General features: G+C 36.1%; 2 protein-coding genes and 1 non-coding gene across 6 annotated transcripts; all 3 read left to right on the forward strand.

Annotated features, from left to right (window-relative positions):
* Positions 1-8159: 8159 nt before the first annotated feature.
* LOC145693755 (U5 spliceosomal RNA) lies at positions 8160-8280 on the forward strand. The gene has a single exon (XR_014132832.1). It is a non-coding gene; the product is annotated as a U5 spliceosomal RNA (small nuclear RNA).
* A 26137-nt stretch (positions 8281-34417) lies between these two features.
* On the forward strand, positions 34418-166209 carry LOC145693683 (peptide methionine sulfoxide reductase MsrB-like). 2 transcript variants are annotated; one of them, XM_081769930.1, is made up of 6 exons: positions 34418-34613; positions 68652-68689; positions 131709-131810; positions 143641-143734; positions 148266-148438; positions 157145-166209. In XM_081769930.1, the coding sequence occupies exons 4-6, from the start codon at positions 143643-143645 to the stop codon at positions 157393-157395; spliced, it is 516 nt and encodes a 171-aa protein (XP_081626056.1). In that variant the 5' UTR covers positions 34418-34613; positions 68652-68689; positions 131709-131810; positions 143641-143642; the 3' UTR covers positions 157396-166209. The 2 variants fall into 2 exon arrangements, with proteins under 2 accessions (XP_081626056.1, XP_081626057.1); XM_081769931.1 differs by having other exon boundaries at positions 157181-166209.
* Positions 166210-187711: 21502 nt separating this feature from the next.
* On the forward strand, positions 187712-265160 carry Pak (serine/threonine-protein kinase PAK 3-like protein). 3 transcript variants are annotated; one of them, XM_081769932.1, is made up of 11 exons: positions 187712-188016; positions 196490-196604; positions 202411-202609; positions 222700-222859; positions 225491-225687; positions 231553-231782; positions 252531-252717; positions 253553-253745; positions 255289-255485; positions 261142-261279; positions 263743-265160. In XM_081769932.1, the coding sequence occupies exons 2-11, from the start codon at positions 196549-196551 to the stop codon at positions 263824-263826; spliced, it is 1641 nt and encodes a 546-aa protein (XP_081626058.1). In that variant the 5' UTR covers positions 187712-188016; positions 196490-196548; the 3' UTR covers positions 263827-265160. The 3 variants fall into 3 exon arrangements, with proteins under 3 accessions (XP_081626058.1, XP_081626060.1, XP_081626059.1); XM_081769934.1 differs by lacking the exon at positions 187712-188016 and adding an exon at positions 188063-188081; XM_081769933.1 differs by lacking the exon at positions 187712-188016 and adding an exon at positions 188087-188105.
* The last annotated feature ends 23198 nt before the right edge of the window (positions 265161-288358 follow it).

A 288358-nucleotide genomic window follows, 5' to 3' on the forward strand; every position in this document is an offset into this window, starting at 1 on the left:
TTCTTTCTAGACGTTGACGCTGTTTGTTGCCAGCACGTGACCACAGGCAGGATTTCCAAAATGGCGGGCAGTGATGTTTCGTTTCGACAGTGTGCTGTGATTGAATTCTTGTTAAAGAGGACCAATTTGCTTCTGAAATTCACTGCAGACTGCAGCGTGCCTATGGAGATGTGTGCATGGGTACCAGCAGTGTTAACAGGTGGATGAAACATTTTAAAGATGGAAACACAAGTATTGAAGATGAGCCTCGCAGCGGGCGCCTTCGAACTGCCTCCACGGAACGCTACTAGGTAAGGGCTGATGAGCTGATTAGGGAAGATAGGCGTATCACTGTGAATGAAATCGTTGCAAAACTTCGTGTTCACCATAGTGCGGTGCAAGAAATGATTCACAGCTTAGGTTATCGGAAGGTTTGTGCCGTTGGGTCCCAAGTTTATTAACCGAGGACCACAAACGTCAGAGACTATTGCCCAAACCCTTCTTCAGAGATTTCGGCACGAAGGTGATGACTTTTTGACGAGTATTGTGATTGGAGATGAAAGCTGGTTCCATCATTATGAACCTGAAACAAAACGACAGAGTATGGAATGGCACCACTTGAATTCGCCACCGAAGAAAGGGGGCGCGGTGGCTCAGTGGTAGAGCGTTCACCTCTGGTGCTCGGGGTCCCGGGTTCGATCCCAGCCCCCGCCAAGTGAACTTTGTGGTGGACAAACAACGTGCTCGTGGGTTTTCTCGGGGTTCTCCCGTTTCCTCCCACTTTCTTCATTCCACCATTTCACTCATCTCTCATTATCACCGTCTCCTTTAGCCTAACCGGCATAACCGTGGGACGTAAAACTCAAAGATTTCATTTCATTTCATTTTCGCCACCGAAGAAGAAAGCGAAGCCAGTACAATCGCAGTAGAGAAAGTTATGGGGAGCGTCTACTGTGATGCACAGGATTGCATTCTGATTGACTTTCTTGGGCCTGGACAAACCATAAACTGTGCCCGGTACATCCAGATATTTTTAAAGCTCCGTCGTTCCTTGCGTGATAAACGTCCTGGAAAGATCATCCGTCAACAGCATAATGCGCGTTCGCATAGTGCACGTGCTACTATGGAGCAGATGAGAAGATGTGGGTGGGAAACACTTCCACATTTTCTCTACAGCTCCGACTACCATCTTTTTGGTTTTGTGAAGGAAGAGATGCGACGCCATCGCTACGAGACACAGGAGGATATTCGGCAAGCAGTGCGTCAGTGTCTACGGGCAGCTGGAACGGAATTCTATTACAAGGGTATTTTCAGACTTCTATTGCAAGGGTATTTTCAGACTTGCAGAACGATGGGAAGAATGTGTGCAAGAAACGGAGACTATTTGGAAAAATGAAAGAAAGGTCTATAGATTGAGATGATATATTTGGTTTTACTTACAAATAAAGATTAGATTGTGAAAAATGTTCCTCACGACTTTCAGTATGTCCCCCGTATAAAAAAAAAAAGTTACGAAAATGTATTCATTTATGGGGACAGTCATGGATCAGGCCTAGCAGGAACACTACTGATCGATGATTTGAAAAATAGAAGAAAACATTGGGTTTATATTAAAAAAAAGAGCTGAATATCGAGAAACGTGGAAGAGACATTTCCAGGCCCAGATCTTAAAATAATAATAATAATAATAATAATAATAAAAAAAAAACGCCCCAGGATTTGCCAAAAGACAGAATATCTACTAATAGTATCTGATTTCGTAAATTTATTAAGAGTTTGATTTTTGCGTTACAAGTCTACTAAGGGAACTGCTTGTTCAGGCAGTATATTTACCAACATAAATAACACTGTTTCTTTTCCGTTTCCCGTAGGGGTAATAGCAGAGATAAATATGAATAGCATGATCGAAATAACTTCAATAGCTTTCAGTTAATTAAAACAAGGTGCATCACCATGAATAAGCTAGAGAAATTTATTAGACTGCTTACATGGGAAATTTGGGACAGGTTATATAATTATACAAATTATCATTATTATTTTATTGTTTTACGAATAAGCTTTGCAGAAAACGAATAGTGTGTCAATCATTAGTGATTCTACGTAACTAATTCTATGGCCTAAAGAATCCGGAAGTTCACAAAAGCTCTCCATTGGTTTCTGTCTTTATCCAACTGGATCCAGTTTCTACTTTGTATTCCTATTTCTGCTTCATCCGTTTTAATATTGTCCTCCCATCCGCGCCTAGGTCTTCCTAATGGTCGTTTTCCGATTGGATTTCCAGTTAAAGACTCGAAAGTGTTCCTACTTTCTTTCCATCCTGGCAACATGACCTGCCCACCTGAGTCTCCTAAATTTAATGACCTTAACAATGTTTGGTAAACTGTGTAAATCCCTCATTATGAAGTTTCTGCCATTCCCCATTCCCGTTCGTCTTGAGTCCGAATATTCATCTTGTTTTCAAGTACTTTCAATTAAGGGGGGCGCGAAGCTTAACGAGAAATTGCTTGCACCACGTTTTGCTATTGCTTGCAAAAGTTTTGTTTTGGTCCGTACATGTGGATAGAACTTCAGCATCTCTGTGTTAATTTTTTCACTTTTATCTCGCCTTTTATGCACGTGTCATGGGCTTAGATTTTTAGCACAGTTCTAAAAGTGTTTGAATCTTTTCCTTGAAAACTACTAAAAAGATTCGTTTAATTCTTATACCACACACCCTACACTAGCTGGTAATGCTATTGAATTAGAATTATTTTTCTAGGTTACATACAAAGCCAATATATATATATTTTTTTATTTCGAAAAATTTTAATAATGTCATGTTTTATATTCACCAAAGAGTAATTGAGAGAAATAAAAGAACTATGCTATAATTCTAGTTCAGTAAGTAGAAGTACATATAAGTAAGATTTGTAAAAAATTTTGCTTCTTTAGCGTCAATAGTTTGTGAGAAAATGGTTACATATAGGCCTATGTCCAAATATGCAATTTTGAGGAATTAAAAGTTTAAAATTTACAATGGATTTTCATCAATAAGGCGGATCACAACATTCAGAAAGCACCATAACCATATTCTTTGTCTTTGGTTGTGTCTTTTTCACATGGGCGGAGTTCGGAATTGTCTCCTGGAGGGGCAGACCTTTTGTCTGCTACGGGAGCATGGTAAATACAACTGAGAATTGAAGGATTTTATACGTGGCATTTTTATTTTTTGTCAGAAAGTTGGGGGGGAGCAATGTCCCCCATAGCTGCACCTATGTTTTTTCATCCTTCCTACACCTTCATTCTTGATTCCTTGGTAAGCTTCGGGATTGCCAACTCAGATTTTGTGATATGTTTTCTGTCCAAGTCTCGCAATAGTTTGGAGGTGTACTCATCTTTTCCAGAACACCAGTTCTTGCTTCACGGGCATTATTAAGACACAGAACGGCATCAATCATGCACTGCAATTTGTACGATTTTAGATCCCGCAAGTATAGTTTTTGGGCATCGTTGCCATACCAGTGCATTGAAATTTCCATTGGGGTTCTGTGCTTTTCCATGCAAAACATTTCGCCAAAAAGGCGGATTCGCAAGTGCTTTGTAGATCGGTTTGATATCATCCATCACTGCAGCAGGTAATGTACACTTATGTTCAACATGTTCTCCATTCCCTTTTGATCTATTATACCCACTCCAGGAATTTTCTCCTTTGAGACAAAACCTTTGTGTTTGTTTCTCGTCAGTTGAATATTTATGAAAGTAAGTTGACCACACTGTTTTCTTCATCTCCTAAAGATTGACAACGCTTTCCCTGATTGCTTTCCCATAATATACATGTAAGCCAATGATGTATTTAGGGGGTGGCTATCGGGCTCAAGCCCCCACCCCCGCCGAAATTCCAGTTACAACAATAATCCTTACCATTTCTAAGGAAAAATATAAGTGATTGTTCATATGTGCATAGCCCCCCCCCCCGGAACCAAATCCTATATACGCCACTGCTGTAAGCTATCAATTTCTTTGGTACTAAGTTTATAAGGTAAACAAAGAACTGTAAACGCAGAATAGTAAACAACAGTAAGCAAAATGATGTGTGTATTCTTTCTGGAACGACAAAACAAAAATATATTTACTACATTATTACGGAAGAGTAGGATGATCAAACAACCTGGAATGAACGTCAAAACTGAAAATATATATATAAGCGTCAAAATACAACGGAAGAACATAATAATTTGCATTTCTCGAAGAGAACTTGATGTCGTACGAACATGAAATTTCAAAGACCATAGATTCTGAAAATGATAGCCTACTTTCCAAAAATCGAAAATTTTGACCCCAAACACGGACATTTTCCCTTGAGGGTGTTCGCTAACGTTGAGGACTTATCGAACTTCGGGAGTGAAAATTTATCGAGTTGTCATCAGTTACTCGAAATCGTTCGAGTGTTTGAAATTATCAAAGTTTCGAGTATTATCGAAGTTTGGGGTATTACCGAAAGTTCGAATATTATCAAAATTTCGAGTAATTTTGAAAATATGATTAGTACAGAAATTTTGAGTACACTGGAAACTTAGAACATTAAGAAAATTGCTGGTAATCTCAAAACTTCAGAGTGTTATCGAAATTTCGAGCATTATCCAAACTTTCAATATTATTGACATTTCGATTATTGTTGAACCATTACGAAACTTCATTCGTCGAGTTTTCAAAAGTTTTCAAATGTCACGAAAGTTTGTCATTCATGGTTTCTTTTCTTAAAGTGGTTTTAGGCTCACTTCTTATGCGCGAGGCTAATGGATGCAAAAAAAAAAAAAAAAAAAAAAAGAAGTCTGACTGACATTCGAATCAAGAATCCCTAGCTTCCGAGTGTAGCAAGTTAACCACCCTTTGCTAGCAGGTCGGAATGAAATATCAAGTGCCGGTAACAATGCGGGAATTAATAATATGTCAGGTATGAAGGGAATGCTCAAATGCTCATATGAAGGGAATGTTTATTAATGCTCATTATTGTAATTTGAAAGGTTTAGAATTTATCAATGTCGTCTCATAGAAGAGGGAGTGAATGCTAGATGTTATCATAGCTTTCCCAAAAATTGGATAGTTCAGATTCAAACATTATAGCCGTTGAGTCGTCCATTCTGATTTTTTTTTTTTTTTTTTTAGCCCACCCTATAAGAAGGGGCGGACTAATGTAATGTCCTTTTCACACGGAGACACTGAGTGACGCAACTGCTTGTGAAGTATTGCTTTAAATTGAAGCTTCCGTAGGAGGCAACTGCAGTCCCTTCCACTAAAACAGATACCACCACCGTGTTCTAACTCAACCGTCCCCAGCAACTTTCAGTGTCCGCAACTCGTGAAGAAGCATTGTCTTAAATGGAAGCTGTTGTACGGGACAACTGCAGTTGCCGTCACCGCACAAAGTTGTCAGTGCAGTGGTGCCCCCCCTCAATTGTCTATCTGTAGGTGTTCTTCCATGAAAAAAAAAAAACTTTTTGATTAATTTTTACACCCCCTCAAACATATTTATATAGATTTTTACCCCCCCCAATATTTCAATGACGCAGTTTGCGTCATAGCCCCCCCCCTTGTGGGCACCCCTGTCAGTGTGTATTTTTTTGTAAAAATAATAATAATAATAATAATAATAATAATAATAATAATAATGAAACGGATTATGATCAGGAACGAAAAACGTACAATTGTTTATCGCTTAAAATTTACTTTATTTTACACTATGTACTTGTGTTCTCGACTATCTTAAAACAACTATAGAATATTTTAGGTTAGACCTATGCGGTATCCGCTAAGATACAAGGAGCAGATTGATGTCTCATTCTTCGTAAAATTATATTTTACTAAAGTTATTGTGAGACAGATAGTCATATTCCGTAAGGTGTGCGTCAACGAAATGCAAAATTTTCGTCTTAGTTTCAATAATCGGCATAGCAGATATAATTACTTTTTGATTTTTTTACGTTACGTTGCTATACACAGAATTTGCTGAAACAGATACGAATACACAAATGGAACTTAAGTCGAAACGTCTCTGCAATAATGACTCAAAGAAAACATGGTAATGCGTTTTCATCATTGCTAAACTTAACTCTAATGTTCTTTAGTTTTATGGTTACAGAAAATAGGATACTGTTTGTATGCATCACTGGCGTCTCTGGCATGCAAAATTTTGGGGAGACATCAAAGAAAGTGATGGTACTACCTAGCCCAACCTGTTTATTAACTTCGATTCCATTTGTTACATTTCTGCTTAACTTCATGGACCCCCTAAGGTATATCAAGAACTTGATTACAATCGTTTCACAGCCTGATTATTATATTCCAAATAAATATAATTATTATTACTTATATGTTATTCTGTCGTTAGTAAATAAATTAAAATAGAATGAAATATTGAATATTTTGTACTTCAAAATATTGGGGGGACGCGACCCCTTGTCCCTCCCGCCAGAGATGTCCGTGGTATGCATAAATAAAAATGTCAGTCGCTTCCCGTGTCCACACCATACTTAATTTTAGCGCGCACTCAGAGTGATTTGCATTTGTTTTCCTTGGTGAAATGTTGGATAGAAATAGAACACGTTTCATTTTAGAATATATAACAAATGTTATGAGAAATCAAAAATCCATAGAACATGGTATCATACAAGCTGAAATTCCACTTTGATGAAACATTTGATCCAATGTATGATGGAATATTTGGCATGTATAACCGGCTTATAGATGTACTATTTATGGTATATAAGTGTGTAGGTATATTTATGGTAAAAATTCTCAATCTTTTCTACTAACATAATCCTACCACCATATTTAAAAGAAAGGGTATCAGTGTATCAATAGTCTTTGTCCCAGGGTCAAGGTTACACACCTATGAACTTATTTTGTATTTAAATCAAATCAGATGCTTCACCTATAAATTACTGACCAATCTCTAGAGGTGATTTAATTTTGGTAAAAATCAGAGAAAGTGTGCACAAGAGGGTGGAGGATGATTAAAAGAAGGACTTTATCAAGGCAAAGTTTTCGGTTTTACTTTACCAGATGAAAGAGGATGTCGGGAATTTTTCTAGGGTGTGTCTTTGACTCTGCTACACTTATTTATTTATTGATATTTTTGGTCTCAAACAAGAGATATTTTCGCTCAACTATACAGCAATCGTGCGTACCGCCCTTCATTGGCTCGCATACCACAGAGTGAGAAACTATAATTTATGGTATATAAATTTGCAGGTATATTATGAATCTGTACGCCGTTTATGGATAGGCGGTAGTTAAGTTTAGGAGCCATTAGGCAATAATTAGTGAAATAATTGTAATATTTGATAATTCATTTGCCGTTTCCAAGTGGCGTATGAAACTGCCAACAAAAAAGACTATTAGAAGGAATGAGGATATAGGCTATATTTTTGTTTATGTGTTGACATACACATTATTAGCTGCATAACATTGTTAAGTGTTTCTTTCAGAAATAATGTCCCGGGAGGGCACACTTAGTATTCCGGGGGTCACTGCTGGTGCTATTCTATTTATTATTATATTATAGACATATTATTTTGGTCTCTTCCGCGGGGGCACTCTCAGAGCTCCGGAGGGCAGTGCCCCCCAAAAAACATGTCTGGAAGAAACACTGCACTGTTAATGTACAGGGAGTCAGTAATAAAATGCAGAATAATGTCGGACCATTTCTGTCAAACGAGGTGAAAACAAAAGAAAATAAATATAGGGAGGGGGCTCTTTCCGTAACGGTTCGCGTCTACGCAACTCAAAATCTGAGTTTTAGCACGTTTTGTAATACCTTATGCTTCGCACGAAATAAGGCTGGAGGTCTTGGTTCTTAATGAGCAATTTATTGCCAAAAAAAACGAGTATGTAAAGTCTTCTTACAGAGAATCACCACCTTATTTTCTTTGTAACTTATCATACATAAAAGTTAGTTTGTTGATGGTTAATAGGTGGCAGCACTGAGCCCATGTTGACTGACAACAAATCACTGTTGTTCTATTGCCAAATAAAATGTATATATTATATTTTTCGTAGTTATCTTATTACTATACTAGGAATTATAATTATAATATGACGAATACTATAAATAAAGTTTCTTCAAGACTTAAAATATTATTAATATTCACATTAAGATTTGGTCTATTGTTGGGTTAGGCAGAAACTACCGTTTTCGAAGCTAACTCTGGTTTCCCTTCAAATCGTATAAATCTTTCGCCTTTTACTAAAGATTTCCGTGGAGGGGAACAAAAGATGAGTCTATAACTAACTTTTTTGAGTGGCTCAGTTAGCACTGAGCCCTAAAATTCAAATGCAATGTAGTGTGCCTAAAATAAACCTGACTTATTGTGGACAAACTAAACACCGTACAATAGTGGCAGTGATGCCAATTGAAGGGAAATTTCCCTTGGAGCAGGGAAATTTTGAGTAAATTTTGGAGAAAAGGGAAATTGCTTGTAATCTCTCAATATTGAAGGGAAATTTGAACCTCTCTTCAATCATTTATAGATTGAACATATTTACGTATCTGATTAATCTCATTAAAATTCAGTATAAATTCAACATCTTATTTGTTCCAAACATAATCCGTTGCACATATTTCACATAAATTCTCACAAGTTATCTTGCTTTTCATTCGTTAATATTTATCAACATTACACATCGATCAACATATTCAGTTAAATTCGAAACATTACAACAATGCTTATTTAAAATCTTTTATCAAAATTAATCTTCCCATTGTTGAATTAAATGCAATGCAATAAGATGAAATATTTCTCAATTAAATTATCACTCCAACTATTATAACAGTTTGGTTTTCTCAATCAGAAGACGTTTTTCCCAACCAGAAAATTGATTGTGAAGAGGATTAATCGATGTAAGAGAAGAAAATCTGCGTGTCGTGAATGTAAATATGTATATATGGGCGAATACTGGGTCATTAGTGTGTGTGTTTGTGTAACTTTACAAATTTTCTGGTGACTGTGCGCACAGAATTATTAATTCTTAAGAATTCCGCATCTCTAAACTTTGTATTGTGCTTACGAACATTCCTCGTGTACAGCCAAAGACAGTAGCAACTAGAGTTTTCTTTGTAACTGTTCGTATTCGTTTCAGTAAATATGGGAGTGTTGTTCTTAAGTAAGTACATACCAAATATATACTTAATATTTTCTTTGTACCTTAGGTTACATTAATATTAAAATCTATCATGATGTCTAGGATAAAAATTAAATTTACATAATATTTATTTTACATTTTTTATGATTTCTTTAGGTTGTCCGTCCTGACAGAGGTATTTATAGGGTTTTTCCTCAGTCACACCAGGCAAATGCACAGATTGCACCTTTAACATAGGTCCTGGCCTACACCTTTCCATATCCTTTCCCCTCCTCTATCGCGACGCCTTAGATGCCTAAACAACAAATCAAGTTCAAATTCTGCGTAAGCTCAAAGGTCAGGTATCTGCTTGTATGTGGTTATAAGATTGGAGTGAGGGGGTGGAAGCGAAAACGATTAAAAATACGTTTACTAAGTACTTGAACGGTTTGGATGAAGGGAAATTTTGTCCGGAAAAGGGAAATTCTGAAGCTTGTGAAGGGAAAACGGCTCTGAAGGAATTGGCATCACTGAATAGTGGCGTCTTGCGATTCTACGTTAAATATTCCTCGTCTTCAGGGCCGGGAATTATTTCCTACCAGTGGCATCAAGGACTTATTTGAAACTGCGATTTGAAGCGTTTCTACGGTATACGCTCAGCAGAGGCGGATCTGGGCCGGGGGGGCTTAAGCCCCCAGTCTTTTGAGTGAGAGATATAATTGAAGTTATTATATATCTATCTATCTATCTATCTATCTATCTATATATATATATATATATATATATATATATATATATATATATATATATATATATATATATATATATATATATATATATATATATATATATATATATATATATATTTGAAAGTTTATAGTAAATACATGATATACTTATAATAGTCTGGGTTGTGGTTGCTCCCCCCAATTTTTATCTTCTAGATCCGCCTCTGACGCTCAGAACCTATTTTAGTTTAAATTTGGACTCCTGATTTTTTCTCTCTCTCTGTGTTATTTGAATTTTGAGCCCTCCACTCGATAGAGCATCAGAAACTATCTTAAAGAAGTTCTGGAATTTTTCTCGTCACTCTTACCGTTCTCGAGATATTTGCCAAAAAAGTTCCGATTTCGGAAGATTCAAAGAGTCATATCTCGGAACCGTAAGTTATAGAGATCATATTTGTGTTTATCAATATCTAGGAGGATGATGAACATTTTGGTACCAAATAGTAACCGGTGGTCACTGTCCAACTGTTCACCGTTGCCCAGATGTTTAAAAAAAAAATCGGGAGATTGAAGGAGCCATAGACTATCTCGAGAACCGTAAGTCATGTAGATATCCTATTTTACGATTTTTGTTTTTCAATTTTAAGTCCTTTATTTTGAGCGTCTTCGTAAAAGAACAGTTCGTTGAACGTTTTAACAGCACTCTTAAACAAAACATGTAGAAAAAATTTAGTGCTCAAGGAAATTATAAATGGGTAGATATATTACAAGAATTGTTTAAAATAAAGTCTAAATTTCAAGTCCCACGGTTATGCCGGCTAGGCTAAAGGAGACAGGGATAATGAGAAATAAATGAAATGGTGGAATGAAGAAAGTGGGAGGAAACGGGATAACCCCGAGAAAACTCACGCACACGGTGTTTGTCCACAGCAAGATTCACTTGACATGGTCTGGGATCGAACCAGGGGCCCCATGTAGCAAAGGTAAGTGCTCTATCATTGCGCCATTGCGGCCTTCTGTATTATTTCTATTACGATTTCGATAGAATGATGGAATTTATTACTCGTACATTTCAATTTATTCATTCAAGGTAGATTAACATTTAAACTATAACATTTGATTTTACTTTGAAACCATCTTGTTTGGTAGAATTTCCGGTTCTTAAAAAGCTATTTCATAAAGTTAGAAAATATGTGTAATGTTCTGTTGAATGCAGCCCGACTAGCGACAAGAATGTCTTGATCGCTGGTTGAGTTGCACTTATAGCTAAGTATGCCGTAACAAATCATCACATAGGCAAATGTGGAAGAAAATAGCTGGAACTGATTCATTCTCCATTAGTTTGTCCAAATAAAAATGAAACGAAATTAAGTGAAATATTTCAGTATAACGTTCCACGATTATGCCCTTTAGGCTAAGTAATACGGATAATTAAAGCAAATGAATAATAATTGAAGAATTGATGAATGAAAATGAGGGAGGAAGCGGGAGTATTCCGAGAAAACCCACAACCACGATGTTGTCCACCACAAATTTACTTATCTGGGGATCGAACCAGAGACCCTACGAACCGAAGGTAAACGCTTTACCATTAAACCTTCGGTGCCCCCTAAAATGTCCAAGTAAATAGGTACCAATACAGTGTTGTATTAGTTTATAACTTCTTAAAATTTCAGCATCACAGACATCAACATAGTGGAATGCCCATGGGGGCTTTCAGGGTTTTAATCGCCCTTCAACAAAATGTTATACAAAAATAAAATATTTACTATATTATAATATGTAAATAAACACCTGAAATTAGGTGAAATTGGTAGCTTGAACCTTCCTTGACGAACTTCTACGTACGCCACTGGATCAACTTAATACTGTCGAGCAACATTATGTGGGTTAACTAGCTATGTCATACAAGTGCACCGTGCAGTTTTCTTACGTTAGATCGATTCCCTGGTGATTCCTAGAATTTCTGAAAAGAGGCCAACAAGCACACATTTCACACGTATTGCTGTTTTCTTTCTGTTTGTTCGTAATTATTTTGAATCGTAGGAAATCCAATCAAAGTACAATAAAATGTTTCGCATTTAGTAACATCTCAGAAATGTCCTTTAACATTGATCACAAAATCTTGTGTAAATGTATTTTCCTCTTAATTCGTTAGGGTTTTGTTTCTTGTTCCGGCTGCGATGTTTTACCAGGGAAATAAAATGAGAACCTTTATGGTCTGATAACTAAATTTCAAACAAGCAAACAGAAATAATTTGTGATTATTCTTTACTTTTCAGCAGAACTAATGATGATTGTGATAATGGCGTTGGCTGTGCTTATATATTCCCTACAAAATTCCTTCTAAGGTAACCTCTCCCCCCAAAAAGAAGGTTTAATCTTAAGGAATGTAATTTACCGAAAGTCCTTTACATAATTATTTAACCTGTTTGTGTGTCCGCTCTCCGGAAGACAAGAAATCTACAGAATTACCTGACGGATTATCACCAATTTTGGTCAGAGTGTAGAGCAGCGTTTCCCAACCGGTGTGCCGTGAATGGACCGCTGGTGTGCCGCGAAGAATCGAAACAAAAGTAATTTTATAGCAATCAAATTGCAAAACGTAGGGGAAAATCGTATATTTGTATTTCACATTACTATGAACCTCTACTATGAATCTACAATTTTAAGTTTCATACCGGGTTACTGTTGTGTACATTTCTAAAGTTGAAAAAGGCATTTGTTATAATTATTATGATCATTATTGTTCCTTTATTGTTGCAGACTATTTCGTAACTTGAAAATTTAAAATATCATTCAATGCTTTCGACAAATTACCTACATTTGTGTTTTAAAAGTAAGAGAGATTTGTTTGTTCGTTCGTTATTTAATGATTTTCTTTCTTAGTAAAAGGTTGTATACAGTTTTTAAAAATAAAGCGTATTTTTGAAAACCTGAGTCCAATATTTCATTGCAATTGTTTTCTATTTTTAAATTAGAATGAAAAATAAGCATAATGATTTACCACAGGGAAAACCCAGTGATAGAGCTTTCTTCTCTGTGAGAAGATGATCAATAATCACAGAAAAAATACCACTGTGTTTTATATTTACAAATAATAATATCTATAAGTGTGTCGCGAGAATCCAAGTAACACCCATAGTGTGCCACATTTGAAAAAGGTTGGGAAACCCTGGTGTAGAGGATGGAAAGTTCAAAAGTTCAGAAGGAGTGAGGCTCTATGAGACGTCGACCTACAGCTTAACCTTAATTCGAATCGCATGAGGTTCTACCGGGAATCGAACCCAGCTATCCCAGGCCAAAGGCGCGTACACTAACCAATTAGGCACGAGGGAGCTCGATCAAACATTTAAAACATAATTTTGAAATTTAAAATTACGTTTATTTTTTTCCGTCGTCTTCCCTGAAATAAAATAGCAAGTACGATTTTTTAAAAACTATACTAAAACGTCACTCCTCCCTCAAAAGCAGTACCTAAGCATCACCCCGCTTCGCTCCGGCTTCATTACACCCCTGGTAAAATTCACTCCAAGAGCAGACTATTGTGTGTGAGTTTTTCCAGAAGAAATGGTTCCAGGAAAACATTATACGGTTATTAACAATTGTTTTCGGATATGAACTAAATCTACTGAGCAATTTGACAAAATCATCTGAATAAATCTCACCTCCCAAGAGTAGGGATGGCCTTTTTCGAAAAATCTTTTTTTTTTTTTTGATTTTCGGAAATTTCATTTTTCGTTTTTTCGTTTTTCGCTTTTTCGAATTTTTTTTCGTTTCTTCGAAAAAAAAATTCGTTTTTTCAAAAAAATTTCATTTTTCGAAAAATTTTTCGTTTTTCGTTTTCGAAAAAATGTGGCCATCTCTACCCAAGAGTAAACTACCCTTTGTCTTCTTAAGAAAAAATAGCTTAAGTCGCATTGTAGCGTTATAAACAAAATATATTTTTAAGATAAGAACAAAATTATTAGAGAAGTTTCTGGGAAAATCGTCCGGGAACATCTCACCTCTAAGAACAAATAACCTCTTTTAGAATTTGCAGAAGAAATGGCTTATAGGGCAAATAATAAAATACATATTTATGTAAGATGAACAAAATCATCTCAGATATCTGTGAAAAACTTATCTGGAAAAAACCACAAACAAGCGTCAAGAACTTTTGTGGATTTTTGAAGATATTACTTATGTCGTGAAATATAAACAAAATTGTCTGAGTTATTTTTTTGAGAAAATCGCCTGAAATGAACGTACTCCAAGAGTAAACTACGGGTAACTACTCCTTTTGGATTTTTTTTTCTAGAAAAATGACTTACAGAGTATTATAGTGTTGTTGATAGCATATTGATTTATTGAAATATAAATAAAATTGTTTGAGTTGTTATCAAGAAAATCACAAAAAGGTTAAAATTTGGTCTGGATACGTTTGGGACGAACGAACAGATGAATGGATAAACAGATATATCCAAGCGTCCTGTTTTCGGCATTTGCGGACCATGAAAAGTGTAAATCTGTTCAGATTCTGAATTCGATTATTTTCACAATTACCACAACTTCTCTTCTATCGTCGCACGAAAGTAACAATTCAGAGAAATACAATAGGAAAACTACTCCTGTTTATTTTATAAAAAGTAAGGGGAGGACATATAGTATAACTTTACCGAAACCATTCTTTCTTATTCACATGTAGACCCTCACAACTACAGTGCAGCTGTACTATTTCTTGGCAAAGTAACAATTTTCCTCCAAAATTTGCAAATTTGTAGGCTCGTGAACGACAGTAATACCGATTAAATCTAAAATTCCATTATCTACAAACAGACGATAATTATACCAACGCTGTTTTGAAAACAAGTATAGACCCTATTTGTCTTCCCTATTGCTTCTCACCTGAGTTATCACTCTCATTTTCACTAGCTAATGCTTAGACGTCTATCCAAACATAAGAACAACGTCTCATTGACAACGCTAAAGAAGGGCGTCATCCCCCCGACTGCGCTCTTCCCGAGACCAGGTCCGTAGCCAGGATCATTTCATTGGTGACGTCTTGTTTGTTAGAGTATATCTACAGCTCATGCCAAGTTAATTTTGTGGTGGACAAACACTGTGTTTCTGGTTTTTTCCGGGTTCTCCCATTTCCTTCCACTTTCTTCATTCCACCATTTTCATTCATTTCTCATCATCACACCGTCTCCTTTAGCCTAACCGGCATAACCATTGAACCTAAAATTCAAATATTTCATTTCGTTTTCAGTGCCGAGGCTATATAAGCCGTGGACCAACACTTTCAGGCGGAATTCGAATCACTGTTATCTATCCGAATTTCAATTCTTCCGCAGAGGGAATCAAGACTGAGATCAAGTGCACCAAAGACGTGCGCAATAGCACTAGACCAGTGGCCAGAATTATGTTATGTATGATGCAGGTATTCTAACAAAATGAAAGTTGATTAGTTATGCTAACATTCTATTAATTATACTAAAGATTGGAGCTTTGTTTTAACGTTACCCTAAAACACAATTTTATGTGCATTATTTTAATAATGAAAACCAAGTAGCAATGTCACGTGTACACCACATCAAGGAGTTTGGTTTGTTATTTTTAAAATTATTATTGAAACTAGCTGAACCTGCGCTCTCTACACAGCGCATCATTCGCATATGAGCATAAATCTCCTTATCATTCCTTACAACATCTGTAAATGTCCCCTTACAGACACAAGTGAAAGACGTATTAATTAAGAAAAGCCACGGGATATCATAAAGGGGGGATTTTTTTCGATTATTTTTCTCAATATCTCGCATCGTTTGCAAGATTTGAGCCAGCTTCCGGTTGGAGTTTCTAATTCATGTATGACCAGTGTTTTATTTCTTCTTGCATGCAGTATGTAATAAGCAAATACATTACATACACAATTAATTATAATGTCAATTATATATGGTGTTCATTGGGCAAAACACTCCCCCACAAAAAAGGTTCATCTTAGACTGGAGAAGTGCTTATCCTTCCTTTTCCATTATTATTTGGCCATGAAACAAACGACTGAGACATATACAGCCCCCATATACAACAGTGTGGTGTTGGAATGTATAATGCTTAGGATGTGATGCTTTATTATTCTTTTTTTTTTTAATTTCAACTTCCAATGTACCCGTAAAAATGTAATAAAGAAATAGTGTCCATGTTTTTTAAATATTCAATTAGAACTGGACAATCTACATGAAATTTGCAATCGATCAGTGAAAACGTCATCTTTCAAGAGCCTGTAGTTTCCGAGATCTCATTGTCGAAAAGATTGGCCACATACATATACGCGTAAATTAAAAGAGCTCCAAAGATGGCAGCACAGTTCATTTGCATGTATTTCGGAGAAGGCTTATTAAAGGCAAAGGCCTTCGAACAATAATTTAAAAGGATAAAGATTTTCTGAAAAATATTTCTTTAGGTAATTTATTTAAAATACACTCTTTTAAAGATATTTGTCTTTGTTATAAACGTGAAATCACAAATAACCGTAAATCAAAGGTTTGAAGGCTAAGGTTATAAGTTAGAGCTCGGTCGCTCTGAACTGAACTGGCCACCTGGAATCTCTAACCAGGTAAAAAAATAGGGTATCCGTAGCTGGCGGAGAAAAATAATCAAGTCATTTAGTGTGTCCATCCCCATTTGTTGATTTTATTCGCGATCTTCGTATATACGGTTGGATTACTTGCCTCTTTGAGGCTGAGGAAACAACCGTCGAATTATATTTAATACCTCCACGGAGGTTAATACATCAAATTGGTTATTTCTGTTGACGACCTAGCTATTCCTCTTGGCTAAACGATTTATTAAGTTACTCTCCTCTTCGGAGGGTAGCTTATTCTTCTGACATCTCAGCTTCATTCATCATCCGAGCTCCTATGATGGCTACATCCAAGCCAGTCATCTCGAAAAAGACGACCAAAATCCCAACGAAGATAGTCAGCCGATCTCAATACCGGCCTGAGGACTTCCTTATCCCGCTGGGGCGGCCCACCACCTCCGGCGCTACTGCCAAGTCACGATCATCCTCGACTAACCGGTCAACGACTGACGTTCCATCCCTTGCTCCACCGCAGGACGACAATGCCATGGACTTTACCCTGGTTACTACACCCAAGCGACGTCGCTCGTCCTTGGAGTCCACACTGAGCCAACAATATTCATCAGACTTCCCTGTTTTACCGATGAGCAACCGATTTGAGCCTCTCTCTACTCTCACAGCTGACGAGTCTCCTGTGATAGAGCCACGGCCCAAAAGCACCAAAGAGATTAAACCACCACCTATTTATATTTACGGCATCAAAAACACTTACAACTTCACCAAAAGCCTTTCCAAGACTCTCAGAGAATCGCCTCAGGTTCGGCATAACAAAGAACGCATCGTGATTCAGGTATCTTCTAGGGACGACTTCACAACTATAAAAAACTACTGCGAACAGACGAAAACTGAATACGCTACTGGCATCGCCAAAAGTGACCGACCCTTAAAGGTTGTCGTTCGCAAATTGCCCATTGATACAGACGTCGTCGACCTTCAATCTGAACTATTCACCTTAGGCTTTAAGCCACTCACGATTCATCAAATGTCTCGTCGGGGCCCCACTGGTGGAGATAGGGTTCTCATGCCCCTTTTTCTCATCTCCCTCGAGAAAACTCCAAATATACAAGAGATCTATAACGTATCAGCTTTGCTTCATTATAAAGTTACATTTGAGCCGTATCGACCGCCGAGTGTTCTGCAGTGTTACCGGTGCCAACGCCTTGGTCATTCACAGGACACTTGCAAAGCTCAACCTAAATGTGTCAAGTGTGGGCAAAGTCATTTTACAAAAGCCTGTGCCAAACCAGATGCATCCACGCCAGCAACCTGTGCAAACTGCGGAGGGGACCATCCAGCCAATTATCGCGGTTGTCCCGTCTTTCGCTCCTACTCAGATGCTCTCAAGAAATCAACTCCTTCTAGCCGCAGCTCCGGTCCTACTGCATCAACTTCACTGGATGATAAGGCGCCTCGCAGCGACCGTCCTCCACCACCAAATCAGGATGCTCCCTCTACGTCCAGCACACCAGATAGTGCGTCTACACCATCCGTTAATGACTTTAATCTCCACTCACTCCTCACTTACATCAAAACCTTCAACTTTGGCCGCATTATCTCTCATCTCAAGAAGGGATTTACTAGACTTCGGGAAGCCACGGATCCTGCGTCTAAGGCTGCTGTCGTCATAGAGACATTCGCTGACATGATTGCTGATGGCTGCTTCTAACCAACCACTCATTCATCACACCATAACTGTTGTCACCTGGAATGCAGATGGTCTTACCGACCAGAAGCGTCTCCTAATTCGTTTTCTAGCAGAACATCAGGTCGATATCATACTCATACAGGAAACTCACTTCACTGCCCAGGTTACACACTGGAGACTGCCCAACTACCAATTATTTCGTCTCGATCGAGTTCAAGGACGGAAAGGAGGATTACTGATTGCCCTGAAACGAAGTTTCAAGGCTAGACAACTCCTTTTACCCCAGTTACACACACTAGAAGCTCTTGCTATAGAAGTCTTCCTCCCCGGGATTCCTCTCATCTTGGTCACGGGCTATCGTTCTCCAGCACATGACTTAGATCCCAATGATTTCGACGCCATCTCGACTTTGGGCCCCAAAATCATATTGGCAGGGGACTTCAATGCAAAACATGGGGAATGGCACTCCAGACGTTCCAACGAAAACGGACGAATATTACACCGGTATCTGCACACATCTCCATTCATTGCCTATGGGCCACCTGATCCAACTCACCATCCTAAAGCAGGCGGAGAACCGGATGTGTTGGACATAGTTCTAAGCAAAGATACCATCTTAGCTACACGTCCTTACGTGATCTCAGCACTGGACTCAGATCATGATCCGGTCCTTTTCAAAATTTCGCATCGTCATATATCCCGTCCTGCACCCGCTCATATCTCCCGAACTACGAACTGGGATGTCTATAAGCAGGAATTAAACTCTTTGCTCGACATAGCCGCTCGTCCAAATTCTCCTGCGGAAATTGATCAGGCGGTCGCCCATCTCACACTTGCTCTACGTACGGCTGACTCCCTCAGCACATCAATAATTCCTGACTCGCAGTCCGATCCACAATGTGACTCTTCATTACTTCGTCTTTATATCCATCTCAAACGCTGGGCTCGAAGTACTTGGCAGCGCACCAGACATCCACTCTACAAAACACTATGGAACACCTTAAGCCGCAAAATCAAGACCATCACTAGACGACAAACCGAGCAGTACTGAGAGACACTTTTTCGTGGGGTCACACTTAATGACACTAAAATCTGGCAGTATTCCCGCCTTTTCCAGCGCCGAGAGACTTCTCGTCAAACTCAAATACTACAAGGTCCGCATGGGGTCATACATGACGACCAAGGGCAAGCAGACCTATTTGCTGCATCTCTAGAGCGCCAGTTTACACCTAATGCGACTCCTGTCGCTCCTCACATTCGGCAGGACGTTCGGGCCACCATGCGCATGCTCCATTTTCAACCAATACTTCCCCTGCCTGAGGTCGTAACACCAAGAGAAGTTGAGCGTCAAATTTGTCACTTGCCCAACAAAAAAGCGCCTGGAGTTGATCAGATCCGCCCAGAACTACTGAAACATGGGACACGGAAGCTACTCCTCTATCTTGCTGCTTTATTTACAGGCATCCTTCAGGTTTGCTATTTTCCCCGTGCTTGGAAAGAAGCGAAAGTCATTCTTCTCCCTAAACCAGGTAAAAATCCGACTCTCCCAGAAAACTATAGACCAATTAGCCTATTATCTCATGTGAGCAAACTCTTCGAACGAGTACTTCTCGCCCGACTTCACGAGCACGTCACCACTCTGGATATACTCCCCCACCATCAATTTGGTTTTCGTGCTAACCACAGCACAACAAGTCAATTAGTGAGGGTAGTCGACCACCTGACTACCTCTTTTAATCGACGACAATATGTTGTGGGTGTATACCTTGATATTTCGAAGGCGTTTGATAAAGTGTGGTTACCAGGCCTCATTTATAAACTTCGCTTACAAGGTTTCTCTTTACCTTATCTCAAACTCCTCACTTCATACCTCTTTCATCGCTTTTTCCATGTCTCTGTGGGAAGGACCAAGTCTGCTCCCAAACCAATTCAAGCTGGTGTGCCTCAAGGCGCGGTTCTTTCGCCTCTGCTTTACACCTTATACACCGCAGACTTACCCATTGTGCCACACTGTTTTCCTGCAACATACGCCGATGACACTGCTTTCTTTACGAACAGCAGCAATCTTCGTCTTTCCTACCACTACATGCAGCGCCAACTCAATGTCTTTCAACGTTGGGCTACCATCTGGCGCCTAAAAATCAACGCGGATAAGAGTGTTGCAGTCTGCTATAGCAAAAGACGCAGCAGAGCCATCCATCGTTTATACTATGACAACATTGAAGTTCCGCACCGTCTGCATGCTAAATACTTGGGAGTTATATTAGATAGAGGCCTTACTTTTGGTCTTCATATCAGGGACATTAAACACCGAGCCCTTCGAAAATTGTCTGCCCTCTATACTATTCTGCGTTGCAGTGCCTTAAGTCATGAAACAAGACTCCACGTCTTTAAAATGGTAATTTTGTCCACAATCACCTACGCATGTCCAGCATGGCAACATGCGGCACTCAGTCACTTGCGCACGGTCGAGAGTGTGCAAACCAGGGCAGCTCGTATCATAACAGGCCATGACCGATATACGCGCAATCGTCAACTTTTAGAGGACTTAAACATATATCCTATCCGGGACGTGTTACATCAACACCATACTCGTTTTTGGGCCAACCTCCCCCGCCACGTCAACCCCGCTATAGCAGCCATTGGCACAGCGCATACACACCGACGAACTTACAGGACGCCACGGTTGTAGCATAACTCTTTACCCACACTCTCCCCCTCACTGCGACAGCTGCAGCTGAAGGTCACATGACGTCGTCGTATCTCATATTCTAACTCACCCCCCCACAAGTCTAATCATTTTCTTTTCTATAGCTGTCATCGAGTCAGGGACTTTTGTCCGATACTCGACACAAAACCACACTTTCAAGCTAAGCTAAGCTAAGCTAAGCTCTGAACTGGTATTGTAGCATTTTAATATATAGATAGATAAGGCAAAAATTACAACCGGTTTTAGTAGAAAGATTAGAGTGGAGATCGAATATATTCTTGGACGCTTAGTTGATTTCAGAAAAAGGCTTCTCGCTATTCGTTATGGTTTTTATTCTACCTTGATCAACGTTAAAACCGGAACTGGTTGATTTCTGCCACTTCCGGTGTGAATAGAGGGTTAAGAGGGTAGGTGGTTCTTATTCTTAAAACGCTAAATTAACTTTAAATAAAACGTTTTTCATATCTTTTCGCTCTATGTAGATCAGTATTGAAACCGGAAGTGTTGCATTTCTATCACTTCCGGTTTTAGTAAAGAGTTAAGAATGGAAATGAAATGTATTGTGGGTCGATCACAAGAAACTGCATTTCGCTACCTATTACCATTTTTGCCCAACAGTGATCAACATAAAAACCGGAAATGGATAGTTTCTATCACCTCCACCAAAAATTTCCATTCCTAACTTTTGGACCTGTACATGTACACTCTGGCCAAAATTTGTGGTGATCCATCAAGTAGTCCTGGAAATTATTTTGTCTGTCGGACGACTGACCCACGAACAAGGTAAATAATTATGTTAAGGGGGCAGACTATTAAATATTTTTGAAAAACTAATAATTTTTCTTTTGCCAGTTTCTCGTAAGTGGAAAGAGGTAATAAAATGTAACTTATCACAATAATAGATAATGTTATTCTACACCCGAAAATACGAATCGGAAGAATTTTCAGTGTTGCCATCCATAGAAATTACAGTGTAACCAGAATTTGAATTACTCAAAAATCTGGGTAAAGGCAGCGACTAGAAAAATGAACTCAACGGTAATTGATGACTTATCATGCTGTCTATGTTCTTGGTTTACTATTTTTTAAATAATGTTTCTATTTATTTTGTAATTACTTATTTATTTTGTAATAATTTATGTAAGTTTTATAAAATAAATAAAAAATATTATTTAAAAAGTAGTAAACAACGAACATAGACAACATGTTAAGTCATCAATTACCGTTGAGTTCATTTTTCTAGTCGCTGACTTTACCTAGATTTTTGAGTAATTCAAATTCTGGTTACACTGTAATTTCTATGGATGGCAACACTGAAAATTCTTCCGATTCATATTTTCGGATGTAGAATAACATTATCTATTATTGTGGTAAGTTACATTTTAGTACTTCTTTCCACTTACGAAAAACGGGCAAAAGAAAAAATAGTTTTTATCAAAAATATTTAGTATTCTGCCGCCTTAAAGACTTTGGTCTTGGAGGAAAATAAAGATTAAACCTTCGTTTTTTTTTTCGGGGGTCTGAGCAGGATTTTTGTGTGGAAATAGAATCACCGTCAACGTCAATGTGTTAGGACTGTTTTCACAATAATCACAGAACCATTGCCATTAGTTCAAAAAACTCCATATAAGCACATTCTAAACCAGCTACAACCTTAAGGGGAATCTGTAGAATGAAAATAAATACTTTTTTTTTTTTTTTACATACAATTCTTTTTATTTGTTGTTTGATGTCCACGTGAAACAGTAAAATACTTCTCTTCCGAAAATGTGATACAAAAAGTATAAATTGCAATGCAAATTTAAATTGAATTCGTAAAGTGTTACGCAAGAAGAAAAATCTAAAAGAAACACATACATGAAAGTAATTCATCTTATTCTTCCCATGCGAGGAACGGGCATTTTAGCTAGTATAATGTAAGGTGGGAAAAAAGGGATTTAGTGATCTTGGATGATAAACCCAGTTATATCACTGTAATCTAGAAAACGAAAAAATTGTCAATGTCTAGTAGGAATTTCCCTTTTTCAAATCTTTATATTAAAGACATTTGGGCAGTGATGGTGACCCGGTTTCCCCAAAAATACGAAATTTCCCCTCTGGACCATATCTCCTATCGTGCTCAATAGGGATGCGCACGAGACAAGATTTGTGGCTGTCTCGTCTCGAAAATGTGCTGTAAAAGTGATGTCTCGACTCGAAAAATGTATATTTCTCTATGGGAAGAGCCGTGTCTCGACTCGAATTTTGTCAGGAAAATCCTGTCTCGACTCGTCTCGTGCGCATCCCTAGTGCTCAATGTGGATTCCCAATTTGCAGTGCTACTCTTTACCTCCAGTATATTGAAATCCCCCCACGAAAAATCTGAAATCGTCACTGTTGATGGAAGCAGTGCCGTGCCGAGGAAAATCAGCGCCCGGGGCGAGAGTATACGAGGGCGCCCCCGTACATATAATCCAAGTAATTTTTCCTATCTTTTTTCCTTTTTTCTCCCGATTTTTCGCCACCTTTACTTCGGCGCCCGGGGCCGTCGCCCCCCTTCCGCACGGCACGGCCCTGGATGGAAGGTGTTTAGGTAATTTTCCTACGGTAAGAACAGTGATTTAAAATAAAATTGTAATATTTTAGTTTAATGTCCCATAATTATGCTTTGGAACCGAAGGGGGACGGATGATTATTGATGATGATGGAAAAAATAGTGGAATGAGATGGTGGGAGGAAACGGGAGCACCCCGAGAAAACTCATGTACACGATGTTGTCCACCACAAACTTACTTGGCCAGAGATCCCACGCACTAGATGTAAGAGCTCTATCACTGGGGCACCGTGTCCCCAAACAGTGTTTTATGAATAGGTGACTAGATAACTAAAACAAAGGCTAGATAATTAATTTAAAAGTCAGATTATTTAAATAGACAGATAATTAATATTATAGATCTTTAGTTATTTGTCTGAAGATTTTAGTGTAGAAAAAACTCGTAGAAATTTAAAAAGAGAATTGTATTTATCTAGAACATAGCCCCTGTCAGCAGTGCAATGCAAACACAACTGAAATTGTGTGATCTGATCTTTCAATGTTTTGATCAGCTCCACATCTGTTGCCACAATAAAATAATAAATAAAAACAGCTGAAGACGGTATTTTACATCAGATAGCAGCTAATTACTGCCACGAAATATTGGTATGAGGAGAAAATATATTTTTTTAAAAAAAATCTTAAAAGTATGATGTAAAAACTGGAGCACCCTGCAAGAGTATCTAGGGGACTGTACTGGGTAACTACGAAATTATGTATTTCATCATTGTCAGTGGATTGCTTCCAGAGAGGACCACGGACTTTCCAGCGCCTCCTCGTATTTTGCTGGCACTAGGCGCTTTTTTTTTTTTTTTTTTTTTTTTTTTTTTAAGGTTTAAAGGGGTTTGTACACGATGAATTATTACAAAATACGAAGAAATAATGGCTAAATATCTTTCAGTGTTGTTGGGCTCAAAAAGAAATTCATAACCGGAATTTCAGACTACTATTTTCATGGTCAATTGAATAAAGTTTTTAAAGATTTTAGTAACCTAAATAAGCTGGCAATAGAGAAAAGAATCAGTTTTTAGTCATGAGGAACAAGGCATTTTGAAGCGGAAAAATAATGAAGCTTCAGTAACTGCTACAATAAAAGATGTATGTGATCGATAAAAACTCAAAACAACAACTTTTCAAGTAATAAGCAACATGTTAAAACTCGTTTGTTTTTGTTGTTGATTTTTTCCTTGACATTCCGTAAGGTTCAGTTGTTTTCTTCAAATCATAAAGATAATGGAATGAGGAATGAGCGTCGTGGTAGAGAACATTTGATTAAATATGCTGATAACGTCTGTATCTAGGAGGGCTGCTCATATCAGTGTTCAAAACGATTGGATTCTAAAATAAAAGTAAATCCAGGGCTGTAGCCATGGAGGGGCCCATCGGGGCCAGGGAGATTGCCAACAAACCGGTTTTTCACCGGACTGGCCGGAAATATTGTTATTTTGATTAAAGCCAGTGACCGGTACAAACTTCTTACCAGCCCCTTTATGACTGTTTTTTTTTTTTTTTTTTCAAATTTGTATCTAGTTCGAAACAGTTTCATCTAGTTCCAAGTATAGACTTAAAAATTAACTTTCATTCTGTACGTCTAAAACTGTCACCTTTCACCATCTATCAATGACTAATATATTTTGTTCACCATTTTAGATAATTTTAAAGAGAGGACAGGGACTGTATCACGGAAAAATTGAAATTTGCTTGTAAGGAATTTTATACATTTTTTGAGAGTGAAAAAGGACTTCTTAAAGCAATTTCTTGTACTTGAAGTATAAGTTTAAAAAATAAATTTTCTTTTCCAAATCCAAAATTGTCACGTAAAATTAATATACATTTGTTCATCTGTTTCGATAATTTTAGAGAAGTGGTAGTTACTGATAAATAAAATAAAATGATTAATGCCGATTTCAATTTCTTATTTATAGCACAATTTATCTTCTAAGCTTTTTAGTGATATGCAGAATGCAGGTGCTAATGCACTTTCGTTCACGATGATACATTTCCTTTCCATGGATGAGTCCGAACAGAGATACTTCACACTTAGACCTATCATAGGGAATTTTGACGGGGTGCCGTTTTTCTTTTTTTTTTTTTTTTTTGTTTTTTTTTTTAATTTTCCAGAGTTGGCAACTCTAGGGCCAGGCCTCTACCAAATAATTTCCTGCCCCCCCCCCTTCCAAATGACTAGCTTTTAAAACATCATCATAAGAATACCTCGCTTCAGTCATTTTAAAATAATAAAGTTTACATATAATTAATATTTTACGGTAAATCCTTACCGTACACCTTACCGTACATATTTTACCGATCCTTGCCGATTCAAAAAATAGTATGGTATCACGTTCGTGTAAGGAATGATCAAATGCACAACTTGCTACCACATCTGCTACGTTACTTTTTTGTATGCTATAACTAGTGTATTTTTTAAACATATTTTTATCAGATGGAAAATTTGGAGAAAAACAACGCTTTTATTCAATTTCTCAGTATGGATTTCATTCGCTATTTTTTGCTATTTAGTGTAAAACAGGAAGTGAGATATAACTGTTAATTAAATAATTATGTTGTTTTTAGTCATGAATAATAAATAAAATTTTTGTCAGGAAATCTTAAAGTGAAATTAAAAAAAATCAGTCTTATGTAGATAAGTTCTGTGCACGAGGGCTTAAATTGAAATAGATGCAGAAAGGTATTACGATTGGTCCGGGGCAGTAGTTATTAGTTAAGCATAATAAAAACTACCTGGTACATAATATTTATGGCGAAAAAGCAAAAAAAAAAAAAAAAAAAAAAAAGTGTTTTTACTTTTCCGAATGGAAACCAAAGTTTCCGTTTTTTTAGGCCTCAAAATCACTAGCTGTAATACATTTTTTTCTTTTTGTACATTGTAGCTGACCCCCTCAAAAACTACGGGCCCCTAGTAGGTAAATCTGCTGGCTCACCCCTAAGTAAATTTGAACTAAACTCAGCTCAAACAAACCCACATTTTTTTTCTTGGTGGGGACGGTCTAAAGTCCTGATTTCGGATTGTGTGGCTCTGTCAGTGAGTACGTCCCTGGTGCAGAGAAAACATATTAATTAGACTTCCATACTATCTATGCATAAGGGTTGGAGGTCTTATACAGCGTGTCAGTAAAGTCGTGCAACCCGAACTTTGGAGCACCAATACTTTTGAACAAGTGCGAATGAAATGAAACTGCCACTCAGGGAAGGCCTGTTTGTGTAGATATTTTTGAAATATACATCATGTAAAGAGATTAGATATTTGTTCTTATGAATGCCAGAAACATAGGAAGGTGGTGGATATTTTTTTGTTTGTTTTACAAAACGTAAAAAATCACGCAATCCGAACAGTGTGGCATTGTTTGTGGAGAATGGAAATGTATTGTTCTAAAACAAGAACAACACGTTGATACCAAATATAAAGATCCACGGCCTTGACAATGGCGTGCCGTATAAGAACACCTGTTAACCAGTACTATGGGATAATACAGCAACTTTAATGGTGCCAGATGGTATCAACAAGTGTGCCTGGCAAACAACTATCCTACAGATAGAATATTAAGGCACGTTGTCACGCTAGAAGAACTTGTAGCTGTCATAAAAAAATCTTGAAACCCGATATTTCTATTTACTCTTTACACATTACAACTTCCTGAAAGGAAGAAAGGTATCACCACCTATGCAGCACTGCACTCTAGTGGACAAACAATGAACTTCCTCATTAAAAACATCATTTTGGCGCACTCCCCCTCCCTGTCCAAAAGAATCCGTTGTTTCGGAATCGGCAAAACTGGTTTTTCCTTTATGTCAGCGGGAGGGCGATAGCAGGTAGCAAGCAAGACGTCCCAGAAAGCTGCACATGGTTTAACTTCTTGCAAGATGGGAAAAATGTGTTGTATGTCCCTTCCAAGACTATATATTTATGGTAAAATATGGTAGGGTTTCAAGATTTAAAAAAAAAAAAAATGACAGCTGCAAGTTCTAACGTGACAACACGGTCTTACAAGCAAACAAGAAAGTTACAGATCATTAAAGAAAAGAAATAATTTACCTGTCCCTGGTAAGTACTTCCTCAATGATTTATGGGGATGTGTACAGTGGCTCAGTGGTCGAGCGCTTACCTCTGGTGTGTGGAGTCCCTGGTTCGACCCTCGAACAAGTAAGTTTGTGGTGGACAATATTATGTCCGTGGGTTTTCTCGGGGATACTTCCGTTCCCTTCCACTTTCTTATTTCACCAATACTTCCATCATTATTCACCTGCCTTAATTATTGTCTCCCTTAGCCTTAAAGGGCATAATCGTGGGACGTTAAACTGAAAGATTTCATTTACTATATGGAAATTTCATAAAAGTGTTCTGTCTCGGCAACTTAATACTCATTGGCAACCCCCATTGAAACAGCTTATTACTATTTGTTAGTTAATGCCAGTTTGTTCTCTCCATGAAATGATACATTTTTCGTTACTTTAAATACGTTTCTAGTCTATACTAATATCATTAAATAATGCGTGTGTATATCTGTCTGTCTGTCGGTAGCTTTTCTCATAGTAAACAAAGTGACTTACATGCGCAAAATTTTGTACACAAGATTTATTTCTGCACGAAACTCTGTTTTGATTTTTGAATCGAGGATGGACACAGGTCTGGGAGATGAGAATGTATGCGAAAACGAAAGTATGCACATTTCTTGCGGTATCTGATAACGCCGTGCGTTTATGCAACACCGTGACACCAAAGTTATGCGGGGTTATATAACAGCAGAGGATAAATACTGGGAAATGAAGTACAGACTTTTTTTTTTGTTTTTTTAACATAATCGATATTCTAAATTAAGATTCAAGAACGACCGGTGCTTACACATAGTGACAAGTATCATTTGAAGGGCCATTTTGTAGATATCTTTATTTTTCGTCCATTACGTATTCGATTCGTTGCCCCTCTGCAGCAAATTCACGTAAGACTGACAGTAGCTGGTATGATATGAATTTCAAATTTTCTCCGTACACGTAAATTGCAATAATTTATTTAGGTTTTCCTTCTACTTCTTCAAGTTCATCTATTAGTTTTCTAGTACCTTCAATAATAATAATAATAATAATAATAATAATAATAATAATAATAATAATTATTATTATTATTATTATTATTATTATTATTATTATTATTATTATTATTATTATTATTATTATTATTATTATTATTATTATTATATAAAATCAATAATAGTAACAAGGCGTTTGTCACATACATTAAGCTGTTTAACTTTAAGATAAGGGATTTATCTGCCAACATTGGTCAGATTATCATTAACCAATCTTTTATGTTAGCATTATGATAATAAAGTGATCCTAATTTTTTGCTTGCTGGATGTTTGATTTTACGCAAGGTGGCTTTTCTTTAACGAAATTTAAGTGAAAATGTAATTTACATTGTTCTCAAAACTTTTAATCTTTTTGCAAGAGCCTCAAACTGCTTAGTTCACAATTACCTTACATTTATTATACACTAAATAAACAAAAAAAAAAAATCTCTCTTGTAAATGATTGCGTAATGGTTTTAACATACTGTTGTATTTTTTTGCCTGAAAGCTGTTCGCAATATTGAAAGTAAAGTTTTATTATTGATGCCCGATTGATATGAGCGTCAGATTGAATGATAGGTCCAGTGTCGCACACAGAATTTATCAATGGGGTTCAAACTTAATTTGTTCATGTCGTTTTACGTTTTTTTGAAAATACATATCTTAATATGGAAAAATCTGTATTTTTCATATCTTGTTGAGGGATGGGGCTTAAAGCAGGAACCTCCCCCTTTTGTGTACGCTACTGGGTAGGTCAATGTAAATTCCTCTGGATTCGATAATTTGCAAATTGTTCTGTATACTACAAGCATTGAAATTACTATACTCAGAATTTCGTAAGTGGGTGTTAAGGATTCAATTATATAGACCTATATATTCCCCCATTCTTCAATTCAGGCAGGTCTCGTCGCTGCTCACAGAGAATCAGACAAAATACTAAAATACTCAAACCTATTGGACAAATATTGGTTTGTAACAGTAGCAATAGAAACCAGTGGCTCTTGGGGTCACGAAGGATCTAATTTTATTAATGAAGTTGGTCATCGAATAGCAATCAAAACTGGTGATCCCCAAGCTACTGCATTCCTTTTCCAATGTATCAGCATCGCCATCCAGCGCGGGAATGTGTCATTGATCTTAGCTACATTACCTCCCGGTAAAGAACTGGACGAGATTTTTCTTCTATAACACACAATAAGACGGAAGTAGAGACATCCTAGGAGACTGACTACCACTTTGACTATGTTCATGAAGAATGTTTTGAATCCAGTTTGGATAAATATAAATTCTTGGAAATCATGGCTAATATGTACCGGTAAATTTGGGAGTGGTAGCAACATTATCTACAGATTTTACTTTGTTGCTCAAAATCGTTAAAAACCCGAAAGACATTGTTGTCAAGCTGTTCGATGGTTATTTTGGAACAAATATGATGGCTACAGATAATCTATATATTTTTAGATGTGCTTATAAGGAAGAAATAATGTCTGTATTCTTAAACCTAATATATTTCTAAGATCAAAGATGTATGCATATAGAACGGAGGTGCCTATAACTCGATAGAACAAAAATCATTCACTTCGAATTTTGAAATGTCAAACATTCTGTTATTACATAAAGCATGTTTAAATATTAAAATTCCTGTATATATATATATATATATATATATATATATATATATATATATATATATATATATATATATCTGTGGCTTGGGTCTAAAGGGGCCAATACATATTTTAACATATGCTGAAGCTGATGGATAAGTTTCATGAACGGTTCGCTGAAGAGCCACGAAGTCATTAGACTTTGATCACATAGGAGAAGAAAGCTTTCCGGCTGGAAATTGTTTTGGATGCCCCTTGTCCTGATCGTCATCAACCAGAAAGGGAATGTGTGCTGAGGTTAGGTGCGTCAGTAATGCGTTCAACCCGCAAGTCGTGTTGGACACATAACTGTAAGTATTATTAATGTAGGGATGAAATAATTGCAGGTATAAAGGGACTTTCGGGCCACCCTGTAGTACATGTTTATTTTTCCATATCTTGCTCAAGATGGGTTTAAACTCCCCTTTGCGTACGCCACTGATTGTACTAAACTTTTATTCCCAATTTTCCATAAACAGAAGCTTTGCTTTGTATATAATTAATCCCAATTTGAATATAAACTAGGATCTAATTAGATTTCAAGATGGGGTGGGTTCCATTCCCAACGCTTTTGTGCTTGACGAAAAAGATCTGATTAGAATCAGAGTTAGTGCTAAAAATAGTACATCAGACTTCGTAACGGTAAAGGAATTCCTTGATAAAGGGTAATCAGTTACTCTTATCTTTCAGAATAATTAAATTTACTATTTACACATAACGTCATTTCACACCACGTTATCTCTATAATAACAACTCATTAACACATTGCTCCTGTTTTATTTCGCCAAAGCAGCAACGAACTTGTGATGTTATCAGCTGAATTACACACACGTTATTTAAAGTTAATCTGATAACGATGTTCATTTGTTTATCTGGTATTCATTACATGCGCATGCGACATCTTTAGGCAAAACTTATCGCACATTGCATATTAACTGTTTTTATATATATTTTGTTTAATTGTTATTATGTAATATCTTTTATTAATAAAATGTAATCATTTCTATCTTTCTTATAGAATATAATTATCAACCTACTAGTCAGATTTCATAATATTTTTTAAAAAAATAATAATAGTAGTAACTTCATTATGTTTAAAACATCTCTTGCATAACAAATTAAAACAGAAGTGCTCATCCTAATAGTTTCTAATAGGATAATTAATTTCCTTTCTTTATTCTGAGAAAATTATGGAAATTACCTGAAAAATGTTCTTTTTTTAAGTATAGCGTATCCTACTTTATGAAGCCCTTTTTATATTATGCAAGTTTTCATGTTAAATTGCTTGCAATATGGACATTCATGGACACAGGGGTGCCCATCCCTTCCAAAGCTGATGGCGCACTCCCCCCAAAACTAATAATCTCTTCCCTCCTCAGAACTCAAGTCCTCTAAAAACAATTGGCCAGTGTAGCAGTAGTTTTTATAGTACTAGTAATTGTTATTTTTGTTGTTGTTTTTATTTCCTGTAGTAGTATTATAGAATGCTTGTAGTAGTAGTAGGGACAGTAGTAATTATAAAAAAATGGCATTACTTTTATTAGTAGTCTTGGTAGTGTACAATACTAAATATGTTCTATAAGGATATTGAAGGGTATAAAAACTTCTACACATTGTGTATGGCACAGGTATTCTTTTTTTTACAATTAATAGTATTATTTTTTTCTTTACAAAATATTGATATAATTCCCCCGTATATGAAAAGTAAGACGCAAGTTACAAGTTATTCAGTTTGATACCAAAAGAAAATGGAAGCAAAGAGATACCTCGAAATTATCCAGTTTGATACCTCGAAATTAGCCTACAAAAAGAAGTGATATCCAACAAAAAACATTCCTGTAAAAGAGCCAAGTACGAGTGGCCTTAAAAAGAATTGAAATCACAAAAATAGGCGCCAAGTTCTGGTGGACAACAGTTACAAACACTCACTGGCTCATTTCAAATTTAGATTTGAAACTTGGCTGTTGTCTGTATGGTTACCACTAGCTCACAATTATGTCAAACTACTTTATAATTTTCAACAGACAACATAGGCAAGTTTTAAATCTAAATTTGAAAGTGATTCCTTGAGTGTTTGTAACTGTTGTTCACCAGAACTTTCCGCCATCCTTTCATATAGCAACTTGCGCGGTACTTCATTCATAGAGTTTCTAAGCAGGGGGTAGGGGGATTCATTCTCGAGATTAAGAAAAAATCGCATCGTGTTCCAATGTTATTCTGACGACAGCAAAATTACTTATTCGACATTAGAGTAAAATTCTTCCCCAATTTTTTTTATTCCCCCAATTTTTTTCTCGATGGCACAACTTGCGCCATTCATCCCTCCTGTGGGCGGACCTTCTCTCTTAAAACGAACCAACCTTTCCTTTCATACGGCTACTTGCGCGTTACTTCATTCATCAAGTATTGAAGCAGGGGGTACGGGGGTTCACCCCGGAAAAATTTGGAAAATTAGCTTCTCAAAATCGTGTTTTAATGCTATTCCGACAGTAAAATTGCTAGTTCGAAAGTAGAGTAAAATCCCCCCCAAAATTTTTCTCAATGGCGCAGCTTGCGCCATACATCCCCCCTGTGGGCGGCCCTGCATGGACATAACTCCGGATTAACACCTAGGCTGGCCAGCTGGAGCTTAGGATAGCCATTTGGCTCCAGCGACTTTGTTCGTCCGTCCGTCTGTGGACAGATATCAGAGCAATAACGTTGAGAGATATCGAGAAGCGTTTTTTTTTTCAATCCGCTCAGTGTCCCAAGAATAAGCTCTATCTGCTCCGTTAAGCCTTTATTCAAATCGGAAGTGGTCCAAATTAATCATTTCCGATTTCGACATTTATCTCTGTGGAATGAAAACAGTAACGAAATGAGAAGCTGTTATTTTACAGGCGATTCAGCGTTACAACATACCAGTACTATCCATAACAATCTACTAAAACCAGAAATGGTTCAAACTTACTGTTACTTCCAGTATCAATACTAATTTCCACAGAGCAAAAACCGCAAAAGATATCGAGGCGTTATTTATATATTTTGTGATCGATTCAGTGTCCCAAAAATAGATTCTGTCTGCACAATTAACCCTTTATTCAAACCAAAAATTTAATAGGCCACGGTGGCTCAGTGGTAGAGTGTTCACCTCTGGTCCTTGGGGTCTCTTTTTCGATCCCAGTTCGCACCAAGTGAACTTTGTGTTGGACAAACAACGTGTGCGTGGGTTTCCTAGGGGTTCTCCCCTTTCCTTCCGCTTTCCTCATTCCACCATTTCATTCATTTCTCATCATCACCGTTTCCTTTAGCCTACCCGGCATAACCGTGGGACGTAAAACTCAAACCAAAAATGATTCAAATTAGCCATTTCCGGTAAAGAAAATAAAAGTTTAAATGCAAACAGATTTTCAAAAGTCTTTGTATCAAAAGATCTAATATTTTTTTTTTTTTAAATCTTGTACACTTTATATCTGGAGAACTACATATAGTGTAGCCAAACCCAAACTATCACTTAACTCAGAATGATGTGCTTATTCCTTAGAATATATGAAAGCTCGATTTAAGGGCCGTTCAAAAATTTTGTGGTCCCGGAGCCAAAAACTAATTATTGGCCAATATCGCAATCTTTTGATCCATTTTTGGGTCATTCGGTTTTACTATACATATTTTACATTTACTTAAAATTATTATTATTATTATTATTATTATTATTATTATTATTATTATTATTATTATTATTATTATTATTATTATTATTATTATTATTATTATTATTATTATTAAAGCGCACACTTTATATTTTACTTACAGAAGTAAAACAAAAATCATGGTAAATATCACAATGTAATTTCATATCCGTCACAAGAAATTAGGTTGGGAAATGTTAGATCGATCTATTCCCGAGCCACCCCCACCTTCTCCTGTCTAAAGGTGTTGATAATCCTCTTGTTAAAGTACAAATTAAAACCAATAAAAAGTAATAAAAATCAGCTAAACGTGAGACTCCAATAAAATGTAATAAGCAATAAGCATATTGTGTAACTTGGGAATTGGATCCAACAAACAAAGTAGGCCATTGTGTCTATTCCTTGCTGATTCTGACATGTCAAAACAAAATGGCTTGTTTGTGTCATTTACTGAAGGCCGACGACTAAAAGTATGCGACTTATCAATTAAATTGCGAGCGGAAGAGGAAGATAGGTTAAAAAAAGAAAAAAAACATAGGTTTTTGCTTAGCTTTTGGTAGCGATGAGCCGAACTAAGATTGGTAATAAACGTAATGTCCAGTGTGTGAAGAGCGCTTGCGCAATCCATGGCTGACTAGCTGCGCGCGCGCCTATCCACCTAGAAAGTATGTGACCTTGAGTGAGAGCAAAGCAAATGCAGTGGATCAGTTGTGTTGGTTGTCAGTGGTGGACTGGTGTTAAACGAACGTGACAAGTTTAGTGTGGATATTTTGTGTGCATGCAACAAAATACAAACACGAAATGTTTATTTAGAACACCGGGCGAGGGAACACAGTGTGCTTTTTGTTTTCGCCGACAGGGTAAGTATTTGTCGATGTCAGTTTATTGACCGCTTTGAGAGGTTGCTCCAGGCCCGACACAAAACTCTTCTCATGATCATCATGATCCTTCTCCCTTCCTCTCCGATAATGCCCAGAAGAGTTCGTGAACTTGTCAAAGGAAGATTTCCAATTAAATAATATAATCTGTTTTGCTTTGCAAAATCACCATGTGAGTTGGCATTCGTGTTTACGAGTTAACATTAACGCGTTTTACACGTGTAAATTGGGTGGACGAACGCGTGCAGATAACAATCACATTTACACAGATGATACAGTATTTCGTTTCCGTTTCCCGGAAATACCTGTGCTTGGTAAAATACCATTTTAACGCTATATGCTCTTAACTACGTAGTCACTCAGATTTAATTCCTTGTTTAAATGATTTCTCTTACTTGAAATGAGACACCCAAATACAGGTGTATTTTAAAGTGCAGCAGGGCATTTAAATGATCATGTTTGATGCGTTACGAACTGAGATAACGGAACAATCAATATATATCAGTAATATCTCTGAAAGATTTCATTTTGATGCAGAAAGAATGTTTAAGAGAAATAAACATATTTGTGAATAATTATGGCAGATTTTTTTTTTTTTTTTTAATCAAAAGATCCAATATATTTCAGGCAAAAAGTTTCTTCTAGGTCTTATATCTGGAGAATTACTTATAGCATAACCAAACCAAAACTATCACTTAACTCAGTATGATGTGCTTATTCCGTAGACAATACGAAAACTTGATTTAGGGTCCGTTCAAAAATTTTATGGTCCCTGATCCAAAAATGCATCAAAAGATCCAATATATTCAATTAAAAATTTTCTTGTACACCTTATATCTAGGGAACTGCATATAGTGTAGTCAAACCCAAACTATCACTTAACTCAGTATGGTAGTGCTTATTTCATAAATAAATAAATAAATAAACTCGATTTAGGGGACGTTCAAAAATTTTGTGGCCCTTGGTCCAAAAACTAGGTATTGACCAAGATCACAATCTTTTGCTGCATTATTTTGATCATTCCTAAAATTATTGGTGAAGATCGCAATCTTTTGATCAATTTTTTTGACCAGTTCTTTTTTTTCTTTTCTTTCTTTCTTTTTTTAAATATTGATAGGTGAATAGTTGTCTGTGTTCAGTACGTAATGGCATTCACAATTTGTTTTGTTTGATGTAGTGGAAAAAAATAGCCAACTTTTTGCATTCGAGCTCAAATAGCTTTATTAACAAAAATAAATAAATTTTAAAAATCACGCGAAGAGATGGAATACAGTTTGGTGCATGTTACTTTAGTGAAATCACTCATACGCAACTTGTATTATTTTTAGTTTATATTTTTAACAACAGCGCCTAAGTGCGGAAATTTAGTAAGATCTTGCAATGAGATTTGAAGTCGACAAGGATAGTGCAATAATTAATTGTATACGTTTACAGTATAACTAAGAAATATAAACACATAATTAAAACATTTCTTTTCATGTATAGTTCATAGAGTTTTACTTTAACTGAAATAATTTAATAATGTAGAATTTTCTCTAAAGTATGCTTTAAATCAGGCATGCGCAAATTGGAACAAGAGGTGGGCCAATTACAGAGGATTTACCGGCGTCGAGTCCCGTACAAGAAAATGTAGAACATTTCCACAAGAATTGAACACCCATATTGAACAGAGAAACGCGTTCATCTTTACACTAATATCACAGGAATACAAAAACTGTTATAGCAGTAGCCAAAATATTTACACCATTTTAGTGAGAAAATTGACCTTTCCTGTTTTGAAGTACTCTCTCATTGTTCTATGGTACACTGGATGTTCCAACGCAGAGGCTGTGGATAAAAGTTATCGAGAAAAAAAAGTTTCTATTCAGTTTACGAGATTATGTAAGAAATACACGGGTCGGGCGGGCCAGATGAAAGGATCCAGTGGGCCAGGATCGGCCCGCGGGTCAGCTGTTGCACATAACTGTTTTAAATGGTTCCTAAACCTAAAAACGATAAATAAATGAAATATTTAATTTTAACGACTCACAGTTGTCTCCTTTACTCTGAAGGAGGCGGATGGTTAATGAACGTGAATAAATACGATAGAATTAGGCGAAGCTAAATTATATTGAGAAGACGGGAGAACCTGAAGAAAACCCAGTAAAACGATGTTGTCTACAACCAACTCACATGGTCTGGGATGAAATCATGAATCACTCGCACCAGAGGTGAGCGCTCTACCACTGAGCCACCACGGTTTCATTACATGTTTACCGATCATATCACACTGGCAAGTCAGTGTGTATATTCACTATTACTACTACTACTACTACTACTACAGGGTGTCCAATATACAATGCAAACCGGAGTTTGGGATAGTAGAACTTTTGAATCTGAAGCGATACACAAATAATGATTATACCAAAATGAAGCTTTGTTTATGCACATATTTTTAAAGTAGGAAGCAACGATTGAAGTACACTGGGAACCACACAGTTTTTTTGTTGTTGTTGTTGCAAAACATGTAAATTGACTCATAATTCATACATATGGATGTTCTGTCGTTAATTTTCAGTTTGTTTAGTTGAAGTAGCTTGTAATCTATGGAGCAGAAAAAAGAATTTTTATTTCCACCGATAAGTAATTGGATAAGACCTCTGTAAGGAGAAACTAGGGAAATCGTAGTTTTCATAAATTAATAATCTGAATTGGCAACATTGCTGATGCTTCAGTTCATCAAAAGGTATGCTAAGGATCTGTCTACGTTATGCAATTCCTGAAAACAATGAAAAAGAAACTGAAATAATCAGGATAAAACTTTTACTTACATGCACCTGGCAACACTGCTATTCATTTCTATGGGGCTACTTAAAGCAAGAGGTATACAAGAATATATTCTCGAACTATACAAGATTTAGAAACTAACATTCCTAGTGTCATTGAAAACATTAACACTTCAACTTTTCTTAAAGTTGCTGCCAACATGGTGAAACGTATGAACCAGTGAATCAAAACAGAGGGCACTTCCAACATCACTGTAGAGCTGATAACTCTTTTCGTGATAGTAGCAATGTTGCCGGGTGCATGTAAGTAAAAGTTTTATCATTATAATTTCAAAGTTTCTTTTTTATTATTTTCAGGAATTGCATAATGTAAACAGATCCTTAACACACCTTTTGATGAACTGAAACATCAGCAATGTTGCCAATTCAGAGTTTTAATTTATGAAAACTACGATTTCCCTAGTTCCCCCTTACAGAGGTCTCATCCGATTCGTTATCGGTGGAAATGAAAATTGTTTTTTTTTCTGCTCCATAGATTACAAGCTACTTCAACTAAACAAACTGAAAATGAACGACAGAACATCCATACGTATGAGTCATGTATTAATTTACGTGTTTTGCAAAAAAAAAAAAAAAAAAAAATACACCTTCGCCTACATGTAGCAACACTGTGTGGTTCCTGGTTTACTTCAATCGTTGCTTTCTAGTTTGAAAATATTTGCATGAACAAAGGTTCATTTTGGTATAATCATTATTTGTGTATCGCTTCAGGTTCAAAAGTTCTACTATCCCAAACTCCGGGTTGCATTGTATATTGGACACCCTGTACTACTACTACTACTACTACTACTACTACTACTACTACTACTACTACTACTACTACTACTACTACTACTAATAATAATAATAATAATAATAATAATAATAATAATAATAAAACTATGAAAGCGTATTTTCTGAATTATTCCTATTTTCTCTCAAAATCATTTACAGGGTGTTACAAAACAACACCGACAACATTTGGGAAGTGATTCCTGACACCAACAAAAGACAAAAAGTGTACACCAAGCTGGGGCCACAAATGCTTCCTTTTGGAGTTACAGGCTGCCGAAAACACGAAAAACAACTTTAAAGCTCCATAGCTCCAAAACTATGGGATCTACCATTAGTCTGGTCAAGACTTCACTAAGAAACTAGTACGTGCCATATCCAAATATCCAAGTTTCACACTCCTGCGGTGCTTCCGCAACAATTTTGATTGAGGTAGTTGATGAGTACTTCAAATTATGTGCCCGTAGCCAAAGTCCCTCTATAAAAATTGTTGCATGCGTACCTTAGGATTCTGAAACATGTATTTTTGAATAGCGCACGTATTAGTTCCTAAGTGAAGTTTTGACCCGACTATGGTAGATCCCATAGTTTTGGAGCTTTGGAGCTTTAAAGTTGTTTTTCGTGTTTTCGGCAGCCTGTAACTCCGAAAGGAAGCATTTGTGGCCCCAGGTTGGTCTACACTTTTTGTCTTATCTTGGTGTCAGGAATCACCTCCGAAATGTCGGTGTTGTTTTGAAACCTGTCGGTGTTGAATATTCTACCTTATAGCAATATATTATTCAATTTTTTTCTTCTAAAAACGAAAGGATAGCTATTTTTGCCCCTTTGTGTGAACAGAATAAGTTAATGTAACGAAATATGTTCCGTCTTTAGTATGATATTGATTTGTTTTGTTATCCCTCATACCTTTTACGCATATACAGAGGAAATAAATAAGGGTAACTAAGAAGTATGCAACCAACATAACATGGATGTTTTGCGGGTAGTTTCTCGCCTAGGGGAACGAGGGATTAATTGGAGTGTAGCCCATAAAAGTAAAATTTGCGACACTACTTTTAACTATTCGCTATGGTTAAAGTATAATATATGAACTTGGGAGTTTAAAGACCCATTGGTGGAATTCTGTGTAATGCAGTGTGTGGAACTGATGTTGGGAACACTGTGTATTTACAAGCGTAACATTGAGTAAAGAAGAAAGCGTTATATGTAGGCCAAAAAGAAAAAAAGTGCAGAAACTTTTCCTGTTTCAATTTACAACTGATTGTTTGTATTGGCTGTTGTCATGTTATCCGCTGTTCTCACACATGTTAACTGAAGGAACACTAAACACAAACGAAAAAGATTGGCTGTAAAGTAGAAGACATGTAACTTGAAAAAAGATTACATTAACCCTTTAATGGGCAAGCATTGATAACATTGCCATTAAAATATTTAGTTTGTTTTTATGGTTGAACCATGTCTTCCTGATCATAATTCGTAATGTTTAAAGTATTTTTGTACTTTGGTTACAAAATACAGAATGTTTATTTCAAAGCGACATTGCCATAAAATAGGTCTTATGTGTAGCTACTGAGCAGAATTGCTATATTATGGTAAAATATCATAAGCATACTCTTAGTAATTACCAACAGTTTCGTTGAAATATTTCCCTACAGCGTAAAAAACCACAAATAAAAAAAATAAAAAATAAAAAAATATAACTTTCGCGGAACGTAGGAGATAAAGCTTGTACAGCGGGGGACACTTCTAAATGGTACAGCCATATGGAGATTTACGGCTAAGGTGTACCATTTAGAAGTGTCCCCCGCTGTACAATACTAAATTAGACTGTTCCCTGTTGACGAAGATTAGAAGTATCTAAAGAAGCGACCCGCAAATCATGTGTATGATTGTATGAAAGCAATAATGCCAATTAAATGATCACTGAAGTTACAGTTCGTACGGGTAACACAATGGAATGCATTGTCGCTTGAGAGCAACACTGCCCACTAAAGGGTTAAAATGTTATAGGCATATACGTATATACTGTATATCTATATCTATATCTATATCTATATCTATATCTATCTATATCTAACTATCTATCTATCCATATATATATATATATATATATATATATATATATATATATATATATATATATATAGAGAGAGAGAGAGAGAGAGAGAGAGAGGGTTCAAAACAACAACAACAACGTTTGAGAGGTGATTCCTGACACAAAGATGAGACAAAGAGTATGTGTCGAAAGCAAGAAAAAATGAACTTTAGAGGTTCATAGGTTTAAAGGTAATAGTTCCAAAACTAATAAACTTTGCTAAAAGGCAATGAAGAGGATCACGTGATCGTTTTATTATAGGCAGCCAACATTTCTTTGCTACTGTGCAGGTTGCATAGAAGCCGGGCATGTTATAGATTTTAAACGAGATATGGATAGAGACCATTACCCGTGAATATGTTAACGGATTGACTCCATTAACGAACTCGAAAATAATAATTGCAATAAGAAAAGCTATTTATCCTTCTACCATAGGCAACCAACATCTCTTCGCTACTGTGGAGGTTGCATAGAAGCTAGGGAATGCTATGGATTTTAAACGAGATATGGGTAGAGACCGTTACACGTGAAATATGTTAACGGATTGACTCCATTAACGAAGTAGGCCGAGATAATTGCAATAAGAAAGACTACGTATCCTTAAGTTATAGGCAACCAACATTTCGTTGGTACCGTGCAGGTTGCATAGAAGCCAGAAAATATTACAGATCTTAAATTGGATATGGCTAGCTCCATTATTAAACGGTATCGTGGAACATCTTTGAACTATAAATTTACTGTCCCCAAAACAAGTTATTGGCTCCAGTGCCGCTATTGAAACTGGAAATACTAGATATCTAGTACCACTTTTGGTTTCAATTTTGGTCTCCATAAAAGTATAAATAGTTATATATAGATACCAATTGTTTCTTTAATATAAATTTACTGTACTGTCACAAGAATTAAGTTCAATTTCGGCTTGAAACTGAATATTGTAGTAATCTATTGTTTATGGTTCTAATATTGACCTTTTCATATAACGAACTGTAAAAAAGCACTAGAATTTTTTATTCCGTATGTAAGTGCAGAACCCGAAGAGTAGGGCCTCATTTATTTCCATGCACTTATTGAAGCTATTGAACCTACCCCTTCCATAGAAGATGGGACCCCGATGTTTGGAAGTAAGCCATAGTTTCACAATGTCAAAAGAGATTCACTTATTTGAAGCGTCAGGCAAGTGGCACTTATAGTGTCTGTCTGTACGTCCGTTCGTTCGTTAATCTTCGCGATAACGCTTGAACAGAAGCAAATTATTTATTTATTTTTTTTTTTTGTAATAGAAGACTACAGTGATTATCTGGAACAAATCTATTAACGGAGTCAATCCGTGAAAATTGTAATGAGTAACGGTGATTTCCATTCGTCCGTTGCTACATAAAATAAGACTTGAACGAAGGCAAATTTTTGATTTTTTTTTTTTTTTTTTTTACTAAAGTGGAAAAAGTTATTTGAATCTTAAAAAACGATCATCATACCTGTTGTTCTGTATGGTTGCGAAACATGGTCGCTTACTCTGAAGGAAGAACGTAGACTGAAAGTATTTCAGAACAAAATCTTTAGACGAATACTCGCTTTCAAGTGGAACGGGAATGGTGAATGGCGGAAACTTCATAACGAGGAACTACATAATTTATACGGTTTACCAAAAATTGTTAGGGTAGTCAAGGAGAGACAGGTGGGCAGGTCATGCGTATGCCCGAATGGAAGAAAGTAGAAACGCTTTCAAAGTTTTAAGTGAAAGTTCAATCGGAAAACCTAGGCGCAGTTAGAAGGACAATATATTAATACGTATCTCGCAGAAATAGGAATACAAAGTAGTAACTGGATCCAGTTGGCTAAGGATAGAAGTCAATGGAGAGCTTTTGTAAACGCGGCATTGAACCTCCGGGTTCCATAAGCCACAGAGTTAGTTAGAGCAAAAGCAATATTTGTGAAGATCGATTTAGTTCTATTGACCGCCTGCGATATAATATATACTATCCTTGTGATGAATTATTTTTAAAAAAGAAAAATCAACTAAAGGTCAACTTGTTTTTTTTTTTTTAAAAAGAAAGAATCAAATGAAGGGCAATTATAGCAATAACGTTCAATCGAATATATATATATATATATATATATATATATATATATATATATATATATATATATATATATATATATATATCAGTTTAATGGAACAAAATGGCCACTTTTGCCTTCAGAAAAGCTGTGAAAGCTTATTTTGAATCCTTACTGACTGACTTTCTCCTTAAACATCTTTTCGCGAGTGATGCCCAAAACATTTGTCCATAAGTAAGTGGTGCACTGTTTATTATTATTATTATTATTATTATTATTATTATTATTATTATTATTATTATTATTATTATTATTATTATTATTATTGTAAAGCTACAAATAATGTCACTTCACAATGTGCGATTATGGCCCGGGTCCCTAATATGGCCCACCCACCATATCTCTGCAGATTTATGTTGGTGCTACTAGATGACAGTATAAACTATGTCCTCTGAGCCGCGCAAATATGTATACGCTTTTCATGAGGACATAGTTTATATTGTCTTCTAGTAGCACCAACGTAAATCTGCAGAGATATGGTGGGTGAGCCATATTAGGGACCCGGGCCATAATCGGTACAAGTACCATACAACTGGGAAGGGCTCATGCCTCTAGCTACAGCCTTCTAGCAGTGCATAGACCTTCGTTGTAAATAAAACTTAACCCATAACCAGCCACCCTGACCATCTGCACGTATAATAGTAAATCTAACTTCTGTTTTAAGTAACAAAAATAATATTTTAAGAATGGAAAAGTATACTGCGCTTTCCCTTACTTTTTCCGTTTGACAATAAATGCCTGTTGTTTCTCATTAAATCACCTCATATCTAACAAATGTTTCTTAAGAAATAGAAGAAAAGCTTCCGAATGGAATATATTAAGAATTAACAACGCTGAACGCCATTTATATGGCGACTATTATTATGATTCGTGTCCATAATTCAAGCAGAAGTACAGCAAAATAAAATTGTAAATTTAAGATCACGAGTTCGACTATAGGAAGCCCAGCTAAGCACTGTCGACCTTGTGTGACAAAGTTGTTCATAAAATATTCCTTCGCTGACGTGTGAAATGAAAGCGAAAAATCTAATTAAAGTCTGTGAAAGACATTCACCTCGTTTACATTCTTATTCGCTTTCATGACCTATTCACCCTTCTGTAGATACATGCGTGTATACACAATAGTTTTAACCACCTCATTTGTATATTTTGTGAAGACAAATTTACTAAATTATTAGTTTGCAAGTACAAATGCTGTTCATTATTGAATTAAACTAAGTTCACATTTTCACGTATATTATGACAGGCCCGTATCCACGGGGGGGGCAAGGGGGCGGGCCCCCCTAAACTTTGGCTGGCCCCCATAAAATTTCACGGTAGGCTTGCAAATGAACTATAATATGGTGATGAACTATAATATGATTAGGTCGGGCCCCCCTAACTTCTAACGACCCCCTCTAAATTTTTGGGCTGACTACGGGCCTGTATTATGATAGTACACTTTTTTTCAAATCTAAAATTTCTAGAATCTTATAGAAAAACATAACTGAAAAAAAAATCAAAAGTTGAGATGTACACCAATTGAAACATATTACTAAGATTAACAAAATTATATGGGGAAATGTGAATCCTCATGTGCAGTTTTCGAGAAAATCGATCATTTTAAAAAAAAAAATGATAATTGATACTGTACAGGCGCACACCCAGAAATTTTAGTTGGTTGGTTCCAATACTTCAAGCCACTACGTATATGTAGTATTGAACGGGTATTATTCGGCACCCAAAAGGACAATAAGTAATTGTAAAATGTACTCCCATCTATATCTTTCAGAAGAAAAAAAAATTATAAAACTAGATTGCTTTTATAGGAGAAAGAGTACAGATGAAGTATAAGATCAAATGTTCATGCTGCATCTATCATTTACCTGTTAAACGAGTATAGTTTTATTTGAAAGTGTTGATTTAGGAAGTTTTTGGGGTCCGGCCCCGATGGACCCCCTCCGTGATACTGTGCAATAATAACGTCGTCAATTTACATATACCCTGTATAATTTTGTATAGTGTCTTAAGCGTGTCATTGTGAGTTTGAGTTTTTTTTTTTTCTATTTTGCGCCCTTCTGCAACATCAATGTTTTAAACGACGGAACCTGCTATTGACGTGGGTTTCAAATTACAATTGGAGATTGAGTTCTCTTCAGTGATGCAAAAGCTGCCCATGCAAGATCAAACCTCATGGGATAGGCCATTCCTCAAGAAAAATAAGATGACATTAGTGGCCTCGGCTACTTATCGTATTAGGCGCGTCGTAGGCGCCGTTTACGTGGATTCTCTGGGGCCAAGGGCGCCCATGTTGTGGTTTCCAAGGGGGGAGGGGCAAGTATAAGCGATGTTTCAAAAATAGTTTCAACTAATGTAAACATGCTATTGGATTTTCGATATTCTGAAGTACAATTTCCTCTAGGGGGGCAAGAGCCCCACCTTTTCCCCCCTGATAGGCGCCCTTGTCTGGGGCTCAAGCACCCTTTGAAGGTATTTAATGGATGCTGAGCACTCATTGAATTTTAGAGTTCGAATTAACTTCGAAATTATATTTTCATGCTGTGAATAATAAAAATAAACTATAGTGTATGTGATCCCAGGTTAAATTTTAGATAGAGATGCATATGTGATGAATAATCATTTATCAATATCTATTTTAGACTCTTCAAGTTTACTGTATATCTAGGATCGAGCGATATAACATTACAACGATAATAATAATCCGTTAGTGTATTTTTGTATAATATATTTATATATTTTTTAAAAACTTGCTGTTTGATGTTAATTTATATTTTTTTAAATGTAAAGTGCCTTTACATAATTTACTAGACAGTTGAATCATTTTCTGTTGTCTCTCAAATTATCCTTAAGTGTTCTAAAGGTTTGAACATCATTGTTATTTTAATAATTTTCGGTCTCCTTATTTTGACCAATATTGCTCAACATGCTTAAAATTTACAAACAAAATCTTAATGTTTAGGAATTTTGTTCAATTTAAAGTTCAGGAAATCGAGCTAAAATAAATTAAAATAAAATTTAAAATCTTCTTGCCTTTGAATTTAAAAATGATTTCATGGTTCATTTTATTTCAGCAGGTCTTGATAGACTTTCTCTCCTCCCAGAGGAATTTCGAAATCATTGGTCTATTTGATTACTACTACTACTACTACCACTACTACTACTTCTATTACTACTACTACTATTACTATTACTACTACTACTACTACTACTACTACTACTACTATTACTACTACTACTACTACTTCTATTACTACTACTACTACTACTTCTATTACTACTACTACTACTACTACTACTACTATTATTATTATTATTATTATTATTATTATTATTACCACTACTACTACTTCTATTACTACTACTACTATTACTACTACTACTACTACTACCTACTACTACTACTACTATTACTAAAGAAAAGGACATTAGTGTCGAAGCCTGAACACCCATTGAGAAACTCAAAAGTCGGCGCCTATGAGGCGTGTGCTTGTCTTTAAGGCCAGAAAGTGATTCGCAAAGTCTACTAATATTAGAATTGTGTTTATAAAGCTCAGACGAGCCAATTATTTTCGTTATTCCACCACAAGGATTGATTTTCCAACCGATTTATGCTCTATAAACCCTTCTCTCTTCTGATTAGTTTTGGTGTTTATGTTGGTCATTCTCTGTTTTACGTTGTGGTAACAATTCCAAAGTAAGTCTGCAATTTTTTCTGTCTGTCTCGTCGTTCTGTGGTGTATATACAGTCCGATCCATATTTGTGTGCGTTAGATTTTTTATAGCACCTCTTTCTGATTGAAACTAAGCTTGTTTTTCCTTTTTTCTTTCTTTTTTTTCTTCAAGTTACAACGAAAAAAATAGCCGCCATTTTTTATGGTGATGTTTTACCCTACTTTTTTTTCTGCTGTCCTTTTGCCTTTGGCTTTGGGAAAGTGTTACGACACTTTCAAAAGACCTGTAACGTAATCTCTCGTTGTTAATACGGTAATTAAGACACTGTAACAACGTAGACTTTGGAAAGTTTTTTAAAAGAATCCTTTGTAACGGAGTCATTGGCTTTTAGTAACTCACCATAAACGTGTACGTTTTCCTTGAATTTTCCAGTTGTTACTGATTTATTAAGTCTAAAGAAGGTTATATGGTGTATACTAATGTTAAAGAAATTGAAAATGAAATTTTTTACACAGTCATGCCCTTTAGGCCAGAGTTTCTCAAACTGTGGTCCGCGGCCTACAAGTGGTCCTTATGATACACCCTTGTTAGACTGAGCGGTAGTCGAAAAACAACGAGAAAAAAGCAAAATTCAAGTGAAATTAGAGTTTAACATCGAAACAAAGAGGATTTATGAAAATATGGACCTTCATTTTACCGTGCGACCCTATCTAGATGAGCTCCTACTGAAAATTTAGCCAAGTTCTCCTGTGATTCGATTCCCGGTAGAAAACTAATGTAGCTCGGACACTAACAATGGTTACTAGTGTGTTGCAATTTTTGGTCATTCCTTAAGAAAATATGCAACCAGTAAACACGTGGAAGTTTTTCTGATAGTTTCTTGCCCAGGGCAACAAGAGTTTTGGTTGGTTGATTGAGTTTGAGTTTGAGTTTAATGTCCATTTTTCAGCACAGACGGTAGCTTCACGTGAGGAGTCAATCACGGGACTCCCACTTGATATCAAATCCGGGTTTTGACGCGCCAAAGGCACCTATACTAACAAAAAAGAAAGCTTTTGTCTATAGCAAGCATAATACGTGCGATTCTATATTTTATTTCATGCAAAGCATTTTTGTCGGGAAGTTAATTCTAATATAAATTTTTTAATATACTGTATATGTGGATATAAGATGTTAACGAAAGTGATAATGCAGTAGTATATAGTGAATTAATAATAATATAATAATAATAATAATAATAATAAATAATAATAATAATAATAATAATAATCATCATCATCATCATCATCATAGGTATTCTGCCCTTATTGGCAGGTCATTTGCCGCATCTCAGAAGCTTCCACGCTCCACGGTCTTCCACAAACCTCTTCGTTTTCACGTACAATTTTTTCTGCTTTGATATCGTCGATTAATTGAAGCTTCCTTCCTCCCCTCCCTCTCTTTCCTGCTACCATACCCTCTAGCACGTCCCTCACGATACAGTTTCTTCTTAGCCAATGCCCCAACCAGTTTCTCTTCCTCTTCTTATTAATGACTAAAAAGTGTTTCTTTTTCTCCCCCACCATTTCTAACATCCTCTCATTCATTTTTACGCTCGACTCAGCTAATTCGCTTCATTCTTCTCCACACCCCACATTTCGAAAACTTCTTTTAAAAAATCATTTTTTGCGCAATGTCCGTGTTTTCTGACCCATACAGTACAGTACACATGAAGCATTTTATGACTTTTTCTCAACTTTGGATGCAAGGTTCCAAAAAATAGCATTTTTCTTTCTCCTAAAGGCTTCTCTCGCCATTACTGTTCTTGTTTTTTATTTCACCCTAACATTTTCATATCATCACTAATAATATTTCCCAAGTTTCGAAACCTAGTCACTTGTTTTATTTTCTTCCTTCGTACTTTAATATTAGACACCGACTGCTTCATTCCATTCACCTGACTTATTCTCACATTTATTTTCATAGAGATTTTTTTTTAACGATAAATTGACAAAATCAGAGCTTAACTTTGATACCTTATAACTCACGAAAACCAACGATTGCACAAGTATAGTGTTTTCATGCTAGCTGAAATGTCGTTTTTTATGTAAAGTATCTGAAAATAAAACAAATAAATGAAATTAATGAATAATGAAGAGCTAACAGCTTTATCCTGTCGGGTTATGTAAGCCCGCGGAACAAATGTGTATTGTTTGGTTGCATACGTACAAAGCTTTTTTTACACACACTCCATAAACTCTCCATAAACTTGCATAAATTTTGAAGTACCCCGCGAATTCCCCCCTCAACTCGGAATCGAAATAACAGCTTCGTACACGATTAGATCTACTGTAGGTTTATCTGTGTACAAATTTGATGGTTTCAGGTGACTCCTTTTTATACGAAAATGCGGAATAGAGAGACACTCATTATTTTATGTATTGGAATGAAATTTTTCAGTTTAACGTCCTATACTTGTGTTCCTTAAACTAAGAGAGACGATGATTAAAACAAGTGAATGATGATGGAAGAACTGGCGAATGAAAAAGTGGAAGGAAACAGGAGTTTCCCCAAGAAACCCACGGACGCGTTGTTGTTCACCACAAGCTTATGTATCCGGGGATCGAACCAGGGACCCTATGTATCAGAGGTAAGCTGTCTACCACTGAGGCACCGTGCTTCCGCTTATTTTATGTATTAATATAGACAGGGCCGGATTTAGGGAGGTGCAAAGGTGCACGTGCACCCCCATTCGTTGTAAATATACGCTATCTAAAATGAGAAGCTAGCAGTGAAAATAGTAACACTTTCTGAACCTTTCTGCCATTATGTTTCCGTTTGGGGCTTAAAAGAGAACAGAGCTTTGCAAAATCAATAGTTTAAATGGATTTTCTAAAGGTTGAAGGAAAAGGATTCACCAAGCAAAACAATATAACATTTGTCAAGTAGGGAAGAAAACAGAAGTCCGGAGGAGAAAACTTTTTTTTTTCTGCAAAAACACTTGCAACCCTCTTTAAAACACTAAAATACTTTCCTCCGTTAAATGCATCAGTGTTGTCAGGGGTAAAAAAATATTATCACATGTTACTTTGAAGAGTTTCAGTGTGATTGGTTATTTTGATAGTTATTGGTGTACCTCCTCAGAGACAATCCTGGATCCGCCCCTGAGTACAGATGTTTAATAAGGTTCAATATCCATCTTTGTGCCAAGTTTGGCCAAGTTCATTTCAGTTTCATCGGTGAGTTTTTTTTTTTTTTTTTTTCAAAAATATGACGAAGTCTAAACCCCAATTTTGATGGCCTATACCTCGGAAACTAAAGACCTGTACGAGTCCATATTATTTTACATCTCTATATAACAGATCAAAGATCGAACAGAATATCAGTTTTGATCTAGATCGAGCCGGGATGGTACCTAACATATAAGACCCTAGATGCTTCCTTTCTTCTTCAATCCTTTCTTCCTTTGCTTTCCTCAGAGTCTATGATCTTCGACGGACATCATCCCTCATTTGTGATGCCATAGATACCGAAAGTTCACAAGTCTAATTCCTAATCCTAATCCTGAGTGCTCGTGCGATACATACAGGGTGGCCCAAATGTAGATGTATAGTCCCGTACTGATCAACTCATTGCATTTTATATCATTTCTTATTGTATCCATCAGGTAGACTTAGTTTCTTTATTATTTCTTCTTAAAGCCTTTTTACTTATACATTGAGCTCGGAACAGCCGAAGCAATTAAACCCATAAGCTAGAATGTTATACTTGATGAATGTAGAGGTATGTACCTACTTTTGGTCCACCCTGTATAGTGTTTTTGTGATTTTCTTGCGGGGGAGGGGAAGCTGAAATGCAGAACGAAAATAGTGGATAAATTATTGAACGAAGTTGTGCGCATAGTGTGGGGCACGGTAGCTCAGTGGTAGAGCACTTCCTCTGGTGTGTGGCTCACTGGTTCAATCCCGGGCCAAGTAAGTATGTGGTGGACAACATCGTGTCCATGTGTTTTCTCGGCATACTTCTGTTTACTCCCACTTTCTCATTCCACCAATTTTTCATTCATCGTTCACTTGCCTTAATCATCATCTCCCTTAGCAAAACGGGGATAATACTTGGGATGTTAAACTAGAAGATATTTTCGGTGCGCGTAGTTAATCTTTAAAAAAAGTCAGAATTGCCGTTCAGACGCGCACTCAAAAATTGATGTTGGAGGTGGGGGGTCCAAAGTCAAAAGTCCGGCAGTTTGGTTCTAGCACAGACAAACACAAATATATTATTTAAAAATAATTAAGAAGTTTTGGGTGATCTGGACCCAGTGAACTCCCGTAGGTACGCCCCTGTTGCTGTTATATGTAAAATTTTCAAAGAAGATAAGATATTTTAAAGAACTCTTATGATATCCATCCTTTAGTTGTCTCGTGTGTTTCCTTGTTTATGGCCATGGTAGATAACAAGTGGAATGTTTCTTCTAGATGAATGTATTTGTGTTTGTGATGTGCAAAATTTAGTAAACTTAATGTTTAAAAAATTAGGTCACAACATGTAAAAGCCATTCAGTCTGTAAGTCCAGCTATTTGGTCAACGTGCTTGGAAAGACAATGGCCCATAATGGATGTGAACTGTCTTACGGTATACACGATGAACTATTATTGTTTTCGTTTGTCGTTTGATGGTTATTTGGGCCATCCATATGAATGCTGGTCACACACATCCATCTCGTAGGCGATGAATGGGTGACAATGTGTTGAAAGACATTAATGATCTTAAGTCTAAAGTGGAAAATTGCTTTCTTTGATCCACGTAGATTGAAGAAGCCATATCTGTCTTCCTTAAGCAAGAAGAATGCCGACTGAGTAATTTGGGTTTGTTCAGGGCTTCTAGTTCTGTCTCTCACGAGCTCTATAAATTAATTATTGCATTTTTTTAATAGCCCATCTTGAGTTTACTTAAAACGTTTCTACATTTTTTTCAAACATTTCCAATTATATCCGTAATAACATTATCGCAATTTTGCTACAAGACTTGCCAGTACCAAACTTAAACTTTCTCGCTACTATTACATACGAGGTACCACCAGGCCCGTATCCAGGGGGGTCTAGCCCCCCCTCAAATTTTTGCTGGCCCCCCTAAAATTTTCACGGTAGGCTTGCAAATGAACTATGTGATGAACTATAATATGTTTGGATCGGCCCCCCTGACTTCATCCCCCCCTAAATTTTTCGGCTGACTACGGGCCTGTGTACCACTACAGTCAATTATTTCTATACAACCAGGCCCGTAGCCAGCCTGATTACCTAGAGGGGGGGGGAGAGAGAAATGAATACTGAGGGGACAATGACAAAGACATCAAAGAATATCATAAAATTGTATATTTATTCATTATTTACAGAATCTGTAACAACTATAGCTTCTTTTATACATAATATCCTATATTAACAATATTACAGTACACAAATTCAAGAATAAAAACATCGATCATTAACATACAAGATTTAAAAACACACACACACGTTGCTGGGGGTGCTTGGGGTAAAATAGTGCTATGGCACATTAAATAAAATATTTCACTATTTCAATATTTCACTATTTTTAGGATCCTTTAATATCTTATGGTTCGTTATTGTTGACAATATTACAAAAATCGAGATTAGATGGCAGAATATCATAAGCTATTTAATAATTAAAATTGAAGTATTTATTTTTTAAACATTACAACAAAATTATAGCAATTTTAGTTAAATATAAACTAATAATTTGCTGAGAAAAACTATATATTTTTATTAAAATTCAACACGTGTTACAGTTTCGCCAACTAACTCTTTAGCTTCTGTTGTATGTATATACGATTGTACAGTTATACTGTATCACATAGTGTCTGATGAAGCCAAAGTCTCCTAGGACTGCTTGGCCATAGACTCAGATAACAATCAAGGATCAGAGACCAATTCGCGTTAACTAATACTGCCCTATGATCCTCTTTAGCATTAATTTTGTTTTTCGTGTACTTCCAAAATCTTTTAGGATTGTTTTTTAAGCTTTTCTAAATTTTACTATAATATTTAGTTTTATCAATAAGAAGTTACTTCTTAGAATTATATTTGGAAAATACATTATAATCCTGAGGAGATTGGGTTCTTGTATAAATTATATATATATATATATATATATATATATATATATATATATATATATATATATATATATATATATATATATATATATATATATATATATATATATATATATATATATATATATATATATATATATGTGTGTGTGTGTGTGTGTGTGTGTGTGTGTGTATGTATGTATGTATGTATGTATGTATGTATATACTACGAGCGAGAAAATTGGGTAATTTATTTTCCTGATAAAATTCATTTTATTGGGCGGTATAGTTGAATGTTAAAGTACGAAATTATACCAGCACTTCTCATTTTCCATTTCGATGATCACTGATTAACGTCAATAATGTACACGGAATATTACTAGGGTGTCCTTTGGGGATGGCAGGGAGGGGCAGTTGCCCTCCCTTCCCGAGTTTAAGAATTATAGCTATATGTTTCAATCAATTGTATACTAATAAGTACAGCCTGGATTTATATACAAAATGGATGTTTATAGTAACATGCAGAAGCGTATGGAAAGCATGTTTTTCTTTCCGATAGACTTGTAAGGATACGTTTGAGATGCATGTGATAGCACATATAAATACATATTTTGAGTGAATTTCAATGTGCATGCATATTTCATAAACTTTGCAGGATACTGCATATTTACGAATTTTATTGCTGCATACTAGCATATTTCAGAGTATATCACATGAAAAAGGTGATATTTAAAGTGAACTGAATCGCTTTGTATACAGATGTAGAATAAAATTTAAAAAAAAAAGCTTTGAGTATGTTGCTCACAACCCTAGTTAAATTCACTTTCGATTGCAACGTAGGTCATTAAGGTAAGATATTTTTGTAAGAAATTGAAATTTTATTTTCTTAGAGTATATTTTAGTGCATATGTTAAATTTTTAATGCATGTTTTAGAGCATATTTTTGCTATTTTTCCTGCATATTTTGGGGTAGGTTTGTGCATGGAAATCTGGGCTGTACTAATAAGAAATCTGAAACTGAAACCTTGTTGCAGTAGGGAATCTTCCCCCTTTAGCAAAATCTGAAATGATTCTATTGAATATTACAATATTTTCCGAACGCAAGTTGTAATTTAACATCGGCAGAGTGAAAGGATATTTGCCAGTATTTTCTTCTAATGTGATCGTAAAATTACAATGAAACAAACATTCTTGTATAGCGTGAACTTGGTTTGGTCCAATTTAGGGTGGAGAAAACTTGATGTGATATGTTACAATTGCTTCGTTACGTGGTTATTGATGTGTTTTGCGAAGCGACGTTTCTTCCACTCGACTGGTGCTCTATGGAAATGCGTTCATTTGGTGAGTTGCCAAACATTTGTTCAACATCCGCTTTCCTTTTGGAAAGCTTTTTTGCCTGCCGCCTCTTCAGGATAAGATTTCACTGTCGCTAGGAACGAGCTAGTGCTCTGGCACCTGTGTGGGTGTACTCGACATGATATGGTACGAAGGCAGCCAAACAAGCGACCCACATGATTTCAAAAATAGTTTCTTCCACACTTAGACACCTCTATACCTCTCTCTCTCTCTCTTTTTTTTTTTTTTAATGCTTGTTGGCTGTTGCGATGCGGGTTCTGTGCCGATGTTCATATAGGTCACCTGTTACGTAAGTGTAGCAGTTGCAGTGATCAGAATAGGAGGGGGTGGGGTGTTGGACGTCAGACGGCCCCAGGAGTCAAGAACTTCCGCAATAGATCAGACACACAAGCGGTGTGTGTGTGTGTGTGCTCTTATGCAAATTGACTGCAATATGTCGCCATCCCTTGGATTTGGCGTCGACGCTTTAAATAGCCTGACCCGTGAATGCTAGCAGCCACGTAATATTAATTTTAATGAATACGGATAAAATAAGTTTAGGACCAGTTTGTTTGTAATTTTCACTCAGAGAATGGTATGATCAGATAAAATGTTATTTATTTTATTTTATTTCTATTTATTTTATTATATATTTATTTCATTATTTTTTGCCTTATATTTTACAAGCACCACAATATTGTCATAACGCGGAAAAATTTCATACAATTCTTTTTCTTGGGTCATCAGTCTTTCGATTGGTTTGACGCAGTAGTGTCAACCCATAGAAAAAGAAACATTTAGGGGGATTTTTGAGATTAATTTTTTGAATAGGGATAAAGGGGATTTCCGTCAAAATTGGGATATATGGGATTTTTTATATATGGAATCTTTCATGTTTATTCAATCGACATGTCCTTCGTGTCAAGTGCTGTAGTGTATGGGGCAGAAACATGGACATTACGCAAAAGTGATGAAAAACGACTGGAAGCCTTCGAAACGTGGGTGTGGAGATGAATGGAAAGAATTAGTTGGGTCAAGTGGAAAACGAATAAGAGAGTGCTAGAAAAGGTGGGGGAGAAAAGAACACTTTTAGATATTATTAAGAAGAGGAAGAGAAACTGGTTGGTTCATTGCCTAAGAAGAAATTGTATCATGAGGGACGTGCTAAAGGGTATGGTGACAGGAAAGAGAGTGAGGGGCGAAGAAGACTACAATTAATGGATGATATAAAAAAGGAAAGATCATACGTGAAGATGAAGAGATTAGCGGAAGACCGTGGAGCAGGCACGTAGCCATTGGGTGGGTCCGGGGGGGTCCAGACCCCCCCACCTTCGAAACCAGAAATTGAAAAAATAAGGAAGGAACAAAAAGAAACAGGAAAATGAAGAATCAGTGTTAAAAGTACAAATGATCGATAAACCGGTTCAATCAGATAGACTCTCAGGTAGAAATTAAGAAATGTCAACAATCACTATTAATATAAGACTGGTAACATAGATTCCAGTTACACTTATTAAAGAAAATTTGAATTTCGCGGCAACACTAGGATGTCTTCCCTGCGAAAGAGATCTCGTTGCTATCTTTAACGGCATTTAACGAAGATAAGAAAAAGAAGAAAGAAGACAAGAAGAACCGAGTTCGAATAACATCGGAAGACTATATCTTTTTCAATACTTTATGTATATATATATATATATATATATATATATATATATATATATATATATATATATATATATATATATATATATATATATATATATATATATATATATATATATATATATATATATAATTCAAGATTTCTTCATAGTTTGTTACTAAAATACTAACATATCTTCATTTTATTGTCCTAATAAACCAATATGGGTATGTTGCCAGTAAAATAGTTTAGATTGATCGAGCCCCTGGTGTGTAATCACGGTATTTCATGTCATACTCCCCCTCCCCATTACGAAATCCTGGCTAAACGAACCAATATATGTTGCCAGGAAAATAGCCCCTGGTGTGATAACCGTAGTATTTCGTCACTGACCCCACCCCCCTTATTACGAAATCCTGGCTTCGTGCCTGCGTGGAGCATGGAAGCTTCTCAGCTGCGACAAGTGACCTGCCAATAATTTCAAAATATCTATGATGACGATCATCATCGACAGCAACAAAATTTTCTAGAGCGGGAAGGATGCTTGAATAAAGGTGAAATTAGTGTTAATTGTCGTATTTTGTTATTGAAAATTACACGTTATAGTGTGAAGGTGATTTACACAGAAACTTGTGAATCTCAAAAGAAAAAAAAAAAAAAAAAAACAACGTAAAGTATACTCTGTATTTCTTCTTTTTGAAATCATGAACGGAAGAAAGTAAGTTATCAAACGAGAAACAGCTAATTTCTAAAACGGAATAATTGAAGAATGAAGTTTGTCTAGTTTCATAACGTTCAGTAAGACATTACAGCACAAAACTGTGATAGAAATACTAAATTCTGACAACAAAATGCGCTTGTTTTCATCAACAATTTCAATAGTCTCTTTTAATGAAGGAAAATATTTAACAGGAATTTAGAAGATCCGAATTTACGAATAATTCACCCAAATATTGAAAAAAGTAACATATAGAAGTTTCCATTTCCATATTTTATACAGTTTGAAAAAGGTATAATTAATATAGCGCGTGAGAAATTTAAGAGCAAAATGGGAATTTCTGCCTTTGAAAATCGGACTTTATAAGATTTTAGATTGGCATCACTGATTTAACACAGCTTTCAACATTTCCCTATTCGGAGCCAGATGTCTTTTCTTTCCGCCTTTCCTTATGTACCCATAGAACTTATATATGCCGCTTGAACAGTGAGACTCCATCCATCAACATTAACGATTACGTAATTCTTCAGAAGGGTAGCATTATAATAATTGCTTACTTTCTGACTCATATTTTCTTAAGGAAAAACACTAGGAAAACAATGTAAGGAACTCACCAGAAAAAATGAAATATGATGTTGTATTTGTTTGAAGTGCTCAATTGTTTCGTAAATGGAATTAAAGTTGCTGGTTTCTTTAGTCCTGGTTTTGTCTGTCTCTATATATGAATATGAAAGTGACTCTGTTTGTGACTTCGTACTCTTGAACCACCCGATGATGTCGATCAAAGTTTCAACATAGATGGGGTTCGGGCTTGGAATGTTTTTTCTTATTTACTTTGACGGCACAACTTAAGGGAGGGAAGGAGAAGGTTGAGATATTTAAAAATGATCGAAAATGACCGATATTAGTGGCTAAACCATAGTTTCCGCGGTCGCTGAGGTTAACAGTGACACTTCCGATGCCATTTAGATCCAAATTCAGCTCCGCAACTTGGAGGAGGAGGGAGATATATATAAAAATGATCGAAAATGACCGATATTAGTGCCGAATCCAGTTTTCGGGGTCGCTGAGACGAATAGTGACACTTTCGATGCCGTTTAAATAATTTAGCCCCCATTAGTACTCCTATTGGGGATGGTCACGTGTAAAAGTAATTGATTGACTGATATCAGGGTCGAATTCATAGTTTTTGGGCCTCCTAAGTTGATTGGTGACAGTTTTGGTGGCCTTTATGTCCAAAGTGAAACGTATTCTTCCCGTGCGAAAAACGAGTATTGTGCTAATAGCTTATAAATGTATATGGCAATCCAAACTGCGTTCAGATGGGTAATCCATGGTGAGAACACCGCCTCCCCCAAAACTGTTATTTCTGAATTTCTCAACAAAGTTCGCTATGTCTTAATTCCGGTAACTTCCACTTGGATCGGCTACTGTTGTTAACCTAATTTGAACCGTCTTTCATAAGCAAGAGGCACAAGAAACGTTTTTCTGGAGTTGTTTAGACAGAAACATATGATTTATGAACTTAGTTTCTCGTACGTTTGCCTTGTTACCTAATGGCTACGAGATTAATTAATCACCATAAACTTTTATATGTTTGTATTTTATTTGGAGCGACGCTTACTTTACTTTGGTTTTCCAAGCCATTGATTGATTTTGCGTAGCAGAGAAGAGAAAGTCTGTTACATTTGCGTGTGGGCGCAGTTGAGATGTCTATTAATTACATTGTATCGATGTTAGTGCATTTTCTCTTAGTAGGAGGTGGCGTCTCTGTAACTTTGTGCACTACCGTCCTTTCTGGCACTAATATTACAATCGTTATGTTCTACATGTTTTAACACTAAACCTGTTTTCGATCGTCAAGTAAAATGTTTTATATTTGTAAGTGTTTCGTAAAATACAATATGTTAAGTAAAGTTTCGTGTTTGACGGAATATAAGTTGTTCTTTTAGAGCTCAAGAGGGAAAGCCTCCCCCCCCCCTAAAAAAAGCACGATTATAAACCATATTTTTAGAGTTGAAGGGAGAAAAAAATATTGCACGAATATAAGTCGCAGTTTTAGAGTTCAAGGGGAAAAAGAGAATTGCTCGAATGTGAGCCATACTTTTAGGATTCAAGGGTAAAATCAGGCACGTAGCCAAGGGGGGTTTCGGATCCCCCTTCAAGACCAGAAATGAAAAATAAGGAAGGACAGTGGTGGATCTAGAAGGAAAAAACCTTTGGGGGGAACCACAATCCAGCTTATGATAGGTATATCATGAGTTTACTATAAACTGTCAGAAATATATAAATAGCACCTTAAATTTGTTGTCACTCCAAAACCTGGGGGCGCCTCTGACGAAGGATAAAACAAAAGAAACGAGAAAAAGAAGAATTAGCATTAAAAGTAAAAAGCTACAGAATGCGTTTGATTACTCTTTCTCATGAGGAGCTTTGTGTGGAGGAAACGGAGATGTGGGGTCAAGTTAAAAGTGGATATTATTGTAACGGGGTTATTATTGTAACGGAGCATTTCCGAATTCCATCTAGCTCCATGCTATTCCTATGGACTATAAACGACGATCGATGAACCGGTCCTGTCAGATAGACTCAGGATTTGAAATTTCTAGAAAAGTTACGGAATTCTCAGAATTTCTGCTTCTAGTCAGGTGGATTTCAAGCTTTCGAAAACACAGTGCCGTTCTGGAATAGTGTAGACATTTTTTATCATAAGTTTTCGTCATCACTTCTCTGTAGTATCAAACATGTTATTTCAGAAACAGTTTTCTACTGCTCCTTTAACTTGTCATTTGGAAGACAGTAGTTGACGGAATAATAAAACGAAGAGTTACGTCGAAAGTTCTGTTAGCATTTGATTCAACAGAGAAAGAAACGCAGATATTGTAAAATATTTTACAAAACATTATTGAGTATGTACTTTTTACAATAATTGAGGTCATAATGAAAGGAAAATTGATATATTTAAATGAACAGAGGAAGGAACATAAATAGTGTAAAATCTTTTTCAATACCTTTTTTATATTCTTTTACTCGAGATTTCTTCATAGTTTGTTCTTAAAGTACTTACTAACAAATACTCATTTTATTATCCTAACAAACAAATATATGTTGTCAGTAAAATAGTTTAGATTTAGGGATGTGCACGAGACGAGTCGAGACAGGATTTTCCTGACAAAATTCGAGTCGAGACACGGCTCTTCCAATAGAGAAATATACATTTTTCGAGTCGAGACATCACTTTTACAGCACATTTTCGAGACGAGACAGCCACAAATCTTGTCTCGTGCGCATCCCTATTTAGATTGATAGAGCCTCTGGTGTGATAACCACAGTATTTCATGTCACGAACCCCCCCTTCCCCATTTCGAATCCTGACTACGTGCCTGGGGAAAGTACATTAATTGAATATGACGCGCTTCCTTAAAATTCGTGAAAGGAAAAAAAAAGTCAGATTCAGGGGAAAATAATGATTTCATTTTATGGATAAAACGTGCAATGTATTTTCGGCTCAATACGGTACGAAAGAAATGAAATCTTTGAGTTTAACGTCCTACAATTAAGCCCTTTAGGGTAAGGTAAACTATGATTAAAGCAAGGGAATGATTCTGGAAGAATTTGTGGAATGACATGTGGGAGGAAACGGGAGTACCCTCAGAAAACTCAGGAGCACGATGTAATTAACCACAAACTAACAGCCGGGGATTGAACCAGGGACCTCACGCAACAAGAGGTAAGCGCTTTACCACTGAGCCACCATGCTTCTAATACTGAACATTGTGTGATCACTACTCGTCCTGGAACTTGAAAATTTATTTGAGCACCATTTTTCAACCTTGCAAATTTTAAAGGGTGCAAATTACGAAAAAGGAAAACAAAAAGTTACATTAACTGACAATAAGACTTTGGCAAAACTGTATCGATCATAATTTCTTGTACACTTCTTTTAATATTGTAACTTTATTATAGTCGGAAGAGAAAATATGAATTTAGCCACGAAATTTTAGCTGTAAGCTAACATACATAATTTGGTAAGCTAACTTTTTCTCGTATTCAGTTCTGTACTGTTCAAAAATTGTAGTTTGTATAATTAGTTTTAGAAAAAGGAAAGTGGAAGTTTTCATTCGAGTGAAATGGTAATCCATGAAGCAAGGCTCAAGGGAACAATTTCCTTTTTGAGCCTCAAAAAATACAGGGCTGCTACTTGAAATGTCAATGGGCGTTTCTCTCGGGTTGTTTGCCATCTCACGAGGAAGTGGGTTGCCGCCGTGCGGTTACCTTTCTTCTTCTCCATACAATGATAAAATGACTTCCGGAAAACGATGTCAACATCTTACAAATGATTAGGTGGATCAGTTTCTTTTCTGACGTGTGTTATTAATGTTCACGTGGATAGTTTAATTGCTTGTTTCAGTACGTCAAATTATTCAGCTTATTGTATAACTTATTATTTAAAATTTCTATGGAGATTCGGAGAAAACTGATCACGTTTTACATGATATACAAGTGTTTTTCTTTGGGGGGGGGAGAAGGGCCGCTGTTTCTCAGTAGTAGAGCGTTCACCTCTGGTGCATGGGGTCCGTGGTTCGATCCTAGCTTGCGCCAAATGAGCTTTGTGGTGGACAAATACTGTGCATGGTTTTCTCAGGGTTCTCCCACTTTCTTCATTCCATCATTTCATTCATTTCTCACTACCACTGTTTCCTTTAGCCTAGCTGGCATAAGCGTGGGACGTTAAATTTAGAGATTTCACTTCGTTTTTTTTCATGAGGCATTACGTTCTGGATGGATGTATATTATGTAGCAAAATGCATTCACGAGAATACATATTTCAGTATTGACTAGTACCTCTTTACCGACAAGTAGCTAAAGCACGTGTCTTCTGTATGCGTGTTCCCGGGTTCGATCTCGGTAAGGGTCTCATTTTTTGTGGTGTGGGTCACATTTTAAACAATAGGTCCTCTTTCATATAGCCTTGCTGCTGGAAAAGGACATTAAACTGTAATCAATGAACACAATATCGGGTAGGAGTGTCCTAAAGATATTTTTTGTCTAAAATTCCGATTGTTTAAACGTCCGATATTACTATGGTATTATTTTCATTTTTTTCATTGTTCTCATATTTTATGGACTAGTTCTAAGTGTTAAAAATATTTACGATTAATTTTTGACAGCAAATAATGGTCTTTTCGGAAACAAAACACATTTTTAATAACACACATAGATGCTTGTTATACTATGGGTTCAGTTAAGCTCATTGCATTAAAAGTCATAGGTGTGCGTGTTATTATCTCATGAAAGCAGACGTGAAACTGAAATTATAGCATGTCACCTTAAAAAAAAAAATAGTAACGTAATATCAATGTTTAAGCCTTGTACAGGTTCAGAAGTGATTTGAAATAAAATGAAATCTTTTAGTTTAACGTCCACTATTATAGCTGTTAGCCTGAGGAAGACAGATGATTAAGGCAAGTTAATGATGATGGATGAATTGGTTGAATGAGAGTGTGGGAGGAAAGGGAAGTGCCCAGAGACATGTTGTTGTCCACCACAAACTTAGGCTGGGACCGAACCAGAGACTCCACACACTAGAAGTAAGCGCACTACCGCTGACCTGCCGTGCTCCCCTCAGGAATGATTCGTGCGTATAGTAATATATAGATCTCATGTTTATTATAACAAGCTTTGGCCCTCTCTGCACTGTAAGTTAAAACCGTGCTTAATTTAAGAACTCTCTAATTGTTTATTTGTCCTAATAATAAATAGCAAAGCATGTTTATGTTCAAGTGACGGGGACAAATAGCCTCTCTTGTGACGTCCATATTAAATATCAATCAATCAATCGACGTTTATATTCGTACCATCATTAATCACTTTTTAAAAAATTAAACAAACAATCAAATATTCACAATAGTTTTAAATCTTCAAACTCCCTGTACACTAGCGCCATCTATTGCTATCAGACAGGCACGTGGCGACACCTATTAATTTGATTTGTACTATCAAGAATTAATGTTACCCACATATTATTATTATTATTATTATTATTATTATTATTATTATTATTATTATTATTATTATTATTATTATTATTATTATTATTATTATCCACAATGAACAAAGTAGCTAATGTCCTGTATTTTCTTTATCTTCACAATAATTTGCATAATAAGTCGTACACTAAAACACGGAATTTCTTTGCTGTTCGTAATGTCATAACAAGAACATAGCGTGTAGTGAAAGTAAGAATGGTATTATAAAAAAAGAAACAACATGTTTTCCCAAAACATAGTTTGTTTCGTTTTCTGAAAATTACCCTGAAGGTTTTACACACCTAAAAAAGAAAGTAAAAGCGAAATTACTGTTGTTTCGTGATGTCATTTTTGGAGTTGTTCTCAATTAAAATTTCCTGTTGTAAATTTCTTTTTTTGAATTCACCAAACATTCTTTCTAGTCTAGGTCAATATACGTACATATAAAACTATCTACGTATACGGATCATTTTCCGCAATGGCTATAATCTATTAAAATACCTCAACTTATGAACAAAGTGAACCGTTAACCAATTTGTTTTTCTTCTTCTGTTCTGAACGAAGGGCCAGTGCAACATCAGACAAGATTCAAAACATTTAAATTTATACAAGTGAGTTTCGTTCCGTATTATAGGGCCGCGGTGGCTCAGTGGTAGAACATTCACCACTGGTGCATGGGGATCCTTGGTTTGATCCCAGCTCGCACCAAGTGAATTTTGTAGTGGATAAACATCTGCGTGGGTTTTCTTGGGGCTCTCACGTTTCCTCCCGCGTTCTTCATTCCACCATTTCATTCATTTATTTCTTATCTTCATCGTAGTGGTAGTGGATTTTCTATCACTTCCGGTTTTAGGAAAGAGTTAAGGACAAAGATTAAATATACACTTGAAATGCTGAATCTATTCCAGAGAATCGCTTTTCAGGCCGGTAAGCAGAGCAAAAATGTAGAGGAGTCCGGTAGAAGTTAAGGGACGACCCAACTATATTATAGATCATCACCATCTTATAGTTCATTTGCAAGCCTCATAAAAATTTTAGGGGGCCAGTAAAAAATTAAGGGGGTGCCCAGCCCCCTAGACCCCCGTTGACACGAGCCTGCCACTTCTCGCTATTGATGTTGCGACAGTTGCGGTCAAATTAAAATGTCAACATGTTATTGAGATTCCATATTATTATTAATATAGATATAGCAAGCAGCATTAATGATAAAATGCCCGTTTTTCTCACACTTTTTCCGTTCTCGAGACTGGCAAAATAGTCGAACTCCGAGCTAATATACAACTATTTTTGGTGTATTTAAAATCTACGTTAATCTTCACTTGGAGGTCTTTTTTAAAAATACTTGTTTACAGAGCATATATCATATATAAGCAATGAGGTATAAGTGTCATTATACGTCATCAGTTTACCTTAGATTGCGCATTAATCCAGCTTCTGAACATGGTCCAAAGCTCTTATCTACGCTCTGAAACTACTAGTATCTTGGTACTTCCAAACGATTGTTTCAACCCTCGGGTCCGGCACCTGTAGGTATCGTTTCTTTCTCAATCAAGTTGTCAAGAGAAAGTCAATTTTCACGGGTTCTCACATAACCGCAGTTGTTGCAGATCACGATTGTCAGATATTTCCACTGTGTATTACAGCATTTGCTCTATAGTGGTCAACATTAAAACTAGAAATCCTTGATTTCTACTACTTCTTTGCTCTATAGTGATCAACATTAAAACTGGAAATACTTGATTTATTCCGTTTCTTTGCACTATAGTGATCAACACTAAAACTGGAAATTCTTGATTTCTACCACTTCTTTGTTCTATAGTGATCAACATTAAAACTTTAAATCCTTGATTTCTACCACTTGTTTGCTCTATAATGATCAACATTAAAACTGGAAATACTTGATTTCTTCCCTTTCTTTGCACTATAGTGATCAACACTAAAACTTGAAATTCTTGATTTCTACCACTTCTTTGTTCTATAGTGATCAACATTAAAACTTTAAATCCTTGATTTCTACCACTTGTTTGCTCTATAGTGATCAACATTAAAACTGGAAATACTTGATTTCTTCCCTTTCTTTGCACTATAGTGATCAACACTAAAACTGGAAATTCTTGATTTCTACCACTTCTTTGTTCTATAGTGATCAACATTAAAACTTTAAATCCTTGATTTCTACCACTTGTTTGCTCTATAGTGATCAACATTAAAACTGGAAATACTTGATTTCTTCCATTTCTTTGCACTATAGTGATCAACACTAAAACTGGAAATACTTGATTTCTACCACTTCTTTGTTCTATAGTGATCAACATTAAAACTTTAAATCCTTGATTTCTACCACTTGTTTGCTTTATAGTGATCAACATTAAAACTGGAAATACTTGATTTCTTCCCTTTCTTTGCACTATAGTGATCAACACTAAAACTGGAAATTCTTGATTTCTACCACTTCTTTGTTCTATAGTGATCAACATTAAAACTTTAAATCCTTGATTTCTACCACTTGTTTGCTCTATAGTGATCAACATTAAAACTGGAAATACTTGATTTCTTCCCTTTCTTTGCACTATAGTGATCAACACTAAAACTTGAAATTCTTGATTTCTACCACTTCTTTGTTCTATAGTGATCAACATTAAAACTTTAAATCCTTGATTTCTACCACTTGTTTGCTCTATAGTGATCAACATTAAAACTTTAAATCCTTGATTTCTACCACTTGTTTGCTCTATAGTGATCAACATTAAAACTGGAAATACTTGATTTCTACCACTTGTTTGCTCTATAGTGATCAACATTAAAACTGGAAATAGTTGATTTCTACCACTTCTTTTCTCTATTGTGATCAACATTAAAACTGGAAATAGTTGATTTCTACCACTTCTTTTCTCTATTGTGATCAACATTAAAACTGGAAATACTTGATTTCTACCACTTCTGGTTTGAGTAGAAGGTTAATTAAGGAGGTAAATTTTATTCCTAAGATGCTGTTTCAATTTCAAAAAAGTCACTTTTTACTCAGACAGTTTTTGCTCTGTCGATAGACAAGCAGAAAGCAGGAGGGACACAGCTATTCTATAGGATTTCACAGCATAATTTGGGAATTTTAATAATAGAAGCCACTTTCCATACTATGTTGCAAAAATTCAGGTATGCTTAATTTTAATGAAAATTATTATCTTAGAAGAACTACCTTTGTAAAGATTTAATACCTGTAGAGATCGAAAAATGTGAAATCTAATAGAAGGCTGCACTATGCTGGTAATCAAGTCCTACAATGCTTACATTAATTGATATTTCAACGTGAAAGCAACTAAGACAGACATATATTAAACACAGTAGAAACTGAGATACCTCTTCAGAGGACAGTCACTCATTAATGTAACTTTAACTTGTGTAGAATACAACAAAGGCTTCTTTTCTTCTTCATTACTCTACAAAGTATGTTTAATTATAATTTCTCTTTTAAGAAGACCGACTGGAAACTAAAAATAGCCTTTGGGAGAAATGCTTTTGGGAAACTCTTAGAGAAAGTGCTTCTTTTCGCAACTCCTCAATTAATTCGTTGTGTTGCATGGCGTTGGACGGTGTTCAATGAATGCAATTCCAGTGTTTGCGTTAGTAGTTGTGGTCATGTGAAGCTAATGGTTATGTTCTGTATATTTAGCAAGAGCATTTCTCCGCTTCTGCTTCCAAAAGGGTTATTCACCTGTTTCTATATACCTGTGTATGTCGTTGAGAGGAAGTGCATGCAACTCTTCAAATATTAAAGAATTCATTATTTAGAGAGATGCTTAAGTGCAATGTCTTTATGATTTTAGTGTGTATGATTTAGTTATAAACTCAAGATTTGAAGGGGCCGTGGTGGCCAAGGGCGCCGATTTCTCTGTAAATTTGGGGGGCCCATTCAGGTGCAGAAGGTATATATATGAGGATTTTAAGACAAATTGTATTCAGATTATACCAAATATTGAATATTCATAAATATAATAGGGAGGCCCGGGCTCCCACGGCCCCCTCAGGATCAGCGCCTTTGGCGGTGGCTCAGTGGTAGACCGTTCAACCTCTGATGCATGGGATCCTTGGATCGATCCTCGCTCGCGCCAAGTGAACTTTCTGGTGGACAAACACCGCTTGTGTGGGTTTTCTCAGGGCTTTCCTTTCCTCGCACTTTGTTCATTCCACCACTTCTTTCATTTCTCATCATCACCGTCTCCTTTAGCCTAGCCGGCATAATCGTGGAACGTAAAACTTTTTCATTTCATTTCAAGATTTCAAAGTCAAACTACAGTGAATTACTGCCAATTGAGCTGTCGTCGCATTAATTTATAATAAAGTATTAAGATAATACCATTTATTTATTTATTTATTTACTTACTTTTGAGTTTAATGTCCCACGATTACGTACCAAGGCTAAGGAAGACGATGATAATGAGAGATATGATAATAAGTGAAGTAGAAACTGGGAGGAATGAAGAGAAACCCGAGAAAACCCATGCATACAGTATTTGTTCACCTCAAACCCTACTTAACGGGAGCTGGGATCGAACTGGAAACCCCACACGCAAGAGGTGAGTACTCTATTATTGAGCCATCGCAGCTGCACGATTTATATTAAAATGGTCAATAATTGATTTGTGTTTTATTAACAGTCATGTTTATTTTAATGTAAAATATTTTTGCGTTGTAACAGATTGTAAATTTAACGATGGATTTGATTTTGATGGAGTTGATTTTTGAGTGTAACGTCTCGTTCAGCAGTGAGGCTATGTGAGACGTGGACCTAGAGTTTTAACGTGGAATTCGAACCACATGAGCTTCGCCGGAAATCGAACTCAGTTCTCTTACGCTAAAGATGTATACGCTAACCGCTTAGCCACGAGGGAGATCTTAACAACTACGGAATGAAAAGCGCTTTCCAGTATTTTATTTTAATGTTAAAGTATACGATGTTTTCAAATTATAAGTACCTATTGTTTTATAGTTTTATGACAGTAGAACCGAATTTTAAGAGGTGACATGTGTGTATGTAGTTGCACATTCTAACATGTTACGCTTGTCAAATTGACATCGGATTTGCATCGGGAATCGAACTATGCACTTCACATACAACTAAAGATAATTATGCTAGCTACCCAGTCAGCATACATGTGTGAAATGGACGTAAAGGCATTCATTAGTCTCTATTATATGTATAGATCATTAAGTACACACCCCTAGAGAATGCAAATGTCGCTAGAAATTGATTTTTTTATAAACCTTTGTTGTCACTCATAGTTATTATTAAAGTAGATATAAAATGGATGTCACAGATCATTAACGGATGCGCGTGTGTGTATGTGTATGCCTTAATTTCACCCAAGGGACAAAAATTCGTAATTGCTGTTCCGAACTTATCAAAGCCATCATTAATTGAATTGGTGCTCATCCTCCTTCCATTGTCCATGATGCACTTCCCCTTCCTGTAAATTCTTTAGATATGTTCATTGAAAATATATATTCTAGGACTTTGACATTTGATACTACCCTTCGCCGCTTTGACATGATCTTGACTAAGCGTTGTTCTTGTATAAATTATAAAGATTTCATATAAATCTTATATATTGCTTTGCATATTTACAATATTTTTCTTCACTTCCCATCTAAAATTTGCATATTTATTACTTTAAATATTTACAATATTTTTCTTCCCTCCCCATCTAAAATTTGCATATTTATTACTTTAAATATTTACAATAGTTTTCTTCCATTCCTATTTAAAATTTGTGTATTTATTACTTTAAATATATGCACTATTTTTCTTTCCTTCCCATTTAAAATTTGCTTATTTATTACTTTAAATATTTACAATATTTTTCTTCCCTTCCTATCTAAAATTTGCATATTTATTACTTTAAATATTTACAATATTTTTCTTCCCTCCCCATCTAAAATTTGCATATTTATTACTTTAAATATTTACAATAGTTTTCTTCCATTCCTATTTAAAATTTGCGTATTTATTACTTTAAATATTTACAATATTTTTCTTCCCTTCCCATCTAAAATTTGTGTCATGGCCTTTCCTTTTCAATTACCCTGTTTGCTTGCATTTGCGTTCTTAATGGTTTTTGTATATTCATTCAAAGATAAACACAGTTTCTACATGAGCTCAATGTGGACAAGATTGTCCACCTAATGGCGATTTGCGTAACATGAAATAAGTAATGACATAGAGGAAAAAAACATTAAAATGGATTTATTATTCCTTGGAAGAATAATCAAACGGAAATCTTAACATAAGTACAGCCAGTGAGTGACCGAGGAAGTCCTATAAACTAATCCAATCGATTAACTACCTGGAAAAATGTCGCGTCGAATTTCTTGGTACGGACAGTGCGCTGGGTATCGGTATCGAACGAAACTTCTAAAGTCAATGACAGCAATTTAGTTCTTTGGAATTTCTCTTCATGTATGTTTACATTAAAACAACACATGTCACTGCGGGAGAACTGGGTTCGATTCTCAGTGGGAGCTCATGTGGTTCGAATCCTATATTAAGTTGTAGATTGACATCTCAAATAGCCTTGCTGCTAGAAAGAACGCTACATTCTAATCTAAAAGAAGACAGGAATACTATTAAGACTCACTTTTTAAAAACGCAATTGAAGAAAAAGTTATTACATTTTCTGCTTATTGTGTAACAATATGTTGAACTAATTTTTCTATTTTATCTTTTCAGGGCCAGATATGTGTTAGTGGAGCGTAGGTTTATGGCTGGTGAGTATTAAAATACACATATACACATATATCATATGTAATTCTTTATTGTTAGTTTGGGGGGGGTACAGTGGCTGAGTGGTAGAGCGCTTACCTTTGGCACGTAGGGTCCCTGGTTAAATTTCCGTTCAAGTAACTTTGTGGTGGACATCGTGCTCCTATATTTTTTCGGGGTCCTCCCACTTCCTCATTCTACAAATTTTTCCATCATCATTCACTTGCGTTAATCATCGTCTCCCTTAGCCTAAATGGCATAATCATAGGACGTCAATTTGAAAGATTTATTGTTAGTTTGTATTGCAACAGCTATACAACCCGAAAGAAGATTGTGATTAGCAGATTGTATACAGTACCAAATCTCTATTTAGTTGCCCACATCCATATAATATACAATTCTCTTTTTTGTTTGTGGTCAAAAGCAGTGATAATTTCAGGGAATAGCGCGGGGGGGGGGGGGGGAATGTTAAGGTTTCCCCAGGACCATATGTACTATCATTCTCAATGTGAATTTCGACTGGTTTCGTTATACTAGTGTTCCTCCCCATGAACTGAAATTTCCCTCCGAAGAAACATTAAGGTTATGCAACCCGAAAAACACATATGAATAGGGGTTGTATAAATCCTAAGGGGTTGTTTGTCACAATAATAGGGGTTTTCTAGTTTCGTAAATTTGATATAATTTCCTTTTGCAGAAGTGTGTACAAAACTTACCTCTTGATCTTCTTTTCTTAATTTCATTTAGAAGTTATCAGAACCCTTCCGCGTTATGAGAGGTTCACGAAGGGCCTGACATAATAACACTTAAAAACTATTTTTATTATTGGAGTACATTGTGTAATGACTTGCATATTTTTAAACGTTGATTAAGTCTATTCATTGTGTTCATAAATCACTTTATCAGTTTATAGTTTTTATACTGTGAATCATGTAACATGAAAACAGTGTTTCAGATCTAAGACTTGCACAAAACTAATGTTGCCCACATAACTCGAGAAATTTGTCGTCCATCTCGATTTTTTTTTTTTTTTTTTAAGTATTCCTCGTCTCATGTGTTAACACTAATTCAGTTATCCATATTCATGTGTATATTTTAATCATAAGCTTGAAAATTTAGAACAAATCGATAGTTCTGTCTCCAAACTGCCTAACAAAACAAGCTCTTTTGAGTTGATTGTGAATTTAACGTCCGTTTCAACAGCGAGGCTGTATGAGACGGGACCGACTGATTAACGTGGAATCCGGACCACATGAGTTCCCGCCGGGAATCGAACCTGGATCTCCCACGCCAAAGACGCGTACGCTAACCGCTTAGCCACGAAGGAGCTCAAAAGAAACTCTTCTTCCCAGAACTGTGTAACCAGGAGATTTCTAGAACGAGATGTGTATTAACTGCCCGAGAAAACCGACGGGCAAGATGTCCACCAGAAACTTACTTGGCTGGGGTTTGAACCAGGCACCCCGGCACCCCACGCACCAGAGATGAGCACTCTACCACTAAGCCACCGTGCCCCCCTTCCCTTTTGGCATACAGAGTTCACATATTTGAACATCCATAAATGTTAAACTATTTAGATTAGAGATATTTCTAACCACTAGTGTACCCGTTAATTACGTATGAATTACTGAGAAAAATTTTTTGACGATAGTGCCACATTATTCACTCTCCTCCCAGTAAACTATTAGTGGGGGAATTTTCTTCCAAATATATTTATTGTGGGAAATATTCATCACGATTTTGCTCCCTGGACAATAGCAGAACACATAAGCATCCTTTGTCTTCAATTAAGTTTGTCGGGAACGGATAAGATTGTCAAAGAAGTCCTTAAGAGGCTTCATCCCGGTGAAATTAAAATACCGCAAATTTCACAGTAATTATGTGATATCTTCAAATTGGTAAAAGATAATTGAAATGTGGAACAAGATCGCCCTAGACAATATTACTTTGCGTGAGGTACCGTTATCACAAATCACCTTTTCCTCTAGTGGCTTTTCGTTTTCAGCCGCTTAGAAACGCGAAAATAAATGCCGCTTTTCAAAATGGCTGGAAATCGAAAGCAGATAAGTGAGTCGTGATAACAGTATCTCATGTTAATGATATTGTCTAGGGCGCTATTGTTCCACATTTCAATTATCTTTTATCAATTTGAAGATATCACATAATTACTGTAAAATTAGCGGTATTTTAATTTCGCCGGGATGAGGCCTCTTAATGGAAATTATTTCAAGTATCGATTCTTTACAATGAATTCTCTAAAGCTATGTTCTTAGGAAACATAATAATATTGCAACCTTAGCGAAAATTAGGGAGTTCTCTAATACATATATTTTGTTCTGTACAGTCCGTGGATTACAAAATTATATTTTATATTATAGAGGTTTAATTTTGGGCTACAGTTGTATGCTTTGGCATGTGGCCTAATTCCGAATCTGTACTTATAAAGCTGAAGTCAAATAATAATTTTGGCTCAGTTGTAGATCGCTTACCTCTGGTGCATGGGATCTCTAGTTCGATTCCGAGCTAAGTAAATTTATGGTGGACAACACCGTGCCCGTGGGTTTTCTCGGAGTACTCCCGTTTCCTTCCATTTTCTCATTCCACCAATCCTTCTGAAGGATAGACTGAAGGACATTTTAAATAATAATTTGATTCAAATTGCTTAATGAATATATTGTGTGCTCAAGGTTGACCTAATGTCAACAATATAACCAAATTACAAGCTTTGATTACTCTTGTATCAACACGAGACATATTTATTTTGATCATATTCTACCAGCAAGCTCCCAAACTAAACCATCAATAATACTAAATCAAGACCTGACATAACCATTTATTTTTTTTTAGTTGTAATTGTCTACCTGTTGAGTTGTCCATTAGCGTAGGAGAAATAATGTACTGCACTGAAAAGACGTGGGATTCGTTGAAAAATCGCATCCTTGCTGCAATGGAGAACCACCCTACGTACGAAGAAGCATATACGTTATGTTTGTTGTTGAAAACAAGTTTTCGTTCGACTCACCGTGTCAAGAACCTGTACGACGTACTTTTTAGAGGCGTTTCGAGTATTTACATGGATTTCTAACGCCGCTAGCCACTTTGGACACCGCTGTTTACAAAGTTGATGACGGTGAGAGCTTATGCTATATGTTTACAGTTAACTTCATGTCCTCCTTTGTAGATACATATATATATACATTTACTGAAAAAGAAAGAAACTCCAGTAACACACGCGTCGTTGACCACAAAATACACATTTTCTCTGGTATTTCAACTCGTATCCGGCACCTAAACAAAAGGCTTTCCTTAACCTTTCCTTTTATCACGTATTTAATCATGTTGTGCGTATAACTGTATCACGTACGCAACCAGAATTATGCTTCTGCAGTACCCATTAATGTAGAACAATGTTTCAGTGTTAATATCTTTTGAAAAAACAACCGTCTGTGTTTGAATACTTGGTTGTCTTTTATCAGCGAGTAGCACTTGATAATAATAATGCCTTATGTGGTAACTCCTGTGATTCACTTCGTGTGATTACTCTTGCATTCTTTCTTTCCGTTAATACGTGTCATCATACAAGTATCTTCCCCCCCTCTTTATCAAACGTATTTCTGTTCCCGTATATGGGAACGAATTGTTGTAAGACGCTTGCTTTTCTTTGCATCCTGCTCGTTGCAGAATCTGTGTCTTTATCTTGAAAGAAAAAGGTACGGACCACCGTACTAAGCTCTCTTGCTCCCATTTCGTACTTTAAATCATGTCTGACTTAGTTATTACGATTTATTTACGATTATTATTATTATTATTATTATTATTATTATTATTATTATTATTATTATTATTATTATTATTATTAAAACTATCTGCCTGTTGGCAAATCCAGGGGATTCCTCCCTCTCTTAGGTTAGAGTCTGGAAATTTTCCTTCCATGTTTCTCGATCTTCAGCTTGCTCCTTTAACTCTTAATATTTTCTTCTATTTTTTTCAAATAAACTTTTTAAAAAGTTTTTTTTTCAGGAGATCTATACCTAGGCACAGTGGCGTATACAAGGGGGATTCAGGGTTTTATTATTTTTATAAGAAATCTTTTTTTTTAAGTTTTACGTCCCACGTTTATGTTGGTTAGGCTAAAGAAGACAGTGATGAGGAGAATTGAATTTAATGGTGTAATGAAAAAAGTGGTAGGAAGGGAAAAACTTCGAGAAAACCCACGTACATGGTATTTGTCCACCACAAAGCTTACTTGGCCCGAGCTGGGATCGAACCAAGGACTCCATGCACCATAGATGAACGCTATAAGATGTAAAATCACATGTTCATGCTACATCAATAATTTCCCTGTGAAACAAGTAAATTTTTATTGAGTAAAATGTACAAATGTATATTGAGTTAGGAAGTTTTTTGGGGCGGGGGTCCGGACCCGGTGGACCTCCCCGCGTGGGCGCACCCCTGCCCAAGGGCGCCGATCCTGGGGGGCGAGGGGGCCTGCCTCCCCCAAAGCTCATGTGGGTCCCCGCATTTTATTTATGAATATACAATATTTGGCATAATTTGAATGCAATTTGTCTTAAAATCGTCATATATATGCCTTCTGCATCTGAATAGCTCCCCCAAATTTACAGAGAAATCGGCGCCCTTGTCCCTGCCATTCAGTATTATAAAATTAGTACATTGATAACTAGGGAACTTGAATCCTAGCCTAAATTCTCGGGATTCCAGTTCAGTTTGCAGTAAGGAAAAAAAAAAGAAAGAAAGAAAGAAAGAAAAAGAAAGAAGTGCAAACACATAGATCTGCTTCTTCTCTCGTATCGCATCGCATCCTGAAACCTAATTAAGCGTGTTTGGTCGATTTCCGCTTTAATTGAACTTGGAGTTGATTGGAAAATTTACACTCCGCGAATCTAATCTCCTTGACATTCCCATCAACTGAAGTGGAAGGTTGAGTTTATATGCCCTTAAATCCACTGAAAAAAAAAGTTCCTTTTCTATTGCTAAATTTCATAGAATTCGGTCACGTATTCCATTAAACGAGTAAGCTTGGGAGCTTAGTATGATTGGAGGAAAGTTATACAACAATAATAATGCTGAGTTATATAATATACCACAGAAATGTTGTTACTACTATTTTTAGAAAATTTCAGAACGGCTGGTATTGAACAGAGATGCAAAATCTGTATATATAAATAAAAATGAAAGGGACTATGTTTGTTAATTAGTAACTCTTGAACTCCAGACCGATTTCGACTACCCCCTCCTTCTCCCCTATTTTCAACATAGATAAAGTTCTAGTCTGGGATGGTTTCTATCATTTCACTTTGACGGTGCAACTTAGGGGAGAAGGTGGGGGATATATATATGAAAATGATCGAAAATGATCAATATTAGTGTCGAATTCATAGTTGTCGGGGTCGCTGAGATGAACAGTGACATTTCCGATGCCTTTAAATCCAAATTCAGCACGACAATAGTAATATTTAAATTTTATTTATAGAGATTACTTACTATTTTCTCATTTTCGTTATAATTTCTGTGTTTCTGTCGATTTAAGAGCGCAAAATCACTAACAACATATTACTAAATTTTTCTTCATTTTAACCCATCGCAGCGGGTAATTGACGCTAGTGGATTATTAAGTGGAAAGCAAAAGTGTTTTCTAGCAGTCTACTTTCTTTTACCAATAACTTTGGGGAATAAATTAACATTAAATTGGGGACATCTGAATATTTTTAACATGGAAAGAACATAATTGTGTAAAAAGATATGAAACTTCTAGTTTCAGGTTCCATGTAGGTTAAGGGAGGGTGATGATTAAATGGAAGTGAATGATTTTGAAAGAATTAGCGGAGTAAGAATGTGTCCAAAAGCAGGAGAAACCCAAGAAAACCTACGAACAAAGTGTTGTCCTCCATAGAGGCACGTGATCAGGTATCAAACCAGGGATCGTTATACCAGAGGAGAGCGCTTTACCACTGATACAACGTGCCTCATTAATGAAATAGCTTATCAGAAATTAGACACCAGTGAGTAACATAGCAATTTCTTATAATTTCTTATTTCGCATAGCACTTGATCATTTGAAGGTTCCATATTCGAATACTGAGGCTGTCAATGTGACTGATGCATTTCTTTGAGATGGTATCTGAAAATACTGCGTACAACGGAAATAGAAATGTTCCAGGTGTGGATAGAGGTATTGCGGGTATGAATAGAGATATTACAGGGGCGGATAGAAATATTACAGGTGCAGATAGAGATATTGCTGTTGCGGATGTAGATATTGCGGGTGAAGATAGAGATATTGAGGTGCGGATAGAGATATTGTGGGTGCGGATATAGATATTGTAGGTGCGGATAGAGATGTTGCAGGTGCGGATAGAGATATTGGGTGCGGATACAGATGTTGCAGGTGCGGATAGAAATATTGCGGATGTGAATAGAGATATTACAGGTGCATTTCCCCAACTTCTACTAACCAAAATTTCTTTATATAGCCTACTTACAGTCTCCGTCCGTCCGGGAGAGCCATCTCAAGAATTAGTTGATGGCCCACCCCAGTAGCGTACCCAGGAATTTATTTCGGGGGGGGTCCAAACTAAATATGAAGGTATTTTATATTAAAATTCCTAAAATTGCCCCTAAAATTAGGCTAACTTTTAAAAAAGTCGAAATTTCGGGGGGGGGGTCCGGACCCCCAGGTCCCCCCCTGCGTACGTCCCTGGCCCACCCCATGCTCCACCCCATCTATTTGCATACGGGGTTATTATAGACAAATTATCCTTTGGTGGTATGTAACCCAACTGTACCTGAAAGTAAGATTGGTTGCATAGCATTCAGTCACTGAATATTCTAGCCGAACTCCTTCATGTAAAGTGCACATGACGCTTCTACTTGTTTTAACAATTATTTTGTCATGTGAAAATTTGGCGATGCGTACAGGTCTACTCGGATGCATATATCCGTATCACAGCTTCTGCAGATATATATTTTAGTTCCTGTGTGAATGGTGGATAAAAATGCAGATATTCGTGAAAAGACAAGAATTTTAGTGACCATCCTTCTAAAGGCTATTATTTATTTACATTTTGTAATAAAAAGTGTGATTACCCTTTCGGAACAAATAATCGCCGGACAAAATTGAGTTATTATATTTTTCTCTGCTTTCTAAACGCAATAATAAATCTGCCGTGGTAATCTGATTTTATGGAGGTTTGAGTGAGGTGGCTTATTCTTCTTTCAAGAGTTTATTTATTTACCGTACCTCCAGCTTACCGTTGCGTTCTGAGCAAATACAATCATGTCTTATGAGTTTTGAAAAACAAAGAAAAGAAATTTATTGTAAAATTAATTTTCAGATATGGTACTACCAACATGACAATTTTCTTGTCAGAAATTTGAATTTGAGGGATTCTTAAGTAATCAGGTATATTTCCATTATTTTTTTCTGTTTACATGAATTTTATTACGTTTTATTTATGGTAATTGACTTATAATAGACAGAGATAGGTAAGTTCTATATTTAATATCTCATTATCTGCGTATGTGGATGCGAATGAGGATCGAGATATTGCGAGTGCGTATAGAGATATTGCAGGTGCGGATAGAGATGTTACAGGTGCGGATAAAGATATAGTAGGTACGGATAGACATATTGGAGGTGTGGATAGAAATATTGCAGTTGCGAACAGAGATATTGCAGGTACGGATAGAGATATTGCAGGTGCAGTACTCCTGCGGATACGAAATTTCACATACGCGTAAACTTCTAACGATACATTGCATATGTTTCAGTACGAAATTTAAGTTTAGCTAATGAGATTGTCTGGTCGTCCTTTGTTCCTCATAGAAAAAAACTAATCTTAAATTAAATGCCAATGAATATTGTGTAAACATGGGCGTCTATATGTGGAACAAGATAACGCAATCACTATCCCCCCACCCTTGGCATTTCAGAACTTTTTACTTGGAGAAAAATTGAAAAAGAAAAACTTTGATACATGAGTAAAATTAACTTTATTTTATCATTATATATATATATATATATATATATATATATATATATATATATATATATATATATATATATATATATTATGTATGTATGTATATATATAAAATCTGCATTAGTTTGGATTACCTCTATTCCAGGGTATGAAAAAATCTTAATTACATTTTCACATTCTTTTTTAATTGTATTTAGTGTATTACTATTTATGTAAGTTATAACAAGGAGTTTTATTAAAGTTATTTCGTTAATAGTTTGCAATTTCATGAATGTGATAAATTCTATGAGTGTAAATGTATTTTGATCTGTTGTTGAAAAAAAAAAGAAAAAAACTAGTTGTTACAAAAGTCGGCCGCATAACTTGCCGTGCCACCGAACAAGCAGAACTTCGCGTGTTTTAATTTTTCGTCGATACCCTTCCTGGCTGTTTATTAGAGTCAATTGCTGTGCCGAATCAGTTGCTCGTAATCACATCGTTCTGCGGAGTCAAAGTCAAGGTCGTGTGGTGCTCTGCGACAAGGTTGTCGCCAGTTACGTCACAGCTGGGGAATAGGAGCCACTGAACGCAGTGCTGCCATCTAGGAATATGATCAGCGGATATAATAAACTTTCTTTTGCTCTAAAAATATAATTATCCAATTTAGTGAGAATAACAAAAATATGTACTTTGTATTTAAACAGAGTATAAGATTTCTAATAGGATAAGAAGATAAGTCTGCCGGGTATAAATTGTTGAATGATTGAAAGGACACTACCCTATCTTTTATTACACAATGCAAAAGAGGAGATCTGGATTTGGTGAGGTGAGGTGATTTTAGTTTAGCGTCCCGTTCAGCAGCGAGGCTATATGAGACGTGGACCTACTGATTAACGCGGAATCCGAACCACATGAGCTCCCGCCGGGAATCGAACCCGAGTCTCCCACGCCAAAGGCACGTACGCTAACCGCTTAGCCACGAGGGAGCTCAGATCTGGATTTGATTCCCGGCGGGATCTCATGTGGTTCGGATTCCACGTTAATTAGTAGGTCCACGTTTCATATAGCCTCGATGCTGAACAGGACGTTAAACTCAAAATCAACTCAATAATGCAAAGGAATAATAATAATAATAAAATAATAATAATAATAAAATAATAATAATAATAATAATAATAATAATAATAATAATAATAATAATGCGTTATTCGGTTATCTTTCAGTTTAACGTCCCACGATTATGCTCTTTACGTTAAGGGAGACGATCATTAAAGCAAGTGCATGGCAATGTAAGAATTGGTGGAATGAGAAAGTGGGAGGAAACGGGAATACTAGAGAAAAGCCACGGGCACTATGTTATCCGTTACAAAATAACTTGGCCGGGGATTGAATCAGGACTCCACGTACCAGAGGCAAACGCTACGCCACTGAGCCCCTGTGCCCCTATTATTTGATTATCAAAGTTGACATGAATTTCCAGTGTCACATGACTAGACTTTATGCCATAAAAATATCCGTGAGTGGACTAAAAATATGAGGCACTGCATTGGGATACTTTTTGTTAAAGGACGTGCCCTCCAAAAGAGTGTCATGTAAACGTAATTTAATTCATCTTAGCACTGGAGATGGTGGAAAACTAACTGCGGGTGGGCTTTGTCCTCCGGAAGTATAATTGCAAGAAACAACATATAGCAGTGCGGTCTTACCATGGATATTTGGACCAACTAAACTATATCTTCCATTACACATAATAAAAATGTTGGTCACAAACAGGAAACCCATTTCATGCGGTTGTGAACGTAACGCGAATTTTAATTGTCAGTTTGTAGTAGTTGGTAATATATATTTGCTTATGAAATTGCTATATGACGTCAGTAATGCAAATTTTGCAATTTTTTTCTCACAGACTTACCACCACAATCATTTTTTTTAAACGTTATATTCAGATAGCATCTTTTACATAAACAGATATTTAATAGGGGGACAGGTCCTCTCGTCTGGCTGCTAACCCTCCCCTCTGATGTTGTGACTAGCGAGTGCGCCTTTGATGCACGAAGCTCTGAGTTCGATGCCGGTGGGAGATAATTGAATGCATTTGTTACATTGGTTAGATTTCACTTTAAATAAATTGTAGGCCCATGCCTCACAACAGCCTCGGTGCTAGAAAGGGACTCGCTTCTTCCAAATATACTGAAATCCTCATGTTTGATTATAAACGAAATTCTTCACTGCTTGAAGTTTACCAAACAAAACGAGTATCTGTGATACAGTGTGAAGTCGTCATCAAGTTATTCTTGTGTCGTAAACCAAAACGTAGAATAGGAAACAATCTCTCTGTTTCAGAAGTTCCCAAACTTATTTATCGGACGTCTCTTCATACTTTACTTCCGTCCTCTTCCCGCTGCTCGGTCATACGTGCTTTTATTCTGACCCTATCTGTAATATCAGATCCAAGAATTAAATCCTAAAACCGTCAATACTACTACTACTACTACTACTATTTTTACTACTACTACTACTACTACTACTTTTATTACTACTACTACTACTACTTTTACTACTACTACTACTACTACTACTTTTACTACTACTACTACTACTACTACTTTTATTACTACTACTACTACTACTTTTACTACTACTACTACTACTACTTTTACTACTTCTACTACTACTACTTTTACTACTACTACTACTACTACTTTTACTACTACTACTACTACTACTACTACTACTACTACTACTACTACTTTTACTACTACTACTACTACTACTACTTTTACTACTACTACTACTACTACTTTTACTACTACTACTACTATTTTTACTACTACTACTACTACTTTTACTACTACTACTACTACTACTTTTACTACTACTACTACTACTACTACTACTACTACTACTTTTACTACTACTACTACTACTACCACTACTTTTACTGCTACTACTACTACTACTACTTTTACTACTACTACTACTATTTTACTACTACTACTACTACTACTACTACTACTTTTACTACTACTACTACTACTTTTACTACTACTACTACTACTACTACTACTACTACTACTACTACTAATAATAATAATAATAATAATAATAATAATAATAATAATAATAATAATAATAATTTGCTTTCACTTGATATGATAAGCTTTAAAAATCCGTGAAATAGCATTTTGTACTCATTTCTGATAACTTTGTGAAACATTTTAATTTGCATAATTATTTAGGTTCCAATACTTACTTAGTTGGTGCTCTTCTACGTGAAGGTGTAGTAGAGGTTTTACGTAGAGCTTTCAGTGGCGGACCTAGAAGGTTAAAACTGGGGGGAGGCATCCACAACCCAGACTATGATAGGTATATCATAAGTTTACTATTAACTTTAAAAATATGTAAATAATAGTTTTAGACTGGGGGGGCTATGCCCCTTCGGCTCCGGGGTAGATCCGTCTCTGGAGCTTTCCACTTGGGATGATCTTTGGCAAGGATGTTTGCATCGTTTATCTCCAATTCTCTTCACTCTAGTCTGCCAAACTTTAGTCAGTATCCCATCTTCTTCCGTACAGTAAACATGCCTGAACGATCGTTCTATTTGTTATTTTAAAGGTTATATTTTAGTCCTTTTCTGATGTTTGATTTCTCACCCTGTCCCTCAGGCACGTAGCCAGGATTTCGTGAAGGGGGGGGTCCGTGACATGAAATACTGTGGTCATCCCAAAAGGGGCTCGATCCTTCTAAACTATTTTACAGGAACATATATTGGTTCGTTTAGCCAGGATTTCGTAACGGAAGGGGGGGGGGGGGAAGTGACATGAAATTCTGAAGGCACAGGAGCTCGATCAATCTAAACTACTTTACTATCAACATATATTGCGTTGTTAGGACAATAAAATGAGGATATGTTGGCAAGTATTTTAATAACAAACTATGAAGAAATTTCGAGTAAAATAATAATAATAAAAAAGAAAAAAAGTATTGAAAAAGATTTTACAATATTTACGTCCTTGTCCTGTTTATTCAAATATTACAATTTTCCTTTCGTTATGAACTCAATTATTATAAAAAGTACATACTCAATACTGTCTTGTAAACTATCTTCTAATATAAATAAAATAAAGAGTTTGTTTGTGTGTTTGTCTGTCTGTGTGCGGCCTGGGGACCAGACGAGTGGACCGAGAGTTACCAAATTTTGGTCAGGGGTATCTTGGCCAAGGTCCCAGATCAAGACGAAGCGTTTTTTTAATTTTAAGCAGGGGGTCTCAGGGGGCGTTTACCGGAATCGGCTTGGGAATCAGACAAATTGACCGAGAATTACCAAATTTTAGTCACGAATACCTTGGTCCAGGCTCCAGACCAGAGTTAAACGTTTTTGTCAAAATTCGAATCAGGGGGCTTTCAGAAGGGCGTTTACCGGGACATGTAAAAGTAGTAGAAAATGACCGATATTTATTTACTTATTTAACAATCACCAGATACAGATCAGAGGCCATTTTACACTGGATATCCAACAACATTAACAATGGAAAGGATTTGGGAAGGTATCGGCCAGGGCCTGTTTAGTAGGTACGATCCCGGCATTTGCCTGGTAGGACTGAGGGAAACCCTGGAAAATGTCAGTCAGGATGATCAGCAGCGGGATTCGAAGCCACGACCTCTCGAATGCGAAGCCAACGCTCTACCACTTGAGCTATTAGTGTCAAATTCATATTTTCGCGGTCGTTGAAATCAATGGTGAAACTCGGATCGCATTAACTTCCAAATTCACGATATTCGGCTCCGGGCCGGGGTCACCGCAGGGGGGTGAGATACCAAGACAGTAATCCAAAATGACCGATATTAGTGTCAAATCCATAGTTTTCGCGGTCGCTGAAATCAATGGTGACATTTCCATTAGCGATGACTTGCAAATTTAGTTACAATTGTATACGGGCTGAGAGTCAGCGGGAGTGGATACCGAGACATGTAAAAAATAGCCCAAATTGACCGATATTAGTATCAAATCCATAGTTTTCGCCGTCGCTGAGATCCATGGTGATACTCCCACAGGCGTTGACTTCCAAATACAGCCCCTGTGGCGAACCATGTGTATGTTCAACTAGTTTTACAATATATACGTTCCTTTCTCCGTTGAATCAAATGCTAACAGAACTTTCTTTCAACATAAATTTTTGTTTTTATTATTCCGTCAATTATTGTCGGTTCCAAATGACAGGTTAAAAGAGCAATAGAAAATTGTCCTTGAAATAACATGTTTGATACTGCAAGGATGCGATGACGAAAAATTATGATTTAAAATATCCACGCTGTTACACAACGGCACTATGCTTTCGAAAGCTTGAAATCTCCCTGACTAGTAGCAGAAATTCTGAGAATTCCATAACTTTTCTTGAAATTTCAAATTCTCTGACTCTTCCAGAATATCTCGCTTATCTCGACACCATATTGCAAGTAATACAAATCTCCTCATAAGAAAGAGTAAGCAAAAGCTTCCTGTAGTTTTCTTTTTAATTTTTAACGCTGATCCTTCTTTTCGTCATTTCATTTTGTTTTATCCTTCCTTATTTTTTTTTCATTACTGGTCTCGAAGGGGGGGGTCCGGACCCCCCGGACCCCCCCCTTGGCTACGTGCCTGTGTCCCTTTTGGTTCTTCGCCAGAGATCTTGAGTGGGAATAGGAAAAACAAAATGTAAAACATATTATATTTATGAAGTTTGCTATAGCTCGTATAAATAGTCCTTTATTCAAAATTTCGCAGTTTATGTCTGTTAGTAGCTCACGTTCCCTTTGCTCCTTTGTTACGACTCCCTGGTTGGGAACCATTGTTCTATGGATAGAAGTGCTGGAGTTGATTGGTCCTGAACTTGTACTCAATAACTTACTAGTATACTGGACAAAGACGCACTAGTGCCCACCGATTGGTTGGAATGTTGCTAGTAAAGCTATGGAGTTTTATACAGTTGGACCTCGATAACTCGAATTCCTTGATAACTCTTTTTTACATTCCCTTGAACTCTTCATAACACTCAATGCTAAAATAAACTCTGTAACTCGAATGTTTAAAAATTACAACCTCGATAAGTCGAATTTTAATGGTTTCATAATCATATTTTAAAACCCTCGGTAACTTGAACTTTCGTATCTAATAACCTTTACAAGTCGAAGTTTACCTTTGTAAGTCGGATTTCTCTTGATGTGACTTCGATATCTCGAAACTGTAGCTCTATGCTTTTATGTAATTGGTCATTGTTTCTAGACCTTTCGTTGTATCTAATGTGTACTATAATTATGTTTTACTCATGTCTAGCATTTTATTTTTACTATTCATCTTATTTACGTTAAGAAACTTTCACAACTTCGAGTTACAGAGTTTGAATGAATGAAACTTCGAGTTATAATTAGAGGTTATATGGCAACTTTTCATTAGGAACGCGGAACCTCGGTATTTCGAATTTTTGTTGTGGCAACGATAATTCAAATCTTGATTACTCGAAAACCTCGATAGCTCGATTTTTGTATTTATTCCTTTCAGATATCGATGTCCCACTGTATACAAAAATGTTTGTTTCTGTGTATGTTTGTTCGGTATACAAATCAAAACCGATGGCTCAGCGTACTTCTAAGTAACTGTTCGAAGAGACCGTGGGCCATTTTGAATTTGTTTTGCTGTGTATCTTAAGCGGGTTGAAAGGGTTCAAAGTTTAAAAGTTATACCAAAAATAGAGTATTTCATGGACTTTTCGTGTTAAGAAGGTGAAACTCAGTACGTAAATTCATTTTTGAAAACGAGTGGACATGCAGATATTACTCACAATCTTTAAAAGAAAAACACTGGGGAGGGGTAAGAAGACACCCCTGGTGATTGGGAAAAGAGTGACATGTAAAAATAATCGAAAACGATCAATATTAGCGTCTAATCCATAATCTTCGTGGTCAATGAGTTGAATAGTGATACTCCCGATGCCAATTGAGTTCAAATTCAGCCTTCATCGTCATGTGGGAGTAAGAAGGAGTGAAAAACAAAATGTCCCAAATGACTGAAATTAATGTCGACTCGATAATTTTCGAAGTTGCTTAGCTGATTGATAAATTCCATGACATTTAAGCACAAATTCAGTCAAGAACGTAGATATTAGCTGGGCCGGCCGGCTACTCATTTTATTTGTCCTACTCACTTCTTTGTTTCCAAATATTACGAAGAAACATTATTCTTACCGTGCAAAGTCAGGTACCTCTGTTAGTATGTTTATATTCTTAATTTTCTTGATGCTTCAAAAAAACTATCTAGTCTATTTTATTTTATTTTTGTTAGGAAAGAAAAATATAATTGGTGTTTACATTACTGCTCAACAGTAAATAAGTAATGAATTATATTCTTAATAGTCTCACCAAAAAGAAAAAAAAATCTTTCATGAAAACCAGGCCATCTTTGTCCTAAAATGGGAAATGATATGATTACGCCAATTGTCATTTGTAGTAGAGCAGCCATTTTGTGTCAACAATTCTCTGAGTTCTTTCCCCGTCCTGGAAATTGCTTTTTCTTGTTTTTGTCTGTTGTTTGTTTTCTTAACTGTGGCATTATTACTGGGTCAGGCGAAAAAAAAAAGCGAAAAAGAAAGAAAACTATTCTTTTCTTTTATTGTGAAAGTTAAACCTAATCCTTTGTCAACAGAAGTTCGTCTGTTCCACGATTTCTTGGCATTACGAATTCGTGTATTTGTATCACGTTACCTGAAAATACTAAACTCTACCAGTTTAATTTTTTTCTATTTTCAACGTGACAATTTTTTTCTTTCTCGAGGAGAACTGTGGACGATTCCGCATTTTTTTTCTTGAATGTCGCTCCCCCCCCCCTCTCGCTCTCTATCTATCTGTATATAGAAGGTTGTTCGCTTTATATCCGACTATTTCTAACGGGTACTCACCTTAACAGATACCGCGCCACCATTACCGATTATATTATGTTGGACCCCCAGCGTTACGAACTATCACTCGGCATCGCAATTTCCATTGTAGAAAGCTCCAGCGCAGGATAGGCATAGCAATTCTGTTCCACTCTTCCCTGTAAGATTTCCATAGACCACCTAGGGTGCACGGGCTGCGATATTGAAGATGTTTCAACAGTCCAAATTTGCAAAAATCCATTGGACTTGCATCTGGGATTTTACAAGAATGTCTTCAAACGGGATGACACGAAATTCTAATTCCTCTGCCATTTCCTGATAAAAACGTAGGGATGTTCTGGCGAATGACTCGAAGCCTTGTCCATATGGATCATCACCTGGTTCACGTCCATTCCATACAATTATGCAATATCTCTCCGAGAGATAGGTGCCAAAATGGATTCTTGGAAGTATTTGGCATTCACCTTCCTTATCATCAACTTACCCTCATATCTGAATCCCGTAACACCATAAAACCACGAGAGAAACTTTCCCTGCACTGACGAACAAAGTTGCTGTACCCTATGCCGTCAATGCCACGGTATGTGATCGCCTGAATGTGACCACCAGTAGTGAGATGGATATATGATTCATCCATTGTGATGATGGGAGACTACTGTTGGCACTAATGGTCAATGGTGCCGATTTCTGTATAACCATTCAGGTTTGCCAAATATCATCTAATGAGACATTAATGAGAAGTTTAATACATATACATGGTACGCTGGCAAGCTGCAGAGCGAGAGGTTTTGCCCCTCCCTCTCGGGATTGGGACCCAATCGATCTGTTATACGCAGGAATATGACTCTTATAGTTTTAATCTATTCTCCGAATATAGTTTTGTAAACTGGTTTCCTTAAAATATATTACTGATTTCATCCATTCTTGAAATTGTGTGAAGTGATGCATGTCTATATTGTGCAATCAGTGAAGAGTAAATTGTCCATTGGAGGAAGACCTTTTCGCCTGACGGCCGTGACGGAAAGAATTTGTATTTACACCTGTTCCTGTACAAGAACATCCTGTTGCTGTTTGCAGGTAGATTGTCACACATGACTGTGAATACGCATCGTTGGCTGCGGGACGTGACACTACATTTAATTCTAATTCTCTGTGCATAATGGCTCTGAAATTATATGACCGTGAGGAAATAAAATATTGGAATTTGCTGCTTTGCTGTCTTCTGTGGGATGAACAACAGTGCTTTCGTAGCTATGTTTCGTCCAATGAAATTCCTTAAAGCTTCTGTAAATTGATGAATTTTGTTATTGTAGATGACATTGTGTAACCAATTATTCGTTTTAGTTTACACTTGTTCTTCAACTTACAATAGCTCACGTGTCCTGGTTCTACTTTGTCGTCAAATCTTGCAAACTTAATTTAACCTATTTTTCGACGTCATAGAATGGTGAAATTTTGCATAGTGACGTAAATCGAATGACAATATAATGTTCTAGTGTTGCATTTATATATTTCTATATACAGTAAAACCATGATTATTCGTGAAATTGGAAAATGAAATCTTTCAGATTAACGTCCCAAGATTGACCTTTAGACTAAAGGAGACGATGATTAAAGCAAGTGAATGATGATGGAACTAGGGATGGCCAAAAATTTTCGGATCCGGATATCCCGGATCCAGTGAGATCCGGATCCGGATCTTGCCGGATCCGGATCTCGGATCCGAACCCGGATCCGGATCTCGGATCCGAATCTCAGATCCGGATCTCGGATCCGAACCCAGATCCGGATCTCGGATCCGAATCTCAGATCCGGATCTCGGATCCGAATCTCAGATCCGGATCTCGGATCCGAACCTCAGATCCGGATCTCGGATCTGGGTCCGAAATTCGGATCTCGGATCTGGGTCCGGATCTCGGATCTGGATCCGAATCTCAGATATTGATTCGTGTCCAAACCTACATCTGAAATTGTGATGATAAAATTGAATATCTAAAATTCGTCAAAACTTTTTTCGGATTCACTAATATAGGAGGATGCTGTGCTTTTAAATGTTTCCATAACACGTTTGTGCTACCTTTGTTCTTTATGTTATTTTAACCTTGCAATATTTACTTTCTTATATAAACTTTCTTATTTTCTCATATACAAATGAAATATCTTTTAGACAAGACCCTTCTAATCGCAGGAATACTGGACAAAACAAACTCTTTATTAATAGTAGTTTCTGACTCACTAGAGTCCAACCATCAACAAATCTTTCACTTCGAAGGTACAACAAAAAATATAGACTGGTTGGCGTGGAACAACAGTAGATCTTTAAACATACACACGAGAATTTCAGGAGAGCGATATGGTTGTGAAGTATTATTAGTATTAATAAAAGTGTTCGTTGTACGACTTTATTACATAACTTATGGCTTGCCCTTCTGAGGTCAGGAGTTTGTTGAAGGAGTAAATATAAAAGAGATTTCTGTTATTTCTTCTTCACCCTCCAGGTTTCTTTAATCATACATTGCAGGACGTAACCAAAACATATCCATGCATCGTATCATTGAAGCGTTTTGTGTTTTGTATATTAAAGTGTTCAAAAATATTTAACATATTCGCATTTGTTCATGTGATCTCAGATTCAATTCTCGGTGGAACATACATGAGAAAATTGAAAGCTGAAACAATATGAAAATAGTATTTAAAAGTCAGGAAATTAATATTAAAACTTTAGCTATCTATTGGGACTGTAAGGCTATAGTTAAATTAACCCACACGTTTCGTGAAGATATAGTAAGTCGTTATTGTTTATTTACTATAAGCTACCAGATACATCCTCAGAGGCCACTTTACACTGTAATAATCAACAGATGAAAACATTGGAAAAGGAAGGAAAGGAAGGTCTCCAGAGCCTTAGATCAAGGTACTAACCTAGCATTTGCCCAGTATAACTGAGGAACAACCCTGGAAAATCCTCAGTCAGGATAGCTGGTCTCCGAATTCGAATCCGGTATAATCCAATTGCGAAGCAAGAATCCTAACAAGTAGCCTGAGCTCACTCCGTATTATTATTATTATTTAATTAACGTAATGTTCTAAAATTAGTGCAAATTAAACCCTACTTTCTTTATTGCTGATTATATAGTTAATAAGCCTACATGAGACATCAGTTTCCCATTAAATAGGCCTTGCTCAAGAAAAAATACCAGAACTGGAATTCAGGAAGCGGGGGTGAAGAGATTAATGAGGATGAGGAAACTATGTGCGATGCAAAAACTGAGAAATTATGACTTCATCACAGATATATTCACTTACATACGTCAATTAATATTTCTCTGATACAGGGCACTCTACTTTCTATAGTAGCAGGAATATGGCCCGCTTTTGTAAACGAACACATTAAGCACGTGCATATAGGCGCAATATCCGTGCAAAGAAACATAGGTAAAACTAGAAAAAAAAAATAGGGAAAGCGAGGGGAAAATGATAAAACGCCATTCAGCTTTAAAAAAAAAAAGCTGAAAATAACTTAGAGCTACGAAAGACGCGAGGCGAATTTTATTGAAATGATTGTTTTTCCTTAGTGATTAGTTGTGCTAACTATGAACATGAATTAAAAAGAAAACAAGTAGCTAGCTCTGAGTTTCGCAAACTGGTTGAAAAGAAAATATTGGATAAAATTTAATAATAAAGAAGGCATTTATGATAATTAAAACAAATTAAATTCTTGGCACGACAGTCCTTTGGTTCCTACCATCGGGCTTACGTTCATTTGAAGCGGGATTTGAATCCAAGACATTTACAGTAAAAGGATCCACAGCCTAATGCCGCAGACCACTCGACTATGGCTGTCGGCTTTTCTCGGCTAATCTGTAGCACATTTACAGTAACTGATTATTTTAGAAGTTGCTCCTAAATACTGACAATCTAAGTTTTATGTATCAAATATTTCCTGCGATAATACCATACACTCTCCGACTTCTATAGACGAAAAGCTATCGTTACCCACATTATCTAATACAGAAATAAGTTCTGATTCTCTAATAGCTGCTGATGGTGATAGTCAAGGTTCACCGAAGCATGATCCCAAACCCAAACTGAGATATTGATGTCACTGGAACGCCTGAAAAGTCATTGTGGGTAAGTGAATTGCCCACTTGTCAGGATGAAGGGCGATGGTGATGTGAAATGCAGGGCTGTCAGAGGTACTACTTATAATAATTGGATTTGTAATATTCTATGTTGCCGTAAACCCTCTTCAAGAAGATAACTGTTAATTTTAGCTTTGAAAATGTTACATAAAGAGTTTTATTGCTATCATTAGGTTGCATATAAATCTCTTTATTCCGGAATTATCGGATTTATTTTACCGCTTAACTTTCACATCTCTTCTGATTTACGAATATTTAAATCACGATTATCCCCTTAAGGTCAATTAGTGATATTTTAACTTATTTCGAACCAACTATGTATATGGCTAGTCTTGTTATATGGGAATAATTGAGACTAGAAGCAGTCTACAGGCTACGTTCAAAAGAATCTTGTCCGACCTCCTGATAAACCACGTCTTTCAGCAAAGTGAATTGTGGCAATCCGATACTAACATGAGGAAATCTTCCGGTTCAAGTGAAAGCTTCCATAAGAATCAGCACCCTAATCAGTGGTATGTGCCTTGCTAATTTTTCTCCAATGTGAAAGTACCTAACTTTATTGTTAAAAATGAAAAAGTTTTTATTTCAAACAAGTTGTCATTACAGTTTTCATATTTGAACACAACACTCATGAAAAGTCATGTTAAAGCGCGACTTACTCCTGAAAAAGAATATTTATCTGTTTTTAATTTCTCGTGTTCCTCAAACTACATGCGGAATTAGTGCAAGTGCCTTCCGCTCGCATTACCTAGGTACAAACGCAATGGCGTATTTAGGGGAGAGGCTTCCGGGCTTAAGCCCCCCCCCCCCGAAATCTTACTTACTATAGTAAACTATATGAAATATCTTGCAGAATTTTCACATTTTCAGGCAAAGCCTCCCCCGAAAGTTAGCAAAGCCTCCCCCCGAAACAAAATCGTAAATACGCCACTGTACAAACGGCTACGATCTTGGTACTAGCACATGTTTCGGTTTCCAGATCTCAAATATTTATATTTCAGCCTGATTCTATGTATGAATCCGAAATTTCAAATCTAGATAACAGGCACCAAAATTCATAGTTTATTCTCGGTGCTCATATTGTGATTTACTGAATAATTATTAAATCTAATTGTAGGGTATACATTTGATATTTTGAGCAGACTGAGCAAGATAAATATACGTAAAAAGTAGTCAATACTTGTCTTAACTGTTTATGTTTTCTTAACTGTCAATTAAATAGGTGCATTGAGGAATTTTAAATATTCATCTCGGTCCTGCAACCGAGTGGAACTAGATTCGACATTCGAACTCTCATCCGGATCATTTTTTTTCTTAAGTAAGCCAAACATTTGATCTTTAGAGTAGAATGAAGGAAACAAATAGACTTGTCAATATTCGTCTTAATTTTCTGTTCTCTTCTTCACTGTCAGGACTTCGTGAAATTACTTTCGGCGAATTTTAGATATTCAAGTTTATCATAATTTGGATGGGATGTGGGTTTGGATAAGAATCAAGATCCGAGATCCGGATCCAGATCCGAAATCCGAGATCCGGATCCAGATCCGAAATCCAAGATCCGGACCCAGATCCGAGATCCGGATCCAGATCCGAAATCCGAGATCCGGATCCAGATCCGAAATCCAAGATCCGGACCCAGATCCGAAATCCGAGATCCGGATCCAGATCCGAAATTCGAGATCCGGATCCAGATCCGAAATCCAAGATCCGGATCCAGATCCGAAATCCGAGATCCGGACCCAGATCCGAAATCCGAGATCCGGACCCAGATCCGAAATCCGAGATCCGGATCCAGATCCGAAATTCGAGATCCGGATCCAGATCCGAAATCCAAGATCCGGATCCAGATCCGAGATCCGGATCCAGATCCGAGATCCGGATCCAGATCCGAGATCCGGATCCAAAGGATCCGGACCCAATCAGATCCGGATCTTCGGATCCGGCCAGATCCGGATCCGGCCATCCCTAGATGGAACAATTGTTGGAATGTAAAAGTAGGAGGAAACTCTGAGAAAACCTATGAACACGATGTTGTCCAACATAAACTTACTTAGCCGGAGATCGAACCAGGGACTCGATGCGCCAAAGATAAGCGATTTATCACTGAGGCACCGTGTGCCCTCCGGCGGAATTCAGTGGCAATGGCACTGCGGATAGCAAAAATCACGGACAACCCGGAAAAAGACTAAAAATGAGGTGCAAACGCGAAAAAAAAATATATTTCAGCATACGAGTAAAAACTATGTTTTATTGTACAAAAAACATAATAAAACTTTTAAAATACACTACAGTACAGCAGAAAACTTTGCTCTACGTGGGAAATATTGATTTTTCCAATGCAATTTATTTTTATATTTTAGAACATACAGTAATTGCATGCGGATGCGGAGTGTCAGTTCGCAGCGACTATTTACGAAAAAAAATTGAGCGCGACTACAGCAAGGTTATTTATTTATTTATTTATTTTTATATTTTATATTTTATTTTATTTTATTTTTTTAATTTAATTTAATTTTATTATTATTATTTTTTTGCGGCATTCGAGGATGATCGGTGCTTTGTTGTACTTAAATACCGTCCTTTTGCTAAGTTATTACCGTAATAGCGCATTCTACTAACTATATATCCTGTACTGTTATGCAACCAACATGTTAGCATGTACAGTATAACATACAGGCAATCTTTGTAAGTAACGTAGAAGTAAATAATAATAATAATAATAATAATAATAATAATAATAATAATAATAATAATAATAATAAATTTAAAATATTTTAAGAAAATATTTTCCTTTAAATAATCATACGGAAACGTAAAAAGTATTCTGTTTTTTTTTTCTTTAAAGAAAATTACTTTTTAGAAAATCTATTTATGCATGGCCAAAAAGAAAACCTTTTTGAAGCGATCTCATATATTTACATTATAAATTGATTATATGAACTTGTACGCACCATGCCTCAAAAATAAAAACAAAAATGAGATTCTGCAATTCTGAAGTAACTGGGGACCACTGTGCTGGTAAAAACATTTTAAATTAGGTGTTCATTGTGCCGTGAGCTCAAAGAGGGAGAGAGAAAGTTCAAAATTGTTGGCATTTAGACATGAGAATGAATTAAATAAGAAAGGGCAGCTGTACTGGGTGAAAAAACCCACGCACGTTTACGTCGTCGAGAACACGAGACGTTGCTAAAAATTGAACATAACTCTGCGACTTAAATAGAAGAAAGAGGGAAGTGAGTTAAATAAAGATAATTAAAATAAATGGTTGGGACAAAAACTCTGGAAGAGCTGAACTAAAACTTCCTATATCCATTCGAGAGGAGGTAAACGAACTCCAAGTCTGGGCTCAAAGAGAGAGAGAGAGAAAAGGATGATGTTCATGGATAGAGAGAACAACTAGAAGTTGATGATTCGGAAACGTCATATTATTAGAGAAGGCTTAAATATGTTATATAACAGTACGATGTGGATCATTACAGGGTGGCCCAACCCAATCAACTCATTGCATTTTATACCATTTCTTATTGTTATCCATCAGGTAGACTTTCTTTATTATTTGTTCTTAATGTATTTTTTACTTACATCTCAAGCTCGGAAGAGCCGAAGCAAATAAACCCATAAACTAGAATGCTATGCTTGATCAATGCAGGGGTGTATACGTACTTTTGGGCCACCGTGTATTACTAAAGAGTTTGAACTTTTTTGTATGGTATTAATGCATTGGTTCTTAACTTTTTTTTTTCTTTTTTTTTCGGGTAATGACACAATTCGGGTAGGGACGCTCCCAACGTTGTGCACAGAGAAAAATCCGTTCTCCGGAAAGCGATATATTGTACAAATATACGGTGTCCTCTTGCCTACTATAGAAATCAGTACGGAGCATACGTTATCCGTATGCTACATAGGCACTGCCCTTAGATGTTACATCATGCCGTTGCAGGATGTCTGACATCTAACAGTTTTACGTATATCACCTGCATATACTTATGTTACCTTCGTCAGCTATATGTTATATACGTCCATTTGTATGTGAGATCCTGACCGCCTACATTGTTTCATACGGAAAGTACTTATAGATGGAACACTTATACAGAGAGTATTGTAAAACATGCGTTTTCAGTTATTCGTCTGTTGTACGTTAAGTCCAAAAACTATAGGAATTACGCATGTAACCTATCTTTTTAAGTACGCCACCTACAATTTTTTTTCTCAGTGTGGTTATTATTGACCACGAAATGAGACGAGACAAGGAATAAGACCTCTCCTCGTCTCGTACGTAAATATTTGTAAAAGTATCGTCTCTTCTCAATGCTCGAAGAATTCTTGTCCTCGTTTCGAATTTGTTTGGTCTGCTTTTGTAAATTTATGTACTAAAAAAATGTATGCCGTAAATTTTTTCTTACTTTCATATATAAGTTATTATAATCATTCGACGTCACGAGAGTTTCACGGAAAGTGTGATATAACAATAGTTAAACCGTATTTATTATTAGAATATGTTGTGTAACGACTTTTGCATGTTTAAACGTTGATACATGCTCTTCATTGTGTATGTACAATCGCTTTATCAATTTACGTGTAGTTCTTTTATTTTACGAGTCTTCATCCCGGTGAAATTAAAATACCACTAATTTTATAGTAATTATGTGATATCTTCAAATAGATAAAAGATAATCGAAATGTGGAACAAGAGCGCCCTAAAAAATATTATTTTACATGAGAAACCGTTATCACGACTCACTTATCTGCTTTCGATTTCGAGCTATTTTGAAAATCGGCATTTATTTTCGCGTTTCTAAACAGCTGAAAACGGAAAGCCACTAGGTGACTTGTGATAACGGTACCTCACGCAAAATAATATTGTCTAGGGCGCTCTTGTTCCATATTTCAATTATCTTTTATCTATGTGAATATATCACATAATTACTGTAAAATTAGCGGTATTTTAATTTCGCCGGGATGAAGACTCTTAAACACTATGAGTCACGTTAACAATATTTGAGATCTACGATTTGGAGGAACTAGTATTGACCACGAGATTCGAGAAATTTCTTCTCATCTAGTCTCGATTTTCGTCTTGTCTTAAATTTAAAAAGAAGATAGCGCTCGTCTCAATTCTCATTCGTCTTCGGGACAATACGAGAAATTTTTCGTCTGGTATCGTGGAAAACACTAATTGATACACACTTAGTTAAATGAGGTTATCGTAGAGTTGAGGGTTGAAAGCATTGACTGGTATCTGGAAAACTTGATATTGAAGTTTTCATGGTAAAAATAAAATATGTCGTACATAGTCTAGACTTATAGAATTTCAGAATGGCATATTTTAAAAAAAATCTAATATTTAACTATTTCCCCATACCAATTAGGCAGCCTTGTCTTAATAGGCTGATTTTACTTCTTTTTAGTGAACTTCAATTAAAAGTTATTAACAAAGAGAGAATCCATAAGTGAAAATTACTTTTGAACGTGAGTATACAATAGTAAACAAACTTAAATCTCGTCAGTACGCTTTATAAAAGAGGTTCAATCCCAGTTCGAGCTAAGTGAGCTTCGTAGTGGTCAAACACCGTTTACGTGAGTTTTCTCGGGGTTCTCCGGTTTCCTCCCACTTCCTTCATTCCACCATTTCTCATTATCGTCATCTACTTTAGCCTAGCCAGCATAACAGTAGGACGTAAAACTTAAAGATTTGATTTTTTATTATATAAAAGACCACTTAAGTCCCCGAGCAAAAGGTTAACAATTAGTCTTGTCTGCTTTCCTACCATACGGGTGTCTTATAGGGTTGCCAACTGGCCGGTTTTTCATGGGCGTGGCCGAAAATATTGCTGTTATTTTTATTAAATCCAGTAACCGGTACAAACTTCTTACCAACCCCTTTATGACAGTTTTTTTTTTTCAAAATTGTATCTGGTTCGATGCAAGTTCATTTAGTTCGAAGTATAGATTTAGAAAGTAACTCTCATTCTGTAAATCCAAAACTGTCACCTTTCAGCATCTATCAACGATTAATATATTTTGTTCATCTGTTTAGATAATTTTGAAGAGATGACAGGGATTGTATCAGGAAAAATTTTAAATTTACTTGTAAGGAATTTTATACATTTATTGAGAGTGAAAAAAATACTTCTTAAAGCAATTTCCTGTAGTTGAAGTAAAAGTTTAAAAAATAAATTTCATTTTCCAAATCCAAAATTGTCACCTAAAGATTAATAAACTTTTGTTCATCTGTTTCGACAACTGTAAAGAAATGGCAGTTACTGATAAATACAATAAAATGACTAATACCGATTTCAGTTTATCATTATAACATAATGTATCTATTAAGCTTATTAGTGAATGTACTAAGGATATGCAGAATACAGTTGCTAATGCATTTGGTCACAATAGTACATTTCCTTCCCATGGATGGGTCCGAACAGAAATACGTAACACTTACACCTATATCATAGGGAATTTTGAGGGGGGTGCCGGATTTTTTTATTTTCCAGAGTTGACAACCCTAGTGACTTACAATGTTGCCCACCACAAACTTACGTGACCGGGGATCGAACCAGGGACCTCATACATCAGAGTTGAAGGCTCTACCACTGAGCCACCGTGCCTCCTCTAAGTCGTTATTACATTTGAACTTAAGAAAATGAATAAATATGAAAAAAAATATTGTTTTATTAAGATTCAAAATTATTTTGACATAATTTTATTGTCAGTATATTTGATGCTATAAATTTAATAGAAACTAATAACCATTAACTTACAGTTTCCAGATGGAAAGAGTACATCGTATAAAATAGTAATCACAATACTTATTATTCCTTTTTTTATCTTCATATTGCATGAATGAGGTGAAGGTTAGATTGAAATAGCTCTTCAATAAATCACTCAGCTTCTATGTAAATCTGAAATGAAAATAAAAGTTAGAAATAAAATCAAGTCGGTCTATAAATTTCTCTCTCAATTTGTATCTCACTACATTTACATATGAAAAAGAATTTTTAATCTGCTAACTTCGTAAGCCAAGCATTGCTTTCTTTGGTTCGGTTTCTAGGCTGCTGTTATCTTGGTAAAAACTCGCTGTTGCTTGCTGCCAAATTTGGAGCGCCAGCGCGCGCGACGACGTGGTTGGAATGTTGGTCACGTCATAATACACTGAACTATCGTCATTTGTTTTTGTGGGTCAGTAACGTACAGTAGATTATAGTTTACTTTACCATTGCTGGATTTTAACTTTTTTTTATTTCCTTTTCGGGTGAATTTTCTGAAGACCTGATATGTAGCTGTATCGGAGATACAAATGCAAAAATACTATTAGGATGTTACTCGTGTACTCACAATTTATTCGAAAGAAAAAGGTTGTCTCTTAAGAGCCTGACACACTAAAAATAATACAAACTTTACCATTTTTCTTTTTCTTGTTTTTCATAAGTGAAAGGAGATAATGAAATGCAACTTACGACAATTATAGATAATGTTATTCTACAACAGAAAATATGAATCTGAAGAATATTTTCAATTTTGCCATCCATAGATATTACAGTGTTGCCAGAATAACATTTCCCCAAAATCTAAGTTAAGGCAGCGACTAAAGGAACGAACTCAACTGCATTTGATTACGTATCATGTTGTCTTGGAATCCTGTGAACTATTTTTTTTTTAATAATAGTTGTATTTAATTTGTAATAAACAAAATAGTTTTAACATTCAGTTAATAAAATTAAATAATAATGTTATTTAAAAAGTAGCTCACAGGATTCCAAAACAACATGATACGTAATCAAATACAGTTAAGTTTGCTCCTCTAGTCGCTGCCTGAACTTAGATTTTGGGGGGAAATGTTATTCTGCAACAGTGTAATTTCTATGGGTGGCAACAATGAAAATTCTTTAAGTTCATATTTTCTGTATGACTGTGGTAAATTGCATTTCATTATCTCCTTTCACTTATGAAAAACAACAAAAGAAAAACGGTAAATTTTGTATTATTTTTAAGGGTGGCGAGCACCAAAATAGTATAGATTACTCTTGTAGTAACTCTTACTTCTTTAGTCTGGGCTACTTTAGTAAATTACTTCCGTAGTAATATACTCTTTTAGTAACTGTTGGAGAGCTCAATTTCTATTTACTTCTTTAGTTGTAACTAAAGTAGTAACGCCTTTTTACTAAAGAAGTAAGCAATTTCTGCACACTGCTGGATGTGCATTTCGTTTCCTATCGCAAGCTGGAGCTTATCGGAAGTTGCGCCCATGAAAAAAGGCAGAGAACATGCGGTTGTAGTGAAGAACAGGAGGTTGTTGGAAAAAGCAGACGAGGTTCATTCGTTAAAAATGTGTTTAATACGAGAAGGATAGACAAAACTTGAAATGGAAGTTGTGAGTAAGTTCAAGAACAAAATGGAGGTTACGGTTCTTCGAGCAATGTGCTCAAGAAATTTATGTTTCTGTTAATGAAGATGAATATGTTTATATGTATAAAACATAATTTATTTATTTGATGCTTTTTCCAATGGTTAATATGTTCTTGTTTTCCAAATGACATAATATTTGTGTTTATTATTTCAGCATTAGTACATTAAATTTTTCTAATTACCACATTCTAATATCTATTTGTATTAGCAAAATTATAAAATATTCTTCTTGTTTTTCTTAGAAATAATCAAAAAAATTATTTTATAACTTTGTGTACTGAAGTAAGAAATAAAATGAAAATGTTAATCCCCTAATTGCAAAAAAAGAAAGAAAAGAGAGAGAAACATAACTATAAATATACATAAAAAGATCACATTTCATTGCAGTAGTGACGATCCAGTGTCTTATTTATTCACTTAGGAAGGAAAAATCTTTACACTAACTTATTTTACTACCAAATTAGGTATAATTTTAATTAAAATAATTAAGCATAATAGGCCTCCTGACAGCTTCCCTGCAGTATCTGCTTCTGGCTGAAATGCATATTGATTGATGTGATTCACATCCACAGAATCAGGGTGAGACAAATCTCTAACTCATATTCCAAAGTTGTGCAGAACTGCAGCAGCCACGATAACATTCCCACACTTGTTTTGTTTATTTCGCATTGTTTTAGTGAGAATTTTTAAAGGTTTCTTCCAAACACCGAATGTACGTTCTATTACACATCTTGGAGCAATATGGGCTCTATTGTAGCGTCCTTCAGGCCGGTAGCCAGCCCAAAAATGTAGGAGGGGGGCGATAGAAGTTAGGGGGCCCGATCCAACTATATTAATATTATAGTTTATCACCGTATTATAGTTCATTTACAAGCCTATCGTGAAAATTTTAGGGGGGAAGCAGTAAAAATTTAGGAGGCCCCGCCCCTAGACCTCCCGTGGATACAGGATAGACGCTCTTCGGCTCCTGTGTGGGATCGAAATACAGGAGACATAAGATGTTTGGAGAGAGCATATCCATTATCTCCAACAAGCAATCCATCATATTGTCCATTTCCAAATTCTGCAACAACTTTACTATTGTCCCAAATGCGTGCAATCCGGCCAAGGCTTACCACGTTCAAAACCTTCATATGGTTATCACAAATTATTTATGTATTGACAGGAAAGAAATTCTTGCGATTTCTGTGTAGTTCTGTTTCTGCTCTAGAAGGACAAAGTATGGGTATATGTACACAATCTATGGCCCCTTTGACATTCAGGAATCTACTAATTCGATAGAATTCCCTTTTGTTCCTTGACATATTTTCTTGGTTCTGTGGCATGAATACATGGCAATTGAACTGTCTATCACATTGTTTAAAGCTCTTCCAGTAGTAGTATGATGGATGTTAATGAGATCCCCTGATACGATTTGATAAGTACCAATGTACAAGATTCGCAATCCACAAAGAAGTTGCAGCCTAGAGGCAGAGAGCGTTTCCTGTCAGAATTACGCTGCAGTAACGGCTCCAACATACCAAGCAGCGACTCAAAATAGCCTATCACTTACGAAACCCAAACCGTTTTATGAAATCTTTGTCGCTATACATCGCAAATGGGTCGCTTCTTTCCATTAAAACCCTCATTCTTGGAATATCTACCTCTTCCTCCATTTCCATATATTCTTCGTAGTCCAGATAATCCACAGAATTCGATATTTAACATGCAGAAACCAAAGAACACACTTTACTCTCTAACTTTATTCCTATTACTGCTTAGGAGTAAATTTGACCTTATTTTCTCCTTAAGAGCCTGCCTTACTAAAAATAATACAAAATTTACCATTTTTCTTTTGCTTGTTTATTCATCAGTGAAAGGAGATAATGCAATGTAAGTCACCACAATCATAGATAATGTTATTCTACAACAGAAAATATGAACCTGAAGAATGTTCAGTGTTGCCATCCATAGAAATTACAGTGTTGCCAGAAAAACAATTTCCCTAAAATCTAAGTTAAGACAAAGAATAGAGGAACAAACTCAACTGCATTTGGTTACGTATCATATTGTTTTGGTTTCCTGTGAACTACTTTTTAATTAATAGTTGTCTTTAGTTTGTAATAAAGAAAATAGTTTTAACATACAGTTATTAAAACTAAATAATAATGTTAATTAAAAAGTAGTTCACTAGAAACCAAAACAACATGATACGTAATCAAATGCAGTTGAGTTCATTCCTCTACTTTTTGACTTAACTTAGATTTTAGGGAAATTGTTTTTCTGGCAACACTGTAATTTCTATGGATTGCAACACTGAACATTCTTCAGGTTCATATTTTCTGTTGTAGAATAGCATTATCTATGATTGTGGTGACTTACATTGCATTATCTCCTTTCACTGATGAATAATCAAGCAAAAGAAAAATGGTAAATTTCGTATTATTTTTAGTAAGGCAGGCTCTTAACTTACTAATGTAGTAGTGTACTCTTTGATAATGCTCTCCACCAGTTATGAAGCAAATAAATTTACTTCCGTAGTAAATGAAAAAATTTACTCCTCTAGTAATTTACTCCGTTAGTTCAGTACTCTCGACTGGAAGTCGCCGATTTCCTTCTCTCGTAGTAATCACCAGTAGCCCACCAAAAGATAACGAACTACTGGAACGGCTAGAGTAAGGCAGATCCGATTATAGGAAGTTTAGTGTATTTCTTAATCGAAGTGTAGAAATTAATTATTGTTTAATTTCATTTTGTCACTGAAACTACAGAAGACATTCCCTACTTTGAGCATAGTAGGAATATTTTGATTGGCGCAGTCTTTAATAGCAACAAAAACACAGGAAATGCATTCCGGAGGTTTTTTTTTTTTTTTATGTTACGTTGGTGTAGGTCGAAGCTTTGGTGTTTTTCATGGCAAACAAATATCGCGTGACGACAAAGCCCAGTGCTCGAGGAATCTGTGCATAAATTCCTGGTTCATTGAAATGTAAATATGTTTCTTTGGTATTTCGACTGTTTCTCACTCACAAGCTGAGAAAGGCCAGATCAACATGAGTGCGAAGTCTTAAAACTTGCCTCTGTTCTGCTTCATTCTCGGAAAGTTCAAAAGTTTCGCTTCGATGAATACATCTCGTTTCCATCCTTCTTTCCAGAAACAAAAATCGATAATTTCCTGTCCCTCTTGGCTTTCCGTGTAGGCTGGGTTGACCCACTGCTGCACTTTGCCACATTGGCATTATTTGTATGCATTCTACACGTGATGACTTCGCAGCGTTGCAATGTTGCACGAAAACAAACCGATGAAAGCCTAAATGTAATTGTTGTATCTGCAATTAAGATAATTGAGGCAGGGCTTACTTTTCAGATAGCATGTGCATTCACATAGATATTACGGGAAACATATAAACTTTATACTTCTATTAATATAAAGATATTTGACAATAGGATTGCCAACTATATACAGGGTGAACCAAAAATAGGTGGACAGTAAATGATATTTATTTTGCGATTACATATACATTTACTAATATAATTCAAATTTGATAAACAATTATTACACTTACAAGTGCAGTAAATTTTATTGTATACAATATTACAATAAAAAAAAGTACTGAAAATTTTTCAACGCAGATCCTCAAACTGCTGTCCACTACATTTTATATAGCTTTAAAGTCTGCCTATTACGCTTTGACAGTCTTTCTTGATCAAGTTTCTTTTACGTATTAATTTCTTGAAACGCATCGCTGAGATAATTTTCCAAATCACCAACTCCTCATGGTTTCCGATCGTAATGTTGTCCTTGCGTATTCCCCATTAGAAAAATAAATAAATAAATAAATTCCGGTAAAGTCAAGTGAACGTGCTGGCCAATCAATTACTCCTTTTCAGTTTGATTTGATTCCAGTTTAGCTTCTCTTTCAACAGCGAGGGTATATGAGATGTAGATCTACAGCTTAACATGGGGTCCGAACCACATGAATTTTGCCCGGGAATCAAAGCCGGTCGCCGACGCCAAAGGTGCGTACGCTAACGCCCTTTTTAATAAGTTACGAGAATTTTAACTTGCAAAAACGGGACGCACATGAATCTCGGTAGGGGAGATTGTGTGTAAAATTCTCAGATTACATTTTGATCGCCAGCAGTGGTTTCAAATTACATAGTTCAGAAGTAAGAATCATACCGTAACGATTCTTGAGTAATACTCAACAATTGCCAGTTCCAGACAGGGCCCAAAAGTTAACCAATAAGTGTTGGTACCAAAATTAGCTCTGTACAATTTGCTCTGATCACTTATGTTTCTAATAACAATTATGGACCACTTTGTTCATATTTGCTGGAAAACATTTAAGACGCCTCATCCCAGCAAAATTAAAATACCGCTAATTTTACAGTAATTATGTGATATCTTTAAATAGATAAAAGATAATCAAAATGTGGAACAAGAGCGCCCTAGACAATATCATTTTACATCAGATACCGTTATCACGACTCCCTTATCTGCTTTCGATTTCGAGCGATTTTGATAATCAGCATTTATTTTCGCGTTTCTAAACGGCTGAAAACGGAAAGCCACTAGGTGACTTGTGATAACGGTACCTCACGCAAGACGACTTCTGGGAGGGGGGGGGGGCGGTTGGTTGTCATACTGCTACTTTTAAGGGCTCAAAACTTTGGGATGCGTTTTATTTATATATATAAAATAAGAAAGTTTCCTCTTCTGGGGGGCCGCCCCTGATTGTCTATGGCGCTTTTGTTCCACATTTCAATTATCTTTTATCTATTTGAAGATATCACACAATTACTGTAAAATTAGCGGTATTTTAATTTCGCCGGGATGAAGCCTCTTAAGCGTCCCGTTTAAGAATCAGAAGAAAGAGAATGTTCCGGCTAAAACGGAACAGCTGGCCACCTTACTTTTCAGTCAATCGATTTTTCAGTAAATGTTTCATCGAGATACTCAGGAGTGCTCTTAAATAATATAGAAGAACCTCATGTTTTTAACAATAAAGTTCATGTAAATTAGGCTGTTATTGTAACTGTGGAACAGCTTGATTATCACATGTGGTTATTTTATTTTTAAAAAAAAAAGTTCTAAAACCTAAAACTTGAAATAACACCTGGAACAGTGACCCCAGGCTCGTTAACGTGTTACTCTAATGTCCAATGCATATTTTCCCTATATCAATAAACACAGTAATATCTGTTAATATGACTAAATATTTTGAAAGAGGGTTGATTGGTCCACACGACGTTATCTAAAATTATTGGATTTTGTCTAATTTCGTTCAACATGATCTCAATAAATTGCATGCACCTATCTGGTTCATCCTCCAATAACCATGGATTGACCTACGATAGACTTTTAACCCAACCGATTTTAGGATTCGTATACGAATAGAGATTTGTGAATGCTCAGTTCTGCTGAGGCTTTTCTTTGTAGACTTTTTTTTTTTTTTTTTTTTTATGGGCTGTGAATACATCTTTCGGTCAGTGGCTTTACAACAGAACAGATTCCTTAAAGTGATTAGTCTGGATTTTTTAAATATTTTATTTTGAGGAAAACTTTCCTCTTCAAACCAATACAAGCTGCAAGAATTTTACGAATTTGCGTGAGTGCAGTTTTTATTGTGCACTCAATAATTCAATCTTTTTCCATTATAGGTGATATACAAGAGTGTATGTTAGGTACTTTTTTTTTTTTTAATCAAAGCCTTATGAAAACTATCCCAGGTGAAAAGTCGGAACAGAAAGTGCCCGAGACGGGGCCCAGAACATTTTAGGGTAAAATGTATGTTGTTTGTTATAACCATTCAATCGTTAGGTCCAGGATTTAAGTTTTGCAGTCGTCCATCTCGGTTGAGATTTACCTTAGTTTAGTATTGAATACCGGGAAGGTACTTTTATATGTTGTCACTGGCTGATTTTCTTTTCTCTTTTTGTAAATGGTCCCTGTGTAAAATGGCCTTGAGACTGTACCTGGAAACAACAACAACAACAATAATAATAATAATAATAATAATAATAATAATAATAATAATAATAATAATAATAATAAACTCTATGGCTTATGGAACCCGGAGGTTCAATGCCGCGTTCACAAAAGCTCTCCACTGACTTCTATCCTTAGCTAACTGCATCCAGTCTCTACTTTGTATTCCAATCTCTGCGAGATCCATCTAATTTTGTCCTCTCATCTACGCCTAGGTCTTCCTAATGGTCGTTTTCCTATTGGTCTTCTAGTCAAGACTTTGAAAACGTTTCTACTTTCTTTCATTCTAGCTACATGACCTGCCCACCTAAGCCTTCTAGTCTTGATGACACTAACAATGTTGGGTAATCTGTATAAATTATGAAGTTCCTCGTATGAAGTTTCCGCCATTCCCCATTCCCGCTCCTCTTGGGTCCGAATGTTCGTCTCAGGATCTTGTTCTCAAATTCTTTCAGTCTATGCTCTTCTTTCAAAGTAAGCGACCATGTTTCGCAACCATATAGAACAACAGGTATGAGTATCGTTTTATATATTTTAAGCTTGAAATTCCTCGTCAGAATTCGCGACGACAAGAGATTTTGAACTGAATAATAACATGAATTCCCTGCTTTTAGTCGACATTTAAATAATAATAATAATAATAATAATAATAATAATAATAATAATAATAATAATAATAATAATAATAATAATAATAATAATAATAATAATAATAATAAAGATAATGATAATAATAATAATAATAATAATAATAATAATAATAATAATAATAATAATAATAATAATAATAATAATAATAATAATAATAATAATAATAATAATAATAATAAATGGGAATTTCACCATTCGAACTAGTTAACTATTTTGACGGATTAGCAGTTGAGATACATTTGCAATGAATGTCGTTCATGAAATCTTGGTCAAAAACCATTTTTTTCCCCTTTCATTGGCGATGTTAGAATTGAAAGCATGAACGCAAAGGCGCCGCTGCCGTTCACAAAATCCTGAAGAGAAAGGAGGTTTCCATGAAGTGTTGTCTACAATTAAATAAATATTCTTTGATCGCATACGCAGATATTACCAGGCGCCTCCGTCATTTGTAAATGGATAGCGATGCCGACTGTCTCTTTACAATTTGTGTCCTAGCGACCTACTAAAAGCAAGGAAACATGGTCATAATAAACTTCACTTTTTAAAAGATCTATCGTCTTTGAAGTAATTACTGGGCTATGAAACTTGTGAAAAAAGTCTATTAGCACTTTTTAAACCAATGATAAAATGTTTGGAATACTAAGAAACAATAATACAATATTGGGCGAAATTGAAAAACAAGAAATTCGTTAATGGGGGCGCGGCAGCTCAGTGGTAGAGCGTTCACCTCCGGTGATTGGGGTCCCTGGATCGATCCCAGCTCGCGCCGTGCGAACTTTGTGGTGACAAACACCGTGCTCGTGAGTTTTCTCGAGGTTCTTCCGTTTCCTCTCACTTTCTTCATTCCACTATTTCATTCATTTCTCATAATCACCGTCTCCTTTAGTCTAACCGGCATAACCGCGGGACGTAAAACTGAAATATTTCATTTCATTTCAAACAAGAAATTGGTTAGGGCAAGTAGGGATGCGCACGAGAAAAAATTTGTGGCTGTCTCGTCTCGAAAATGTGCTGTAAAAGTGATGTCTCGACTTGAAAAATGTATATTTCTCTGTTGGAAGAGCCGTGTCTCGACTCGAATTTTGTCAGGAAAATCCTGTCTCGACTCGTCTCGTGCGCATCCCTAAGGGCAAGTGTTCCATATGATATTAAAAATACATTTTTAAATTCTGGACGAGGTTTTTCGTAGCCAGGCTGGATTAAGAGAGGGTTTAGGGGGGCGGTAGCCCCGGGTCTCTAGCCTAACGGGGGGGGGGGGTCTCTAGCCTCTAGGTGGACGGGGGCCCTCCACTCTGATCAAAATCTCAACTGACTGTCTAAAAAGAATTATACAAGATACAATCATCATCAGAAGATAAAACACGACCAAAAATGTGAAACATATTTCCATAACTTGCCTACCGTACTTTCACAGAAATATATTAGGCGAAGTCAGCAGGGGCCAGCTATTTTTTCTAGCCCCGGGTTTCCTAATGTGTAATCCGGTCCTGCACGTAGGCATCTCTACTTCTCCCACGTCTTATTTCTCAAGCACTGTTTTAGTGTTACATCATCCATTGTATAAAACTAAAAATTGATGGAAGTGATTATGTGAACACAATGAAGAGAATTTATCAACGTTTAAAGCTACGCATGTTATTACACAATATAATTCAATAATAAATATGATTTAAATGTTCTTATATTACACACTACGTAGATCACTTCTGACATGGAAGGATTCTGATTTATTTCTAGCTTAAATTACGAAGAAAATTAGGGTATAAATTTTCATGATTTGTACTTATATTTACAAAATGAGATGAGAAATTTTCGAAATTCTCGTATTGTACAACTAGCTAGGGTTAACTGCTAGAGAAGAACGTGAGAAAGGGTCGAAGGAAGAGAAAAAAATGAATTCGTTGAGTTTGACGTCCCACGTTTATGCCGGCTAGGCTAAAGGAGACGGTGGTGATGAGAAATGAATGAAATAGTGGAATGCAAAAAGTGGGAGGAAACGTTAGAACCCCGAGGAAACCCACGCACACGGTGCTTGTCCACCACAAAGTTCACTTGGCGGGAGCAGGGTTTTAACCCGGGACCCCATGCACCAGAGGTGAATGCTTTGCCACTGAACCACCGCGGCCCCGTCGAAGGAAGAAAAGGAAAGACTACAGTTGATGAAGAGATAACTGCTACAAGACGAAAATATTACATTTTTATACGCGTTTTGTTTGACCTTTTTAACATTAATATATATAAACAGACATAGAGCTTGTCAGTAATTATGAGAATGCAGTTACTGCAAGTATTAATGCGATAAAATACGAAGCAGATAATACAATAGTAATGTACAAGTAATTATAAGACAACAAGTACCAATAAAATAAAACACGAAAAAATAATTTAATAGTAATATATAAGTAACTTTAAGAAAACAAATACTAATACAATAAAATATTTAAAAAATAGTACAATAGTAATATACTAATAATTATAAGAAAACAAATAAAATACAACAAAATGTGAAGTAGATAATACAATAGTAGTATACAAGTTGTTATAAGAAAACAAGTACTAATACAATAAAGTTCAACGTAGATAATATAATAGGAATGTGCAAGTAATTTTAAGAAAACAAATATTAATATATTAAAATAAAATATGGATAATACAATAGTTATATAGCAATAATTATAAGAAAATAAGTACTAATACAATAAAATGCGAAGTAGATAATACAATAGTAGAATACAAGTTGTTATAAGAAAACTAGAACTAATACAATAAAATGCGAAGTAGATAATACAATAGTAGTATACAAGTTATCATAAGAAAACAAGTGTTAATACAATAAAAAATGAAGTGAAATGAAATTATTGAGTGTTACGTCCCACGATTATGCTAGTTAGGCTAAAGGAGACGGTGATGATGAGAGATGAATGAAATGGTGGAATGAAGAAAGTGGGAGGAAACGGGATAACCCCGAGAAAACCCACGCACATGGTGTTTGTCCACCACAAAGTTCACTTGGTGGAGGCTGGGATCGAACCCGGAACCCCTAGCACCAGAGGTGAACGCTCTACCACTGAGCCACCGTGGCCCTTAATACAATAAAGTACAAAGTAGATAATACGATAAAATACGAAGTAGATAATACAAAAGTAGTATACCAATAAATATAAGAAAATAAGTAGGCCTACTAATACAATAAAATACGAAGTAGATAATACAATAGGAATGTACAAGTAATTTTAAGAAAACAAATATTAATATCTTAAAATAAAATATGGATAATACAATAGTAATATAGCAATAATTATAAGAAAACAAGTACTAATACAATAAAATGCGAAGTAGATAATACAATACTAGTATAAAAGTAATTATAAGAAAACAAATATTAATACAATAAAGTACAAAGTAGATAATACGATAAAATACGAAGTAAATAATACAATAGGAATGTACAAGTAATTTTAAGAAAACAAATATTAATATATTAAAATAAAATATGGATAATACAATAGTAATATAGCAATAATTATAAGAAAACAAGTACTAATACAATAAAATGCAAAGTAGATAATACAATACTAGTATACAAGTAATTATAAGAAAACAAATATTAATACAATAAAGTGCAAAGTAGATAATACGATAAAATACGAAGTACATAATACAAAAGTAATATACCAATAAATATAGGAAAACAAGTAGACCTACTAATACAATAAAATACGAAGTAGATAATACAATAGTAATGTGCCAGTAATTATAACAAAACAAGTACCAATACAACAAAACATGAAGTAAATAATACAATAGTAATATATAAGTAATTATAAGAAAACAAGTACTAATACAATAAAATATAAAGTTAATAGTAATGCATAGAGGGATAGATCAACAACAGATAATACAGCGAAATACAATAATAATACAATAGTAGCACTTAGAACATTACAATATTAAAATGGCTATATGCCTACTCTTTTTATTTTACGTAAACATGTTATTACAATTACAATAATAGAATTCAGAATTTATTACAAACATGCCTGCGATATATTAATAAGTAGAGCTGGTTTCACATTAAGTCAGCCAACAAAAATTTTTCGGTATAATATGTAAGCTGTCTACTTCAGCATTCCATGATTTGGTATATTGTATGATCCGGTACCATCGAGTCGCAAGAATATTCAATTAAATAAATATTCAATCTTCGAATACAATTTTGTACTCTATTGAATTTTAAATAAAAGATTATTTTAAACCTTAAAGTTGCTGCACAGGTTCAGAATGTATGTGAAGGCATAAAATACATATTTTAATCGTTTACATTTTATGTAGAACGATTTATCTTTGGGTTTCCCGTTAAATCTATATTGGCGTACGATGATCCGGCAAAATCTCTAACCCGGGACCTCCCGTCTGTGCTCCCAAACTTACCGGATTAAGGTTAGTTTAAAGGGACAAGTTTTGCCGATAGATGTCACTACAGTCTTCGTATCTCTCATGTATTTTTTTTTTAACCTTTCAGGAAAATTCACGATTCCTCTCACAAATTTCAACCTACAGACTTCAAATTTTTAGAGAAGCAAATTCATAACCTATCGAAGACAACAATCCGTGCCGATTTTTTATTTAGAATTTTCTTCATTGTTGAAATTTCATGTTTGTTGAAATGGATATCGAAACCTTTAAAAATATAACTGTTTCAATAATGAAGAAAATTCTAAATAAGAAATCGTCACGGATTGTTGTCTTCGATAGGTTATGAAGTTTCTTCTGCAAAAATTTGAAGTCCTTAGACTGAAATTTGTAAGAGAAATTGTGAATTTTCGTGAAAGGTAAAAAATACATGAGAGAGATATGAAGACTGTATTGACATCTATTGGCAAAACTTCTCTCTTTACACCAACCTTAAAGAGCGCTTACTGTAGTATAAAAAACATTTTCCATCAGTAGCTCCCGTACAGCGCTCACAAACGTTTGATGATGTTTAAAGATAGCTTATTATAAAATGTACTCCTTCATATTCCTGCTTGTTGATGATGTTGCTGAATACTGTGTTGCATGGATGCTTTTTAATTAGTTTGTGGGAAGTGAGCTACAAGTAGTGGCAGAATAAACAATGATGATGATAATAATGATTTCTCATGCATTTACAGGAAATTCAATTATGGAAATTAAATTATAAAAATAATGTAAACAACTTTCGTGAGAAATATAAACAATCATTATCTTTACTACGGCAATAACTATTATAGCTAGCACTCGTTTCCAGACATTGTCTGTCAGTTTTACAACTGGTAACACAGTAGACAGCGCAGCGTGTCTACATTCCACAAGAACATGATACAGAGGTAGAGAGCGCTGGGAACTTGTATACTTCCTGCAAATAAAAGAATAAAATGGAGAAATTGGATGACGTACGAAGAACATGGAAAGTGTTTTCCGACGGAGATGCTGAGTGACACGAGTCTGGGGCACGTGCATGGAGTATTGATTGGTGAAAATATCCATTCTTACTCACGTGACCTCACCTCACACCCAATGGTACATTCACCCTCCTGCAATGTTGCCAGACGATCGTGCTTGTTGAGGTATTTTATAGTAAGGTAAAAGGAACCACGTGATGAAGTAATTTTAGTCTTTTATGAACCAAGATAGCCAAGAACTTTATCTTAGCTCCTGGTAGTACTTTTTGAAGAGTAACACTTTTCCAAAGAGGGATGAATATTTTATATAGACCCCTAACTCAAGGGTTCTTATTTTCCCTTGGTCAATGACGTTTTTCCTAATTTAATCTAACATTTTTTTTTTAAATGTGCTTTTAAACTTGCTCAATGCTTCTTACAAACACTATTGGTTCGGGATTCGATTCCCGGTGGAAGAGCAACGAGTGCACTACACTGGAACCCTCACTGCTGGTCTAGCGGCTAGTACGTGCACCTGTGGTGCACGGAATCACAGGTTCGATTCCCCGTGAGAAAGTGGTTTGGATTCTACCTTAAGCTGCAGAACTACGTTTCATAGAGCCTCCGTGCTGAAAAGGGGATATTAGACTTCAACTAAGCAGTGGTGGTTCTAGCCCGGCGCCGGGATTCCTAGCCCCCCCAGTTGTTTAGTGACAAAAATACTTTAAGCTATTATTTATATTTTTTTGAAAGTGTATAGTGAACTCATGATATAGGGTCTAGCTAGCATAGTCTGGGATCTGGCTGGCTCCCCAGGTTTTAGTTTCTAGAACCACCACTGCAATTAAATGTAAATAAATAAATAAAAATACAATAAACTTTAAAAAGAATACAAACCTACAAGCCTTCAGACAGTAGCGCCATTTCAAATTTTGCCGGGGGAAGGGGGGGCAAGATTCTCAATCGACATAAAAGTTTAAGGTTTTTCATTGTTATATTGGTACAAAATTTATTAAAAAAGAATGTTTTTCAAACTCAGGGGGGCAAATGCCGCATGCCCTCCCCAAATGACGCCCCTGGTGACAGATTATGACATTTTTCAATAGTTTCTGGAATCTCTTATGCTTAATAGTTCGGAGATTTCAACTTACTTTCGGAATAACTTAATCTAATTAAATGGAAGGGCATCCAGGGGGGATCTAGGGGGGCCGGGCACCCTCTAAATTTTTGCTGTTCCCCCTAAAATTTTCACGGTAGGCTTGCAAATAAACTATAATATGGTGATGAACTATAATATTGTTGGGTCGGGCCCCTCCTACCTTCAGCCGGGCCCTCCCTACACTTTTGGGCTGACTACCGGCCTGAGGACATCTATGAAAAAGTCTTGATCTGTAAATTGAACAATATTAAAAATGTCAACAACGTACCCATTAAACGTGTTGCGCCTCAAAAAGATCTAGATGTTATCTTTGATGAAAAACTCTCCTTTGCGGATCACATCATATCGACCTCATCCAGAGCTATGAAATTACTTAGTCTACTTTTTAGATTTCCAAAAATACAAGGTCTCCGTGTAAGGGCGCCCATGTTGTGGTTTCCAAAGTGGGGGGCAAGTATAAGCGACGTTTCAAATATAGTTTCAAATTTTGCTGTAACTAATGTAAAAATTATATTGGGTTTTCGATATTCTGAAGTACAATTTCCACTAGGGGGTGCGAGCGCTCCACCTTGCCTCCCCCCTGATGGGCGCCCTTGTCTCCGTGCCCTTACGATGTTTTATAAGGTTTTCATCTCTCCGATCATCGAATATTGTTCATCTGCATGGAACACGGCAGTACCTACTAATCTATCTCTCATTGACTCAGTTTTAAACTTCTTTTTTTTTTTTTTGCCATGGTTATGTTTAGAATTCCAGAGTTACGTGATCACTCGAGAGAAGAACTAATGTCTTGAATGAACTAAAGTACCCCTGTCAAACGACGTCGCGCTGCTGATTTGCTTTATCTATAAAAGATTACAAATGGTAAAATTGATTCTATGTTCTTAATATCGCAGATTAACTTTCAGGTTCCTCCGCGGTGAACTCACTGTCTTAAGGAGACAGACTACTAAATATTTTTCAGAGGCTAACAAGTTTTCTTTTGTCCGTTTTTCGTAAGTGAAAAGAAATAATGGAATGTAACTTACCACAATAATAGATAATGTTATTCTACACCCGAAAATTTGAAACGGATGAATTTTCAGTGTTGCCATCCGTAGAAATTACAGTGTAACCAGAATTTGAATTACCCAAAAATCTAGGTTATGGCAACGACTAGAAAAATGAACTCAACGGTAATTGATGACTTATCGTACCGTCTGTGTTCCTTGTTAACTACTTTTTAAATAACATTTGCATTTATTTTGTAGTGACTTACATAAATTATTACAAAATAAATAGATAATTACAAAATAAATACAAATATTATTTAAAAAGTAGTTAACAAGGAACACAAACGGCACGATAAGTCATCAATTACCGTTGAGTTCATTTTTCTAGTCGTTGCCATAACCTAGATTTTTGGGTAATTCAAATTCTGGTTACACTGTAATTTCTACGGATCGCAACACTGAAAATTTTTCCGATCCATATTTTCGGGTGTAGAATAACATTATCTATTATTGAGGTAAGTTACATTTCATTATCTTTTTCCACTTACGAAAAATGGGTAAACGAAAAATTGTTAGCTTTTGAAAAATGTTTAGTAGTCTGCCCCCTCAACTTGCTAGCTTACGAGACACCTAGGTTATCAATTGTTAAGCGCTCCTTGTTTTATAGACTAGCGCACGATTACAATGTTGTTTCAAGACATCTTATCATTTTTACTTTTGAACAAAATTTCAGAACTCAATTGAAGAGAATATTGTATATTGAGAAGTGAAATTTTTTGTATTTGTTTTGTTAGTTATTTTTATTCTCTTTTTTGTTTTTTTTTTCTTTCTATGATTTTATCTTTTTTTTAATGTTGATCAGTTTCAGCCGATTGGCCTTGTACTGCATAAAACTTAATGAATGAATAAATAAATATGCTGTATTAAATATAAGTAGGAATAATAATATAAAGTTTCACTAATACCGATAAATTTCTTATCGAATATAATAGTGTAAATATTAATGTCCTTAGTGTTCTGAGTCAGAGAACATAATTTGTATTCAAGCATTACTTTACTCATAAAAGTGGATATACCAAAAGGTTTAAATTTGATATGCTTGGATGCAGGACACGAGAAAATGCTCTTTATATAATATGTATATGCATGTAAACATGGGATGTAACACCGCGAAATTGAAAAGTCGGCGATGTGGAAATAAATGTCATACTTTTACGTATATTTGTGTTGTAATAAGGCACGTGGAACATGCAAACTTTTAACGGAAGGAGTTATATACATCACGATTTGCTAATAACTATATAGGTTGTCTTATACTGTTTGCATATTACTTACATTATAATTTATGCCTGATGGGTTTCAGCTAATTGTGGGATGTTTGCCCGTTTTGCAATACAAGGTTCATCTTGGTTCCTGTTTCAAATTCATTCTTATTGTAGCTGTATTTTGTTATTGCCCCCCACCCCCTCCCCATTCAGCTTATTAACTACTCTTTTCTTCTGGACAAACGAGAAAAAAGTTCACAGTAGGGGTCATAAAGAGTTTAGAGAGGCCTATGTGGAACATGGCCTGCAGCATATTTCAGATTTTGCTTCGGGGGAAGGGAGATCAAAACCCTATATGTCAGTAGATTATCAGGTTTTCCTTGGTGTAATATGGATTAAAATGTACAAATGTCAAACAGCGTTGAGGGCAGTTACCCCTCTCCGGGGCCCCACTGACGCTCGTAAACATGGCCAAATAAGTTGGGAACCCATGATCTAAAAAGTATAATCGTGAAACGTTAAATAAAACTTCTTTTAATTTTGTAATGATTGTAGATCATTTACGCTGTAAATGAAGACTAGTGTGTCTTATCTATCATTATTTTTCCACTTCTGAATAGTCTGGCGCATACTTGGTCTGTAATCAATACCAGAGATCCCTTGCAGAAGGGGCGTGCATGCACTCTATCACTGAACCATTAGGATAATGGATTATAGTTACAATTTCGAAAAAGTACTTTTTTTTTATTATTCATGAAACGAAGAATTATGTAGAAGTCACGGGCATAGCGTCCATGAAAACTGTAAACAGAATAATACATTACTATAAATTAATAATGCAATAGTGACTTAAAGAATAATCTAGATTTTAAAAAAAATAGCAGCGTCACCTAAATAGAAAACCATGCTACGCCACTGGAGAAAATGCTTGTCAATAAAAGATACAGTAGGAAGAATAATGTGGGAAAATTGAGAAAAAAATAAGCTGGTTTGAGAAAAATATATTTTGAGGAATATAGTGAAAGTGTAAAAGAGAGCAATAAACTACAATGTGATGGATATTGAGAGTTGCTCGAGACAGTTGCAGCATCTGTTTTAGTGAAAGCAACTGCGGTTGCTTTGTATGAAAGCTCCAATTTAAAGCAATGCTTCACAAGTAGTGGCGCAACTCAGTGGCTTCGTATGAAAGAGGGCAGAGATAGTAAGAAAGGAAACAGTGGCATACTAGAAAAATCTTCATGTGGTAGACCCTTTTAAATTCCGGTTGTTTAAGGTAAATTGTAGACTTTAAGTCAAGCTGCTACAGCATCATCCCTATTATAGATCGTGGATCATACCTCGTTTTGTTTATAATAGAGCAGCCTTTCAAACGGTACTATTCACACCTATCATGTCCCTGAGGCGAGAAATTTTGAGAGAAATCGGGATATTTCTTTTTTTTTAAAAAAAAAATCAAGTTTTGAGCCCCCTCTGGACCCCCGTGTTAACGCAGAGATATGAAAATCAACTGAAAAACACTAAGGGGTATACTAAATGTGTGTACAAAATTTCAAGCTTCTATCCTGAATAGTAAGGACGGGAAAAATATTTACAAATGATCCCCACAATGCCCTAGAGTACCGCAAAATACCCTGATCTCAGGTAAAAAAAAAAAAATCCTGAGACATCCCTATTTATCCTAGGATCATGTTTTGTACCACATTCTCTTCAGAATAGAACAGCCTTTCAAATGGTACCATTCGTAGGTTTTCATCATCTATCTTAGGCGGGAAAATCGCGAAAAAAGTGATTTTTTGGGTTAAAATATCTTTTTTTTAAAAAAAAAAAACTTTTTGCCCCTCTGAACCTCCTGTGTTAACGCAGAGATCTGGAAAAAAATCTGATAAATACTACTCAGTGGACTGAATGTTTGTGTAAAATTTCAGTCTTCTAGGTGCAAAAGTAAGCCCGCCAAATAATAATAAAAATAGGCCTAACAAAAAACTTTTTTAAAAGTTATGACGTCACCACCCCTATGTCTCGACGTAGAAAGGCGTGAAACCATACGTAACGTGTTCTACCATGTCTCTATGCTTGGAAAAAAAAAAAAAAACTAAAAAAAAGAAGTAAAAGGCTTTATTGGTAGTTTTTTTTTTTTTTAAATCGAATAATGAAGACTACTTTAGAACGTAAAAATAGGTACTAGATCTCTAAAAGGTTAACAATTGCCATGTCGAAGAAGTACACACAAACTCACTCACAAATTCATGTATATAAATACAGAGTGTTTCAAAACAACACCGACAACTTTGGGAGGTGATTCCTGACAGCAAGATACAAAAAGTATAGACCAACTTGGGTGCACAAATGCTTCCTTACGGAGTTACAGGCTGCCGAAATCATGAAAAATGGAACTTTAAAGGCCCATAGTTCCAAAACTATGGGACCTACCGTAGTTGGGTCAAGACTTCACTTAGGAACTAGTATGTGCACTATCCAAATATCCATGTTTCAAAATCTTGCAGTACTTCCGCAACAATTTTTATAGGGGTAGTTGGTGAGTACTTCAAATTATATGCCCGTAGCCAAACTCCCTCTATAAAAACTGTTGCGGAAGTACCGCAGGATTTTGAAACATGGATTTTTGGATAGGGCACATACTAGCTCCTAAGTGAAGTCTTGACCCAACTACGGTAGGTCCCATAGTTTTGGAGCTATGGACCTTTAAATTCAATTTTTGATGATTTCGGCAGCCTGTAAAGGAAGCATTTGTGCACCCAACTTGGTGTATACTTTTTGTCTTATCTTGGTGTCAGGAATCACCTCCCAAACGTTGTCGGTGTTGTTTTGAAACACCCTGTAGGCCTATATATATAAAGTATATACGAAATAACTATTATAAAGTTAAATGTTGACACAATAGTTATTAATAATTTTAACATTTAATTAGGTGTGCCTTTTACGTAAAAAGCTAATTTTATTTTTAATAACTATTTAAAATCAACGAACTGACTAAAGAGCTCGAAAATTTGGACGGTTTCCACTGTTGGATAAGGGACTTTGTTGACATAAAGCAAGTTAATAATTAAATTTTGATTCTTGCGGTCAGGTGAAGTAGACAAAATTATGTATAAAAATCTGACTTGTTTCTTGTGTAGACATTTTCTTGTTATTCCCTGATTGAGGAAGTGCAATGAAGAAAGTGCAATTGGACTTGAATTGGATCAGCCTTCTGTCCATGTCTCTGAATGGGAATAATTCTTACATATATAGAAAGAAGACGTCCATATTGCAATGAAAACTTCCTTAGATCGTGGCAAGCTATCCACCAGGGGCGGATCCAGGACGGACTTCTGGGGGGTGGGCGGTGGGTTGGAATACTGGTACTTTTTAAGAGGTCCAAACTCTGGGATTGGTTTTATTTATATATATATATATATATATATATATATATAATAAAGTTTCCTCTTCTGGGTTGTGCGGTCGCCCCCCCTGGATCCGCCACTGCAATCCACCACTAATTTAAAAAAAAATATATATATTTTTTAAAATAGAAAAGTGAAATCCTTGCTTTACTTTTTCAAGGTCATGTGCATAAAACACTAGAAATACTAGTTACATTTTTAAAATATAGTTCTGTCTTGTTTTGCATTAGATTAGATTAGATTAGATTTTTTTTTTTAAGTGAGTATTATGCAAGAGATTTCCAGTTCTGTTTCATGACGCTGGCTGTACTTCATTTATTTATTTTTTTGGCGTTCCGATTTCGTTTTCATTGTCAACTTGTCTTGAGCAAGTCGGCAAAACTGTTTGTTCTGCTTGAAGGAGAAACTGTCTTTCTCTGTCTCTTTTTTTCACTCCCTCACTCCTAAAGTTGTTCTTCCCACATTCAACTGACACGTCTTTCTAGATCCACATGAGTGAATGGAGTGGATCGTGACAAAATGATGTGCAATAGAGCAAAAAGCAGCTGTGCTCGGAATGTGAATCGAACAATCGTAACACAACACTCTTCTCCTCTTTCAGTTTAGCAATACTGAAAATGCTGCAGAGTTTTGTTTTAATATGTTTGAATTGATTCTGTTTCCAGCAGTAATTTGCATAATCAATAATTGTAGTTCATATCTTGTCCACGCAGACTGACAAAAAGAGAATATATAGCAATTTTAGCATAAGTACTCAATATTGTGATGACTTACAGATAGGTTTGTTGTTTGATGAAACTGTTACTCTTTTGAATTTTAACAGATACTGACGTTTGAAGTTTGAACTCATGTTTGGAGTTTGAAGACAAGATGTGATTTTAGTTTTATAACTAAACATTGAGACAGCTAACGCAGTGGCGTAGGGAAGGCGGGAGCAGAGGGGCCGACAATAATTTTTCTATATGTACCTATAACACCACTTGCCCCCCCCCCCTGAACACACATCCTGGCTACGCTACTGAGCTAATGATATAATATTTGGTAACACACCATGCTTTTTTGGAAGTATTTTGAGGTTTTATACTATTACTTTGCGTAGGTTGTTATCCAAAGTGCCCGTGGTTATGATGTAGAACCACGCTATTAAAAGAGTGACCCGGATTTATGTACAAGACGGAATTTGGTTTAGAGAATGAAATCTGTCAACGCAAGATTTACATAATGAGGAAGTTCATTATGTAAATTAAACTGTTTTTTGCACATAAAACAAATTTGCAGACAAAATTACATAATAATTATTTTAACATTTTATAATAGATTTTCTGACCTGAAATTATATGAAGGAATCTTTTCCTTGTTTTTTCTGTTTTATTTTTTTGAGAATTAATATTAAATTTGAAGTCAAAGTATAACAGATATAAAAGTTTATAATTGCCCGGTTACATTTTAGAACTCCTGATATATATATATATATATATATATATATATATATATATATATATATATATATATATATATATATATATATAATGAGATTTATTTTTTATAAGTATGGTTCGATCGCAAGTGTTGATGTTCGTGACGCTGAAATTGCAGGGAATTATAAACTGACACGCGCTATATTGGCATCTATTCGCAACAGTTTATTGAGAATAAATCATTATTTCTAGCTACTACTTCCTTCATTTGGCTATGTGATAGATTGTTACGGTATACTAAGCTTAGTCATCTCTTGATGGAAGTCACAGTGGTAAAAATTCAAATTCTATAGCTATAAGCTCTGGGAAGGAAATTTACGTAGCTATTCTTGTATACAGCTTTCTGAATATTCGAAACTTTCTTCCCTTAGTTTGTATAATAATAATAATAATAATAATAATAATAATAATAATAATAATAATAATAATAATAATAATAATAATAATAATAATAATAATAATAGCTACCGTAATTTTCACCGATGGGATTTCCCCCAAGAGCCGCCATTGATGACTCAGCAATACTATAGCCGTAAAAAAAAATGAAAAAGTGGAACACTGTGCTTTTTTCGTGTTGTTTCTTTTTTCTCTCGAACCACAGCCAATTAAATATCACTACAGAAGCATACCGGTGAGTTATGAACGAAACGTAAATAAAATAAATGGTTCTTGAGAGCCTTTCGTACCTGAGTTGCATGTTCCGGCTTTTTTCACACCCGACTTGGCAACATATATTTTTATTTTTTTTTTTTCCCCTAATTTGCTACTGGCCATTAAAACGAAATAACGCATCTCATATTCTTTAATTACATTTAGTTGAAATAATAGGGTTTAAATAACTTAGCAGTGTAAAATACTGTAATTTCTGATTTATCTAGATACTGTCAACACATTAAGAAGACTTACATCAGTAACGTAAGTCAGAAGAAGAGAGAGAAGGGGTTGTTTCTCATCCGTTTGAGATTTCTTGTTGAGTGTTAGACAACGGAAAGTGATTTCATGCATCGTTCAATTGCTTTGCTCTGGCGGCCGAGCGTTTAACGCTCTCTGGTTTGGGAGCAGATGCTATTGTCTTAAGAACAGAATAGAAAGAAGGAAGTCTTAAGTCTTATAAAACATTAAACAATTCTTTCTAACTGATCTTTTGTCATCATTTATAGGGCGTGATTCACTAGTTAACTTCGGATGTACAATATAAATCATTGCGAAAAACAAACAGCCTTGAACATCAGAAAAATGGAATAGACGAATTCTACAAATATGGTGGATCCAAGGTAACAATAACATAAATACTAGTGGTACAAGAAAGCAATAGATGTTTTATTTTTTTGTTTTTTATAATTAGGAAGATTTTACCGCCTTATCCTCGACCGATTTAGACTCCAACCGATAAGAATAATATTTAGGCCTAGAAAGAATACGGCATGGTTTATGGAAAATTGGCTGTTTTTTAAAAACCTTTTTTTTTAACGTGAGATACCCTGCTCGTAATTGATTTCAACACCAAGAAATACGAGAATTAGAACGCTTAAAAAAAGAACTCATATTTCACAAATATATTTTCACAAAATTCACAAATAAATTAATTTTACGTAGTTTGTCGTAGCTGGGATCAATGGCGGCGTAACAGGGGACCTGCGGTACCTCCGTCCCACCTTCCGAGGAGGCCCCGCCGGTAACTGACGCGAAAAGTCAATTGCTCGTTAGTTAATGGAGCATCTAGATGGTGGTTGGTGATAACACAGGGCCCTCTACTCTGATCAAAATCACAACTGACTATCTAAAACGAATTATAAAGATACTATCATCATTATAAAATAAAATATAATCAAAAAATGTGAAACATATTCCCTTCACTTTCCTATTGTAATTTAACAGAAAAGAATTAGGTGAAGTCAGCAGGCCCGGGCCTGCAGATGGGTTAATCCGGCCCTGGCGATGCATATTTGTGCTTTTCTCAAAACTTCTTGTGCGCTTGGCTATGTTTGCTGAAAGGAAGACTCCACAATCTCAATAACTATGATTATGTAGACTACAGAGAGAGAGAGAGAAAGAGAGAGAGAGAGCGAGAAGTATGTTTTGCATACACTGTAAAAAATGAAGTGTTGAAACAACACAAAATGACTACCACTTTAGCGTATTACTTGTGTGTTAATTCAGCACCAAGCTTTTTTTTTTTTTTTTTTTGCTAGCCGCTTTTGGCTAGCACCCACCCAAAGGGTCACACCCTTTATTCAGGGATGAGGGAGAAAAGGAAAACTCAATGGAGATTGGTAAAAGGTGGATGGTTAGAAGCCAGTTTTTATTTATTTCTTTATTTCCATATACTAATAAAAAAAATCAAAAAAACAATGTTGAGGGAAGCATCAATTCGCAGCAGCGGGACTTTCTTTGAGCTGCAAGGACATTATGGACTTTGACCATAATCATTCAGTTAGGATGGGATGAGATGAGAATGAGGTGCAATAGACATCACAACAACAGGGAGATGGTTAGAATAGACACATGCATGTTATCTTCTGATCCAGGGCTACTCTGGATCGTGATGTAGACAGTGGGAGGCCTAGTGAAACAGTAGGACTACTGTGCCGTAGATGGAAAAATGAAAGATGAATCAAGATGCGTGATGAAGTCGGCTACGAGAGGAAGGTGAAAACTATCTGGCGGTAGGGAGTAGTAGTAGAGAGTAAAGAGTAAAGATAAGGGAGTATGGCGAAGTAAGGTTGTTTTGCGGAAGGTGGCGTCGAAGTGCATAGTATCGAAGAGAAGTGGGTGGTGGTTCTGGAAGCGCTGAGAGATGTATCGTAAACGGAGAGTTTCAATATGATAGAGAATATGGGGAAATGGTGTACGGGCGTATAAATCACGGGTAGGGCTAGGAAGACGTATTCGGAAAGCAAGCCGGAGTGCATGGCGTTCCAGAATTTGAAGGCGTTTGTAGAAGGGCGGAGGAGCATCAACCCAAGCTGTAAAGCCATAAGTGAGGACTGGTCGGAGGAAGGCTTTATAGGTATTCAGAAGTGTGGTAGCAGAAAGACCCCACGTGGTACCGGTCAGGCGACGAAGAAGATTAAGACGAGAATAGGCCTTTTTACAGATATACTTGAGGTAGGGAGTCCATTTGAGGTGTTGATCAAAAATAACGCCTAAGTAGGTGACTGTTTTACTGAGAGTAATAGGAGTGTGTGAAATGTGAAGATGGAGGTTGGCGGGGTTACGATAGACTCGGGACCGTTGACCAGGTGGTAAGAAGATGATCGCCTGAGTTTTTGTGGCATTGATGGTAAGTCGCCACGTGTTGCACCAAGAAAGAAAGGAATCGATGGCGGGTTGGAGTAAGAGATTAAGGCGAGACATCGTATTTCCTGTAGCAAGAAAGGCAGTATCGTCGGCATATTGAAAAAGGGTGACATTGGCGTGTAGAGTAGGAAAATCTGCAACATAAAGAAGATAGAGAAGGGGTGAGAGAGCCGAGCCTTGTGGAACACCGGAGTGAAGGAAAATGGGATGAGATAGATGATTGTTAATGGATACGTAGGTAAGGCGACAGGTTAGAAAGTGATAAATAAGACGAATGTAACAGTAAGGTAGTTTGAAGTGAAAGAGTTTATAGAGAAGGCCCAAATGCCATACCTTGTCGAAAGCTTTTTCGAGATCAAATAACAGAAGGCAGGATGGTTTGGAAGTGTTGAACTGGTTGGTGATGAAAGTAGTGAGGCGGAGAAGTTGATCTGAGATACTAAAGGAAGGGCGGAAACCAGCTTGATGGAGAGGGAGTAAATTATAAGCAGTGAGATGGGTGTGGAGACGGGTGACAAGGATACGTTCAAGAATTTTGCTAAAGACTATTGTGAGTTGGATGGGGCGATAAGAGGAAACTGAGTGCGCTGGTTTGTTGGGTTTCAGAAACATTAATGTGGTAGAGGTTTTCCAGGGTATGGGATAAAAGCCAGTGCGAAGGATGAAGGTAAAAATAACGGAAAGGAGGTAATGTAAGATATAAGGACCTTCCTTGATATGACGATATGTGATTTTATCTATGCCGGTGGTAGTGTTCTTTTTTCGAGAGACGGTTTGACAGATTTCCGGGACAGTGATGGGGACAGTGAGTGGGTTGTTTAGAGAAAGCTCATGATCGGGGTGAGGTTGTAAGTTCGGTGAGGAAAGGTTTAGATTATCAGTAGGATGGTGGCGAATAGTTGGATCAGGCGCAGCTGGAGTGAAAATACCTTGAAGATGTGTTGCAAAGGCGTTGGCTTTGGTGGTATCGTCTGAAAGAGGATGATCGCCATCGAGAAGTGGGTAGGGGGTACGGGTACTTTTGCCAGTGAGTTGATGAAAACGCTTCCAGAACTTGGTGGGATGAGAGGTGTCAGCAAGAGTGTTGCACGTTTTAATCCAGCTGCGGCGCTTTAATCCACGAGATAATTATGTACTGTACGTTGGTACTGGCGGTGGAGACGAAGGGATTCAGGATTTCCTGTACGGGTAAAGTCTCGATATAGTTGGCGGGAGCGTGTGATGAGCGAGAGATAGTGGGGTGGGAGTGGCGGTTGGTGTGGTTTGATTACAGATTGCGGGATGTATTTCTGCGACGCTGAGTGAATGGTGTTGGTGACAGTGTCAAGAGTCGTATAGAGTTCTATTTCTGTAGTTGGAGGCGAAACATCAGACAGGTTTTCAGAGATGTAGGAGCGGTAATGAGCCCAGTCAGCTTTATCGAAACGAGGAGTGGTTCGAACTGGTAAAGACTGGGTATCAGAACGGGATTGCCGGAGAGGGATGGTAAGTTTTACCGGGACATGGTCGCTCCCAAGGGGGTCTAAGACCGTGATCGCACAACGTGCGGAGAGATTAGCGGATGTTATTACCACGTCCGGGGTGGAGTTACTTTCGGGACGAGTTGGTTTGGGAAGAGTATGAATGAACCCAGTAGTGTGAGTAGTGATGTACGTTTGAAAGTCTAGTTTCTGGTGGGCTGAGCGGCTATGGAAGTTCAGATCGGCCATAATAATGAAAGAGCGGAAATGAGAAGAGATGTAGTGAAAGAAATCTTGCGGGATGGGATGACCGGGACGAACATAAAGAGTAGCAACAGTGACGGAAATATGTTTAAAATAAAGCGTAAGAATGAGATGTTCAGGAAGATTAGGAACAGTAGAGAGATGCTGGCGATAAGCAATACTGGGTGGAAATCCGATGGCGACTCCACCATTAGCACGACGTGCTGGAAGAGCATTATCATGTCGAACTAACTGATAACCAGAGAGACGTGGATGGAGGCGCGGGGTCAGATACGTTTCGTTTAAAAGAAACGTAGTAACATGTTCTTCCCGTAGTAGTTGCTCAAAAAGAGGTTGATGTTGTGATAGGGAGCGAATGTTCAAAAATAGAAAGTTCAGTTCCATGATGAAAATGACAGCGAAAGTTAGTTTATGTGAGAGATATTGAAGAGAGTCACACTGTAGTTTGGAGTACATCGGAGTGAAAATAAACAGTAGGACCAGAGTATGTGGCTTGAAAGTCGACGTGAAGGATGGCTTTTGCTGTCTGTTGAACCTGTTGTAAGATGTGATGACGAAGGAAAGGATGGATATTCTGAAGAGTTACGGTGATGAAAGATAAGAATTGATTGATGGTGATTGGCTGATATACGGATGATGGCGGAGGAACAGTAGTATCTTGGGTCCCGTGAGGACGGAGAGGAACAACAAGTTCTGGTTTGAAAGGTTCGGCGGTTGGTCGGGCTTTGCATTTGTAGCTATAGGTGGGGTGATTAGAACCACAGGTACTGCAAAGTGGAGGTTGCGTAAGATTTGTGCATGTTTTGGTAGCGTGAGGTCCGGAGCAGAATCCACATTTGGGTGTATTCGGGCATTGAGAAGTGTGATGAGAGTTATGGACTTGGCAGATCTCGCAACGGACGGGGAGGGGTGCCGGTGATTTAAAAGGTTCTACTCTGTGCTTTTTACGATAGATATAAGCGCCATGTGAAAGAAGATTGTCGATTGTTGATGATGAATTTGTGAGCACACGGACCATGTACGTGTTTCCAGAGGCGTTTTTGATTCGAATACACTTAAGAATAGTGTGGCCGTCAAGTTTGAGTTCCTCGGCAATCTCTTCATCAGTATAGTCAGGTGGTACTCCTCGAGTAACAACTGAAAGTGCTGGTGATCGACGAGGTGGTGGAGGTTGTTTCGTAGTAGAAGCAGGTAGTTTAGAAAGATGAGCGTTCTTGCCAAAGATTTCATAGGAATATGTATTTAACAGTGTAGCAGCCAGGGTGGAGTCGGGACTTTTGATGATGATTCCTTTACGGGTTGAGACTATTTGACTGATGTTTGCACGTGGAACGTATTTGGTGAGTCGAAGGTAGAGTTGCTTTAGATCCTGATATTTTGGGTCGTAATTGGTGAGTAGAAACGAAGATAGTACTGGAGACTGATGATTGCTGACGATAGGCGGATCCTGTGAACGAGGTAAAGATGGAAAGTCTTTGTCCATGTCGAAATGACCTGAAGTAGTAGTAGATGATGATGATTCACTAAGAGTATGTAGACGTTTAGCTCGTGGTGATTTTGACTGAGGATCCTCTGTAGAACGAGGCGAACGTGAGCGTTCAGGACTAGGTTGATGTTTACCACGGCGTTCCTTCCGTCTAACGGAAGAGCCGGAATCGATGTGAGTGTGTCCTGGAGAAGACATAGCAAGTGAACACAAAGATGATACTACAAATACAGGTATCAGGTTAAAGACCACCCATTTGGATAGTGGTCTAGGTGAGGAAATGCCCCAGTCTAAACGTGTCGCAACGAGCTACCCTTGGCTGAGATAAGTCTGATAGCTGTTGCTCAGCGAATATCTGTCGAGCAAGTCCCAGGATCGAGGACAGGAATACAAAAAACAGCCGTTCTGACGTTTGGTACGTCACAGCTGATGATGTCGATATTACTATCGACTTGAAAGATGCAGCACCAAGCACATCGACTTCCGAGCATATCAGAAATAATCTGGTATTATCTGAGAGAATTTGCATTGATATTTATCGTTTAATATGAGCAAAGCTTTGCAAAATGTATTTGGCAGTTATGCGAAGTGACGAATAATGTTCTATGTTTTCTGTAATCGATCACAATAATATTGTTGTAAACCTGTGAAGCGTCTGACAACAGTTACAAAGGCAACAGTTCTGCCATCTTCTGTTCACATGTGGAAAGATACAAGAATAACAGCTAAAGAAAACAGATGGAAGCACTGCTATCTGTGTAGCTGTTGTCAGATGATTCACAGGTTTACAACAATATTACTGTGACCGTTTACAGAAGATATAGAATGTTACTAGTTACTTGATGTAAATGCGAAATATATTTCGCAAAGCTTTCTTCATACCGAACATTAAAAAACAATGCAAATACTCACAGCCAGTAACTAAGTATTTCTGATATGCTCCGAAGGCGAAGTGGTTGATGTCTTTTCTGCACTCATATTTTGCACTAATCTTGTGTTTAGATTTTTTTTATTAATCTTTGTTTTGGATAATTTCACATAGACCATCATCAAATTCTTTAAACAACAGTGTAGTACAATCTGTGCCAAAGAGAGGGCGTAACTCTCTAATGGCTAGGGTTAGAAATAGTCTTTGAAATTAAATGATGAATAAAGAATTTCTTAAATTCCTAACCCTTTACTACTACTACTACAAAAAAAAAGGGTTGATGTTGAATTGACTCACAAGTAACACGCTAAAATGGTAGTCATGTGTTGTTTTAACACCTCATTTTTTGCTATGTAGTGAGTCAGGCATGGTGGTCCCGAATAATTCCTATTTCTTGTCTTAACCCCTGTTCCACGTTTCCATTTACTAATTTGCTGATTGAGTCTCGGATGTTAGTCTGGCTTGTGCTTTCTGTTGTATTGTGTACATATATTAGATGAACACACATTTAATAGACAATTTATATGGTACAGTCATTAAAATACAATATTTGTTACCTAACTTGCTGCTTGCTGTTAAAGTGCATGTGTATGTAGTACCGTCAATACTGTATATACATTGGAATATTTCAGTGGAGCGAGAAAATAAAAAGGAACAAAACTAACAGAAAGAAGTATCAGAAGTTTCAACGAAGTTTATGGGAGTTTATCTAATAAGTACACTCATGTCCAAAATTTTTGTCGCATGTCTATAAATATGTTGTTCTACGAATATAATTTGATACGAATTCGCCCGGTATTTCTTATAATGTTAGTGTGTGTATAGTCGGTAAAGGCATGTACGTGGCAAATTTTATGTCAAAGAGCAGTAAATAAGAACTATAAAACGAAAACAAAACTTTCTTCTCCATTTAGCAACATTTTGTTTTACTTATTCTAATTTTCGTATTTATAATTCTTTTTCTATGAAATTGAGCACAAATACGTATTTCCCGATTATACACATAGTATCAGTATTAAAAGTGCCCTGCAACATCATTATCAAATTATATTCTTACAAGAAGACAGTTATAGATATGCGGCAATCATTTTGGACATGACTGTACATCTTAAGCAGAGTGCAGTTACGTTATTGGTAGCGTTGATAGGCTCAAATATATGCCAGAGAACAATTAGGAAAATAGTGATTCTGCAAGTTTAAGGTCTCTTCCTGTATAGTTCCCTGATTCAAGGATTCGGAAGCTGAGATTAAGGATGATGTTATGGCAAGTCTTGTCAGAGCTAGTGACTATGACAGTGATCTCTCAGATTATGTAGAAGGACACACACAATAGTACGAAGGTGATTCAGAAAGTAATGCCTCCAAAGTGTTACCTTCATTTGTGTATGACAGATAGCACCGATACAGGTATCAGTGGGAAGCTTGCAATGTCAGCTACAAATGGTGGCATCATTTTTCAATATAGTCCCCATTACGGTCAACACACTTGCGCCAACGTAAAACAAGGCTTTTTATGTCGTCAATGAAGAATTGTGGTGGCTGTTGGTGACCCCATTACCGAACTACTACTTCCACCTCCGCGTCACAACTGTAGCGTTGGCCCTTAAGGTGATCATTAAGTTTGAGGAAGAGCCAAAAGTTACAGGGCGCAAGATCAGGACTATAGGCAGGATGAAACAGCATGTTCGTCCACTTCGGTGCTGATCACGAAGATTTACTGCAACAAGATTTTGGTCTTTCACACTCCTTGCCCACCTCCGCACAGTGCTAACGTCAACACAAGCATCCCCATAAACTGCAGTCATACGGGGATGAATGTTCTTAGGCGCACAACCTTCCGCCGTCAGAAATTCAATGACAGCCCGCTGTTTCAACCGGACGTCACCACTAGATGCCATGGATTGCTCCATTACTCTGGAACGAGAAAAGATAGGAAGATGAAACAAATGACATTCTATAGCTTAAGTATCAGTGTAATAATGATAAACATTTCAGAATGTTTTCAGTACTACAGTATTAGCCAAGTAGTGGGCTTAGGGGCATTTATTTTTGAATGTCCCTCGTAGCTATTGCCAACGGATAGAGATTTAGATTCCTCTGTTCCGCTGCTGACTTCATTTAACAGTAATCAGATGAAAGTGAAGAAACGCTAAAAGTATGCTGTTCCGATTTCACACTAATATATCCCAATAACTTCGATGATGTGGAATCATGCCAGGATTATAAAGACAACATTCGTTCACTTAAATGCCCATACGTAGCTAAAGATCTGGGCTTTTCCATGGGGCTCTATTATAAGAGTTTACCAACTGCACTCGAACTACACTTTCTGTATCTGTCGCGTCATGTGAACGTTTCTTCGGTAGAACGGAGCTAATGAAATCGTACTTGCGATCCACTATGAGCCAAGGGTGTTATCTCTATCGAGCATTCGCAATTACCAAACTACCGAAGGTTTTATTCTGAATGTTAATGCAAAAACAGCAGTGGCGCCCCGTGGCATAATAATTTGGTAGTTCACAAACAATCAAAAACTTCTGGCGATTGTAATCTACGATACGGAAAAAAGGAAAGAAACGTTACCATAATATAATATTGTAAACATAATTGTGTATGTTAAGATACAGTAAAAAACACTCAATACTTGGTGGTTCACGTGCTCAGTTGAACTGCATAAGGTGACGCCACTGAAAAACAGGCTAGTGAGATAGTATAATGCTAGTTGGAAATATCATATTATGTAACAATATGTACTCAATAGTCATTTATACAAATCATACTGCACATAAGTCCCATAAAAATAATAATGTACAAAAAATAAATTACATAAAAATAAATGCCCGTAGAAATCTGACTGACAATCTCTACTCGGTGATTGGTGGTAACGGAAAAGAAGAATTCTGGGTAAATAGCGGTAGTGTGCACTCACACTGCTTTCTCAAGCTGATGTCGTTGACGTTGTATTTGCCCCGGCCCTAGTTGGGCTTAGGTTGCCTCTGGATGGGCTAAATTCACCCCATATTCTTGAGATGAAAATGATCGAGAAACCACAAGACAAATGTAATCATATAGTATCAGAACTTTACATAGTTGTTAGGAAAACTATTATTTTTATATTTCATACAGGTATATGCTTCAACCTTAGAGTTGGAGGTAAACTGATAGTTTTGGTAGTCTTATGGTCATTCGATTTCAGCTCTAAGCACGTATAGAATGAGAGACGTCAACACCTCCTACGCCGCATCGTAAGCGAATTGCGAATCTCTGGCTCAAAGCCATTATGCTGAGATAAGGTTTTTCTGATTGACATGTTTGACGTCATTGAGATGAAATAATGATTTTGTTTACTATCGACAATACCGGAGTCATACAGTCTAGCAAGATTTCCCTACAAGCAATAACTAATTCCTCGGTCGCAATAAATTTATTGTTGGAAATTTGTCTCATTTATGTCGTCATGTTATGACTGAAACATGGAACATGCGTTGTAAATATTTGGATACATATTGAGTTGTTGCCTCATGCTGAATTTCTTCGATTAGAAAAACATTTCTATATTTATAAAGAGATGTCTTAGGCAGTGTGAGAAAATAAAATGTAAATTCAATAAACTATTAATTGCTTAAATTAGGTTTAAAAATTGATTACCTCATTATATATTAAAATAAATTTTATGTTTAATTAAATTGTATTATTTTGTTTTCTTATATAAAATCTTTACAGATAAATAAGAAGAAGACATACAGTATCTTTATTAAGTTGAGCCGATTAGGACGAATCAAGCCGCTAGGTGGCAGAACCGTCCTTTTATACCATGCACATTATTTACTTACTGTACACATTTACTTTGGTTTAAATATGTCTTATCGAAGAAAAACCACATTTTCCGGTACACCTATTAATAAAACCGTTAATGGTAATGAAGACAAGACAAAGCCGCATTTGATCATCTAAAGAAGTAATATATACTCGTATTTTAAGATAAGAAATCTCGAGATGTATTAAAAGTCAAAAAACTAGTTTTCTCGACATTTTCCCATCATATAGCACCATGTAAATAAAAGGAATGAAAACTGAAATATATGGCAGATCAAAATCCAATGAAAAAAGCTCATAAAACTGGATAAGCTCTCCAAGATAAAGCTAACCTATTTTAGGGGAACATAAATTTGTAAAATCTATGGAAGAAATGTGTTACTTGATTTCACAATAGGATTGTATAAATGACCAAAAATATCTCTCTTAGATGTATAAGGCAGAAATATGAAATCCAAAGTGTGTTCTTTACCATATGTTACTCCATAAGGAAGACATGAAGTGAAGTGCTATGTGAAGGTAGTATACAGACTGATCATAGAAATGTCGGAAAACTGTGTCATATACAAGACAATTGTTTCTATGTCATATAAAGTGTTTTTTCCTATCCTCGTTTATGCATATCCCACTATCGCGAACGCCCCTGCCCCCTACGGAAGCACCACGTACGGACAACCTTTTTGTGCTCCTGCCTTGACTGTTAGATAGCATTCTCGCCTTTTAGTGGCCACCTAACACAAGTTAATTGGCGCTTTTAAGTTGTTTCGTGTTTTTATACTCAACTCTCCTAAAGTCAATCTGCACTCAATAATACATTTCCTCCCTTAAGAAACACTTTCAATCCGTCAGCAAGAATGTATTTCGTGCTAAGAGAAAATACTCCATGATTAGAAGTTCACCGCCCCCCTAAAATAGAATAGTACCCAAACCTAATGCTTCTAAAAATTGAATGAAATGTTTACCATCAAAGATGTCAAATTAAATTAGATACTGTACACGCTTGGTTCGGGTTTAATCTAACAATGTTTTGATTCCCGACTTCACACACACACACACACACACACACACACACACACACACACACACACACCCACACCACACACACACACACACACACACACACACACACACACACACACACACACACACACACACACACACACACACACACACAAACAAACACAAATCAGCCATTTACTTTTTCTTTTTTTAAACCATGCATTCTCTTGTCTTAATGTATGTATATTTCAGTTATTCATAGAGAAAGATATTTCAAAATTTAGACCAAATATCTTAAAGTTATTCTGCAAGGTTTTATGTTTTAATTGTATAAGCATTGGTAGTGTTGGATTCAGATTTTCTCAGTTTGAGTGTTTTGAAAACCTAAAAGGAATATCAAAATGGAATGGAACTTGTAATTTAATGTTCCATGGTTATGCCCTGTACGCCAAAAGAGACAATTGACTAATGAAAATGAATTATGAAATAATTAGAAGATTACGAGTGGGAGAAAACGGGGGAAACTGGAGAAAGCCCATGGACACGGTGTTGTCCACCACAGACTCATGGCCAGGAGAAATATAAGTTTTATATCAAACATGCTCGCAAGAAAGAGAGTACTAGTTGGTACTCTTAATGCAGGGATGCAAATAAGCAACAAAATTTTACTAGCTCAAGTAAAAAGATACTAGCCCACATCCCACCATAGAAATCATTTACTTATCTTTGAAATAAATAATATTAAAAACTCTCTCACATCAATGAACTACTCGCCCCGGGCGAGTGGTTATTTGCATTCCTGTCTTAAAGTATACCTATCTGTGTAAATTACGTTTAATAATGATCCAAAACATTCCAGGTTTATCCCTGGCGTTCGTTGCTGGATTATGGCTTCAGACTAGCTAACAGTATCTAGTTCTTAATGCAGAGTATACAAATTACCATTCTCAAATAGGCAGCCAGAAGATATTTGCCAACTCTAAATACACTTTTGAAAAACTACTGTAATTTTTAAGTTCATGAAACTCACGCAAAACCCTCAGTGAATAGATAAAGTAATTTACATACATTTACGATCATACACAAGAGTACTAGAACCCTGTTAAATCTACATACAAAATAGTAATAGCAATCTATATATGAAATAGGACCGGAAATTTGAACTTGTCCACTCATTAAGAAAGTCCTCCATCGTTAGCAATATGTCAACTGAGATATGGCTACATTCAAATCTACATCATACTGATTTCAGTGGTGCCACCCGAAAACGTTATAAAATCCCATCTCGAAAGGCAGAAATTCCCATTTTGCTTTTAAATTCCCCATGCAAGTTAATTTTCAAAATTTATAAAATATGAAAATTGAAACGACTGTATGTCATTTACTTTTTCTCAAAATTTGAGTGAATTATTCATAAATTTCGATCTTCTAAATTTCCAATAAGTGTTTATTTTTCGTAATTAGCAGAAACTGTTGAAGTTGTTGATGAAAACAAACACATTACGCGTTTTATCATAATGTTTAGTTAAATATAATAAAACTATAAAAACTTTATTCTCCAATTATTCCATGTGGGACGTTTTAAAAATTGGTTTTTCATCATCGTTTGGTAATTTACTTTCTTCCGTTCATGATATTTTTTTTAAAAACTCCAAAGTACAATTTACGTTCCTCTTTTTTTTTATTATTTATTTAGATTCATAAGTTCCTGCATAAATCACTTTCACAGAAACATGCAGTTTCCAACAACAAAATCTGACAATTGGCTCTGATTTCACGTTGACTGAAGCATCACTAGCCTACATTCTGCTCATAGAAAATTTTGTTGGCGTCTATGAAATGGATATGAAAAATCACATATATGCTGGAAATTTTGACGAAAATTCTCTTTATCCCACAGAATGGAATTTTCCCCACAATTGGCATCACTGACTGGTTTGATATCTATGTTGGTCTGGTCTTGACAACTATGAAGCAATTTATAAATTATTTTCTTCTTTCTTTTCCAGTACCCTTGTTTTGTGGAAAATGAGGTGATCACAGGCAATTCATCTATATTAATTGGCCAGCATTGCTCTCGTCGTGCCTATTTAGTTCATTATTAGTAGTAGGTGAGTATAAAACATAAGGTTAGTATTACATACGAAAAAGTAGAAGCTGATTAATATTAAAAGTACTACATGGTATGTCCATGATAACTCACGTTACGTAATGACGTATGTTTTGAAGAATACTAACTACAAACTAACTTAAAAGCTTTGCTTTTTTTAAAAAAAAGTAAAACTGTCATATTAATACAAATAATTACCAAATATCGTCATTTTATATGATACAGCAAACCTAGGAAAAAAATAAAATATTATAGTAACTCACGTTACAAATTTTTCCCCTGCATTCAGAGGCTATGATTTTTCAGTATATTTTCTTTTGTCCTGACATAGCTATGTGCATGAAATTACTATGTAAGGAAGGAACACATGTAATTTAATTATGGCAAAAATATTAGTTTTTTATTTACATTTTATGACTACTTATTTTAATGGAATATACACAGCTTGGTAACTCACGTTAAATTTGTCAACAACCTTTTATTATTAATAGACTTCGGAATTTTAGGCACCAAAAAGTTTAATTTTAGGCGCCTAAAATAGGTACTAAAAATAGGAAAATAGGCGCTAAAAATTAAAAATAGGCTCTAAAAATAATAGTATAAATTATTACATACCCCTTTTTATTAACATCTTTTGTTTTCAGTGAATCAGGTGATTCATTCAGTACACAACTTGCTCATTCGTAATTTTGGAAACAGTAAATTACCAACAGTTTCTCAAAGTTTTCGACTGTCAATCTCTCTCTTTTGTCTGTAAGGATCATCTTTGCTGCCGAAAACGATCTTTCCACTGAGACAGATGTTACAGGAGCATACTTAAATTTCGATACATTTTTCATTTCCACTTCGTCGGGGATGGTTTCATCCTCTCCCATCAAAACTTTCCCTATACGAGCCAACACAAGAAATCCCTCATTCTTCTTCACTACACTTTCCCACTTACACTGCACTTTTTCCCCAACTTTCCCCGTAGCACTTTGGATTTTCTTTTCGGCTTCGTTAACTACTGACACCTGTTCACTAAGTGGCTTTCCCGTAGCTTCCAACTTAGTGATCGTCGTAGGTAAGAATGAAAAATTTGACTTGATATATACAAGATCTCTTTTGAGAATGGGATCTTTGAAAAGTTCCTTCAAAACTGAAACACTTGCAATGTTTTCCACACCAGGAAGTTCGCCAACAACACCAGCAATAGCGTCCAAGTTCTCTGCGTAATACAAAGCTGCTTCAAGCCATGTTCCCCAGCGCGTTAGGACAGGTTGTGGAGGAAGAGAAATGCCAGGCAGTTTTTCTTTAAAGACAGCGATTCTCGATGGGGCTTTGCAAAAAGTTTTTTTCATGTTAGAAATGAGGGCATTGACTTGAGGAAATTCGTTCCTGATTGTTTCAGAAATTCTATGAAAAGCATGTGCTACACAGGTAACATGGATGAGGTTGGGGTAGAAAGGTTTTAGGTTCTTAAACGCAGCAATCATGTAAGAAGCTGCATCTGTGCAAAGAAGAAGAATTTTAGAATCATCCACACCACTAGGATACAGAAGTTGCAAACTTTTGTTCACGGTGTAAGCAATTGTCTGGGCACTCACTTTCTTAATTTCCTTGCTACTTAACAAGTGAGGAGTTGAAGGTCCATCTTCATCAAGTTTTCCTACAACAACATTCACTATGTATCTATTGCATGCATCAGTAGTCTCATCGACGCCTACCCAAATGCTGGAATCGCCAATATCCTTTCTGATTGTATCAAGTGTATTGTTGTATTCAGAATCCAAACACGTTTTCCTGAGTGTTGACTCACACGGTATCGATTGCTGGCACCACTTCTGTAAAAACTGTCGGAATGTTTCATTTTGAAGTGTGTTCCATGGGATGTTGGCAGCGACAAGGGCTCTAGCAAGATCCGCATTAAATGTGTTCGCAGTTCCAGATTCAGATCCAGATCCAGAAGGCTGAGTTAACTGTGTCTGTTTCTGTTGTTTCTTCGCTTTAGATTTGGCAAGATGTCCAGCACCATCAATGTGTTGCTTTAAGTGGCACTTCTTTTCCTGAGAAACCTTAAAAAAAAAAAAAAAAAAAAAAAAACGCTTAGAAATATATTTTCAAATGCTTCTTACAAAACTAGTGAAGATGGTGGCGTTTTAACTTTAATTTCGGTTTCAAATTCTCTAATTTTCTTCGTGTACATTGCGACTAGTATTTTCAAACGGGTCAGTTCGGGTCAGCTTATTGTTGGACACCCTCAGTAACGGGTCGGGTCAGGTCAGCCTAACTCGGGTCACGAGTCTGGTATCGTTAGACCAACTCAGTTCACCAGTCGGGTCGGGTCAAACTATCTCGGGTGACCCGACTCGACCGGTGAACTGAGTTGGTCTAACGCTACCCGACCCGTGACCCGAGTTAGGCTGACCTGACCCGACCCGTTACTCGAGGGTGTCCAACCAAAAGTCGACCCGAACTGACCCGATTGAGAGCACTAATTGCGACAACTACCATCACTGTTTGCTTGCCTTTCTGGTCGTAATGTGCTTTTTTTTTTTTTTTTAATCGGTGAACGTTACATTATTGATTTAAAGTTGACAAAAAGGCAAACTTGTTGGTCTACCTCGTTAAAGACCAATATACCCCAGTCCCATTTCGAATCAGAACAGATCAAATAAAAGACTAATCGATGAGCATTTTACTTCAGAATAATCCCCAATTTACAGACAGAAGCAATAAAATTGTATATCAATATCTGAGAAATAATATTTAATTTTAAGCACTGTAACTAATTTAATTTTAAGCACTATATTTTATTTAATTTCGAATGCTGACACACTCCAACTTGGCAAAAATTAAAACATAATTTGGCAATATTTTGTTTGAGATTTGGATGCCAAAATAATTGCATGAAAAATTTCAAAATATCGTCCCTTTAAAATTTTCTTTAAAACTGTAATTTACAAAATTTTTAACTGATTTGAACCAAATTTTCCCCAAAATATGATTAAAATGTTTCAGTGTGAAAATCAGTGACCTGTCAAAAATTTAAAATAAGGGCCGTTTTAAAATTTCAAAAATTCAAAATTTTTGCAACTATCAACTGACAGAAACCAAAGTTAGAACGAAAATAAAGTATTAGCAATGCCTTAGTTGAGCGTGAACATCAGCATGATACAATAAATAAAATTGGCGTTTTTTATTTATTTTTTTTTTTGGAAATTAGTTGTCTCTTGCGGCCCTGCGACAAAAGGTGTATGGATATTCTTCATCAGGAGAGAGAGAGAGAGAGAGCAATCGATTAGAATTCCTTTTTTTTTTTTTTTTTTTTTTGGCTTTGGGGAGAGAACATCAGAGACAAATTCTTCCTTTCTTAAGATCTGTCCTAAAATAAAATTATCCGCAATTGTAATTCTTGTTAGACGAGTGTCAGACTGTTCTTTTCTTGCCCCTGTGTGGAATTTATTTGTCTGTAACTATGGATGGAAATCAATAGCATCTTAAGACAATAGACAGTAGCACCTCGAGCAAAATTGATAAATAAAAAAACAAAGAGACAAACAAGTTTCTGCTTCGTAAAACAAGTTCTGAGACAATCTATGAACCTCAAACGCCGTTATTTAACTATTAACAGATCTTTTCTTTCTTTTTCGAGAAAAATAACAAAAAAAAAAAAAAAAAATGGCCTTTAAACATTTTTCCTATCTTTTATGCTTTTCAAGATATTGACATTTCTAGTTTTTCTTTCAAACTGAAATCCTCGTTTTTAGATATTTTCGGGATGAAAGGATATATCCAGTTTCCTTAACTTTTTAAAGATAATCAATATTGGCATTGCACATTTCTTCTTTCAAACTTTTGGAACTGTTGGCATTTAAAAAAAATTGAATCCCGCCTTTCTTAACTTCTTTCGTATTTTTTTTTTCTTTTGAAAAACGAGATAGCAAAAATATGTTTTCTTAAGCTCCTGAAACTGTCGAGTAATTGCTGGCATTAAACATTTTTCTCCGAAAAGAGGACCCCTTTTGGAGTTACTGACACAATATGTCAACTTTAACTTACATTGTTTTTAACCTTTACCGCTTTTTTTCGGGGGGGGGGAGTCCTTCGGAAAGAACCGAGAATGCCATGTCCGCTTTTCTCAAGATCCCCGAGAATCCCTAAAACTGTTGAATGTGTAAGTCTAGACACTTTCTTCCATTAGCACTTTCAAAACCATCGTTCATATATTTCATTTAAGCAGGCTGCTAGAAGTCTTTACATTTTAAAGATTTTCCTGTGTTACAGGATTATTTTTATGTTTTTTCTTAACTGATCTAAATTCCATGTAAATTAGATTTTCACGAGTTCAGCAGCTCAGTAACGTTGTCTCTTAAAATAGTTAACCTCCCATTGATAAATGTTTTACTTTAGCTAGCTATACAGAAACAAGGAGGGGGGGGTGTACAATTGATTTAATTAAATTTATAAATTCTGTAAATAAAAATAGCTTTTCTTACCTGCTTGCTGCACAATGGACAAAAGATTATTCTTCCATCGTATGTTAGATCTGGAAATTCTTGCAACCACTGGCGAATCAAGGTACTTTTTGAAGACTTCTCCTTTGGCATTGTTGCGTATGATACAAAACTTCTTTTTAAGAATCCTCAAGATCTGTGACTGGGCTGTAAGCCGTTGAGTCCAATTGTTCATGCGTTGTAGAGACGATGTATCGTTCTTGAACTACGTGTTTAAGATAAATCACTGCACTGACCCGAAAATGATACATGGATGGATACTCCAGTCAACTGAACCGCGTCACTTCATGAATCGTTTCTGTTCGTGGACTTTGGTTTTTCCCAAATATTGAAAGCGAAGACCCGAAGAGATTCTTGCTTCAATAGAGCTGTGTGTTGATTTGTGAATGTGTGTGTGTGTAAACTATTGTCCAAATTCCAGAGAGCTGAACGGATCACAGAAGAGCTGAAGTGAGCCGCTACAGAAGAGAAAAGGTGGAATAGTTCCAAGAATGCAGAACGGCAGGGAGGGGAATATTGGTTACTGCGATATGCACTTAGCAATAGCTTTGGTTTTGCCCCTGGGGAAAGAGAGACAGACAGAAAGAGATAGAGATCTTTCAGTACAGTGTCTGCAGGATGCAAAGGGATGGTTTGTCTTTGTCTTTCACAAATGGGCTTGACCTTGAGCAGAAATAGCTCAACTTTTAGAAACAATTTTTTACATACAACCACCCTCTGCGTTTCACTTCTTCATACGAGTTAGACTAAAATTAGCCTCGACAAACACACTCACTCTGCCTTCAGATTTGTCAATTAAATTTCACTCAACACTAAAAAAAAAGTTTATTTAAAAAATACAGGAATTTTGTATTTTTTGCAGTTTTAGGCATTTTTAGGCCAAAACGGCCAAAATAGGCGCTAAACTCCATTTTAGGCATTTTTAGGGCACTTATAAAGTGTTTTAATAGGCTTAATTCCTCATGATTCGTAAAGATCCGAAGTATTTTTTACTTCCTATAAAGGGAACAAAATAGGCATTTGCCTTAAAATCCGAAGTCTAATTATTAAGTATAAGCAACATACATTTATAATAACTTGAAATAAGCACAGTTTAATTAAGTTGAACATTGAACTTTACTTTAAGAAAAGGCTTCATATTAATATATCAGTTATGTGAAATTAAACTTGCAAGAACTTAAATTTAGAAATCTTCCAGAAATTACACATTGTTGATGTATTTTACTATACTACCTACGTATAACAATTTAATTAACTATGTATGTATCTTCCCTAAATCAGAACAATGTAATGTATAAGAATTTACTGAAAAGTAAACAATTTACTGATAGTAAATATTTTTTTTTTTTTTTTTTTTTTTTTACGATTCCAATCTTAGCAATAACAATCTTGGTTTGATCGAATTGACTCAAAACACAATCCCTCAGCTTATGTTTTTTGACCTTCTTTTAACCATCAAATTAGTTGTGAAGTTACGTAAGTTGCGTTCTATTTTTAGCTTTTGTCTGACTAGTTCAATACCTCTTTTCTGTATTGCCTTCGTCATGGTACTAAAAAGAATGGGTTAGGAGGGCTGAGATATGTAGAAAGTAGAGGAATGAAATATTGACTCTTATATCTAGAAAACGAAATATAGGGCTATTGCGATCTTGCTCGTAAAACTTTGGCCCTGTGTCGTGATTTCGATTTATTTCTCCATGTTCTAAATACACTTCTAAGCAATGAATAAATAAATAAAAAAAAAACATTTATAAGAAACCGAGGCATTCTAATAAATAAATAAATAACTCCTAATACAGCAGCTCTTAAAGCCAGGGCTCCACTCGGATTCTGGCATTCATGCCTTAGGAGTGCTGTGTGATCAGCACATCGGTTAATATTCGTTTCCTAGACTGGAATTAGCTAATTTCTCCTTTGAAGTAGCTCCCCAGTTGTTCTCATGACGCTGGATGAACACTACAATGCCAATATCATTTGGTGAAGACGAATAGTCACCCATCATTCCTCGGACCAAACCCAGCACTGCTTGACTTCTCTGATCTCATGAGAAGTGGTATTCCAGTGTAACTAGAGCGTTGATCATGAGAAGCGGTATTCCAGTACGACTAGAGCTTTAATCGTGAGAGGCGGTATTCCAGTGCGACTGGAGCGTTGGTCGTGAGAAGCGGTATTCCGTTGCGACTAGATCGCTGGTCGTGAGAAGTGGTATTCCAGTGCAACTAGAGCGCTGGTCATGAGAAGCGGTATTCCTGTGCGACTAGAGCGTTGGTCATGAGAAGCGGTATTCCAGTGCAACTAGAGCGTTCGTTGTGAGAAGCGGTATTCCAGTGCGATTAGAGCATTGGTCGTGAGAAGCTGTATTCCATTGTGACTAATCATTGGTCGTGAGAATCGGTATTCCAATGCAACTAGAGCGTTGGTCATGAGAAGCGGTATTCCAGTGCGACCAGAGCGTTAGTCGTGAGAATCGGTATTCCAGTGCAACTAGAGCGTTGGTTGTCAGAAGCGGTATTCCAGTGCAACCAGAGCGTTGATACTGAGACATGCGTAGAATAGAAGACTATATTATTTGTTAAGAAATTCAAATAAAAAGTACCAATTACCATGATGAGATATAATTACAGTTGAAGTGGAGAGACACAAATAAATAAATAAATAAAACTCCTTGCACTGAAATGCTTCAACATGAAAGAGTTTACGTATGTAATCTTCCATAACTAAAGAAGAAGTATAATATTCGGGACACCTCAAACCATTAGCTGACCTGTTAATTACATATGAAATACATGTGAATTGCATATGAATAATTGTAATTAAGTTGCAAACTTCTGATAACTGTGTAATTTTATTCTCCCCATTCCTTATTAGTAAGGGGAATTTAATTTCAAAAATATTAAGTGAGGGAATTTTCCCTTTCCACGATTTTGCACCCTGTAAAGTAAAAATACATAAAAAGGAGTTCATTCCTCACAACCTACCGATATCATACAACTCCAAAATTCTTTAAGTTAACAGGATAAAATGATTTTTAAGTTATTTTCAGGTCTCTCTAATAATACATAAATGTATTTTTTTGAAATTTTTATGCGTATACAGCCTTGGATGCAATAAATACGAGGCGCATCCAGAAAGTAATATTCTCAAAGGCCTTGAACAGAAACAAAATAGAATTGAATGGAAACATTTATTGTACCAAATAAAAGATGTGTTTAACTATTTTTCAACATTTTCACCACCGGAATTCATGCATTTATCATGCCGTGGGACCAACTTGTCTATGCCTGTATCACAGAACTCGGCCGTCTGAGATTGGAGCCACTGTTTAACAACTTCCTCTGTATCTCCGTCATTCTGAAAATACTAATACTGACCTGACAGGAATCTCTTGAGGTGTAAGAACAGATGGTAATCGCTTGGGGTGGCTATACGGTGGATGATCCAAAATGTCCCAGCCGAACTGCTGCAGGAGATCTGTTGTCTGGCGAGCTGTGTGTGGGTGGGCATTATCGTGCAGCAAGACAACACGAACAATAAGCATCCCACGCCGCTTGTTCTGACGACAGGTTTCAATCAGCGCTATGCCGTCTGAGTTCAAGAACTTTTATCACTACTCGCACTTCACATGCAGCGGGAGCTGGAATAGGAACGTCCAACTTCAATCACTGCCAGACGCTACAGAGAGCACTAGGGAAGTTCCGCTGTGCATGCGCCATGCTAGGACCTTACTCCCTCACATGCATGCAGTTTCTTCGCTCAACATACGATTTCCTAGTATGGGACGCCTAGGAAAGTTACTTTCCGAATGCACCTCGTGAATAAATTAAAAAGAAATAAAACAAAATAAAAATGATAAATAAATAAAACTTAACCTTTTTATTTCTTAGTTTCTCAGATTACACCTTTCGCTTTAATTAAGCTTGATTATGCTTATTTTACTAAATTTTTAAGCATTAATATGTAACTTATCATCTGATATTCTGTCGTTTTCTTTCTCTTCCTTTAAATGTCATAACAAAAACGAAATAACGGTAACGGTATGTATCAAGAGGTAGCATTTTGTTTTCGACTAATGAGTTTACGGTCTCTTATCATGACGACCTTTTTTCTTTCTTTCTTTTTTTTTTTTTTTTTTTTTTTCAAATGCAGTTTAAAGTGCAGGCCGTTTTATGTAGAGTAGGAATAGAGCTGCTACAAAGAGTGTGTTGATTAAGTGTGAAAGTTCTAAATCTAGAATTTATTTATTTGTGTTAATAGTTTAAAGAAAAAGTAATGTTTCCATGGAGAATAAGAGCATTTCTATTTTCATACTCTTATTTTATCATTGTTATTCACGTATCAGACAGCCAGAAAACTCCAATGGATACACTACCAAATAATGAACACTGTAAGTACTTAAAAAGGAATTTCATTTGAAAGTAATGTGTTTCACAGATTGTAGATGGCTTGTTGTTTACATTTTATCAAAACGCTTCTAATCTATTTTATTTAAGAACTCTTATTATTATTATTCACCTCAACTATAGGTTGGTGGGCAACATGGAAATTTTAAAACTTTTCTCTCTCTTGGGAGAGCTGTTATAAACTTTGATAAGGATTTCTTAGACAACATCTAAGAAATAAGCACATAATAATAATATAAGACGAAAACAATGAAATATGTAATAATGACTGAAATAATGGTAAGTTGCTAATGGAAGACAATGCCGTGGCGTGGAAAATCAGCGACCGGGGCCAGAGTATACGACGGCGCTGCCGTACATATGAGTGAGGTCGATGGACCAGCCGCGAAGCGTAAGAAAATTTTCAAAAATAAACCCCGCTTTTTCTTGATTTTCAGGCCTTTTTAAAATTATTTTTTCCTTCCATTGTATATACGTACGTGCACATGCATTTTCCTAACATGAGTAACATTATAGAACCACTTCCTAAAGCACGAAGAGGATTTAAGTACTGTAAAGGGCTTCTCTCTGGATAGTCCCCCTGTAAAGGGCTCTCTCATGTTCGAAGTTGGATGACTATGTTTGCGTAGTCACCTAAAGTCACCACCATGAATATAGCTACTCTCAAATTTTCCAGCACATGAGAGATGGGTGGAGGAAATATTGACACCTGTAATGCACTTGTATAATAGGCTTAAAAGATTAACAAAGCTATAACTGGAATTTATACGAATTAAAATATGAAATTAAGCCACAATGATCTCGAAAACTCGACATTGTGTCTGGCAGCTTATAGTACGTACATACTAGTAATATTCCAAGTAATTCTTCTTCTCTCTTTTTCTTTCCTTCTTTTCTTTTTTCCTTCCAAATTTTTCGCCCCCTTATTTCGACGCTCAGGGTCGTCGCCCCGCTCGCCCGCCTCCCTTCCACGGCACGGCATTGATGGAAGAAGATAAGAAATTTAAGTAAATAATTAATGACACTGATGATGTAATATGGAGAAAAATCAAAAAAGAGCTGTGGAGAGAGTATGATGTCCACAATAAGGTTACATCACTTGGAACCAAATGAAAAACTCACGAACCTCTCGTAATAGGAATGAAAATTGAAATGCAATCTTTAAGTTTTACGCCCCATGGTTGTGCGGCTAGGAAATGAAATGAAATCTTTGAGTTTTACGTCCCACGCTTATGCCGTCTAGGCTACAGGAGACGGTGATGATGAGAAATGAGTGAAATGGTGGAATGAGGAAAATGGAAGGACACAGGAGAACCCCGAGAAAACCCACGCACACGATGTTTGTCCACCAAAAAGTTAACTTGGCGCGAGCTGAGATCGAACCAAGGACAGCATGGACCAGAGGTGAACGCTCTACCACTGAGCCACTGCGGCCGCCCGTAATAGGAATGAGGAACTATTTCTGAACTACTGTTTATGCGACATTTTGTCATCGGAGAAAGCCTTATTATTAGCATGTCTGTGTAGGCAACATATAAAATATGCTTGAAAGAATTTGAATCTTTAATTTCTGTGACTTCATGAATATATATATATATATATATATATATATATATATATATATATATATATATATATACTTTCACATCTTAGATCCTTTTCGTTTGAAAATGCTTTATTGAAGACTTTATATATTCATCTTAGTTAATCATATTTATAATGAATGTAAAATAAAGTTTACTTTACTTTTCTCGTGCGTGTTCTAACTCTATGTCGATAATTTCAGCATTACCAATTTCTGATGCCTTTTTCTGGACACATAAACGGAGAAGATACAACCAAGCTACTGCATGGAATTGTCTTTCCTATTTCTTCTTTCTTCCATTAATTTAGACTGTAATCTTAACTCCTGCTAAAGCATTGATTAGCACTGATGCCGAAATTACCGATAAAATAATATGCATAGAGAAGGTAAAAATGGTGGAAAACCTTAAGAAACTGACATACTAAAAACAATACAAAATTTACCATTTTTCTGTTACTTGTTTTTCATAAGTGAAAGGAGGCAACTTACCACAATCATAGATAATGTTATTCTACAGCAGACAATATGAATCTGAAGAATTTTCAATGTTGCCTTCCATAGAAATTACAGTTGCCAGAATAACATTTCCCCCAAAATCTAAGTTAAGGTAGCGACTAGAGGAACGAATTCTACATCATTTGATTACGTAACATGTTGTTCTGGAATCCTGTGAACTACATTTTAATTAATAGTTGTATTTAGTGTGTAATAAACAAAATAGTTTTAACCAGGCCCGTATCCAGGGGGGTCTAGGGGGGCCTAAATTTTAGTTGACCCCCTCTAAAATTTTCACGGTAGGCTTGCAAATGAACTATAATATGGTGATGAACTATAATATTGTTGGATCGCCCCCCCCGAACTTCAGCCGGGCCCCCCCTAAATTTTTGGGCTGGCTACCGACCTGGTTTTAACATACAGTTATTAAAATTAAATAATAATGTTATTTAAAAAGTAGTTTACAGGATCTCAAAACAACATGATACATAATCAAATGCAGTTGAGTTTGTTCCTCTAATCGATATTTTAACTTATTTTTGAGGGGAAATGTTATTCTGGCAACACTGTCACTTCTATGGATGGCAACACTGAAAAGTCTTCAAGTTGATATTTTTTTGTTGTAGAATAGCATTATCTATGATTGTGGTTAAGTTGCATTTTATTACCTCCTTTCACTTATGAATAAACAAGCAAAAGAAAAATGGTAAATTTTGTATTATTTTTAGTATACCAGGTTTTTAATAGTTATATCTAGTTCTTAACATGTTATGTTAGTCCCATGTTATATAATATGTATAGATTTATGACAATAAGTATTTATGTTTGTGTATATCAATTTGTATTACGTTTCAGCAATGGCGGAGAGTGAGAAGTTTAATAAGGCTGAACTTAAGAAAAGACTAACTGCGATGCAGTATCATGTTACACAAGAGAAAGGCACAGAAAGGTGAGCTTTTTATTTTTTCTTTTGTTTTTTTTAAAGAATTTTCTTAAAGCAAACAGCAGCGGAATCAGACTTTTGTAATAGGGGATAAATCAAATTGTGTTGTATAGCCGTGTGTGTTGAAGTAACAAGCAAATGGAGAATCAAACTTTCTTAATTTCTCGGAAAAGACATAACATCATAAAATTGAATGGGCATATGTGCACCCTAATTGTCATGGGCAGAACTATAAAATATACATCGCTTTAAGGGGAAGGTAGGAACATATATATTACTCCGTTCATATCCAGGCCCGTATCCACGGAGGTCTAGGGGGACCGTGACCCCTAAATTTTCACGGTAGGCTTGCAAATGAACTATAATATAGTTGGGTCGGGCCCCCCTACATTTTTGGACTGGCTACGGACCTGTTCATATATCTGCTCTATTTCTTTGAGTATGTTTCATTTTAACAATATTTGTGTCACCAGCAATAGATAAATCTAGTACTTGGGTAACTAATTGACTAAGTAACTCAATGGACCATAGAACCCGGAGCTCACAAAAGCTCACCATTGACTTCTGTCCCTCGCCAACTGGATCCATTTTTACTTTGTATTCCTAGTTCTGCTAAATCAATCTTAATATTGTCCTTCCATCTGCGTCTAGGTCTTCCTAATGGTCGTTTTCTGATTGGATTTCCAGTTAAAAGTCCACTTTCTTCTATTCTTGCTACACGATCTACCCACCTGAGCCTCTTAGACTTGATGACCCTAACAGTGTTTGGTAAACTATACGTTATGCAGTTCCTTGTTATGAAGTTTAATAAATTAATGTGGAATTAATACTAAAACATAGCCACTATACTTCCATCTCAGTAACTCTACATTAACCAGAAAATGTTACTGCTTAAAACGTTAAATGTACCGTATACATAGACGCTCTGAAAATAAATAAATAAATAAAGAATAAACTAATGAAATTGAGTGAAATAAAGGGAACAGAAAAAAGAAATGGTATTAAACCTATAAAACACATATATAATTAAATATTGCGGTCCCAGTTCGATTAAAATTACTTTAATAATCACCAAAACTTATTTCGATAATTACTACAAGAAATTATACTACTTTTGTTCCTTTAAAAACTTTATTTCCTTAATACTTATAGTTTCTTCGTGGTATATCTCAAAAACACATTTATAATTGATAGCGTCCCTTCTTATTATATTTGTAACAGCATAAATACAGGGGCGTCATTTAGGGGGCAGGAGGGGGCAATTGCCCCCTTCCCCCAAGAGTTTGAAGAATACATATACTTTAATCGATTGTCTACTAATATACTAATACAAAACATGAAAGTCTTATGTTGGTGGTGCTTTTGCCCCCTTCTTAAGCGAAGTCTGAAATGACGCCCCTGCATAAATAAAATAAGTTTACACAAGTCTGGCCACAAGATTTGTTATCATAAGGTACTGGACTATTGTTTTTATTGCCCAATAACTAAATATACAGAGACGTTATCGTTGCAAACCACATGCTTATTCAAAAAATACTTTTCTATCTGCCTCACACCATAATAATAATAATAATATTATTAATAATAATAATAATAAATAAAAAGCGACACTTTATTACATTCGAAAAAGATGAATTATCGTCAAAATTCTAGCACTTATTACCACTTAGAATTAGAGAAAATGTCATTAAAGTCTAGTGTGAAACTTATAAGAATTAACTCGTACATAAGTGTAATAGGATTATATAATTTCAAGCAGAGATTTCTAAGTTAATACTGAAATGTTAAAGTGAGAGCATACAATATTAAATCATATATTAAGTAGGATATTCTAATATGTGCGGTTTTATCAATTCATAATCAGCGATATTTCGTACGCTGATTTAAAACTTGACATTGTCTATAACAAAATATTCATATTTAGTAACAATAAATAGTTTTTGTTGTCAAACTTTTATCTGGTTTAACTAAAGAAGTTGAAGCGTATGCTATAAAAAAAAAAAAAAACTAGAGAAGCAGACAAAACGTCCGGGTTCGGGTCCTGGTTCAGTCATCTACTTTTTCGCTCTTTATGTATAATCGAATTCTCACCTACAGAGGATTTGATGTGGGAAAAAATCCAATTCATTCTTCCTTTCATTAATACATTAATATTTCTATTATTTCGAAGAAATGATAATACTCTTTCGTATGAATAAATGGGTTCCAAAAACAAGATAACATAAGTACAAACCCTTAAGGAATATGGAAAAATTACTCACTATCAGTATGCCTAAACGATCCTCATATAAAAATTTTTTTTTTTTAAATATAAATTATTGATATTACGTAGTTTATATATGAAGGGTAAGAGGAAAAAACAAGAAATGTCCATGTGTGTGCTTAAACGCGTGCTTTGCCCTATCTGTTGATGTCTCTTGGTACTATTTGACTGTATATGCCATGCATGCGTAGATGTAGAAGTGTCCATGTGAAAAGAGCAAATGATTTGACTAACCCTACTCTTCTTACGCGGTTTTCAATATTAAAACGCCGTTTTCTCGAAAATGCAATTTTGTGACATTCTTTCTTTTTTCACCCTTTACCCTTTATGCATGTACGTAATCGAACATAAGGATCTGCTTACATTAGCAAATACGATTCACTCATACAATACTAGGCAGAATTGTAACAGGTATATCATCCAGCAGAACTATGCAAATTTTAGTAAAACTGTCTATATGAATGTACTGTATAAAATTGTATAACTAATTACCGATAAAGTATAAGGACAAATGAAAAAAGGGTATTCAGAAATACTGTGTTACAATTATTGGTAAAAAAGTTATTACTTTGTTGAAACTTACCTTACTGATGACATATAGAGAATGTGGCCGTATCTGACAATTGTAACTCTCCGTAGCATTATTGGAGAATATCTTTATATTGTAAGCTATGAACAGGCAAATAAATATGAATATGAACATGAAGATACTTATTGTAGTATTAGCTTGCAGAAAATCATTGGTGATTGGGTACCTTCTGAGACTCTTTCTTTTCAACTTTTCGTCAGCTTCTCTTGAGCTTTTGTTCTCGAGATTTTTTTTTTTTTTTTTTTTTTTTTTTTTTTTTTTTTTACAAAAGAATCTGCTAGCGTTGCAGAAAATAAGTCACTTCTGCATGAACATGGACTTTTAAAACTTGGAAGTTTCCTTTCTTCCTTTATTTTTCTTTTTTACTTACCAAAAATCGCCAAAAAATAAAAAATAAGGAAAGACATATTTCTCTTATTCAAGTAGAAGAGTTTTGGAAGTAAGAGGAAATAACAAAAGACTGCTGGTAAACACAATTTAGATCTAAAATATTGAAATGAATTATAAACTGTAAGGTTATGCACTTTATGATAGAGAAAATGGCTAATTATGAAAGCAAATGGTTGAGAAAAAGTTGGTGAAATGACAATATATGAAAAAAAAAAAAAAAAAAAAAGCTAAGAGAACCCCGAGAAAATCCATGGAAACGATCTAACCATCATAAAACCACATGGGCTGAGATTGAATACTAAGATCCTCGTGCACCAGAAGTGAACAATTTCACCGTGTTCTTCCTTTATATATACTTACTTACTTAGTCCGGTCCTCTTCTACCACTTGGGTGTCGAGGTTTCCCAGAGAGGTCGCCACGTGCTTCTGTCCTGAGCCAGATCCTTCACTCTTTTCCCATGGAATGTCGTGTCTCTTCGAAATCTTTTCCATAGCCTTTTATTAGGTTTGTTTTGTCTTTTCTTCCCTAACTCTCCTAACCTTCTCACATTTGTTTTGGAAACCTTTCCTCTTTCATTCTGATGATATGCCCTAACCGTTCAAGTTGAGCTTGTTCAATTATAAACTATATTGGTTTAACTCTCAATGTTTTCCCAATTCTATTCTTCTTTATTTTTACTGCAACCCTACTCAAAAATTTCATTCCTTCTGCCTGTAGTTTTTGCTTTTGTCTCTCACTTGGTACCCATGACTCATACCCATAGGTAAGTGTAGGGACGTATACTGATCGGTAGACTGCTATTTTCGTTTCCTCGCTTATATCTTTCTTCCCTAAAAATCATCTGTTAATGGCGCTACAAAGTCTATTTGTATTTGTTATCCTGTAATTCTGCAGCCTGTCGTGTACTACGAAATTGTGGACATAGAATTTCCAGATTTTGGCAAAATACATGAAATAGAAATTTACGGGAAAAATAATATGACATTAATAAAATAAAATAAAAAAACCCAAAATTTTCATTTTACTTACCTAAAATAACACTCCCTTTCTCAAAAAAATAAAAGCTTGAATAATTATTTTAATAAAGCAGAAGACTTTTTTTAAAAACAATCGAAAGAAAAGAATTGATAGCAAATAAAATTATTGATATATTCTACTTGTGTTCTGTACCAAGAAATTACCTAAACAAAATATCTCAAGGAAAGGAAAACAAACTCTTTGATTTGTGCCAATATTACATTTTGACTTAAAGGAGTGTGCTTTGATAATAATACAACCATCGTTTTGATTACAGGGCGTTCACAGGAAAGTACTACAAGCTGAAAGAGCCTGGAATCTACAAATGCGTGGTTTGTGGAGAAGAGCTTTTCTCATCCGAAACAAAATATGACTCAGGATGTGGCTGGCCGGCCTTTAACGATGTTCTTACGCAGGGAAAAGTTAAACTTACCAAAGATACGTCTCATGGTGAGTTTCAGGATATTACATGGTTGTCAGAAAACTATACGTGTATATATCAACGGTATTTGGATGTAAAGATGCTCACAGTGTGTTTTGTGTACATAATTCAACCAAACATTTAACTCGACACAACGTCTAGCACCTTGTTTTATTTTGTTTTACTTTTTTTTCTTTTGTGTAAGATAGGATTATTATTTTTAAATGAAATTACATAAAATTCAAGTCAGTTTAATTTACTAAGTGGCTTGCTCCTAATAGTACTTACGTATATAGATTTTGACCCTAAAAGCAATTATTTAGTACAATAACCAGTACAATAAATAGAATCTGGGAATAATGTTATTCTTAAATATTGTAAAGTCTTCTCAGGAGTTCTTTTTAATAAAAGTCAAACATTTTCCGAATTAATCGAGTCAAACTTGGACTGAGACTCGAAATTCCAGGAAATTTACTGTAAAATCAAGCATGTTAGAAAAAACTGTAAAATTATATAAGTTTGAGAGCACTACATCATTACAAAACAGAGAGAAATTAAAAAAATCATATATAAATAGTCAAATGATAAACACAACACATACTTTTTCAGTTAAAAACTGACAATTATGAAAGAAAGAAAACAAGACCATATAAATGGATTATGCACAGTCATCAACACATTACATACATGTTTGATGTGTGTTCTTTTGTCAATGACTTGGCAACAGATGAAATAGTTAAGCGTTGCGGACTAGAGTGAATCATCTCCCTTTCTATTAAACGGATAAATCCGAGATAAGTTGGTTCCTTTATGGTATTCAAAATTTTCGTATCTGAGTGTACAGAGAAAAAGAAAGCATTATGAAGATAGTTTGAAGAATACTGCCGAAAATAAAGCTTTAAGGCAACATATCTCTGCAATTATAAGATCTAGAAAACACTGTTTAATAATATTGTAGACAAACTACAGACAATATGTTATCACGTTCAAAATTTTAACAATTATGAAGTCAAGTTCGACTTAAAGGTGAGAGACAGCAATTGATTTAAGTCGGTGATGAATGCACTCCTTTACATTCTTTGATGTTTCTGTTACTTTTTATTCTTGACTTGATCCTCCGTGAACAAGGCTCAATGAGAGAGGCGAAAGTCTGAAAGTGTATGGAATTTTCAGGAATCGGAATTTAAAGTAAGTAAGAGACCCACCATATCTAAATTTTATGTTTAAGAATTGCACATACAACGAATTTTAGAGAGAAAATTAAGTCCCGGCTAGAAATCATTCCAATTCTCAAACTTAGCATATCAGTTTAATTTAGGATCTACGTTAAAGAGTGTCCGTGCTGAACTATGACGTTAAACTTCAAACAGATAAATTTAATCAGATATGAACGCAACGCTTCTTCAGTTCTTGATAAATAATCAGTTCTTAATCAAACAAAACAATACATTGTTGCTGAAAACTTTCTTGTACGATGGTACAGAAGTTGCAAGTATCAAAAAAATTATCCCAAATATCAAGATTTAGTCATGTTTATGTATTACCTTTGAAGAAAACAGAGTCACAGTTACTATTCACGTTCCTTAGACTTTAGTTTATCACTTTTGTTTATGCCACGAACCTTTGAAATGAACTTTTTAAAAATAGATATTATTGCAACCTAACGTCCTTTGTAGTTGAAACGCACTTATTAGTGCATACAAACAGTTCTCTATCTACAATATAAGCTTATTTGTGTTGGCATGAGAATCACTATTTTTGCTCCATAAAATAAATCACTGAGATTTTTATTTGAATTAGAGAATATGATAGTCACTATGCATAGCTTTAGTTTTAAAATGGCTTTTTGCAATTTTTGATTATCCAGAATTTGCATGTTTTTTTCTTTTATCGTTTGTTTTGCCAAAATTCAAGTGTTATTTTCATTTACACAAGTACACTTCATGAGTGCATTTATCTTGTTGCATATGTTTTACTTTTTTTTTTTTTAAAATAACTTTTTGTGTAAATTTTATTCCTGTGTGTTTCATAGCTTCCTCAGAGTGGCACAGATTATTTTTTGGAACGTTGCAAAAGCAATAACTTGCATGGCTTTCCTTTTTTTGCAGCATCTGCACTTGCACTTGTGTGAACAAATCTCTTTTACCATAACAAAAATGTTACTTGTACTGTATAATTGTTAATGTAAGCCGCTTGAAGAGCTTCTTATAGAACAAAGTTAAAAAAAAAAAAAAAAAAAAAAGTACTCATCCTGCTCTTTTCTGCACAGCCATGGATGTGTTAAGTGATAATCAATCGTCGAGTTTTCACTGTCTCTGCTGGCTGCATTGTCAAGACACAAGTAAGAAAAAAATAAGCGTTTAGTGAAGATAGAATGTACGGGTAACAACTGTGTACATTACTGTATTACGCATAACTGATGATCACAAACAGCTTGAGGCTTGCAGTACGGGATTTGCACGCTGTAAATATCTTTTAAGTGGTTATACTTCTTCAACATTGTACAACATTCTTGCAGAATTTGAAATACCAAAGAAGCTAGTTAGATTAATTAAGATATGTTTAAATCAATCACAAAGTAAAGTCCGAGTAGGAAATTTCTCGTCCATGAGCTTTGCTTGAAACAAGGAGACGCGCTCTCTTCATTATTATTTAACTTTGTCCTGGAGTACGCTATAAGGAAAATCAAAGATTGCAGGAACTAGAGTTGAATGGTGTTCACCAGGTTAAGGAGTATGCTGATGATGTAAATTTAATAGGGGATGATAGAACAATAGAAAGAAATTCAGAGGTCTTATTAAACGCTTGCAGGGACGTGGGTCTAGAAATAAATGCAAAGAAAACTAAATACATAGAAGTTCGTCGGGATCGTAATACTGCATATTATGGATGCGCTAAGATATCAAATAATACTTTCGATAAAGTGGATACTTTCAAATATCTAGGATCAATATTAACAGACCAAAACCATATTCACGAAGAAGTGTAGACTAAAAGCAAGGAATTCATGTTATTATTCAGTTCAGAATCTTTTGTCGTCGCGAATTCTGTCGAGGAATTTGAAGCTTAAAATATATAAAACGATAATCATGCCTGTTGTTCTGTATGGTTGCGAAACATGGTCGCTTACTCTGAGGGAAGAACATAGACTGAAAGTATTTGAGAATAAGATCCTGAGACGAATATTCGGACCCAAGAGCAATGGAAATGGGAAATGGCGGAAATTTTATAACGAGGAACTGCATAACTTAGGAGACTCAGGTGGGCAGGCCATGTAACAAGAATAGAAGAAAATAGGAACGTTTCCAAGGTTCTAACTGGAATTCCAATCGGAAAAGGGCCATTAGGAAAACCTATGCGCAGATGGGAGGACAATATTAAGATGGGTCTCGCAGAACTAGGAATACAAAGTAGAAACTGGACCCAGTTGGCTAAGAACAGAAGTCAATGAACAGCTTTTGTGAACGCGGCATTAAAACTTCGAGTTCCATAGGCCATAGAGTTAGTTAGTTAATTATACTTCTTTCCTGATGGTGTCAATGTATATCTTCACTCACCATCTGCATCAACTATGAAATAAACGCAATGGCTTATTAAGAAAATTGCGGAACCGTATTTGAACAACGCTCACGATATTTTGTTTATAAGTTTTAATATGTTTATGTACATGGCTGTTACCTGTGTAATTAATTCCTTTTCGTCACATCCCCACTAAACCCCTTTTCCTTACCTGTGTTTTGACAATGTGGGCAGAGGAGGTAGTGCAAATTCTGCGATTGGTGAATGCTCTACAATTTGGTAACACAGTAGACAAGATCAAGATGAGGCCTTTTCGAGTTATTTCTTGTACTCTATAATGTTAATAATTAATTCAATGCCTATTAAAATAACTTTCATTATAAAGTTAATAATTATTAGTTTTTTTTCTGTTTCAAGCGCTTGATGGTATTTCCTTAAGCTAGTATGTATTTATAGTTTGTAGATCTAGTATTTCATGTTTCTTTTGTAATTTTAATTTCATACATTGTTCAGATTATTATTTTTATAAATTATAGTTAAAAAAAAAAAGAAAGAAAATGTAATTTAAAACGGGAAACATAATACATCTGCTAATCCATGTGAATTCTTATAATATTTCAAAATTATTTTGTGTAAAATTTGGGGAAAATATTGAAAAGCATTTTACATTATGTTTCTTTTATCCGTAGTTTCAAAGTTACTCAAAAATTATCATTAACATTTAAACCAAAATTTACAATTTCGTAAATAAGATACATAAATTTGAACTTTTCGATGATCAGGAGGCTTTCTGTTCTACTACGATATTGTAATAAAGAGAACAGTGCTTTACATTTGCTTAGTTCGTTGCTTGTAATTATCAGGTACTCTTGTAGAATTTAGCTGTTATACATGAAATACTTTCTGTACACTTTAAAACATAATTACTAGAGAAACCGTATAATTTTTTTACTCCTCGATTTACAAAAAACGATAACTCATTTGACCATATTAACAGTTGTGAGAATCAGTAATGTTATGTTAGTTGGGACAAATGGTGTCTAAAAATTAAGATATATATAAACTATGACCCTGTATGTACCCTTGGACGTATCACAACAATGATTCACATATAGTAATCTTGAGTATTGGTTCCTTTTATTCTTTAAATCATAAACAACTATTACTTTGCATATTTACCGGCAAGGTGCATATCACCTGTAACATTTTATAACTTTCGGCCTTTCTAAATTCTGCTATTTCGCTTACAATAAGAGTGGCATAGACTAGCACTTCTTTGAGTTAGTGTGATACTGTTCTAAAACTCTTTGACTTCAATTTTACGATCTTGCTAATGTAGTTAGTCGAAAATCTCATAGATGGCTTTTAAGTCCTGGCTGTAGATTGCCCGAAAGTACTTGTTACAATAGTAAGTTTTCCTGGTAAAGTTACTTTATCTGCTGTATACGATGTAAAAAAGGGAGAAGATTTAAAATCCTGCGTGGATTTAGACAAAGAAGAAGACACATCATAAAAACATGATTCGATTGATTGTTATTAACGTACATTTAAAAGTAGTACAAAAGAATGTAAGCCGATAAAACTTTGAATCTCCCTGCCAGTGGCGAAAATATAGATTCATAGATCACGCAGTTCGGAGGATAGCAGAATTTGGAAACGGTAAGCAAGGAAGTTCTAGAACTTGCTGGGTTTGTGAAGAAGGAAGCTGAAGGCGTGGTATAATGAACTGCAGAAAGACACAAGAATGCTTCACTTCGCCACTGACCTAGCTACCTCTTGCGTTATACATGATGACGACAATGATATAGATCGAAAGTTCTCTTTCTCTAGTATGTTTTCCGATACGTTACAAGAAACACCTTTAATTTTTTTTTTTTTTTTTAAGTGATCACGTTGTTATCTCCTGTATAGTTATTTTACTGTTGTAAATTTTTATTTCAATATCAACTCAAGGTGAATACCTTAAACTTTTCTTGACTTTCAACATTTTACAGGTAAAAATTGAAATAATAATTATCACTATATATTATTCGTAATTTAAAAAAAAAAAAAAATTAACATAACTCAAAAGTTATTATTTCGTCTTTATTAGTTTTAAACAGAGCATAATCACGAGACACTTAACTAAAAATTTCACTTATTTTTTAAGTGAAAAATACTTCTCACACTTCAGTTTTCTACACAAAACAAAAGATAAATGATTAATAACATGTTTTTTCGTTGTTAAAATTATCATTGTAACATTAAATTAATATTTTCGAAATGTGTATATTGTAATTGTATAAGCACATTGAAACCAAACTACATATATATATATATATATATATTTCCAGCAGACGATTTTTATACATACATATATACATCCAACAATTGCAGGTTTCAAAATTCTGTCATTTTGTAAATCCGTTAAATTTAAATCGTGAATTTTTGTCAGCTTATAAGGAGAGTAGGTTTCCAGATATGTGCCATTTATTTGCATTCTTTATTATATCCTTAATATATATATTTTTTAAAAATTTGTTTTCTTTTCATGCTTTACTAAGACCAGATCCTTCGTTTATATTCGAGAAATCTTTTAACCATAATAACAAATTGTAATTTCTACGTAAAGAATTCAAAGAAGAGAATTAGTTACATTTAAGTTAACAATAACTTGAAATGATGTTTAAAACATGGACAAGTTTCATGAATACAGACGAGGAAAGTATTTGGAGATACAGTACAATATTACTCGCATGCAATCAATTTTTCAATATTAAATTACAAGTAAACATTCATTATAATTTTATAAGCTCATGATAATCATAAAATTTACTCCTTTCGAAACATTCTTAAACTTTTTATTTTAAATTGTTTTCCTTTCCGTGGTTAATAATTAACATTTTTCTATTCGTGTGAAATACAATAAATGATGTAAAAGTATTATTTAATAATCAAATGGTAGGAATTTACAAAATTATGAGTAATAAAATATTGAAGACCGTGTAGTATGGTGTCGTGATCCATCGAGCATATAAAGATAAGAGAAATAATAATCTAAAGAACACTAGAATGTCATTTTGCTAAAATAGAGGTGTTGTGTAACTTTTACCATTGTTTCGGTTATGAGTTTTGTTAACAATTCTTCATCTTCTTTTTATCTGTGTGTACTAAGTGCACAGATGTATAGGCAACAAAGACAAGGTGCAAGCTATGAGCAATAAACCTACGAAAACGGTATCTTTAAAAACTAGTAATCTTATTCTTGTTTGAGTACTAATATAATGTGCTAATGAGAAATCAATTAGATGCGCGGAATGTAGATAAAAGCAAGTATAGCTAACTTTTACGTTAAAAAAGAGTTGGGAAAGGGTAACGGCCATATATTCCTCTGCTTCGATAGACTTCTTCAGGAATATGTAGGATGATAAAAATGAGTTAAAGATTAGATTGGGAGAATTAGGAATTATCGTAGATATATCACTGAATTTATTTTACTTCCAGACTTAAGTAATAGTTCTTCCTGCTTTTAACAAATGTGATGGTGTCCAAGATTGCAAACTGCATTAATGTTTTGGTCATCATGTAATGTCCAACATACTTAAATGTACAAGTGTTTTGGTTGTCGGTTTAATTTATAGATGGCGAAATGAACATTATATTTTATCATCCTGAAGTCAGAAATTTTTTTGATCAGAAATAACGGAAAGCAGCACTGTTCATACAAGTTTTGTACGGTGGAATTTGAACATCATTCTCTGTGTTCCTGTGTGCATAGGACCACTTTCTTTTAGTTAAATTTGGGAAGGCAAAGAAGTGGATTGACTCCTAGTGGAAAATATTAACGTGTTGAATGCCTTCCAATTCTTTTTTAGTCCATTCATTTCTGTGGGAAATCATTTTTGGGCTTTCTTTGAAATGGTCTCGAATTTCAGTAGTTTGGTTTTATTGACTTCTTTAAATCTATTTAAATTTCTCATACTTCGTGTAACATAAACTTCGTTGTTTATATTTTTAATATTTAGTAACCACATTTAAGTAATATTAAATTTATAATAATAGAAATTTATTTGGAAAAAGCAAGATATATATCTAACTAGACTTGAAGAAGATATGTCACGGTGGCTCAGTGGTAAAACGTTTACCTCTGGTGCGTCGGGTCCCTGGTTCGATCCGTGACCAAGTAAGTTTGTGGTGGACAACATCATGCCCGTGAATTTTCTCGGGGTACTCCCATTTCCTCCCACTTTCTCATTCCACCAATTCTTCCATCATCATTCACTTGCTTTAATTATCGTCTCCTTTAGCCTAAAGGGCATAATCCTGGGACGTTAAACTCAAAGATTTCATTTCATTTATTTTTGAAGAAGATATGAGCTGCCCAATTCTAAGACGTCTCTTGTCTATTTTACAAAACTTTCGGGAAATCAGATTTATTTTTCTTTTCATCTTAATTTCTACACCTGAAAATTTAAAAAAAGAAAAATAATAATGTTTTATAAAATGTAAAATAAACACCTGAACACATTAAACGGATAAATTTGTTGAAATCAGGTTATTAACGAATCATGAACAATGAAAAGAACACATTCCAAATAAAAGTGGACAAGCGACAGTTTTGAATAGTAAATTTATAATAATAGAAATTCAAACAAAAGAAAATTTTTCCACGAAGAAATCAATCAGTCGGAAACCAAAGACGGCGAATATGCTCATCTCCGTTAAATGTTCCAATCTTATTGTCCATTCAAGTAAATTGTATAAAGGTGTATACTGAGTGATTTTCGTCCGAATTGCATCATTGTTATTCCCTAATGTTGTCTTATGACTCACGAACCCTTTGAGTATAAAAGATGTATTCATTTTAATTATACGTTGACTAGTTCACACTACAAATGTACAAGTAATACAGTCTCTAGAACGATCAAAAATCTGTTCAAATTCTCCAATTTCGTAAGGCAACATCTCAACGATAATTCCTATTTCTACTTGTGTTTAACTTTTTTTTTTTTTTTCTTATCCTACCTGTCCTTGACGAAGTCTTTCCGATACAGATGAATATGTGGCCTGTAACGGAAGAAGCAACCTACAGTTATTTTTCAATGTCTTCCGTACGTTGAGAAAGTAGGTATATTCTTTAACTAGATCGTACCCACTCTGAGGAAGCTAACCATTCTTTTTCTTTTCCCCCCATTTTTTAAACCCTTTCTGTTGGCAATAACTGCTACTACTACCAGTGGGTGCCAATCTCCTTCTTCTTATCAACAATCCAGGACTGGTTCGAACGGAGGTGAGCTGTGCACGATGTGGGGCCCACTTGGGGCACGTGTTCAGTGATGGACCAAAACCAACCGGGAAGAGATTTTGCATTAACAGTGCAGCACTGGACTTCCACCCATTGCCGGTAGATGATCAGTCAGAGTGTACCAATGGACATGCCGAAAATGAAGACCATTCGAATATCAATAACATGAATGGAAGTCGGTAGATATAAAAGTGAGCATGGAAGTTGTATTGTAATAATAATCATAATAATAACTGCAAGCGGAAGAGGAAAATAACTGGAAACCGAATGTGCTTAACAAACAGATGTGCTTCAGGTATTGTAGTCAAGTATAATGTATTTTTTAAGTACGTGTGGTCAATGTATTTGTATTGTAATACAATATTATTAATAGCTGATGAAGTGCGGACAGTATTACGTACAGTGGGGGGGGGGGGGGAAAGGAAGTAAAATTTAGCATAATTAAACATAAAAACATCGTGTGAAGATTGCGTTACGTTTCAGACGAAAAATAAATAAAATGCCTTGTAATGTTCTAAAGAGAATGAAATGTTTTGGAATATCTCAGTATTTACTTATATGTAACGCTACTTCTGGCCTGGAGAATACCAAGTAAACAATAGGTACAGCCATAAGTGTGAGTGTATTTTTATGTATCAAACGGTGATATATATAAATGGTCCAGAAACAAATCATTCAACTATGCTACATCCATAATTTTGACGACTGCTAATATAGTTAATATTGATACCTTAAACAAAAAATAATAGTAATTGACTTGTTTTCTATTTTCGTTGTTTCAAGCTGATTTTAGCTTCATTTAGATTGTACTAGTCAACTGCTGACTGTTTTAATAAAAGATACCGTATTTTGTGAACTATAATGCATGTTTTTCTTAACGTACTGCTCCACGTTGGAGCTTTAGTTTTTCATCTTTTGTAGTTGATAGTGTAGCAAAGACGTATTTTTCTTGATCTGTTGTTTCGGCTTTGATAATAAACTAAGGCAAGAGGAAGGTAAAGTATCTACTTTTTAAAAGACCAGTAAGTCCTTTGGCTTATTTATTGATAAGTGTTAAGGTACTTAAAACATGCGTGAGACTTGTTTTTATTTATTTGAATTTATTATCTGCTAGTATATCTTCAGGAGTTACTAAATATAGAAAGAGTAATACTTCTAGAAATAGAAAACCAGTTGGTAAAGTAAAAATGATCCGAGTAGTTATCGTAATAAATCCATAAGTTATTTAAAATTGTACTGCAAATTTAGTCAAAACTATGAATTTTTATCAGAAGGGATGATGCTAAAATTTGAATAATTTAATACAGTAAAGTCTCGAAAACTCGGCCTAACATGGACTGAAGGGTGGCTGAGTTTGTGAAAATTCCGGGTTATCGGGAATGGGATTAAAGAAGAATACTTACAAGTGTTTCCTTAGAAAATACAATACTGTATTTGTATGTATTGATTGCTTGAGAATATAACAGAGAATAAACTGCCCAATTTCCCTTAAACAAAGGAAAAGTACGTACTTTATGAAGGCATAGAGTCTTTACTATACGTGGAAATTAATGAATACACACTGTACAGTAATTTACCTGATAAGACAGACCTCAGAAAAATACTTTATGAAGGCATAAAGCTGTCTATAATGAAAACTAACTAGCCGACTTTGCAAAAACTAGCTACTTTTTTGCACGCACGTGGGCAATGACCTTGAACGGATCTGTGCGTTTTTTTTCTTTTTTCGCCCTGCCAGGGTGTGGCCGAGTTATCCGGACTGCCGTGTTATCGAGTACCGAGTTTTAGGGTTTCTACTGTAATTCGAATTTCATTCGTCCAGTTTATTCTTCATTTTAATAGCGATAAACTGTTCATACAATTTTCCCATAATAAATAGTTTCAAATAAAGACAAAGTAATTATGTTTACCTCAATATTATTTGATTTCTTAATAATTAACGCAATTGCTGTTCATTGAACTCCAATAAATTCCGGATAACATCCAAGAAACTTTTATATTTAATCTGCGAAACTTTTTTTTAATACCAGAAAAACAGTGCTACTTCTTTTGTATAATCTAAAAACTCACCGTCGTTAAGTATCAAGCTCTAGTGAAAATTTTATTCTAATCTAAGAGCGCCCATGCCTTAATATATTGAACTAACTTTGCGTCTAGATATTCGTTGTCATATGGTTATAAATCGACCTTCCGGCGCTAAGACTCAATTTAGATTTTGCATGAGATCGCATATGTTTTGGATTTCACGTTTCACATAGCCTTGATGGTAAAAAAAAAAATAAAATAACTTTATAAACTAATCAATTTCCGATTTGGCGTTACGCGTTAATTTAAACTATTTATTCTGGTGTTTTGTTTCATCTGTCCCATTTCTGTTTAAAATGATTATACTCAATATTGAATGTTATACATCATCATTACGTGAGTTCAGTGAGGAATAACCCGTAAATTTTGTGATTTTTCTTTGTTTATAGCTAAACATTATTTCTTAATTATCAAAAATAAATTTACGATCTTGAACAAAGAACGAAATGGATACATGAAAAAGACCATTGTCTCTCTTCTTTATCTTCTATTAAGACATCCTCAATTTTGTAACTATGTTCAGTTAAATATATTCTGAAACAAATTGTTTTAATAGTTGAAAAAAAAAATTTAATACAAGAGCAAAACAATTTGCTTCGTGATGCTTTCAGGACAATTTTGAAAATTAATTTTTACAATAAACCAACTTTATTCTTTCTTTTTAAAATTTACGTTGTATTTATTTTTTCACGATCATTTCGTTAAGTATTCGGGGCTCATTTACACACTAAGCTCCCAACACGTATGTAGCTTGTTTTTAACGTCAGTAAAACCGAGACGGAAGCACATCTTGAAGATGCTTGCAGAGTAAGGTAGCGAAACGATCATTAAGAGCCCTAACCGCTGTGAAATTAAAATACCCCTAATTTTACAGTAATTATGTGATATCTTCAAATAGATAAATTATAATCGAAATGTAGAGCAAGAGCGCGCTAGACAATATTATTTTGCATGAGGTACCGTTATCATGAGTCACCTAGTAGCTTTCCGTTTGCAGCCATTTATAAACGCAAAAATAAATGCCGATTTTCTAAATGGCTGCAAATCGAAAGCAGATAAGTGAGTCGTGGTGTAAAATAATATTGAGTAGCGAGCTCTTGTTCCACTTTTCGATTATCTTTTATCTATTTGAAGATATCACATAATTACTGTAAAATTAGCGGTATTTTAATGTCGTCGTGATGGGGCCTCTTAGGAATAATTTTTAGAAAGTAAAGACGACGTAAATTCCCAAAAGACTTGCTTTGTTGAAGAAAAAAAAATCCCTAATTATTTCTTTTAAAATTTTAATGTCATATTTATCCAAATCATTTAGATGAGGCCTAAAGTAAAGTTTTTTTTCTTTCTTATATGTTAAATTACACCCAGTAACTGAGGTAGATATACGTAGCGGATGATAGAATTCATGTATGGTATCAGTCATATGGGGTTGTGAACGAATGCTCTCTGTTATTTTTGTACTTTTTTATATATTGCGAATATAACATCGTACCAAAATATAATAGAATGCAAGATTTATGTCGTGTATTCTATCCAATGCCTTATTTACTCTTAAGGATTTTTGCAGTAGTAACGAATATACTATTTTATCATAAGAATTAATAGGCTGAGGACTTTTGACGGTAACATTACGTTGTTAAATGCAGTCTTAATCAGAATAATTAATTTAATACTTTTTTGTTGTTGATTTTCTCTTTACTATTAGTAATGGATATTGTAAATAATTATGTTTTGTAGAGTTGAGTTGAGTTTTCGATTATATTTTATTTGTCGAAAGAAAGTTGTGCTGTTTCCTGTATTTTTAATTATTTATTTTCTACTAAACTGTTATGACTTTTTTAATCATTATTACTTTAATGTAAATCTAACTTTTATTCTAGTGCAATTATGATTGTAACAATGTTACTGCGAGAAAAAAAAAACTTATTGTGATAAATGACTCAAACATTGCCCTATATATAGAGTCCGCCAGAAAAATGTATACACTATTTAAGAAAAAGAACTATATATCATATTTCTTAATTACATTTAATTATTGTTCAAACATGTGTTACAAACATTCAAGTAAGCATATGTTTACATTAAATGTTCAAAAATTTGGTCGTGGCTTGGGACACTCGAGAACCTTCGCTAGAAGATTACAGCGGCATGTGCATCGGTCTTCATTGATACATTGATAGCTGTAGTTGCAGCGACTGCTCGTCGTTCCATGGCGCCTCAAACTTGTCAACAATGCATTTGATTGTTAAGCGGGTTGGTGGTTCAGTACCTAACTCTCCTCTCCACTGACGCTGCACTTCGATGGCATTCCCAAACCTGATAAAACACTTCAAAATGTACTTACGCTGCTCGAACGTCAAGCGTGCTCCTGCCATTTTCTAATCTCACTAACCGTGCTGACAGTAACGACATCTGTTGAGCAAAAAATCGTACTACAGTATAATTTTAACTGAAAACAATGCCGACATCTGTTGGCTGATGAACCATACTACAACATACTTAAATTTCAGAACAACGGTCAGTGCCAGTATCCTGATACAGAATAACAGAGTGTATACATTTTTCTGGCGGACTCTGTACATACTGTATGTAACTGCATTAAACATAAATACTGTTTTTCGTATCTCATTCTTATATAATTAAACTCTTGACGAGTGCAGAACGTGAAACTAATTGTTGTTTCAGATCTAGGGTTTAAATAGTAAATAAGAAAAAGTAATATATATATTTATAACTTATTGTGATAAACGACGCTACAACCAATCAAATTCTTAAGGGAAGTGTTTATTGCATCCATCTTGTTCACTTTCTCTATCAACTCCCGTAGACAGTTGACCACGTATGCATGAAATCAAGTAAATATAAATGTGTACTGTTACATATTATTCTGTAAGTCACATATTATAAAAACAAAGGTAACCGATTTTGGTTTTCACTGTATCTTCTAATAAGAGGATTTTAATTAAGGAACCAATGAATTATAAAGGACCTTCCCCTATTAAGAGGCCTGATTACTGCGAAATTAAAATACCGGTAGTTTTACAGTAATTATGTGATATCTTCAAATAGATAAAAAATAATCGAAACGTGGAACAAGAGAGCGCTAGACAATATTATTTTTAATGAGGTACCATTATCACAAGTCACCTAGTAGCTTTCCGTTTGCAGCCATTTATAAACGCGAAAATAAATGCCGATTTTCTAAATGGCTGCAAATCGAAAGCAGATAAGTGAGTCGTGATAACGGTATCTCATGTAAAATAATATTGTCTAGCGAGCTCTTGTTCCACTTTTCGATTAATTTTAATCTATTTGAAGATATCACATAATTACTGTAAAATTAACGGTATTTTAATTTCTCCGCGATGGGGCTTCTTAAGAGGAGAGGAACCAATTATAGACGTGTAAGGATATAAATATACGGTTTAACCAAACATTTATAAGAATATTTTCTACTGTAAGAGTACTATCTTTATTCTTATCGTATTTAATGTTTTATAATGGATACGCCGTAGAGTAAAAGGAATGTTTTTTTCATGTAAGAAACTTGATATTTGTGTCTTGTTTGATGTTTAATACTACTCTGAGAATTCAATTAAATGTATTAGAATCTTCCTTATAAAGTCAATGTGGCAAATGAAGATGTCTTCCTTTTATCTTTCACGACATTAAAAAATAAAATAAAATTATAAAGTGAGAAGTATGGCAGCTATATTTATGACCAAGTTTGTGCACATAACATTTTCTATAAATGTGTTTAGGTTGCTTTAGTACGTAAGCCCTCAGATATGAAGCATTTCCGAGGTACAAAATTGCTTCATACACAGACCACCATTATTCAAATTTAAAGCTTTGGCAGGCCGAGTCATATTTTCTTGTATCACTAGGAAATTTAACCCCGTTTCTCGATTCTTCGATCTCTCGATATTTATGATATTGATATCGATACATTTCAATAATTTCCAAGGTGATGGATTATAGATATGTGTCATTCAATTATATAATAATCGATTCCGTGATTAGTATTTAACAAATGGCTCTGTGATCATTATAGTAAGGTGACTTTGTTATTAATATTATTACTATATGATTGTATTATTATTATTTGTTCCAATGACACTGGTAGTAATGACAAGGATTAAGTCATATAGCATCTTTATGTTGGTATTTTGTATATTGATTTAAAAATAGTATTAGAGAATTATTATTTTATTTTTCGTAAGTACTGTATGAAGTAATACTTTTAACAACGAGTTCCGGAAGTCTGGGAAATTTTAACAACCGACTCGGGTGAACCGGCTGAATGATACTACTGGAGATATCAGTTCAAAAGTTTTAAAAGGAAGAATTATTTTCAAAATTAGAAAGTATCAACATGCGTTCGTACCATCTACAGCAGCATCTTTAAGACAGACTTCCCACCACAAAAAAATTAAGGTGAGACAAAAGAATGATGCGACTGAATTGCAAGTGTTAGATAGTTTTTTCTTATGTAAGTGTAATATAATACAACAGTACTCTTACGTTTCTTCCTGAAAAGTGCATCAACATGAATAAATTGTTAACAGTTTTTGAAGGTCTATTTCAGTTTTTTTTCAAATTATGTCTTACATCTTTATGGTGAAAGAAAATAATAAACAACCAACTGAACCTGCGCTCTCTACACAGCGCATCATTCACATATGAGCATGAATCTCCTTGTCATTCCGCACATCAACTGTTCATGTCCGTTTACAGACACAAGTGAAGATCATCTTGATAAAAATCGGTAAGGGATATCATAAAGGGGAAATTTTTTTTACAGTATCTCGCACTGCTTGCAAGATTTAAACCTACTTCCGGTTGGAGTTTCCAATGCATGTATGATTAGTGTTTTTCTTCTTGCATGCAGTATGTAATAAACAAATTCATTAAATTATAATGTCACTGATACATGATATTAATTGGACGAAACACTCCAAACAATAAAGATTCATCTTAGATTGGAGAAATGGTTATACTTCGCTTTTCATCATCATTTGGCCATGAAACAAACGCCGCAGAGATATATTAATCCCGTATACAAATGTGTGATGTTGGAGTGTATAACTCGTAGGATATTATGCTTTACTTTTTAAAATTTCAATACTTCCAATGTACCCCTAAAAATGTAATAAAGAAGTAACGGCCATTTAAAAAAAAAAATCAATTAGAACTGAACAATCTCACAATATTTGCAATCGATCAGTGAGAACGGTATCTTTCTAGAGCTTGTGGTTTCCGAGATATTAGTCAGAAGAATTGGTCAGAAACATATAAACCTAGAGTTTTAATATATAGATTATTAAATACTAAAATCACACGGAACATATTTTAATTTTCACGAAATAAAGGACACTTCAATAGTTTTGAGAAGAGATCAATTAAAGGAAACATTTGAAATAGCAGCTCATCTCAAAGGAAGCAGAAAAAAATAATTTCCTCATACAAATCGATATGGTATGAAATAAAGATAGTGTATATATTTAACACTGCTACATTTGTTTAAAAATGAGCAAGTTCTTCATCAAGTACACAAGTTCAGTGTAGTTGAGTTTTAATTTATCAACTAACTAAAGCAGTTAATAATATCAAATTTACATTATCGATGACTAAGATCAACAATAGGGAATCGTATCAAATACGAAGAAACTGTGGTATAACTTTATCTTACGAAGATTGCAATTGTTCTGTTTACAGCCGAGAAAACTGTATTTTGTCATATATTTAGTGCCCAACTCTGTAAGTGCTTTTAAAACTGTTCTTTTGCCATATATTTACTGGCCAACTCTGTAAGTGCTTTTTAAAAAAAATGTTCTTTTGTCATATCTTTACTTCCAACTCTGTAAGTGCTTTGAAAAACTGTTCTTTTGTCATATTTACTGGCCAACTCTGTAAGTGCTTTGAAACATTTTTTTGTCATATCTTGACTGACCAACACTGTAAATGCTTTAAAGCTTTTGTTTTTGAATGTAAAATCTAAATGTATTAAAATTTTGAATTCTGAAAGATAATGCTATCTTCCTTATGTCATTTTATAAGTTACTATTATTACGTGTACCCATGAAATAATGGAAAGTGTGAGAATGTGAATGAATGAGTATGTGTGAATAGATACAGAACTATATGTACGCTTATATCACTATTTACCTGTCGTAACTCATCACTGATGATGCAATAAACATGTCACCTTTGCAGAAATACATTTCTAAATCAATCACATTCAGAAATTACATATAAATACATATATGAATGGATTACAGCGAATATAAATATATTTTGAGGTTTAAATTATATTTTCCTTTAACTTAAGATTTCCATATTTTCAGACAGTCATTTTGGATAAAAATAATCAATGCACAGAAAGGCTTTAAATAAATAAACTGTAATTAAATGAGCTTCACAAATGTATCAATGTATTTGAGATTGTATTTGCTTTGCTAATAATACTTAAACTCGATGGTCTAAAAACGAAATATTTTCTGTTTCAAATATAAGAAGAATTTAACTGTGAGAGTGTTGTGAATTGCATTGCTTTGTCGTTTTGAGTTTGTTTCTGCTACTTTCGTTGTAATGTAATGAACGGTTTGGCACTGCGTTCAAAGTAAAATTGTGGGATAGTCATTTGTTAACAATAAAGTAATTAAGAAAAAAAATACCTAATAACAATTTCCCATTTATCAAGGTGTTGGTACATTTCTGTGAAAGAAATAATCGAGAAATCAAACGAAAACTAATTAAGCCGATGTAATGAAAGTCTGGATAATATATAACTTTTTTTTGAGTGACAGTTGCCAATACTTGTATAACATGTGATATAATCATACGCAAACTATAGCAGGAAACTGCTTTGTCATAAGCATAAAATGAGAAATTAAAATGTCTTGGTTAAAACTTTTGTTGGTTTTATTTTCTTATAATTCCTCATCACTATAGCGTGATTAGTCTTCCTCGCTAGTCTAGTGGTTCGTGCGTGTGCCTTTGGTGCACATAGTTCGGGTTCGATTCCCGGTGGGAGAATACAAAAATTTAATTTCAATAATCACCCGTCGTCTTTAGCCTAAAAGGCATAATCGTGAGACGTTAAACTAAAAGATTTCATTTTTTAAATAACGTGCTTAATATTTCACGTTTGTTTAAAGGGCGCTAATTTCTGTTTACTGCAACGAGAAAAAGAATATCTCATGTCTTTTCATGTCATGTTACTTGTCATGATCTTCACAACAATATAAGAAGCACACAACTATTACACTGTTCTACACTGAAAATGTTATGGAAATGAGACTACCTAATCTTTATGAATTCGGCGCCGCTGAGTTCGAAAAATGGCATTAAAATTTCAAAATTAGCTCAAGTTTCAAAGTTACAGCCATGTCAAAAAATTTCAGCCTTTCAGTGTTTTTTGTTGTTCAGCAGTTGGCAGCATTGTAAGTTGGCGCTCTACCGGTAATTGTTGTCAAACAATGAAATCGTGTGATTTGCAGACATTGTTAAAATTATTATTGCCAATGTGATTATTGATATTGCTCCCTTTGTTAGTCTGAAATGAAACCAATTCCTGAGGAAGTTTTCAAAGGTTTGTGGAGAGAAAACCGTGTTGTGGTGATATACAAGGCCTACTTCATACGAGAACTGTGCATAGTGTACTTATAAACATGTCGCGAAAGTGTGTAAACAGTCCGGATAACTTTTGCTATATTTGTGGTGAGGTGACATTTGCAAATAGTAAATGTGCTCTAACTTCCACTACAAGAAAAGCATATTTTTTTGTATTTCGGATGTAAGATAGGCGATCAGGATAAAAAGTGGGCTCCACACGTGTGCTATAGTTCATTATATCCAACCTAAATGCTTGGATGAACAAAAAAGGACGTTGTATGCAGTTTGGTGTGCCCATGATTTGGAGGGAGCCAACAAATCATATCACTGATTGTTATTTTTGTATGGTACCTCCTATTGCAAGTGGTATTTCAATGAAGAAGAAATCAAAGTTAGTTTATCCTAATATACCATCCGCAATTCGTCCTGTACTCCATGGCGATGGACTTCCTGTTCCCCCAGCAGATATTAATTCAGGCTTGCTTGATGATGACAGTGCTTCTTCAACCAATGAAGAAGAAGGGCAAGAGGAACCATCAACATCAAAGGATACAGACTACTTGCCCAGAAGTTCAAATTACTCCATTCATAAAATCACAGAAGGGGAGCTTAACGACCTCGTCAGGGATTTGGAACTTTCAAAAAGCAAAGCTGAACTGTTGACATCAAGGTTGCAGGAGTGGAATCTACTTCATGATTCTGTGGAAGTGATATCAAACCGCACCAGAAACAAAAGTTTCCAGCAGTTCTTCGAGACTGAAGGTGAATTCTCATACTGTAAAGGTATTGAAGGTCTGATGGGTGTACTTAATATTAAACACAGTGCTAGTGAGTGGCGTCTATTCATTGATTCCTCCAAGAGTAGTTTAAAAGCCGTACTCTTACACAATGGGAATGTTTTATCTTCCATACCTGTGGCGTATGCTACTAGTGCAAAGGAGACTTACACGAACATGGGAAAAATTTTGGAGGTCATAGATTACAAGAAATATCAGTGGGACGTGTGTGGTGACTTTAAAGTGATTACTATGTTATTAGGACTTCAGTCTGGCTATACAAAATTTTCGTGCTTCCTATGCGAGTGGGATAGCCGTGCGAGAGGTTCACACTATTCCAGGATGATTTGGCCCCCAAGAAAGTCATTAATACCCGGTACGAAAAATGTGATACACAAGCCTTTGATAGAACCTGCTAAAGTTTTGCTCCCCCCACCCTTGTTCTTCATATTAAGTTGGGTTTGATGAAAAACTTTGTTAAGGCATTAGATAAAGAGGGTTCTGCATTCACTTATTTATGTAACAAATTTCCAAAACTTAGTTTAGAAAAAGTAAAAGCAGGTGTATATATTGGGCCACAAATTAGAGAACTTTTTAAAGATAGCAACTTTGAAGCAGTCTTAAGTGACAAGGAAATGGCAGATTGGAGTTCATTTAAAAATGTAGCCAGTAGTTTTCTTGGCAATTTCAGAGCTGAAAATTATAGAGAATTTATTCATGATCTAATGAACACTTATGAACAGCTTGGATGCAATGTATCAATAAAAATGCTCTTTTTGTTTACACATTTGGATTTCTTCCCGCCTAATTGTGGGAGTGTCAGTGACGAGAATGGAGAACGCTTCCATTAGGACATTTCAGTGATGGAGCACAGGTATAAAGGAAAATGGAGTGCAGCAATGTTTAAGTGAATCCCAAAGATATGTTTAAGTGAATCCCAAAGTAAAGTCCGGGTAGGAAAATTTTTGTCCACGAGCTTCCACGTCGAAAATGGCCTGAAACAAGGAGATGCGTTGTCGCCATTATTATTTAACTTTGTGTTGGAATACGCCATAAGGAAAATCAAAGATAGCAACCAGGGCCTAGAGTTGAACGGCATTCACCAGGTTATGGCATATGCTGATGATGTAAATTTAATAGGGGATGATAGGAGAACAGTAGAAATAAATGCAGAGATCTTATTAAACGCTTGCAGGGACATGGGTTTAGAAGTAAATGCAGAGAAAACTAAATACATGGAAGTGCGTTGGGACCGTAATACGGCAAATTGTGGAGGCGTTAAAATATTAAATAATGCTTTTGATAAAGTGGATACCTTCAAATATTTAGGATCAATATTAACAGACAAAAATCATATTCACGAAGAAATTAAATGTCGACTAAAAGCAGGGAATTCGTGTTACTATTCGGTTCAAAATCTCTTGTCGTCGCGAATTCTGTCGAGGAATTTGAAGCTTAAAATAAAATATATAAAACGATAATCATGCCTGTTGTTCTGTATGGTTGTGAAACATGGTCGCTTACTCTGAGGGAAGAACATAGACTGAAAGTATTTGAGAACAGGATCCTGAGAAGAATATTCGGACCCAAGAGGAACGAGAATGGGGAATGGCGGAAGCTTCATAACGAGGAACTACATAGTTTATACGGTTTACCCAACATTGTTAGGGTCGTCAAGTCTAGGAGGCTTAGGTGGGCAGGTCATGTAGCTAGAATGGAAGAAAGTAGAAACGCTTTCAAAGTCTTGACTGGTAGACCCATAGGAAAACGACCATTAGGAAGACCTAGGCGCAGATGGGAGGACAATATTAAGATGGATCTCGCAGAGATAGGAATACAAAGTAGAAACTGGATGCAATTAGCTAAGGATAGAAGTCAGTGGAGAGCTTTTGTGAACGCGGCACTGAATCTTCGGGTTCCATAGGCCATAGAGTTAGTTAGTTAGTTAGTTAGGAGTGCAGCAATGTTAAGTGATTTTTGTTGCATGATAAAAAGGGATAATAACGAAACAGAATACAGGAGACAGGCAAAGAAGAGACGTTATTAAGATTGACATTTATATTAATATGTATTGTATACATAGGTAATTATTCAAGTCTTGGTATGTCATAAATAAAAGAAGTTACTTTTGATTGTAAACGTCATTTTCGTGATTGGCAACCCGAAAACAATAAAGAAAATGGATTCATTAACCCCATAACATTAATCATGAAAATTTTCTAGAACAGAGGGGACTGGGTCCCCTTTAGATGCTTCAGGTTATGGGCGTGTGTTTCGGTTATACTTCGACACCAATGGTGACGTAATATACATAGAATGCAACGTTGCCAGACCTTCCGAGGTGTTGCCTCATGAATGAGCACGTGAGAAGCTTGGATATCACCCCCCTCCCCCGTTACGCCGAAATGAGAGCCAATCGAAAATTTTAATTATCATTTTCGGATTCAGCACCTCAAAATTAGTTAAGAACGGGTGTATTCATTTCTATAACAAACAAACAAAAAAAAAAGTTAAAATTTGTAGAACAGTGTTATAGTTGCATAAAAAAAACAACCAAATAAGAAGCACGTGATTAGTACAGTTGCATGCTCTACAACAAATTAAGGAACACACAATTATTATATTCGTACACTTTAACACTTTCTTCATCCTAGCACAAAATTTCCTTTGGCAACTAATAACTGTTGTAATTATTGACCTCATATCCGTACAATTACAACTTGTGCCATTTTTCTTGGTGTAAGATATCGAGTGAACCTATGAATAAAGAGTAATATACATAAATTCCACAATTCGTAGAGTACAAGAGTTAAAAACAAATTGAAAAATTAGTATACGAGTAAAATGTTAAATTAATTTGACAAGTAACACCGTTGCTATTACATACAGTTTTCTGATCACAAAACAGCAAAAATAGTCAGCAGTTGGTGCCACAGAGACAGACATCACAGGCTCTGGTGAATGAGTTGCTGCCTCTCCGCTTGCAAATACGATTAAAAATACAATATTCCTCCGTACTTCACTCTTTACTAGCCCTAGTTGTAAATAGATTGAACTGATTCTTGTGGCAGCAGCAGAGACACCAAACATAGGCAGCGCCAGGATTTTGGTAATGTGGGTGCAGGCTAGGTTTGGTCATAGGTAATGTGAGTGCTCCCGTATGCTTACGCTGGGAACTAATAATTGAGTATTTAGGAATACTCAATAATAATGAGTGTGGTAATTTAGTTTCTATTTACCATGCAGATTTAAAATATGTTTTAGTTATTATCAGTATCTTGAGTTGAGAATAGCTATTACAACTTGAGAAAATATAACTTTATATTGGGTTGGCAACACTGTTTATTGAAATCCATCTTACAATGAAGAAACTTTTGTAACTACATCATCAACTCCACAGGACAATACTGTCCAAGGTTTATCATCTGTCTTCGATGGCTAGAATTGTTACATGTGAGTTTGGTTACACCTGCCCAGGCGTTTGTAACACCAGCCAATGTGCTGGATACGATCTAATGAAATGATAGTTGTCAAGGGGGAGATATGCGCGTTCCTTTATTTATTTATTTTTTGGAAAAACGAAAAATTCTGACAAAGAAAGAACATAAACGTATTATCTGGACATCCGAATCAAACCTAACCATTCGATAAACATAACAAAGATATATTCAAGCACAAAAATTTAGGCGCCATGAACAACGCAGCAAGTCCCTGGGGCCCATTAACCTTGTTAGTATAAAGAAAATCATAGACTCGCAGTGAAATATCTATTGCATCAACACTGTTCGTTGGAAAGTCATGATTTATAGTTCATTTTCTTCAGCATGAAACAAGCTTTCCAGAGGTGCTATGTATTGGGGTCAATAATGTACTTGAACAGGAAAAATTGGGAGAATGTCGGGAAAATTCCTTCCAGAAAGTCCTCCCAGCAACTTTGGGCCCCTCTGAAGTGGCCCCGGGTGAAAACACACAATCCAAATATCTAAAAAATACTATAGTAGATAAAAAATGGCTGTACAAAGTTTTGTTTTGATAGACGGAATAGGCATGAGGGGAAAAATTGTATACCAATACACTCTGTCCATACAAAAACGAACCTATGACCTGACCTATAAAGAGAACATAATATAAAAAGTATAAATGCAGTACTATTTATGCTGATATCAAGAACTGACCACATTCTCTGTAAAATGAAGCAACTGTTTCAATAATTATCACGCATTTTGTTCCGTGACATGTTGAGAGGGAAATTGATGCGTCCTCTGAAGAGACATAGGAGCGGTAGGGGCATGGGCGGAGTTATGGGGGGCATTGCCCCCAATTTTTTGACAAAAAATAAAAATCCCACCTATAAGATGGCCACCTACTAAGACCTCCGAGACCGACCAAAAGATCTTCCCCCCAGCAGACAATTCCTAGCTCCACCTATTGGAAGGAGTCAGTGTATGAATTAAAAAAACATTGTAAGGAAGGGATAAACTGCACATTCGAGAAATTTAACATGGGGAAGTTCGAAACTTATGGGAAACATCCAATTCTTCAGGGTTCCCCCCTCATCCTCCCTGTAAGTTTCACATTGGTAGCAGTACACAATTAAAATATACTTTGAAAAATACTATCTTTGAGGTATATGTATAGGGTATATCCTTAAGACAAGGAAGAAGATATAGTATGACATCGTAAGAATGGAATAGAGAACAGAAGAGCATGGGTGGGGGTGTTGATGGATAATGTGTTTATCCCGATACATCTGTAGCACAGTTGATGTTTAAAACGCTTACTTCATTCTATAGAGAATGTTGTACAAATTTTGACATTAGGATAAATAGTATTGCATTTATATTTTTTTTATATTATGTTCTCTTTATAGGTCAGGTCATAGGTTCGGCTTTGTATGTACAGAGTGTATTGGTAGACTATACAATTTTTCCCCTCATACCTATTACGTCTATCAAAACAAAACTTTGTACAGCCATTTCTTATCCCCTATAGTATTTCTTAGATAGATTTGGATTGTGTGTTTTCACCCGGGGCCACTTCAGAGGGGCCCAAAGTTGCTGGGAGGGATTTCTGGAACGAATTTTCCCGACATTCTCCCAATTTTCCCTGTTCAAGTATGTTATTGGCCTCAATACATAGCACCTCTGAAAAGCTTATTTCATGCTGAAGAGAATTAACTATAAGCCATAATTTTCCAATTAACAGTGTTGATGCAATAGCTATTTCACTGCGATTCTACGACTTTCTTTATACTAACAATTTTAATGGGCCCCAGGGACTTACTTTGTTGTTCATGGTACCTATGTTTTTGTGCTTGAACATATCTTTGTTATGTTTATCGAAAGGACTAGGTTTGATTCGGATATCCGGATGACACGTTCATGTCCCTTTCTTGTCAGTAATAACATGTAATTTTTAATCGTACTGAATATTGTAGTTATAGACATCACTATTTTCAATATACAAGTGTTTATTACTCACGGTAAGTAGAATTTTATATATTTCCAAACGTAACCCTTAATGCCTTATTTCGTAAGCGAAAAGTGCTAGTACACGCTGATTCAAAAAAACGGGAAATTTTGAAAGTTGTGTTTGCAACAGTGGACGTTTGGTAACACTGAATAACGTACGCCAACCTGTCAACAACACCCTGCCATTCAGTGTTCGTAGTTTGAGGGAAATTTCCCAAGATTAGGAAAATTTCGTAGGTAAATTTAGCAAAACGGGGGAAAGGGAATTTATTCGATAAAACGTGAAAATCAAGGGAAATTCTCGCACAGTCTGGTTGACCAATATAAATGTTTAAATTTTGCTTTGTTCTTCAGAAATGAACGAATACAATAGAAGTGTGTGTGTGTCTGTTCAAAGTAACATAATTTGTAGACCGATTGTTTGTTGTATGTATTGTGTGTACCTTTTTTGTAAAAAAAAAAAAGGAAAAAGAAGAAATACAAGCAAATAAATAAATAAATAAATGTGGTTGGCACTTACCTTATTAATATAGCTAAATTACTCTTATCACATAACTTCTGTCACAGGGATTGGAACTCAACAAACTAGGAAAAATTTGGTAAGAAAAGGGAAAATTTTATGTCAGCCGAGGGAAATTTTCTTAAAGAAACCTAGAAACACTGCTGTCATTTAGTTATCATTAATGCTTGGAGTAATGCCCAACGTGCTTTCGCGATAAAGCAACAATGGGAGTGTGGAGGGGGCACGTAGAGAATTTCGCCGTCATTTTAATTTAGGACGCCACAATCGTGTTCCTTCAGCACATGCAATTAAAACACAGATACGTAATTTCGAGCAAACTGGTTCGGCAATTAAAGAGAAACTTCCAGGCCGTGTGCGAACCGTTCGTACACCAGACAATATCCAAGGTATTCGAGACGCTGTCACAAGAAGCAGGCCCGTAGCCAGTCTAAAAAATTAGGAAGGGGCGGTAGAGGTTAGGGGGGGACGACCCAATCCGAAAAGGAATTCCCGAAATTCGAGTTGAGATGTTACTTCAAACTATGAACAATGTAACGAAGAGACTACAGAAATGTTTGCGTAGAGAAGGAGCTCACCTTCAAGATGTCATCTTTAAAAAATAAATTGTACTGTATGTATTCTAAAATTGCATTATTTTTATTACTAAATGAAATAAATATTAAAAAAAAAGTGTTTTCATGAAATTATTTAATTTTCAAATTTCCCGTTTTTTAAAATCACCCTGTACATTCAGTCCCAGAACATGACACCATACAGGATCCTCATTCCGCATCAGTATTTGCAAAATTTGAGACCGCAATCCAAAATTTGTGTTAATAACTTAATTGTGAGCAGTGACGTCGCTAGAAGGGGGCAAACGGTTGGTGCCTGCCGTTGACACCATCCTACCCCTGACTGCCCCCAGATATATTGTGTTGTAATGTAGGTCAAGAAAAATATTATTTTCGATGTACAAAAATTAACTACTCCCCAGAAAATGTATCTGCAGGTCACCTTGCTCCCAAGAAATTAAAGTTATTATCATCACTAGACATAGGATTTTTTATGCAAGTGCACACTTTGTTTGCTTATATGCATCTCTGTTAAACTTGGTAGGCCTTTCTAACAACAAAAATACAGCTCAAATTTGAAGTTTTATAGTGCATATAAATGCACATTTCAAAGGTTAAAGCATATACCAGTGCTTAAGAGCATATTCTATAAGATTCTATTTCAGATGTATCCTTATAGCATGAAGTAAATCCTGTTTTAATTTGTATTTTTAATGCATTTATATGTCTATGCTACAGAACGGCTTTCTGCATGGGAGGATGTAAGACCAGTGTTCGAAGTGGAAAAAAAGTAGAGGCAGTGTTTTATTACGACTTTGAATCGACATACCTGCTACCTAAATGTTGAAATACAGTGAATGTATGTTGCCTAAAACATTGCATTTCTATTTACATAATGACTGAAAAACATTGGAGAGCTTTTCTGTAGCTACGGGAGGAGAACCTGGAGGGACTTTCTGAAAAATATCTCTTATGCTGTATTATAGATAATTATATTCAAAAATTCTCCAAAACCGAGTATTTATATTAACAATTTCCTGCGGAAAAAATTTCGGATCCCTACTCGACTGAGGGGTATTCCAAACTCCCGGAAGATCCGTCCCTACAGCAGTCAACCCCTGTGGTCTAAGTCCGCCCATGCTTAGAACATGACATTTGAGGCAAGAAGACATTCAAACATAATAAAGAAACAATTCAGTATGGCACATCAAAATATAAACTACAGTAGATGAATTTCTTCGAAGACATTTCATTTTAAAAACAAAAGATACGAAAAAGATAACAAAAAGGTTGGTGTTGTCAACTTAGAAATTATTTCTAAATAAGAAATAAAATATTTTTACGTGCAAAGCTATTCGTCAATTACTGAGTATAAAAATGAATTTATTAAAAATATTTAGCATCTACTCTTTCCAGTGACGGTATGCCGTCATCACTGAAACACCAGAGGCGGTATGCCTTCATCACTGAAAAAACAGAGGCGGTATGGTATACCACCATATACCGTCTCACTTCGACCACTATGTAAGATTATCTAGTTTATGGAGGACACAATGTTGGCTACCGATCAGCAGAGCAAAAACTATTAGAATTGCTAAAACGTTAAGAGAAATCTGATAATGATAAATATATTGTAATATCGTGTCGACATTAATTCAGAGAAAAGAGACGCGAGGAGTGCTGCTCAGTGAATCCTTAGCTCTAGTTGAAGTTCAGAACGTGCCACTGTCAGTTCCTGGTAAATTCAAATGTGCTATGGAAAAGAAATTGACGGATGTTATTGTGAGAAATTCCGATTTAAAAAAAAATGAATCTATGGGAAAATACCTTCAAGGGTTAAATTTCAATTTGCCAGAAAATATAGATACTAAACTTGTTCCTCTCTATAAATATTGTTTAGTAGCATTTATTGATGTTAACAGGTCATTTTCTGCCAACAAATGTCACAAACTGACATCAAAAAATGAAGAGAAGTGTCTTGTTACATACTGCAAAGCTAATTACGAGGAGTAAGTCCTTGAAAACCAAAACTTTTTATTTCATTTTTATTTATGTTTGGTACAGTGGAAACGTGTAGAAAAGTGAGCCTCATATTATTTCGTGTACTCTAAAATACTCTAAAATACTCTAATGTACTCTAAAATACAAATAAGAAGAAAAACTAGAGATCGTGTTTATTTTAATTTCGTAATTTCGTGTTTTAAAAAGTTAGGAGTATATAAACTGTAACTGTCATAAAAATAAATTCTGAACAGAAGTACCTGAAAAGTAACATACACTTTTGATGTTATATTTCAGCTACAAAACTTTTTTCACAACTTTGCTGCATGCTTGAAAATACTCTCTTTTATTACATTGTTAGTGCATATTAAGTGTATATCTTAACACATTTAGCATAGTTACATGCATATTTTATAAACTTTAAGTGTATAAAAATTCGATGTTTAATCATCACTGATGGTGAGTCTGTGAAAAATTGCGGAAGATAAGAGACTTCAAATTCCAAACTTTGCGTCACATCAGTATGTCAAGTAAAACACAAATTTTGAGTTTGTTTGACGTAAGCCAGCTCAGAATGAGGATCTAAATCGTTACAGAAACCATAACCTGAAATGCACTACGAACTTGTCTGCATCATCCACTAATAGTAATGGTGATCTGATGCACTACAATGAATGGCTACATGTCGTTTAAGGGACGGTACAAATACTTCATGACAGTAGCGTAGCCAGGATATCTGTTTGAGGGGGGGGGCAAGTGCTGTTGTAGGTACATATAGAAAAATTACAAACAAAAAATATATAAACATAAAAATATATAAAAAATTACAAACATCAAAGTACCAAAGTACATTGTCGGACCTCTTTGGGGGGCGGCCCCTCCGGGCCCCCCTTCCCTACGCCACGCTTCATGAGTTGCACTATGAAACTTCCTCACTCACCGTATTCTTCGAACGTTCCTCCCACCAGTTGCCGCCTTTTTTGGCACTTCGATCACGTCCTGTCAAAGGAGAACCTCGCTGATGATCTAATGGGGCGTTTACACTTGGTCGATTTAGTCGCACGACTAAATCGACTCGCTGCATTTGCCACTAAATCGAAGCAACTAGGCCGAATCAGATCGATGGATGTATTCAATTATTTCAACCACAGAAAATAGAACGTCTTTCAATTCAGTTGCCAGTCGATTAGTGGCCTTCGATCAACAAGCGATTAAGTTGAAGTCCCGTTTACACGGTCGATTAAGTTGAAAGTGACGTCAATTCAACTGAATCGAACGCAAATCGACTAAGTGTAAACGCCCCATAAGGGTGCAGCATGTGTTTGAGAACTACCTTGTATCACAGACTATGGCATGGAACCCAATCATTGACTCAGCAATGGTAAAACTGTGGCTGTAATGGGGCGTTTACACTTAGTCGATTTGCGTTCCATTCAGTTGAATTGACGTCACTTTCAACTTAATCGACTGTGTAAACCGGACTTCAACTTAATCGCTTGTTCATCGAAGGCAACTAATCGACTGGCAACTGAATTAAAAGACGTTCTATTTTCTGTGGTTGAAATAATTGAACACATCCATCAATCTGATTCGGCCTAGTTGCTTCGATTTAGTGGCAAATGCAGCGAGTCGATTTAGTCGTGCGACTAAATCGACTAAGTATAAACGCCCCATAACAGAAGATTCCTTTCAATAACTATATATTGTAGTCTTCTTTCTTTCTTATTCTTTTCATTTGAGTATGACATCATTCTTTTCAAAATCAAACAAGCGACCTCGTACAGCAACCACAGGGACTATTGCTAACGCTTTCTTTCAACACAACTGCACTGCGAAATTAAAAACAATTTCTAAAAATAAGTTCTGACCTCGATGAGCAAATAGAGGGTTGAAGGGGGGGGGGGGAGAGCGATAAGGGTCGATTTGCCATATATGGCTATGCACTATATACAGTACCTTACACCTGTAAGTCTTTTCTGCCTGTGATCAGTGGTGCTATTCAGCCGGTTAGCTAGAACCGGTTGTTGAAATATTTCGAGTTTGCAGAACCGTTTGTGACACCCAGCCATAAACTCGAAAACACACACGCAAATGTAAAGGAGAGCTTGCTGAATACAAATTTTTCACATATATACAATATATATATATATATATATATATATATATATATATATATATATATATATATATATATATAGAGAGAGAGAGAGAGAGAGAGAGAGACGGTTGTTAAAAAATTAGAATAGCACCACTGCCTGTGAACCTTGTTTGGCAACGAAACAGTTTAATATTGTTAATTGTAGAATACGTATACCTCTGGCGTAAGAATTCCCTGGTTCGATACCAGATCATGCAAGCATGTTTCCATGGGTTATCATTGGATTTTTCTATTTCCTCCCACATTCTCATTCTGCCCATTCTTTCGTAATTTGGACTTCCAGTAACTCTTTGAAACAGCGGCATTTTAGGAGAAAATGTAAACTTTCAATTAAGTATCTATTGCTTTAGCACTATTTATCCGAACATCATGGCCCATACGTTATTATTTTTAGAACAAAAAGACTTCTAAGCGAGAACTACCTGTGAGTCTATAACGTACACAAAATGGAAAATTTGAGATAATTTGGGAAATTTTCCTCCAAAAAAACCCTTTTCAACAAGCGTTGCACCAGCTGTATTTACACAGGTACAATCTACCTTGAAATATATTCCTGTTCCTTGTGTCAAATCACATTGCAATATTAATTACGAAGGGAAAAATATTTCCTAATCCTGTTGGAAGATCCAAAATTTCTTGTAGAAACAATTAAAAAATACAAACTAAAAAAAACAGCACTGTTCATCCGAGTATGATGATTGATACCTATGTCATTCTTTTAAAAATCAAACAAGCGACCTCGCACAGCAACCACCGAGTCTACAAAAACTAATTGCTAACGCTTTTTTTCCAACACAATTGCACTAGGGAAAAAAATCTTTCTGAGCTCGATTAGTAAATAAAAAGTTGAAGGGAGGAACAGCTGATAAGGGCATTTTGCCATATATGACTTTGCACTAAAAACTTTATACCTGTAAGGTTTTTCTGCCTTTGATCCTTGCTTGACAACGGAACAGTCGAATATTTTTAGCCGTGTGAGAGATACATGTGGATCTCAGAGTAAGATGTTTAAATATGACGTCATCACTTTGCCCTTGCTAATCAGTGAACACCCTTTTAAAATTAAAGAGAAAACAGCTTCAACAAAGAACGGACTTCTTACCTTAGAGGAGGAGTAATAATGGACATATGTCCATGATATAATGTATGATATGACCTGTCAAAGGGTTAGTCAACCGTCTCTATTATCTTGAACGCAGGAATTTATTTCGGGAGGGGTCTAAAGCGTTTCGCGGGGTCCAAATACAATTTGAGGCTAAATTATATGAAAATTTATAAAATTGCCCCTAAAAGTAGACTACATTTACAAAAAAGTTGGGATTTCGAGGGGGGTCCGGACCCACATGACCCCCCTACGTACGCCCCTGCTTAAAGGACAACCATGGAACGTTAAGATCATTCTTAGATTACTAACTCATTAAAATAATTAAATGTAGTCTGAGAAAACAAGAACTGGAAACACTGTGGAAACATATAGTTGCAGTTATCGCCCGATAAATTGTGTAAACATGTTGGGTTGTCCAATGTAGAATAATTATCAAGGTGAATGAAATACATCGAAAAAAAATTAAAGCCATTTATGTTATCAGAGAGAAGATAACATCTTTATCAGCGGAAATACTGCCTAAATTTCAATGCAATTTGGTGATAATGAAGTAAAACTCTAGGTAGCGTTACAAGCCGAGATTCCAAGAAAATGAGTAAAAAGTACTATGCTTTACGTAATTTCTATGCTTCACACTGTGTAATTCACTTTTCCTCTCTCCTACTTTCAAGGAGGCCTATTATGCTTTATGTAATTTCTATGCTCCTCACTGTGTAATCCACTTTTCTTCTCTTTCCAAGTACTATGCTCTACATAATTTCTATGCTCCTCACTTTGTATTTCACTTTTCCTCTCTTCTCTTTTTAAGTAGTCCTATTATGCTTTATGTAATTTCTATGCTCCTCACTGTGTAATTCACCTTTCCTCTCTTCTGTTTTCAAAGTACTATGCTTTAGGTAATTCCTAAAACCAGGATATTCCTGGTCAACGAAACTTGAGATTTACAATCTTAGTTTACTTTCTAAAGAGTTTTACCAAAACTACTTTATGTATCTCGGCGGGAGCTCATGTGGTTCGGATTCCACGTTAATCAGTAGGTCCACGTCTCATATAGCCTAGCTGCTGAACGGGACGCTAAACTAAAATCAACTCAACTACTTTATGTATTTACTCTGTACGTGTGTCTGGCTGGGAGACAACAACTCTCAATGTTAACTTGATGGATCATCCTCAATTTTAACCGGAATACAGAGGGTCAAAATTAAGGAAGTGACATTCAAACTGGAAGTGTGAATCAGCCATTTTCGTGTTTACGTTATCACTATAGAGCAAAAACGGTAACAGATATTAGAATCGTTTTCCTGCAATCGATTGAACGTTTCAAGAATACATTTCACTTCATCTTTAACTCTCCAATTTAAAACCGGAAGCGATAGAAATCCACTACATCTTCCGGCCTCAATATTGATATAGCCTACACTAGGGCAGAAACGGTAGTAACGGAGCTGTGACGAATGCGACTGTTGATTTCTAGCCACATTTAAAACTTTGCACTCTGCTTTTATTATTATTATTATTATTATTATTATTATTATTATTATTATTATTATTATTATTATTATTATTATTATTATTATTATTATTATTATTATTATTATTATTATTATTATTATTATTATTATTATTATTGCCTATCCATATTAAGCGGATTCAGATTAATGAGGTTTTACTGTATTTTTCTTTACTTTCTTTCTTCCTTTTTACTGAAACAGATAGGTGCATCAGTTATTGCTATGTCTCGACAAACGGATCTTATGTCTGCTGTAATGTGGATCTTACGCTGCGTTTAAACACAACGTTTTATCTTGGTTAGAATTACTTCTACTTGCTGTGCTAGATTGTTTGAATGTATGCCTCATAGCCATGCTTGGCTGATGAATCGCACAGACATCCAGACTACAGATTACAAAAATTTTCTTCAAGCTTGCCAACTACGCAGAAAACATTTTCAGGTTTCAGCGTGAAAAATTATATTGCATACAAAATTATGTAACTTCGATTAGTGGAATTAATCGGTTTAGAATAGAAAAAAAAAAAATGCAGATTTTCCTCCATGATGATTATTATTTGGATCTATCATTGGAAACTAGCCATTTTCGCATTTTCTATCTGGAAAAGTCTTCGCATAAGGATAGAAGTGGCACCAATGAAGAGAGAAGAGTTTAGGAATTTAATTTTGGGTAGGTTCACTCCCAATCTTATGTGAGTTAATACAGGGTGTTAATGAACTATACCAACAAACTGCATGAGGTAATTCTTCCCACCAAAATAATAAGAAAAAAATCATTTACGTGAAAAAACCGTGAACTATACCAGGAAAATAATATATCTTAGCAAGCATTCTTCTGAACACGAAAAACCATGGAGCTCCCCTAACACTTCCGACTTCCCGCCGACGGATTCAGTGATCACTGTCGTCAACAGGGCTGGCTCTACCGTATGTGCAACACGTGCATTTGCACGAGACGGCAAAATCTGTCATAACTATATTATTTAAAATAAATCTTTCTTGTTGGAAATAGACTTTATGATTATGGTAGTTAAATTTACTAAGTTGACCTTCTATTTGAATACTACATTTATAAATCATTTTTAGGTTGCAACAGGCCCGTAGCCAGCTTCGAAATTTAGGGGGGGCTAAATGTAAATTAGGGTGGGCACACACACAGATTATATATATATATATATATATATATATATATATATATATATATATATATATATATATATATATATATATATATATATATATATATAATGTCTGTCTCTGTGTGTGATGATGAATAATTTCTTATGCTCTTAAAACTAAAACTACAGCGTGAAGGAATTAGTATTAAAATTTTCCCCTATAGCGTTAGTACAATTGTACCTGAAAGCTAGAATACTATGTGTTTCCTTTTTATTTATTTGTTATGGCAACAAAATATTTCTTTCGTTTTCTCATCTTCAAGGAAATAAAAAAATATTTTAAAAAAAATAGTTGGCCGAACGAACCAATCATTAAAATTTCCAAAGAATTAATACAGGAAATACGTTTTTAAATTTTTGATGGACTGAAAAAATATTTGTAAAACTCGAAAACATCTAGAGAGTAATGAGATTTAATACTATCTTCAAAGAGATTCTACAGAGAAGGGTCTCAGAATCTTAAATCAATATTTTGAAATACATGTGGCCTAAACAAATATATGCATATTGGAAAAGTGAAATTAACATTTTACCTGTATTATTATTTACATCTCCTTAGATATGAAACTTTATATTTCTTTAAATATCACGCGCTTTATTTTACACTTGTACTTCTAAACATTTTTTTATCTTTTTTTTATAATGATGTTCGAAAGAAATAATTATATGTTTATGGGTTTTTGCTATCTACAAATTTATAAATTTTATAAGATTAAGAAACACAAACACAACACGCTGTACCGTGTCCTGCGAAAACGAACTAAGCGCCACTTTCATACTTTTGAGAAAATTACGTTTAAAGGTTGATGTCTAGCATTAATGTAGCCGTAATCAAAAGTGAAATTATGTTTCTTTTTTAGAAATTTGTTGGTTTTCCTCTCTTTTCGATTGTGCAAAACGTTCTAATGCTTATCAGGAACCAATCGTCGCAATTACGTGGATTTTCAAAGTTTGGCGCTTAGTTCACTTTTGCATAACACGGTACAATTATATACACTCCTCATATTGGCACACTATAGTAGAAACAAGTTGAACATTTGAACAATCTCTAACAACACAATCGCAGTATAAGTCTCCTTGTTTTGGATGCTGCCAATCTTAGAACAATTGTGTCCAGATCGAGGTTTCTGGTGATGTCATTGTTGTAACTCAACAAAATAAGATCGGCACGGTGCAGTTAATGTACAACTCCTTTTGAAAAAATGCCCTAACAAAGAAGGAATTCCTCTCACCTGAAGTAGTCCTATATAACGGTTGATCGGCTTCAGGGCAGAAATTTAGTAAAGAAAATATTCAAATTTACAAACGTAGGTATAATTTCTAATTGCTTTCTTTTTAGTAACTGAAAAAATACATTTTGCATTACAGCTGTGAGCTCCATTTTATCACAACACATTTCAATTTTTAGACGTCGCGGACCCCGTAGCCAGGTCACGCGGACCCCCGGGGTCCGCGGACTCCAGTTTAAAAGCCACTGCTCTAGACTCTTTGGAACTTACTATCAACAATCATTTAGGACGATTGCTACTAAAGTCATGTTTAAGTAAAAATAATCTGTTATGTTTTGGTACTCGAGCATTCAAATAAGAAATAACTCCAAAAAAGGTCCTTGTTCTAGCGCAGTTACCTTCTTTCTCGAAACGAAATTGATAAGAGAAATAACAATTCATTAAATTTTCTTTGTATAGTACAATTCATATCAAAGTATACATGAAATTCTTCTTTACATTGTACAAATAAGAATCCGAGATCAGTTGCTTTCGTAGGTACTAAAAAAGTTTGTTACGAACTAATGATTTAAACAGCTATTTACTTATTGAAGATATCTCTTCTTCAAAATGAAACTACATTAAAAAAATGTTACTTTTGTGGGCTACCCCGTAGCCTCATGGGTACAGCGCTCGCCTTTGGCGCGTCTGGTTTCGGGTTCAAACCGTACTGTTAGTCCTCGGATTCAAACCGATAGTGATTTGTATGTTACTTTAAGCTATAGGTCCCGTGTCTACATAGCCTCCCTGCTGAAGAGGGACGCTAAACTCCCCAACGTACCCTGTTTTAAGTCAAAGGTCAAATTTCAAATTTATAAAGCATTATACATATTATCATCCAATAAGGTTCAATTTTTAATTGAAAATTCTGTTTTTTCTATAAGTGCAACTACTACCTCCGTTTAGTCCGCTACATCTTTTGTTTACATACCAGAAGATTGCAAGGTATTCTTTTACAAAATAGTAACTTTGGATGATTAGGCTTACGTCTGATGATCTGCATGAACATTTGATTCTGGCACCAAAGATTGGCAACAATTATTAAATTATTTTAATAAAGTATCTAATAATTCATCCCCGAGAAAGATTAAGTGAATCGAACTTATTTTTAGTTTAAAGATATATTAAAAGTATTACTTATCTATTCCAAGTTATTTAAAAAATAGTCAAGTTACTGCTACACTACAATTCTCGTTCTTCAAGTCAACTTCGGTGCAACTTCAGAAACCAGCATCGTTCAACTTTCAATTACAACCATGCTCAACTCATAACCCTAGAGTAAACACAAGTCAGAAAAGGAAACTTTTCTTACTCCGTTATCACGTGACATAAAATGTAGTCAAAATTCCCCCCCTCTCTCTCTCCATGTCCAATATATACAAAACAAACCCATACACCTGTGTCATGATTAGAGCGAAGCAGTTGCGACCCCCTGTTGAGGGATACTGTCTTTTCAATCTCTCGCATATTGACCGAAAGCCAATGACTCACAGCAAAAGGATGTTTTCAGTTGCAAATTCCAAGAAGGACAGGAAGAAGTAAACTCTTCGTCCGCAGATTAAGGTAAAACTATGTTGTTTCTGAACACAAATGCATGTTTGCCGATAGAATAACCATAAATTATTTTTCTCCTGCAGCGAGGGTCGTTTGCACACGAAGCATTAAAAAAAAAGATAAATAAACCAGTCTCACGCTCAAAGAAATATTATAATAATTCAAAGAAGCGTAGCGCATAAATAGGCCAATACTTTAAATGAGGATAATAAAAGTAAATTTTAATTTAGCACTGTAAAGTACATTTGGAAATACAATTTCTTCCAACATTTCAGTCAGTGTTCGAATTAAACTTTCGAACGAGAGGGGAATGCTTATGTATTTTTGCTGTAAATGTAGAAGGCGACATTTTATCCCAGAAATGGATGTTATGTTACTTCTGTGATACGAGCCGAACATACAGTTTTACCGAAGGGGAATTTCCCCGGCAAACCCCGTTAATTTGAACTATAACTTTAGTTAGGGGGCTGCAAAAAATTTAGGGGGGGCTTAGCCCGCCCTAGCCCCCCCTTGACTACGGGCCTGGGTTGCAATAGTTTAATCTCACATGAACAGTGCTAAAGCAAATGATCAATCAAATCCCAGCATGAATTACTTGATTGTTGTCAAATACAAGAAGTCAATTCTCGAACACTAGCAAACACATGTTCCATTTAGTTAGTTATCACAGTTCTGATATGAAAAGTAGTCTTATGTTTGTCACAAATATGTTCCTTATCACTGAAGGTGGAAACAAGTTTGTTTTCTAAATTTTTTAACAGATAATTGCAAACTGATATATTGAAGCTGAAGCTCAATATTGAATTCTATGAAAAGGATTACCATAATTCTTCTGTAGATGTGTTTGCTTTATCTTTCACTAACATATAATAGATTATTATTTTAAAAAAAGACACAACGAGATTGTATTTGTAGTGTTTAAGCTTTTCTGAGTGAGAGTGAATTTTCCCTTCTCTTCCTTGTTCATGATAGGGTAATAAAGTTAAAATCGTGGCTTTTAAGATTTGTTCTTTCTAGATAAAGCGGGGGGGGGGGGGGATGATGCCATTTCGCGGGTGGCAAATTGCGTAGGGCCTGCCCTGCCTGTCAAAGCTTAGTTTTTGCATACTTTGGACACAACTTTAAGTTAGATCATATCTGAGAATTACTTTGGAAGCATGTTCTAGGTATTGTGCCCTGTAGAGAATTCCTTGCTTATCCATTGCACCTTTGCGGGGCTTTTAATCCGTTCCTACTCCCCTCCTCCTCCTCCTCCTCCTCCTACTACTACTACTTATACTACGGATCCGTATAGTAAAACTGCACATGAAATAACACATATTGCAATGGAGTTTCCCCACAATTTCGGACAGTCCTAGCTTTGAAAGAACGCTGCTGAAGAATCACCTCTCACAGTTTGTCGATATAGTTCATTAACACTCTGTGTACGCAACATTTTCTAGAATAATGTCAATAGAAAATATTGGTTGATACATACATACAGGGGTGCCCACACAAGGGGGGGCTATGACGCAAACTGCGTCATTGAAATATTTGGGGGGGGGTAAAAATCTATATAAATATGCTTGAGGGTGTGTAAAAATTAATCGAAAAGATTTTTTTTGATGGAAGAGCACCTACGGATAGACAATTGAGGGGGGTGCGTCATGGACATAAGGGGGGTGGGCACCATTGCATACATATAAACCGTTAAACAATGAATCAGCTTTGTTTCTCTGCAGTAAAAGCGTGTTAACTGCTAGTGGTGGTGAAATGAATTTTTCCAAACAAGCACAACATGCAGTAATTCAATTTTTGTCGGCGGAAGTTGTTGGTGATACCGAAATTTATCATTCAATGAACAATACTTACGGAAATGACTGTTTACCTCGCACTACTGTCTTCCAATGATAGAATGCATTTCGTCATGGACGTGTCAGTATAGCAGAAAGGTCCCTCACAGGTGGTCGTCACTGCACAATCAATTGCAGCAGTGAACAGCCTTATGACCGAGAATCAACGAGTGACAATCCAACAGATTCCAGAGAAGCTGTCGATTAGGAACGGATTTGTTTAGACTATTCTTCATAATCATTTGCAGTTTAACAAATTGTGTGCATAGTGCACTGACAGCATACATCGGCTAGTGCAACTGCTTAAATTGCGAGATCCGTCAACTTGGAGTGTGTAGTAGCTAAATCAGAAACTAAATTAGCTCACAATTTTGTACAAATTGTGTATATTTGTACACTTTTCATATATATATATATATATATATATATATATATATATATAGGCAAGATAAGAACTACGGGCTTCCATTCAAGTTCACTGCGAAACAACCAGTTCTGAGATTTCCTGATGGCTCAATTATTGAGTGAGATTATACAATTAAATTTATGAATGAAAGTAACAGTTTCAACTTCCATAATATACAATAAACGTTCTTCGACCGTCATTATACATTATTTTAAAACTGTGACCACATTAACAAATAAAAATTTTTGTAATAAAATTGAAATGATTGCCTCTTGAATTGATAATTATAAACAATAAATTTTGTTATAGTTGGCAATGATGTGTAGACTCTCCGCCGGTTTTATGTATGAACAACTGACAAGCATCGTGCGCTTTGCACATATATTTAGCTTTGAGACAATTAAGATAAGTACATTTCAGGACTGATTGACGGAAATCAAGAAATTAGAAATCTTCTGTCGATTAAAGTTTGCCTAAATGACTTCCTTACTGTATGGTGATATTATTTTATGTGACAACAGAAAATCTCATAATTTATGAAGTGATCGCTTGGTGGTGCTGTAGCGAAAATGACGTCATCCTTAATGAAGGATACTGAGTTGCTGTGATAAATAAGAGGAAATGAGACATTATTTCATTTATAACACCAACATTCATTATGTGGTCTATACACAATTGTTTTATGTGGCAGAATATAAGTGCGGAGCTTCAAATTTAATTGGCTGACTGTGGATAAAATTTTAAACGTTAAGGATTGCATTGTGGAGAGGTAAAGTCTACGTGTGGTCCTGTAATGGTGTAGAGTAGTCATGTTGCTTTTCCAGTCAATTTGAAGTAAGAAAATAATATGCATCCAAGGTAGTATTGAAACTTAGCTTTAAGAAACGATAAAGTACTTGTAGGGTGCACATTAGAAATTAATAGCAGTGATATTGTAATTGTTTACATCTTTACAGTATGAATTACTACAGAAAAAAAATTCCCACGCTTGAGGCCAACAAGTTCATGTAATGACAGTAGATTAAACGTTGAAACGAGATAGATAAAAAGTCCTTTACTAAGGCAACAGATTATTTAGCCTTTGTACTAAGATGCATAGCTATCTATAGGAAACGGATTCCTGTGATGATTCGATGTTTTATTCGAGTTTGTTCTGCGACAGTTTCTGATTTAGCAGTAAGTTAATTTGACATTGTTTAAAAAACAGATTGGGGACTAAAAAGCTCGATTGGAAAGGGAAGTTTCCAAATTTTCAACCTTTGCACTTGTGTGGCAGGAGATTCTTCAGCTGTACGTTTCTTGATTCATAATTCGAGATCAGTTGGTATGAATTGACTGAACAAGAGCGATCTTTTCCCCAAAGTAATTAATTCAAAAATGTTGCGCGCTAAGTTCACTAAAACTAAGGAACAATAGATGAAGTGAAAAGTAAATTAATTCAAAAATGTTGCACCCAGAGTTCAAAACTACGTAACAATAGGTGATGTGAGAAAATTAGTACTTTCAGCTAAAATATTTGCGGGTATTATTTAGTTCTTATCCCCCACTTGATACTGGTACTAGGTACTTGGTACTATGCACTTAATACTGGCAGCGATTATGGTTCGTTATTTGTAATTGTGATTAGTATAAATGCATAGCATTTAAACGTATAGCATAAAAACTACAGTTCATAAAATACGAACCAACTTGTGCTTGGTGACTACTGAAAAGCACGAATGCTATCTAACGGAGTCAGGGCAGAAGCGCAGCAGGGGCACGATCATAGGAAGGGGTGTGTCCTCAAGGAGCAGGCGCGTCAGCGACGGTGAGTGTACGCATAAATGAGATGATTTGTGAAGGCACTCTATGCACAATACTGGCTTCGGAGCTGTCGATGGATTTGAGGGAGATACTAAATCCCATCCATATTTACTTCTGATGTTAGTATAAATTGGTTGGTTGGTAGTGCATGACTGTGGACTCAATCATACATTGTGTTCGAGCAGAATATTCAATTTTAGAAGGTTGCATAAAGAATGAAGCTGCTGTTCAACTTTTTTGTTGTGATGGACGTTTGTGCCAAATAGTAGGTCCATTGTTTCTTGGTTAAAAAGTTTAAAATTCTGACATAGGCCCTAGCAGGAAATTCACTGAAAGTGCTTCTCAAAAATTCCTCGGTGCACATTCACTTTAAGAGCACTTTAACGTTTTGCGTATAAATACTGCGTCCGGAAATATACCAAAAACTACGATGTATAAACTCACAAACCAACCTCTACTAGGTTGGCACTAAAGAAAACAAATGCGATCTTATTGAGTCAGGGTAGGGAGTGCAGCAGGGGCCCAAGCTGTCCCGACTGCGTGCGTCCCTAGGAGCAGGCACGTCAGCAACGGTGGTGTGCCCGTAAACGAGGAAATTGTTAAAAGCACGATGTTCGTTTAGGTTAGTTGCTTTCTTAACACGTTCAATGCATTTACTTACCCTCACGGTACGTACAATTCTGATACTGCTTTGTGGAAACTATGAACCACTGTCGGATTTCTCGTAGATGGCTTGAATAAGTAATGGACCTTTCCTGTCTTTTCCAGTTTTACACTCATTTTCTATGAATAGTAACACCTCTATCAAGTTTGTAGTCTCGAAAGAAATGCCTTTTACTACTAGCCAGGATTGGCAAAAACCATGGTGGTTATTGAAAAAACCAAAAAACCAGTTTTTTTTTGGTGTAAATAATTTACTCCGTGTATTTATATTAGATATGGACGGAAATTAGTTTGTTTCGCCTTGGTGTTATGCAATAACAAGGTTATGCTGGAAGGGGTCACATAAGCTTAAAGCAGAATCCAAACCGTTTCTCGGCTTACATCCAAAAGAAATTATCAATTTGGACACGAAACCGGGACTAATTGGTCACAAATGCGATTGCCGACTCACTCACGAAGGACTCCTGATAAAAATACGTTGTACTGATCTTACATAGGCCTACTTGTTAAAATAATGTCAAGAGTCATTTCAGAAGGACAAAAAGATAAACAGTTACACAAGTAAAAACATTATACAAAATTATACACAAATCGGGAAATTCCCGCCTTAGCCAGTGGGTAAATCCTGATTACTTTAAATATATTTGTATGTAAAATTTTAAGGTCAACGTATAATCGCTACGCTAAAACTGAGGTATTAAATTACAAACTTGGTATGAAGATATCATTCAATAAAATAAAAACCAAGTCAAATCCAAGCTGATGTTGGAAGCTACGTAGGAAGTTGATAAATTTTGCCAATTTCTATCAATATATTTAAGCAACCTTGGCTTCTTTATAAAACAACAGGCATTCATTCAAGTAGAAATATATAATTTGGTTTCATTTCGTATGTTTAGGCTTAACATCCTTATGAAATACCAAAGTTATCACGGAGAGAAGACTTTCGCTTAGAGGGACACCTCGAATCGCTACTTGGTTTACACTTGAAACATGGGTTGTGGTTCGACCGAGAATTGAACAGGAGACCCCTTGCTTAAAAGGTGAAAAGTAGATAAACGTAATTCGGATGGTTTGATATGTGGAAACCAAAGCTGGTTTAAACCAGCCAACCCTGCTACTAACGTTTATCAGTGTCATTTCACATCATCAACACGATGATCACATTTAAATACACAGCGCAGTAATTTAAAATCGAGACTGATTTTTATTTATTTTTTCAATATTTGGTGCAGCTGTGCAAGTGCTCTGTAGGGTTTACCCTAGTGACCCCGTAGTTTTGATCTTTTTGTTGGTATATTTTTGGTACAGCTAAGGTGATCACATTGAAAATGATTTTTATCAGATTTTGGACTTACCTTGTGCGAAGTAGATGCTTTCACGTTAAGGTATACAACATTCAACGTAAAACCTTTATAAAATTCTGAATGCACCGTATGAATAAAAAACTTGCCTTAGCTTGAGATAATTATCCATATGTGCAGGTATTACCAGTAAATATGTAAATACATTAATAAAACTGGGGGCATGGTGCCTCAGTGGTACAGCGTTCACCTCCGATGCTTAGGGTCCCTGGTTCGGTCCCAACTCGTGCCGTGTGGAATTTGTGGTGGACAAACACCGTGCTCGTGGATTTTTCTTGGGGTTCTCCCGTCCCATCACCACCGTCTTCTTTAGCCTAACCGGCATAAGCATGGGACGTAAAACTTAAAAATTTCATTTCATTTCATTAATAAAACTATTAGTATTTTTTTTTTACCTTTGATGGTAACACAAGTATTCTTCAGTAAAACTTGGTTTTCCAACAATAATAGTTTAGTTCAGTCATTTGTTGCTTCTGTTCAAATAAGCATTCTGTAGAATCAACACCAGCAATATTTTAAGAATTCTTCTCAGCTTTAAGAAGCTTAATGCTCGAAGTTCCAAGGACTACGTAACGCTTACTGTTTCAATTTATGAATTCAAACATCCGTACTAGTGAAAGTTTCGATGTATAGTAAAGAAAGCTGCATTTTCGGGAAAAACCCGTCATGAAAGAGGTGCTCGGTCGGGAAGTTCCCGCAATTGAACGCACAAAGCATCGGAAGTGAATACTTCAACAATGAAAGCATTTACTTTACGCTGGAAAATATTTATTCATATAAGACATTTTGAAACATTTATTTTATAAACATGAATTATGTCTTTGCTATAAATTAATATATTTGGCACTAGTATTCATAGGCTGATATTTAGTATCTCCCCCAATCTTCCACATATAAGATTTACAGTGTGTTACTTTACAAAATATAGCTGAGCTAGGGACAGCTAGCAAAGGGAGTTAGAAGCCCCCAGGGCCCTTGAACTTCTGCCTTTATCACAATTTAGACAAAATCAAGGTACTCGGTTCTGGAACCATGAAACGAGTTGCGGGAGATACTAAATGCCATCCGTATTTATATTTGGCGAACGTCACGGAGGCTCCCGGGATGACTCGATCTACATTTGCTCGTTTGCTTGTACCACACACACTATAGGGTACAACTTTCAATCTTTTAAGTTGAAATTTTCAGACTAGAAGCACGAGACATCCTAAATTAGTTGTATATATTTTCGCGGGGTCCAACATAAAATTTCAAAATCGTGGTCATTTATTCGAAAGCAGTGAATAGAAGATTGTTGCAAGTTGTGACAATGGCAGTCTTGAAATATAAATCACATTTTGACACTTTTACCCTAAAGACATTGAAATATTTCGAAATAATCCAATTAAACCCGAAAAAGCCATATGGGGCCCAAGTTTTTCAAGGAACTGTTCTTTTCAGACCCTGGTCCGCTGTGGTGGAAACAGGGTTTGCCCAAGTGGGCCCATTTCGACTCACCTGAAAAATACCACTTTAAAACCCACGTGGGTTTTTGAGCTTTTTGTTAGTGTATTATTGGTACAACTAAGGTGATCACATTGAAAGTGATTTTTATCTGATTTTAGACTTTCCTTGGGAGAATCAGGTGCTTTCTCGTAAAGGTATACAACAACATTCAACATAAGACCTTTATAAAGTTCTGAAAGCACTGAATGAAATATATATATACAACCTGAGATAGTTATAGGACAAATTATTGTATGGATTATGCGTATAGCCTATTCGAAGTAAAATATGCAATTTCGTACTTTAGAAAGTACTTTCCGTAAATAGTGTGCTCGTGGACTCGGCGACACCGAGAGGCGTTATCACTCATACCTTTGACGGGTTTAAGACCATAGGTGCCGGTACTAATAGTAAATATATAAATACATTAGTAAAACTATTAGTATGATTTCTTACCTTTGATGTAAAACACAAGTATTCTTCAGTAAAATTTGGTTTTCCAACAACAACAGTTTAGTTCAGTCATTTGTTGCTACTCTTCAAATAAGCATTCTGTAGAATCAACACCAGCAACAGCGTAAAAATTCTTCTCAAATTTAAGAAGCTTAATGCTCGGAGTTCCGAAGACTATGTAACGCTTACTATTTCAAGTGCTGAATTCAAATTTCCGTACTAGTGGAAGTTTTGATGTTCAGTAAAGAAACCTGTATTTTCGAGAAAAAAAAAATCTGCCTTGTGAAAGAAAAGCGCTCGGGAAATTCCCGCAATTGAATGAAGAATCATCGGAAATGAATACTTCAACAATAAAACTATTTATTTTACGTTGGGAGATATTTAATTTCATTTAAGACATTTTGAAACAATTACTTTATAAAAATATGAAATTATATCTTTGTTAATTGTTTTAAGTTAATTTTCAGGAAAGAACCGTCTTGCAACAAGTGCTCGGCAAATTCCCGTAATTGAGCGCACTAATTATCGGAAGTGAACTTCAACAGTAAAGACATTTATTTTACGCTGGAAGATGTTTATTTCATACAACATGAATTGTATCTTTGTTTTAAATTAATAGACCCCTTTTGGTATTCATATTTGGAGAACGTCAGTCAGGCTTCTGGATGACGTGATCTACATTTGTTCGTTTGTCTGCCAAGCTCCTTCATGGCTAAGCGGTTAGCATACGCGTCTTCGGAGTGGGCGACCCGAGTTCGATTCCCAGTGGGAGCTCATGTGATTTGGATTACACGTGAATCAGTAGGTCCCGTCCCATATACCCTTGCAGCAGAAAGGAACGTTAAACACAAAATCAACTCAACTCGTTTGTCTGCCTCTGCCACACACACTACGGGATGCAACTATCGGTCTTTTAAGGTTGGTTTAAAGGAACAAGTTTTGCCGTTAAATGGCATTACAGTCTTCATATCTCTCCCATGTATTTTTTACCTTTCACGAAAATTCCCGAGTTCTCTTACAAATTTCAACCTACATACTTCAAATTTTTAGAAAAGGAACTTCATAATCTTTCGAAGACAATAATTCGTGCTGATTTTTTATTTAGAATTTTCTCCATTGTTGAAATGACTTGAGTGTTGAAATGATATCCAAACCTTTAACAATAGAACTGTTTCAACAATGAAGAAAATTCTAAATTAAAAAATCGGCACGGATTGTTCCCTTTACTAGGTTGTGAAGTTCCTTCTCTAAAAATTTGAAGTCTCTAGGTTGAAATTTATAAAAGAAATTGTATATTTTCGTAAAAGGTAAAAAATACATGGGAAAGATACGAAGACTGTAAGGACATCTATTGGCAAAACTTGTCCCTTTACACTAACCTTAAGATAAAATTTTCAGAGTATAAGCACGAAACACTCTAAATTTCCTGAATAGATTTTGGCGGCATACCAACGTAAAATTTCAAAATGGCTTTTTTTTTTTTTTTTTTTTCAAAATAGCGAGTGTCCACGCTACAAAGCGCAATTTTCAGTCTTTTAAGTTGGAATTTTGACGGTGGACGCACGAGATATGCTAAATTTGCTGTATAGATTTTCTCGGCGATCCAATGTAAAATTTCAAAATGGCGGCCATTTTTCCAAAACAGCAGTGCATAGAAAATTGTTGCAAGTTGTGACAATGACAATCTTGAAATATAAATCACATTTTAACACTTTTACCCCAAAGACATTGAATTTATCCCATGCAAGTGTATTTACATGACAGGCGTTTCAGGGAGGAATGGGAGTCAATTGAAGAGACAAACATCCGGGTGTAGTAAGGACAGTAAAAACACAGGCATTGGTGGAAAAAGTAGGGCACTGATCACGGAAGACCGAAATGCGTCACTGCAAATCCTTGAGGAGTTGCACGTGAATAAATAAGCTGTGTGCCAATAATAAATCAAGATCTCATCAAGAGGAGGGTCTGTGCGTGTTTCGTACCTCATTCCTTAACAAATGACTAACAAAGGGACAGGGTTGATCAGTCCAAAGAATTGATTGCTACCGCCAATAGGGATCCTAACTCCCTCCTGAATATCATTGTTTGTGTAGAATGTTAATGGTTACAAGTGTAGATAACGGTTGGCAAAAACCATGGTTTTTATTGAAAAAAAATAAAAAAACCGTGCTGTTTTGTTTAAACCAGGTTTTTTTGGTTTAAATAATTTGCCCTATGTGTTTATATTACATATGGACAGAAATAAGTTTGCTACACCTTGCTGTTATTATGCAACAACAGGGTTATGCTGGAAGGGGTCTTATAAGCTTAAACCGGGATCCAAACAGCTTCCCGGCCTACATCCGAGAGAAACTGTCTCCCATTTGGACTCGAAACCGGGAGTAATTGGCCACAAATGCAATGAGTCTGCCGACTCACTCACGAAGGACTCCTGATAAAAATACGTTGTACTGATCTTTACATACTTGTTACTATAATTGTCAAGAGTCATTTCAGGACAAAAAGATAAATAGTTGCACAAGTGCAACCATTATTCAGAATTACATATAAATCGGTTAGCCATTGGGAAAAGCCTGTTATTACTTTAAATGCAAAGCAAATCCTGTTATTGCTTTGCATGTAAAATCTAAGGTCAACGTATCATAATCAGTACGCTAAAACTGAGGTATTAAATTCCAAATTTAGTATGTAGATATCATTCAATAAAATTAAAACGAAGTCCAATCCAAGCTAATGTTGGAAGCTACGTAGGGAGTCGATAAATTTTGCCAATGTCTGTCGATATATTTAGGCAACTTTTGCTTCTTTATAAAATAACAAGCATTCAGGCAAGCAAAAATATACAATTTGGCTTCGTTTCGTACGTTTAGGCTTAACATCTCTATGTAATACCAAGGTTATCAAGAAGACTCGCTTTAAAGTGACTTCCGAACCGCTACTTGGTTTACACATGAAAGGATTGTGGTTCGACCGAGAATTGAATGTGGGACACCTTGATTAAAAGGTGAAAAGGAGATAAAATTAATGCAGATGGTTTGATATGTGTCACCATGAAGTTCACACGATTTAAAGCATTTTTCGTTTTTTTTGTTTTGTTTTGTTTTGTTTTGTTTTTGTTTTGTTTTTGTTTTGTTTTGTTTTGTTTAAACCAGCCAACCCTGATAGATAACATAAACAGTGTAATATATTTTTTGTTATGCCACTGTTGAGATACAAGAACAGTGTGAAGACTCTGCACAAGTAACGACTTAAGCGTTATGGCTTTAAGAAAGAATGCTTGGATAGTACATTCGAAATATTGGAAGAAAAATATTACAATTGTAAGGACCATTATTCACATTATTACAAATTCTTTACTAATATGATAGGAGCTTCTTAGATTGAGGTACCTATGCATTTATAACTTCAGAGAGGAAATCAGAATTACCGTTTGAAATTTTTTCTGATAGTAGTTCTTCTTCTTTTCCTTTCCAGTGCAGTCGTGCTTGTTGTAGTGAAGAATTTTTGATAGTTGACTGTACATTTTGAAGAAAATGTCGGAGGAAGAGGATAAGCCTCCAGCACCACCAGTTCGTCTGACAAGTAACAGGTAGGTTGTTAACACTTTTTCATAATGTATTCTTTCTATATGGTTGTAGTACTCTGGACACGATATTCAAATAATTTTTTTCACCCATGTTGCTTTATTAAACGAACTAGATAACTTGAGCTGCCATCATCATCATCATCTAAGATGTAGGCCGAAACTAGAACTCCTAACCGTTACAGTTAAGAGAGTTGCAGGCGCCGAGTAGATCTACAGTATCAAGGAACAGCGTAATATACGAGGTCCCTCGTGGCTAAGCGGTTAGCGTACGCGCCTTTGGCGTGGGAGACCCAGGTTCGCTCCCTTACGGGAGCTCGTGTGGTTCGGATTCCGCGTTAAGCTGTAGGTCGTCGTCTTATCTAGCCTCGCTGCTGAAAGGAAAGCTGTACTGAAAATCAGATTAAATCACCTCATTATGTTGCTGCAAATGCATAACCATTTAACCAATGTAGGTTCCTCAGAATGCACATAGTGATAGGGTTGCCAACTGGCCGAAAATATTGCTGTTACTTTGATTAAGGCCGGTGACAGGTACAAACTTCTTACCAACCTTTTTATGGCCGGTATTTTGAAATCTAATCCAGAATAAAACATCGAAATTCTTCAGCAGTGCCTTCACAAATACAAATTTCCGCTGTATTATACATAAAGCGATGTATTTTTTAATCCATGACAGTTTTTTTTTAAAATTTATTTATTTAACATAAGAAATTTGGTAACTTCTGAAAGCATTTGTATCTGGTTCAGAGTGTAAATATAAAAGGTAATTTTCATTCTGTAAATCCAAAATTGTCGCTTTTCACAATTTATCAACGATTAATATATTTTGTTTATCTGTTAAGGTAATTTTAAAGAGATGACAGGAACTGTGCCAGGGAAAATTTGAAATTTACTTTAAGGAATTTTATACATTTATTGAGAGTGAAAAGAGACTTCTTAAAGCAATTTCCTGTAGTTGAAGTGTAAGTTTAAAGAATAAATTTCATTTTGTAAATCCAAAATTGTCATGTAAGGATTAATACCCTGTTGTTCACCTGTTTCGATAATTTTAAAATCGCAGTTACTTGTAAATGCAAGAAAATGATCAATACCGACTTCAGTTTCTCATTTTTAGCACAATGTATCTATTAAGCTTATTAGTGAATGTACTAAGGGTAACAGAATACAGGTGCTAAATACGCTTCTGTCCACGATAGATTTCCTTCACATGGATGGGTCGGAATAGAGATTCTTCACACTTAGTCTTTCCAGCCTTAGAACAAAGTAGACGTAAACAAAGCGAAATGTATTACTCCGCGGCTCTTACATGCTTCGGTGAGAGACGTGAACAGCAAGGTCATCTGCTAGCTTAATGTCGTCGCATAATTTCCAAAGTGTAAGGCTCCGTTGGTTGTTAAATAATAAACACACTGACACTGACATGTTGGAAATAACATTTTCTTAAATCGTTATATAAACGATATTGTCTCTGTTCCTGTTGTCCTCTTTTGTGTTTTATAACACGAGACGAAGATGGATTATTGCCACTCATCGTCGCCATGAAACTCTGTATTCTACAATTCAAATGAGCGGAGTCGGCGCGCGAACGCATACGCATGCGCAGTAAATACTATATGTCCAAGTTGGGTGAGGTTGAAATAAAGCTACATCCATTGTTAAATATTACATTTACTGCGTTTCTTATCACAAAATAAAGGATAAATTCAGATATTTTTATTCACATTAATATTTTAGTAGGAATTATATTGCGGTAGCATACTAGTGCAGTGAGACTAACAACCAATCACTTGTCATCGACCTATTGGTAGTCAGGTGGGTTTGTTTACATCTACTTTTTTCTAAGGCTGGAAAGAGAATAGACCTGTATCATAGGGAATTTTGAGGGGGTGCTGGTAATTTTATTTTCCAGAGTTGGGACTTACTGGGTACTTAACCTTACGTACTGGGTATATCCGGGACCATAGGCCGACTCCATTGGGAGTGAAAATACAAAGAAATGCAAAGTGAGGAAAGTTGCTGAAGAAAGAAGTGGATTGCTCAATCTAAAATGAGAGAATTTTTCCAATCGCACCAGCCGTTTAGGTTTCACGCTAGTAAGGGGTCCTGTGTAAAATAAAAATGTAACGTTTCCATTTCAGCACGCTCTTCGAACAGAACATAAGAGCATGCAAACACGACAAGGGGAACGTTCACATTGTTATATAAGGGAGCCTAGAATACCACGAATTCATTCCCAACAATGCCGTACTGTTGATATGGTGAAGACCAAAGAGAACATTATAAATTTTATTTATTTTTATTTAATATGTATCTTAAAATAGAAGATACGAATAAGGTAATTGAATAAGAGTTTTGTGACTGGAGTGTAGCTTCTGTAAGAGCCCAGAGCTTCTGAGGATTATTTTTCTTTCTTAATTACTATATATAGTACTATTGGTAATACTACATATATATAACAAAATTTTCGACGTAGAAATTGAATTTAGACACTTTTTGAACTTGTGTTACAAGATGGCAAAATTATATTGTTGTCTCTTTGTACAGAAACACTTTAATTGTAACAGTCACCACGACATTTATGATTAACACCTCTCACGGGGACTTCAAGAACCCCGTGACGTAGCTACCTTTCTCATCATAGATTTCCACGTGTTTCTAATTTTGCTCCAGGTATAATTTTGATTCATAACAGATCAGTGAAGATCAAGTAAATCGTGCTTGCGTGTTGCCATGTTTGCTAGTGGCACTATTCTTGCAACAGAACAGTGTTGCCAGGTATAATATTTTTATGACTAGAACTATCTTGGCAATTGCATGTTTTAATTTAAGAATGTGAACGTTTAAACGTAAGTCTACAAATTCCGGGGCAATTCTGTATTCCGAAGAATTGTGCTAGGGCACAACATAGTAATAAAGAACAATCCGGATTATATGCGAACCGTATTCATATTCCACTTTAAACTATAGATGTAGTCCTTTATAGCCTCATTGCTGACAATGGGCGTAAGTACAATCTGCATAGATGATGATCCTGCGGCTGTCTCGGCAGGCCTTTCAGGTTATGATTCATTACTAGTTGAATATAATGTATCATCTCGTTCGAGCTTTCTAAGTAGTGACAAGTTACTATTAATGAGCAAAGTCCTGTAACTATAGATATTTGTCAATTTAGTGGATACGCGTAGAAAAGTGCAACTTACGAGATCAACATGGCATTGTACCACGTTTTGCCCTTAGAACAGATGCAACGTAGAATAAAGTCATAGAGGCTGTGAATGGTAGCAATTGACATACGAGCGTGCAGTGCATCACTGAGTTCCGTGAGAGAGAAGGCGGAAATCTGTACTGAAATCGTGATATTGAGGTCCGGGATTGGGTGGATCAGAGGAGGTGTTCAATTTCAGCCCGATGTTCCTCAAACCACGTCGCAATAGCTATGGGGACATTATCATCTGGAATATCACGAAGAAATTAAATGTCGACTAAAAGCAGGGAATTCGTGTTGTTATTCAGTTAAAAATCTCTTGTCTTCGCGAATCGTGTAAAGTAGAGAAATTTGAAGCTTAAAATATATAAAACGTTAATCATGCCTATTGTTTTGTATGGTTGCGAAACATGATCGCTTAAAGGAAGAACGCAAACTGAAAGTATTTGAGAACGAGATTCTGAGACGAATATTTGGACTCAAGAGGAACGGGAATGGCGGAAACTTCATAACAAGGAACTGTATAATTTATACAATTTAGCAAACATTGTTAGGGTCATCAAATCTAGGAGGCTCAGGTGGGCAGGTCATGTAGTCAGGATAAGAAGAAAGAAGGAACGCTTTCAAAGTTTTAACTGGAAGACCAATTGAAAAACGACCATTAGGAAGACCTAGGCGTAGGATGGATCTCGCAGAAATAGGAATACAAAGTAGAAACTTGATCCAGTTGGCTAAGGACAGAAGTCAATGGACAGCTTTTGCAAATGCCGAATTGAACCTCCTGGTTCCATAGGCCATAGAGTTAGTTATATGGCGTTATTACTCGGAAACATCATTTGGAGCATAGGACAAACATAATCCACTATGGCGACATAATCACAGACAGTAACGCGATCGGTAAGCGTCAGAATATTACGATTGAAAATTAGAATATTACGATCTACACCGTCACAGATCCGGGAGCTCGAGAATATTTCACTGTTGAGCGGAGAAAACGTGGATAATACGCTTCTTTGGCCATACATACACACGGTTCGTAATTTAAAATAAGATAAACGATAAGTTATCCGGCCATATCACTCACTTCTAGTGATCATCGGTCCATGTTGCATATTTGTGGTACCATTGACATCGTACTAAAGCGTAATGGTTTGTTATCAGCGTTTTTCCTCGTGCAACCCGGCTCCTCATGGTCATGCTATTAACTCACGGCAGACTGTGATTCTGGACACAGGCTGTGAGAGTTCCTGATTGGAGTCCCTCCGCCACCTGCACCGCAGTCTCACGACGGTTATGAGTGACAAACTGCCTTAGTGAAGTGATGCCAACCTAAAACATTATAAAATCTCATCTCGAGAGGCAGAAAATCACATTTTGCCTATAAATTTTCCTCGTTATACTAGTTACAAACATGATATGATAGGAAAAATTAAACTTGTGTGTTGCTCTTTACTACAGCTAAATATATAATATTTATTCGTAATTTTCGATATTCTATCTTTATAAAACAGTTTGTGAATACACTTTCCTTAATCGAAAACAAATATATTTTATTGTTAGAAATACAATATCTATAACAGGACTTTGTGTCATCAACTTCTACTGAATATAGCGATGATTGAAAAAATAAATAAAAGCATAGTTCTTCACGTATTTTTTGAAGAACGTCTTGAAAATTGAGTGTTTCTTGTTTGGTATTTTACTTTTTTCTTTCGTTTGTTTGATCTTCTATTTCATTTTTTTAAATACACGAGCACAAATTGTCTTGGTGTTTGGTTTTTGAGCATTAAGTGATATAATTAACTTACTTCACAGACTACTTTCCTCGATGAAATGAAGACTTCAGATGTGATAATCAACATTGATTTTGCTCTTATTCATAATTCATTGTGTCTACTGTAAAGCCCGTAGAGAATGTTATTCACGTGAATTTTGTATGTGTGTGCATGTATGAAAAATCCCATATATAATGTTCTTTATCTCTTTCTGAGAAAATAACCTCTAAAAATCCTATGAAATGGGATTTTTCCCACAGGTTGGCATCATTGCGTTAATAGTCCGCGGGGCCTATAATGGCTGATAAGCACTCACTGTGGCCAAATGATACCTTTTCCCTGGTGCCTCCTGCTGTCCTTCCAATGGAGAGATTGTGTCCATCGTATGCCCACATTTGAGACTTGAATTCTGTTCACTGGCCCAATGGATGCCCACTCTTTCAGTTTTTTAACTCTGAATTCTTCTACTTTCTTTTTGTGTAAAAGAATCAATCTTATTGCAGGAGTGGACTGTGAAACTGTTTCGACAAAGTCTACTGCACGTTGAATAGCCTGTACTGCTTGCTTAGATAGGTTGTGTTTAGTGACATGATGTTTCACTAGACCTCCGATCCCATCACATAGCCCTTTTCCATGCCCAGTTGTACTGAAAATCCATTCTGAGGGAAAGTTTATGAAGTTGAAAGCGGTTCTTAAAATTATTAGCAGCCCATCGGATAAAATGAAATTACACTTACAAATACGTTAAGGTTTATACAACGCAATAAAGGTAAATAACTTATTTTATCCGTCAATATGTTTACAGTAATGTTTTATAATCTTTTTTCAGGGGTGATCCAACTCCTAATCTGCCTGTGGACATGCGGCCTTTGCCCAAGGAACCGGAAGGAGAGGAGAAGAAAAAGAAGACTCTGAAAGGGAAGATGAATAAGAAACAGAAGGATAGTGAAAAACCGAATATTTCGTATCCAACTAATTTTGAACACACTGTTCATGTTGGATTTGATGCTGTAACAGGCGAATTTACCGTAAGTTACATTCATTGATTGTATACTCTGTAGGTTATAAAAATAGAAATACTTAAGGTATTTTTTGTAGATTTTTATTATTATGCGTTTCTAGTCTTCTGTGACTATTCGTTCGCATCTGTTACCTTAAGAGTATCTTTAATATTTTGTTTAGAAAACATTTCGTTGCTTGGTGTACTTTATTGAAGTATACGGTGTATGTGATAATCTTTAGCTTTAGTAGTTTTAGTATCTTCCGCGATATTTTTGAATTAGGTTGTCATGTCCTGATGCTTATACTATGTGCTTACTGTATTTTGTGATTTAGTTTCGTGTTTGTTTTGTAACGAAGTACACACATAAAACTCGATATAATGTAGCTTTTAATTTTTAGAAGTAAAATTAATGAGTGGATAGCATCCATTGTTGTGTTGAATTACCATTTAGAAACAGTTCATTTTCGTTTAATTCGTTACGTATATTAACAATAACTGATAATAAGACAGTATGTACATTTGTTTACATTATGTATTGCGTAGTGGATATGAAGTTTTATTTGTTATATAAGCAATTAAACCCTCATTTGTGTTTATTCCATCGAGTGTAGTTATCTTAAAAATTAGGTTTATTAGAAGAAATGCAATTTGTTACTACACAAACTTTTTTTTTTTTTTTTTTTTTTTTTGTCATTTTCGTGAGATTTTACTCAGCACTGGATACACCGAATAATGACAAAACAATTGAATTACTATTTTATTTTACAGTAGATGAAGTTTCGTAGATCCCTGCACCAAATGACAGTTTTTTCTTAGTGACTGCACAAATGTCTAAGGACAGTGACAGTTGTCATTGATCTCGCCATGTAATTGAACTGTCGGGGCTTGAAATCTACTTACTTCTGAGGAACATTTCACCTTCTTCTTCTTCTTCGTCTTATTATTATTATTATTATTATTATTATTATTATTATTATTATTATTATTATTATTATTATTAAGAAAAAAGCCTTCCAGATACGAATGATATGAGGCCATTTTAACGGAAAATATCAAGAAGGGACTATTATAAGGAAATCAGAATAAGACAGTCTGATCGCTAGTTGCGGAGACTTAAAAACTCCAATTATTCACTTGCCGGGCGGATGTTGCACTAATTTAATTACGAGCAATTCTGTCCTTTTCCTCTGTGATACGTTATTATTACGCCCGTATTGTCCAGCCCTGCTGGCAGTTACTTTTGGAGATACTTAGATGCTGAGCTCCTCCGTGACTAAACGGTTACCATACGCATCTTTGGCGTGGGAAACCCGGGTTCGATTCCCGGCGGAAGCTCATGTTCGGATCACACGTTAATCAGTAGGTCCACGTCTCATATAGTTTCGCTGTTGAACAGGACGTTAAACTCAAAATCAATCCAACTCTATTTAGATGATATTTTAGTTGACGTGCAGTATATTGAGATACACAGTGCGACAATTAGAGAGCAAGTCTTAGAGTTCAAAAATAAATAACAAATGGAATCGCCTCAGTAAAGTAGGAATCACCTTTGTCCATACAGAGCTTAACATGATCCAGTAAGTTATGCAATGACTTCCGGAAGTCCTTGACTGTAATGGTATCACTATGATCTGGATTGACAAACATTGGCAAATAACCAATTCTTCAGCGGTGCATTAATTTGGGGAAAAGAAAGTAATCCCAGGGGAAGAGGTCTGGCGAGTATGTAGAGTATAGTAACACTTTCTGGCGGTAAGAACTCACGAACAATCACTGCGTTATGTGTTCGTTTCTCCTTTGCCGTTACGGAAGCGCACGTAACATGCACACAGCTTTCCACTTCTATAAATCCTTCGTTATTTGACAAACGGTCTCGTTATTCACTTCCGTGAGGTCCAATATTACTCTGGGGTTTGTATTTCGGCCATCAAAATAATATCTCGGATTCTCTAAATCATTGCAATTATTTTGACAGACCTGGTGGGACTTTGTAGTCTTCCACAAATTCGGGGGCGCGGTGGCTCAGTGGTAGAGCGTTCACCTCCGGTGCTTGGGGTCCCTGGTTCGAACCCAGCTCGCGCCGTGTGGACTTTGTGGTGGACAAATATCGTGCTCGTGGTTTTTTTCGGGGTTCTCCCGTTTCCTCCCACTTCTTCATTCCACCACTTTCACTCATCTCTCATCAACACCGTCTCCTTTAGCCTAACCGGCATAACTGTGGGACGTAAAACTTCATTTTTTTCATTTTATTCTTTCTTCCACAAATTCCCTCCCAGCACTGCACCTCTTATGCCATCGATAAATACAGTTGTCTCATAAACCTTTTTCAACATCTTAAAAATGTTTCTGTTAGTTTTTCCTAAGCGCATACTTCGCGTGATGTCGCTTTGTTCGATTGTTCAAACGGTGACGAGGTATAACAACACCAGCCTTATACTTAGGCGCATCACGCGCCATATTCTGGCAATTGGCCAAGTTGGAAATTCATGCACATGTTTCCAGGGTCGCACACGAAATTCACCACTATGAAAAACTTGCTTGGCAAAACTTAACTTCATAGAAAAAGTTCATATATTTTTGATTCCCGCACTGTGTATTTAAAGCATTTCAGTAGTATATATATATATATACCGGGTGATCCAATAAGAACGTACCAGGCTTGTATCGCAGCTAATACTGCACGTAGAGCCTTCAAACAAAAAATTGCATTACCAAATCGTATGTGTAGAGTGCAATAAAAATAGTAGCGAGACCAATGGCATCTCGTGAATACCTCCAACGGGGGGACAACTTCAGAATTTGCAATGGAAAGTTTTTGTTTGAAGGCTCTATGTGCAGTATTAGCTGCGTTATAGGCCTGGTACGTTCTTATTGAATCACCCGGTGTATATATATATATATATATATATATATATATATATATATAATATAATATAAAAGGAGGAAGACTCATCAGCAAATTGAAAATTAGGTTTGAGTCCCTACCAGTTCAGCAAGCAGTCAGGTTTATTTCTTGTTCCAATATCGTTGTACCTAATTATATTAAACTGCATATTATATGATAAAATATTTGTTAGGACAAAGTTGACAGATTTATATTTAAAGACAACATGCTAACGTTTGCTTATTAGAACGAGGAGAAACTTGAATCGAGGTGGTCACTCGTAGAATTTCGATCTCAAAGTTTTCGATTACCAAGCTCAACGTTCGATCTCCTCAAAATGAACTGGAGGAAATAGAAGGTTATCTTTATTTTCGTAGGCCACGTGTGCTAACCTGAGTGTCCAAAATTATCCTCTTTTACGTTAGCTGTACCACTTTTGGGAAACTTCTTTCGTTTATCTTACAACCTTAGTTAGTTTTTGTTCACATTTGACGAAATTATTAACCTGATTTTTATATGAAAGAGGCAGATATATTAGGGCCCATAAGAGAAAGTTATATTTGAAATTATTCTGCCTCTAGGTAAGAATGTTCATAAAACTTAAAAAGCAGCATTTACTCTTTTTTATGTTTTCTGTAGTTTCGTAATCAGTATCAACTTTTTTAAATCTGGTCCTGATATATGAGAATGTTGCGTCTCAGAAGCTGTTGTTAATGAAGAAGTTCCGATTACAGATTCAGATTTGGCGCGCAAAAATGAAAAAAAAAAAAAAAAAATCAGTGGTAGTTTTTTAAAACTCCCCCTTGACACATAAATTGTACGTCCAGATACACACGTGTAACACTGGGTTTCATAAACTGTACATTATTATGAACCTCCGATTATAAATTTAAAAATACATTTTTAAAAAAGTTACTTTTTATCCATGGGACAATTTTGTTAATAGTTGAATATAGTTGATGTGATATCCTTGAATAAATACAGAGGGAAATTGAAGTGCATGAAAACACAATTGTAAGCCTTGTATCCTATCATTTCCAAAGTTTGTCTGCAGCTCGCAGAGATCAGAAACGTGGGTGTTCTATGAAAACAGTTTTGGGGGAAGTATTATGTGGAGGAAATTCCAGTATTAAAACTTCACAAGTTCATATCACTGAATATAATGCGAGTGATAAGATCCAGCTGTGTGGGGACGGCGCTCGTATGAAAATTAGGCGTGGGGTGTACACGTTCTGGTTGGATAGACTGAGAAGTAGTGACGGTAGGATAACAGAAAGCTGAATTTTGGACGGTAGTTAAAAGCAATCCGACTGAAATTGAATTAGCAAAAGATAGGATTTGCTGGCGAGGTTTCGTTTCTGCGGCGATGAACTCTTAATGAAAATGAAATATAGAAAGCGTTCTGACTTTTTTTTTTTTAATACTAAATGTTACACCAATGTACAGGTATACCCTACCAGGGGGCGTCAGGCCTCGGCCATTGTCCCAAATGAGCAACTAACAAGTATCATTGGATCCACTAGTGTACATGGTACTTCAGCGTGCAAAGTTAGTTAATTGGGTTTCCTAACTACATGTCGATTCGAACAACTTTGCCGGAGGAAGTGGGGGAACAGCCCTTCTCCAAAATGGCGAATTGCATGGGCCATTGGGTCCAGGATGAGGTACACGATACCTCGACGTGCACGTGTTATTTCACTACGAATTTAAACGACATGAAATTGGCAGGAAAGAGAATCAATAGTCGACCCAGAACTCGTGAAGTTCCTTATTTGGGTTGAACTCTGCTGGATCGTAGCCATACCGTTGGATTCGGTACCTTGGTACGTCGGTGCAGAGTCGGAAGTCAGCTTACCTTAATGCTCGGGTACCATACACTGCAGATGTTGATATATCAAAGGCACAACAGAGAGAGACTCTATCTTCGGTATCTCCTGGAATGGGCGTATCCCATTCCCCTATTTGTGATCTGTGGTTACGTGCTTATGGCATAGAAAATGATTTTTTTTTAAATCTATTTTGAGAAGCGGCCAAGCACCAAAATACCAAGGAATTACGGGCCAGTGTAAACGTGTAAGATATCGGCTTAGAAGGACGCTCTGCCTGCCGCTTACCAGAAAACCACTTTAGTAGAGACCACTCTATATCAACTATACCAATTTATTTACACTAGTGAAAATATTTTCGGAAACCTGCTGCTTTCATCTTCGTTCGCTGCAAGTACGAGAAATTAGAATACACTAAACACATAATTGAGAGTCTTTTGTTGAATAAAACGTAAATTATACAGGGTGTTAATGAACTATACCGACAGACTGTAAGAGGCGATTCCTTACATGAAAATAAGAGAAAAAGTTTATATGGACCTGTGGGGAAAAGCGCATAGTTTCAGAGCTAGGACTGTTCAAAATCGCGAAAAAGCCTAATTTCAACAGACCCTATTTCGAATACAGAGTATTCCATACAGGGTGAAATTCCCAGACATGCCATCAACCGAATTTTGAGGTATACTCTGACTTTATGATTGGTTCAAAGTAGGCAAACGATATGCCTTGATAGGAGTGAACACAGAATCCTTTGGCGCGATGTCGGAAATGTTAAGGATCGTCAACGGCACGGTTTCTCGTACTCGGGAAAACGCATGCTGCAATGTTTTCTTTCACGGTTATAAGTGAAGAAAACGTGAAATATATCGTGACAAAAAACATTGCATCACCCATTATTCCGAACACAATAAAACATGGAGCTGCCAGTTCCTAACACTTCGACTTCCCTCCGAAGCTTTAGTGTCCATTGTTGTCAAGGCTTACCTTTTGCCTCCTAGGACCCTCTTCGAAATCAGGGTATATCTGAAAACTATATTGAAAGCGTATCTGAGAATTACACCCTGTAGGGAATACCCTGTATAACTATTGAAAATTGATGAAATTTGCACTTTTGAATTGAGTATGCGTGTCTTCCTTTACGCTGATAAGAACCACCATCAACAGTTTCTGGAATTCGAAATAGGGCCTACTGAAATTTAGCTTTTTCGCAATTTTGGACAGCCCTAGCTCTGATACTATGCACTTTTCGGCATAGGTCCATATGAACTTTTTCTCTTATTTTGATGTGAGCAATCACCTCTTACAGTTTGTCGATATAGTTCATTAACACCCTGTACATGTTAACTAATATACCATAAAAATATCACAATAACTGAATAACAGAAACACAACTTGTTTATCCATTATAACTAGGTGGTCTAGTGGCTAGCGTGTGTACTCTTTGGTGCACGTGGTCTCAGGTTCGATTTCTGTGAGAGCACTAAAATAATTTCAGAATCATTGATTTTCATTAATCATTTGTCTTCTTATAGCCTAAAGGACATAATCGTGGGACGTTAAACTAAAAGTATTCATTTCATTTTTACTATTAAACTATCATTTCAGAGAGTATGATCCACGTGAACTTTACTAAATTTTACCACATGGCCAGCTGCTCCGGTATCACGTCCTTGCGCTTATACGTAATATGAAATGTTAAAGTAAAGTTGAAACTTGATGAAACTTGAATTTTTGAACGAAATTATTGGTATTACAGTCCCAGTTCTCATCGAAGTTTCCTGATCCAAATTTAACTTACGCTTCTTCGTGCTGAAGATCTGTTTCGGTTATTTACAATTTGTGATATTTTCTGCAGTATGTTGGCAAACGTATAATTTACGTTTTATTTAATAAACGACCTATAAATTTATAGTTTAATTTGTATTGATAATTTTTCGCACTTGGAGTGACAGAGGATAAAGCACCAGCTTCTTTCAAAAATATTTGCGGTCCCGGATTCGATTCCCAGTGGAGCCGGTCAAAAGAGATGAAATCTTTCAATTTAACGTCCCACGTTATGCTTGTTAGGCTAAGGGAAACGGGATAATTAGGGCAAGTGAATAATCATGGAAGAATTGGTGGAATGCGAAAGTAGGAGGAAACGGGAGTACCCAGAAAAAACCCATGGACACGATGTTGTCCACCACAAACTAACTTAGCTTTGGTCGAACCAAGGACCCCATGTACCAGAGATACGCGCCCTACCACTGAGCTACCGTATGGAATCAATCAAAAAAGGTATACCAACTTTTTCAGGCGTCATTCTGAGTCAAATTTTCCCTGTGTTTTCCTCATTCACACCTGGGGAAATGCCGGGATTGTATCTATCATACAGGTCCCAGACCGTTTTCTTCCTCCCCCAGATAGTGTTCTCGCCGCGGGACGTCCTAAGGCGATAGGTGCCGGTAATGACCCAGAGATATGTATAAAGAAATAAAATAAATTTCGAAAATATTTCCTCTTGAATAAATACATTGACATTGTAAGGTTAATCATAGTTTAGAAAATATAGGATTACTGTACAATGTGGACTACAACAATATTTTCTTTCGTTATTAGTCAAATATAACTGATCAACGGATTAACTTTAGAAATTCGAATTAAATAATTGTTCGTTAATACCACTTGTGCGTGCACACTGAATTAGGTGTAATTTAAACTTATCGTAGTAAAAGTGTACTTAGAAGTATGATAGGTTATGTTTATATCTGTAAAGGATATTCTGGTGACCATGGTATCGCTTTAGTAGATTAGTGGTTCTGTATTGAGCTCTGTGCAGTGTGTGATAGTATTCATGTTTTAGGTAATACAAATTAGAAGTATTTTAATGTGAAATAAGCAGTTTTGTTAGTATTTTATTTCTCATTTCTTCTTAATTGGCCTTTTATAACACATTTATTTTAATTGCAGAGTTTTTCATTTTTTTACTTTTCTTCATTATTAGACAACACTTCTGTCAAGCATATATCTTGTTATATCTTTTGCTCGTTCTTCTGCATTTATCTTGAAATACTTGTTTCTTTCATTTCAAGCTGCCGTTAAAAGTAAGTAAATAGAGGAAACTTGTTAATTTATTTCTCAGTTTGTGGTCGTTTATTTCTTGTGCGTGCTGTTGTACAGTTTTTCCTCTTTTTTCTTATTGTTTCTGCCTTTTTCTTTCGTACAACAATGTTATTTTTTTTATTGGTATTTTGTTTTAGACATGGTTGAAAGTAGGAGTATGGATTGAGCGAATGTAGAAGTTTGTGTTTGTAAAGATTTTTGATAGTCTATGTAGCGTAATGATATTTTAAATTATGGAAGTTAAAAGTTATGTACGAGGCACGTCCACAAAATAAGTGTACTAGGGTCCTCGCGGGCAAAGAGAATTTGTTATTGCTATGTTGATCACACTGCTGTGTAGTTTAGTTCCTATCCTCTTCAGCGAGCCCAATCGCGCGTCTGTATGACCAAACCTGTGGCCACACTCACGTCTTCCTTGAAAGATGTCGATAACATCTGCCACCAAGTGCGAGATTGGCAGCGTTATCCGTTATCTTGTTGTGAAGGGAAAATTTTCGTACGAGTGCTTTTAAGTGGTGTCGTGAATTTAAAAACGGTCGTAGTGATGTGCATGATGAGCAAAGGAGTGGAAAACCGGCGATTTTGACTGATATGCGCATTCTACTGACCTGGTGCCTTCAGACTATCATCTGTTCACCTCCGTGAAGATGCATATGGGTGGAAAAAAATGTTTCAACTGACGAGAAAGCAAAGGTGGAGATGAAGAATTGGGCAAAAGAGGTGGCGGCAGACTTCTTTGACTAAGGCATAAAATAATTGATTCCTCGTCTTACAAAAATGCGTCGTAAGGAATGGCGACTACATGGCAAAATAGTTCACATATGTACTGATGTAAGCATGTAAAAGTTTTGTTTTAAATATTTTTTTTGAAACCTACTTATTTTCCGGTCGTGCCTCGTACATTTATATAAAACTTTCACTTAAGAGAGCAGGGATACGAGAAACATATTGTAAATAGCAATCCTGTAAAGTGGAAATATTGACGTGTCTTCAGTATATTCTTGATGGCTGTGATGTGGAACTTTAGGACACAGGTCTTGTGCACATGCATGTGACGATGGAAGTGTTGTAATTGAATTATTATTTTTTTATCTAGGTTGTATTGTTTCAAACTCATAATTATAATCCGTATAATATGTTTATTGTAAACTGTTACAAGTAAGGTAGAAGTTTTCCTAGCCATAACGAAGAGGTTAGTGGAATGACTTGTATTCGTAATATGCATGTAGTATTATAAGTAAGTTACGTTATTATGTAGTATAGCTACTCGAAAGTAATCCAAGAATTAGTTTTAAGAGGCATTGTAATGAGACAAAATCCGAAATAGTTGAAATTGTGGTAAAAATTTTTGGTGTAATGTGTACAAAATTTGAAACGTTTATTATATAAATATCGGTGGGTTTCACCCCTTAAAAGCGTTTAGTTTCTTCTTTTCGTATCATTTCTACCAAAATTGGGAAATACTAGGCAAACTGAAAGTATCTGAAATAGAAATTTTCATTTATTCAATTATAATATATTTCATTATTTATTATTATTACTGCTTTACACTTTTATTGTCATAAACATGTATATAAGTTTCATTGTTATAATTGTTCGTTTGTTTTTCGTGATTTGTTATGGTCAACGTTGATGTAAATTATTGTAAATATTTGTGGAGTGAAGGCTGTATTTATTATAAGAGGTCTTACAAAAATTGTCTCAATATTTTGAGAATAGATTTCTCACATCAAAATAATAATAATAATAATAATAATAATAATGTTCATATAGACCTGTGCTCAAAAGTGGATAGTTTCGGAGTTATAGGGTGCCGCAAACGTGAAAAAATAAACTAAATGTCCATAGTTCCACTACTATAGGACCCATCGTAGTCGGGTCAAGACATCACTGAGGAATAGAGAAGCTGTTTGGGAGTACTTGATCACTAGAGACCGGATGTTTAGGCATTAAAAACCTAGAAAATAAGCAGGCAAATAGGCACTTAAAATTTAAGAAATAGGCAGTAAAATAGGCACTAAAGTGTAACTCGAAATAACGAAGGTAAATACTTAATACAATTTAAAAAATAAATTCAAGTCATAGATATTGTTCAAAGAATATAGACACATACCTGTTTGTTAATATTTTTTAATGTGTATATATAAAAACGAAGGTTGACATGTATTCCATGTATATTTTGTAAATACATTGTATACAGCGCTTTATCACTACATATAACAGTCCAAATTCTATACATTTTAATTAGGGATGGCCAAAATTTTCCGGAATCCGGATTCCGGAAATTTTGTTTTCCGGAATCGGAAAATTTACTTTCCGGAATTCGGAAAAATTCCGGAATTCGGAAAAATTCCGGATTTCGGAAAAATTCCGGAATTCGGAAAAAATCCGGATTTCGGAAAAATTCCGACATTCGGAAAAAATCCGGAATTCGGAAAAATTCCGGAATTCAGAAAAATTCCGGATTTCGGAAAAATTCCGGAATTCGGAAAAATTCCGGATTTCGGAAAAATTCCGACATTCGGAAAAATTCCGGATTTCGGAAAAATTCCGACATTCGGAAAAAATCCGGAATTTAGAAAAATTCCGGAATTCGGAAAAATTCCGGATTTCGGAAAAATTCCGGAATTCAGAAAAAATCCGGAATTTTTCCGAGATCCGGAATTTTTCCGATTTTACTTTCCGGATTCCGGAAAGTAAAAATTCTGGAATTGGCCATCCTTAGCTAGTAGTTGTTAAAAGAGAAACACAATAATGAATAGGCTATATATACTGTATTAATTTCTTGTAGTTGGATATGTCTTTATCATTTACGTAGACAATTGCTACTGCAGTTATTTACTACTTTATGAGAAAGATCTTATTTTCACACACAAAAAAGTCGCCGGTATGTCTCAAACATTATCGCGTTCCCACCTGCAGCTGCTCCAAAGCACTGCAAACTACTTTTTAATCAGGCGAAAGGCAGTGAAGGAAAATAAATCTCAACAAATATTCTAATAACATTCGCTTATTGTCAACATACTTACAGTGAGCGCAGAAAGTGTTCGTACACCGTGCATAGTTTATATTGAAAACAGCTAGCATGAGAACGGGAGGTGGAAAAATATATATATAACCAGAATTAAGACTACACATTCATACATTTTATTTCTATATACAAGAGAAAGGCCAAACAAACACAATCACTGTTTTGTTCAGAAGAAAAGAGAGAATTCCTTTTTTGTAAACGCAAAAAGTCACCGTACACTTATGCTTGAATTAATGCTTATAAAGTATATTACGTTATTTAATATTTTGTGGGATTACCCTGTGCGTTAATGATTGTCTGTAATCTTGGTGGCATTGATTTCACCTGTAGTAGTTCGTAGTTCTGTAGCTTCGGGACTGATTATGTCCCATTCTTCTTGAATAGCTTTTCTTAGGCCTTCTTTAGTAGACAAGCTGTGCCTTCTGATTCTTGTCTCCAGAACAGATCATAGATGTTCTATGGGGTTCATGTCTGGGGATTGGGGAGGTGTGCGAAGCTGTTTCAAGGTATTATAGAGTCAGGGGCGGGTCCAGAGGGGGCAATCGCCCCCCCCCACAAGAGGAAACTCTTATTTTATACATAAATAAACCCATCCATAACAAGTTTGGAGCTCTTAAAAGTAGCAGTATTACCGCCGACCGCCCCCCCCCCAGAAGTCCGTCCTGGATCCGCCCCTGGCAAACCTTGCAGACAGGCCTCGTTCAACAGTACAAACAATAATTGCGATGTATAATGTTTCTATCACTGTGCGAAACCATAAAAAAAAATAATAAAAAAAGAACTCGAAGACCAAGAGTGTTGAGTGAACAAGTTAAACGTTACATTATTAGGGAAAGAAAAAAGGTTCCAAAAAGTAGTGCTGTGCAATTGGCAACGGATCTGGAAACACGCGGTGTTAAAGTATCAGCCAGTACAGTGCGGAATATTTGCAGGGTATCATGGTCGGATAGCCAGGAAAATGTTCTGGGTGAACAAGACAAATCGTATAAAGAGACTAAAGTTTGAAAAAGAGTATAAAGATAAGGGATCAGGCTTCTTTCTGGAATAGGGTCATATTTTCGGACGAAAATAAATTTAATTTTATCGAGTCCAATGGGAGGCGTATGGTATGGCGCAAGGTGAATACAGAGATGAATCCTCAAAATCTCGTCTCTAAAGTAAGACACGGAGGAGGGTCCGTGCTCGTCTGGGGTTGTATGAGTGCCTCAGGAGTGGGTCGTCTCCACCTTATCGATGGAGTGATGATCTACAAAGTGTATATTAACATATTAAAGGAATATCTCCATACTAGTGGGCAGAAGATGGTTCTTGAAAACAATTTATTGTTCAGCAAGACAACGACTCCAAACATACAGCGGAAAATACTCGATTGTGGCTACTCTATACAGGGGCGGATCCAGGACGGACTTCTGGGGAAGGGGCGGTCGGCAGTAATACTGCTACTTTTAAGAGCTCCAAACTTGTTATGGATGGGTTTATTTATATATAAAATAAGAAAGTTTCCTCATGTGGGGGGGGGGGGCGATGGCCCCGATCGCCCCCCTCTGGATCTGCCCCTGAGGTTTGCTATCTTTCTCAAAGACTTACCCTTCTTATGCACTTTAATAATTACTTTTCTTGTCTCCTCATTTGTTTCTGTTCGGTTGCTTCCCATTTCGACAGCCCACCGTGCAGTTTTTTCACTCCTATTCACAACTAAACTCATTCTGTTACTCGTCATGCTATACAGAGGTGTATACTCAGGTGAATACTAGTGAACCCCAGTTGTGGTATCTTTGTTTCGTATTCGTACGTCAGGTGTACGATCACTTTTTGCGTCTACTCTATATATTTTCTACGGAATTTATTAACTTTCTGACCATTAAACTTGTCTTTGTGGTTCTTTATTGATATATTCATAAAGCTTAGTTTTCATTATTCATATTGTGTGTGTTATTACACTTCTTAAATTTTCTGTTTCTTTTTCGCAGGCATTCTCGTTTCAATAGCATAGGTGTACGAACACTTTCTGCGCTCACTGTATGTACAGTAAATACAAATTGACTTTACGAAGTATACAATGTAATTGTTCAATAATTAACATAAGCAGGCATTCATTAATTTATATTAATATAATAGTTAACAAAACTAATAAGCGGGTGATTGATGACTCAGTGGTAGAGTTTTCATCTATGGTATTCTAACCCAGGACATGTGGGTTTTCGATGGCTAATTTTGTGTTCGAAAATTTTCCCGGTGGTACTCTTGGTTCCCTTTCTTATATTTGTTCCATCATCACTCATTAACGAATTTAGTTTATCAAAACTCTATAGCCATATATTCATTCTGTCCGTCAGTGAAACAAACAGTCTCAAGAACTATCTGATGGATTACCAATCAATTTTGGCCATGATGTACAGAGTCAATAGTTAAGAATCGAGTTCCCTGATGAATGTAATATTCAAACCGGAAGCGGTACAAATCAACCATTTCCGGTTTTAACGTTAATCATTATATAGTAAATATGGTAATAGATAGCGAGAAGCGGTTTCCAGTAATCGACATATATAACATTCATGTAGATAGCATGTTACCCAGTTTGTGCATCTGCTGAAAATAATGAGCTTAGGTATTTAGAGAGCATTTTCCGCTTTAGAAAATGTGTGCTTGGTAAAGAATGTAGAGATTTAGCTGAGTCAGGCACGTAGCTAGAATATGGTAATAGGAAGGGGGGGGGGTCTGTCACGAAATACTATGGTTATTTACCAGGGGCTCAATCATTCTAAACTATTTTATTGGCAACATATATTGATTCGTTTAGCCAAGATTTCTAATGGGGGCATGATACTGTGGTTACACACCAGAGGCTCGATCAATCTAAATATTTTACTGACACCATACCCATATTGATTGGTTAGGACAATAAAATGAGGATATATTAGTAAGTATTTTAATAAGAAGCTATGAAGAAATCTCGAGTAAAAAATTATTAAAAAGTATTGAAAAAGATATAGTCTTCCGAGGTCATTCGAACGGTGTCGAGAATTTTGCGTCTGGGAAATTTGCGCCCTACCTCAAGAACAGGGAAAATTGCGCCTGCGATGTACCTCCACCGGGAAGTTTGAGACCTGCGAAATAAAAGAACCTATTGGAGCTTACGCATTTCCTCGGAGGGGCTGACATTACAGCATAAACAATCCTCCCCCCACAACCATGCCATTTGTGATTTATTTTCATTGTGGCTATATAAGGGGAGAATAAACTTCAATATAAGCCAAAAGAACACAACGGATCAACGCAATCACTGCTTCTTCCAGAGATGATTTTGGGGGAACACTGGCCTCCCCAGAGCTCTCAGAGTGCCCCCTCGGAGGAGACCAAAATAATACGTCTATAATATAATAATAAATAGAATAGTACCAGCAGTGACCCCCCTCCGGAATACTAAATGTGCCCCCCGGAACATTTTTCCTGAAAGAACGACTGAACGCAATTGTGTGTTTGAAGTGTAATTCCAGCAAGTAAACACACTGTACATAGTTTTCTTGATAATATTACTGAACTGATTTTACATTCACTTTACATTTTCTTTTCTATATTTTGTGTCCTGAAAAGCCAAACAACTCTCAAGGATTGTGAACAGAGATATCTGGGTAGAGCCAAACAGCCTTTTGTAGATTAAATTATACTCTTTGATTATATTAATAAATAATTATATATCAGTCATTTATACGTTTATTGTAAATTTTGTAGTATAATGAAAAATTGTATTTGTATGGATTGCCCTTTAGTGAACTAAAATTGTATTTTTTTTTCATTTGTTCGGAATATTATAACGGATGGAGTAACTCACTGAGACGATGAGAGGCAAGCCTAGTTCAAGTGCGAGTGGAAGTTACTTTACACAATACAATAATAAGTTGAATTGTAGGGCGCTAACATCCCAGTGCAAATATATAGCCGGCGCATTTTCCCCTCTTTTTGGGGTAGGGCGCAAACATTCCAGTGCAAATATATTGCGAGTGCATTTTTTCCTATTTTTGTGGTAGGGCGCAAAATTCTCGCATTCAAGGAAAATATAATGTCCGTGAAGTTGACAAGCCACTTATGTCAGACTCCAATTTCGACTTTAAACGTCGCTAGTGCTAAGTTAGTGTTCGATAGTGACGCAAATCGTTAGTACTCCAACTGCATGCCAACACGCCCACTTCTAAGAATCATCTCAAAAGTGAGGTTAACCATTAGAGCAAGTAAGTGCTCATTGGTGCCATTAACATTAACGTTAAAGCCTCCATCGTACGGCCCTTTGAGTAATAATAACACCACGTTTTTTGCTAGTCTCAATGCGTCCCTATATTCTCGCGAATATTCTGACGTGCCCAAGTTAGTTACTTTTTTTTTGGGACTATTGTTTATGTTATTGTTTATTGTTTATTGCTAGTCTGCAGAGTAGTCCTTACATTAATATGCCATTGTCCTTGATAATCATTGCGTATTTACAAGCAATTTGTTATTACTGTTAGAAGATATCAAAAAACAAGATAAAATATACTACTTAACGGTTCATATTTTTCTTTTACAGTACATAAACGATTAATAATAATAATAATAATAATAATAATAATAATAATAATAATAATAATAATAATAATAAGAAGAAGAAGAAGAAGAAGACTATTCCAGCATAAAAGTTATCAATTGCATTACACTGGCAACAAGCGACGCATATTTTAACTTCATAAAAAATCGTTTCTCACGATTTTCTGGAAAACTACGTATGATAACATCTTCATTATGTCAAGTTGTTTATCTCAGTGTAATATATGTCTTACCTCTGGACAATATCACAGTAAAACAAAAATTAAATATTAGGAGTACATCGTACTTTTGGACTACATCTCATTAACCATGGGAAGATTGAGTAGTGTATACTTTAAGATATAAGTTTCAGCTTAACTTGCATCATACATTCTTAGGATTACAAAAAGGAAATTTGTTCGTTTGCATTTGAACAAAATTCTTAGGATTACAAAAAGAAAAAATAATTTTTCCGAATTCCGGAATTTTTCCGAAATCCGGATTTTTTCCGAAATCCGGAATTTTTCCGAATTCCGGAATTTTTCCGAAATACGGATTTTTTCCGAATTCCGGAATTTTTCCGAAATCCGGATTTTTTCCGAATTCCGGAATTTTTCCGAATTCCGGATTTTTTCTGAATTCCGGAATTTTTCCGAATTCCGGAATTTTTCCGAATTCCGGAATTTTTCCGAATTCCGGAATTTTTCCGAATTCCGGAATTTTTCCGAAATACGGATTTTTTCCGAATTCCGGAATTTTTCCGAAATCCGGAATTTTTCCGAATTCCGGAATTTTTCCGAAATCCGGAATTTTCCGATTTTACTTTCCGGATTCCGGAAAGTAAAAATTCCGGAATTGGCCATCCCTAATTTTAATCAGTACACACAGCAGTCCAAAGTTTTACAGCACTTTATTAGTACACATAGCAGTCCAAAGTTTTATTGCATCTTATTACTACAAACACCACTTATTTCTCGAAGAGGTAGAATCCTTTCTTGAGATACTAAATTATATATTTTTACCAATAAAGCCTTATTTCGAAGAAAATGCATAGAATAGGCAACATTAGGCACTAAAGCAATTATTTAGGCAGGAATGGGCCAAATAGGCAAAATAAAATTGGGTTAAATTGAAACTATGACAACCTATAAAAACTTTAAAACGTTATTTTTGACCATATCTTTAATATTAAAGAATAGGCATTTTGCCTAACATCCGGTCTCTATTGATCACTCTCCACCTGCCTCTCTAAAAATCGGTGTGCAAGTGCTTTAGCATTCTTAAACATGCATATTTGGATAGTTCACATACCAATTCTTCAGTGATTCTTGACTCGAGAACAATAGGTCCCATAGTAGTGGCGCTATGAACTTTTAAAGTTAACTTATTTCACGTTTTCGGCACCCTGTAATTCCGAAACTATCCACTTTTGAGAGCAGGTCCATATGGACTTTTTTCTTATTTTTATGTGAGGAATCTGTTCTCAAAATATTGTGGGACATTTTTGGAATACTCTGTGTATTGAATTAGTTGTTAATCAAAGTACGTACTCATCCCTATATGTTCGCATGCCAATAGCTTGGAAGAAAAGGATAATTTCAGTAAGCTCTTCTCTAAGTTGCAAAGAAATTACATTTCTTTGCATAAAAAAGATCCATTCGTTCCAAAGTTAGGAACATATATAGAGTACTCTGCATTTTTGTTGTGAACAGCTGTGGAGTTTTGTAAAGTTGTCTTTATTATATTACTTGTTTTATTGTCGGTTCTAGAAATAAGACTCTCCCTCGTATGTTTTGGACCAGCGGGAAGGGCTCGCTAAGTATTAATATGCTTTAATTTACATCATTAGGTTATTGTTCTTATCTGTACTTGTTCCGCAGTTATAAGTAAATTTTACAACTATTCGTTACCACAATAAGATAATACTGAACGAAAATTAATAAATACTAACGTAGCTACGAATTAATACATTAAGCTTTCTTATTGTATATATTTCTTGATATACTGAATGTTCTATACATTTTGTATGTTCTTTCCCTCAAGTTATTTATGTAATTTTACTTAGCTAAGCTAAGCTAGTTAAACAAAGCTGTCATTACTTCGGATTTTGTCTTCATTTTTTGGGGGTGTGGTTGTTAAAAATACAAGGCATGTCCGTTAGCCCCAATAATTCCATTCGATTTGTTTCTTCTTTTGACTTGCTATATTTCAGATCTAGATACTACCAAGCTTTGTCACATGCTTTCATGATTATTTCCTTCCGAGTCTCTGAGCTGCATCACGCTTTTTAATATGAGCCGAGCTAATAATGTTCTATTGAAACTTTTTCTGGTATTTGTTTATTATAGAGTTCTGCTATACTTTGTGTTCACGAAACAACAATCCTTTCTGTGTCACTGTACCTTATGCTTTCATCAATCTGTCAGTGAATCATTATTAAGAACTCCATACTTTTAAAAGAAAACTTAAGTCGTTAGAAGTGGCCCCGCATAGCGTAGTCGCAAATGCACTTGCCTTCGGTGCGAGCGATCCCGGGTTCGATTTGTGGGGGCACTCGGAGTAAAAAGCTGTTTCAGGCCAGCCACCCTAAATGAGGTTTTCCTCATTCCTACCAGGCAAATGCCGAGGTGGTACCTAACTTATAGGTCCCAGGTCGCTTCCTTCCTTCCCCAATCATTTCTTCCTTCCCTTTCCCCGGATAGTGTGCTCTCCGAGGAACGTCATCCCTCGAACGTAACGGGCTAAATGGCCGTCGATGCCGAGAGACCAGAAATCAAAATCCTAAATCCTTAGGTCGTTAGAAATCCAGCTTTTCAATAAGAAAAGTAGGTTCATCCAGAAGTGTTGTCATAAAACAATACTAGGCGGGAGATTCTTGTCTATCTGAAGACTAGTAGTTAGTAATTAAGGCCACATTTTTGCTAATTAATATAATATTTTTGCATATTTCACCTACGAGTATATATGTATACTACAAAGAATCTAGTGCCTGTATATATATATATATATATATATATATATATATATATATATATATAACAAAAAGGTACTTAACGTAGTTTGCGTGAAGGTTGTACGCATGTAAAAACATAAGCAAATTTCGCTTTTCAGTTACAATAGATTATCGTCAGGCCTACAAAGAAGAAAACTGGAAGGAAAGCTTGAGTATGTCGCGAGTCATCTGACGTGAACTCAGGCATCATTGATAGTAATTCGTAATCGTAAAAATTATACAATATAGATGCTCATAGTAATGGGTTCCTTTGATATTATACACTGAAAATAGTTTTGTTTCTTTCTCATTTCGTTCCTCGAAATCTGTTTTATCTTGAGTACATCTCAAATTGTTAGTTTTGACGTGGTCCTGTAATCCACCTCTATTGGAAGCGAATTAATATGGTGGGGAAAGGTATATTGTTACGGACGAGAGTCGTTCGGAAAGTAACTTCCGATTGGTTAAAAATGAAACACCAAAGTATATAAGAAGAGTTTATTATACACATCTCAAAACTACTTTTTTACTCTACTTTTCAACCCAGTTTCCCTAAACAGTCAAGCACGTATCATATCTCTGTACTAGCTTAGAAATTCCATCAGCATAAAAATCTCCCGCCTGTGCCTTGAGCCAGCATGTGACCGCATCGTCCAGCTCCTCCTCATCATCAAAGTGGTGAGATCCAAGCCACTTCTTCATCTGCACGAAGAGAGAAACCTCGATTTTTCACGAACTTTTCCATCAATTTTCTAAACGAGTTCATCAGTGATCACTGATAGCGTGCCACTCCTTTCTTCGTCATTAATGTATGTTCGTTCACTTTTAAATGAACGAACCCAACAAACAACTCCTTCACGTATCACATTGGTCCATACAGTTCCCGATGAATATCTGCTGCCGAATATCGTTTGGCCGTAAGAAAACGTATAACATCTCATATTTGGCGAGGTTTTCTATCGCAGTACACATTTTGAGACGCTTCAAAAGTGGAACTAGTGATCAGACAACCTTCACTCTTCCACGGCTGGATGCAGACTGATCTAGCGCGCACGTCTGTGCAACGATTGGTAGCGCCGTTCCCGCTACTTCACGCACAGTAATCAATCGGAGGTTACTTTCCGGATGCGCCTCGTACATATTCCATCCCTAACAGATTTATTAAAAAAAAAAAAAAAATCAGACAATCCACTTAAATTACGTGTTACATAAAGACGTAATGCAAAAATTAAAATCGTACACTGCAAAGTTTTCTTGTAGTTCAGTAAGACGAATTTGGATTTATTTCGAAGTCCGTTGCAAATTCCCGAAAGCTATAAGAATTAACGAAAATAACATATATTAAAATTGTTAAGAAATATTACTACTCGTGGCTTAGTTTTATTGCAGGTAGGGTTATATGGATTCTTTCCCTCCTTCCGTTGTTCTGTTTTGTCAATTTCCCAGACAAATATGTCTGAGCTGTAAAAAGAAAGAAAGAAAAAAAGCTAACCATCCTTTAGCAAAGTTTTACAGTTCTCTTGCCTTAGTGCTTCGTAATCGCCTTCTGTTCTATAACTTCAGTAATTAGAAACATGCTACTTCTGCTCACTGCTACACTTCTTTTTTCCCCTCCTTATATCACCTTTCAAAAGGCACATGACAGTTTTTGCTAGTTGTAAGACCCAACAGCAGGAACTCTTCTCTTGTATATTGATAACTAATATTTTCTGTTTATCTTTAGGGCATGCCAGAAGCATGGGCTCGCTTATTGATGAATTCTAACATTTCAAAACAAGAACAAAAGAATAACCCTCAAGCTGTGTTAGATGTGCTCAACTGGTACGATACTTCTTCCAAAGAGAATAAGGGTTCCAAGTACATGACAACAACTAAAATGGTTGGTAAGTGTTCCTGTTGCTCCTTCAAGATCAAAAACAGAAGTTGTAAAACTACTTCTTATACATGATTGATTAGTTCGCGTGGTCTAGGATTGAATTTCTCAGCGTCGTGAGTTAATTAGCGTAAGAGATAGTGCGCTTTAGACTAGAAAGCCAAAAATAATGGTGATTGCAATTGGATGTGCTGATCATAGTCCGCCGTCGTGGGCTGTAATGCCAAAGAGTTTTCAGTTAATAGTTGTTTTAGATATTTATAGAAGTAGCGATTGCATTACAGGTTGTGTTCGAAATTTTGATTTGCAAAAAGCTGAAATAATTGTCAAAGGTATTGTAACCTATGTATAATTTATACGTTTTCTTCATGTAGAATTGCTGTCCAGTTCCACCGCACCTTCGGTAACATAAAATGTGAACGAACTTAGTGTGAGGCTTTTTTTAATGATCGATTCCAGAGCACTTGATGAAGCTGACAGTTCTCTTGTATTTTGCCACGATTTGATGGCTTTTCCACCGCTTGTTTATGCAGGGGTGCATCATTTATGTCCACCCGTGATAACGGGGAAACCAAGAGAGGAAGAAAAGCGAAACTTTGCACGAAGCAGCCATAAGGAAGTACATCTTTGCACATATTAAACAGAAATGCTAAACAGTGTTGCCAACCCAATATAGAGTTCTTTTTCAAATGGCACTACGTCACATTATTACACATTTCAAATCAGCATGTCAAACGGAAACGGAAAATACATTTATTATTCAGTGTTGCAAACTAAGGATGTTATAGTATCTGAAACATCCAAACTTTGGAAGCCTCTATCACACATACGGCACAGCGGAGATGGACAAGATAATGCACATCGAAAGTACCTTAGTAGCATTAGATAACATGGTCATGGTATGACTTGTTTCGAATGAATAGGAACGAAGTTACAAGGGTTTGAAAATTTAATTTTTTTTGAAAAGTTTTACTTTGAAAACATGCTTAGGTAAGTATCATATATAGTTACTTGTATGGTTTGCAATTAACAAAACAAATAATTTTGCCGTTTACAGCGCTTCGATATCCCAAACCGTTCCGGAGATATGAAAGCATTGCTGAAGTTTGCAACACTGCTTAAATCGTGTAATTGCGAGGACTTACTGTAATTAGAGCTACTGAAAGCTATTGCTGTAATGCTATAAAGGAGAGGGGAAACAACAATAATTTTAAATATTTTCCACAAATATGCCATTTTTAGCAGCGTTTATCTGATCTTTGGAACGGTTTGAGATACCGAAGTGTTGTAAACGACAAAATGATTTGTTTGCCAATTGCAAAGCTACAAGTAACTATATATGATACTTATGTAAGTATTTTTTCAAAATAAAATCTCTCAAAAAATTACATTTTCTAACTCTTGTACTTTGTTCCTATTCCTTCGAAACGAGTCGTGGTATGACCATGGTATCCAACGTTAAAATACTTTCGATGTCCATTATCCTGTGCATGGCTGGTGTGCTGTATGTGTGATAGAGGCATCCAAACCCTAGATGTTTGTGATACTATAACATCCTTAGTTTGCAACACTGAATAATAAATGTGATATTTTTTAAGTTTTCGTTTCTCATGTTGATTTGAAGTATGCAATAATCTAATATAATACCATTTGAGAAAACGTAACTTTATATTGGGTTGGGTACACTGTTTGATGGGCGTTTCTGTTTAATATGTGGAAAGATGTCCCCCTTCTTATAGTTGCTTCGTGCAAAGTTTCGCTGCTTTTTTCTTCCTCTTTTAGTTTCTCTGTTATCGCTGTTGGACATTATAAATGATGCACCGTGTATGTATAAACATGCCGTGGACTTTCTTTTAATGTTTATTTATTTATTATTCGAAAATAATGAAACAATAGATTCTAATATCAAAGAAAAAGGAAGAAAGTTCTTAACTTTACATCCTTGAATTTTTAACATATAAAAGAGGACCATATTTCCATGGCCAAAATGTGCTCTGAAAATTGTGAGACTTTTTATTTATTTATTTATTTTTAATTAAAGGAGGTTTTCAGACGTAGACAACATCGAAGAACACATTCATATACGTTGTGTCAGTAGAAAGGTCATTTGTTGGCGTAATTTGAATACTCTTTTGTAGTTGAGAGGGAAAGGGACTGAGCCTTTGGGCGTCTGAAATTATACATAAGGAAATCGTCTATACTTGCAGTTCCAAGGAGTTGCTTCTATTAACAATTGCTCAATAGTTAACATAATTCTAGGAGCATGAAAGTACTCTTCTCGTAGGAGTGAAGAATTTGTTCGATAGGCTCATAATTATTAGCCAGAAATAAGTGTACTTTTGTTATTCGATAAAGGAGGAGTTCAGACAACTTGTACACCTTGTTATGTTAAAATTATTTAGGAAGAAATAATGATTGTCTGTATTATATCATTCTTCTTTGCGTTCTTGACTAGCTTTCATATTTTAAATGAACTAAATTGTTGTGCAGTAGAATTCCTAGATTGTTCTCCGAGGTTAGAGATAGTGTTTAGTGAATTTGTATCAGCTCTTATTTTAATGTTATCGCTATCTTTGTAACTGTATCATCTTAACAGAAATTTCCATTGGAAGAGAATAATAGTTTCGCTATTTTGTTGTAGCCGATCCGTCTCCGCGGCCAAGCTACGTAACAGAAAGGCACGCAGCAACCGCTTCAGGGTCTAGTCACACGCCTACATCAGGGAGCCATCCTTCAAGTTCCCCTTCCACCACGCCAGATACAGAGGCCACCGATGAACAGGAAGAGGAACCTCCGCCTCCACCGGTTGCAGTACGTCCAGAACGCACCAAGTCCATTGTAAGTATCAAATAATAATACTGGCACAATACATATTTCCCCATTATATGGCCCAACTAAAACAATTACAGTAGACTCGCGATTATCTAGTCTAGTGTAGGGGAAGATCAGGCCGAATAATAAAAAAAAAGCGGGAGTTTTATAATTACTTTCTTTTTGCCGCACTCATACCATTAAAAATACACTTTTTATACCATAACTGCTGTTATTCGTATCTTCTGACCTCTTAGTACAAGCCAATATTTATAAATATTTGTTATGCACTGTATCGTGCATCTCAAGAATTCCTTACAGAAAAAGGGAAGTCCAAGAATAAAAATATTACGCCATTTTAAGAGAAATTTTATGATGTGTAGCTTAATTGCAGGAAATATAATATTAGGTACACTGTATAGTATGGATACATAAAATTTTAAAATAAACAAAACATAACGCAAAACGTAAGGCTAATTCTTAGAAAAATAATTGTAACTTATTATACTGTCCGATGGTAAACAATTACAAGATGTAAAAAGATAGGCGTTAAGATACAAGAGTCAAAAACAAAAGTCTTTAGTTTTTGAAAGTCCTGTCCATGAGGGCTTATCCTGTATTTTCTCTTAACTTTTTGGGCTACTCGTGCACCTTCGTGATCAAGTAGCTTACTTGCGTGGTCTCCAGTTCGATTCCAGTGGGGATACTAATCTTGGATAAAACCGTAAGTAGTCTTGTTGTTGGGATCCTAATATAAATAAACCCTTTCTCATACAGACTGAGGTAGTTACCAGTGGTGCGAGTGTTCTCGGGTTCAAGTTTCCCCTCCACCACGACCGAAAAAGTAAAAGCTTTTCAGGTCATGCGTCCTAGGTGAAGTTTTTCTGGGTTTTTCTCATTCACACCAGGCAAATGCCAAGATGGTACCAAATGCATAATGGCCCTAGTCTGTTTCTTTGTATCAATAGGTAGTATGATCGCCAAAGGACGTCATTCCTCATATGTGACACGCTAACATGACCGTATGTGCCGAAAGCCCATAAGTCTAATACCTAATCCTAAACGTATAAACTGAGAAGTGAAGGGGTGTATTAAATCGTCAGCTTATTCATTCATTTGGCAAAGCACAGAACATTTTCCTAATAGCTTTCCAAGCATTTACTCCTTGTGCAGGGTGTCCACAAACCTTGTAAACGCGGGGAGAGTTACAGAAGCATATAAGTACTCAGTCAGATTTACCAATAAAGAAACTGAAAATAGGCTAGTAGTAGGTAGAAAATGCATATTTAAAAAATATTAATCCTAAATTAGCAAGTAAATTGAGATGGGCTGGGCTGGCCTGTAGCTCAGTGAGTAGTGTATCGGACTGCCAATCCAGCGATTTATTCAATGCCCAATGGTTGATCCAGACCATGAGTCCTGGGGGTTCACTCAGCCGTGGAGAACTAATACTGGGACAAGCCAGTTCCAAATCGTTCCCCCTCCCCAATCCCACAAAAGAAAGAAAGAAAGAAATATCCTTGAGGAGGAGCGCGGCGAAGATCAGGAATACTTAAAGAGATTAATCGTGAATTAGAACGGGAAGAGAAGACCAAATATATGGAAAAGAGAGAATTAGAAACTGAGGTAAAACGACTTGAAGGGGAAAAGAAACGAGTAAGAAAAGAAGCTGACTCCATACAATTAGACATGGATAACAATATACGAAAAAAAATAAGCAAAAGTAAAAAAAAAAAAAAAAAAAAGAAAGAAAGAAAGAAAAATCTTTTACTGACTTATGTGTGTATCAGTTTCGTAAAGAAATTAGTGCATTCTGTGGAATTAAACATAGATAATGAGAAGTAGCATTAAAAAATTTAGCTGTTGTTAGTTTCGTAAGTAGTTTGTATCAGTGAAGTTGTTAATATGTAACTGATCGTTTAATTCTAATTTCGTGTAATCAGTGTGAACTACGTATACTATTATGATCCAAGAAGGAGATTAAGTTAAAACAATGGAAATTGAAACAAGAATATTAAAATGTGATATAATATATGTATGAAGGTTTATATATATATTTCTTACTTTCTAACGAAACAATAGATTGTAATATTACAAATAGCCTGAAAAGATAGAGCATAAAAGGAAAGAATAAGGGGGAAAGGAGGTTGACAAAAAAAAAAAAAAAAGACATTTGTAGAAACCTTGTTGATAACATGACCTGCTAATCTTAAAGACATCTCGATTTTATTATCCGTACTATAGTCGGTGATGAATGCACACTGTAAATTCATTGGCTAATTCTAGTGTAAAGTGCCACAGATCTATAGCTTAACGTAGGATTGAAATCATATGAGTTCCCATTGGAGATCGAACCCATATCTCCCTCTATAAAAGTGCATATTCTAACCATGTAGCCACAACTTACGAGTTCCGTGTTATGTTACTTTTTTTATTCATCTTTTGCACCGTATATATGTATAGCGTCTAGTACTTAGAAAGTACTAATGAACTGACGTGATCAGTCTGTCTAAGATATTGTTTATCACTTCGTAATTTGACCGCTGGACAGTTATTACGCCATACAGCGGGAAGTCAGTATTTGGTAGGGGCAGGAGTTTTTCACAATTTGAAATTAAACATTTCACATTTGAAATTAAAAATTTCGTATTTTGTCGCATTTTGAAAAATAAAATGTCTTATTTTGTCGCTAAATAAAGTATTTTTCAAACTCTAATATACAAACTCTAATATAAATTATACAAACTCTAATATAGGACCAATATAAGTAATGAACAATAATATATTTAGGACAATGAACTTATTCGTTATGCAGTTATAACGAATTACTTCTTTCTTCTTTTACAAGTCCAAAAACTTAAAATACACTAGCACAGTATCTTTACGATTGCCATTACAAAACACCATACATTGTATTAGATATACAATAGGGATGGTCAAAATTTTCCGAAATCAGATTTTCTTAAATTCCGGAATTGGCCATCTTTATTATACAACAAAAACACATATACATGCAAAATGGGGGAAAAACATACATACAATACATTAGCGCAGCATCTTTTTGTATATCTCGTCTGCAAATTATTGTTCTGATGAAAAGTGCAGCACACTGAAATTGACGTTTTAAAGAAATTTGTAATTTGTCGCGTTTTGCGGCATATTTCGCTCAAAATATCAGTTATCGTATTTTGTCGCGACTTCAAAATACCTGTTTCCTTACTCAATCTGATATAGTTCGTTGAAAAACCAACTCTGGGCTTTGTCGCGAAACTTTCGCGATTTCGCAACTTGCGAAAAACCCCTGCCCCTAGTATTTGGGCACTTTCAGATACTTTGTTTCTTGATGGGGGCGCGATGACTCAATGGTAGAGTTCTTACCTCTGCTGCAAGATTTTAGATCCGCCACGCATGTTCATGGGACTTTTCGTTTCTTTTTTGTTTCCTTTCAGACTCTCGTTCCTTCAGTTATGTCATAATATTTAAAATATACCCGCACTGGCTAATGTGGTATGCATTAATAAGCGTCGTGAAGAAAACTGATTTTATTATTATTATTATTATTATTAATTATTATTATTATTATTATTATTATTCTGGTTGTTCGTTCATTGATACTTTCTACAAAAGTTAACAGACGCCTCTCTTGATTTCATTTCCAGCACAGGTTGTATAACTACGAGCTATGATTTAATTTTTGTATTTGTAATCCGGCTTTGCCAAGTGACACTAGTTACTTGCGTTAACTGAATCACCTTTATGCAATGAGAAAAGGCGAAAAGGCTTTTTTCTCATTGAATATAATCACCGTGACACCTTTATGCAGTTTCTTCATTCGTGGTTTGTAAACATCAAGTGTGCATCGCGGAAGTAGTAAATTTGTAAAACAAGTGGGGCGATGTTATAAGACTCCAGGTCGATCTACGGGAAAATGTGTTCGAAAGTATGCTTTTCTTGATTCATTGTTCTATACCTTTCTGCTTATGTGGTTCGTTGCTGTAGAATAGAATTATTCCATGGAGAATAGAATTAAAGGAAGTTCACAGTATGAAGGTAATTTCTCCCACATTTTATGCATAGAAGCCCGATTCGCATATAAGTGACCGATTTTAACCCTCCATCCGTATTGACATAATGAAGTAATCCATCCAAGGTCGAGAATGCTAAGAGTACTACTACAGGGTGGGTGCAAAGTAACTCCCTATTTTTAATATTTTGCCCTCCTAAAATATTGTAGGTATAAACAATTTTTGCACACAAGTAGTTGATAATATATCTTTCCAAAAGTTACAACTCAATGTGTGCTCCATAATTTCTAGATACTGTATCAGATGAACAGGTACATTTGCTACGACCTTGCTCATGACCTCGGCAGGTACGCTACTTATGACCTCATGGATCTTATTCTCAAGTTCGCCAAGAGTTTGTAGTTTGCTGCGATGCACTTCTGCCGGAGCCCTCCCCCAATAAGAAATCGCATGGGATGAGGTCTGGACTTTGTGCTGGTCATTCTGTGGGACCCCGGCAACCTATCCAGCGCCCTGCAAAGCATTATCAAGCCATTGTCTTAGAGGCAAGGCGTAATGAGGGGGAGCTCAATCTTGCATAAATAACAGTTCATGTGACTGGGCCCATTCAGAAATTGTAGGCCATACAAAATTTTCTAACATTTCCAGATATCTTTCAGCGTTCATAGTGTCTTTTAATAGATAGGGTCCAGAATGTGAGAAGTTAATCCACACCACACTGTCACTTTCGGCTTGCCCTGCATATTTTTAAGTCTCTTTGGGATCTTCATCTACCCAATAATTCCTATTATGACGATTAACAAACCTACAAGAAACACCGCTTCATCACTCCACAGAATTTTTTCAAACACATGTGGATGATCTTCATGCCATGCAAGCAAGCATCATTTCACAGAATTCAACACGCCTATCGCAGTCATCTGGTTTCAACTTTTGGATAATGAAGCTTCCGTGGTCTGTAATGTAACTCTTTGTAGAGACTTGCACGCATGGAATAGCGTGTAATGTCATTCTATCTTGCAGCCTGCCTTGTTGACTTTAAAGAGTTTCGCTCGAACATCTCCCACACTGTGGCCACATTCTCCTCTAATACCGAAATCGAGGGCCTACCTGATCTCTTAATGCCCACGACATCTGCCGTAGTCATTAATTTTCTATGACAATTTTTAATTGTTTATGCGTCCAGAACAGCTTGCCTCCCATGTTGACCCCTCGACCACCGTTTAATCTGAATTACAGACTACCGCACCTCAAATCTTGCTGCAATTGTGGATCTCTCCTCAGTGTTTAATCGTTCTGGAATCTCTGTAGCTTCAAAGAAACAAGAAAAGCTTACTTGGCTGGAAAAAATGGCTTACTTTAGCCTATGAAACATAATTTTCATTGCTATCTACACATAACATGAATAGAAGTTCACAATTACTTACCACCCGCCCTAAAAAATTCTGTTAGCAGAAGCTAGCTTTTTTCTTCATATGCATACGAGATTTTGAGATACATCGTGGCACATTTCTACAGTATATTTTGGAGCCAACTGCAGATGATTGTACGAGCTTTATTTGTGCAGGACAGTACACGTGGCTGCCGGACATATAGAACCCAATAGATGGCGTTGCTGTAGCTTTTCCTAAACGTAATTGGATGTTAAATTTGGGTACTTGTATGCTAATCAGTCGTTTGTGTTACCTGTTCCTGTACTTGCTACAGATACAGGATGAAGTCGGTAAATCACTGCTTGTTGCTATTTTGCATATTGCCTTTGATTTGATTTTCAAAGATCTTGAAGTGTTTGATCATACTTTTATTTATGGTACCGAAGACGGATGTAGACGTATTTGATTGTGATGTTTGTCTTCTTTTGTTTCAGTATACAAAACCAATAGAAGAGGAAACAACAACAACAACACGAACTACAAACGGAACATTTACATTGGATAAAAACAAAAATAACGCAGTGCCTGCGCCAACGATTGATCGTGGTGATAAAGCTCGTAAAAAGAAGATGAGTGACGAGGAAATTTTAGAACGGTTACGAACTATTGTCAGTGTAGGTGACCCAAATAGGAAATACACCAAGATGGAAAAAATTGGACAAGGGTGAGGATAGTGTTTATGTTGTGCTTCGTAGTGAAAATTAAAAGTAATTCAATTTTATGTTGCTACATGTGGAAGTTTCAGTGTTTCACGGCCAGAACAGTAAGTATGTAACGTCATGATTGTGGTTTCAACTGGATGTTATACGATTTGTTTTTTTTCTCTTGGTATCTGGTAAGTTGTAGTAAACAAATGTATCGTGAGTATTAATAAGTCCGTCTGATTACAAGGATGAAACAAAAAGAATAAGCGGAATGATATTTCTTTACTGTAAAACAAAACTTGGTTACGGCTATTAAGAGCCTGCTGTACTAAAAATAATACAAAATTTACCATTTTTCTTTTGCTTATTTTTCATAAGTGAAAGGAGATAATGAAATGTAACTTACCACAATCATAGATAATGCTATTCTACAACAGAAAGTATGTACCTGAAGAATTTTCAGTGTTGCCATCCATAGAAATTACACAGTGTTGCAGGAATAAAATTTCCTCCAAAATCTAAGTTAAGACAGCAACTAGAGGAACGAACTCAACTGCATTTGATTATGTGTCATGTTGTTTTGGTATTCTGTCAACTACTTTTTAAATAACATTATTATTTAATTTTAATAACTATATGTTAAAACTGTTTTGTTTATTGCAATCTAAATACAACTATTACTTGAAAAGTAGTTCACAGGATACCAAGACATGATAAGTAATCAAATGCAGTTGCTGCCTTAACTTACATTTTGGGAGAAATGTTATTCTGGCAACACTGTAATTTCTATGGATGGTAATATTGAAAATTCTTCAGGTTCATATTTTCTGTTATAAAATAGCATTATCTATGATTGTGGTAAGTTGCATTTCATTATCTCCTTTCACTTGTGAAAAACAAGCGAAAGAAAAATGGTAAATTTTGTATTATTTCTAGTATTCTGACTCTTAAGGAAAAAATAAACTGCTCAATTATTTTCAGAAGTGAATTTTCTCTTTACACGTTTAATTCTGTTCTCCAATGATTTTAGACTGTTATCTCCTTGTGGTTAAAATTACACCCAACAAAAGCCTATTAGACTCATGCTCCAGTGGAGTAAGTCTACTCGTGTCCTTTAGGCTGATAGTAGCTTCCGTTCAAGTATTGCTGCTCACCCGTCAGATCCTTTTAAAGACTTCTGCTTCTGTAGAATAAGCGTACTCTTGCGATGCCTCGCTTCCGGTAGGAATGGGCGATGACAGCCGACAAAAGTTTATTAGACTACTACTCCCGTGGAAAGTCTACTCGTGTCCTTGGGGGACAATGGCTTCCACTCAATCATTTCTTCACATTCAGCAACCGCTACTGATTAATCAGCGAACGACCATAAGCCAGAAGTCAGTTATTAGCAGACTACTATCCATTTCATAAAGATAGGCCCCTGACTTCGTGGTGTTGCCATGACGTTCAGTCAAAACTTATATTGCATTGTCGTACCTCGTTGGAATTACTGGAATGTTGTCTTTTCAATACTTAAGACATACAAATTTTCTTTGTACTATGTAGTGAGAAAAAAATAAAAATTAATGAAAAAGTGCGTATTTTTTCGTACTTTTTTGGTAGATCAATGTTTATAGGACTATATCTCAGAAAAGAGATCACGTGAAATAATTTCCTGTGCACAATATGTAGATGCATCCATTAACTGTAAGTTGTGAAAAATTCAATTTTCATCACTTGATACTTTTTGTGTAATTAAAACAAATGTACGACGCTCTGATCTCCTTTACCATGGTAGGTAGAGAAACGTACAAAACACTGTTCGAAAATTTGGAAGTCTAGTTTTCCAAATATTTGAATCTATTAACAAAAAAGGTTTAGTTGGTAGAGTATTTATTTTTTTTTAAAAAATTTTTACTTCAACATATTCTCTGCGTTAAGCGGTGAGCCATGTTGCAGCCCAGTCTTTAAATTCCCCGCGCTTATATGAAGATACAGCATACAGTAAGTGGAAGTGCGGCACCGCTGTCGTACAGTGTTGCCGCGTTCAGGAAGCCTGTAGCGCGAAGCCTACTTCATAAAGAATGTAATAGGAAAAAGTATTTATTATAATCTTTCACATCATAAAAATAATAATAATGCATTACACATCTCAATGTAATCAAAATAAAACGTTGAAGTAAAACATCCAAAAACTCATCTCTTAATCTATTTACTTCATTCACTTTCGTAATTGGTTTGTTGACTCATCGCTGCTCCTGCTATCTTCCTGAACACTTATTAACAATGGGTGATATCAATAAAAATAAGTAACTACTCCTGAGAAGTCCTGCTGGAGAATCGGAGTAACTACACCTGGAGTAATCTCCTCCCTCAATTTCGTATCAATAAAACAAGCCACTACTCAGGTCTAGTCTGCTCAAGATTTATGAACGTTTTCTCGCGCTTCCTCTGCACGTAGCACTGAGTCGTATCAATAAAAGAAGTGATTACTCATTTCTCCCATTCATCGCGCAGTCATTTCGTTGTTTTTAACCTATGGCGTATTATCTTAAAAGCCATGAAACGGGCAAGTAGCAACGATAGCTTCAATCAAAGTGCATTTGTGGATATTGTAAAAGAGTTTCCAGTGGTACTTTCAAAGTCACAGCTACCAGAAAATAAACGAAGGAAAGCCGAAACTTTGAAGGTAATTACAGTGAAATGCAACGAAATATCAAATACACCTACCACTGAGACACAAATTCAAAAGAGAATCTTTAATATTCGAGCGAGAATAAAACAAAAATAAACAAGAAAAAATAAAAAATAAAAAATAAAAAAACGGGAAAGAAGAAAGTAATACCGAAACCATGGGAATGAACCTATTTGAGCTGATGGATGTTGATTGGAATCCAGCAATATCAAGATTAACACGACAAGCGCATATCACGTGTTGTTCAAGGTCTTTGTAGATTGTTTGGCTTTTAGAACGAAATCAGACACTTGGCTCCTTTGTTTTCTTTTTAAAAAAATCCAGCCACCCACGTCATAAATCACGTCCATCTGATTGCGTTTTCCACACCATACGTGTCCCCTTTCGCCTTGACATAAACAAAATACATTCTCATGTATACACCCTTTCTATCAACGTTGAGTTGAGTTTATTATTAGTTTAACGTCCTTTTCAGTAGCGTACCTATATGAGACAGAACCCACTGATTAACGTGGAATCCAAACGACATGAGCTCCTGCCGGGAATCGAACGCGGGTCTCCTATGCCAAAGGCATGTACGCTAACCGCTTAGCCACGAAATAGCTCTTCCTATTAACGTATTACTCTCCAAAATACTAGGTTTCTTTAATGCCACTTGTGTATAGTCAAGTGCTCCGATAGCACCCGGAAATGTATATTGTTCTTGCCACTCTGTCTTTGCTGTTTGTATATTACGCACACTTCCGGAAACAATCCATTTTCATAGACAGTACTTTGAGCCACACCAGAATCCCCTGACATTCCGACCTGGAATCCCGGATCACTCACGTAACGCAAGAAAACCAAGGGCACCGATTTCTCTGTAATTTTTTTGGGGGGGAGGGCATTCAGATGCAGAAGATATATATATATATATAAGACAAATTGCACTCTAATTATGCCAAATATTGTATATTCATAAATACAATAGGGGGCCCACATGAGCATTGGGGGGCCCGGGCCCCCACAGGATCGGCGCCCTTGGAGAAAACCCGCATCTTTTCATCATTACGTAGTCCACCACCCCGAATTTCGGTTGATTCTCCTTAAAAAATGTTGTGCTAATCACTACATTTTCTTTCATAAACTTATAATGCTTTTTGTAATCTCCATTTCCAACATTTCTATGCAGTTTATAAGTTTTTCTACGTAGTAAAACAATGGGTGATATCAATAAAAATAAGTAACTACTCCTGAGAAGTCCTGCTCGAGAATCGGAGTAACTACACCTGGAGTAATCTCCTCCCTCAATTTTGTATCAATAAAACAAGCCACTACTCAGGTCTAGTCTGCTCCAGATTTATGAACGTTTTCTCGCGCTTCCTCTGCACGTAGCACTGAGTCGTATCAATAAAAGAAGTAGTTATTCATTTCTCCCTTCCGTCGCGTGGTCATTTCGTTGTTTTTAACTTTGGCGTAATATCCTAAACGCCATGGGAGGGACAAGTAGCAACGACAGTTTCAATTAAAATTCATTTGTGGATATTATAAAAGTTCCAGTGGTACTTTCAAAGTCACAGTTACCAGAAAGTAAACGAAGGAAAGCCGAAGCTTTGAAGGCAATTACAGTGAAATGCAACGAAATATCAAATACATCTACAAATGAGACACAAATCCAAAAGAGAATCTTTAATATCCGAGCGAGCATTAAGAAAAAAAAAACTAATTTGAAAAAGAAAACGGGAAATAAGAAAGTAATACTGAAACCACGGGAATGAACTTCTTGGAACTGATGGATGTTGATTGGAATCCAGCAATATCAAGATTAGCACGACAAGTGAATATCACGTGTTGTCCAAGGTCTTTGTAGATTGTTTGGCTTTAAGAACGAAATCAGACACTTGGTCCTTTTGTTTCCTTTTTTAAATAGTCCAGCCAGTCACGTCATAAAGCACATCCATCTGATTGCGTTTTCCACACAATACATGTCCCCTTTCACCTTGGCATAAAAAAAATATATATTCTCATGTATACACCCTTCCTATCAGCGTTGAGTTGAGTTGGTTTTGAGTTTAATGTCCTTTTCAGTAGCGAGGCTATATAAGACGAGACCCACTGAGTAACTTGGAATCCGAACCATATGAACTCCAGCCGGGAATCGAACGCGGGTCTCTCATACCAAAGGCATGTACGCTATCCGCTTAGCCACGAAGGAGCTCTTCCTATTAGCGTATTCGTCTCCAAAATACTAGGTTTCTTTATTGCCACGTGTTTCTAGTCAAGTGCTCCGATAGCACCCGGAAATGTATATTGTTCTTGCCACTCTGTCTTTGCGGTTTGAATATTACACACACCTCCGGAAACAATCAATTTTCAGATTTCGCAATAATCGCATCCATTACACTTGTAGTAGTCATAGACACAGTACTTTGAGCCACAACAGAATCCCCTGACATTCAATTCAGACCTGGAATCCCGGATCACTCACGTAAAGCAAGAAAACCCACATCTTTTCGTCATTACGTAGTGCACCACCCCAAATTTCCGTTGATTCTCCTAAAAAATGTTGTGCTAACTACTTTACATTTTCTTTCATGAACCTATGTTTTTTGTAATCTCCATTTGCAACATTTCTATGCAATTTATAAGTTTTACTACATAGCAAAACAATCATATAATCTGCCATATTTTGCACGGAGTCACCTATTTAGCTTGCTCCACAAATTTGGAGAAGTTACTAGCATCACAGAAGAGTCTTGATTTTTATTGATATCAAACGCGGAGTAGTTATTCGGCTCGAGAATAGAGGTGTGGTTACTTCAAAAGGGCGGGGCTTCTCCGAGGTCAGCCGAGACGACTAGTGCTCAGTTCTCTTTTTATTGATACCAATGCGAGTAACTACTTCAAAATTGGGCGTAATGAGTAACTTCTCCGTTTTATTGATATCACCCAATGGCTCCATTTCTACCTCAAGATTTATCAGTATACACGCTTTGCAGCTTAGGAACATGTTAAAGGTTGAAAAGAAATGTAGCCTTGGCAATCACGTGTTCACCCAAGTTCTGCGATCAATTCCCCTGCCGAATGTACAGTAACACAGAATGGGTCCTTTGTTTTCTTTCAATGAAAGAAAACAACGCAATGAGTAGCTGACGAGGGCTGTATTTGCGTCTAATCACGTTGCACTGATTACCTCTTCAACACTTCCCTTCGGTTCGTAGGCGTCAAAAACTCACACACGCATATATATATATATATACATGTATATATATATATATATATATATATATATATATATATGGATATTCCTTTACGAGCGGCGGTATTACAAAAAGAAGAGGCAAAATTTTTAGCGATAATGAAATTGCAGAACTGATGAATGACTCCGACTCAGACGGTTATGAGTTAGTAATGAATAGTAATGACATTGATTATTCTGTGCTCAATGGCGTATTCGGGAGTGAACGAGGTAGTAACTCGGTTTCAACTGAACCTGAGGCTGCGCCGGGAAAGAGAGAAAAAAACGTGTCGTTCCTATTCAAAGACAGATTTTGATGTAGCTTGGAGCGATAAAATTCAAGTAAACGCAAAAACCCTGTTTAGTGGTGTCCCGGGAATTGATCAAAATGTTGGGCTATCTACAGAGTATTCCGCATATAAAGTGTTTCAGCTGTTTTTCCCGATGAAGTTTTATAGTTAAAAAAAAAAAGAGTTGAGTTGATTTTGAATTGAACGCCCTGTTCAGCAGTGAGGCTATATGAGACGTGGACCTACTGATAAACGTGGAATCCAGTGAAAGGAAGTTTTTAATAAATATTAGCGTTTATTGCAGGAATGCAAATAACCACTCGCCCCGGGCGTGTGGTTCATCGGTGCGGGCGAGTATTTAATATCATATGGAAGTAAATTATTTTTATTATGTGATGTGGGCTAGTAACTTTTTTCTTGGGCGAGTAAACTTTTGTTGCTTATTTGCATTCCTGGTTTATTGCCTGATATATAAAGTTGGACTTTGCGTGGGAGAGTGCTTCGAAATGTACAACACTAAAGAGAAGTACTGGGACTCCTAGATCTGAAAACAGATTTTCTGTGAAGTGTAAACTTAATACTACATATCAACTAAGGTTGTCTCGTATAATAAAGTTTGTGCTTGTATTTGTTTCTGTGCAAGTGTATTTTGTACTGCGTGCAGTAAGTGAAAAACTGACAAAAAGCAACAAATTTTCGAGGACCATCACATGCAAATCCAAACAAAATAAGAGTTCGCTTTTCTAATTTTGAACACTTGGCACATTTACTGTATATCCTGTTAATTTCTAAGAAATTGGTTTAAATCTGTGGAGACAAAATTTTAAAAATATCTAAAAAGTGCCGGATAGTGTGCATGACAAGTTTAAATACCCGTCCGGCTGAGAGTGTATAGCGCCAGGAAAATGTGGCAACGTAGCACTCCGTATAAACTGCGATAGGAAAGGGCGCAAAGCTGAGAAAATCATAATGTCATATTTGTGATTGTTTATCTTTTAAAACAAGTCAAAACAGTTTGGTTGAAAAAGCTACTTTAAGATCTTTCTAAAAGTTTTTTCAGATTGTAAATACACCGCAGCAATTCAGAGATAATGATGTCCCACTTTTTAGTGAATAACAAGAAAATTACTACGTGTTGAGTAATGAAATTTTCAGAACTTACAGATAATATATCCATCTACATATCGTGCACAGGAAATTATTTCATGTTATCTCCTTTCCGAGATATAGTCTTATAAACATTGATTTACCAAAAAAGTACGAAAAAATACGCACTTTTTCATTAATTTCTATTTTTTTCTCACTACACAGTACAAAGAAAATTTGTATGTCTTAAGTATTGAAAAGACAACATTCCAACAATTCCAACGAGGTACGACAATGTAATATAAGTTTTGACTGGACGTCACGGCAGCACCGCCAAGTCAGGGGCCTATCTTTATGAAATGGATAGTAGTCCTCTCGCTAAAATTACGTGTCAGTTTGTTCGTCTGATTTTTAGTTCTTATCAAGAGCATGAAAATGTAAATGATGAAGTTAACACGAAAAGAATAATAAAGCACAGATATCTTGTATATATTATCTTATAGTTACCTGTTTTCCTGTTAACAACTTGAAGTTTCAAAATGTTGAATCTATTGAGTTTACAGATTCAAGTTCGTAACAACGAAACAGATATGAGAATCAAAAGACTCGTATCACTCATTTCATTGATATCCCTGCTACAAAGGAAAACCAATTTTCGATTGTATTTGGTGAGTTTTTTTTTTTTTTAATAATTTAACTCAGGGGCGTATCTAGGACAGACTTCTGCGGGGAGGCGATGGGTTGTAATACTGCTACTTAGAGCTACTTTTAAGAGCTCCAAACTCTGAGATGGGTTTTATTTATGTATAACATAAGAAAGTTTCCTCTTTTTTTTGGGGGGGGGGGGAGCGATCGCTCCCCTGGATCCGCCCCTGATTTAACTTTTAAAATCCGTGCCACAGCATATGGTATCAGAAAGGTGCTGTCATTCAAGTGGTATTTATACGTATTTAAATACTGAGTGCGTCAAAAAAAGTATACATACTTCGAAGTGTCATACATAATTTATTTTCCAATCTATAAAGGTTAAATTGTTGGAAAAATAAGGCTATATTTCAATTTGAAAAACGTGCACTTTCTGGTCAAATTGAATGTACCAAATGGTAATTAAAGTAAGTGTTGAAAATAATAGATTTCCGCATCAATACATCTCTTGAATACGAGTCACGACTGCTTCCGTAGTTCACACCAAAATATCCAGTGGGATTTCTGTGCACACTCTGTGAAACTCATCCCGTGTTCTGTGAATTACGATAATATATCTCTTCATTTACTGTGCCCTATAAGAAAAAGTCGAGCAACGTAAAGTCTAGAGAGTGTACAGGAAATTCAATCAGTCTTATTCACTAGCCTGGTTGTCCCCGCCAAGTGAACTTTGAGGTGGACAAACACCGTGTGCGTGGGTTTTCTCGGGGTTCTCCCGTTTCCCGCTACTTTCTTCATTCCACCATTTCATTCATCACTCATCATCACCGTCTCCTTTAGCCTAACCGGCATAACCGTGGGACGTAAAACTCAAAGATTTCATTTCATTTCACTAGCCTGGTACATTTTGATCCAGGTATGCTCGCACACCCTTGTGGTAGTGTGACGGGGCGCCATTTCATTGGTAATAAAACTGTCATTACCGTACATTGCACGAATGGCAGGAAAAATGGAATCACTTTTCTCCAGTTACAATACCATCAAAATAAAAAGATTCAGTGAGTCTCCCGTAGGAGACTGATGACACCACATATTTATACGAGGGAAATTCGCATCCTTTTCAGCAGTAATGTGGAGATTATGTTCAGCCCAGGACACACAGCTATCATATTAACAATTCCATTAAGTCTGAATTATGCTTCATACGATCAAATAGTACAACCCACAAATCCCGGTTCACGTGAAACTATCTCCTGAGTCCATTCACAAACTTGTATTCTGCGGTCTCGGTCGACATCAGTTAACTGTTGCACCAGCCTTGAAATGTGCACACGCGATTTAATGTACACGTAACACAGAACTAGCGCTTACATCGCACTCACGTGATGCTTGCCGTGATTTTTGTGGTGAACGCTGAAGCAGTTCCACCACCGCAACAGAATTCAGCACTTGCGAGGCCGCCATGATCAGCTTTTCTGCATATCACACACTTCTTCATGAACCTCGAAATTGTCTCGTAGACGTGTAATTGTTACACTTGAAGATGGATCAGCTTCATATTCACAAGGAGACTTACGAAGTGTCACCGATTTGAATGAAACTTTGCACACTTGTAGAACATCGAAAAATAATCGACACTTTTTTTTTCGGCTATGGTGAGGATTTAAGGGTGAAAATCACCCTTTAAACGTTAGGGGTGGTCTCTAAGCATAGACCGAAAACAACCATTTAATTTAGAAGAAAACATACTGCTAGGGGGGAGGGGATTAGGACAGCTGATTCAGAATATGACACCAAAATTACAAAATTGAAAATGGTGGATCTGCTGTGACTGATTGTTATCGTATTTTCTAGCGCTTTTAAATTCGCTATCTAGATGCAAAAATAAGATCACTTGTAGATTTTCCTCTCCTAGATTGGTGGACACTCGATCGAAAAAGTGTAAAAAGTTTTTTCAGGGCAGCCATCCTGAATGAGGTTTTCCTGGCTTTTCCTCGTGCACACCAGACAAACGCCGGGATGGTACCTAACATATAGGTCCTAAGCCGCTTCCTTCCTTCCCTTTCGCCGGATAGTGTGCTCGCCGAGGGACGTTATCCGTCAAAACGTGACGGGCTTAATGTCAGCATAGATGCCGAAAGCCCAGAAATCTAAATCCTTAATCCCTATTTTGTCTTGCATTTACTGATCGAAAATTTTCGTACATAGGCTTGTTAATGTTATTGCACGTTGCTTGTTGCATATACAGTATCTTTCTTTAAGGTGGAGACGTTTCTTTGTCTCCAGACAAACGTCTGTAATTGTCTGTGCAGGTATTTACTCTGTCATCTGTTGTGAAATTTCTGTTTACCAATATCTTCAAGTGCTTCCTTCTTTATAGCTTTTGATTTTGTGGTCATGTTGCAGCTGTCCTCAAGTCGCTGTTTAAACTTCACCCTTTATATAATCCTGACCACGCTTTTGTCATTTCTTTTACTTTTATCTTCCATTCTTTGTTCTGTATTTGTGCTTATTGTTTAGAGGTATTTCTGGGCTATTTTTTCCCCGTCTTTCTTTGTCTCACACTGAGCAGGACGTGTAAAAGTCCGCTATGGGCTCGGGCATGGCAACACACAATTGTTGCAAGTGATTTTGTTTTACGAGCTCTGACTGGGACATTCTGCACACCTGGCCGCGAAAAACGTAAACGTATGCACAAAACATAAACGTCCGTGTATTGGACCAGAAATGATGAATGAACGCGCCATATATCTTTGGTCTACGAATTGTGTGCCGGTGATATGAAATTGAAAAATGAGTCCCACGGCCACCGACTAACAGTATGTTCTGATGGGTTCCTTAGGAACACAGTGGAAACTGACCCTTGGAAAAGTACTCGTGTAATTATAGATCGATATAATCATCATCGATATAGAGCATTGCATGACTTCACAGTTTCCACAGCAACAGACTTGGTTGTATTCATATCACTACTACATGCATGCTTTCCAGAAAACATTTACTATGTGAAAGACATGAACATGTGAATGAATGAACCCTTAAAGAAATATTGGGAGCAAGGTGGCTCAGTGGTAGAGCGCTTACCTCTGGTACGTGAAATCCCTGATTCGATTCCGGCCAAATAAGTTTGTGGTGAACAACATCGTGCTCGTGGGTTTTCTCGAGTACTCCGTTTTCCTCCCACTTTCTGATTTCACCGATTCTTCCATCATCATTCACTTGCTTTAATCATTGTCTCCCTTAGCCTAAAGGGCATAATCATGGGACGGTAAACAGAAAGATTTCATTTCATTTTTCATTTCCTAACAGAAATATCTTTGAACGGAATAGCATGCATAGCAATTGTAGCTGCCATGTATCTGTTGAAAGCCAGCGATGTTTTAGCCATCTGACGTGAAGCTTTTCCCTAGTGCAGTTCGATATGGTGGATGTCACACCATACAATGCTAGTATTTCGTCTGTGTAACTTAAACGTATGGTGTGTTCTTGGCAATAAGCAGCAATGATTTTAACATTTTTTCCGACCTTATAAATCTTTAACTTCCGTCTGTAGCAGAAGACAATTACGACCGTAAAACCTCAGGAGAAATTTTCTTTGCATTAACGCACAGAGTTACATAGGTCTTTTCATAGATGATCCGAACTTCCCCAGAGTCACTTAAGTAAATCCATGCTTAATCAGTTATCACGACAATAGTTGTGGAGTAGGATAGGGGGCATAACGTTTAATTATAACACTTACAGTGGCCCTTCCTACCACAAGACCATTTTCCCGATACTGTACTGCTGTGTAGAAATTCAAATGTTTGCTTGAGAAAGAGCCATGACATATTCTTCTCAAGAGTGACTCTTTCGGCGGCTTATTGCTCATTGTAACACTAATCTGCTACACAGCATATGAGAAACTGATACACGTGCATAGTTTTGTTGCTCAGTGAAGCCGGTTTGACAGGTTCCGCTGTGTGCAGAGTGTTCGAATAAAAACAGATCAGTCTGAGTTACACTATGAAACCTTTCCGTACCCACCGCATTCATTTGACGCCTTTCCCACCTCTTCAGTATGTCGATTAGTTCTTGACAGGGAAGATCCATGATAAGATTTGTTCGCATCGTAGACTCAGATTTCTATCGCCATGGAATCCAATCGTTGGCTGTAACTGGAGATATTACTTTGACTAACCGGCTACAGTAGGTTTCATTTTTTTAGTCGTTGAAAGGGACACGTGTAAGTTGAACATTTCGATCGTACCAACCGGGTACATCTATTCTAGTGCTTTCCCTATGACTAATATCAGTCGTGTATAGTATTTATTCTGTAATTTTGTTTTGTTGTGTGGAATTTCTGTTCAGGAATTGCTCAAAATGCTTCCCCATAGCATCTTCGTATCTTTTGTGTACTTGATTATTTTGCCTCATGAGTAATTATGTACTCTTATTACTACTTTATCTTTCCGGTTGTTAAAATGCTTTTCTTTTCTTAATAAACAGCCGATTAGTTCGACAGAAATCGAATAACTTTCTGTTCAGGTGCTCCAGTGCTGCAACATATTGTCGTGTGTATTCATATGTCTAAGTATTATTCTTATGTTCTACTTCTTTTTCAAGCTACTTTTTGTTACGGCATGTGGCTTAACAAAACTTTTCTTCTATACCAGGGTTCCTACTGGTCAAAGAGTTCAGGGAAAATGGTACAGGTCAGGGAACTTAGGGAAAAGACTGTAAATCAGGGAAAGTCAGGAAAAGTTTATAAAATATATTTTCTTTAACATTAATTGTACACCAATTTCAGCTTAGCCGATCATTATAAAGCGTATTTGGTTTTTATTGCTGTTTCTTTTCTTCTACATGCAATTTTGTTTTTATTGCTATATATTTTATTTTATTAATGAATGTATAAGTCTCTCATATTGAGGGTGTTTCATTGTCAGACAATTGGTAGCGTAATAATTGCGATATAGAACAAGTAACATTGGCGTGGGAGATCCGGGTTCGATTCTCGGCGGGAGCTCATGTGGTTCGGATTCCACGTTAATCAGTAGGTCCCGTCTCATATAGCCTCGTTGCTGAAAGGGACGATAAACTCCAAAACAATTCAACTCAAGAACAAGTAACATTAAACGTATTTTATACAGATTTATAGAAAGTCTGGAATATAGTTCATTGTCAGATGTTTGTAGGTAATCTATAATAATTGCAGTATTGGATAAGTAACAGATCTTTATTAAAACTGGATATGGACATTTTAAAGGAGCCTTGTCATTATTAAATGAATGTATAACAAGTATCGTATCTTCAGAGTAATTGATTGTCAGACGTTTGTGGGTAGATATTAATGATCACAGTATGGGACGTTGCTCAGATTTTTATGGAAAGTAAGTGGAATATGCACTCATGTCCAAAATTATTGTCGCATGTCTATAAATATGTTATTGTTGGAATATAATTTGATAGCGAATTCCCAGGTATTTCTTATAATGTTAATATGTGGATAATCGGCAAAGACATATATGTGGCAAATTTCATGCTAAAAGAGCAGTAAATAAGAACAATAAAACGAAAATAAATCTTTCTTGTCCATTTAGCAACATTTCCTTTTACTCATTCTAATTGTCGTATTTATAATTCTTTTCCTATGAAATTTACCACAAATATGCATTTCCCGATTATACATATATTATCAGTATTAAAAGTACCCTGCAGAATCATTAGCAAATTATATTCTTACAAGAAGACAGTTATAGATATGCGACAATCATTTTGAACATACGTGTACGTATGAGCAATTAATTACTATTTATCTCTATAAAATAAATGTTCTCATATATAAATATTCACCGTTATTTACTCCTTATTTATATGTCAATGCAGGGCTCATAGCGAGTCACTTTTTTTTTAAACTAAAGTTAGTTTTTTTTTTTAGGTTGGTTACTAAAAGAAGTTACTTTTTTTTCTTTCTTTCAAATTTGTCACTAAAAGTTACTTTTTTGGGAGGTAAAGTGACTCGTGTGAATTATGTTTTGCATTAGCAGTTTTCTAAGAAAAATATTATAAAAATAAATGAAAACAGGCAAAAACTTGTTACTCATTACTCTTCTGAAAGCTTCAGTACTTGGTGCCACATGTGAAACAGTCAACTTTATCCCTCACTTCAGCTTTTATTCTTTCTAAAGCACAGTGGATGGTTGGTGGATGCATAAGCTCTCAAGTAGTGCTGTTGAATTTTTGTGACATTTGCGGTTTTCGGTTTTTGAGAAAACCGATTTTCTGAAAACCGAAAACCGCAAATGCGGTTTTCAAAACCGAAACCGCAGATGCGGTTTTCAAAACCGAAACCGCAAATGCGGTTTTCAAAACCGAAACCGCAAATGCGGTTTTCCAAACTGAAACCGAAAAAGCTCTTTTCGAAAGCGAAAGCCGCCCGAAACCGTGTTTGCGGTTTTATAAGGGATTGTCCTTTTCAAAGTAGAAACAATGTTTGCGGTTTTTAATTACACCTTTTAACAATTGTGAAAGCATCTATCGATCGAGACAAATGTATTGATTTATATGTGTGTTTTAACATTTTTTATTTGCTCCAAGACTATTATGGTAATATGTGCAGCACAGTGCGAAAGGGATAATTCGATGGCTGTACAAGTCTCAGCTAAATTAGGGTGACAAATACTGACGTTCGATCCTTAGCTTTTTTTTTAAAGTTATTTCTTTGACGACTATTCAATGTACTTTTCGGCTGCAGGGAAGCAAACTGGACCCCATCTGATTTTCATATATGTTGTAAATTAGACCACCAGGAACACGGATCTGAAGGAATTTTGACATTTCGAATGTCGGAACTCGAGATATTCGAACATAAATTGACCATGGAAGAAAACTGGACCCCACCTGATTTTTATATATTTTGTAAAGTAGACCACAAGGAACACGTATCTGAAGGAATTTTGACATTCCGAATTTCGGAACTCGAGATATTCGAACATCAGTGAAAACGGAAGCAAACTAGACCCCAACTGATTTTTATATATTTTGTAAACTAAACCACGAGAAACACGAATCTGAAGGAATTTTGACATTCCGAATTTCGGAACTCGAGATATTCGAACATAAAGTAACCAGGAAGCAAAAAGGACACTATTTGATTTTTATATATTTTGTAAACTGGACCAAAATTAGCAATTATCTGAACGAATTTTGACATTCCGATTTCCCGATCTCGAGATACTAGAACTTATACAGTAGTTTTATGTAATATGTATAAAAGTAACGAAGAAAGTTCTGTCGCTTTTTGACCTATCACTTAGAGCATAGATATGTCACCAAAGACGTACCTGGAAGATCAAAAATAGTACCCATCAGTATCAATGACCTTCTGCCAACGTTCGGGATGGGCATGGATTCCTTCGCGGTAGAACTTGGTTTGCCGTGAAGCGAAGAAGGTATCAAGTGCATTTAGCACCTCTACTACGGAGTTGAACTGGAGTCCTCTAAAGTGAGTGTCCAAGGAAAGGAACAGGTGATAACCGGACGGTATAATGTCCGGACAGTATGGCGGATGCAATAGTGTTTCCCATTCAAGGTGTAGGATGGTGTTCCGGCTCATTCTAGCTATGTGGGGCATAGCGTTGTCCCGTAATGGGGGAACCCCTTAGCGATTGAGAAGTGTTGGCTCCAGGGTATTGAGTTTTTCTTGAACACGGCTCAACTGCTGACAGTAGACAGTTGCATTGATGTTCTTCTCTGACCGCCCGGTAGCAGTTCCCGATGCACGATGTCGTGAGCAGTCCACCAAAAACACAGGAGGACTTTCTGGCCCGGAAACAAATCATCTGGGACACATAGACCCAACTTGTAGTGCTTCCCAAATTGATGGAGGTGCTGGCGAATGGTTTCTCGACTAACATTGAATGTTAGCACCAGTTCCTCACATGTCTGTTCGGCTCAATTGCTACCTGAAGATCCTCATTTTGTACATGTGTTGGTCTTCCGGCACGTGTGGTGCGTCTTTCGTGAGTGTTTCGTCACCGTTCTTAAACTTGCTAAACCACTCTTGCACTGTCTGCGTAATCACGACACCCTCACCAAAGGCCTGAGGTATCTTCCGCCCCGCTACAGTGGCGTTTGATCCAAGTTGGAACTCGTACAGCATACACGCCCCTATGACGCTCTGTGGAGGTTCCATATTCACTCCGTCCTTACGTTTACGTTGTAACTGAACTTCCACAACCAGGTAGAATGTCGGATATACCCACACCAACAACTGATCTTCGCCTTATCTCCATTCGCATTAAACTCACGGTATGAGGGTCAATTTTACACAGAATTCCACAAAAAGCGACAGAACTTTCTTGGTTACCTTTATATATCTCTCAGGACATAATATGTTTCGTATAGAGAATATTGTGTTTTTTTCATATAGCGTCTATATTAAACTTTAAGTTTTAATATCTCGAGTTCCGGAGGTCGGAATGTCAAAACGCCTTCAGATTCGTGTTCCTCGTGATCTAGTTTACAAAATATATAAAAATCAGGGAAGGTCCAATTTGCTTCCCTGCATCCTACTTTTCAAACGAAACAGTTTTCCAGATTGTACATTTTGCTTCAAACTGAGTTCTGCCCTGGCTAAGAAACGTAACTTCGCTTCTATAAGAGTCTTTAAAGTTACACTTGAAATTGTCGTTCGGCATTCTTGTAGCTTGTGAAGGTATGAATAATTCAAGTATGTTTGTTACAACATCTACAAACGAATATTCATTCGTATAGAACCTCCAATACATTACATAGAAAACACATGAAATATACAAAGAAAACCATTGTGCATTAGAGCAGATCTCTTATTAGCAAATGATTCTGCACACGCGCACTGCTCAGATAGCCCAGAGCTTGAGCCTGAGCGCGAGTCCAAATTTAACTCAATCGCGATTGAGATTGTCAAAGGTGTAGCGGTTTACGGGGAATATATCATACCAACACTTTATCAACTAAGTTTTCTTAGATTTTTCTCCAATCCCAAAAAGCGGGTGGTTTTTCGTGATTAAGATATGTTTAAGCGGGGGACGAATATATAACCTGAAAATCGGGTGGTACCCGCTAAAATAGGGTAATAAGCCAACACTCAACACTCACAGATATAATAAGGTATATCCCTATTTAAGATCACTACACATGCAACTCATGAAATTCAATTTGAAATATCATCCACTTAGACTGACATCTTTTATATTATTATTACTCTCTCCCCATATTTTTAAAAATAGTACTGCCACTCTTTCTTTTGTTAACAAAAAGGCACCACCTCCCTTTCTTAATATAAAGAAAGAGAAAAGAAAGAAAGAAAATCTCTATCGCAATACACAATTTTATTTTTGATTTGTTGCCACTCCGATAAATGTGAATGTTGTTGTTTTGCATGTGTCGACTGGCTTCTTATCGCAAGTCCCAGACACCTGCAATAGTTTATACTAGACGGAAACACCGATCATATTTTATTCTGTATCTTTTTACTTCCCAATAACGATAGCCATGCCTCTTTGAGAAATTGCAGCTTATTTTTTTTTTTATTCTGCCAATTGTAAAAGTATAGAATTTCCCTACACTTTAGGACATTTTAAGAAAAAATACCTTCTTTTCCTTCTGCAAATTTTGATCATTTTCCCCTAAGCCGCCGAGGGAAATTTCCCTCCATCTGGCAACTGAGAGCCGGTGTGGGGAAAGATTCTTTGCTGTTTTCTCGTCGTTACTTGATATTAGTGCTGTAGAATTTTTGTGACATTTGCGGTTTTCAAAACCGAAACCGCAAAAGCGGTTTTCAAAACCGAAACCGCAAAAGCGGTTTTCAAAACCGAAACCGCAAATGCGGTTTTCGAAACCGAAACCGCAAAAGCGGTTTTCAAAACCGAAACCGCAAAAGCGGTTTTCAAAACCGAAACCGCAAAAGCGGTTTTCAAAACCGAAACCGCAAAAGCGGTTTTCAAAACCGAAACCACAAAATCGGTTTTCAAAACCGAAACCACAAAATCGGTTTTCAAAACCGACATTTCGGTTTGATGAAATTTCACTTTTTTCAAAAACCGGTTTTCGGTTTTTTCAAAAACCGATTTCGACAGCACTACTCTCAAGGTGGGGTTGAGAACCCTTCTGTGTCTATTCTTTCTTCTATCATAATAGTCTTTTAGTTTTCTCTCCGCTCAACGTTGTGTGTATGTGTGTTTGTGTGGTTCATCATGTTCGACTTGTGTTATGCTTCTTGTATGCTATTCTTAAGAGTAGGTGATGAATTTGAATACTTCATGGCTTTTAGAACTCTCAATGCTAAGTTAAATATAATGTCTGGGATGAAGAAATTCGGAAATAGGCCAGAACTGGTTCCACTTACTCAGAAGATACTTACATCTGGTAAGTCTGCTTACCCTAACTACAAAGCATACTTAGAAAATCTAAGAATGGAGGAAGCTCAAAAAGAAGTAGTAAAGAAGAAAAGACGAAACAAAACAACAGAGAAGTAATAGAGAAATTGACAAAGGAAAAAAGGGGCATAATGAGATTTATGTCACTTTTTGGTCACTTTTTCGTGTGCTTTTCGTAACTTTTTTGTGTGCTTTTGGTCACTTTTCAACTATTTACAAGAGACCATACCACTATGAGCCCTGTCAATGTCATCCGAAACCTGCCATGAAAGTCGGGGAATTCCCTGCCAAAGGTCAGGGAACGTCAGGGAAATAGATTTCTCCAGATCAGTAGGAACCCTGTATACGATTATTTACCCTATCTGGTCGTATGTGGATGTCCGTGTCTGGGAGACAAGCAGTGTCAAGAACTACGTAATGGATCGCCATCAATTTTAGCTAAGATGTAGAGGCTCAAAAGTAAGGAAACGAGATCGTTGATAGAGATGACATTGAAACCACAAGTGATAGAAATTAACCATTTCCAGTTTTTACGTTTCATCGTTATAAAGCAAAAACAGTAATAAATAGCGAGAAGTGGCCTCCTGTAGTGTATTAAGCGTCCCAGAAATACATTTAATCTCTATCCTCAACTGTAAACTAAAACTAAATTGCTGACTATCCGGTACTACTTCGGTTTCAATATTTATCTACATCGGGCAAAAACGATAATAGATAGCGAAACGCGATTGAACGTTCTAAGAATAGGTACCATCTTCTTTAACCCTATATTCAAACCAGAAGCGGCAGAAACCAATCACTTCCAGTTCTAACGTTGATTGCTATAGATGAAAAACTGTAATAGATAGCGATAAGTGGTTTCTTGAATTTAGTTAAGCATTCCAAGAATATATTTCATCTGCACTCTAATCTGTACTAAAACCGGAAGTGGTGGAAATCTACTACAACTTCTGCTTTCAATAATAAGAAAATATCATGCCATACAAACCAAACTTCTTCATATGTTATGTATGTGACACTGCCACTTGTGTATTGTAACTTGTTTGTGGAACGTATATTTACCATAGTTGTTCAAACTACGGAGACCGGCTCTTGGGCTCTGGGCTCGAGCTCAATAACAACGAGGGGAAATGTGATTGTGAGCCCTATAATTTGATAGCGAACTACAGCAAACTCGCGAAGTCCGAGCGAAACTCGAGCCTAAGTATGATTACTGAGGGCAACCACGAGCGAGTGCAACTCTATTAAGGATAGCAAGCCTAAGCTCGAATGAGTGCAAGTCTTAAGATATGATCCTGATTGAGATTACTTACCGCGAACTTTACTGTGAATAGAGGGCCTTGAGATTAGTAAGCGCGATTTTCACTGAGGGTAGGGAGCCTTGAGATTAGTGAGCGCGAGCTTCACTGAGGGTAGGGAGCCTTGAGAGTAGTGAGCGCGAACTTCACTGAGGGTAGGGAGCCTTGAGATTAGTGAGCGCGAGCTTCACTGAGGGTAGGGAGCCTTGAGATTAGTGAGCGCGAGCATCACTGAGGGTAGGGAGCCTTGAGAGTAGTGAGCGCGAACTTGACTGAGGGTAGGGAGCCTTGAGATTAGTGAGCGCGAACTTCACTGAGGGTTAGGAGCCTTGAGAGTAGTGAGCGCGAACTTCACTGAGGGTAGGGGGCCTTGAGAGTAGTGAGCGCGAACTTCACTGAGGGTAGGGGGCCTTGAGATTAGTGAGCGCGAGCATCACTGAGGGTAGGGAGCCTTGAGAGTAGTGAGCGGGAACTTGACTGAGGGTAGGGAGCCTTGAGATTAGTGAGCGCGAACTTCACTGAGGGTAGGGAACCTCGAGAGTAGTGAGCGCGAACTTGACTGAGGGTAGGGAGCCTTGAGATTAGTAAGCATGAACTTCACTGAGGATACGAAACCCTGAGATTAGTGAGCGCGAATTTCACTGAGGGTAGGGAGCCTTGAGATTAGTAAGCATGAACTTCACTGAGGATACGGAATCGTGTGATTAGTGAGCACGAGCTTCACTAAGGATAGAGAGCCTGAGCTCACACGAACGCGAATGAGCTTCAATTGCAAAGTGACCATCTCTGATACTTATACTTGAATCTGAAAAACGTTTCGACTTACTTGACTTTTCGTGTCTTATACTGTCTATCGGTCTGTCTTACTGCTCATTTACGCTAGTGTTATTATTTCTGCTTTAATCCATTTTCATGCCTGGACGACATACTTCTGTAGGTTTGAAAGCAGTTTTTGATCAATTTCCTACTGACTTGCTAGCCCAAACGCATTACTTTATTAGCCTCCACCTATGGTAATAGCTCACCATAAAGACATAAGTTGGATTTTGATAAATAGTCATAATTTTAAGTTAAGAGTTAGTGCCTGTCATTTAGTACCATAATTTCCTGTATTACTTAAAAAAATAGAAAATCTAATAATGTATTGTTTGATTGCAGGGCCTCTGGAACTGTGTATACAGCAATAGAAACTTCAACGGGGATGGAAGTAGCCATTAAACAAATGAATCTCTCCCAACAACCAAAGAAGGAGCTAATTATTAATGAAATTCTTGTGATGAGAGAAAACAAACATACGAACGTTGTCAACTACCTAGATAGTTATTTAGTTGGGGAAGAATTATGGGTAAGTGTGATACTCACTGTCAGTTGATCATTTATCTCTATAACACAATTCATGTGAGAATATACCTAAAACAATTTATAAATGTGTAAAACACAGGAATTAAAATTCCAAGTAGAAGCTGAAACAAGAGCTCTGACTGATGGGTAAAGTCAGGGAATTTAATTTTTTTCAGGAAAAGTGACAGAACATTTGGGGAACTGGCAGACTATTTTCATCGCAGAGAATGAAGTAATATACGTACTATGATATGTCAATATGTGCTGCAGCAAATAGAAAGATTAGAGAAATCGCAAGCTATACTTTGTGTCAGTTCATGTTTCTGAAAAGAAATTTTGATTCGAATGGAAATTCAGCTGCTGCAAACAGTTGGCTAGAAATTGGCAATTATGCAGATTTAGCCAAAATATAATTAATACCTCTTTCTTCTAGCTAATCAATACCTAGGTATATGAAAATGGCTAGGTCTAACCACAAAATGACTAAATCGGTAATATTGCTGGTCTGGTACCTAGTCGAGCTCATATTCGAGCATATCCGAACACGTTCAGTGCGAATGGTTGTATGACCTCTATCACCACAGTGGTGCCGCTCCTTGGCTAACACGTATTCTGTCTGTCCGCATAGTCTCGGTTTTCGAGTCTCGATGTGCGCATTGAATATAAACTAAAAAATATTAGTTCTGGTTCTACTTGGAATAGATATTCCGTTTTATGTAGCCCTATGTGTGAAAAAGGATGTAACCTGTCAACCGCTGGATTTTTTTAAAAGTCTTTGACTTGCCAATTATATTGATTTACATGCAATGTATAATCTAGTTTATTTTGTTTGTATGTAGGTGGTAATGGAATATTTGCCTGGTGGGTCTTTGACGGACGTGGTGACGGAGACGTGCATGGATGAAGGCCAGATAGCGTCAGTATGCCGTGAAGTATTACAAGCATTAGAGTTTTTACATTGTAATCAAGTGATTCATCGTGATATCAAGTCAGACAACATTCTTCTTGGGATGGATGGAAGCGTCAAACTCAGTAAGTAGTTGCCACTCTTCTAGTGACTTCTGATATATATATATATATATGAAATTTCGTTTATATGAGTTTGTAATTTCATATATATTAATGAAATATGTGTATGTTGTTGAATTCGCACCTACTGAGGGATCTGATATGTTTAAAAATAAATTTAAATTGGTATTTTCTCCTTTCATTAATATATGTGAAATTACAACCGTCAAAAGATGTTCTTAAAATATGGACGCTGGATTGTCCAAACACAGCAGCTAGGCTGTTGTACAAGCCATGTGGTGTGAGTGGAGAGCACCAACTTCAGGGGTGAGAGACTGGGTGGCGTAGTGGTTAACCTCGGAACGGTATGCCGGAGATCCTGTGTTCGAGTCCCGGTCCAATCATTCACTTTTTCACTCTTTTTGTGTTATTTCTCAATATATCCGTCCTCCATGGGGTCACGAGAAAAACAAACTCAACGTTGACATTTTTGAAGTAACACTTACACTAATAATGAAAGTGTCCACGCTTGGATCCCTAATTACGCTTTTTATTCTAATTTTAGGATACTGAATCAGTTGAAACTATTTCTATACATATTCGTCCATGGGGTCACGAGAAAAATGTAAAATTTAGTATATAAATAAATAGATAAAAATACCCTAGCTTTGAGGTAATTTTTATCGTGACCACATGGATATATTTAAAAAAGATTTCATTGGATTCAGTATCCGTAAATTAGTATAATTAGAAATGTATCCAAGGGTGGATATTTTCACCATTAGCATAAGTAATAGCTCATTAAATGTGTGAAGTTACATTTGTCTATTGCAGTTAGTGGCGACATTTTTAATTTAGTTTTCAGGTGTTGCCGGAATACTCATACTTCCCCCCATTGCACTTAGCGTTTCTTCTAAATTCGTTTGATATATTTCCACCCAAAAGTTAATAGCTACTTCTAAGCTTGCGCTATCCTTCTGATCTGCTGTATCCTCCCCCTTTACGTTAAGTGCGGTTTTCATTATATGAAAAATAATCCTTAAGTGTTATGTCCCACGATTATGCCCGCTAGGCCAAAGGACACGGTGATGATGAAAATCGAATGAAATAGTGAAGTGAAGAAAGTGGGAGGAAACGGGAAAACCCCGAGAAAACCCACGCACACGATGTTTGTCCACTACTAAACTCACTTGGCACGAGCTGGGGTCGAATAAGGACCCCATGCACCAGAGGTGAACTGAGTTACCGCGGCCTTGGTTTTTATTATATGTGTATTATTCTTGTCTAGATTATACATCATCATTATACTTTTGTTTGTTTGTTTACATGATTCAACTAATTCTTTTGTTCCTCACGAGCTTGCTCCGAAAATTTCACCGAAGAACTTCGCATCATAATCCTTTCATGGTTGGTTATAATTATGTAGAATTACGTTGCATATACTTCCAGTCTGAAGTTTTAAGAGGGTACTTAAATGTAACGAAGAGCGATTAGAATTGCAAATATTTTAACAGAAATTAATTTTCTTTACATAAAGATGTTCACTTTTTTCTTCCTTTTTTTCCAGCTGACTTCGGTTTTTGTGCCCAGATATCTCCTGAGCAGTCGAAGCGAACAACTATGGTAGGGACTCCGTATTGGATGGCCCCAGAAGTAGTAACAAGAAAGCAATACGGTCCCAAAGTAGATATATGGTCGCTAGGAATCATGGCAATTGAAATGATTGAAGGTGAACCTCCGTACCTTAATGAAAATCCTCTCAGGGTGAGTATATTAGCGTCAATAATAACCATAGGCTGAAACTTTATCAGACGTCACTTAGTTTGTCTCGCACGCTCATGTTTGAATTCTTATCAGGTTGAACACCTGATAACAAGCGGAACACAGTCGGTTAACTAAACTCAGAAGCTCCCGGTGTGCACATTTGGTCCCTGTCTGAGCTCGGCCACCAAATATAGTGATATTTATTCCTTAGTCCTGTGGGTCCCAAACGGTGTGTCACAGTCCCATAATGTATGTCGCGAAAATTGAGAATTTAAAAAGCATGAAGCATTAAATGGTTGGTTAAAATCAATTTCCAGACTCTTACCAGTCAACATTAATAATAAAATCAAACAAGTGTGACGTGATGTCACGGGCTTTCAGTAGAGTGTGTTGTTAGTTAAAATGGTTGGGAACCACTTCTTAGTCGATGGATTACTTGCATTTGTTCAAATCCAGTTAGTAGTTACCGAGAAATGAAGTACTACGCACAAGGGAGCCGAGCTCGACCACTATACATACAATGATCTTGATTCATTACGATGGGATACTTGCCCACAAAATTTGATTTACATCTGGCCAGTGGTTACCGAGAAATAAAGTACCACACACATACACACAACTGAAGTTAAACTGTAAGTTTCCGTATGCTTATACCGGGAGATAATAATTATGATGAAATTTGTATTATCGTCTCGAAGAGTGCCATTCCATATGTGTTGTTAGTTTGTGTTTGTTAATATTTTGTATCTTTATTTGTTTGTTAATGTTTTATATCTTCTATTGAATCTACACTCAAAATTAAACGATGACTACAAAGACGTTTACCATTTTATGTCACTAATCCGACCGGAATCCTGAAAAATATCATCATTAATTCCAAAGAGGACCAAATACATTATTTTGGATAAATTTATCATTCAAAACCATTGGTGAAGAGGAGAAATCTCTATAATTGGTAACAACTGTCAAAGTTAGAACGTTGTTCATTGTTTATGTACAGATGGTTATCAGAAAAATGGAAACACCTGTAGTTGGCAACACGTCAGATGTATGGGTTGGCAGTGGTGTCGTGGCACCCGCAGCGCCGGACCGCTGGTGGTGGTGTGTTAGGTCGGTCTCCATACTACGTCAGGCGCAGTGGAACAGCAGTGTCCAGTGGCTGCAGCAGACGGAGATAGTGTAAAATGGGAGACCTCTCAGATTTTCAAAGAGGGCAAATTGTTGGTGTCCGGTAATGTGGAGTGAGTGTGACGGCAGTGGCTACTGTGTTAGGTGTGTCGCGTGGGACAGTGTCGAAGATGATGACGGCCTACACAACACACGGGAAAACCACATCGGGGAAGCGGAACAGTGGGCGGAAGAAAATCATGAGTGACAGGTCACGCCGGGTATTAAAGCGCATTGTCACGCAGAACCGTCGTGCCACTGCGGAGCAAGTGACGGAGGAACTCAATCAGCACCTCATGAATTACATGACATGAACTTACGGTGTCGTGTTGTACGGGCCAAACCGCTCATCAGGGACCATAACGCTTTCGCACACCGCAAATGGTGCCGCGACCGTGCAACTTGGACCGTTGAGGACTGAAAATGTGTGATATGGTCGAATGAGTCATCCTTCACCCTATTCCCAACCACGGGCCGTGTTTATGTGTGGAGAACGCCCAAAGAAGCTTATGATCTGCAGTGTCTCCGCCCAACTGTGAAACATGGCGGCGGCTCGTGATGCTGTGGGCCGCCATATCATGGATTTCATTGGGTCCTGTAGTCACACTTAGCGGACGAATCACTGCCAACGATTATGTCGCAATTTTAGGAGACCACTTGCATCCTATGGTCCGGATGTTGTTCCCGGACAATGACGCCATCTTCCAGGATGATAATGCACCCATTCACACAGCTGGCGTTGTTGCAGCGTGGTTTGAGGAACATCGGGATGAAGTTCAACACCTCCCCTGGCCCGCCCAATCCCCAGATCTCAACATAATTGAACATCTGTGGTCCGTCTTGGAAACACGATTCCGGCGACGATTTCCACCTCCATCCTCTCTCACAGAACTGGCCGATGCCCTGCACGAGGAATGGTGTAAAATTCCACTTGCTACCATTCACGACCTCTATGCCTCCATCCCACGTCGCATTAAGGCTGTTCTGAAGGCGAAAGGTGGCCCGACACCATATTAATCTGGTAAGTTGCAATTTCGTTCAGGTGTTTCCATTTTTCTGATCACCATCTGTAACTTGTTTGCTGTATTGTGGTATCTAAAGTACATTTAAATGTGCAGAACTAATTTGAGGAGACCCGTCCAGAGTTCTGCATAACATCATTTGTGCCGGTAGATACGTAATCATTTGATTTTGATTTTCACACTCAAAATTCCAGTTTATACACACCTAGGTATATATATTAATTTTCCATGCCTTCTGTTTTATTGAGAAGACATGCAATATCTTCACAAATCTGACTCCACAAAAAAGTACCTCACTCTCTCCCCCGATTGCGCGCTATGGCAAAAGTTCGCATGAACAAGTTGATATGTTTTTATATACTGTATATATATACACTAATTGCTACAATCACACGAGCGTCCTACTTCTGGGTTGACATCTCTGACTGCCTGGTGGGATTTTTCTCTTAACTTACAGTGTATCCAACTGAAATATATTCAGTTATTTTATTTTTATGTACACTCATGTCCAAAATTATTATCGCATGTCTATAAATATGTTGTTGTAGGAATATAATTTGATAACAAATTCTCCCGGTATTTCTGGTAATGTTAGTATGTGTATAATCGGCTAAGACATGTATGTGGTAAATTTCAAGTCAAAAGAGCAGTAAATAAGAACAATAAAACGAAAATAAAACTTTCTTGTCCATTTAGCAACATTTTGTTTTACTCTTTCTAATTTTCGTATTTATAATTCTTTTCCTTTGAAATTTACCACAAATATACATTTTCCGATTATACACACAGCATCAGTATTAAAAGTACCCTGCAAAATCATTATCAAATTATATTCTTACAAGAAGACAGTTATAGATATGCGTCAATCATTTTGGACACGATCGTACATAGCTAGTTTTTTTTTTTTTTTTTTTTTTCAAATCTTAGAAATCTGAGTTCTGACAAAACACTACATATAAATATCTTACTGATCCAATAAAAGTTGCTCAAGTTACATACATATATAGTTAAGTTTATACACAGGGTTTTTCATTTCAAGTACAAAGAATAGATTATAAATTCCCTATCAATAATTGTATCAGGAGGTTATTAGGTTGTGTTCAGTAAAGTAAGGAATTAAGAAATTCGTAGTAATGGGGTTTAAACATCTACGAACGATGTGGACAGAACAGGCTTCAGTTTCCATATCTTCTGTAGATTCTCTTGAAGACATCTGGAAAGAAATTAAGAGAGATTATTATCTACGATGAATGAACAAAGTATAAATGATATGAAGTAATGTAATAAATAAATAAAATAATTAATGTATAATAAAATTTAAAGTAATAGGTACTTATATCTTCCTTTGTACGTACCTGTATCACCATCATATCATTTTCCTTACTAACCTAAGAAAGCTTTTGTTGAAGATCACAGCATCTAGTTGATGGTCATCATATATGTGTAACTAGTATGTTTTTGTTATATGTGCTAGTATGAACTAAATATAGAGTTTTGTTTCCGACTTTTGATGACCATTTCAACTTGCACTTACTTACCTTAAGAGAAATCATGTCACCATGGAGAGTGCTCTGTTTAGTGGTCCTGCATCTGGGCAATTGCCCGACAGCGAGGTTTCCACTGTAGGAGACGCATGCAGTGTGGTCATGTCAACCCGCAACCACTCCTCCAGACAGGCTTTTCATAGCCCTTCAACTGTGCGGGGTCTCCTGTAAGACAAGGCTCGTTTCTTAAGGCCGAAAGCGCAAAAGACCATCGATGACGCATCAGGACTTCATTGGAATATTTCTGAATGAATGGCGCGAATTCCAGTTCCTGCTGTCGTTTGTTGGAAGAAGAGGCAGGTTAAGCGCGATGTGTGACTTGACGCCTTGTCTTGATGCACTCACGCGATTCTTGTCTCTCCCGTAGAGACGGAGAATGTCATGGCGATAAACAGGTGTCAGGACGTTAGCCTGATAGTATGTCGAATTCACCTTCGTATTTTTGGCTACACGATGTATGATTAGCTTGCTATGATAGAGTATCCAGCAATGATAATGAAACCTGTGCCAAAACTTTCCTTGCATTCAGTGAACCATCTGTGAAACTCCCTCGCACTGTCGATCGATAAAAAAAAATTGCACGTGGCTTGTGACAGTCATCCAGATAAACATATGCCGCCTCTAGTGTTAAAACAAACTTCCACTTTTCACCTGCCAGGTACCGCTCATACAGCTTTCGACAGTTGGTGCGACATTCCTGGATGTGTTTTGGCAAGACCTTATGAACACGCCCCTTCCGTCGCTTTACCAACCTCAAGTCGCGGTGAATGATGGTGTGCACTGTCTTCAGTGATGTCTGTAACCCATTCGCGATACTCTTCTGTGTGAGTGGATTCTCCCTGGTGACCAGTGCCTCAACTTCCCGAATTCTAGCTCGTGTACGGCTAGTGGCAGGCCGGGGTTTGCCTGTTTTTGCCCCACAGGAATCATCCCACTCTTCACCTTACCTGCCCCTTTCAACATCCGTGATATGCCATTTTTGGACACAGTGGATCCACGCTCCTTGGACATTTTGATAATGGCACTGTAAGTTAAGTTCACGTCGGAAAGGGCAGTTATCCTCCCGATCGCCAATGAGCACTTATCATACCTATCACTCACAGTCAATGGTCCAGGGTGACACACGATTGGCAACTTCCTTCTCTTCCCGCTTGGTGGTGCTGCAAATAAATAAATTATATACATTTGAGCGTCTCCCCTCGTTAGATGGTTAGATGCGTACTCTTTAAAATATATAATCACATTCTAGTCAATAACACTTTAGTTAAAAAGGGCATTCTCTGATCATGGTTGTAACTCCAAAGTTTGTGCCCAAATTACTTTTGCACCTCGTAAATGTACGTGAATACTTTCAACTCGCAACAACAGTAATTAATAATAATAATAATATCGGTATATAAAACTGCTCACGCTACAATTAGATAACTTTTGAAACAAGTAAATAATGCTTTGTTATTGCTAACATTTTCTGCGGGATATGCTTTCCCGTAAGAACTTGGCTTGTGACTCTGTGGATAGGGTACGCGCTTTTGGGACGGGGACTCAGGTTCGATTCCCGCGGAAGCTTATGTGGTTTGGATTCCAGATTAAGCTGTTAGAGCTACATTTAATATTGCCACACTGCTGAAAGGCACACTAAACTCAAATCAATCCATTCTAGGCCTTCTAATGTAATTGAAATTTGGTGTTACTTGACGTACCTTTGATATAACGTCAAAGTAGTACAGTGTATTAAAATAGTGTGTTGTAATTATTTTCCAGGCCCACCGTGGGCGTGGGTTTTCTCGGGGTTCTCCCGTTTCCCCCACTTTCTTCATTCCACCATTTCATTCATTACTCATCATCACCGTCTCCTTTAGCCTAATCGGCATAACCGTGGGACGTAAAACTCAAAAATTTCATTTTTTTTTTTTTATTTTCCAGGCCCTGTATCTAATAGCAACCAATGGAAAGCCAGAAATTAAGGAGAAGGAGAAATTGTCGCCAGTATTCCAAGACTTCCTCGATCAGTGTCTTGAAGTCGAAGTGGAGAAAAGAGCTTCTGCGTCGGAGCTTCTCAAAGTAAGCACTGCAGTTCTTGTTTGTTAGTTTAGCTTAATTTTACGGCCGACAGTGATTATCTACAGGATGTTCGGACACAGCGGTAAAAAAAAGTTGGGAAATGAATTCTCTCACGAAAACATGAAAAAAATTCTGAATCAATATGAGTGAACAAATGCATTCTTTCAGATTATAGGCCGCAAGAAATTGATTGGAGCGGTACGAAAAGCGTCGAAATTGAAGAACAAAGTATCGGATAAGATCAGGAAAAAGAGCATTGTGATCATTTAGAGCCTAGATTCCATTAATGTAGCAGTGCGTGTGAAATGTGCTCCAGTTTTCCGTGTATCTATCAGTTTTCGTTTCTAAAAGACCTGATGGATATCCTCCTATGCTTCGAAGCTAATCGTGTCACCGCCCCCTATTTCACATCCACTCGTGTATTAATGGATTTTGCTTTGATTTGCTTTTCAGTTTAGCTTTTTTTTCAGCAGCGAGGCTGTATGAGACATGGGATTCGAACCCCGTGAGCTCCGACCGGAAATCAAATTCAAATCTTCCATGCATGCACTAACCGCTTATCCATGAGAGAGCTCTCATGTGTTCATGCAATCTAGGCTTAAAATTATTAGTACCTTTTTTTTAATTACCGGATCGTGATATGACATTTCGTTCCTAAGGTTAGCTCTTGAATTTTAACGTTCTTACAAATTTTCGGCAGGCTATATCTCAAAGTAGCGCATTTGTGCACCCATGTTAGTCTGCAATTTCTTTTCCTGTTTTCGTGTGAGGATTCAATTCCCTTTTAATAATAATAATAATATAATAATAATAATAATAATGTTTACTAACACCTTGTATAATAGGAGTGATCAGCGCAGGGATGCAGTCATATCAGAACCACACAGCGTTTATATTGTATGAAAAAAGGGATGGTTACAACGTTAAAAGAGAGGGCGCATAGCAGACTCTGTACATAAACAGTGGCATGAGGTGACTTGCGGATTAATCATCCATTACCGTTTCCAGTCGTATGTCATTGAATATGCCTTTCAGCTTGAAGCATGGAGCTTGAAAAACCTTTTTATTTTTCTCTCTCCATTCTTTTTCACTTGCATATTCTTTGTCTTACGCCAGGATCTATTTTAATACTTTCTCTGTTCTTTATTTTACTCTCTCTTCTCGACATAATGCTTAAGAGCCTGATATACTAAAAATATAAAATTTACCATTTTTCTTTTGCTTGTTTTTCATAAGTGAAAGGAGATAATGAAATGCATCTTATCACAATCATAGATAATGCTAGTCTACAACAGAAAATATGAACCTGAGAATTTTCAGTGTTGCCATCCATAGAAATTACAGTGTCATCCATAGAAATTACAGTGTGGCCAGAATAACATTTCCTCCAAAATTTAAGTTAAGGCAGCGACTAGAGGAACAAACTCAACTGCATTTGATTACGTATCATGTTGTTTTGGTATCCTCTGAACTACTTTTTCAGTAACGTTATTATTTAATTTTAATAACTGTGTGTTAAAACTTTTGTTTATTACAAACTAAATGCAACTATTATTTTAAAATGGTAGTCCTAAATTTATCTCTAGCTACAATGCGCAACAACAGTCATTCCCTTCCAATCGTTATTCCTTCGTCAACATCTTGGGAATCCACTGCGCACACACTTCGTGACGTTTTAGATGTTTCAGTGTTATGGGCAGTACCGTAACTCCTGTTGGAATTGCCTCGTTATAGATCGAATGCTCAGGCATCTTTTCGCACGAATAGCTTTAGACACCTTTATACAGTTGATGCCAATAACATGGGCTTGACCAGGACGGAAATAAACTTTCGTTCCTGTACGCTCTTCCTGAAACATTGTTGACTAGGCGATTTCTTTCAGCACTAAGGAACTGTTTGTTAGTAAGTTAATCTTATTTGTATCGGATGAAGAACGCTATTTTTCAACGTTTATTGTTGAACGACAAAACATATGTAACCATTATTTCTACTGTACATCAACAAGGACGTATGCCAAGATATATCACTACAACTAAACATTCCTTTCATCATACCGGGCCGTGGTGGCTCAGAGAACTGTGTGGTGGACAAACACCTTGTGCGTGGGTGTCCTCGGAGTTCTCCCGTTACTTCATTTCACCATTCCATTCATTTCTCATCATCACCGTCTCCTTTAGCCTAGCCGACATAATTATGGGACGTAAAACTCAAAGATTTCATTTTTTCCTTTCATCATACCGTCCTGTAATCATGGTTAATGAAACGGGTTACAGTTGATCAACTCTTAATAATTTAAGGATAATATTTATATGGACTTTTTTCAATCTATCACAATTATTTTCGTTGTACATATGAATAATTGAGAATTTGATGTATAGTTGCATTTAGTGGCGTGTTGTACAGTGTGAAAACTTAAAATCCTTTTTTGTGTGTTAAGTGAAAATATTACTCTTTTCTTTACAGCATCCATTCTTGAAGCTAGCGCGGCCGCTAGCAAGCCTAACGCCTCTGATTATGGCAGCGAAAGAAGCATCCAAGAGTCACTAGTAGCTGTTGCCTTCTGTTGCCATTGCCATTGTTGCAGCTGTGATTCTCCTGGGCGGGGAGGGGGGAAACTGCTCTCCAGTTTATTGCCACTAAGTGGCTTTTGTCGGCAGACAAAAGAAGATGAGAAAAAAGAAAAGTTTCCCCACTGTGTTGGAGCAGTGGGTTGTCTTTCAGGACTCACTGCCTGCCACATGCACTGTGATTCTGTAGCTTAAGAGACGGCAGAAAGGATAGATAATTCAGCACATGTGCCAGACAGCTCAAAAAACCTATAAATAATAATGAATTATTATTATTAGCCCTTGATATGCAAGGGAAACCACAATAAGCCTTAGTGTTCTCCAGGTGAAAATTGTTAGAATGACCAATCGAACTGTGAAATAATAATAATCTTCTCATTGAGTCCTTGCACTTTTTGTTTTCGCGGTGAGAAGTGGAAACTAACTGGAAGTGGGCACTTGAGGCGAGTTGTTGTGGCATTATATGTACCTAAGTACAGATAATAATGGACAGCGTATTGAATCAGTAGTATGTGTGCCTCTTTGCTAGCGTTAATTTTAATAATTCACAGACTGTTCCGATATAAATAATAATTATTATTAATAATAAAAATAAATATCTTGGATAATTTTTATGAGGTTGACAGGGATACGGTAGACATCTAAAAAAAAATTATATCTTATATATATAGATGATCTCTAATTTAAAGAAAAAAAGAAAAATAGAGAAATTTGAACCTTTTATATATACATATAGAGAAAGAATATATATATATTATATTACATAGCTGGACCAGTTTACATCTCAGATGCTGCATGTACCACTCATTTGAGATTCGAATCCATCATCTCCAATCCATGAAGTATTCCAATTTTCCCGTGGGATCCGGTAGTCTTCCATGACCTGTCAGTTGTTCATTCTTCAGTTGCAGGAAGATTGTTATGTAGTCTACATCAAGAAATGACACCGTGAAAACTAACAATGTGATACAGCTATGCAGAATGTTAAGTTATGTTTTTAGATCAATAATAATAATAAATTGTGAATCAGGGCCTTTAGAAAAGAAAACTAATTAAAAAAAACACCTTATTCTATTAACTTGTAAAGAGAGAAACTTGATTTGGTGCTTTGCTGTGATTGCACATAATATCACGAGCTTAGGTTATTTGTTGTCCAGAATATTGTCTGGACTAAGGAAGGCGGATCTTGCCGAAGGTCTGTCGGTTGGCGTGCCCGAGTTGTGGTGCCCTTTTCCAATATAGGTGTAATGAAAGTGATGTGTCCCATTTTGTAAGCACATTGAATAAGTAAATATTGGAATACGAACTCAGGAATTATGTGTTTTTACTAAACAAGTATTAGAATTGTTAATTAGAAGTTAATATGCTGTGTTTGTACAGTGCTTGAAGTGGGAAGGAAATATGTGTTTATCACCGATGCATCTAAGTATTACATCTTTTATAAGGATAGTATTATTAAAATAGAAATATAATATACCTTCATGTTTTTTTTTTCTGTTCATATAAAATGTAAAAAAAATATCTTCGAATATCCTCCAACTTAAAAAGAGTTGGGATTATCAGGAAAATAGGTAAAGTTTAGTATGTACAAATATTAAGAACTAGCATCAATTTACCCGCTTCGCTGGCTTAAAATAAGAAGAATTAATATGATGTTCCATTAATTGGCGACATTTTATTATTACTGAAGCGTTCTCTGATATCGGTCATTTTCGATTATTTTTATATATTTCCCCTTCCTCCTTCCTCAAATTGCGGGGCTAGATTTGGATTTAAACGGCATCTGAAGTGTCACTGTTCATCTCAGCGGCCCCGAAAACTATGGATTCAACACTAATATCGACCATTTTCGATTATTTTTATATATCCTCCCCTCCCCTAAGTTGCACCGTCAAAGTGAAATGATAGAAACCATCCCAGACTAGAACCTCATCTATGTTGAAAATGTAATCGAAATCGGTCTGGTAGTTCAAGAGTTACTAAGTAACAAACATATAGTCCCTTTCATTTTTATTTATATAGGTTATAGTGGGAAGGTATGCAAATCACACAGGTTGTTCATCTGGCTAAAAGAACAGATTCTGATGCCATAACATTCCGATATCTGATGGATCTTAAATCTTATTGAGGATTCAGAAACCGAAAGTTTTATTGATATTTTGAATTACCTCTCCCCGTTGGTCTAGTGGCTAGCACACGCCTTTGGTGCATGGAGTCTTTGGTTCAAATCCCGATGGGAGAACATTAAAATTTGAACTGATTACAGGGGTTCAGTTTGCATCATAGACTGCAGATCCACGTCCCATACAGCCTAAATGCTGACGAGAAACCTGAACTCCAATCCTATGTTGTGAAGGAGTGAACTTGTCTTACCTGTGGTTTACCGTGTAAGTTTAGATTATAATCAGGGTTGGCTGGTTTAAACCAGGAACACACATTTGTGGGTTATTACGTTTCACTCCTGTATGTTATTCGTATTATATTTAGACCTAAATTCTCCATTCATTACTCTCGGCGGAAGCTCATGTGGTTCGGATTCCACGTTAATCATTAGGTCCACGTCTCATATAGCCTCGCTGCTGAAAGGGACGTTAAACTAAACTAAACTCAACCCATTCATTACTCAAATAGATTATACTCCAAAAACAACTTTTGTTTGTTGTATAAGTTTATGAATGTTTCTTTTGCGTTTTTAGTTTGTTATTATTGTTATGCAGTTGCTATCAAAAGAAATTCTAAATATTGTTTCGCTTTAATAATGTTTACTATTGATAAAATACATCGAAATGCCGTACTTTTTTTTTTCGGGGAGAGGTCATACAAACCCCACGAGAGGCATTTATTGAAATCAGAATTATCTTTTTTATCTATTTATGTATAAATGGGACATAGCCAAAGTGGATTCAAATAATTCGTATCTTTATTCACTTTTCTTATTGATATGCAAATTAAGTCGTTGTATTTCTTTAACTTGGACTAATAAAAGTCGTAGTGAACTAATTTGGACTAAATTAGTTCTTCTGTACTCTGCAGTGTTTTGAAATTGTCTATATGTAATTCTGTATAATGGTTTCACTTGTGCAACTGTTTTATCTTTTTGTCCTTCTGAAATGACTCTTGACAATTAAATTAACAAGTATGTAAAGATTAGTACAACGCATTTTTATCAGGAGTCCTTCGCGAGTGAGTCGGCAGACGTATCGCATTTATGGCCAATTAGTCTAGGTTTCGAGTTCAAATGGAGGACAGTTTCTCTCGGATGTAAGCCGAGAAGCGGTTTGGATTCCGCTTTAAGCGTATATGACACTTTCCAGCATAAACCCTATTGTTGCGTAATAACATCAAGGCGAAACAAACTTGTTTCTGTCCATATGTGATATAAATACATAGAGCAAATTATTTAAACAAAACAAAACAAAACAAAAAATACGGGTTTAAACTAAAAAACCGGGTTTAAACAAAAAAACCTTTTTTTTAAAAAAAATAAAAACCATGGTTTTTGCCAACCCTGATTATAATAGTATTGTTAATCGGTTTTGATAGTGCGTGTATAGCATAATTTGGTATATTGAGAGTGACGATTACCTGCAGCGATGTTTCAAGTCTTAATTTTTGGTGCTGTAAGGTGGGGGCCGCGGTGGCTCGGTGGTTAAGCGTTCATCTCTGCTGCGTGGGTCCCTTGTTCGATGCCAGCTCACGTCAAGTGGACTTTATGATGAACAAACGTCGTGTGCATGGGTTTTCTTAGTGTTTTCCAGTTTCCTCTTACTTTTCTTCATTCCAGCATTTCATTCATTTCTCATCATCACCGTCTCATTTAGTTTAGCCGACATACCCGTGGGACGTAAAACTTAAAGATTTCATTTCATTTTTCACAATGTTAACACACTTTGGTGTGAGGTATCAGTAGATTACATCGTCTTCTGATCTAAATCCATATGTCTGCTTTCTGTGTGTATTTTTTAAACACAAGCTGTTTCATCATTATGGTAACAGGTTGGAGAACTTCGTGGAAACAGTTGTAACATCCTACAGACACTTCAAAAGTTTACAGTGAAGGCAGAATTTCGTTGTGAGATTATGACCAATATAATGGATGCAACATTGAACATCACTTCAAATAAATAATGAAAAATTATCAGATACAGCAGCGAAATTACAACGTTTGATTTCCTTATCACTAAATTTTGTTTCCGTTAGTTATATTTTTTGGAATGGTGTATTTTCTATGAAACGTGCTCCCTCTTAACCTCATCTGAAGAAGGGTTAAAATTATAAAATGATTTTTTTTCATATTAAATAAGAAATACCAAGTCAAAGGAACACTTGACAGTCCTTGTTTTGATAATGCAGAAGAGCTCACTCATGATTAAGCGGTTAGCATACGCGCCTTGGGCTTGGGAGACCCGGGTTCGATTTTCGGCGGGAGCTCAAGTGGTTCGGACTATAGAAGAGACTATATAGATTCTATATTCCACAAGCAAATTGTTCTGAAACGGATACAATATAGTCAAAAATTACGAAACATTAATATTAAGAGAAAATCAATGAAAAACAAATAATTCATCCACTTATCTCAAAAACCAAAAAAGAGACATGGCTGAAATTCAGCTTAAAAATAGAACAGACTATGTAGATTCTACATTTAAAAAAAAGAAATTGTCCTAAAATGGATGGAACGTAGTCAAAAATTACGAAATATTAACATGGAAGTCAATGGAAAATCAGTGGAAAAACTGAAGTCGTCCACATATCTCGAAAACTATAACAAGGAGATGGCTAATTGAAAGCTTATAGCAAAGACATAATGAAGAGCTTAGAAACTGTGTATAGTACGTACCGTAAATATAGTTAGAACATTGTCAAAAGTCAAGTTTGAGTAAAATCAACAATAATGATAATGTATATGCATTTTCTTCGAATTATCCAGGGCGCCCCACGCAAAGGTTAGGTGCTTGAAATATTTCATATCTGGATTTGGAATCTCCAGATTCGATTTAGCTCGCAATATGACGTTTGACCTGATCACTTGACTCAGTCTGGTCCTCATGACAAACCGGATAGGTCCTTGCAAGCTATGCCTATCTTGGAAAAGTTTCTAGTCTGACTTGCTAATAAAAGGAATTGGTTTCAAAATTACAGTAAGATAACTCCAGAGAGACCAAGAAGTAATTTCATTGTATGATAAACATTCTTAAGGTGATAATATAAAGGGTAACAAGTAAAACTAAATTTATATTATATTTTATCTCATTATTCAGTTTTTGCACAAGCGTTTATGCAAATAATATAACGAACTTTCCGCATATACAAATTCTTGGTTATTAATTGAGACTTATGGTCAATAAACTACATCAATCATGGCATAAAAATCGAAATCCGTTACTAAGAGATTCATGTAAATGTCGAATTATCCTGTCCCACTTCAAACATTGTATTAACTATTTGATCTACTTATTCTGACTGTATTAGAAGAGATCACTAAATATAATGAAATTCATTATTTATTAACTAGTGTCTAGTACTCTTAATTTCAAGATTTGGATAATTCTTTATTTTTGTGGTGGTAAGTTTATACTAGTAATTTTAATAGTTCAATCATTTATATGTAACATTAAAGTTGATAACTTATGCGCAAGATTGAGTGTCGCCGTATATTTTATAAGCAAGCTTACATGCGGTCGTCGTTGTGCATAATTTTAGAGATTTAGAACAGTAACATTGCGTCATACTAGAAAAACAATAGTTCCATGAAAGTCACTGGTGGGAAGGTTTGATGAATAGGGTGGATGAATGAAACTCAAATGTGACGTCAAACGGGCGGTTTGGCGTTATCATGCTGTAGGACACCGGAGGACAGAAGTTCTCGTCGTTTACGTCTAATTGCAGGGCGAAGTTGATTTTTCAGCAGGTTTGAATACGAGGCACTGGTTACTGTTACTCCTTTTTCCATGGACTGTCCCAAAATTACTCCCTTTGCATCCCAGAAGAGAGTAAGTATGACCTTTTCCGCTGATGGTTGAATGCTGATTTTTGTTTTTGTTTTTGTTTGTTTGTTTCGTCTAAGAGCTATGCACGTCATTCCTTGCTCTCTCTTTTGGTTTCTGGTTGATAGTGAACCCAGGTCTCATTGCCTGTAACAATCCTGTCCAGAAATACATCACCCTCGGTGTTAAAACAACGCAAAAGTTCTTCACAGGCATCGACGCGACGATATTTCAATTCAGCAGTCAACTGACGTAGGATCCATCTTGCAGATACCTTATTGAAATACAGAACATTATGTACAATGTATTTAGCTGAACCAAAGCTAATATTTATAATTGTGGTGATTTCTTTCAGCGTACTACCCCTGTTTTTCTTTACAAGCTGTTCTGCTAACGCAGGGTTTTCGTCGGTCACTACGCGGTGAGCCTGTCCCGGTGGAGGAGCATCCTCCACAAATGTATGCCACTCTTAAACTTTGTACACTACTCTTACTACTTGCTGCAGAGACAAACACGAGTAACCATATTTTGTACACTACTCGTACTACTTGTTGCAGAGACAAACACGAGTAACCATACTTTGCTGCGATCCTGCGATAAAATTGAGTTGATTTCACACCTTCACTGCTCAAAAACCGGATGACCGAACCTGTTCTAATGCGGTGCATGTGGATTTTGTGGACAGTGGGGCGGCCGCGTTCGTCGTTCTTCCCAGTAATACTCTTTCATCTGTCGGTCATGAAGTGCAACTCAAGGCATATTAGTGCCACTAGCGAAGCAATCGTCCAACTTTACACCATTTGATTGCATTTTTAAGGTTTTCGTTTGATTTTCGTGGTTTTTTAAGATGGATTCAGTGCCTCAAGAATAGGTTCCATCGATTTCAACCGGAAGTGGTAGGAATTTAGTCCCGATCCCAATATTGATTTTCATAGATTAATCACTTCCGGTTCCGATATTGATTCCCATATATTAGTCACTTCCGGTTCCAATATTGATTCTTATGGGTTAGTCACTTCCAGTTCCAATATTGATTCCCATTGTTCGGACGAAACTGCCTTTTTATTTTTCCGTATTGCATTTCTTTTTTCACTTTTCATATATTATGTAATTTCCATGGGGATGACAGAACACTTTTTTAGCATGTACAGTTGAGTTTAGTTCCAGGTTATGTAAGCATTATAAATAGCTTTCATGTTTTTTCTAGTTTCCTCCCGTTTAAGTGGTTCATCCATATCAATTTACTTGTATTAATTATAATCTTATTTAGCATATTTCATGAGCGAACGAAGCTGTTATTTGTCTGCTTCGTGTTTTTACGTAAAGTGATTTCTGCAAGACTATTTGAGGTAAGAAAAATGTTTCCAAAGTTCTTAAGTTATTTTGTAACTGAAAATATAAAGTAAATATCTAGTATTTCTTATATAAAGAAATCGTGATATGTTTGTCCAAGGACAACTAATCAGCTGCGGTTATGATGATCAAGCCTTTTTTTGACTGTATATTGTATTTTTTGTGTGTTTATTTTGAAGTATAAACACGTGGTTAATTCTGAAAGAGAGATTATTTGCTTTCTGTGAAATAGGGGTGTGAAACCATCTCAAATCATGCAACGATTACAAAGAATATTTGGTGTTTCTGCAGAATCCAAAATACGGCTTATCGTTGCATTAATCACTTCGAAACTGGTAGAACGTCAGTAGAATATCTCTGCAGTGAACGACCTCTTGTAAGAAGACAGATGCATAACGTTTCGCGAGGCAAATGCATGTATAAGCAGTGGTATATTACAGGTTTATTATCTGTACAATGATTTGGAAATCATCATCAAGGTTTCAGTTCGTATCTCTTCTGTTGGGACTGGCGTGGAAACTGCGAATACGTCGCTTGCTGTCTACTTCAAGAACATCTATAACCGCTGCTAAAACGGATTTCATACTCTAATCCAGAAACCAAAAGCCATTCGCGCAGAGAAGAACAAGGACTTCAACTTAAAACATGTTCTGATCCTTATGGTAGCAAGATAATTAAGGTATTGTATGATTATCATGAGATAATTGTGGTGTATTACCAACTAAAGAAAACCGTAATTCTCACAGATTATCATTCTATGCTTTTGTCCGTTCAACTGCAAAGAACGCTTAACCAATACCAACCTGGGAAACTACATAACTGACCAGTGCTGCAGCATAATGCAAGACCATGTACTGCTCACCGTAAAAGACAAACCCTTGCGTAGTGTGTGATTTCGGAACTTACAGGACATAAAATGTGCTGTAGGGCTGGTTGAAATGACTCCGAAGAAGTTTTTTGAAGATGATCCGAAATGTTCAGTTTTGCGCGTGGAGAAGGGTATACGGCGAAACGAAAGTTATATTTAACCTTTAACTTACCGCCGGCCAGCAGGCTGTAATCTTCCCCATACCACGGGTCATACCCTTTTAGGATCTTGGGTTTTTGGGGTATTTTTAAGACTTTAAGTCAAGCAGCTACTGCATCGTCACTATTTATCCTAGAATCATGGTTCATACCTCATTCTCTTTAGAATAAAGCAGGCTTTCAAATGGTACAACTTACATGCCCATACCATATACTAGGAGAGGGAAAAAGTGATGTCAAAGGGAAAAATTTCGGGGGGAAAACATTTTTTTTTCACACTTTTGGCCCCTCTGGAACGGCTCTGTGTGAACGTAGAGATCTCCAAAAAATCTGATAAATACTACTCGGTAGACTGAATGTGTGTGCCAAATTTCAATCTTCTACGTGCAAAAATAAGCACGCCAAAGATAATGAACATAGGCTTAATAAAAGAAAATATATTGTTTAAAGTTATGACGTCATCACCTCCTATGTCTCGACGCAGGAAGGTGTGAAACCATACGTAGCGTCTTCTACAATGCCTCTGGACTTGAAAAAAAAAAAGACAAAAAAGCTCAAATAGGAGTGTTATAACGCAATGTACCATGAAACACAAGATCCCATCGCGTGTGTCAAATGTGACACACGATAATCAACGAATATACTCTTTTGGTACAATCGTGTCACGCGGTAAGTTAAAGGTTAAAAGGTACGAGGTATACTGATATTTACCTTCCCACTCATGCTTGAGACTCAAGACAAGCAAGTCCCAAACTAAGATTTGTTTTCTCTGAAAGGAAGTTCAATATTCTGTCTACACGTTCTCTAAAACAAAAAGAAAAAAAAGTCCGCCGTGATAGATTGACTCCGTAAATGTTTCAGGAGTACTTTTTGGACAAATTAGGATATGTTCGGATACGGAATCAATAGTTTCTAGAAATACCTAAACCAAGAATGCCCAAAATTGATACTTTTAAACGGCAGAAACGATTGTTTGGAAAATACCTACTTTTGGCGTCGGTATTTACCTTAGCAACACTCTAACGGCAAAATGTTTATCGTATGGGCTCAAAAGTTGAATTTAAAAGAGAGAGAGAAAAAAAGAACATGCTCTTTTGAAAATTTGAATGTGAACTTGCAAATCTACACAAAATTTATTAACGAAAATGACATGCTTCTAGAGCTTGAGATTTCCGAGAGATCTCATTGTTGAAAACAATTGGGCAGAAACGTACAAGTGTAGTGTTTTAATGTATAGATAGACGAAAGTTAATGAAATTTTAAAATAATAATAATAAATAAAAAAATAACGAGAACTTTGAGGCCTTTGGAAACATCCGTCATAGAACGACCGAACTTTATAACGTTGAGAGTATATAGTTTCAAAGCGAGTTTGTTATGATTGACCGGTCCAGTGGTCAAAAAAAAAAAAAAAAAAAAAAATCCATATATTAGCAATAACAGCCGTTCCGTACTGAAAAACCGATCTAACACAGTTTGAGATTTATAGAACACAATTTTCAGGACGAGGCGGTTGTGATCAATCTGCTCTTTAAGGTATTGGTGGCTCACATAGCGTAAAAAACAGAAAATACGCACCTAGAATGTTAAAACTTTCCAACTTGACTCTTACGCGCAACGTTATGCTGTTCACTATCATTGCTGTTTTCTCTTGCAGCGTGACATATAAGAACATAAAGACTTATGAACTGATATTCGAATACTGATGTTCGCTTATTTAGTTTTCGAGGAGGTCCATTCTTTTCGGTGAATCTATATTGAATTTGTAACTTCTTGGAACAGTTTCTAGCATTTGAATGTTACATACGTTTTCAGGGTAACTTAAAAGCAGCATTGGTTTGTAGCAATGAACATACTAATCGTTGCTTGAGCATCTCGAAATTTACCAAACGTTTTCGAAGCTCCATCGAATCCTAAGTTTCCTGAAGTGGGGCAAACTCAGCCTTATGTTTTCAACTGCTTCGATAATTCGCAGTTCTTCCGAAACCTGACGAAAGGAATTTTGTGAGCGCTATTCAGGTTTCGGTTAGAGAGCTGGAACATTTTGCACAATTCTCCAAAGAACACTAACGGTTGCACCAAATTACAACCCCACTGACTCATCATTACATACAATTATGCTCCTGTTTAAGATTTGCCAATGCAAACTCTTTGCATTCAACAAGGTTTTCTTTGATTTATTGGTTTCTGGTTTCAGTAAGGGCAGTTGAAAATAGGGCTAAGTTTGTGCAATTTAAGAGCTGTAAGGGTTGATGTAGCTCCGAACATGTTTGGTAAATGTCAAGATGCTCAAGCAACCATTAGCCAGGTACACTCATGTCCAAAATTATTGTCGCATGTCTATAAATATGTTGTAGGAATATAATTTGACAACGAATTTGCCCGGTATTTCTTATAATGTTAGTATGTGTATAATCGGCAAAGGTATGTATGTGGCAAATTTCATGTCAAAAGAGCAGTAAATAAGAACAATAACACGAAAATAAAACTTCCTTGTCCATTTAGCAACATTATGTTTTACTCATTCTAATTTTCGTATTTATAATTCTTTTCCTATGAAATTTATCACAAATATACATTTCCCGATTATACACATAGTAACAATATTAAAAGTACCCTGTAAAATCATTAGCAAATTATATTCTTACAAGAATAGATATGCGACAATAATTTTGAACATCAGTGCACGTACGTCCATTGTTGCAACGACTTAACTGAGTCTGAATAATGCATGTAGCATTCAAATGGTAAGAAATACAATTCAGATTGTCCAGAAAGTTACAGATTCACAAAAAAGAATGGAATTCTTAATAACTTAACAAGCCAATAATAATTCGTAAGTCTTCAGAAGTCCGTGTAACGTGGGTTCCTGTCACCACGGCATGGCGTGTCCTCAGGTTGCAGATCGAGAAGGCGGCCTCTAGATATAGAGGTTAGCTGCGAATATACTGAATAAGCAGTCGCGGATAGACGACAAGGAGTGGTCCTCCAGCTTGGGGTTTTGGGTAAGGCTAACAGCCTCATCCTGTTTTTTTTTTTTTTTTTTTTTTTTTTTTTTTAAACACTTGTTCAGAAACATTCACAAAAGCCTCGGACAACGACTGATAACTTGGCAAAACCTCAGCAAAAAAAAAAAAAAATGAACAAGAGATTTGGAACATGGAGTATTGGAAGTGTTTATGGGGCAGGCGCGTTAAAATCCGTAACGAGTGAGTTAGAAAAATACAGGATGGGCCTAGTAGGACTTCAGGAAGTTAGGTGGGAAGGAAATGGAACTCCGAATTCCGGAAATTTTACGGGAAAGGAAATAAAGATCACCAATTAGGAACAGGGTTTTTCGTTTATTACTCTTAAGGGACGGTGGTGTGATATTGTTTTAAATGTACATGCTCCAACAGAAGATAAGGATGACGATATAAAAGACAGTTTTTACGAAGTAGAACGGATATTTGACCAACTCCCGCGATACCATATGAAAATTCTATTAGGGGATTTCAATGCGAAGATAGGACGAGAGGATATTTTCAAATCAATTATAGAGAACGAAAGTCTCCACAAGGAAAGTAACGTGACAACGGTGTTAGACTCGTGAACTTTGCAACATCCAAAAACCTAATCGTGAAGAGTACAAAATTCCCACATCGCGACGTTCATAAATACACTTGGACCACACCAGACGGAAAAACACACAATCAAATTGATCACGTTTTAGTAGATAGAAGAAGACAATCTAGCATAATTGATGTCCGGTTGTTTAGAGGGGCTGATTGTGACACTGATCACTATTTGGTAGCAGCGATAATAAGAGAGAGATTGTGGTTGAATAAAGGAAGTATTAATTGTCCGGAAACGGAGAGATAAATTTAAAGACATTAGAAGGGAGAGAGGAATACCAGATTGAAGTTTCGATTAGATTCTCGGCTTTAGAAGATTCGGAGTGCACTAGTGTTGAGGATACTTGGATTGAAATTAGAGATAGCATTAAAAGTTCAGCAATAGAAAAATTGGGACACGCGGACATACGTAGGAACAAACCATGGTACGACCAGGAATGCATTAAACTAACGAAGAGAAAACCGGCAAAATTACGTTGGCTACAAAATCCGAATGAAATAATTACACAAAATTTCGTAGACATCAGGCGGGAAGCTTCCAAAACTTTTAAAACAAAGAAACGCGATTTTTTGAATGCTAAAATTAAGGAACTTAGAGATAACAGTAAAAATTAAAAAAATTCGGGACATGTATAAGGGGATCAACCAATTTAAGAAAGGCTATCAATCTCGTGCTTATATATTAAAGAAAGCTGACGGAACAGTTCTCACTGATGCGGATAGCATCTTAAATAGATGGAAAGATTTCTTTTGATGATTTGCTTAGCACGCAGTCAAAAATTAATGTGCGTGGAGAAAAGTAGGTACCGCAGAACCGTATATTCCAGAAGCTAACCGAATAGAAATACAGAAACCAGTGGTGCTATTCAGCCGGTTGTTAAGGCGGTTGCTACCTCTTTGCTGAGTCGAGTTTTCCCCTATCTAATAACATTGGAACTTTTTTCGTGTTTTTCTCGGCAAGCAATGGACATATCCTTACAAAAATATGCATGGAGTCAGGTCGATAATAAAAGATTAGTTATATGAGCTTATAATTTTACTAAAAGCCTCCAATTAAGTTATTCACCCCCCCTTTTTTTTCATGTGAAGATGCGATCTCTGTTTCTCCCTGTTTGTGTTAGCAGCGTGAGGGGAAATTCGGGCTAGCCATTTAAAACAGGTTTTTAAACTCTGTCCATATCACATCTGTGGAATGAAATTTTCTAGCCCTCTCGTCTTTTTCGATGACATATTTATGGCACTGAGAAGGAATGGGCACACTATTTTCTTTGCTAAACCTGTTGCTTTCAGTATATTCGTCTAGTCTCATTCGGAGTGTTTGTGGTTACTTTCAAACGTAGCAAGGTGCCTCTTGCATCTCACGTATTTCAGTCTTACACATGGTGATTGGTTATACGAATATAAATTAGCAGACGATTGTGATAGATAAATTTTCTGTGTGGGGGCCGCGGTGGCTCAGCGGTAGAACGTTCATCTCAGGTGCATGGGGTCCTTGGTTTGATCCCAGCTCGCGCTAAGTGAACTTTGTGTGGACAAACACCGTGTGCATGGGTCATCTTTGGGTTCTCCTGTTTTCTCCCACTTTCTTCATTCCACCATTTCATTCATTACTTATCATAATCGTCTCCTTTAGCCTAACCGGAATAACTGTGGGACGTAAAACTTACAGATTTCATTTCATTTTCAAATTTCCTGTGTGAAATAAATAATAATAATAGGAAATTCTTGGCACAAGATATTGCAACGAGCAAGGAATATCAGTGCAGTTTGTCACTAGTAACTTAGTTAAAATTTGTGGTCACCACATCGGTTTCCCTGACCGGAGACTGGCCGCGCTGCCGACACCAGTGGGGTTTTCACATTGAAAACACCAGCGCTCTTTGACTTTTGTAACCTCTCGGAAACAGGTAATCAGTGGAGATAGCATTTTGGAATAATTATAGAAATGTATATGCAGGCCCGTATCCAGGAGGGTCTAGGGGTTTGCCCACCTAAATTTTCGCTGCCCCCCTAAACTTTTCACGGTAGGCTTGCAAATGAACTATAATATGGTGATAAACTATAATATGGTTGGATCGGGCCCCCCTAACTTCAGCCGCCCCCCCCCCTACATTTTTGGGCTGGCTACCGGCCTGTGTATATGTATTTGAAACTGGGAATAGTAGTATAGAATGTTTATGCTAAATAATAATAATTTCATTTTTACCACATACGAAGGAAATTTAGAAATAAACTTTTTTTGTTACACAAATGTGTTCTTAGCGTGAATGCTGTCGAATTTTATTCCTAGTGATAACAAATTTTTCGGTGTTGTTTCAGTATCGTGAGGCAACTGGGAAACTGAAGAACTGACCACACATTACCCTTCTAACAGAGCACATTTGTAGGAGAAAGTGAAGTGTAATATTAGGGATTCTTTTACTACACAAGAAAACATCTATACATAATGAAATATGTACTGTTAATGTAGATACAAACGTCATTTTCTTGATAACGTCTTTTCTTGGTTATTACTTTTCGAAATTTGAATAGGGACGCATTTCTTGATAACAGGGAATAGAGACTTATTAGTGTTACCTGCTAATAATAACCTTGTAACTTACGCATTCTAAATAAGAAATATTTATTTTCCAGATGGTGAACGCGAAATTTCATCTATAGCTAAAATCTATCTCAGATAAGTTGATAGGAACTTCTATCCCCACCACCCACCTGCTAGCTGCCTACAGTTTGAGACGGGGGTTGTGTTGCTGTTCTCTTTAGCAATACAAGCCCCCATTCGCTGCTATGTAGATATTTTTAAAAAACAGTGTGTAAACAACGAATTGAAACTCTCATGTTATAGTGTACGTACTTCTTGATTCTTAACACATTAAACAGAGTAACCAAAACTGGTTAACAAGTAACTGTCAACTCAATTTAAGTATGCTCATTAATTCAAAAAGCGGGGGGTGTGCAGAAGCGTTGGAATAGCGGACTATGTCTGCTACTCGAGTGCGCATTTCAACTGATGGCAGGGTTGGACCTTGTACACAATTTATTGTATCAGCACGATGATTTTATCAGGTTTCTTTTTTGTTAATACACCAACATATGCATGAAAAAATGAAAGGACATATTTAGTTAACGTCTCGCACGTATGCCATATAGATTAAAGGAGACTATGATTATTGAAAATTAATGATAAGGAAGTATTGATGAAAGAGGAAAGTGGCAGCAAAGGGAGAACCCCGTGAAAACTCAATGACACGATGTCATTAGCCACGAATTTACACGACCACGGACAGAACCGGAAGTAAGTAATTTACCACTGAGCCCCCTTTCCTCCATAACATATGGCAACAAAAATATAACAACATATGACAAGAAAACTTAAAAGTTTGTCGACTCCGTTTCCGGCCCGTATCAAAGGGGGATCTAGGGGGCCGGGTCCCCCTAAATTTTTACTGGCTCCCCTAAAATTTTCACTGTAGACTTGAAAATGAACAATAATATGTTGATGAACTATAATGTGATTGGATCGCCCCCCCCCCTAATTTCTACCGGACCCCCTTTACATTTTTGGACTGGCTACTGGCCTGCAGTTTTCCATGAAGATAGCGGAGATACTTTCTCCTCCAGATCACAATATCATCCCTATCAACTATGAAACCTTTCCTGTTGTGCAACACGCATTTAAATTTCATAACTTTTAATAGTCTGTGCAAAGTTGCACGAGAGAAAACTGGAAGGTCATCATCGGTGTTTATTGCTGACAGAATTTTATCTAACGTTGGCAACTCATTTCGAAAAAAAAACTGATGTACCTTCGATCGAATGGCCGACTTCGTAAAATCGTCGTATTTTTCAAGTAGGGAAGTGCTTTTGCGCGTCTTTTTTTTGGACTTTTAAGATTATTTTCATTAAATTTGGCCTCCCGTCGGATTCTGTACACAGTTGCTTGTTTCACCCCTGTCTGTTTTGCAGTCATGTCGGCCAATTGTTCTACATTTAAATGAGTATGATGTTCTCTCAAAGAATTAAACACATTCAAAACGCAGCACCTCTCACTACTTCTCAAAGCTTTTCCGCGTTTATGTTTTATCACAGAACTGGAAGACATTCTAGAATCTTGCTTAACACGCACACTAAAAACACGTTACAAATAAATAAATATATTTTTGTATGTATTACACATACATCCACTAATACACTTTCTACTATATACAAGCACTACAGTATTTTCACACACTATAGAGTTCACACACGCTAAATGAAATGAAATGAAATTTTTGGGTTTTACGTCCCACGGTTATGCCGGTTAGGCTAAAGGAGACGGTGATGATGAGTAATGAATGAAAATGGTGGAAGTAAGAAAGTGGGAGGAAACGGGAGAACCCCGAGAAAACCCCCACACACGGTGCTTGTCCACCACAAAGGTCACTTGGCGGGGCTGGGATTGAACCCGGGACCCCAAGCACCAGAGGTGAACGCTCTAGCACTGAGCCCACACGCGCTAAATTCATACAATCTTCACAGCGATATTCCACGTATTCGATGTCCAATCGAATATATAACTATTTTTTTTTTTTTTTTTTTTTTTTGTACAGTGGGAACATATGTCAACTATTCCTCATAACTCTCTCCCCCTTCTAACATCAAATAAAAGAATCAGTATGAATTTGATTTATACTGTTGTTATACTTTTTTTTTAAATGGTCAAATCAATATTTATTAGTCCTATAAAATACATAAACAATGCTATATCCCTTTCTTAAAATAACCATATTAATTGAAGTTGTGAATGATGGATGGGTTAAGAGTAGCTAAAAGGAACAGCAAACTCCCTCACATTGACAGAAAGCGCGCGCGTAGTGGAGTGGAAAATTTAGATTTTAAACAATACTGATACGAATGTCTCAAACGTTTCCATCCCTGTCAGGGGTGGTATTCCTGCTTTCCCCTCTTGCGGCGAGAAAGAGGAGGAGAGTAGGGGAGTTTTCTTGTTTTCCTATCAACTAGTCTGAGATAGCGTATACAACATATAGCTATATAAATAGTACAACACATATTAACAGAATAATTTTAATTTTATGCATTATTTTTTCATGCTTGATTTTAAAATATAGGACTTCTTTTTGTTGAAGTATACCAATTTGTCAATGTCACACACTAAAGTATTACCGTATGAGTATAAAAATATGTGATGGAATACTTTGTTATATCAAGCCACAACATTATGTAAATGAAGTTATTAGAAAAATAATAAACAAGCAGTATAATCAAATGCCAAATATCACTGAAGCACTATTCACAATTTAAATTCTATGAGCATACTCCAAAATCCCTGGGCAAGTTTCTACATTGAAAAAAAAAAGGTAAACAAAATTCACAAAGCCACGCTAAACATAAATACAGGAAAAGTTAAATAAAAAAAATGTTGTTAGTAAAATTCCTACTCTTCCCCTCCAAAATTATGTCTCAAATCAAGTAAGTAACTTGCTTAAATTATACTGGTCTACGACTTTTTAATTTTGTTGATAAGTGGCCAAAATTACCCTCGAAGTATTGACTTCAATCGATACAAATAAATCAAACAAAACACTAACATTTCACATTTATTTATACATTGTACAATGAGTGTCATAGTTTTTTTTTTTTAAAAAAAAAATTCATGTATAAATTTTAAAAGAAATAATTCGGTTTCAAATGTTACTTTCACGCAAAAAAGAAAGAAAGAAAGAAAAATAAACTATGGCAAATTAAAGTGAGATTACAGCGTTACAGTACATAAAAACTATTTTTTGTTATACTATGTATATACATTGTAAGATCAAACCATAAATTCTCTAAACGTACACATTCCATTTTAAAAAGTAGTTCAAATAAGATGTTAACTAAATTTTGCGGACAACTCTCGAAACATCTAAGAAGCAACTTTAAAAAAATTGGCAAAAGTTATAGATATATTTCATGAGTGAGTAAAGAAAGAATACAAATGTAGATTAAAAAGAGATCTTTTTGAAAAAATCTGCAGTTAACAGGAATATAGTTAAACAAGTCTAAAAAATTCTATAAAATAGATTTAAACAAATCTTCAATCAGATCTATTGCTTTCCTAAATTTTCTTTGTATCACCTTTTATATAAATATAAAAAATTATATTTAAAAAAAACAAGAATTTTAGGATTAATTCAAAAGATAGCGATCTTGGCTAAGAATTTTAAAAATGATCCAAAAAGTGCATAAAAAGATTTCGATTTTGCCAAATAATTAGTTTTTGAATCAGGGGCCACAAAAGTTAGCAACGGCTCCTGAATCGAGTTTTCATTTTTTTTTTTTTTTTAACGGAATAAGCACATCATGTGGACTAAATTGTTACTTTTGGTTTGGCTATACTATATGTAGTTCTCAAAATATGGGGCGTACAAGAAAATGTTTGAATGGATGAAATATATTGAATTTTGTGGATCAGGTCCTACAAAATTTTTGAACGGTCCTTAGATCGAGTTTTTGTATTTTTTTACGCAATAAGCACATCATACTGAGTTAAGTCATAGTTTGGGTACGCTATATGTAGTTCTCGAGATATAAGGCCTACAAGAAAATTGGACCTTTTGATCCAATAAATGTATACAATAAATATTGGTGTTGTTATCCATTATTAGGTTTGATCTAAATCTATAGTTGACTGGTAATAGGTACTATTTTGAGCACTATTCGTTGTTACAAACTTTATTTTAAATTTAAATAGAATAAATAAAATACAAATAATTTTCTTAGCAAGATACGTCACTATAAAAGTAGCTTTTCTTTTACCAGTATAGAAGTTTATAATAAATACCTCATATATAGATAGAACGGGCACTGGAGGCAAGAAAGTTATGTCTCTTCATGTTTTGAAAAATGTAATAATAATAATAATAATAAAGTGACATTCGCTTTCGTATACATTAAAAGTATATTTATTCAACAGAGACAGTTCGCTTCTAATTGCTTACAACTGCCTATACTTGACGGGGGGGGGGGGAGAAAGCTAATGTAAAGAATTTCGCTGTTTATATTTTCTGCTTTCAGCAAAGAAAACGTACTCCAACGCCTCCTCACTGAAATGCCATAAATATGTCATTGTTGAAAAGGGTCCCTTCACAGCTGAGGACAATGTTCAAACTTCAAAGTAACCCTCAGTAACTCGCCGCAACCTGCTAGAAGAGAAAATGCAGTGTCGACAATGCGTTGTTGCAAATCTTTACATGAAAAAAAGAGGGGAACGAATAACTTAATTGGAGGCTTTTAGTAAAGTTATAAGCTCATATAATGAATCCTTTATTATCGACCTGACTCCATGCAAATTTTTGTAAGGATTTGTTCATTGCTTGGTGAGAAAAACACGAAAAAATTTTCAATGTTATTAGATAGGGAAAAACTCGACTCAGCGAAGAGGTACCAACCGCCTTAAAATATTTCGAGTTCGCAGAACTGTTTGTTACACCCAGACATAAACATACTGTACGTATGCATGACCTAACCAAGAGTGAAAGAAAGAAACCAAACAAATTATGAAAACACCTATATACTTTTCCCGCTCGCTTGCATTGTTCTGAAAACAAACAACTTTCAATTGTTTCAATTCAATGGACAAACAAAAATTTGAATGGGCAGATATAAATTTGAATTCCAGGATTTTGTCCGGAATACTGGGATCTGTAAGTGTAATGAATGTGATACGTATCTAAGAGGTCGTTCACATATTACGTAACATGGCAAAGAGGGAGAGGGGGTTCGGCCTTGCGTTACGAAGTATGACACGAGGTAGAAGGTGGTTAACATCTTCGTTACGTAGCGTGTTTATTTCTGTAATTTTTATTTTTATTCTTAGGTTTATATGCAATCTTTTAAACAAATAATTTTATTCAGTTCATTTTTATAAATAAATATTTATATGGTTTTGGAAAACTGAGTACATACGGCCTGTATAAATTGAATCACGCTACTAGACACCAGCATGACTAGTGACGAATCCTGCGTGTATTACAATACAATATAGCTATCTTGTGGCTATCACCACAATGTATTTACGGTACACGCTTTTCTGAAGTTAGTTGTTGGCGATCGTAACTATCGCTTGAAGATGCCCTCGCGTTCCCACTCGTATCGCTGTTTCTGAGAATAGATTTAAAACTTTTTATTTCAATCATTACCCATTCAATTCTTCCAAAGGGTTTCGCATGTGAAACAGAAGAAATTCTTTTTCGTGAAATAATATTTTCCGTTACAAAACGATCGAAGCAAAATAAGATATTAAAAACCAAATTCATCGGATATTCATCTCATATTGAATTTTTTATCTTTAGATTTGAATTTTCCAAGAGAAATCAAGTTTATTCGCATTATGGCACTGATTTAGGACAACAAAAATTTGAAAAGGGGGTAAACTTCAAGTCCAAAGAAGATGACCGAAAGCTTGTTCACAAACGAGATATCCCTGCTCATTCACGTGTCCAGTCACGTAGAAGGGGAAGAGAACTTTGTGTCGTCGACACTGTTGAAATTCAAATACAGGAAGCAGCCTGGATTCCAGAAAAAAAGGAAGGGGATGACAGGAGAACAATAGAAAGAAATGCAGAGATTTTGTTAAACGCTTGCAGGGACATGGGTTTAGAAGTAAATGCAGAGAAAATTAAATACATGGAAATACGTCGGAACCGTAATACGGCAAATTATGGAGGCGTTAAAATATTAAATAATACTTTTGATAAAGTGGATACTTTCAAATATCTAGGATCAATATTAACAGACGAAAATCATATTCACGAAGAAATTAAATGTTGACTAAAAGCAGGGAATTCGTGTTGTTATTCAGTTCAAAATCTCTTGTTGTCGCGAATTCTGTTGAGGAATTTGAAGCTTAAAATATATAAAACGATAATAACGCCTGTTGTTCTGTATGGTTGCAAAACATGGTCGTCTACTCTGAAATAAGAACATAGATTAAAAGTATTTGAGAACAAGATTCTGAGACGAATATTCGGACCCAAGAGGAACGGGAATGGGGAATGGCAGAAACTTTATAACGAGGAACTAGATAATTTATACGGTTTATCGAACATTGTTAGGGGCACCAAGTTTAGGAGGCTTAGGTGGGCAGGTCATGTAGCTAGGATGGAAGAAAGTAGAAACGCTTTCAAAGTCTTAACTGGAAGACTAATCGGAAAACGAGCATTAGGAAGACCTAGGAGCAGATGAAAGGACAATATTAAGATGGATCTCGCAGAAATAGGAATACAAAGTAGAAACTGGGTCCAGTCGGCGTAAGGATAGAAGTCAGTGGAGAGCTTTTGTGAACGCGGCATTGAACCTCCGGGTTCCATAAGCCATAGGGTTAGTTAACTTTTAGTTAAGTTCTTCAGAAGTTGTTCATAACGGATAGAGTGAAGCGTCGCGTACCTCTGACAAGATTTGTAAAGCTTTTTCTGTCCTTTTTTTCTAGAAAATACGAATCTGATGGATATATATCTATATATCTATATATCTATATATCTATCTATCTATCTATCTATCTATCTATCTATATATATATATATATATATATATATATATATATATATATACTAGCAGCGTTGCCACACTTGGTACAATTGGACCAAATTCAGCCCTTTTTTGTAATTTGTCGGCCCGTTGGTACCACGTTGGCACTTTCAGTCCCTTTTGTGAAAATGTTGGTACAATTCTACCCAATTCAATACCATTTAACAAATACTTGTCTCATTTTCAAAGGTGTTACTAAGACTTTTTCTAAATCTCACGTTACCCATACTGTGTGTTGGATTCTTAGAAAATGCTGTTGAACATTCATTCTGTGATGTTGCATCGCATAATGCTACGAACTTTGTGTGGAAAATTCGTAATTCGAATTATACCGGGAAACAAATTACGCTAGATGGGCGCATCCGCACCGCGCATGAAGGACACGAGATAGAAGTAGTGTGGTGGAAATTTTAGCTTGAAATCTTTTTTTTAAAAAATAGCACACACGTAAAAATCAAGTGTTGAATGTTCTGAAGAAGACCCGCGTGTGCTCAAGTAAGTCTATAATTTATATTTTAATGTTTTATTATAACGTACTGTTTACACATAATCTCGGAGATAATTGATTTGTTTCTCGTTTTATATATTTTTTTCATATATGGCCATAATACCGTTTTGGTTTATTGGTCACTTTGAAATAGATGTGCGTTTGGTTTCCTTACAATACAAATCGAAGATGATAATTCTTTTCCCTTTCAATTTGCTGCCTCTGTTATACTGCCTAGGTGCGAGAAAAGTTTCATCTACTTCCACGGTTGTTCGGGATTTCCCTATTTGGATATATTTTTTTAAAAAAGTAATTTTTATAAAGAGCACTTCCTTGATTTCGAATTAGGGAAAGGAGTGTTCTAGAACTTTATCTATTTTCCTTTCGTGTTATAAAATGAAATGAAATGAAATCTTTGAGTTTTACGTCCCACGGTTATGCCGGTTAGGCTAAAGGAGACGGTGATTATGAATAATGGATGAAATGGTGGAATGAAGAAAGTGGGAGGAAACGGGAGAACCCCGAGAAAACCCACGCACACGGTGTTTCTTTCGTGTTATAGAACCATGCATTGCACTGATATAAAATAATGAATTCAGCCCTTTTTGTTGCAATTTGGTACTATTGCAAATGCCCCCATGAATTCAGCCCCCTCCAGAGCTAGGACTGTGGCAACACTGGCTCTCTACACAGCGCATGATTCACATATGAACATGAATCTCCTTGTCATTCCTCACAACGTCCCTTTTCAGACACAAGTAAAAGACGTCTTGATAAAAATCGCCAAGGAGTATGATAAAGGGGAGATATTTTCGACAACATTTTCGCAAGCTTTGAACCTACGCCCGATTGGAGTTTCTAAGTCAATTTTGATCAATGTTTTTCTTCTTGTATGCAATATATAATAAACAAATACATTACATACATAATTAATTATAATGTCAGTGATATATGGTGTTCATTGAGCAAAACACTCCAAACAATAAAGATTCATCTTAGATCGGAGAAATGGTTATCCTTCGTTTTTCATTATCATTTGGCCATGAAACAAGCGCCGAAGAAATATACTACTACTGTATACAGTTATGTGGTGTTGGGATGTATAACTCATAGGGTATGATGCTTTAAAAAATACTTCCAGTGTACCTCTAAAAAATGTAAAAAAAGAAATACGGCCACATTTTTTTAAATATTCAATAAAACTGGACAATCTACACAAAATTTGGAATCGACCAACAAAAACGGCACGTTTCTAGCGCTCTTGGTTTTTGAGATCTCGTTGTCGAAAGGATTGGAGACAAACATAAATTTTTCTTTGGAATAAACATATAAACCTAGCATATTATTATAATTATCAATACTGCTGATCTATTCGTTCCATACTGAAATTTTACTTTGCTCTTCGAATAGTAGTTCATGTACTCCTTTGACGTTGTCTTTAGACAATTGATACAAATCAAACAGACCATGCAGCTTAGTTCAGGGGACAGAGGGAGAAAATTTTCATTCCATTTTCGAAATTTCAGTTTAAAGTATATATTAAACTGCGCAGTTTTTCTGAGAAGCAGTGTCGCAGAGAGAATGTCAATATCTGCTTATCCCGACCCAGAATCGTTATCTATCCGTTCTTTGACCAATTGATATTGAAGTTACAAATTTTCTGATATAAATGAACGTGTGATCTGTATGTAATATTCAATTCCTAAATGCTGCAACACTGGTAGTAAAGACATAAGCTGCGACCATTGTTTGTCTAATTTACTGAGGAGCTTAAGCTGATGACGTTGTATGTTATGTTGGGGAGAAAACAAGAAGATAACAGAAAAACTCGCTTTTGTTTCAAAATTCTTTCAGCGCCAACTGCGAACTGATATTTAAATACCATGGGCCTTATGCAGAGTCGTTCTTATACATGATTAATGCCACACTAAAGAGTTCGACTAACATGTTTCCTGCAGTAGTCAGGCCTTTAGTATGACGCTAATCATAGCTCAAAATGGCTTTGCATAAGGCGGTATGTGTCTTAAAGCTTCCCAATTATTCTTCAGTCAGCACACCAACATAATAATAAATCTTTTCATTCTTTAGAAGAATAAAAAATATGCCTGCGATCTATAATAGCTGAAAAAAGATTGAAATAGTTTGGCTCTGGTCAAGATTTATCCTCAAATGAATATCTTCTTATGAAATCATGAACAAGTTTGTCAGCATACATTACAATGGTTGTTAGTATATTTAAATATTTTCCTTTAATTGTGAGTTGGACGCTAGAGGAAAATGTTTACATATGATACATACGAACATCATGCTCTCTCTGGACCTGTGGGTTATGATTATTGAACGGATGTTAGGTAAAACGCCTTTTTCTTAATATTAAAAATGAAAAGTGAGGGAGCTGAAGATCATTTTACAGTGTAGAGGTTCTACACTTCAATTTCAGTAAACTTTATTATTATTGTTTGCATTTTCTTCCAGTTA

Source organism: Thermobia domestica, chromosome 8 (genome assembly GCF_964235325.1).
Source record: "Thermobia domestica chromosome 8, izTheDome1.hap1.1, whole genome shotgun sequence".
Classification (NCBI taxonomy): domain Eukaryota; kingdom Metazoa; phylum Arthropoda; class Insecta; order Zygentoma; family Lepismatidae; genus Thermobia; species Thermobia domestica.

What these genes read in the sequence shown, in the direction of transcription:
- Pak (XM_081769932.1), top strand. Translation starts at nt 196,549, where the DNA reads ATGTCGGAGGAAGAGGATAAGCCTCCAGCACCACCAGTTCGTCTGACA. An exon ending in GACAACAACTAAAATGGTTG is followed by an intron (nt 222,860 to 225,490) that starts GTAAGTGTTCCT and finishes ATTTTGTTGTAG; the next exon opens with CCGATCCGTCTCCGCGGCCA. An exon ending in TTAATGAAAATCCTCTCAGG is followed by an intron (nt 255,486 to 261,141) that starts GTGAGTATATTA and finishes TTTATTTTCCAG; the next exon opens with GCCCTGTATCTAATAGCAAC.
- LOC145693683 (XM_081769930.1), top strand. Translation starts at nt 143,643, where the DNA reads ATGGCGGAGAGTGAGAAGTTTAATAAGGCTGAACTTAAGAAAAGACTA. An exon ending in CAAGAGAAAGGCACAGAAAG is followed by an intron (nt 143,735 to 148,265) that starts GTGAGCTTTTTA and finishes TTTTGATTACAG; the next exon opens with GGCGTTCACAGGAAAGTACT. An exon ending in TACCAAAGATACGTCTCATG is followed by an intron (nt 148,439 to 157,144) that starts GTGAGTTTCAGG and finishes TACTACTACCAG; the next exon opens with TGGGTGCCAATCTCCTTCTT.